Here is a 288,358-nt window from a genome sequence, read left to right on the forward strand (position 1 = left end):
GAGGAGAGACAGAAATGAAAGAAGATGACAAGGCAACAACTGAGTCTGAGCAGCAAGAAGAACAGAGTGTGCATGACACGCAATTGCAGAGTGTCAATCCTCCACATGACACAACAAAAATAACTATAACTATAACTATCAAGGATGTCTCTGATCTATCAGCTCTAAAAATCATTCCTCTTACTGCATAATACTTGAAGAAAATACTAGATCAATCTACATTGCAAGCCAAATTTTGTGGCAATCCAATTTTGGTTAGTGTAGAGGAACTACAACAAAAGTTAGTAACTGATGTTACAAGGGAAAAGGTGAATCCACAAGAACCACCTTCTATCATCCCTTCAGTTACTAATGTACAATATTTGGTCCAAATTCTTGAAGTTACATCTACCAAGGTTGATACAATTATCAAGGTTGGTATTATTGAGAAGAAAGCAGAAGAGAAAGACATCACTGCTGGATAGAAAGAAATAGGTTAGATAGACTTATTTGCACCTAGAGCACAAGGACAAGGTATTGTCAAGTCATAGTAGTAGACCAGGGAAAGCCTAAAGAGAGTGAGAAGACACCTAAGGTGAAGGAACAAGTGTCCATTCAAGCACTGGTAGCTTTGCCAGCATCTGGCACTTCTTATACACAAACTCTTTAGAGGCTAAGCATAGAAGCTATTCCATTGTAGATCTTAGTGCCAAGCCCAAGCTCATCAAAGGTTGAAAAGGTAATTCACTGTGGAGATATAAGCCTTGATGAAGAAAATTGTTATACCAAAATATGATTATGATACTATGACATTAGAGAAAATAAGCATACTAAAATAGGCCTTAGAAAGGAAAAAGCATCAAGAAATGCTTAGGAGAGAATATAGGAAAAAGCAAGCACTTCAAGATATTAAGGACATCTTTCTAGATGCATATAGTCTACCAACTCCTGAAGAGACCAAGCCACTAATAGAACAACTCACAGATATAGTGGAAAAGGTCAATAATGAAGACCTTGATACAAATGCCAAACTTTTAGAATGGTCAGAAAAGAAGTTCCAAAATAAAGTGAATGAGAAAATATCTAGTGAGATAGCACTACAACAAGTTGCATTGGCAACTAAGGTTGAGGATGTAAAGAAGGTACTTAAGAACATCTTCCTATTGTACACAAAACTATTGAATCCAACACTCTTCACCCAAGAGACAAGGAGTCACATTTTGAACTTGGAGAGCAAAATTTTTTCTTCAGGTACAAGATTGCCATTGAATCTAACTAGGAGTGAAAATCATTTTAGAACATTGCTTTAAACACAGAGTTAGTTAGCTATATTGACGGTAGATGAGGCTAACATAAGAGCCAAACTAGAAATCATTCAAGAAACTCTCACCCCACACATGGAAACATTGCACAAGGAGCTAGCCTATGCTAAAACTCTACTGAAGAAAGACCCCAATATTTCTACTTTAGATGGTCTAGTCCACCTTGTTGTCGAGCTTGCAATCCAACTCAAGTCACTAGATGTTACATGTGATAATTGGGATGCAACCCTTAAGATCATATTGGATGTCCATAAATCCTTTCTAGACAAACACACAATAAGTGTATAGCCCATTTGACATAAGTGTCAAAAAGGGGGAGAAATAGAAAGGGAAGCATAGTAGCAAGTAGAGAAATATTTTTTAGGAGAATAAGAACAAAGGAATGAGATATATCATTGGGGAGATATACATTTTTGGAGGAGAAACAAAGTAGAGAAAGAGAAAGAACAAAATGGAAAATATCAGCTAAGGGAGAGCATATCAGATGAAAGAGTATCAATAAACTAGGGGATTGAAGTCAAAGTGTATGAGCAGAGACACATTTAATCAAATGAAGCATAGAATTTTGGTTACAGAATAGACATATAAACTCAGTGGGAGTTATCAAAATTTGAGGTATACAAGTTATTGCAAATTTTGAAGTTATGTATATAAGTCGACTAGTGCATATGTATATTCAAGTGTTTTTTACACTCATTTCAAAAGGGGAGAATTTTGATCTTAGATTGGTTTTGGTAAGTACGTGTCAACACACTTAAGTAATTTAATTAGTTCATGCCAAACTAGTAATACATGCCAAGCACATGTAAATATTAGACCATGTCAAGTCATAGTGCATGCTGAGTCACTCATGTGCCAATTCACTTATGTGTCGAGCAGATAGACCATGTTGAGTGATTTAGGAGCCAAGTAAACAGTCGATATTGAGCAATGCAAGTGTTGAGTTACAGTATAAAAATTAGTGCATGCTGAGTATCGGAGACTTCATATGTCGAGTGACACAATTTTGACATTATTTTTTGTAATGGCACAAACAACTATGTAGATTGCTTTTGAGACGACTTAAAGGTAAACTATGATATTTTGGAGATAAGGATGAATCTATATTTGGATTCCCTATGCAATTACATCCAACCAATCAGAAAAAGGGAAGGATTAAGCATAAAAATGGATGAATCTCAATCGTAGATTCATACCTAACCCTAAGCCACCAAAGTCTTCTTAAGGAGGACGAAGCCCTAAACACTTTATGGATGAAATATCAATGAAGGAGAATAGAAGGAGCGAAGAGGATAGTTTGCATGTATAGATAGAGAATTTAAGGTGACTTAGAAGTTATGAAGAAAGAGTGAATTGTAGAATCAGTTAGAGCATAATAAAGGATAGATAAGAGTATACAACATTGAGACATCCGATCAAAAAGGATCAAGAAGAAATTGTATAGAGGTGATCTGTTATCAGGAAAGCAAGTGCCAATCGCAGGATCTATGCTGAGACATTTTAATAGGTGATTTCAATCAAATCTCTTAACAGAGTAGTATTAACAGGCTGTATGAAATCCTTTAACAGTGTGCTTACTTAGTTGTAAGTTGAAGTCCTCTAACAAGGCACACTTCTAACAAGGTGTTGAAATCCTCTAACAAGGTGAGACCTAGTAGTTGTTGTAAGCCTTTAATAGGGTAAATCTTTCACAAGGTAGATCATATTTCATGGTCAAAACATTGTAACCTTCATTGGATACACTTTATTGTTGTTGTAGTGAAGATTTTTAGGTGTCATCCCCACCCCAGTTTTACCTTCTCACTTGGAGAGATTCTGGGTAATCATATATGGTGTTATGTGTGTGAATGATTGCATGTTCATATGTTTTAGATGTATATGATTTACATGTTATTTCAATTTTCTCATTGAATGCATGTGATAGATATGTGGTGAAAGTTTTATGGGTCCAAGTTAAAACTACTGATTCACCCCCACCGCCCCACCCCCTAGAAGTTTACCTTTCCTATTTGTAGTTCCAATAGTTATGTGTCAAGTAGTCCACCCATGTGATCCAGACTCTATCTAGGCTTAATTGAAACAATTTTATGAAGTTGTCACACACACACATGATATAAAAATTGACAAAGAATTAAAATAATGGTTAGGGTTCTAATGTGAGTGCTTAGATTACCTTTTTAGAATTACTTTTTTACTACAATTAAGCTTAAATATTAGGGCGAACATATATATGGGTAAAAGTACAAACCTATGTCACCTTTTTATAAAGAAAAAGGATCTCAGAATGCAAACAATTCAACTTTAATAACATTAAAATAGTATTTTTGTTTAGAATTTGAAGATGATGTAAATTGATGAATTGTGTGAAATTGGATGAATTTAATGAATCTAATGTTTTTTATTTTTTTAGTAAGAATTGATTCATTTTTTAAAATTTTGAAGTCCTTTTTTTCACTTCGAATAATATAGGGTGTAGTTCTCGTCAAACAAGTATATGCAAATCATCTTTTTTTGCTCTAATTTGAAAATATATTGTAGATGACATGTATAGCTAGGGCACAAAGAACTATTTGGGTTTTATTTATATTTTCTTTTTTATAAGTACTCGAGGTCGACCTTATCGAAAACCAACATTTTTTTCTTCCTATCAAATCTACACGTTTTTTAAAAACAGTTACATATTGTTGAAGAGGACTCTCTCCTCTAGGGATAAATATAAATTTTCAAATTTTGTATTTATATATTGAATTGGTAAATATATATGTTTTTTTATTACTACCTCATTTAAATCAGCTAAATCTTGCTTAACTTTCTATTGTTCTTCAAATATTTTGTTAAAATGTTCTCTATTCCATTTTAGTAGTTTTCTTTTTTTATCCTTTAATTTAGACACAAATCTAAACATTTTAGAGCCTTCAAAATCTATTTCCTTCCACCATTTTTCGATTAGGTCCATAACCTCTTTGTTTTGGAGCCACATATTTTCAAATCTAAAGTGGTTCATAGAGGGTTTGATTTGTTCAAGTATGTCCAATCTGACCTGAAAGTGGTCTGAACTCAAGAATTTTAATATCTCAAATTCTAATGAGTAATAAAATAACCCTAAATCTCCTTTGAAAAGAAACCTATATAATTTTTTAGATATTTGGCCAAAACCTACTCTTCTATTGGTCCAAGTGTAATTCCCATTGGTATTCTTAATAACAATTAAGTTATTATCAGTAACCCATTGACTACAGTCTTTTTGAGATTGCAAGATATACGATGAGCCTCCAAATTTATCATTTAATTCAAGAATAGCATCGAAATCTCCACCTAGAATGTGAAAATCCTGATTATATAAATTTACATGATAGTTTAGTTCTATCCATAATTCTTCGTTTTGATTTTTCTAAGTGGGCTCATAGATGTTAGTCAGAATGAAATTAAGGTTAGAATTTATGATTCTAATCCTACCTGAGATCCAATTGATATTCTAGCCCAAGGGTTCATTAGTTATTATCTAGGTACCATAATATTGTTAATCTCCATGAGGCCCCACCCTATTCTACCCAATCTTCCTATCATAGTCCTATTCTATTTTTCATTTTGTTTTCTTTTGCTATTCTAAGTTTGATTTATGGATTATTACTATGTCTGAGTTGAATATTTTTAGAATTAAGTATAGTAATTCTTATTTACACTCAATAGTTCTAGTCATTGAAAATAATTCAAATATCAATCTCTCCCTCTTCAATAATAGGTTTCGCTTAATTATGCTTATGTGACTTTATTTTATTAGATAATCCTAAACTAATCTTAAGGAAATTTTGTTTTTCATTTATAATATTATTATTTACTTATAGGTTAACTAATGGATTGGAGATAACCTTCACAACTATTTGGTGCTTCTAGAGGCCTCCGCCAGGGTGACCCTCTCTCCCCATATCTATTCATCATCATGGCTGAAGGCTTGGGCAGATTCATTAAGCATCAGGTCTCCCAGAATTCTATTCAAGGCTGGCGGTGGGGTAATGGCTTACCTTCTCTTTCCCATCTTCAATTTGTTGATGATTCTGCTCTTCCCGGTCTTGCTAGGATCAAGGAAGCTGAAGCCTTTCGACATGTTTTGGACATTTATTTGGCAGCTTCAGGCCAGAAAGTTAATGAGCACAAATCTTTCATTTACTTTTTTAACACTCCTGATTCTATTCAACACAGGATTGTTGGTATCCTACGGTTTCATATAGGTTCACTACCTTTGACTTATCTTGGCATTCCTATTGCTGTTTCCAGGCAGCCACGTCTCTTCTGGCAAAATTTGATGACCAAGCTTCAGGATAAGGTAAATCATTGGACTCATAGATGGCTTTCTACTGCTGTCCGGGTTACTCTTCTTCAAGTTGTTATCCAAGCTCTTCCTACTTATAGAAGCATGGTTCATGTTGCACCTATTTACTTTCTCAAGGAGTTTGATGCTCTTTCTCGACAATTCCTTTGGAGTGGTAATTTGCGTAGTACTAAATGGAGCTTGGTTAATTGGGCAACTGTTTGTAGGCCTAAAAAGGAGGGTGGTCTTGGTCTTCGTTCTGCTCTATTGAGTAGACAAGCTTTGGCTACTAAACTTTATTGGCGATGGTGCTCTAGACAGCATCAACTTTGGGCTCGTATTATCACTCATAAATATTTTCATGGTGTTGATCCTTGCTCTGTTTCTGCACTTCCTCTTGAAGGTCGTGGCTCAATGGTTTGGCATACTTTGAAGACAGGTGCGATGTTGGTGAAGAGGGGTCTGTTCTGGATATGTAAAGGAGGTTCTCAAGCTTTGTTTTGGTCTGATGCTTGGGATGGATTCCCTTCCATTTTATCCATATACCCTCATCTTCAGCCTCTTTGTGACTCTTTTCTTGCCGCTGGATGGGATAAAGTGGCTCATTACAAGACTCCTTATCAATTGGGACCTGTTGTTGGTTATAGATGGAAGCATTCCTCTGATTGGCCTCCTGGAGGTACAGGCATGGATCGTCAGGAGCTTTCTCAAATTTTGGCCTCTAGAGAGTGTTCCTATTTGCTTGGTCCAGATGTATTGGCTTGGGGCGGTACCTTGTCTGGTAAATATCATGTCTCTGCTGGGTATCAGGAGATAACTAGACAATTATTTGGGGATGCTGAGGTCCCTTGGTGGAAGCAAGTCTGGAATAAAGTTTCTTGGTCCAAGTGCAATTTTTTCATGTGGCTAGTGGCTCACAACCGTTTTCTTACCTGGGATAATCTTTGTAAACGTGGATTTCAGGGCCCCTCTTATTGTGTTTTGTGTGGTAATGGAGAGGAGTCTGTCTCCCATCTATTCTTCCATTGCTCCTATTCTACTCAGATATGGCACCTTTGGTGGAGCGCTTGGGGTTGCTCTTGTCGGCATGCTTCCTCTTTGCCTGAGTTCTGGGCTCGCTTGGGTAGTGCTCCCTCCAAGTCTTCTTCTCTCCATGTTGCTTGGATTGCTGGCCCATCTTTCATGCTTTGGCATATCTGGTTGGAGAGGAATCGTCGCATATTCCAAGATGTTCGGCTTGGTGTTTTGCATCTTTGGTGGAAAATATCACATTCTCTCCAGGAAACTATTCTTTTGAAGTGTGAGCTTGATGGGGGTATGGATCCAGTTGATCTTGCTATCTGTAATCGCCTCAATTTTCATCTGCAGGATGGGGTTGCAGCTCATAGGTTTCCTTCTATGTCCAGGCAGCTTCACCATCAGAGGAAGGGTCGGGTTAACCGGGATGGGCACTGGACTCCTCCTCCCTGTGGAGTTCTGAAAATTAACACTGATGGTTCTTCTCGTGGGAATCCTGGTCCGGCTAGTATTGGCGGAGTGGCTCGTTGTAGTTCTAGGAATGTTAAATTTTTCTTCTCAATTCATAAGGGTGATTATACTAACAATCTCATGGAAGCTCAGGCTATTTTATATGCTGTGGAACAGTGTTGCTTGTGGGGATGGAGTAAGATTATTTGTGAGTCTGATTCCCAGGTGGTGGTGAACATGCTTTCTTCGCAAGAGCTTGAGGATGTTAGTTGGCAGCTGGCCACTGTTGTTAAGAAGATTATTTTCTTCTCTTCCTCTTTTCAATTCATTAGGTTCAAGTATATTCCGCGAGAATGGAATAGACCTGCTGATTGTTTAGCCAAATGGGCTTCTAGTCATGATCCGGGTTGGAATATTAGGGATAGGGGGCAACTGTCCTTTGAGATGGTGCAAGAATTTGATGATCTTGTTGCTCAAGATCGAGCTCCTTGTTGTATTCCTTTCTGTCTTAATAAATTTTTACCCCTCTTTTTGCTAACTAATGGATTGGAGATATATTCTAAATTTAACACCACGAGCCCATATTCTATTTTCACAAGGATTCATTTTATAATAGGAATGAGATCAACACTTTGATGTAGGGGTCTAACTTGAAGTGATGCATGAGCCAAATATCATCTCTATGCATAACCATAGAGACATCTTGAAGCACATTAAAGTATTACAACATTATGGACATATAAATTTAAAATTGATTGAATAAGTTTAGAGTGTGTGGGTGGAATAATAAGTTGCATACTATAGGTCATAAATTATGAAATGCATTAACTTAAACCCCATCGTGTGCTTGTTAGCATTATAATTTGTGTTGTTATTGATGTCAATTTCTAGAGCAGCATAAATGTCAACTTCCTAAGATGAGAAAAGGTTGTTAAAAAAATGATTGATGAAGAAGATTTGAAGAGGTTGCTAAGACATTGATTAATGAAGAATGTTTGAAGAACTTGTTGAGGCTATGACATTGATTGATGAAGTTTGAGGAATATTGTGACTTTTCCAAAAGGCAGAAGTATGCCACACAAGAACATGCAACAAATAGTATTTGAAGACCTAATATTGAAGAATGTTTTGAGATTATGTCTACCTGTGGCTTTGGACTTAATGATTGGCTATAGTGAATATTGTAGTACCATTTGTTGAGGCCACTAGTTGACTATTTGACAAAGATTTGAGGTGTTGTTTGGATGAAAGTAAAGGGTGATTTCTTGGATTATTATTAGATCTGAGTTAAATATTTTTAGACATCTCTTTATTAAGCTTTGTTTGTTAGATGTAGTGACCTTGATTGATCCTTGGGAAGGTATTGTCCCTCCCCAACATGAAAGATTCTTGTGAGTTTAACTTGATTTTCTTTGTCACCTAATATACTTCTTAGTTCTACAAGTGACTTCCTACCTCTCTTTTTCCAAATTTTAATGATTCTTGGTTTTGCTAATGTTTTTATTGTTGTCAATCCGAACTGGCACTCTAGAGCTTAGATTTTGTGTATCGGGTATGGTATCTACCCTTGTGTTCTCCTCTTTAACCAGGTCTTGCCTTAACTCTTCTTCCATTGATTTGTTAAAATGTGATATGTAATCTCTGTTTCTGCTTCCATTATTATCTCACCCTCCTTATTCCCTCTTGATTGTGACTTGATCTATGACTGCTGGTTGCTATCTGTTACTTGAAGATTTCTAATTTTTTTGTTGAAATTACTACTAAATCTCTCTTTATGGCCACTGTTTGATTCTGTTTTTAAATACAAATTTCCCTGTTCAACTGTGAATCCTTTGGAGTCTAACATAGATCTTGATCATTTTTTTTCATATATTTTATTATGCCTTTATCTACCCCTAGGTTCTTGATCTTGCCTACTTTCTCTACTTCTCTACTTGGGCCTTTCCTTGTGCTTTGACCAATTTCTTGCTTATGGCTATTGTGATCCTCCTGTCGAAGTTGTAATTGATCACACAGACCATTGTGAAATTGGGATAAATCCTTCATTTGTTTGTGGATTATATTTACATTTTGTCTCACTTCTTCAATAAATTTGTTTTGTTGTAGGCAGATTGTACACTGTCCTAATATTTCTATATCTTCTTCAATGCTATTAATTGGTTGGACTTCATTAATGCATCCGCTATCCTTAACTGAGTTTTATGTTGCTTCATACGCATAGCATTTTCTTTCATCTGCGGCCACCCCCCATTTTCGCTCTAATATTGTGGTGACCAGTAGGGACTTGTGTATTAGATCTTGGTCCTTCCCAATACTTTCCCCTTCTCCAATGTCTCTTTGTGGAGCATAAATCTGACTGGCTAATCGAGTCTATTTGAAAACTTGTTCTTTTCCTCCCCTATTGATAATTTCCTTCATATTTAATGCATGATGTGTACAATGGAAATATCCTTTGCAATCATGAGATTCTATGAACATAAGTGATTGGCTCTATGTCGTTAGTTAGTGTTCCTTGAAACTTCCTCATATAATGCTTGTTCTGAATGTGTCCCTGTAGAGTTCAGAGCAAAGTACATAGATGGATTTATTAGTAATAATTCTAATGGTTCAATCTTATTACTATTATCTCTAAGATTAATAAGAATTTTAACCTCTTTAGAGTTTATTTTATTGGCTTCTAGCCTTAAAATACCACCTAACGCATTGCCTATCCATTGAAGATTTGTCTATGAATCAACTCTACAGGAAAATTCCTAATCATTACCCATGTTGATATTAACTCTTGGTTTAAACAATCTAATTGGGTTTCCATTCCATGAATTTAATGTTGTGCCCTTTGTAAAAACACTTCTGTCCATTTAAAATTTCCTTTCTAATATTCCCCTCTTTGCATTGAATGTAGCATAAATTAATAACTATGGGTGAGATACATGTTTGTAGAAGGCAATTTGGAGCCAACTGAGAAATGTAGATGTGATTTACCAGGGCTGCTCTAGTTAGAAAAGATGCCAAAAGATTTACATGAGAACCAACATTCCTCTAAGTGTCTATTACTTATGATTGTCATATTCATTTCATTGCCTTGATCATTAAGGATACTTGCATGCATTTTCTTATTTCTGAAATTTTCATCAAGCTTTGTTATTTTGGCTTGATAATTTCCCCCCATTGAAGAATTTGACCAAAATCTTGGTTTTGGTACTATTTCACACCAGCTACTAGTCCTCTTCTTGATCGTTGTCTTGCTTGTTGTGCCATGATATATTTTTTTGTCTATATCTTGCCAATGCTTACAGTCCATTGACTATTCATTTGCTTTATTATGTTCTTTGACCTAAAGAGGGATCAAGCTAGGATTGACTTTCTGATGCCATTCACTTTTTTCTTCATTTCCTTTAAGGAGAAAAGAAAAGCATATCGCATTCCTATTTGAAGGCAAGCCACTAGAAATTATGAAAGAATACAAGTATTTTGGGATTGACTTCCATTATAAGCTTAGCTGGGAGACTTATATAGCGAAAAGGATTGAAGGGGGCTCAAAGCTTCATTTTTACTCTAGAATAGATGCAAGACAATGAAACTATGGGACTGAAAAACCAAGAAGACTCTCTTTGGTTTGTTGGTCACATTGGTGGTTCTTTATGGTTCTGAGGTGTGGTGGGCAACATGTCAAAATGGGGGTGGAGACAAATAGAGAGAATTCATAAATAATTAATCACAAGTAATCTCAAAATCAAGAGTTATGTGCCTTATGAAATTCTTTTGGTTGAGGTCAGGGCTTTTATGTTAAAGGCTTTAGCGGTAATCCGATTACTTAGTTACTTAAAGAAGATTGAAAACATGTAGTATCATTGTTGGCTAAAGACTATGAAGAGAGAGGATCTTAACCAAATGAAGAAAATATGTATGAAATAAAACATTAAATGGTTGGCTAAATGTAACATCAAGTTACAAGATTGCCTGAACACAAATGCGGACATAAGAAAGTTTGTCAAAGGGAAGTTTCACAATGCCATGTGGAACAATAATATGAGTAGAAACAAAGCCTATTATATTAAAGAATTCAATCCAACCAGGGAACTTGGCAAAAAATTATACCTTGGGACTACTATTAAAGGAAATGCAAGGTTATTAGTGGGCTTCACAGAGGATAGGATCTCATCACCTCAAGTGTGAGATGGGAAGATGGAAGAGGCCTAAAGAGGCTCAGGAGGAGAGAATTTGCATATTTTGTACGTCAGGAGTGGTTGAAACAGAATGATATTTTCTCTCAAAATGTCCATCATATGATAACATTTTATCTCTCTATGATGTCATCTTGAAGGCATAAAACATGCATAGCTTATTTGAAGGAGACAAGATAAAGACGACTACTATTTTTTTGTTAACCTCCATATCAAAAGATTAGAAATGGAAAGGAATTTGGAAATTATCTAGTGTGGTTTTTCTTCGGTCCCTTAAACTGCTCTAGTATTGTGGACATCATTAAAAAGCATTCATTCATTCATTCATTTCTACAACTCTAATAAGGTTTTGAATGGCTTAGATGTCATCAGAAGATATTTGCTTTTGTGAAAATGGTTTGAGCAATTGCCTTTGTTTTGTGAATCTATGTTTATGGATTCAATTGTGTTTTTTTTTTAATCATCAACATTTTGGATCACCCTATGTGATCCATCATCAGGATGAGAGAAAGCAAGAATAGTAAGATATACAAATTGATAATCACACTTGTCTACTTTTCATTGAGTATGTGAGTTGTGACATTAATAATATATAGGACATTGTAATGGCAAGCGGGAGCAAGGAGAGTGGTGTGAAGTTTTTGAGCAGGAATCTGAATTTGAAATCCTCTATACCTGGAGAGTGTTCTAGAGATTCCCTTGTCAAATCTAGGGATGCTAATGATGACAGGTTTTTGGAGGACTCGGGAGGGGGGCCCAAGTAGATTTTAAAATGGTCCTGTTTATTTGGGATACAACCTATTCGAAAGTCTGCTTTCCTGCGTTAGAGATATTTCTACAAGGGATAAAGGTAAGTTCTCAATCGAAATCCCTGATTAGATTATTGATAAAAATATTTCCTGTATGGACACGACTTTGGTTGGGCGTTTCATTGGAGCTAGACCCAATATTGAAGATGTGCAAGCTTTTGTTTGCAAAAAATGGTGTTTGAAGGGCCAAGTTGACATCTTAGCGATGGCTAAAGGATGTCTTTCCTTTTTTTTCTTGTGAGGAGGATAAGTGGGACATCCTCTACAGTAGTCCTTGGGTTATGGGAAGGCATACCTTATTGTTACAGAAATGGACCCCCAACCTTTACTCTCTAGATGATTATACTATTCAAGCCCCTATTTGGGTGAGACTACATGGCCTCCCTCTTGAGTTCTGGGTGGAAGATGTGTTCAAGGGCATTGCTAATACTTTTGGAGAACTCCTCTCTTTAGATCCTATGACTATTTCTAGGAGGCGACTGAACTTTGTCAGATTTTGTGTTGGGGTTTCAGCGACTGAACTTTGTCAGATTCTATGTTGGGGTTTCACGTGGTGTGGATCTTCTTGCATCTATCTCTTTGAAATCTAAACTTGGTATTTGGGACCAAAGGATTGAGTATGAATCTATCCCTTTTGCATGCTTCCACTCTAAGAAAGCTGGTCATTGGGCTAAGAAATGTCCTTCTCTAAAAGGAAAGGCTAAGAAGATCAAGAAAGTGTGGGTGAAGAAAGATCTCTCTAAGGGTACGAGGGTGGATTTAGATGAGTATATTTCCCCAAAAGACCAATCAAAGTGTTCTGATGGTGGTGTGGTGGGTAGTGTGACTGAGGGTGTGGAGGTTCCTATTGAACCTTGTGAGATTGGTGTTCCTCCTCAAGTTCCTTCAGTCAACTCACACTGTGATGTGGGGGCTCCCCATCTTGGCTTGGTTTCACCTCTAGAGAAGGAGACTAGTTTGATTATATCTACCCAGGTCCTTTCAAAGATCCCTAATAGTGATAGTTTGTAGAGGAATCAAGAAGATATGGTGATCATGACTAAGGAGGTTAGGGATTTTGTCAAAGAAGGGACCCAAAAGGAGACAAGTGTGCCTTCTGTACATAAAGCCCAGGAACCTATGATGAAGAATGGTAACTTTGTTAGTGGTGAAGTCGAGGACCTTTTAATTGTCTCTCATGTTGAGGAAGCAATGTGGGAAGAGGATAGTTCTGATGCCAATTGGACTGTGGTTGGTAAACAGTCTAAAGGAAGGAAGGACGATAGTAAAAAAGATGAGGACTCTGCTCTAGTGAAAAATAATAAGAAAGGATCCAAAGAAAATTCCAAAAATGGGGAGTCAAAACCTTTTAAGGGTAAACATGGAAGTTCTTCGTCTAAGAATGGTGGATCTACTTTCAAGAATAGTGATGTTGGGTCTTCTCCATCATCAGTTGGAAGACCATCCAATTTGCAGAAGAGAACAACTGAGGCTAATAGAAGCATTGTTGATGGTAGTCAGAGAACCATCCTTGAATAAAAAAAAATTCATAAATTATGAAGATAATTTCTTGGAACATCCAAGGGTTAAATAACCCTCATAAACATGACATTTTGAAAAATATGATTAGGGATAACAGGCTAGACATTTTTGTTATTCAAGAAACTAAGATGCTGAAGGATAAGGTGGAATGCCTTTCTATTTTTAAGGGAGGAAAGATTATTGGTAATGATTATGAAGGAGCATCAGGTGGTATGGTGTTTTTTTGGATTAATAAATGGATTCAGGGGGAACTCATTTCTCAAAGTAAAAATATGATGAATGTTCGATTTTTTAATTCAAAAGACAATTTTAGTTGAGTCCTTACTAATGTTTATGCCCCTGATTCCAAATGGGGAAGTAAGGCATTGTGGGAAGATATTTCTAATCAAAGGAAGTTTTTTTCTTAGGATAACTGGTTGGTGATGGGGGACTTCAATACCCTTTTAAAGGATTCTGAAAAATGGGGAGGTAGTCAGACCAATTTGGATAATAGATTAGATTTAATGAACTTTATTGATCTTCATCTTCTCCATGATCTTGATTTACATGGGATTGAGTATACATGGATGAATAGAAGAGTTGGAAAGGATCTTATTCAGGTCAGGTTGGATCGTGCTCTTATTAGTAATGATTGGTTTCTAAATTATAAATGTGCACTTAATGCTCAAGTTCGTGTGGGATCTGATCATTACCCTATTTTTCTTGTTGCTGATAAAATTAGTTTTCATAAGAATTTTCCCTTTAGATTTTAAAAAATGTGGACTCTTCATCCAAATTTGGAGAACCTCATTAAGGAGTGGTAGGATATTAAAGTGGAAGGTAGAACAATGTTTAGAGTGGCTACCAAATTGAAAAATGTTAAGAAGAATATTAAGATATGGAATAAACATACCTTTGGCAACATTTTTTAGAACAAAAAAAATATTTTGGAAGAACTCAAAGACATTCAGGATAGGATTCAAACTAATGGTTATGAGGTGGTCTCAAGGGAAGAGGAAAGCAATAAATTGGTTGAACTTCATGATCTTATTACTAAGGAGGAGATGTTTTGGAGACAACATTCTAGAAAGGTCTTTTTGAAGGAAGGAGATCGTAACACCAAGTTCTTTCATTTGACTACCTTAAAGCATAGGATGGCTAATAGAATTTCTAGACTTAATATGGATGAAGGTTTGACTGATAATGAAGAGATTATCAAAAGGGAGGTTGTGGAGTTCTTTAGTAGATTGCTACAAGGCGACCCTGATTTGAATTTGCATAAGCAGAATATGTTCTTGGAGTGCATTCCTTCTTGTATTTTTGAGGCCCAAAATTTGTCCCTTACTTCCATTCCTTCTTCGGATGAGATCTCTAAGGTTGTTTTCTCTTTCAAAGGTGACAAAGCCCCTGGTCCTGATGGGTTTCCTCTTCTGTTCTTTCATAAATACTAGAATATCATTGGTGTTGATTTTTGTAATGGTGTGAAGGAATTTTTTTGGCACTAGAAACATCCTAAGAGAGTTAAATGGGACCTTTATTTCCCTTATTCTGAAGAAGTTGGGAGCTGATAGAATGGATCAGTTTAGGCCTATTAGCTTGTGTGATTCTTTTTATAAGATCATCTCTAAAGTTCTTACTCTCAGAATTCTTTCCCTTCTTTCGAATATCATCTCAAGGTAGCAAAATGGGTTTGTTCCAAGAAGACAGATCTTGGATTCCATTATCTCAGTTCATGAAAATATACATTCCCTTGCAGTGTCAAAGAAGGAAGGGTTTCTTCTTAAGCTTGATCTCTCAAAAGCTTATGATAGAGTTGACTAGAATTTCCTCCTCAGGGATTTGGAAGCATTTGGCTTTAATAAGAGATTTTGGGATCTTATCTTCATGTTAGTTTCTTCAGCCTCTTTCTCAGTGCTTGTTAATGGATCCCCTACTTCCTTCTTTAAGGCTTCAAGGGGTCTTAGATAAGGGGATCCGATCTCCCCTATTCTTTTCGTTATCCTGGCTGAATGCTTAGGGAGATTTGTGAATAATATGGTGGTGAAAGGGGACTTTGTGGGCCTTAATCCTTCATCTTTTTCCCTTGTGTGTTCACATCAACAATTTTTTTATGATTCTATTGTTATGGGGGAGGCTTCGGTGAGGAATGCTAGGAACATTAAGAAGGCTTTGAGTGACTATGGAATGGCTATTGGTCAAATCATTAACTGGAGTAAAAGTGTGATTTACTTTATCAATGTTAGTGAAGCTAGACAAAATAAGATCAAAAAGATTATTGGTTGTGAGAGTGGTTCTCTGCCTGGAACCTATCTGGGTTTACCTTTGAGCTTAACCCCTCTTGACAGTTTTTGGAACTCGTTGATTGATAAAATCCACTTGAAACTTGATGTTTGGAAAGGCTCTCAGTCATGTTGGTAAGGTTATTGTTCTAAAATATATCCTTCAAAGTGTCCCACTTTATGCCTTTAGTGTTTTCAAAATTCTAAGAAAGTTTGCCCTTGCTATTGAGAAAATTCAGAAGACTTTCTTGTGGACTGGTACAGAGACTTAAAAAAGACTCCCTCTTATTGCTTGGGAGAATGTTTGTATACCCCGAGGGAAGGGAGGGCTTGGTTTGCGAAGGATTTCAACAATGAATGAACTCTTACTGGCTAAATTACTATGGAGATGGCACAAGGAATAGGGGGAATGGAGGAATATTTGGGTTGACAAATATAATAGGGACCACTTTGATTTTCAGCATTTCCTTTCTACTGATGTTGATCAAGGGGGTTCTCTAATCTGGAAGAATGCTCAGAAATTTAAACATATTTTAAGGAAAGGGATTAAATGGAAGGTGGGAAATGGTAGGAAAAATCTTTTTTGGGAAGACATTTGGATCTTGGATCACCCTCTTTGTGCTAATCCGAGGTGGAACAAGTATATGGAGCAGTGCAAGAATCAGTATGGAACTTTTTTGATCGATTATTGGAAGGATGATTTGTGGGTGAATCTTCATAGGGTGGACCATAACTTGATTGAGCTTGGTAAGTGTTTGAATGCGTTCTTTCTAAACCATGAAGAGGATGTTCTAATTTGGAAAACTGATCCCAGTTGTATGTACTCTATTACTTCAGTCTTTGCTAACTCTTTTGATGATCATGATGAACCTTGTTGGGCTATGGCTTGGGTGAAAGGTTTGACTCCCAAAGTTAATATCTTCTTTTGGATTCTTCTGCAAAATAAAATTCTAACTCTTGACAATCTTAAGAAGAGAGTTTTCCTCATTGTTAATCAATGTGTTCTTTGTAAGAATGATGGGGAATCGGTGGATCATATTATGCTACATTGTCCCTTTACCAAGAAGGTTTGGGATAAATTTTGGAGCTTAATGAATGTGGATTGGGTTTTCCATGCTACTATCCAGTTGTTCTTTTCTAGTTGGAATGCTCCTTCCAAGAATGCTTTGGTTATTAAATTGTGGAACTTTATCCTTCCTTATCTATGTTGGGGCATTTGGAAGGAGCATAATGATAGGATCTTTAGAGGGTTGAATTCCAGTTCTGCTTAGGTATTCTATAAAATTAAGGTCCTTATGATTGAAAACATTAAAATTTGTGGTTCTGGATAACAACCTTGTAATGAGTGGGAAGATGGGGTGCTTAATAGTTGGAATATAAGGAGTTTGGGTATGAATATTAAGGATCCTAACCCAAGGGATAATGCTAGATAGGATTGTCCTCTGGTGAATTGGTTTAAGATAAACTTTGACGGGGCGTCGAAAGGGAACTCGAGTAAAGTAGGTTGCGGAGTTGTTATTAAAAATTCTAATGGAGACTTTGTGGGAGGCATGGTTATACCATTAGGGAGACAAACTAATCACATTGCTGAAGCTTTTGTTGCTCTTCATGGTCTTATCTATGCCAAAAGTATGAATTTGAAGAACATATGGGTTGAAGGTGACTCCCTCAATATCATTAATTGTTTAAATAAAATTACTCAACCATCATGGACTATCAGTAATATTATTTCCAAGGCTATTAACATTATAAATTCTTTCCAAACTTGCATTATATCTCATAACTTTAGAGAAGCCAATTGTTTAATTGATTGGGCTTCGAATGTGGCATGTTTAAGTGATCATAAAATCATTTGGGAGTCTTATGAGACCTTACCTCTAGATGGCCACCATCATATTGAGTATGATAAATGGAGATCTCAGCAAAAACACTTTTATTATGATGGTGTCAATGAATTGCAATTATGAGTTTAGCTCCTTTGGAGTCAGGTGGGTTATGATTTTTAGAAATGTGGGCTTTTCGCACAGATTCTGGGCAGTTTTTACCATCCCTCTTTTTGGTAGTGGTGTTGTTTTTAGTTGTAGAGCATTTTGGGGTTTTCAGAGAATGAAAATCAGTGAATTATGTGCTAAGAAAATGGGGGCAAAGAGCAAAAGGGTGGAGCCACCTAGCTGCTCGAAGTGGAAGAACAAGTTGGAGGTGTGGGACATTCTACGACTTGGCAATTTCATAGGGTACATGGAAAGTCTTAGAGGTAATAATCTAACAATTACGCACAGGTTCATCAAATCTTGGAAGGATGGCTCTGTGATGGTTGGGAACCAGTGTATGGATATCACCAAAGAAGTTATTGTAGAGGCTACGGGGCTGGACATGGATGGGATTATTTTTTATCAGGAGAGGAAGGTTTCAGACAAGGCTATCAATGATTTTGTGGAGACTGATCAAGAGAGAAATCGTCTGGTCAAATAGGTAACTCATATTATAACCTGATCTCTATTTCTCAATCATGGCGCTTTGTGCTCTTTGTGATAATGGAATATCTTACTTTAGATGGGAGATTCACTAAGTTGTATGGGTATCATTTCATGTTGGCAAATCATTTCTGACATGATGTTAGGATCAATTTTCCTTTTTATCTTTTGCAGTCTCTTAGTATCTCCACTCAGGCCATTCAGAAAGACCCAAATGGAGAGCATGTTTACCATGAGGGTCTCATGGTCTTGATTATGAATGTGTTAAAGTCCAAAAAAAATTTGAAACCCAGGAGTTTGAAAGGGGTTGATCAAGACACGAAAGGGAGTATCCCAGATAAGGGTTATGATTTTGATACCCAAGCTGAAGCTGAAGGGAGTTTGGGAAGCATGAAAAAGGGCTCGGGTGGTAGTTCAAAAAAGAAGAAAACTATTGTTGAGGATGATGACTCTGACCAGGAAAGTGACTTCATGGAGGAAATTGTGAGAAACCATTACAATAAGAGGAGTGGAGGCAAAGGAAAGAGTAAAGATTGTCATGATGATCGAGTCTCTCCTCCTTTTGATGACAAGCCTCTGGCTCACCTATTGAAAAGGAAAAGAAAATCCTTAAGGCGGCAGGAGGACAAGTATAAAACAAGGAAGAATGGGGAATCAAACAATGAGGCTGATGGAGAACAGGGGCATATGTTAGATTTGGGTGATAAAGCCGAATGTGGGCTTGGGTCTTCCAAGGGCTTATTTGGCAACCCAGGTTCAATTCTGAAGGAGATTGGTAGCCTCAAGCAACAAATGCAACTACTGGGCAAGGAAATGGAGCAACTTAGCAAAACTTCCAGAGGGGAGCAAACATTGGGGCAACATATTGATAAACTTTCAGAAGTTATTGGGAATGCAAAAGAACTGAAAAATCTCATGCATAAGATACCACTGCTTGAAGCAAAACAAAGGGTGATGGATAAAGAGATAAGCAATATTCAGGGGAAGGTGTCGAAACTGGAAACAAAGCTAGGCAATTTGAATAAATTGTTCAAATAGCTGGTGGACAATGTGAGTAACCTCTTGAAGAGGAATGAGATTGACAAGGTCTAGGACTCCCCTCCAGGGGTAGAGATTCAGGGACCAAGCAAACACACCCGTGCTCACTCTAAGAAGAATGAGGAAGCCAGTAAGAAGGACAAGGTGAAGGTTGCTGCTGAAAATATGTAGACTCCGGTGGACCAGGCTGTTGACCTAATAAAGACCTCTTAGCTGGTCGGTTGTTGTTCTTTTTCTGTACTTTTGTTGTTTTTTCTAGCTCTATATTGTGTGACCTCATGATTTTTTTTTGTTGGAGGTCTATTTCATGTTGTTCTGTGCTTCTTTTCTCTAATGTTTATCTCTAGACTTTTGTTATTGTAAAGGTTTCAGGTCCTTTAAAACCTGTTTTTACTTAATCAAAACATTAATAATATACAAACAATTTTTAGCATGTTATGATTTATATTTTCATCTTAACATTATATTATTTACTTGTAAACATATTCTTTGTACTATTAATATTACAAATTCTATATCTAATGGTTGTTTATGATTAAATTCTATTTCAAGGAGGGGGATCACATTTTATCGTATTACTATGGAAAAAAGAAGATAAAGATATATGGTAAAGGTCAATGTGTATTAGTCAAGCCCAATGGGCAAAGATTCGAAACAAACAACCCCCCTACATTGGTCTGACCTAGTACACGAGATATTAAATGACACATATTAGACTAATGAACCCTCATCAGGGCATTGACATCACCTATCGTGGATTGAAGGAAAATAATTTTCATATTATGGATAGTACGAATTGATCATATTTTCCTCATTATAAACCATTTCACAAGACAACCCACATGTTATATATATTTTGTATGGTGATGTCAACATTTAACAATTTAATTGACACTTATAAATTATTACTAATAATATAATATAATGTATAAATAGTACTATCATTATTACAAATAGTATTATCTTGATTTCATTATTATTACAAACAATCATTGAATGAGAATTGTCTTCAATACTTTCCTTGTATGGTTTATTATTCGAAGGGCACAATGTTACCAAGGAGGGGCTTGTATAAATCCAATCTAGTGGATCTTATCCCAGTAGAGGGTAGGGGTCAATGTTCTGTAAATATTGTGAAATAGACTTAAATTTGTAAACTTTAAGGGAGTCCATAAATTGTGTCTAGGTAACTTGGACATACACGTCCTTCAGTCCTAAATCCAAATAATAACATCACTTGACAACTAAAAGTACTATTATTAATCTTACCATTTCATTTAAAGACATCAATCATAATGTACACGAAATGGGGATATTACATTGTCAAAGCATATTTGGTATTGTGAAAAATTGTTTGAACAACTGCCTTTGTTTTTATGTGAATTTATAATAACACTTGTCTTCTTTTCATTGAGTATGTGAGTCATAATATTAACAATATACAAATAATTTTCAATATATATAATTTACATTTTCATCTTAATATTATATCATATTGTTTATTTGTATATATATTCTTTATACTATCAATATCATAGATTATTTATCTAATGATTGTTTATCATTAAATGGGAAAGTGACCCCAATTGTTGGCTTCCAAAATTTAACCCCGAACAGCGTAATATCTCTCTCTCTCTCTCTCTCTCTCTCTCTCTCTCTCTCTCTCTCTCTCTCTCTCTCACTCACTCACACACACACACACACACACTTGAATAGTTATTATCATACACCTCTTAACACAATTCAATTCTTATGAGCATTCAATCATGATTTTTAAGGCTATTGAGGAGAAGCTCGTAAAAAAACATTCAAGTTCAATAATCATGTCCAGGTTATGTATTTATCCATTATGAAGGCTTGCATTAACACCTTTCAAGTGAAATCAACCTTTGTGAGGCTTTAAGGCAAAGAGTTTCACATCAAACGTATCATTTGTCATTTCAAGCATTCCTTTAAAGCTTCCAGTCTCTTCCCTAACAAGGGTAAACTCACTTTATTCCTATATTGTTTTGCTGAAGGTGGAAACACCAACATGAGGTTTGGCTAAGGAAAAGCCCCTATATAACCTATTCCCCTCTTCTATGTGTAAGCCTACAAAAAAGCATTCAAGTTCAATAATCATGGCTGGGTTATGTATTCATTCATTATGAAGGCATGCATTAAAACCTTTCAAGCGACATCAACCTTTGTGTGAGGCTTTAAGGCAAAGAGTTTCACATCAAATGTATCATTTGTCATTTCAAGCATTCCTTTAAAGCTTCCAGTCTCTTCCCTAACAAGGGTAAACTCACTTTATTTCTCTATTGTTGTACTAAAGGTGGAAATACCAACATGAGTTTTGGCTAAGGAAAAGCCCCTATATAACCTATTCCCCTCTTCTATGTGTGTAGGTTACATATATGGCAATTGATACTTGAGGAATTGCAAAAAGGATATTGAGATATTGTCTTAGACATTGAATATGCCAAAACCCTCGATATATGTTGATTAGTTCACCTAACCTATAATTTTAGGTTGTGGTTTGGAATGAAAGATCAATAGAGCACTCAAATTCAAAATTTGAAGCCACAATTCATAAAAGTGCCTTTAGGTCTAGGGTGCCTATCAATATAGACTAGCAATTTTAGCTCTACATTTTAGTAATAGATTTTTGACATCTTATTTACTCATTTCCAAATATGTACTCTTGTGTTTGTAGTTGTTTATGTTGAATCTTGTCAAGTTTGTATCATTTTGCCTAGAGAATGTAATTCCATAATCTTATCCAATCATATTTTTTAAAAAAGGAGACAGTTGTACACAATACCCAATCCTCCTTTGTGACTAGAGTTAGAACATGTTGTCTTTTTTCGTATATCATGTCTACATGTGATCTATTTTTTATACTATGTTGATGAGTGGGAGCTTCTTACATTGTAACTCCTTTTGTAAAGAGTTCCTTACATGTATATATAGCTTAACACCTCATATTATATGCAATAGAAGGGGTAGATGACAATTGCATATCACCACAATGAAAATATTAATTATAAAATTACCGAAGTGGAACACTAGGCAATGACAAAATATGAGAAAACAATATTTTAAGTTTATTAATTATAAGAATGATTAATTTTAACTTACAGATTACAAACTAGTATTCCACACTTTGGTGCTTGCAACAAGAAGCCAAATGATGCTTGATAATATTATAAATTATTTTCAAGTTAAGTAAAATAATATTTATAAGAAAACTTTTAAATAGACAAAAAAAATATTATTTATTTATATTCAAATTGTTATATATTAATAAAATGATAATTTAAAAAGAATCTATTGTGAAATATTAATAAGAAAAATAAAAGAAAATATGATTAGATAAAATAGAATTCAAACAATTTACATCCTTCTACAAATATCTTACTACCTAAATAAATTATTAAAACTTACAATCAATATTTAAATTAATTAATTAAACTAATTGAAACATTGAAATATAAATTACTTTTAAAAATGAAAGGAAAATTTAAAATTAAATCACAGATCGTATTTTAAAAAATGGAATTTAAGATTAATTTGCTAATTCTAATTTCAAATTTAATTGTTAATTTCAAAAAAATTGGAAAAATCATAGTGGGAAAAGAATTTTTTTGAGGGGCTAAAGGATTAATTATAATCGTTTCCTTCAAAATAGGAGCCCCACTTTTTTAAGCCTCTTATTAGTATTTGCCAAAAGACTACATACTATTGTAATGAGTTTATCTTAACTCATTAAAACATTTCATTTCCACCAGTTACTATTCAATATTTTTTAATTTCTAATTTTTACAAAAAATATTCTAAAGTTTAAATGCTTATTTTTTAAATTATTAATAGAAACATCTTTATAAAAACTATTAATATTAACAATCCATACTATTGTATACAAATATATTTTATATTTTTCTTAATCCTTTTATTAAAGAATGTATTCGTCTTTTCACTTTTAATTCTTTTAATTACTTCCATGTCTAAAACTATTTTAAGCATTTTAAATTATATTATAACAATGTCAAAATTAACCTTAAACTTATTAATTATTTTACTTTAAACCTTAACATTCAATTAAGTTAATAAACAATTATTACACTATATTATAAATAAAATAATATCTCTAAATATATAATTTCAAATTTTTAATCTTTGGTAAGTTTATATTATAAAATATAATATGTTTTAAAACTAATTTTATTAAATTATCTTATATTAAACTATAATTAACTATTAGACAAATACTAGCCACTACATGGCACTTGTCAGTTCATGCCTTCAGCAGGAAACTATTGAATCCCTTAATTCTATTTGCAATTAGATTAGCCAATCACATCAAAAGATTTCAAACATTAAATAAAATTTCAAATGTTCATACTTTTTTCTCAAATTTCATGATTTTATAAATCACCTTTTTCATGCATTCTATTGGCTTATACTTTTTTTTTGGCAATGATAAAATTCAATTTTCTTGAAAAAAAAAAAAAAAATATTTTCCTATAAAAAGATGTAAATCTATCATTCATTAATAACAATCAGTCATGCATTAATCAACTGGTGTGAATTAGAGATTAAATATTTAAGACAATCGCTCCATTGATTTTAAATTTTCAATTCTTGAATATCAGTGAATTCACAATTTAAGTGTGCAAGAAGCAAAATTTTCATCACCAAACAAATGATGATTTATCATTAAAAAAATTATCACTAAATACATTTTGTCAAAGTTTTTGTTTACTTTTTAGTATTATATTATTTTGGTTGTAAATATAATTCTTGTTATTGATAATAATAAATTAGATTAAATATATTAAAAATGTGTTTACATTTATTTTCTTTGTATTATTTCACATGCTTTCTTTCTAGATTTTTCAAACAAATAAAGTATTAATCACATATATACATATATATTATTATTTTGTATCTATCTATCTACATACATATATATCTAGATTTAAATAAAAATCATGTAATTTTTTTTAAAAAATTAAAGTATCATTATATATGTTTTACAAATTACTTATTTACATTATGACTCTTTTAAATTTTTTTACATTATTTCTCTATTACATATATTTCCTTTCCTCATATTTTCTATTTTCATTTTTTATACTATTGTCAAGAACGTATTGTGTCTCTTGTTTTGAGTAGGTCAAAATGGGGTGGGTGGAGATCGAAATATCCCCACCAGCATTTAGGGGAAAGCTTAGCAACTTGTAAAAAAATTATACATTTTATTCTTATCAAAATTTTCAAGAAATTAGAAATATTTTCCTTACTTAGGAGCTGAAGCTTCTTACTATGATCCATAAGATGCTCACCTTACAAGTTTCCTGAAAAATCTCCACAGGTGCAGCTCTATTAGCTCTATTTTCAAGTGAAGCTAGCATCCATAGGACCCTAGCCTAAGCATCCAAATTCAAAGGAAGAATAACTACTTTCCATTTATAATAATGTCTTTAAACAACGAGGAATGTACTCTTCGCTATACAAAAATTTGAATGTTCAACTACATGCTCTTGGGACTTAATAACCAAAGAAGTCAATAAGATCTAATTTGGTTGACAACTTCTATAGCCAATCATGCTTTTCTGGATGAACTTGTGGAGATTTATATACTCTTCAGCGTTTTATTAAATTGTCTGGAGAATCAAAGAAATGTGAATAGTCCAACAGAGACTTAAAGAGTCTTCAGACATAAGATTATGAGATTCAAAAAAGTTGTGCATAAGATGATCTGGGGCTGGGGCTGGGGTAGGAGCAATCGCATGTTCTAAAAGGCCATCACCAGTCCTTCCATAGAAAGATGGGATATGATTCTTCATATAATAGTCAAAAAGCACGGTATTATATTTATTGATTGGGTTATTGAAAAGAAAATTAACCTTTGCACCTATTTACTTTCTCAAGGAGTTTGATGCTCTTTCTTGACAATTCCTTTGGAGTGGTAATTTGCGTAGTACTAAATGGAGCTTGGTTAATTGGGCAACTGTTTGTAGGCCTAAAAAGGAGGGTGGTCTTGGTCTTCGATCTGCTCTATTGAGTAGTCAAGCTTTGGCTGCTAAACTTTATTAGCGATAGTGCTCTAAACAACATCAACTTTGGGCTCGTATTATCACTCATAAATATTTTCATGGTGCTGATCCTTGCTCTGTTTCTGCACTTCCTCTTGAAGGTCATGGCTCAATGGTTTCGCATACTTTGAAGACAGGTGCGATGTTGGTAAAGAGGGGTCTGTTTTGGATATGTAAAGGAGGTTCTCAGGCTTTGTTTTGGTCTGATGCTTGGGATGGATTGCCTTCCATTTTATCCATATACCCTCATCTTTAGCCTCTTTGTGACTCTTTTCTTGCCGCTGGATGGGATAAAGTGGCTCATTACAATACTCCTTATCAATTAGGACCTGTTGTTGGTTACAGATGGAAGCATTCTTCTGATTGGCCTCCCGGAGGTACAAACATGGATCGTCAGGAGCTTTCTCAAATTCTGGGCTCTAGAGAGTGTTCTTCTTTGCTTGGTCCAGATGTTTTGGCTTAGGGCGGTACCTTGTCTGGTAAATATCATGTCTCTGCTGGGTATCAGGAGATAACTAGACAATTATTTGGGGATGCTGAGGTCCCTTGGTGGAAGCAAGTTTGGAATAAAGTTTCTTGGTCCAAGTGCAATTTTTTCATGTGGCTAGTGGCTCACAACCGTTGTCTTACCTGGGATAATCTTTGTAAACGTGGATTTCAGGGCCCCTCTTATTGTATTTTGTGTGGTAATGGAGAGGAGTCTGTCTCCCATCTGTTCTTCCATTGCTCCTATTCTACTCAGATATGGCACCTTTGGTGGCGCGCTTGGGGTTGCTCTTGTCGGCATGCTTCCTCTTTTCCTGAGTTCTAGGCCCGCTTGGGTACTGCTCCCTCCAAGTCTTCTTTTCTCCATGCTGCTTGGATTGCTGGCCCATCTTTCATGCTTTGGCATATCTGGTTGGAGAGGAATCGTCGCATATTCCAAGATGTTCGACTTGGTGTTTTGCATCTTTGGTGGAAAATATCACATTCTCTTCAGGAAACTATTCTTGTGAAGTGTGAGCTTGATGGGGGTATGGATTAGGTTTATCTTGCTATCTGTAATCGCCTCAATTTTCATCTGCAGGATGGGGCTGTAGCTCATAGGTTTCCTTCTATGTCCAGGCAGCTTCACCATCAGAGGAAGGGTCGGGTTAACCGGGATGGGCACTGGACTCTTCCTCCCTGTGGAGTTCTGAAAATTAACACTGATGGCTCTTCCCGTGGGAATCCTGGTCCGGCTGGTATTGGCGGAGTGGCTCGTTGTAGTTCTGGGGATGTTAAATTTTTCTTCTCGGTTCATAAGGGTGATTATACTAACAATCTCATGGAAGCTCAGGCTATTTTATATGCTGTGGAACAGTGTTGCTTGCGGGGATGGAGTAAGAGTATCTGTGAGTCTGATTCCCAGGTGGTGGTGAACATGCTTTCTTCGCAAGAGCTTGAGGATGTTAGTTGGCAGCTGGCCACTATTGTTAAGCAAATTCTTTTCTTCTCTTCCTCTTTTCAGTTCATTAAGTTCACGTATATTCCTCGTGAATGGAATAGAACTGCTGATTGTTTAGCCAAATGGGCATCTAGTCATGATCCGGGTTGGAATATTAGGGATAGGAGGCAACTGTCCTTTGAGATGGTGCAAGAATTTGATGATCTTGTTGCTCAAGATCGAGCTCCCTGTTGAGCTCTCCTTGTTGTATTCCTTTCTGTCTTAATAAATTTTTACCCCTCTTTTTGCATTGAAACAAGATGCGTACATAAAGTAATACCTATTACACTGCAAAAAATATCTTCATAAAATACTCCACAATCAATTACATCTGCCACCAGCCAGTCCACTGTTGCTATTTGCATACTCGGTCTTTATTGAACATAACTAGTCAATGTGAATTGAAAATGTCATATCTAAAGTTCCTTGCTCACGTGTGAAGAAATTTTATTATACTGGAGATGAAATAAGACTCTAACAATATGCATGAATATCAGTGACATTAAAAGAATGAGAAAGGTTATCTCCATAAGATTACAGCATCCCTCCCATGCACAAGAAAATCCACTGCTTTTCTATACTTCAAATCAGTCTGCATTCTGGAAGACGTCCAGGTGAAAGAACAACCATGCTCTGCGTCATTGTATGGGCTATCTCCCATCTCTCCTAGAAAATAATGTGTTCTATGACAGAAAAACCATAGTAGAAGAGAACTATTTTTCTACTAAGTTTAGACCGCAGATGAATTCAATGGTAAGAAGCCATGCTTTTTAATGAGATTTGATTCCACAGTTTACAAATATCCCTTGGCAAGATTCAGTCAACCTGTTGCTAAATATTTCCAGCAAAGGTCCTCTCAACCTGATAGAAAGGGAAGCTGAGCTAATGTTGTAGATGGAAAATGGAAGTTATGGGATGCTACATATGCAGCAATTCCTGCAGCATAGCCAGCAAATGCAAATCCGCTAACCTGCACAAGATAATATCGGCATTCACTAGAAGATAAAATATATTTTTGTGTGTCAGCATATTTTCATTTTATGTTTTAATTTGTGACACAAAAAGACTTCAAGAGAAATATTTGATCACTAGGAAAATAAACAATGAAAAATGGAATGCAAAACTTGGTGTTTCTCTACATCAATGCATAAATGTACACGTGTAAAGAAATTACCTTTTTCAAGTACCAAAAGAAATCAGCTTTCTCCATTCCCATAAAAGCAACCCCAGCTGCAGATCCAATGATAAGCATTGAACCTCCGGTTCCAGCACAGTAAGCAATTAGTTGCCAAAGCTCTGAATCCATTGGAAAGTCTACTTTATCGTACATTCCCATTGTGGCTGCAACTAATGGTACATTATCTATCACTGCCGATGCAACACCTATGGAACTAGCAATCAGTTCAATACTTGGGATGTGGGTGTCAAGATAGTTAGCCAATTCTTTGAGAATTCCAGCTGACTGCAAGCTGTAAAATACAAACAAGGAAAGAGCTTCATCTGCATTCTGTTGTTTGAATTATCTAAACTTAAGCATACTTGTTAGTCAGGAACTCATACAGTAACGAAAAAGACACAAGTAAAAGATCACACAATTCCCCAGAATATACCTATGCTTGATGTTATATGATATTATGTTTTGGGATGCATCCTATGCTCAATAGAGAGTTTCCTGAATCTGTATCCTCCATGGGAAATGGATATATGAATTAGCCATCTCTTAGTTAGTGTACACCAATCTTATCTCCCGACAAGCATTTAGCCTATTCATTACAAATTTATTGCTTCAAAAAGCACATCCTAAGATGCTATATAAGATGCTAATTGGAAAATCCGCAAAAAAGCACAAAGAACATTACCTGTTCATACTCAGTTTCAAGTGACTCAACCTGTAAAGAGAGTTTGGAAAAACAAAAATGAGTGACTGAAGCCCCTCCTAACACTAAAGCAACTTATCCATGCTCCAACTAGTTGTTTTGAAGATCAAATGTTGGTCTCGGAAGCTATATTCTAATCTAATATAAACTGCTTGTTCAATTCTAATATTGATCTTGATGTGATTGACAACTCAGAAATGATTTTACTGAGCAAGAAATAGAATCTGCCTGGTGGTGCACAATAAAAAGCAATAATCTAATAGTTCTCCACCAATTAAGCATGGATTTCCTATCAAGGGTTCTTCCAGTCTCAAGTATCACAAGAAATCTAGGGTTTAATGCTGGTGACCTAAAGAATCAAGTTCAATTGTTTGATAGGAAGACTTAACTTATTTTGGAATAATTTGGGAGGAATATGTGTCTTCTAGGTCATTTATGTATGATTTCCCTTGGTTCGCAGAATAGATGTTGGTCTGGGAAGTTGCATCTTCATCGAATATAATTGCTTACTTCAGTCTGGTGTTGCTATGGGTGTGATTGATGGCTAAGACATGTTTTTGCTGAGAACGAAAAAAAAATGCAAGGTGTTGTACAAAAAAATCGACCATTTACTGGTTCTCTACCCTTTGAAGCATACAAAAATCTCATCAAGAATTCTCTGAATTCCAATGTCAATTATGACAAAAGTTGGGACTTGAAGAAACATATTCAAACCAAGGAAACCCAGGGACACGTCCCCAGCCCTTTTTGACATGTCCCCTTTTCGAGGCGTGCTAGGGACGGGTTGAGGATGTCCCCTAGCCCCTAAAATCTGAAAAATTGTAGGAGATGTCATGGAAACTTGGGACTGCAGTGATTCTTAAAGGAGGCATCTGTGATGTCCCCTAACCATCCCAGGGACAGCCAACCGTCCCCCTTTTCTGAGCACATTGTATTTTCTAATAAAAATACTAAATGCTCTAAAAATATATATTCTTTTTGTTGGCACCCACAACATCAATAGTGCATTAAGTGTTTAATAAATTTCATACACATTAAGCTACATATGTTGGTTCTAAAGAGTCATTGCAGGTCAACAACATTGCACTTTTCACCAATATGAAGAGTAAACGGCTCTGAGTCATAGGCAAAAGCACTCATAAATATGAACTTTGTAGTCAATTTCACAAACACCCAAAACTTGGTAGTGTTGGCACAATTATTAACCTCCACAATGTGTTGTTCATCTGCACAGGATATTTTCCTCTCCTACTAAAGTTTTCTAGACACTCTATACTTTGAAACTTTCTCAAGGTTATAGATATTCTGTATTTTCACTTCTAGGCCTATAACTCATCTTTCAATTGAAATCTGTGAAGTAAATACAATAGGCCAATATATTCAGGGGTCTATATGTTTCAGGAAGTTTCTTTAATGTTTACAATAATCTAAGGTTAAAATCTAGAACCAATTTATCCATTTTAATACGAATATCCATAAATCCCTTCAGTAGTCGCAACATGGTTTAACAGCCTCAAGTGTCGCCTATAAGTCTAGTAGTTGTATTGGGCATTAAAAGGTCAATGTTGTGGTGCAACAACAAACACCACTTCTAACAAGTGGCATTAGAGCTTGGTCACAAGTTCGAATCCATGCAGCTTGCGAGTAACGTTGGGAGGGGGATTGTCGGCAGTGTGCTAGCGTCCCTCGTAGGAATTCATGACATGTTTAACAACCACCCGTATCATCTATAAGTCTATTGTTTGTCTCGGGCATTGAAAGGTCGATCTTTTGGTGCAACAACCACTACTTCTAACAGGTAGTCTAAGTTGTCAATTCGGATTCTAGTTCGGATGTGGGTTTGACATTTGAGTTTGGAATTTGCTCAAATTTTTTGGGCACTGGGTTCGGGTTCATCCATACAAGAATATTTTTTTATAAATATTTTTTATATATATGTAAAAATATGCTGCAACAAATAAGTGCATACACCACTATGCTAATATAAAGAAATTTAGCAAAATACACCACCACATATATTAACGATTTTGATTGAATGGCATGACAAAATGTAAAAATACACCACCATATGAATGTTTCAGTTCAAAAACTTTAAAACAGCAATGTCAACATTATTAATTAGTAATCAGTAATCAGTCATAGACTCATATGTGATCAAATATCAATGTGTCATCAAAAATCATCAAATAATTCATCATTAGTAGGCAGTTGTTGATTAGAAGCGCAATTAGTGCCACTAGCATCAGCAGTCCCAGCCGTACCCTCAGGATCAGCTCCATCATCACTATGTATCTCAAGATCACCATCTTCAATCGCAAGTGCATCAAAGTGGATTTACATCCCATTGTTTTGCCTCCCCCTTTTTGTAGGTATTCTCTTTGTGAGTTGTGAGCCTCAAGTTTAAATGCACAAAGACCAAGTTATCTACTTTCTTGGAGTTTAGTCGGTTGTGTTTCATTGAGTGGATGGAGTATGTGCTCCAATTCCTCTCAGATGATGATGAACTAGCAACCTATCAAGATTTGCAAATTTACCAACAAGAAACTAGAAATTCTTATTTTAAGATTAAAGAACTTACTTGTGATAAAATTTTGATGGCAATGGGCTGCAAGTGCTGGTATCTTTGTCCATGGAAGTACCACCATTTATGAGCATCAACATTGTTCTCGTCTTCAAGAGCGTCAAGACCACAATCCTCAGTGCTTGCGAAAGTCATATATTCAAACCTCATTGCAGGTCATAGGTGCTCACGAAAGAGTCTTAAATGGGCTGCCTTGTACCCTTGAGCAACTTCACGATCTCTATATGGGGCAGCTCTAATGGTACTCCTCTTGAGGACTGATTGGCTATAGAACCTGGGGCTCAATGCAAAGGGGTAGTCATTTTGTTCCATCTCTCTACCATGATTACTTGTAGCTCCTTGAAGAACATTTCATCAAGATCTTGCTCTTTCTCATTTATGATATTTTTAATGTCCTCAATCATGGAGTCAATGTCATCATATACCTCACCCAAGCAAGGCCTATCCATGTCATTGCATCGGATCATGCTCAATATAGGCTCGATGATCTTCAGAAGGTACTTAGCATGATCCCACCAAGATCCATCTAGTATCAATCCCCTTATGGAAGCTGCCTTGGCAGTATCAGATTGCCCCCATACGCTCCAATTAGCACTGGTTACCATTCTAGTCAATGCATCTTTAACCTTGACAAGGCGTCTCAAAACAATAGTGTTGGAGGCAAAGCTAGTCTCAGTAACCTATTTTAAAATCAAAACAATAAAAGACTAGAAATTTGAAAACAAATAAAGTTTACTAAAGTGACTATATTTTTAAAACATGTTTAAATTTTAAACAATTCAACTTACCTTCAAGAGCTCCAATTTCGAGAATTGTTTGAATATGGCTTGCGTAATATGGTGGTTCGTGAAAAACATTTGGATCTCTTGTGCTTCTTCATACAATTTTTTTAGTCTACTTAGCCTTAGTGCCAATTTTTTACAGCATAAGGTTGAGTGAGTGCACAACATAAGGTGTCCAAAAAATGTGTTCATATCGCTCCTCAACCAATAAGCCAACAGCCCTACAATTCTTCACATTGTCGATTATCACTTGAACAACATTCAGAGGGCCAACTTACTCGATAGCTTGGATGAGAATATTTGCAATGAAAGGACCATCCTTTACCTCTCCTTCACAATCCACGACTTTTAGAAACATTGCACCTCTTGTAGACACTACAAGAACATTCCCCAAAGGACGGTTCCTTGCATCTTTCCATCCATCCGATACTATTGTCACACCTGTTTTGACCCATGAATCCTTGATGGGCAACATGTCATTCTCTACATGGGCCACCTCATCATCCAATAAAGTGGTCTGTATCTTCTCATAACCAGGGCCCTTAAACTCTTTTGGAGCCACATTAATTGCCCTCACCATGTATTGCCAATACGGCAAGCGAACAACAATAAATGATAATCCATTTGCATAGATGCATCTAGCTATGGCCAGGGCCCTTAAACTCTTTTGGAGCCTCATTAACTGCCCTCACCATGTATTGCCAATATGGCGAGCGAACAACAATAAATGATAATCCATTTGCATAGATGCATCTAGCTATGGCTTGATCGACAATGTCTCTAGCTTCATTTTGATATGATGATTCCAAGGGTCCCACTACTCTCTTACTTACAATCTGTTATTGAGGAGGACGCAAGAATGGATGGCCCTCTGCAGGTGGCTCGCTAGGAGTGGTAGTTGAACACATAGATAATGTTTTTCCTTTCTTTAGAGGCCTACCACTTTCCAACAGAGGTGAAGAATTTGTCCTCCTAGCAGCTTCCTCTGCTTGCTTCTGTTCTTGAATGTATTTGTTTACGATGTGATTTGGAAGTAAGGTTTTAAGTAGCACTCTGTTTCCTCTTGACTTCTCGGTGCAAAATTTGATGCTTTTTTGAGGAATAAAACACAAATGTGCTTTTACCAATAAGTCAACAGCCCTACAATTCTTCACATTGTTGATTATCACTTGAACAACATTCAGAGGGCCAACTTGCTCGATAGCTTGGATGAGAATATTTGCAATGAAAGGACCATCCTTTACCTCTCCTTCACAATCCACAGCTTTCAAAAACATTGCACCTCTTGTAGACACTACAAAAACATTCACCAAAGGATGATTCCTTGCATCTTTCCATCCATCCGATACTATTGTCACACCTATTTCGACCCATGAATCTTTGATGGGCAGCATATCATTCTCTAGATAGGCCACCTCATCATCCAATAAAGTGGTGTGTATCTTCTCATAACCAGGGCCCTTAAACTCTTTTGGAGGCTCATTAACTGCCCTCACCATGTATTTCCAATACAGCGAGCAAACAACAATAAATGATAATCCATTTGCATAGACGCATCTAGTTATGGCTTGATCAACAATGTCTCTAGCTTCATTTTGATTTGATGATTCCAAGGGTCCCACTACTCTCTCTCTTACAATCTGCTATGGAGGAGGATGCAAGAATGGATGGCCCTCTACAGGTGGCTCACAAGGAGTGGTCGCTAAAGACATAGATAATGTTTTTCCTTTCTTTAGAGGCCTACCACTTTCCAACGGATGTGAAGAATTTATCCTCCTAGCAGCTTCCTCTGCTTGCTTCTGTTCTTGAATGTATTTGTTTACGATGTGATTTGGAAGGAAGGTTTTAGGTAGCACTCTGTTTAGTCCTGGCTTCTCGATGCAAAATTTGATGCCTTTTTGAGGAATAAAACACAAATGTGCTTTTACTCTATTGTAAGAGCTACTAAATTCCTCCTTACAGTGGCTACAAATCCACACATAACCTCCTCCACCCGGCATTGGTCGAATCATTTCAACATGTTTCCAAACTGGGGAACATCGGTCAATTTTGAAGTGGGGGTTATTGGCAACAGATGCACTTGCAGCCAAGATAGAATCTACAAACAGAAAAACAAGTTAAAACATTGAGAAAAGATTCAAGAAAATAAATCTAGGTCGTAAACAAATCAATAAAATAATTTCATTTTGAAAAACATGCAACACAAACTTCTTTCAGACTTCCAGTCATGCACAGGTTCACAACATATCAAAATATTGAGATATCAAGCTTCAATTGTTTTATACTATTGTAATTTTATCGTTTAGAATGGATTATGAAATATTAAATATTAATATATATTACAATAAATTAAACAGATTTAAAACAATTAAAAAACTAACAAAATTATATTTAAAAGGCTTAAAAACAATTTTAAAAGTAACAAAAATACCTGTATTGGTTTGCTGTGAGGTTCAAATGTTGGTTGTGAGGTTTGTACGTTGGCAAAGACCCTAGGAAAATGCTCATGTTTGAAAGTTGCTGAGCCTTTCTCATGTTGGTAATGTTCAACCTCTCTCACGCTGGGATGCTCAACCACACTCACGCTGGAAACAAAAGCTGCAGCCTGCAAACAAAACTCTTCGAATGCAAAGTGTCTTCGAATGCCCAAAATGTGAAAGCCGAAAACGATGGTCATAATAACGTAAAAGCCCAAAATCAATTGAGATATCTGTTTTTTAATGCTGCATACACTTTATTAAAGACTTTTAGGTTGAAAGAAGCCCAAAAACACTTTTTTCAAATGTTGAAAAGTCAACACGTTTTTGGCATTTTCCCAAATTTGCTTGGAAGTCACCTACATTCTGCCTGGGCTAGTTTTTCCTCTAGCAAATTCGCACCAAATTCTTGCAAAGTTGACCAGGGTTTGAAATGCAGAATCCATAGGGAATTTGCCAATAAAAAAGCGAATGTGAAATAAATTCGAACCTACTATAAATTAGGAGGAATCAAATGTTGAATTTGCCTTGAGTAGTGAATACGGTAACTTAGCAGGTAGTGCATATAGAAGTGGTTGTAGGTCATAATAGTAATAGAATACTATCCAATCAAAAAGAAACAATTAATTACTTGCAAACTAGTGTTGGGATGATCAATCTCAAGTCTAAAAACTACTCTGCAAACCTCAAACATTATTACAGACCTGATATTCAACTGTTGCAGGTCAAAACAGCTACAAAATTCATCAAACACCTTCCCAAAACATCAGAGAACACCTCCCAACATCACCCAGCAGCAACATACACCACCAGCACCACCAAACAACAACAAAGGGACCAAGAAATATAGAGAATAGTACTCAGCAGATCACGCCAGGTCTATGAGGTACGACCTGTACTTGGTTGTACTTTTTATACTGGAAACCAATTATACTTCTTCAAACTCACATGCCTAGGCTGGAAATGAATCAACGGGAATGGCTAGTATATATTAATCAATATCATCAATATTGATAGACAAACAAGGGCATAATTGAACATTAACTTTATATGTTAAGGTTCTATAATGTATATACACATGCTTCATTCAAGTTTTCATATGAATATGATGTACATATGCATGTTCTATCCATATTTCATGCATATTTTGAACTTCCCTATATATTTTAAAAGTTTTCTGTATTTCAAGTAGATGTTCCCTTTGCTGTCCCCTAGCTGTCCCGAATCTTTGTAAAAAAATACAAAATCCCGGAAACACATCCCTGAATCCCCTATGATCCTTGTCCTAAAAACTCTATGGAATACAGGTTGAAACATTCAAGAGGAATATGCTCAACTTCTTGTGGTAATTCACAAGGATATCTGTTTTCTACCATTTGGAATGTCATCAAAGTCCAAACCCTAGAAATCTTGCTACAAATCAGCCAAATAACCCCTATATGACTGGCCAAAACAAAGCCATCCTAAAATGTGTAATGTCCACTTTCTACGAGTGATCATCCAAGGGAGTTCACTAGCCTATTTTTATTCCATAGGCTAAGGTGGGAGATATTTTCAACTTATCCCAATAAAGTAAACATCTTTAAAGGTTACTTTGTTACAATTAATTTAATTAAAGTGAAAAATAAAATAAATTGATAAAGTCACTTCATTAAATGAGGTGTTTCTTCTAGAAACTTCAAAGAGGTTAAATCATATTTTCTAGAGGGCTCTACTAGGCCTTTAAAAGGGACTGAATCAAGTTATTTTCTCATTCTTGACAGGTTATGTGCTTGAGAACTCTTTTGAGAGTTTGCATCTTTAGATTCAACGAGCCCTAGGATGAAAATATAATGTCCCCATCTTTGCAAGCATCAAAGTTTATTTGTTTTAACCCTAGTTATTGGATTCGTTCCTAGGAGGTCAGATTCGGGTCCGGATCCAATTTGGATTCGGATTCGTGTTGATCTGGGCAAGATCCTTGTTTTACACAGTGGATTCATCCAGATTTGCGGACCTACGAATCCAGACGAATCCAGTGTGTAAAACAAGGATCCTACCCAAATCATTGCGAACCCTCAAGGATCCAACGCAAATCCGCGTGAATCCACTGGTAGGCCAAGGTTTTGAGTGGATCCAACTTATTTAAAATGACTTTTTAAATATATTTTTCTGCCTTCTAACCCCATAACGGCCCTTATATTCAACATCCAAATACATTTCACCTCAAATTGACTCTTCTATGAGTGAATCATATTACAAACTTTAGGTCTAGTGATCTATATTTTGAATTTTCATTTTGTAATTTAGTAATTCAATGTGAATGTGTTGATTTTCTTTATAATCGTGAAAATAGATCAATGATCAAGTGTACTAGATTCATAGATCCATACTAGAACCATAGATTCATACTGCAAAATTATTTAGTTTTAGAGTTATACATATTTCTCTTATTTTTTAGTGTGTGTGTCCATCTATATATATATATATATATATATATATATATATATATATATATATATTTTCAGGAATCCTAATTGGGGAAAAATATCGTGAATCCACAAGTTCGCTTCACATACCAAAATCGGATTCTTATCCCAAATCAGCAACTAAGGTTTTAACCTATCATTGGCCCTCATAGGCTAAGACTGATGGTTAGAAAGTCCCTACTGTTAGGACAAGAGGCTTTTTCTCTTTCAAAGTACATAAGTGTTTAGGTTTGCTCTTCATTTGGTTCAATTTGGTGCATTTACTATTTAAAGTAATTCATTTATCAAGCATTTCGATACTTGGCACTGTTGGCAGGACACTTGGACTGGCAGTGACAACCCTTGGCACCATTGATCTGATTAGGTATTCAAATATTTACTAATTGTAGTAAGTCAATGGTTAATAGAGAGGAACACTTACTATTTTTAGTAAGACAGTTGTGCAATGGAAACAATAGTTGACCCACAAATTTAGATAAGATAGAGAGATGACAAATAATCAATGAGATATTAAAATTATAAGGGCATTAATGATATTATTTATAATAATTATATAGTAAAATTATGTATTTACTTTATAAAATGTTATGGATATGTCATTATATTTATTGAAAAACTACACCTTTATATAACCTGTGGTCAACACAAAAGAAATTATAAGTGCTAATTATATTGTCATTAAAGTGAATGGGGCCAAGGGGCATATTTAATGAGCATTAAATGATTAAATTGAGAAGGGACACTTCGTTAATAATATAAGGTCAACCACAAAAACAAATGTTAAAGTCACTAATGAGGTTTTCTCGTGAAGCTTTATGTTAATAATTGGTAGCTTTAGTTAGGATAAACTATAGTGCAAATATGTGTGTGTGTGTGTCTATGTGTGTGTGTGTGCGTGCGTGTGTGAGAGATATTATCTATATATATATATATATGAGATATTTATTTGTCATTATATTAATTAAATTCTAATGAATAGACATGTCCCGTAAAGAGAGATGTCTATCCATACTTCATTCTATATTAGAGAGATGGCTGCCATTTGAAAAGGACATACCAAATACAATGGCAGTGCTATTACATCTGTAGCAGATCCTCTTGAAATCAACATGGTATCAGAGAAAACTAGAAATGTAGCTTAAATGAATTTATACATAGCTACAAGAGTATTATAACGCATTAGGGTGAAAATTGGAATTTTTTGTTTTCAAAGATAAACTCTGTTGATGCTGTATTTTCCATTGGTCTGAATTGAAATTTCATATTTGTGTGTTCAAGTTGACACAAATGTTCGTCCAACTATGTCCAATGTTATTATGATGCTCACAAGCAGTTCCATGACATTGTGAAATCCATCAAAGCCTACTTTTGTAGGGAAAAATGAAAGTTGTGCTTCAACATTGCAGATATATCTAAAGAGCATAATAAGCAGCGATTTGAGAAAATTCAATATGATATCAGAACTGTATAATACAGAAGCCAGCGATGGAGGAGACTTGAGCTTTTGCTTGATGACGAGCCTGGAAAAGCCTTCAAGCACATTAGATTGGATATAGAAACTTTGTATGATTGAAGTTGTTATTGACATTGTACATCTAGGCGTGAGAAATATTGGGATAAATCTGATTGGATCGACACGATGATTGGATACCACAAGTTTACTTCAACTTAGTTTGTTTAATAATGTTCCTCATTCGTGGGAGTTCCCAGGTGATGTCTTGCGGAGGCTTTGCATGTGGATACAAATTACTGGAACTAATTCTCCAAGTCAGATAGGTGGATGTCACACATTGCAAACTTGACAAAATCATTGTCAAAGTGTAGTGAGAGGAAGACTGATGGAACCCAGTGAAGTGTTGCACCATTGCCCTAAAATTCCAAGCAGTTGTGGTCAAAATTGTGCTCCACCTTGAGCAGCAACATCTGGGATCTTTGGCAAGTGCTTGGTCTACGATGGAATTAGGTTTTCTAATCTCGCTATGTTTAAGGGAAGGTTTCCATCATGGTTCTATAACCTATAGAATGTTTGTGTTAGTTCTTTGGCATTTGATGAAAAATTGAGAGTGGAGTGCGAGAGCATCTAGAATGGAGAGTCATGAGTGGTTGAGACGATGAGGGTCTCATTTGGCAAATAACAATAACTCAAATGAGCCAATTTATCCACAATTTGAATTTTGTAGTCGACATCCTTAAACTTTAGTATTCTGCAGTGTATCTAGTTTAAGTATTCTTTGGTGTATAAGTCATAAAGGTTGTGTCCCACTAGCCAAAGTTGTGTGAGTAATTTGGGATACGCAGTGCCACGTCTACGATGGAAGTCCAAGGGATGCCACTTTGGGTCAAGTAACATAATCATCGCTAACATGAAGGGGAAGGACATGCATTTGAATTGATGGCATATTGGCTTACTAAAAGGTAAGGAAAGTCAAGTGCATTACTAGGGGGATGCAAAGCATGGTATTTCCCTTATAAAATGCCCCACATGGAGGTAGGAACACTTTTTAAATGAAGGAAATGATGTGGGAATATTGCAAATAACGAAGGACTTGCCAAGTTATATACGAGGCTCATTAAACTGTAAGTATGTCCTTCATACAAGAGGGACCCACCACAAGTATAAAGCAGTAATAAAGATGAATAAAAGATGAAGGATGAAAATTGATTCATGCGTTATGTTTCCTATATGGGCTCACCTTATGAAAGGAAATATTTGAAACACAAGGACGGAAGCATATGGAATTCAGATTCAGAGGGAGATTCAAAGGGAGTTTGGCATCTTCAAAGAGGTCAAAATGTTAATGAACTCGAGCTTCAGAGGGGGCAGATGGGTTCAGTCAACTTGTGACAATCTCGATCATGGTGATTGAGAGGGAGTTTCATTGTTGAAGGTGAAACACTTATGAGGTAAACTTTATTTAATTGATTATTATACTAATGATATCATTTAATGCCTTATGTGCCCTATGTAAATCATGAGGAACTGACAACTTCCAAATGATTATCACTTGTATTTGTTGATGTCAATGGTAGATGACAATCTTAAAATAACTTAATCTTCTATCATGATAGACATCGTGTGATGGCTAGAACAAATTAGGATAGATGATTTCTAGCATGGTGGATTAAGTTTCTTAAACAGACCATGACCTTCTAGATTGTGATAGACATCGTGTTGAAGGATTTGAGCAATACAAATCCATAGAGCCTGAAGAATATCTGCATGTAAAAACCTGTCAAAGAAGAAAAAGACAAGAAGAGGCAAGGGTTTTGCTCTGAAAATATGCAAATTGTATTCTCGGAAACGAAAAAGATAAGAAATAATTACAAAAGATCTATCCTTATAGAAGAAGATCGAAACCCGAAAAAGGGTAACCTAAAAAGTTTAAAGCCATATAATAATTGCTAATTAATTATTAAATGTGAAGGCAAAAGTGCATAAAGGTGAAATCTTAAGAAGGAAGTAAAGGTAATTCAATAAACGAAACTAAATTAACGCTTTACTCTAACACTCCCCCTTAAGATGAGCAACAATGCAGCTACAAACAATGCAAAAAGAGCAAGGAAACTACAATGCAATGCAAAAAGCAAACTTGGGTCCTGGCAACAAGGCCTGATGGAGTACCCAATCACAGCCAAATCTCTATGAAACGGAGAAATAAAGAAAACCCAATGGGAAAAACTCTACTCCAAAAAGAGATAGCAAGAAGAAGGACTCATAACCGAGACCCCCCAAGGACAACTTCCTTCAGCCCAAGCATAGAACGCAATTCAAGATACTGCGGGGATGCAAAAAGTTTAGTGAAGATGTCTGCAACCTACTGAGCAATAGGAATGTAGTCCAAGCTCAAAGCACCAGCCTGAATCAGATGCCGGATGAAGTGCATGTGAAGCTCGATGTGCTTAGTTCACTAATACTCAACTGGGTTGCGAGAAATGTGTATAGCATTCTAATTGTCACACCACAGAAAGGTGGGACTATCAAGAGAAAATCCAAAATCTATCATCAATTGTCGAAGCCACAAAACCTCCTGACTAGCCAATACAGCTGCCCTATTTTCTGCCTCTGTAGATGATAATGCATAAGCATGCTACTTCTTGCAAGACCATGTGATGGGACCAGAACCAAGACAGAAGACAAAACCAAAAGTAGACTTGCGATCATCAATATCACTAGCCCAATCCAAATCTACAAAACCGACAATGTGAGGATAGCCTGATGTATAGTGAATGCCATAACATGTTGTACCCCTAATTTACCTCAAGATACGTTTGGAAGCTTGCCAATGACTCTTATGTAGATCATGGAAAAATCGAGAGACAAGTACAACCACAAAGGAAATATCAGGACGTGTGTGTGTTACGTACAACAAACTACCCACAAGCTATCTGTATAGAGTGGAATCCATTGTAAGAGAAGAGCAAGTGGTAGATAAAACAACACCTGATTGAAAAGGTGTGGGAGCAAGTTTGCAATCAAGCATGCTGAAACTCTAAAGCATATCAAGAGCATACTTCTGTTGTAGTATGGCTATCCCATCCGAAGAGTGAACAACTTGTAGGCCCAAAAAATAGTGCAGAAGTCCAAGGTCTGTCATCTCAAACTACTCTCTCAATGCTTGTTGAACACTTTGTAGCATGGAAACTGAGCTACCTGTAATGATGAGCTCATCTACATAAAGCACGAGTATCAATAAGTCAACCCCATAACATTTAATGTAAATTGTAGGATCAAAATGACACCGAGTGAATTGTGAAGCAAGCAAGAAGGAATCCATCTTCTCATACCAAGCCCTAGGGGCCTGTTTGAGACCATATAAAGACCTTCGAAGCTAGCATACTAATGAAGAGTCCTACACAAAACCATGAGGCTGCTCCATGTAGATCTCCTCATGAAGGTCTCCATGCAAAAAAAAACTCTTCGCGTCCATCTAAAAAACTGTCCATCCCTGTGAAGTTGCAAGAGAGAGTACAAGGCGAATAGAATTCATCTTGGCAACAAGGGCAAAGGTCTCGAAGTAATCAATACCCTCAACCTATGAAAAAACCCTTTGCAACAAGACGTGTCTTGTACCTGTCAATAGAACCATCTGCAACATACTTGGTATGATACACCCACTGGCACCGAACCAACTTTCTTCCTTTCGAAAGAGTACAAAGATCCCATGTGTGGTTCTTCATCAAAGAAGAGTACTCCTCATCCATAGCCCTATCCCACTCTGAATGTCCTGTCACCCGTGAAAAACTCTGTGGATCATCTGAAATGGCATGACTCAAGAGGCACTACATGCAGTCTGAGCATGAGTGCGATGAGCATCGGTAGGATCACCTGCCAAAGGTCCAGTTGCATCAACAGTATCACGAGCCTACTTGGGCACTCGCAGAACATTTGGTGGAGGTGGTGAAGGGGGATCAATGTCTAGATCTTCCTCAAAGCATGCAGAATCCTGTAGAGTAGAGGAAGTACTGGGTAGTGAGGAAGAAGGTGGAGATGGAGGATCTATCTGAGGATAACACTCATCAAACTGAACATCTCACCGAAACAAGTCATCTCTAGAATCAGGATCAAACAATCTGTATGCCTTCACATCCTCACAGTACCCAACAAAAATGAGTGGTCAACTCTTCTTCTCCGTGGCTTTTCGTCGAGCATCTGGAATAAAAGCCCAAGCCTCACTACCAAAAATGCAGAAAGTAGAAACATCAGGCTTGACATGAGTCCAAGCCTCCTCAAGAGTCAAGCATCACAATGCCTTGTGCGGCATCCAATTTTGAATATAGCTGGCACAATTGATAGCTTCAGCCCAGAATGAAGAACTCATAGCTTGAATCTGAATCATAACAATTGGCCATCTCCCGTAATGTCCTGTTTTCTCTCTGCAACCCCATTCTGCTGAGGTGTGTAGGGAACTCAAAACTGATGTTGTAAACCATGCTCAGTGCAAATATCTCTGAAAGACTGATTCACATATTCCCCCCATTATCAGTGTGTATACACCTGACAGAAAAACTAGATTGCTTCTCCACAAATGTCTTCAAGATTTGAAAGGAATCAAAGACATCGGACTTGTACTTCAAATTGTACACCCATGTGCATCTGGAGAAGTCATCTATGAAGGTGAGCACATATCGAGCACTTGAAAAAAATGTAGGAAATGACATAAGATCATTGTGTATCAACTCCAATTATGCCCTAGCACATGTGGATCTACCTACTAGAAAAGGATCTCTATGATGTTTTCCAAGTGCACAACCTTGACACACACCATCAGTACAAGAGATCTGAGGTAACCCAATCACTAGCTCCTATGTACTCATCTGTTGCAGATATCTGTAGTTGACATGGCCAAAATGCTCATGCCAAAATTTTCTCACTGAGTCTACATGAGCAATGAGAGAAACACCTGTAGAATCGAAGCTCTCAAAGTCATCGAACTGGTATAAGTGATAAGTGAGACTAAAGATCAACACTCCCTGTAGAAATAACCAACTCAGGATTACGGAGGTCTCGAATAACCACATCATGTGGTGAGAACTCAACTGTCTTTCCAGAGCCTAATGACAAATCTAAAAGATAGACAGGGGGTTCGTAGAAATGGCTGGAACCAAGAGAACATCCTGTAGTGAACCACCTTCTAAAGAGATAGTTCCTAAACTTGTGACTGAAAGCTGAGAAAAATCACCAACTACTATCTGTGTAGTAACACTCTGAGCAAGTGAGGTAACCAAATCAGGTGAAGTGAAGAAAATTGTTGCTTAAGTTAATACCAAAATTGCTTCTCTTATCATTGTTGTGTCTTGCATTGTGATTAAGAACACTTGGTGTTATTGCATGGTTTCTTCTTCCAATAGTTAGAGTTAAATTCCATTGAAGTTGTTAAAATAGATTTTATCTCAAGAAAGTTGTTAAGCAAGAGTAAGAATAGATGGATAGTTGTATGGTGATATTAATGGATGTTTGATAGGGATTCATAAACTAGGCCACTAGCATCCTAGCAGCTTGTTAGGAAGCTTTGTGTGATAATCTAGTCCGATCACTCCCAAGTTCTACTTGGGTTTCATCTTTCCGCTTGTACTTCAAGTTAAGTTGGAAGATAGGTGTTAGTGTGAAAATCCTAAGAGTATCCCTTAGAATCATTGCACCAATGGAGGTAGTGCTGCTGGCAAGCTTTCATTTGGTTGGATCCCTATCCATTTGCTATTTTCTTCATTCATACGAGTAGTAGTAGAGCAGTAAGCAATTGGTGGTAGGAGTAGTTGAAAGTGAAAGTGATCAAGGAGAAAAGGAACAAGTCAAGCAAAGCGAAGTACCACCAAGTTATCTTCGAATGAATAACGTAAGCTTGCCTGCGTGATTAACTAGCAAATCACATTAATATAACTAAGTTAGTATCCACAAGTGTAAGTAACCTTGGAATTTTCTCATGTTATCCACGAGTATTTACTTTTCAAGAGAGAGTTGAGTGTTTGATATTCCATATCAAGTATTCAATTACTATATGTTCTATAGTTGTACAAAACTGACATCAACAATGTGAAGCTCCGGAATCAAGAATCCAAGAAGCTATAGTAGACAATGCTCGTGCAGAAAGAGCATGTCCTTTCCCTATAGGAGGAGGTGGAGGCTTTGGAGAAGAAATACTAGTATGTTGCATGGCCTCCTCTAAAGCCTCAAGACGTTTCCAACACTTGGAAACTAGATGTGCTTCCTTGCCACAAAAACTGCAAGGATCACCTATGTACTTAGTCTTGGAGGAGGACTCACCAAACTTGGAAGAATTACCCTTCTAAGAGAGCTTCTGAGCATCTGACTTGTGAGTAGGCTTAGAGGAACTCTCATTGCCTGCTGAATCTGTCTTATGTTTTGGTTTCTACTTTGGCTTCCCTGTAGATGACTGAGATACCAATGCTTTCATCTTAGAACCAGTCATAATATCCAACTATGTAAGCTTCGACTGCTCTCTAGTCAAGAAATCACAAAAGACGTCAAAAGTAAGCATAATAAATCTATTACCCAAAGCATCTTTGGTGGAATAGAAGGTAGAAGCAAAAATATAAAAATTCCCTCGAAGCTTAGAGAGAATTAGATAAATGGACTCAACATCAATCTTCATCTTTCCACAACTTTGCAATACGGATCTCTGTTGATCAAACTTCATCAAGAAGTCATCAATGATCGGAAAGGAATCTGGTAGAAGACAGGTAAGCTCTGCCTCTATCTGAAGTGACCTGAACTCATTCACAGTACCAAACAAGCATTGAAGCTTGGTCCACATAGCTAGAGGGGTATTGCACCCATCAAGCTGAAATTGTAGACTGTTGGATATCTGTAAAGTAATCAACCACATTGCCTCATCCATCTTGTTTTTGTGTTGCATGACCTCAAAAGGCCTCTGTAAAATTGGTTGCACTACGTCTAAACAAGACCACAACCCTTTTGACTGGAGAAGTCATGTCATCAAGGTCTTCCATGTGTGATAGTTATGAGGGGTCAGAAGTTCTAGACAAGAAGAGGTCTCGGCCATTGTTTTAGAAGGTATTGAATTGTTTTTTAATGTAGTTCTGGTTTACATAAGTATAAAATAGAAACAATATGACAAAACACCCCCCACAATGCAAAAAACCGAACCCTGGCTGCTAGAAGGAATGCGTAAATGAGAGAAGGGCAAAAACGTTTCAGAAATGAATCACAAATGCCTGGTACAAAATACTGATGAAATGACAGAGCATATGGAAAGTACTGGAGAAGAGCTCTCCGACACTTTTTTCAAATTGAAAAATGGAACTATAACGAAGAAGTTACGCCCCCCAGAAGATAGAAGATATTTATTTGTCATTATATTAATTACATTCTAATGAATAAGACATGTCCCGTGAAGAGACACGTCTATCCATACTTCATCCTATATTAGAGAGATGGCTGCCATTTGGAAAGGACATACCAAATACAATGGCAGTGCTATTACATTTGCAGCAGATCCTCTTGAAATCAACACTTTATGAATCAAACCATAATGAGGAATTATAGAAGCCCAAAGAAGGAAATTGATCTCATTATGCTTGTGAGTTTTGGCTTTGTGCTTTCACATTTTGGAAGCAAGACCTGGGGTTTTGCTGCAAATTGGTCTTGGTTCAATTTTTCCAAGGGTGTGAAAGATCATTTGAGGTTTGCTAATTGGCAGCTTTATCTCAGAAGTCATAGTGTGCTTGATTGGAGTTGTTTTACCAAAATTTTCAGAGGTCACTTAGAGCAGATCAGAAGTTATTGACGACAAGTATTATTAAATTTCTTCATTGCTGGTTGTGCGTTCTTCATTGGCACATGAGAATCATTAGTGTGTGGATAAGAAATGATAGTCTACAGAAAATTTTAAGGGTTTTGATGATTTAATTGCTGCCATACATTGGAGGGGATTTGATGATAATCTTCCTATTGTATGACTGCTGCAAACTTTACACTTCACTCTGGAAGCCATGCATAGCAAAGGGTTTCAAGGCATATCTTACCTATATGTTCATGAACTGTACCTCCTCTATTTTATGGCTGTTGTTGATTCAAACTTTAGGTAATATTTTATCAACTAGGTCATTGACATTTTGGGAAAGTACTGAATATCTAAGCTGATATAAAATCTGGAATTTTCAGCTCTATATTCCCTATGTAACGTCAAGTTTTTGAGTTGAAATTATTTTTGCAATATCTACTGTATTGTTGTAGCAGACATTGCAAATATATCAAAAAAAACATAAAAACCAAAACAAATATTAGTGAAATTTGGGAAAGCAAATATCTTATCAGGACTGGGATATTATAGTGGTATCAAAGTGGTTTCATGCCATCTTAATGGGATTGGAAATTAAAATTTCAAAGAATTCGCACATTTGATATCTGAATGACCAATACTCTTGATTTGTTCCTGTCATGGGAAAATCCAAGAAAACAAATATATAGGTAAACCAGATGAAGGTTTACCCCACAAGATATAATAGGTGATAGAAGGGAAGAAACACTTAGCGTGTTTGAGGAATAAAACACACTCAGTCAGGTTAAGCAAATGACAGATTTGAGATTTCTGAATTTTTTAATCTTACAAAATATTACACTCAATATTACACTCAATTCCCAATCAGACTTTACATCTGCACATCACTATTGCAATAGAACATTACACAAAGTGCACAAAATATTACACTCAATATTACACTCAAAGTGCACAAAGTGCACAAAATATTACACTCAATTCCCAATCAGACTTTACATCTGCACATCACTATTGCAATAGAACATTGATTTGTATGTGAGTGGTAGAATTAGCATAGGAGAAATATTGAACAGCTAGAAGAAGGTATCGTTTATGATTGCTATTATGTAAACTAGGATCTGAATATAATTATATCAGCCAGCTTGTAGCAGCAAAGAAATAATGTGAGATATGTATACGATTGGAAACATTAAGAGCTCAATGTTGTATTAAGGAAACAAGCGTTAGCCTGTAGAAACAATGGGGTGGCCCTACTATTTTAAAGGGAATAGTAGGGGTCCCAGTGGAGGATATACCAAGCATTTAACTGTGTTAAACTCAGTGCAGTGACTACGTTCGGTATGCCCCACAAGGGCAATATAACCCACCATCTGATAGTTATTTCATACAAAAACTTCCTTCGGGCCCTACTCTCTTAGTCGTTGCTCGCTCCATTAGAATAGTAGGGCAGGGAATAATCTGCCCCTGCAGAGTTTGCAGAAAGTAAGTACCCTTCGGTTGTTAGATTTTTTTAATAAAAAGAAACGGGAAGATATAGTATAATAGTAGGGCTATCGAATTGAAGTAGAAGCGGATGAGTCTACATTGGATAAGGAAGAGCCCGCCACATAGCCACATAGCCACATAAATAGAGGGGAGGGGAGGGGACCTGATCCTGATAAATAGTGGGTGGGGGGCTGGTAAAAAGAATTCATTCCCAAGGCCAAACCAAAGAACAAAGGTTCCAGGTAGTAAGCCAAGTGCTGGTCAAAGTTACAGCTAAAGACAAGTAACCAATACTGAATATTGATCTCATCCAAGCATTCCATCGAATGCCAATGCTATGTTTATGAAATTTGTAATGTTTTTTTTATGGGAGAATGGGAGAGGATTGGGCTCAGGAATTAAGTTGAAAATTCTTAAGGTTTTATTAAGGGATATTACAGTGGTATCAGAGCATGATCTTGCCATCCTGTAGGGTGAGTCTTAAAATCAGCATATAAGAACAAAGAATCATCAGTGAAGGTGAAGTTTGTGAAAAGACTGTGGATACTTTGTGATAGATATATGATTGAATTATACAAAACATTATAACAGAATGGTGGATAACCTTTTAACAAAATTGTGGAAGAAGAAGTGAACACTAGTCCTTTGGCAAATAATGAGGTCTATCAACACATTACTCATTCAGGATTGATCGTCATCTAAACAAATAACATCCATCTAAAGACGTAACAATGTACTCGGCAGTATATACAAAAAGAAGAACACCGATAACAAGGACTGGTCAACGGAAGGATTCAAGAGAGAGGAATTTATAATTCGGCAATATATTCAGATAAATTGGAAAGAACACAATAAGAAAATAAATGATAAATTCTTGCAGAGCATGAAATCTATTGAGATCAATGGAAGGAAGAAATAAACTACTCTAAGTAGCCACTAATGAGATGACAATTATATTCCTAATACGGAATTAAGGCAAAGAGCTAATCTCTCTGAATGACTTCACAAGGTATTCTATAAATGAATACTCTTAAGGAAGTGAGGCAAGGAATTGAGTATTCTTTGAAGGACAGTACATACTGTTAAGGAAAATCATATGCATATGTAAGGATGGATGCACCCAGAGTGGGTATCCATAAGGCCTAGGATGAGGAATAACTCCCTCCTAGGAAGGATGGATATATCAAGATTGATTATCCATAAGGTCTTAAAGAGAAGCATCGTGAGAAGATAATGCTTAGTGGAGAGTTGTTCTATTAATTAGAGCCCCCAGGACGCACTCCCCCAGGAGCTAAGCATCTGATCACAACTTCTCCTTAAGAAGGGTTTAAATTGGGAATTAGGATCTTATAAGTTAATGACTTACAAGATTGAATATATTCTTATCATGGTTTTTGAAATACTAACATGTGATGCAGGTCTAACATGTGTATGCTTCATGTTTGCATTGTGTCTTCATGCATCAATGTGTATACTTCGTGTCTGCATTGTGTCTTCATACACTAATTATATATTTTATTTTTTGTGCATGCTTTATGTTTTCATATATCCTAGTATATGTTTCTTAGCGAGTGACAAGAATTAGGGACATTCTCAAGGAGTGTCAAAAGTAAGGACCTTCAGAAAGAGTATCAAGCATCATGAACATTTATAGAAGTGTGAAGGTTAACAACATTATGTCACGATTGGATCAAGGGCATTCTTAGTGAGTGTTAAATCAAGAGGACATTCTAATGAATGTTTTAGAAAGGAATTAAGACTACGACTCTACAAACTTGAAGACTTACTTATCCAGAAAGGAAGTAACACCTAGCAGAAGGAGAATCACAAGCGCTACATCAAATTAAGATAAGTTTTCATCTTTTCAATTATTTTGAGTATTATTTAAATTTTATGGTGTTATTTTCCAATAAACTTTAATTTGTAAAATATTAACATTCTTATCTCAAATTTAATGTTGTCATTTCAGGATCATTGGATTAAAGATTTGGGAATAAACAAGATGTACTTCATTGCTTGAGGACAAGCAATTTTGGGAAGGGCAGACTGTAATGTCCCCTTTTCAAAAGCTAAAGTTAACAAGTAATATTAAATAATAATACAAAATAAATATTATATATATATCTTTTATCAACAAGATATCAAATTGATATAATATGATATTATATCAATTGATATAGTAGCAAAATGTAAATTATATAATTATATAAATAATAACATAATTATGATATAATTATATACTATAATATCATCTATACTAAATAATTAGATAATAAATAATGAATTTATTTATCAACATAAACATTATCAATGATTACAAATTTAAATGTAAAATATTCAAACAAATAGTAATAGATCATATGATTAAAATAGAAAAGTATACAAGAGAGATAATTTCATTAGTAAATACAATAATCATAACAACAATAAATCCAAATGGCATGACCCGTCATGTAGGAGTTTCGCCAATATGTATAAGGGAAGGAAGGGAAGATTGATCTAGGGAGGGCGATCCTCATCAACGTTGGACCTGAAACTCCGATTGCTTGAGCCAACACGGAGGTAATAGGAGAGGGAGAAAGCATCGAATGGAGATGTTATATATATTCCATGGAAGCATCTTATCATCCACTGGTTACGATCTATATCAACGTTGGTCTCCAGACAAATATTGCGCGTGAGCCACCAAACACTGCCACATAATACTCTGACGGAGCCAATATGTGAAAAGATAAACATCCAACCCAGAATTATACCATCTTTGAGAGATTGCAGATGGCTAGTTAAGATACAGACAACCACATCCATCGAGGAAGAATAAGGATTGCTGGAGACGGTAATCTGCAAATTATATTAAATTAGGACAGAAATTCTGGGAACAGAGAGAACGATATTTACAGATAGATAAAGGATAGAGAGTAGAAGCCCACGGAGAAGATATGCATTGGCAAAGGACCTGGGCAGCTTAAGGATACAGATACGAAGTGACAGATTCAAGTGGCAGAGTTTGTATTACCGTTAATGATTGCAATGAGCAAATATATATTCCTTCAAGTCTAATGTTTTCCACAAATCTCGTGAGACAGAGATATCCATTAAACATGGATGTGGAAATACTCCTTTACAGTGCTATTGAAGTTGTTGCACTGATTCTGTCATATTCCAGCAAACTGGCAAGTTGGACATGATGCATTTGATATATAGAAGATTCATGGTTTCCAGATTTGGCTTGGAGGAAGTGGCGGTTAGTAATCTATCCCCACAGCTGAAGCAATTAAAATTAAAAAAAGCATAAACAAACGCAAAGTGCACAAAATATTACACTCAATTCCCAATCAGACTTTATATCTGCACATCACTATTGCAATAGAACATTGATTTGTATGTGAGTGGTAGAATTAGCATAGGAGAAATATTGAACAGCTAGAAGAAGGTATCGTTTATGATTGCTATTATGTAAACTAGGATCTGAATATCATTATATCAGCTGGCTTGTAGCAGCAAGGAAATAATGTGAGATATGTATACGATTGGAAACATTAAGAGCTCAATGTTGTATTAAGGAAACAAGCGTTCATTCCCAAGGCCAAACCAAAGAACAAAGGTTCCAGGTAGTAAGCCAAGTGCTGGTCAAAGTTACAGCTAAAGACAAGTAACCAATGCTGAATATTGATCTCATCCAAGCACTCCATCGAATGCCGATGCTATGTTTATGAAATTTGTAATGTTTTTTTTTTTTACGGGAGACTGGGAGAGGATTGAGCTAAGGAATTAAGTTGAAAATTCTTAAGGTTTTATTAAGGGATATTACATACAACCTTTAAATTTTAAAAGACATCTTTCTTTATATAAGATCAAATTAATTAATATTAATTCACTATATGACAATATCTAATACTATTTCATATCTAAATTTATATCTCACTTATTATTTTAATATTTATTAATTTATAATATATGTAATATGATTTATATTATATCCTTTTATAATATAGTTAATTTATAAAAATATTATTTGCTTTTATCATTATTTAATATTTATAGATTAATATTAATTATTAATATTACCTTGATTTATGTCAAGATCAATATTAATGCCTAATATTTAGTAATTAACAATAGGAATAAGGTATTTAAATAGTGTGTATGTATTTAGAAACATATTTGTATTGTACACACTAATCAGGGCTCATGACAAGCATTTATCTTTCACTGCTTTAATGGACTTTCATCCAAAGCTAGGCTATAAGGCTGATTTGGTAAAGAAATGCTATGATAAGATAGCTTGGGATCTATTTGCATGAAGAGGTGGTTCATGTAATGTCAAGAAAATTGTACCTAGTGAAAAGAAGGTGAAATTTGAGGAAGTGGACATTATTAGCACCCAAGAGGTTGTTATCAGTCATGACAATAAGCCTGATTTTTTTGACAGCACTTGTTCCCTTGAGCATGAAGATATTTTGAAAGTCATGGCAAGTTCTGAAAGTGTTATGAGAGTGACCTTGATTATTGGCACTCATGATACGAGTGTCAGGAATGAGGATTGCATGGAAATTTTGTCCCATAATAGTTCTTCTTTACATGACAGAAGTGAAGAAACTTTGCATCAGCATGGGAAACAGTGACTACATATGTCAGAATGCTATTATTGATTTATCAAATGAAAATATTTGAGAAATGAGTACTAATGATGCATTGTATGTTGACAATTCATGTCATGACAAGTCTGGTTGTTCAAATCAGACTGTTCAAAACAAGTTAGGAAATTCATTTAGTAGTATTGAATCCTAGGACCTTGACTTGGATGGACATGCAGTTACATTGGGATCAGAAGTGTATGAATATATTGTTATATCAGCAACTTCTACTTAGCTTGTTGAGCCATCCTTTGAGGCACATAGCAGAAGTACCTTAGTTATTGATGCATGGTTGATTGCACACGATGTTGCTTATAATGAGATGACTGATGTAGATACAACCTCATATCACAGTGCAGATTTTGGTCAGAACACTTGCATGGGAGTAATAATTTTCAGAGTTCTCATCATTTAGTTGGGCAACATAAGGTTAATGGCAGCATGATTGCCACAGCCATAGAGAGCATTTTGATGTTGCTCATTATATGTTGGCTACATTTGGTTGGAGTACCATGGAAAATGAGCATGGTGATAGTCGCCCTTTCGTGGAAGAGTTCCATGCACTTTGAGAAGCCATTGAAATTCATGAAACATAACTATTTGCAATTATTGGCTGATATAGACTATCTTCTCAAGTGGGATTGCACTTGCTCTGATGCCTTGAAGGGAAAGGAGGCAGAGGTAGATGAGTTCACCTATGAGTTGGGGGTGACTATGGATTAATTGAAGAGTGCCCAATTGGCCCTTTAGGAGTCGCAGTCACGACTAGAGGAACTTAATGAAGAGTTGAAATTGGCAAAAACTTCACCAACTACATATACAATACAGTCTTCTACAATAGCAGTTGGTGATAATCATATATCCACGGTTGTAGTAAGAATGTGGTTACATCCATCACTGATACAAGCGTAGTTGTCTCAGATGGGCTGAATATTTGGTTGAGAGCAACAGAGAACCACTTGTTGCATTAGATTCTCTCAATGTTAGTACTATGACAAATGATGTTGGTCATATTGTTTATAACTCGTGTGGCAGTGGTGGATTTTCCAGAGTGTTTTGTGTTACTTCATCATCTTCATAGGGGACTTGTAGAGTGTCATCTAATTCAGTGTATGGTTCTCATGTAGATTTGTTTCCCTCTCTTGGAAGCAAATCTGTTACTTCATCCCATGGACCTGATTTTAAACACCAGCTTGTGTCACGGAGTCAGAGTGACAGCCAAGGGTTGCAGAAGAAAAAGATTGATTCTGCCTCATATTGTTTTTACTGCACAAATTTGCTTATTGATTACCTGCTTGAGAGTGCGGAGTTTCAGGAGGGACCATTAGGAGTCACTAAGGATACTCTCATTTGAGGTTCATGAGACATTTAGGATTTAGAGGGAGCAATTGTAAATACTCTGACTATAGTGCTTCGTCATGGAGATTTTGTGGTTGGGTTTGCAAGAGGGTTACCAAAGCTCCTGCCCAATCAACTGTTATGTGTCAAACACTGGAGCCATCTCTTGATTCCAGATTGTGAGTAATAGGCCATTGACAATTGTTGGAGCTTTCTACTGTAACTACACAGTGAGGAGTGCTCATCATTTTTCTTTTGATCCACACGTGGGTTTGATGATGTGTTGGTGTGGGTTGGCTCTGGGACTATACCATAATTTGTAGGATGGATGTTCATCATTTTTAGTAGATGGAATTAGTAAATACAAGTTGGTGCAGGGCTACTTGCAGATTTTACACATGCATGCCAGTTTAGCAGAGGATGGAGTTAGTGGTTGTGACACACTTACAGGAGTTTTATCTCCACAGTACAGATGGATGTGGGTCTCACTGCATTTGGACCCAAGTGGCAATAGGGTTACCACTGCAGTTTGGGTGGGTATTGTTGGTTGACTTCACCAATTCTGGTATGGTGAAGTTTGGATCAAGGTTGAGCAATAGAAGTCTAAGGATGTTTTTCTTGGTCGGCTTCTATTTAGGATTTGGAATCCAAGTATACTTTGTTGGACACTTTTCAGTGTGTTGTGGGATCTTTAATGTGCATTGGAGTTCTAGTCTATGTTCACTAGGGAGTATTGCAGTGTGTACATGGTGTGGCTTAGTTGAACTTTCACCCTCAATCCTGTACATGATTTGTTTTAGATGCACAATTTTAGAGCATAGAGTTTGGACAATTGGCTTGTTAATCATCTTTGTGTAGTTTTAGTTATGCTGGTGTAGCAACAGTCGTGTATCAGTGTGGCACAGTCGTGTATCAGTGTGGCACATTTTACAGTCCTCCTCTAGACTTCCAATATATTGGAGTTCCTTTGTAATCATGATTGCATAGGGACAAGCAATCTCAGGGAGGGCAGACTATAATGTCCAAATTTCCATGAGTATTAGAGTTTTTTGGTCTAGCCTACCATCTGTCAGCCGACTGGATGGTCCCGGCGGTGTTTCTATAGCCGACAGAATGATTGTCGTCGGTGTTTTGTATTTTGTAGCCGACGGGTAAATAGTTTGTAGCGAACATAATGGTTGTGGCCGACAGACTCCTTCGGGAAGGTTCAACGGATAGTATTTATATCCCGTCTGGGATCATTGTAAATCATCTTCTATCTTTAATAATTAATCTTATCAAGCATAATGTATGTTTGGCATATGTGAATATAATTCTACTGTTCGTGTTCGTGTTAATTGTCTCTATGCGTTGATTTCTTTACCAGTACGGTAAACATTTGGCGCCGTTGCCCGATGGACCTGGTACGGAGGCAGGCAGATGGAAATTAAATGCCGAATCTGTTGAATAAAAATAAAAACACGGTGAAGGATAAAGATGAGATTCGCGCAGCTCAAGCTAATTTAATTTTGGCACAGCAGGCAGAGCGCCGGAGGAGATTCCAAAAGATTGCCGACGGAAACCGAAGCGCACAGGAATTGCTGGAGGAGACTCGACAGCGGGTGGAGTTGGTGGAAGAAGCACAGGAGGCATTCTTGAAATTGTGTTCGCCAAGGGAAGAGAATTCAGACGGAGGAGCATCGACTTGCACAGCTCGGAGTGCCGAGGGAGCACAAGTGTGGAGTGACCTCTTCGTCCGGGATACACTTCCACGGGAGACAACTTCAGAAGATCCTTCTTCTTCACCAAGGTTCGCAGCTGTTGAGACCTCCGGTGTGGGAGTGCAGATCTCCGGTGTGGGAGTGCAGACCGCCGGTGCAGGAGTGCAGACCGCCAGTGTGGGAGTGCAGACCTCCGGTGTGGGAGTGCAGACTGCCGGTGTGGGAGTGCCGGTGTGGGAGTGTAGACCGCCAGTACGGGAGTGCAGACCGCCGGTGCGGGAGTGAATAGTGCCAGTGTTGCAGGAACAAACAACGCTCGTGCACAGAATCTAGGAGTGATGGCAGGACCCAAAGAAAAGCTGCCGAAGTTTGAGGGCGATGGTACAGCCGACCCCATCCAACATTGTAAGACATGTGAGATGATTTGGCGGACAAATGGAATCACAGATGCCAAGGAATAGGTCAAGCAATTTCCGACAACCCTACGGGGTGTGGCGATTGATTGGTTTTCGAATATGGATCCACAAAAGCTAAATAGCTGGGATAACATTAAAAAGGAGTTCCTAGCGGAATTTAAACTCTTGCGGGATGATAATGAAATCGTAGCAGAGATTTTCAATATCAAACAGGGGAAGCACGAAACTGTCCGCGTCTATGCCAGGAGATTAAAAGACTTAATAAACAAAATGGAAAGCAAGTCGGCAGACGGATTGCAGAAAAGATGGTTCGTGGACGGCCTACGCTCAAAATTGCGGAAGAAAATGAAAATTGTGCCACCGTCGTCATATGTGGACGCGTATAACAGAGCACTGGACCTTGAAAGTGAGCAGAAGACAAAGAAGAAGAAAACTAGCTCCTTTGATTCTGATGACGATGAGCCTGCCGGAGATGATAGCAGTGACGACGAAGGCAACAGCAAGAAGGTTCGTGCCCTACAGAAGGATATAGTTCGCATGATGAAGGAGTTTAAAAACATGCAGAAGGAGCCAAAAGGCATTGAACTGTGGTGCACGGAGTGTAAGACCGATGGTCATACTAAAGGATCGTGTTCGAAGAATCAATTTTGTGACATTTGTTAGATCATGGGCCATTCGACAAAAGACTACCCCTTTAACATGAAGACAAGAGGATCTCCGCAGGTGCTTCTCACACAGGAGGCTTCCCTGTCGGGCAATAGCAGAAATACGAATAGTGCAGGTGCCACATCCGGAGGATACAAGAATAATAGTAGAGGGCAAAATAACAACAATGCGAACAATAACAATAATAATCAGAGCCGAAGTCGAACCCAGTATGATGCAAATGGACGGCCAATCGTTCAATGCCGAGCATGTAATTTGTGGGGTCATTTTGCGCGGGATTGTACAACGGCAAACACATCGAAATTATTATGCAGATGGTGCGGACCCGACGATCACGAAGATTCCAAGTGTCCAAAGTCTGGAGTAAATTTGATCACTGTCGGCATGGATGTAGAGGAGGTTCTGGCAATTACACGGAGGCAAGCGGAGGAAAAAAGAAAATTGGGGGAAATGCAGGCGGAAATTGGAAAGGCATCATTAGCAAGGACATCTCAATTAAAGGACATCACCAACACCTTGGCAAGGAACTTCACAGAACAAAACATTGTACGACAGATCTTACAAACGGAGATACTAGTAAACATAAGTGACCTCCTTCTCACAATGCCCCAATTACAGATGGCCATTCTGAATCATACACCATTTTCGAAAGCAACAGAGGACACAGGGAGGGATAGTAGGGAAGTGATGACAACAGACCCAATGCTGCTAGCACTCACATCCGGACGGCATCCGGCGGTCATTGAGATGGGGATTTTGGAAAATGTTTTGACAAAGACAATTGTTGACGGAGGGTCCGGCGTGAATGTCTTACCGGAGGATACCTGGAAGAAGTTGGGGAAGCCGACGCTGTGGCCACCTACATTCCAGTTGCTCACGGCGGACTAGCACGGGATCAAACCGTTAGGAACCTTGAGGGCGCAACCGGTAACCATTGGTACGCAACCATTTTTATTGGATTTCGTAGTCATTCCATTGAAAAGAAAAGGATATGATGCTATTCTGGGATGGGATTGGTTGGTGCAAGCAAAAGTAAAACATGATTGGAAACGAAATACCCTATCAATGGAGGGCGGAGGCAAAAGATTCACAATTGACCTGCACACACAAATGGTCGGCAAAGAGGCACAATCGTCAGATTCAAAAAGTGACGACGAAAGTGATGATGAAGGAAAGAAGAGAATGAAACTAGACGAAAGAGGAGTATTGAGACTTGACGGAGGATCGAACGATGACGACTTGGACTCAGTGAATGGCCTTTACCACTGGCAGATAGAAGACTACGAATTCTTTTTGAGTTGTAATATGCTAAGGGTCGACAAAGGTGAGGAAAAAGAGGAAAATGAGTGTCCGGAGGAATACAGAGAAGCAGATGACGCAAAGGAGGTTACGGCTGAAGAAAGGAAGGACATACAATACAGACCCAGAAAAAAAAAAGTTCCCACCATTCGGTACACAGTGAACGGACCGCACAGGAGGAAAAGAACGCATCGCACCATAAAATTACTTGAAGGGTACCGACAGCAAAGAAATAAGCTGGATGCGCGACGACCACAGGCACAGTGGGCGACGGAGGTAACACAAAACAGACATAAGGCGTGGCATGACAAACTCAATAGGTTTCAGCCGGGGCAATTGGTACTCAAGTACGACGGTCGGGATGAAATCAAACAGGAAAGATTTAAGGCAAGATGGGTTGGACCATATCAGACCCGGGAGGTCTGCGACAATCGGGTGATAAAATTGGAGACATTGGACGAGCAAGAGGTGCCTCCGGTAGTCAATGGATTTAAATTGCAAATATATGGTGCCAGGAAGACTCCGTCGCTGTCACAGAATGGCTAGCTAACTCCGTCATCGTTGCAGAATGGCAACGCCTGGAGGCAAAATTGAGGTGCTTTCTTTCTATTTTATTTTTTGTTAAAAAAAAAATTTTTAAAAAAAAAAAAACCTGTCCGGAGGTCCGCGGGAGGTGTTCCGCGGGTACCTGTCTGGAGGTGCTCCGCAAGCACCTGTTCGAAGGTCAACGGGGGGTGTCCCGTGGGCACCTGTCCGAAGGTCCGCAAGAGGTGTTCCACGAGTACCTGTCCGGAGGTGCTCTGCGAGCACTTGTTCGGAGGTCCACGGGAGGTGTCCCGCGGGCACCTGTCCGGAGGTGCTCCGCAGGCACCTGTCTGGAGGTCGCCGAGAGGTGTCCCACGGGTACCTGTCCGGAGGTGCTCCACGGGCACCTGTCCGAAGGTCTGTGGGAGGTGTTCCACGGGCACTTGTCCGGAGGTCTGTGGGAGGTGTTCCGCAGGCACCTGTCCAGAGGTGCTCCACGAGCACTTGTCCGGAGGTCCGGAGGTCCCCGGGAGGTGTCCCGCAGGCACTTGTCCAGAGGTCCTCTTCCCGCTGGGTATTCACGCGCCTTGCGAAGACCTCTTTCCAGTCTGCGGATGGGTGAATGTTCACAGTTTCAGTTGTTGTAAGCTTCCATGGGAGAAAAAGAAAGATTAAGCCAGAGGTATTATCAGTGTTCCGCACAAAACATGGCCAAGGAAAACAAAAGCGATGGAAGGAGGAACTTGTAGAGAGTCAAAACAGCAACAGACAAATAGAAGCAGGAGGGGTTGCTTTAAAAAAAAAAAAAAAAGAAGAAAAAAAACGACGACAGAATCAAATTGTTCAGAATGAGTTACAGATGATGCCAAAGGGAAAGGGAAGCATCAGTGGCTGCCAGAAAGAGTGTAGAATCGGCAGAAAATGGCAGAAATGGTGTGTTCCGTGCAGTTTTGTGTGGGTTGCGGAGTGCTAATTTGGTCACTGCCCCTCGACCCCCTGGACCTCCAGTCGTTGCGGATATCAGTCGTGGGAGTCTGACCAGTTGAGAAGAGTTGAAGTTGCTGCAGGCATGGACTTTCTATGTACCAGAGGCACTGGGAGTAGGTGTTGGCCGGGAGGCTGTCTTGGTGGATGCGTAGAGAGCTCGGGAGGAGCTAATCATCCAGTTGGAGGCAGTGCAACGACACTTGGCTCAGGGTACCGAGGAATTGAAAACAGAGAAAGAAACACAGGTGGCTATCAAGGTCAGCTTCATTAAGGAGGCAGTGTTGTGTTAGCAGAGGCTACAGGCACGGGATGAATGTGGAAGTGATGTGACAGAAGCAGATTTTTCTTGTTGTAGTCACTCTGTTAATGTATTTTGTTTGTTAATTTGTCTCAAAAATTTTGTAATTGTCATCCGGAGACGACTTTTCTTGTTGGGGGGGATGGTGTCAGCCGACTAGATGGTCCCGGCGGTGTTTCTGTAGCCGACGGAATGATTGTCGTCGGTGTTTTGTATTTTGTAGCCGATGAGTAAATAGTTTGTAGCGGACATAATGGTTGTGGCCAACGGACTCCTTCGGGAAGGTTCGGCGGATAGTATTTATATCCCGTCTGGGATCATTGTAAATCATCTTCTATCTTTAATCATTAATCTTATCAAGCATAATGTATGTCTGGCATATGCGAATATAATTCTACTGTTCGTGTTCGTGTTCGTGTTCATTGTCTGTATGCGTTGATTTCTTTACCAGTACGGTAAACATCATCGGCCCTTGTAGGCTAAGATTGATGGTTAGAAGGTCCCAGTTGGAAAAATAGGAGGCGGCTTTTCCCTTCCAGATAAAAGTGTTTAGGATTGCTCTTTGTTGGGTTCAGTTTGGTAAACATAATATATATAGTAAGTCATTTATCCAACATTTCGACATTTGGTAGGACACCTGGACCGGCCTCGGTTGTAGTAACAACCCTTGGCACCATTGATTTGATTAGGTATTCAGGGATTTACTAATTATAATAAGTTAGTGGTTGATAGAGAGGGAACCTCACTATTTTTAGTAAGGTAATTGATCACACAGTCAAAATAGTGGGTGACCTACAAGTTCGAACAAGACACAAAGATGATGAGTAATCACGGAGATATTAAAACTATAATGGCTTCAATGATATTATTTACGAAGGTAATATTTTCAGGTTATTATTTGACTTTATAAAGTATTGCTGAGGGGCCATTATATTTAATGAAAAAGTACACCTTTATTATGACATAACCTAGGCTCGACACAAAAGCAATTATAAGTGTTAATTATAAAGTCAAAAGTAAATAGGGCCAAGGGACATTTAATGAGCATTCAGTAATTTCATAAAGGAGTGCCACATTAATGAAACAAGGTCAACTAAAGAAAATGTTAGTCATTGAAGAGGCTTTTAAGTTAGCTTTATTAATCGAACCATAATGAAGAATTATAAAAGCCCAAGGAAGGAAATCAATCTCATTAAGCTTATGAGTTTTGGCTTTGTACTTTGGCATTTTGGAGGTGAGGCCTAGGGTTTTGAGGCAAATTGGTCTTGGAGAGGACAACTTCTGTTTGGTTCAATTTTTCTGAGGGTGTGAAAGATCATCTAAGGTTTGCTAATATGATGGCTTTATCTCAGAAGTCACATTGGGCTTGATTGGAGTTTCTTTATTAACATTTTTAGAGGTTTTTTAGAGCATATCAGAAGTTATTGAAGACCAGCATTATTAAATTTCTTGATTTCTGGTTGTGCCTTCTTCATTAGCATGTGGGAATTATTAGTGTGTAGATTAGAAGTGAATCTACAGAAAATTTCTAGGGGTTTGATGATTTGATTGTTGCCATACAATGGACGAGGTTTGATGATATTTTTTATGTTGTATGACTGCTGCAAACTTTATACTTCATTCTGGCAAACATGTATGACAAAAAGTTTCCAAGGCATATCTTACCTGCAAATTCATGACTTGTAACTCCTAGATTTTTTAAGCATGTCAATTGAGATAATAGGGGATATTTTATCAACTAGGTTGTTGATATTTTGTGAAAATACTGAGTATCTAAGCTAATATAAAATCTTGGAACTTTCAACTCTATATTCCGTGTTCCCTATGTAACATCCAGTTTTTTAATTGAAATTATTATTGCAATATCGACTATTTTGCTGCATTATATTGCTGTATCAAACAGTAAAAATATATTAAAAAATCATAAACCCAAAATAAAGAGGACTAAAAATTAGAAAATTATCTTATCAGAAGTGGGATACCCTTGCATTCTTGCTTGATTGGACAAGAACATATTTCAGCCAATTTGGGTAGGTTCACTACAAAATTCACATTGTGCTTCATGTTTTAAGTTTGTAAAGTCTTATCATAAGATGAGTTCCAGATTGTGCTTCTTTGATTAAACTGTTGGAGATTATATTAGACATTGTAATTTATAAAGCATCTTAGGCTAGGTGATTTCGTGCATGAAGGTGGACTTGATGGAGTGGCATTTATAATGTTACCATCGCCCATTTGCAAATGGGGAACCCCTCTTTTTTCCTTGGCGGTATGAGTAGTGGTCTTAGGGAGCCTCGGTAGAAATTTTAAAGTCTCCAAGTCTATGAGATGAGTTTGAGCAACTTTAGCTCATTGGGTAATTAAGTCAGTCAGGGATTGTGAGTGAGAGTTGGGCTAGGCTAGTCAAGGATATGGAGTTGAAATTATGGCATTTGTGAAATAGTTAGAATCTTTAGAAAAACCTTGTTACAGTTTCAATTTCATCTTAGGAAGTCTAGAAAGGTTGTGGGAGATGATACTATTCAAGGCGTGCTGAATCCTGAAATTTGGCTAAATCTAGAATTATTTGGAAACTTCATAAAATAAAAAATCTTTATTATACCTCTTTCCTAGCCTGGGCAATTTATTTTGAGAGATATTTTGCATCCATGCTGAAATGATAGCTTCGGTCAGATAACTATGGATGATAAATATCAATAGAATGATATATAATTATGTGCATGTATATATATCAACATACATCGTGTATATTGATATAAATATTATATACATACATATTAAATGTTTAATCTTATATCATTACATTGATCATATTTGTAAAACTAATTATCATCCAGAATGATCTGATTATCATTTATATTATTCCAAGTATAATCTGAATTTTTCGATCTGCATTTTGATCGATATTGATTAAGCATTGTCATTTCTACTTATAAGTATTGATACATGATAAATAGAGAGAAAAAATGCATAGATTATGAATCAGATTCGAATCTGATTAAGACTCGTTATTTTGCCAATAACTGTCAGGCATAAAAGAATATATCGTTTGTTTGAATCAGTGCATATACTAAATAGCAAAATACCGATAATAAAGGGACATAATTATTGGTGGAGAAACATGTCTATCCAACAATATGTCTTGCGAAACATATAAATATTCCAATGCAGATTGAATCATGACAGTAGAGAAATTCATAAGTGCAAGTCACTGGAAGTTCGATATACTCCATGTAATTGAAGAGGCAATAAAATTAAAAGATGTCTATATTCTAATCTACGATAAATCTGATCTACATTAACATGGTATCAGAGCCTTGCTAAGGAAGATCTGATTAGATTTGAGATTGCAGATTATCTAGAATATAAATTTTCTCTTAAAGTGAAATCACATTCCATTCTCATGCGAGATCAAGGCGTGAGTAACGATTCTTGAATACTGCGTAAATCCTAGGATATCCGCATTGGGAGATTTTGCTTATTCAGACATGAGATGAAATATCAGAAAGAACCCAAGATTCTTAGCATGCGTTCTCTTGTGGCCTAAATTTCCTCATTCTGGGAAGTCGTCAGGTCCGAGAGATCTTTGATCGGTTTGGATGACCATGAATTGAATATTTGTGCCCATCAAATTCCATGAGGGAGAATATTGGAATAAGAGTTCTTCTTTCTCGATTTGCAGGCTCGAGGATATTCTAAGGGCAACAAAGGCAGATTGAATTGCTTCTTCACAGGATTTTTTGCGCAGCCTCCACTAATAAGTGATTCCTGAAAATATTGGCACTTATAATATTTTCCATGATGCAAATAAGACAAACACTATTGACTTGGGGCCCAAAGTTTATTTGGCAAGCGTTCAGGTCTTTAAATCTACGTTTCCGGGGCAGATTTGAGAACTAATTCAAATTCGAGATTCGGGTTCAAAATTCGTTCAATTTTTTTTAGGTTGGGTTTGGATCTGTTTGGGGTTTGTCCATATATATATATATATATATATGCAGCAGAAAATAAGTTGATACACCATTGTGCTAATATTAAAGCAACATAGCAAAATACATCACCATATCAATGTTTCAGTTCAAAACTAATAATGGCAACATTAATAATCAGCTGCTATTGATCAAATATCATCAAAAACTATCAAGCAAATCATCATCGTTTTGCTGTTTCAAATTAGAAGCACAAAAAAGTAATGCTATATGCCCATTTAAGACCAGGGTTGTGATCTTTTCCATATTGTAAGCTTCATGCATTAACTATCATACTAGATGGTTCAAAGGAAGCAGCTTTGGATCAGACTAGATAAAGCCAAGAAAGCAGGCTTTGGATCCAGGATTATCCACAGTAAAGATCTCTTTAGATTTTGTTAAATTCATAGATTTCTATACACGTTAGGCTATATGCATGAATTATGGTGTATTACATACATTTCATAATAGATGTGTGGCACTCTTATACATCCCAATTCCTCTTCTCAAGTAGCATTTAATTCAAATTAAATATAATTAGTAATTTGAGTCTACTCATGTGCTTGAGTAAAAAAAATTGAAAAAGTAAGCAAAAGGGTGTTTTTCAACCAAATTCTCCAAAATTATGTCCAGATCCCTTTGCTGGAAGCCACAGTTGCCCAAAGGTTGTCTAATTCTGCCAGGGTCCTCTCAGAAGATTTCTAATGAAAGTTGGTCTCTATGACAGACTTTTGACAGAATCCGACAAGGACCAGACTTTTGAGAGAATTGAACCACAAATTCCCAGTTTCAGGAGAGAATCTGGTAGCTCAACTTTAAATTATCGTGAGTCTAAAATCTGAAGATGTTAAATATCAACCAATATATTTTTGTGGAGCTATATATTTATTAGGCCAAAGGATTTTACTGGTTAATGTTTTCACATGTGTATCATTCAGAATTTCAGACCAATAATATTTTATTATCGGGATGTTTGGTGCCATATTTGCACATATGGAGGCTCTTTAATACTGGGCTTTAGCGGCTAGGCATCTATCATGTACGTAACCATTAATCACAAACATCCAAAACCATTAACCATGCTACAGTATATTCATCATTCATTGGGACCAAACGTGAAATACACCTTGGCTATCAATCTTTATGGCATCCTTAGTGAAGTAGCACTTTGCTTCATATTGCTATATTTTGGAGAGGTCTCAGTGATCTCAGTCGGGTAGATGAATTAAAAATGAATGGATGCCCAAGCCTTTAAAGATATGATCAGAGTCGTAGATACAGCCTGGAGCAACTTTAGGAGATGAAGTTTGCACTCTAGAACATCTCATTTTATATTGGCCAAGTTTTTAAAAGTAATAAGGATACGATAACGCTATTGAAGAATATTGTGAGTTATGTTCTGAAAGAAATAATATTATTCCCTGAGGCATCTACTTCAGCCACTTCTTCCAGCGCAGGACGACTCAGCAGGTTGATAGAGTAAGTGTTGGTATTAGCAAGTCATTATCCAGGTATTGCATGTATTTACTGGTGTCAACAGTTGCCCTTCTACCCATACATCTAGACACTACAAATGTGAAGTAGATGGATGATCACAATGAAGTCATGGTCTCCGTGATTTTTTGCTACATCATAGAACTATAACAGTGATTCTACTTTGAGAAATGGTACAGAAATCGCTCGACAAAAAAGCCAGAAATGAGTTTACAAAATGCTTATGGATATTGTGGGACAGCAATCATAAATCAAACACAAATTTGAACTTTCAATTAAGAGTAGAAGGGATTGTGAATTTGGAACATAATTGGAGGCTACTCAAACAGAACCTCTGAGAAATAACCTGAATCATTGGAGAAATACTCTTAGCTAGGTTAATATATGAATGCCAGTGAATTGGCATTCTTGAAGGTTGCTACTCAATAATTATTGCAGTCAAAGAGGTAATGACATCTAAATCAAAGTTGATGAAATTTCATACTGAGTACCCATGGGTTGTAAGCACAAAATGAAGTCCAAGGTGGAGACAATGAATCAGCTGGAAGAAACAAAGAGAAAACTAGGCCAAACTCTATTTCGTCTCTTGGCATAGGTGGGGCCTTGGCTGTTATAGCTCTGATGGTTGTCACATTAATTGATGAATCCCACCACTTGATTGAAAGTTGAGGCTGATCTAAGAGATCTATAGAAAGTTGAGGTTGCATTGGCAAAGTCAATAGAGTTAAATAAATGGGGATTGAAAATTTCCGACCTTGAGGTGGTTGCTCACTGGTTGTGATATTGGTTGTCATGTCATGTGAGGCTGAGATTGTTGGCCTGCTTGCTTTACACTTGGAGTTGTGACTATTATCATTGGTACCTGACCCTGCTGACCCACTTGCATCTGTGACTAATGACATGGTTGTGGCTTGAAGATTTGTCTATTCCTGTTGCTTGGTTGAACGTGTCCCTGTTGATGAGTCTGCATTTGTAATCTACTGGTTGATATCAGAAAGAGTCTGATAAAAAACCTTCAAAGGAAACCTTGGATAGGAAGGTCAAAAGGTTGATAAGAGCTGAGAGGGAGTCCGTCTCAACACCAATGACCTCTATAGATGTACAATAATGCATTATTGGCATCAACCCTTGTAGCACTTTTTCTCTAAGATGGAGAAATTTGTGATATTAGCCCTTGTAGAATGGGAAGAGTATGTAAAGTGAGAAGAGTATGCTTCTATGATAGAGGGAGCAACTAGAGGATCCGACTTCTAACAATATTGATTCAAAGGAAGTAGACCATGTGTAAGGCCCCTTCCCTAGTACCTTATTATAAATCTGAATAACATGAATATGGTTAGATCTAAGAGTAATAAAGGAGATAAGATGTTACGTTCTGTCTCTTGTGAATTATAGACTAATACCATACACCTTATGATAGAACGATGATAAGAAGGTCTTGGAATCTAAGTATGCCTTGATTTATAATGAACCTGGAATCTTATTGAGACTGATGTATATTGTAGTCATTGTTGTGCTAAGTATCATGTTCAAATTACATTAGGTTGATAAGCTAAGACCCTATGGAATAAAGAATTGAGGTGCCATAACTTAGAAAACTAGTTCGATGGGTTCCTAATATTTGATGGCCTATTAGGATAATTAAAGTAGATGGCTATGGAAAGATGAATCAACACGCACTCTTGTGAATAATATTAATAGTCAGAAGATGAAAATTGTTATCAAATTTGGATGAAGGTCTACATGGAAGAACTTGATATGATGTAATCTGATGGGTCGATTAGGTAGATATCGGGATATTAATAAGGAAAGATTTTATGAACCAATAAAATATAATCGATTTATTCTATGATTGGATCCTGAAACTATTTAACATGACTAGGCAAACATCCTGTCTACCTGGCATAGTTGATAATTATCTCATAATGATAACGAGATATTGACAGCAACCAAATGATATTTAACTGAATCAAAGGATATTAGTTGAGATGTTTTCATTTTGATGATTTTGACCTAAAATATGTATTCGGAACTAATTTCCATGTTGATTGATTTAATAGTATAGATTCAACATTCCATCACTATGATAGAAAATGGAATTATGACGTGATTCAAAATGCTTAAATTGGTCTTGTTGGGAAGTCAATAATATGCAGATTTTTGAGGTATAATGATCAAATGTTTTATAGGTAAATGATGGAGAATAGGAAGTTAATTATGAAATGTGTTATATGTGAATTATAGAATAACGAAATTTTCATGTATCTTTACTTTCATATGTATTTTATATGTGACTTTTCATTGGACCACTAATGCTCGAGTTTAGTGTGTAGGAAAAGAACCGTGGAAACATAAAGGGCAAACAAGGTATAAACACATGTTACTATGACACTACCAAGGTGAATCTTTAGAAGATTCGTAAACCTCATTGTGATGTGTTTATTTTGTAAACGTGAGATATATGTGTGTAGTATGTATTTCATAAGTAGATTCAAAACATGTCATGTGTGATGTATAGTGAATTTTGTGTGTCATTTGACACTTGTACTCGTTATGTGAAAATGACATGTTCTTTGAAGAGGGATCATGTGGCCACCTTATCTCAAGTTAAATTCCTTAGTTAAGAATTAGACTTATTGCCTTGACTTAGTAAGGGAAGCAAAGGTCATCACCATAGGAAATTCGAAATTGGACTTTACCTAGCATTATGAGGGCCAAAAGTAGCTCTAAGGTGAATTTGTGATAAAAATAAAACCTACCCATGATAATACTTTAAGTTAAGGGGCTAATAGTGACCTCTAGGGTGCCTAAAAGACCTAGGAGACCCCAAAAAGAATGCATTTCTTATTGAATCCGAAAATGGGAGTCTTATATAGAGGAATGGCCAAATTAGAAACCCACTTACCCACTCTCTAACTTTAGAGACATTTAGGGTTTAGAGGAAGAGGATAAGGAGCTCTACAACAACTTTCATTTTCCATTGCTTAGAGTGAGGTTGGTATCCATGATCCATGGTGTTTCTTCATTGCATTATAGATTTGATATGGTGTAGATGTGGTTTTGTGAAGAATCTTGCTGTATGTGAGTTGAATGTGAGAAGTTTTATGTGATTTCTTCCTTGAATCTTGCTTTGTTCATGTTGTTTGTTGTGTAAACGGGTGTGAAGCATCACTCATCCTTGGGAGGGAAGAGATTCTGGGGTGAAGGGGTTAGTTGGGCTCACCCATGTAGTTGAGAAACCCTCCCATGTGTGGAGATGATTTTGATGTGTTTCAATGGAGTATGGACTTCATGATTACTTGCATTCTTGGAGGTATAAGGAGGTGTATGAATTGGAAAGACATTGTTAAGCCTTAAAAAGACATGTTGCTTATGAGAAAATGTGAATATATGTGATTCATAGTTTTGACATTCTCCTCATGGAGAGAGCCCACCTTCACCCTATTTTTTGATTCTATTGTTGAATCTTTGTGCAAGCCTTGGGATGGGTTGTATTGTGATGTGTTGTGTTGAGTTGTGTTGTTATGGTTATGCATGATATGTGAGTTTGAGGTGTGCAACTGTTTGCGCCTTGTTTCCCCAAGCTCGGTGGGTGGCTTCTTAGAAGCCTAGGATGGGAGGTGAGCCTCCATGGTTCTTGTTGTTGTTGTGTAAGCTGAGAATGGATCTTGGTGTGTAGCAAAAGATATGGCATTTTGCAAGTATTTGGAAGGAATAATTTTTCATTCAAGTCATTTTGTATTGAGTTTTGATAACCATACCTCCATTGTTGTGCTGAGTAATGTGTTGCAAATGAGGAACTCATTTGAATGTATACTATTGTGAATATAGTCTTGTGAAAGGGGCAAATAAATTTGAGATATGATCATAAGTATTTGTTCATATGATTTTAAGTTATGCAGTAAAATCGAAGGATTGACTTATCATAGAAGATTTAATAGCATAGTTGTATTAAGTTGCAAGGATTGACTTAACATAATGGGCATAAATGAGATGTATATGGGATTCATTGCAGCTTCCATTATTTTGATACTTGAGAATGATCTGGTTAAATACATGGGTGATTTGATTCAAAAGTATTACCAGGGTTGGGGTCATAGTGGTAAGCCATTGATATGTGCAATTTCTTCAATTGTCAAATGTTAGTTTTTAAATTATTCTAATAGACTCCAATAGAGTTTCATTTGATGAATTCACTAGAATATTAGTATTAACATTGAACTCTATAACATAACCAAATTCTATGACACCATACTGTACTTAAGGAAAATAAACTAAGTAGAAGTTATTACACAAGCATACATGAGAAACAAAAGAAATTCTGAAAGTGTGCTTTCTATTCTCTGGATTTTGTATGAGTAGAGAAAATACCCCCCCTAATACAGTTCAATTAAATATTAAGAAAGAATATTCCTCAGAATATCTTAAATAGGAAATCAATTAAATAATACCTCTACCTAGCAAACAAAGCTTATACTAAGTACCTAACCCCCCCCAAAAAAAAAGAAGAAGAAGAAGTACAACTTGATAAAAATGGGATACTCATATAACTCCCGTGATCACAGCCTAGGCATTATGTCAAATTCATTGCACCACAAATCATGTGCATATAAATATCATAAAAATTATTAGCAAATCCCTAAGTTGAAGTCGATATTAAAAGTGTAAGGAAAGAATGAGACTTATCGCACAGCCTAGGCGTCTAATAAAGCCACCCACGTGACCCCTAAAGGACAAGGCAACCATAAATCAGATAAATAGATAAAATAAAATGATGACAAACTTCTGATCCACTGTCCATGCTTTGGGAAAATAAACTATTACAATCAACATCCCATCTTGGTCAGCCCAGATCTTTTCAAAAAGATTTCACTTTATGCCTTCTATAGCTGCCCAAGTGTAGGCGCACAATTCCCAAGCAAACCCCCACTCAAGTACCAAGGAAAGTGGGATAAAACACATGGGATGGGGAATAGAAGGGTTAGGAAAAATGTGGGTAGTTAGGAAATAAACTAAATAAAATATTAACAATTAAGAAGGAACTCCACGTTCCCCAAAATGCTGCCACCTACCTAGGAGATGGGGTCCATCAATGAAGTACCTAGTCCACATGTCACGTGGGAGAAACATTAAGAAGTGAAATTTGAATTGGGGTTTAGGAGGAGTGCATAGTAATAAGTTAATTTGATGTTTCTTGCTGTGACTTTGAGGTTAGATAGATGTGTTAGGCAAAATGGAATATGGTATTAGTTAGGTAGAGATTTTAGTGGAGTTAAGGATAATAGGATAGCATTATAACGTTTACCTTTAAAATCTAACAGTAGCTAGTTGGGGAGAGATGTGGTTTGTTTGTATTTTTTGGTTAGTTAATCGGAAAGTGGAACTTATTAATATGTAAGGTATTACGTTTATATAATAAAAGTAATGGTTAACCAATTTGATTTGAATATATATATTATTTTAGTTTCATAATGAAATATAATTGTACTTACTTTATATGGAATAGATGGAAAGGTTTAAAAATACGTGTCAATTAACAAACAGAAAGTACTAATTGCTCGACTATCAAAGAGGTTCGATCTTAAAGCAATTCCTAAGTAGGTGAATTAATTCATTACTATGTGATTTTATTAAATTATCTCATGAGTAAACTTAAATTCAACTACATGTAAAGAGAAATCAGGTGGGAACAATATATTTATATTTTATTTAATTACATAAATAACATAGTTAGGGAACAAATCAATAGTTGCTTTAAAAGCTCATCGAACCATTTTGGAAATAATCTATGATAATGAATATGACCTTTTGATTGAGCAACTACCCCTCCACCATCCTTAGAGGAAACATACTGGAATGTTATTAGTTTCACATGTGTTCTAATTTGGAAGTAAGTTTGAAACCTCCAACACACACTAATTCAGATCAATTCAATTAAAGAAATGAGATCGTAACTAAAAGGCATTCTGAACTTTAACCTAGTATAGATATGTTCAGTTCCCTATGTTTTATTTCAAATGTTACCTTCAAATAATAAAGAAAAAAAAATTAGTTGTGTTTTTGCCCTGAAATTTTGGGCATGACACCATGCCGAGATGGTTTCTCTAGTATTCAATTGAGGTGCATTATCACTGAAGAACAGATGACCAATATTCTCACCAAGCCTCTTCTTAGAGAGAAGGTTGTGTACTTTTGGGATAAGCTGGATCTGTTGGAGAATGAAGCCTTAGCTGTAAAGGAATTTCAGCATGAGTAATCTATTATTAGTATCCTTACATATTCTTCCCTTTGAGAGAGATGTTTGAGGTAAAAGACATTGTTTTCACGCTTTGGATTGAGCCATGGTGGATCCACCCTCTAATATGTTTCATGATGGATGTCATGAGTATGACTCCACGACTTCATTGGTTCAATGATTAATGATCCCCTTTATATATCATTGAGAGGTGATGATCTTTCAATGATGTATACTTGCTATTATGGTTAGTATTGTAAGGTGACAACTCTACGATAGTTTAAACTTACAATCATGATGGATATCATGTGACTTGATATTCGTGGATATGTCACAATAGTTCATCTCTTAAGTAATATTAATTGAGTGGTGAGTAACCATGCTGAGTTATATTGCTAAGATATTTCATGGTGGATATTATGCAACATAATTTATATGGATATACCATGAGCGGATATTCTTTTAGTAGGCATCATGTGATTTGACGCTAGTGTAAGATATCAGAAAGGATATTGTATGGTGAAAATAATGTGACTTGATATCCGTGGAAATGTCATGATAATTATCTCATTATGGTAAATATCATGAGACTTGATATCATTTGGTAGATCATAATGATCTTTAAGAGATAACCATGGTGGATGTTGTATCCATGGATATACCATGATATATCATCCATATGGTAGACATCATGAGACTTAGTGTCAATGAACATCCCATGATATGGATTTTCGAGTTATGAAGAATGTCATGTGACTTGATATTCTTAAGTATATCATATCTCTTGATATCACAAGTAAGGTGATATCTCTTCTCACGATAAATGGATTTATTGTGATATATACTTGGATAGATATTTATCTTCCCTAGCTAAGAGGGACTGTTGAAATGATAGCTTCAATCAGATAACTATCGATGATAATTATCAATAGAATGATATATAATTATACGCATGTATATATCAACATGCATTGTGTATATTGATATGTATAAACCTACATATTAAATGTTTAACCTTATATCATTATATTGATCATATTTGTAGAACTAGTTATCATCCATAATGATCCGATTATCATTTATATTATTCCACATATAATCTGAATTTCTTGATCTGCATTTTGATCAATATTTAATAAGCACTGTCATCGCTATTTATAAGTATCGATATATAATTGATAAAGAGAAAAACTGCATTGATTATGAATCAGATTCAAATCTGATTAAGACTTGTTATAGTGCCGATAACTATCAGGCATGAGAAAATAAATTGCTTATTTGAATAGGTGCATATACTAATTACCGATAATGAAGGGAAATAATTATTGGTGGGGAAACATGTCTATCCACCAATATGTCTTGCCAAACATATAAATATTCCAATGCAGATCGAATCGTGACAAGTACAGAAATTCATGAGTGCCAGTCATTTGAAGTTCAATCTGCTGCATCTAATTGATGAGGAAATAAAATTAAAATACATCTATATTCTAACCTACAATAAATCTGATCTACATTAACAATCCATTACTAAAGATTTAAATTTTTCCAAGTCAATTCGCCCCTCAATGAGACCATAATATTTTGCCCTGGCTGTTTTTCAGACTAAGTCAAAAATCAGACTTTTTTGAGGTCTGAAATCTGCATAATGCGGCATCATTATGAAGGATAATTGCTTGTAAGGATTCAGAAGCTGATTGTTGTTGGTTTGGCACTTGCATGTGCCCTTTCTGGAGTAGTTGGAGTGAGTTTGCTACCCTTATTATGGTTTGGTTTTATTATCAGAAAATCTGATTGTAGTTTGTTTATAAGGTTTTAGATTAAATTGTGTGTCATCTTTTTCATCATCAACATTTTGGATCATACTTCATGATTCAACAGACATTATGGACTGCGGAAACAACATGTCACTAGCTAATTCCACTTGCTTATATCTTTTGATATTTCTATTGGGCCAACACATGCTTATTGAATTGAAAGGACATTTCTTTACAATGCATTGATGTTTTTGCTGTCGGTAAATGTATAATGTAGCCGACGAGTAGAGTAGTATCCGAACGGGCACGCGACACTTGAGTCACCCCTTCGGAAAGGTATATGTACATGTCCAAGATGGACTTTGGAATCATGATGGATCATTGTAGTCATTATAATCGGATTGTAATCAGCAAGTGCGTACATGAATAAAGTACCTCGTTCTGCATTGAGTCGTGTTATACATGTGTTAAACTTCTTACCCTGTACGGTAAACATTTGGCGCCGTTGCCAGACATACCTGGAACTAAGGAATGATATGAAGATTAATGCCGAATTTGCCAAACAAGGATCGGAATAAGGTGAAAGATAAGAATGAACTAAGTACAGCAAAAGAAATTTTAATTTTAACACAGCAAGCAGAGCGCAGACAGAGACTTCAGTAGATTGCCGAGGGGCACCGAAGGGGTGAAGAGGCACAGACAGAGGGAGTGCACTCACCTAGTAGGTTGAGTGTCGAGGAATTGTTGGAAGAAACTCGACAACCCTTGAATTTGGTGGAGGAAACAAGGGAAGAATTCTTTGACCTATATACGCTGAGGGGAGAGTGTCCGAAAGGAAGGGAAGCAACTCGCACAGCTCGGAGTGCCAAGGGAGCACGAGCGTGGAGTGATCTCTTCGTTCTTGATACACCGGACGAACAGATACAAGCGGAGAATAGAACATCACTTGAAGACTTCTCACCAAACAATGCGGTTGTTGGAAACAAGATTGTTATACAGAACAGCGCGGGAGTCCAGAACAGCGTGGGAGCTCAGAATAGCACGGGTACACAAGTACCTCAGAATCAAAGGAAAGTAATGATGGCACGCCCTAAAAAAAAGTTACCCAAGTTTCACGGTGATGGTTCAGCAGACCCTATCAGACATTGTAAAACGTGTGAAACCATATGAACGGAAAATGGTGTGACGGATGAGGATGATTGGGTAAGACAATTTCCAACGACCCTACGGGATGTGGTGATAGATTGGTTTTCTGACACTAGTCCTCAAAAACTTAATACATGGGAGAATGTTAAAAAAGAATTTATAGCAAAATTTAGATTGCTCCGAGATGATAATGAAATAGTGGCAGAGATATACAGCACCAAACAAGGAAAGAATGAGACAGTCTGAACCTATGCCAGGCGACTGAAAGAATTGATCGGAAAGATGCAGAGTCAACCAGCGGATGGGCTGAAAAAATGGTGGTTCGTGGAGGGGCTATGGCCGACTCTTAAAAAGAAAATGAAGATTGTACCACCGGCATCGTACACCGATGCGTATACTCATGCCATGGATTTGGAAAGAGAACAGAAGACGAGTAAGAAGAAGAAGCATCAATCCTCTGATTCGGACGATTCATCCTCGGAAAGTAGTAGTAGTCATGAGGAATCGAACAAGAAAGTGAAAGCACTACAAAAAGACATGCTTCGGATGATGAAAGAATTCAAAATTTTGAAAAAGAATCTGGATACAGTAAAAGGAGAACTGTGGTGCACAGATTGCAGGGAGGACAGCCATACGAAGGGTTCATGCCCGAAGAAGCAGTTTTGTGACATCTGCCAGGTGGCGGGGCATTCCCTGAAAGAGTGCCCGTTTAACTTGAAAGCAAAAGGACACCAGCAAGTGTTACTAACGCAAGAAGCGTCGAACAATAGCAATAACACGGGCAATGATGCAACTTCAGGTGGATATCGGAATAATAATAGATGCGGAAGGGGTGAAAACAATAACAATAACAATGTAGGCCGAAGTAGAATACAATATGATGTGAGTGAATGGCCGATGATACAGTGTCGAGCATGTAATCTTTGGGGTCACTTCGCGACGGATTGTACTACGAAGGAGACGCCGCAGCTACTATGCAGATGGTGCGGTCTAGGGGACCATGAAGATTCAAAATGTCCAAAGCAAGGCGTAAATTTTGATGAGAACATGTTGGCGATCACGCGAGAGTAGGCGAGGAAAGCAAAATATCCGAATGTGAAAGAAGCAAAGGAGAGGTTACAAAAAGCCCGAACAGAGATAGAGAAGCAGATGAAAGCAGAGAAATCACAAGTAAAAGACACTGCTAAAACTCCGAAAAGAAACTTGGCGGAACAAAACATGGTGAAACAGATAATGCAAACGGAAGTGCCAATTAAATTAAATGATCTTCTCACCATGCAACAGTTGCGTATGACTATTATAAATATGACACCGTCCCCGAGAGTGACAGAGGAAGCAAAGGATAGTAAAGAAACAACCACGGCAGCAACAATAGACCCGATGTTATTAGCACTTACGACAGGTAGACACCCAGCAGTGGTGGAGATAGGCATTTTGGGTATGGTACTAACGGATACAATAGTAGATGGAGGATCGGGAGTGAACGTGCTATCGGAAGATATCTGGAAAAAACTTGGACGACCAACACTATGGCCACCCACCTTTCAGTTACTTACAGCAGATCAACATGGGATAAAACCCTTGGGCACTCTGATGGCACAACCAGTAACAACTGGGACACAACCATTTTTACTAGATTTCGTAGTCATTCCACTAAAAAGAAGAGGGTACGACACCATCCTGGGACGGGGGTGGCTGGTGCAAGCTAAGGTAAAGCATGACTGGAAAAGGAACACCCTGTCCATGGAGAAAGGAGGTAGAAGATTTATAATTGATTTACATACACAGATGGTAGGAGAAGAAGCAGCGTCGTCGGACTCAGAAGGCGAAGGCGAGAGTGAAGATGAAGGGAAAAAGAGGATGGAACCAGATGAAGAAAGGGTGCTAAGATTAGAAGGAGGGTCAACCGATGATGACCTAGATTCAGTAAACGGATTGCTACACTGGCAAATGGAAGATTATGAGGTCTTTCCAAGCTGCAACATTTTGAGTATGGAGGAAGGAAAAGAAGGCCATGAGTTTCTGAAAGAGTACAATGAACTAAAGGAGGGAGAAACGCAGATGGATGAGACACCTGCCCATACGTTCAGTATAGATAAGCCAATAAAGTATGAAGAGCCGACAGTGAAAACAATGAACTTGGGTGATGAGGAAAATCCGAAGCACATTCCGGTCGGAGACAATTGGAACCCAGTATTGAAGGCAGCAACATTCAAAATATTCATGGAGTACAAAGATGTTTTTGCTTAGATGTATAAGGACTTAAAAGGAGTACCACTAGAACTATGTGTCCATCGAATACCATTAATCGAAGGTGCGGTACCAGTACGGAAGTGACCGTACCGAATGAACAAAAACTATGCAGCACGGGTCATAGAAGAGATTGATAGGATGCCGGAGGCAGGTATCATTTTTAAAGTCCAGACAAGTGAGTGGGTATCACCGATCGTGATATCCTTGCGACACGAATAAGAATGTGTGGATTTTCGGTGCCTAAATGCCGTAACAATTAAGGACCCGTTCCCAATACCGTTTACAGATAGCATTTTGGAGGAAGTGGTGGGGCATGAAATTTACTCATTCATGGACGGATTCTCAGGGTATAATCAGATATCCATCGCTAAGGAGGATAAATTAAAAACGACATTCATCGTCGAGGATGGAGTATATGCATACAACAAGATGTCGTTTGGATTATGTAATGCTCCGGCAACCTTCCAAAGGATTATCCTGTATATATTTGATAAGATGTCTGTTGGAAATTTTAAGGCATTTTTAGACGACTAGTCAATTTTTAGCATAGAAGACAAACATGTACCGGCATTAGGAGAGTGTATGGAGAGGTGCAGGCGAGCAAGATTAGCATTGAACTCGAAAAAGTGCAGGTTCATGGTGCCATAGGGGAAGCTACTCGAGCATATAGTTTGTAAAGAGGGATTAAAGACAGATCCAGACAAGGTTCGCATAATCTTAGAGATGCCACCCTCGACGGATGTGTCGGAAGTGAAGTCATTTTTGGGGCACATCAATTATTACCAAAGGTTTATTAAAAACTATGCAAAATTAGCTTATCCGCTGGACAAACTCACCTGCAAGGGTGAACCTTACAGATGGGAGACTGAGCAAAATGAAGCCTTTGAGGGATTGAAGACAAGGTTGGCTACGGCTCCGATTTTGGCTTATCTGAATTGGGATAAAGAATTTCATGTCCATGTAGATGCCTCAAATTATGCCATTGGAGCAACACTGGTGCAGACTGGTGACCACAGGTTGGACCATCCGGTGTACTTTGCAAGCAAATTGTTGTCAAAGGCGGAGAGAAATTATAGTACCACGGAGCGAGAGGCATTGGGGATGGTATATGCAGTCAAAAGTTTAGACACTACTTGTTGGCCACTCCATTTGTGTTCTATGTAGATCATCAGGCATTACTATACTTCGTCAATAAGCCAATCATTCAAGGAAGAATAAGCCGATGGTTGTTATTATTACAAGAGTTCACATTTAAGATCGTGGTATGGCCAAGAAAGAGTCATGTGAGTGCAGATCACCTGTCGAGAATAAAATCGAGGGAGCCACCTGAAGGAGCTAATGATGATTTTTCAGATGCGCAACTTTTTCATGTCACGGTACTACCAGCCTGGTATACACGCATTGGAGAATATCTATCGACGAGGCAGTTTCCAAGTGACATGCCACCGAACGAAAGACGAAAATTGGTGCTGAGAAGCCGAACATTTCAATTAATTAATGGACTATTGTATAAAATGGGACCGGATTAGATTCTAAGACGGTGTGTCCTTGAGGGGGAAATTCCAAAAGTTCTGAAGGAAGCACACGAAGGCCCGGTGGGAGGACACATGGGGCCGAATACTACTGCACGAAAGATACTTTTGGCAGGGCTATGGTGGCCGGCTGTATACAACGATGCCAGGGAGTGGGTTGTTGCGTGTGATACATGCCAACGGGTCGGGAAACCATTGAAGAGAGATTTTATGCCTCTGAATCCCTCGCACACACAGGAACTTTTTGAGAGGTGGGGACTAGATTTTATTGGACCGCTGAAGGTGAGTAAAACAAGGTGTCGATACATTGTGGTAGCGACGCAATACTTAACTAAATGGGTGGAGGCACGCACGTTACCAGACAATTTTGCAGTTAGCACAGCAAAATTTTTCTATGAACAAATTATTACAAGGTACGGAATCCCACTCCAGTTGACAAGTGATCGTGGAGGACATTTGGTTAACCACGTTATCAAAGTGCTCACTACTGAATTCAAAATTTACCATTCATTGTCGAGCCCGTACTACCCAAGGGCTAACGGACAAGCAAAAGCAATGAACAAAATTCTGGTGGGAGTGATTTATAAATCCTGTGCAGTTGAGGGAGAAGACTGGGAAGAGAAGTTATCATCTGCTCTATGGGTGTACCGTACCTCATATAAAGTAACTACAGAAACACCCCGTTCTAGCTAATGTACGGACAGGAGGCAGTGGTGCCGATAGAGTTCATGGTACCAAGTTTAAGGATAGCGATCGAGAATAAACTAGGCGACATGGAGAGCTTACGGGAGAGACTGTACAATCTAAACAAACTCGATGAGCGGCGGTCGCAGGCGCAGTGGGCCATCGAAGTTACACAAGCAAGGAGGAAGGCGTGGCACGACAAGCACCTAAAATTGAACAACTTTCAACCCGGTCAATTAGTACTGAAGTATAATGGACAAAATGAAATAAGGCTTGGAAAATTTAAAGTTAAATGGGTTGGACCATACAAGATATGGGAAGTTGGATATAACGGAGCAATTAAATTGTGGACACTAGACGAAAAAGAAATACCAGATGCCGTAAATGGATCAAAGTTGAAAATATACAGGGAAGGAAGGATCCTCCGTGGGCATATAATTGAACAAAGAAAAGATGTTTGTAAATAACGTATATATGTATAATACTAAAGTTGAATATAGTTTTAAAATGTCAAGTGATAAACTATAGTTGTAAAAGTATGAAGTGATAAAATGAAGCATAAAGTAAATGTATTAAGAGGCGAATTTTAAATATTAAATCGGGAGCAAAAGTCTGCCGTACGGCCTTAGTAGAGACTATATAAAAGAGAAGCAAAATTAATAAAGTGAGTCATAAAATAAGAAAAGTCTGGAGGAAAAGGCCGTACAGCCTTGAAAAGAAAAATAGAAGCAGTTACATGACCGTACAGCTTAGTTAGATGACCGTATGGCCCTAGATGACCGTACGAACTCGAAGCTTTGGTGAGGAGCAAGCAAGATACGGAAGACCGTATCGTATGGAAGATAGAAGGACCATACCAAGACCATACTGTATGGCATTTAGAAGGAATGAGCCGTACGGTCTCCAGTGGAAAAAGATACAAAGAAAGACAGACCGTACGGTCCCTAAGCGAAACACAGGTCAATTATTGATGACCGTACAGCCTTTGGGCATAAGGAAAATAAAAAGAATGGTAAGGACATCAGAGAGGAATACCGTACGGGATAAAGCAATTGAAGGAGAGATTCTACAGGGCTCATTCATCAATGTTGACACAGCAAACACCATTCGTCTTAGCCAGTATGGGGGTTATGCTTATGTTTCGATATATTTCCTCTGAATCTTGCTCTGCCATGCTTTGAACCTTGTATTCGAGGCAGATTTCTTTCGTAGAGAAGCACCAAGCACAAGCTCATTACCATCGGTTAGAGAAAGAGAGAAAGTAATTGCACAAAGCTCTTATACTTATTCAAAATGCATCAGGAGTTGGACTTCTACAGACGGCTGGAAAAGGATGGAAATACAAAAGATGGACATCATAAGGGTTGATTGAAGAATTGTCAGGAATGTAAAAAGAACTGGAAAGATTAAGAGCCGTACTGTAGAAGCCGTACCATTAGAGGAGCTAGCCGTACTTCATCAAATCAAGAAAGCTGTACAAAACAGAAGTGAGGACAAGAAAGGAGTGTTAAAAATTTGTACGGAGGTAACTGCTAGAACGGTTTAAGATTCATTCACAGACGACAAAAGAGTGACAGTTATGCAGTCAACAAGAAAGAGGGCTTGGAAGAGAAAATCAGACGAAGACACTACCATGAACAAGAACGCGAAGACACTACCATCTGGAATTCGTGTAGCAGGAGGGACTTATGTAGGGACTAGTAGCGTAGGTGCAAGTAAGAAGAAAGCAAAGCAAACAAAGCAACCAGGAGAACTTCCTACAGTACAAAGTATCACATTCGAAGGGTTAAATGGTGCAGAGTGCCGGAAATGGTGGCAAGAGACTCCGAACAACCACCAGGTAAAGGCTAGTATCTGAAGAGCACAGGTGGAATGGGTAGTGCAAATGCCAGTATTTTGCATCAGAGACTACGACGGGTTTTTGCGCATTATGATTGAAACATATGACAGGTTCTCCAGAAGCAGTACATTCAAATATCTTGGTTGCAAATTAACAGTATCATTCAGACCGGCGGATTTTACACGAGTATTTGGCATACCTGGTCATGCTCAAGGTGGGAGAAAAATAGAAAGCAAGCCGAAAAAGTTAAGCCGTGAAGTGAAGATTAAGTTGATACAGCTTGTGCGGAGACCTATCGCAGGTAGAACAGGAGGCTCTTTCAAACATGTCCAAAGGAAAAGGACTAAAGAAATCTAATATCCAGGAGGGGCATTGACATTGTTTGATGGACATAGTTAAAAGCCGTCTCACAGGTTCGAGCCGCGCTTCAGATATCTCTTTTCCTCATGTAGCCATGATGAACGGAATCTTGCACGGTAGAGTTTATGATTGGGCAGCATTATTGGCCAAGCGGATGTCAGATTTTATGACATTACAGCACAAAAAGTTCTATATGCTACATTATGCTATTGGTCTGTTTTTGGATGCAACAATGCGGATGATCCCGAATGATGCATTGGAGGAAAAACCGGGACCACTCGCACCTGGCGAAACACCTATAATGTAGTGGAAGCACCTGGATACTCTCGGCACCCAAACCGTAGGACAGAAGCAACCAAGGCCAGATGGTGGTGACACAGATAGCGGCAGAGAGGAGACATCTTTAGAAGAGAATGGGTCTGAGGGGGAAGAGGAGGATGACGAAGAGGTAGAAGTGATCTCGGCTACGCCCTTGAGATTTCCATGGCCTGTGTTTTCGACTACGACACACTTGGTCCCTGTAGGTATACATGGTATCCTAGGATTTGGACAGTTCAGACAGCCAGTGGTGATGACGCCAGTTTCAGCTACGACGCAGCCCACCATAAAGACACGAGCTGAAGCAGAGTCACATTCAGCACCAACGGAGATAGTAACTCCAAAGGCACCGATGGAGACGGCTCATGAGACTCTACCAGATACAGGAGAGACTTTGGTACCTGACATGAAGATGGAGATAGACACAGAGACAAGGGTGTTGGAGGTACCCGCAGGCGAGGAGTTGGGGACATCAGGTGTCCAACTGGATGTAGTAGGATCTGATGCAGTGGCCACAGTAGACACGGCACTGTTGGCATCACCTGAACAGGACAGCAAGAGAGAAGACCAAACCTAAAGGGTGAGTGCTTTTCTGAGTACAAAGTTCCACCGAACTCTGGCACCTCGAGTGACATACTTGTCGACACCCTTGCTAGAAGCAGTTTTGGAGAACCCATTATAGGAGGTTGCACAGGCACAGACTGAGGGAGTACCGCATAGCGCTGTTGAGCGGATGGCAGATGCAGTGGAGAAGGCTATAGGTACAAAGCAGGAACACCCACTAACGTAGGAGACAGCGATGACAGAGGCAGTTTTTCTTGATGATGTCACAGCTCTAGCATCTCGGGCTCGCCAAGTTTTAGATTCGGCAAAGACGTAGGCGTTTGAGTCAGTAGAGGAGCTGGAGGGAGTCATATCCTCATGTGGATGGGATGTCCAACTGCCTTTACAGTTTGTTTTGAGGAGAGGGGATGGCCCAATGTAGAGACCACGGAGATGCGGCAGGATTGGTTCATGACGAAGGAATCTGAGATGGAGAGTCGGATTGAGAAACTAATGCAGGAGATAGTGAAGTTACACAGGGAGACGTACTACACTCCTCAGAGGAGTCAAGCGGATCAGGTAGCAGCTGAGAGAGCTCGAGAGGAGTCAGCTATTAGGTTAGCCTCGGAGAGGGCAGCCTGGGAATCTGAAAGAGCGGCCTGGCAATCCGAGAGGGCAGCCTTGTTAACGGAAAAAGAAAAGATGGCAGCAGAGAAGGAGAAGGAATTGGGAGAGGTCGGAGAGATGATGCAATCAGCCCTAGAGCTCTAGTTGGAAGCGGAAGCAGAGCTGAAGATCAGAAAAGAAAAAGTCTACAAGCTAAGGGCAGAGGTGAACGAGTTGCAGATGCAGACGGCCACTACGCCTGGGACGCATCCCTCTGTCTAGTACTTATGCATTGGTGTATTTTGTTAGTGAAATTTTGTTAATGAATTTTGTTGTATTGTCGTCCGGAGACGACTTTTCTTTTGGGGGGGATGATGTTGTTGGTAAATGTATAATGTAGTTGACAGGTAGAGTAGTGTCTGAACGGGCGCGTGACACTTGAGTCACCCCTTCGGAAAGGTATATGTACACGTCTGAGATGGACTTTGGAATCATGATGGATCATTGAAGTCATTATAATCGGATTGTAATCAGCAAGTGCGTACATGAATAAAGTACCTGTTCTACATTGAGTCGTGTTATACATGTGTTAAACTTCTTAACCTGTACGGTAAACAGTTTTCTATGTTGATGTATGGATGTTAAAGAGTGATGGCCCAGACCCCTCTGAATCTTACTATTTGAATTCCGTACTTGTTACTTCTATGCAATGTACTATATTAGTGGTGATTGTTCGAACCCCCACTCTATCTAGTTGTTATTGAGAATTTCAGAGCATTCAATATGTTAGATTATTATTATGCATGTTATTTGAAACTAACAATCGGCAGGTTACTGTTCTTTAAGTTAATTATTCCGTTGTCATAGTTTTGAAACAAAAATCAAAGGTATTTATTACATCTTAGGTCATACACAAATGGATAAAATATAAAGTATTAAATTGATGGGTGATGATGCCACATTACATAGAGTAAGGAATATCAAAGGTTTTTTAAGAGGTGAGTAGGTTTCTGACCATAGAGGAAAATGTTTAATGGCATATGTGTGTGTCATTGAAGATGACTTCAAATGGCTATACTGCAAATGATATATTTGGAGAGACTGTAATGTCCCCATTTTTAGCATGTTCCTGCAGTTGACCAAATCAGTTCACCATCGCGACCCTCCTCAGTTGACAGTGGGATTTGAGGGTCTCAGTTGTGTGGTTAGAGGCTTTCCAGCAGCCTATGGTGTGTTTTGGCTCCATTTGAGAGACTTACTATTTATAGTAAGTCAATCTGTTGGTTCCAATGAGCTCAGTTGAGTTAGAGGAGTTGGGTGATGCTCTCAATTTTTATTTCGGGCTTCCGGTTTGGGCTCCAAGAATCTTGGAGGGAGCGTCTATTTATAGTAAGTCACTCCATCAAGTACATTCATTGTCTTTCATCATCAGAATCACTTTGGTGTTGTTAGATTTCGATTTTGATGCTTCTTCAGTTGCTTTCGCAAGACAGGTGAATTATTATTATTCATCTAAATATGTTGAGGTTGTTATTTTTGTTCGTGTTGTTGGTTGGTCACCTCAGTATCATAGCTCGTTGGAACTAGGACAAAAAGTTTTAAATCGTGGGAACAAGAAACAGTGGCCTTACATGTCAAAATATTGAGTTATGGTGGAAAAGGTCATTTTTGGAGCCAAAAGCAATTAATAAATTATTTTAATGGGACTTTATTATATTTTAATGTTGTGTACAGGAAGCTTCTTAAGTGAAGTTCTTTTGGGAAACTGGTGCCATTTGGAAATTAGAAATATGAGGACATTTGATGAGAAAAGCATCTAATTATTTGATTATCTTATTTGTTCTTGTTGTCTTTGTAACATATCTGAGTCTGGAGTTTGTGCCCTTGATGAAGTATAAGGGTTTGGATTGCTTGGTAATTCACAGCTGAAGTATTGTGAATTATTCTCTGAGGATTAATCTTGCAAATTGTGCTTAAATATACAATTTGCCATTCATCCTGCTGTTTTTGTTGTGGCTAAGGAGAGATTGGTGTTTGACTGATTTGTGAAGGGATTCAAAAGAATTATTATATTAAATTGTGCACTGGTTAATTTGGAGTTGGTTGAGCCCATATTTATATTTGTTGCTAGGCATTATTTTCTTCTTGCACTTTGGGAGGAACGTTTTCCATATCTATAGTTGCATTTGTTGGTTGAAGAATTAATCTGTTGTTGTTAGTCTTCATTTCAAAGGGTTTCAAGGCATGTCTTACCTATAAGTTCATGGACTGTAACTTCTAATTTTTCTGGGTATTGTTAGTTTAGATAATAGGGGATATTTTATTAACTGGGTTGTTGATATTTTGTGAAAATATTCAGTATCTAATTTGATATTGAAATCTAGAATTGTTCAGCTGTATATTCCCTATGTAATATCCAAATATTTGAGTTGAAATTATTATTGCAATATCTGTTGCCAATATGGTCAGATAGATGTCTTGATTGTTGTCATTTATGGCAACATACATTCAGCATTTCATTTATGCATTTAGAGTTAGAAATTGTCCAAGTGTCACAGTTTACAGCAACATAGAGAACAGATGTTAAGTGTATGGACAACTCGTTGAGAGTTAGCTCATGCACAGTTTAGGAAAGTTTCATGACAGTAGCATGATGACATGTGCCAATGCACAGATGTATATGAACAATACGGTGTGAGTTATGATTAAACTAACAGCGCAGGCATTTAACAGTGCAAAACAAAGCATAGCAGAGAATTGGATTATATGGCTTTAGGAATTATTTTGATTACGAAATAATTAGTAAGTTATGATGAGCCGACTATGTGGATATTATGTCAAGCGTGTAAACACATGAAGGCCAAGTGAGCAGAGTTTTGTAATTATGCAAGTTATAAGTAAAGATCTTATCTTGCATAGATAAGTGTGCTATCTATGATAGACGAGCAAGTGTTATGTGATCCAAACTATTGTACAGAAAGCTTGAAAGATTTGCAAGCCTTATGTCATGAGAATTTTGATGTGTGATCAGAACAAGTGTGAAGTACAACAGATAGAAAGTATTGTGTGTATATCTATTCTTGTAAAGAACTGAATTGTATAATTGCATGTGAGGGCAATGGGATCTTCTTGCATACATTGTATTTGTTCTACCAACTCCTAATAGGGTTGAAGCAATTCCTAATAGGGTTGAAGCTTCTAACAAGGCCTAGTCTCCTAACAGGGACTCGAGACACTATATGTACTTCATAGACTCTTAATAGGGTCAATATCTTTAACAAGATCCTATTGTTTAGTGAATCATCTAGTGGGTATCATCCCCACCGGGGTTTTCCCTTGGTCAGGTTTTCCCTACTTAACAAATAATAGTGTTATGAGTTATCTACGTGCATGGTTATATTTATTGTTCAACTTTGTTGGTTTACTTTCATATGCAAGTTATAAAGTAATTAACAATTCAGTTATGGACAAAAGTTTGTAGAATACTGATTCACCCCCTATCTCAGTATTATCTATTTCTAACAATATCTTCTGTTTTGCACATATTGTATGAGAGCCAACAGGGTTTATTACAGTGGCATTAGAACTTGCTCGCAAAGTGTTTGACGAAATGTTAAACAACTGAATTATAAAAGAATTTGGTGTTTAATGAAGTTATAACCGGTTGGGGTTATTACAGTGGTATCATAGCAGTTTCATGTCATCCTGTGGGGTAGGAAAATAATTTTTTTATTTCAGATCTACTGTTGTTTGCGGAGTGATCAGCACTCTAGCATTTTCTAGCTATGGATAGATACCGAAGGCCTAGTGGTTTTGGGAGTTGGCAAAGTAGTGAGAAAGATAGCAAGAAATTAAATGCCTTGAGGGAGAGTATGGAGAAACTTAAGCTTCATCAACAGAGGTTGGCAGAGAGCTTGTTGAATCCAGAGACGGTTGAGAGAGCCACGAGGTACATGGTTTCCACCTTTAGAAGGTCAGTGAGAAGGAGGCTTGAGTTTTCCCCAACAGGTGTCCATGATGCAGATGTACCTATATTTAGTATGGCACCTACTAGTCCTATCCGCACTATTGATGATGGTCTCATTTCACAGGGACGTGGTTATGTCAGTGGCAACAAAGGATAGCGGCATTGAACTTTAGCAGGTTGAGGCTCTCAGAGTTGTTTATGCAGTTAGTGTAGAGACAGTTAATGTCGTTGTTACAATTGATACTTCACACTCTCGAGGAGGGGATTTTTATAGGAGATTTGTATGTGAGTTATCATGGTGTTGCTCCAGTGTAGGAGGCAGTTGCTTCCTCAAGTAGGACCGATGCATGTATGGAGTCACTTAGCTGTGATGTTGGTTTTTTGGGTTATACACCGGAGCCAATAGATATGGGTTCATGCTCTAGCATTATTGATTCACAGGTTGACGTTGAGTCATGTGTGCAAAGTCAAGTGTCAGCAATTGAGGCTTTATTCGGAGATGTGGATGCAGATAGTATGGACACATCTAATGATACATTTGATGATGCTATGAGCTACACTGGGTATGATATCCCTTGCCAAGTATCGACTAATGACTCCAAGAAGGTTTTGGATGGGTCCCAGGATCAATGTTTATAGGATCTATCTTTTGAAGTGGAAGTTGAGACATGCAAGGATATTGATATTGTGAGGACTTCCATTTCTTCAAATGAGGAGTTGATTGAGGTACATAGTAGTTGTATCTCGAATGCAGAGTTGTGCGAGGTTGATAGCACACATGCAATGAGTGTTCTTGTGGTGGGTAGTTCTGATTCGATTTCTTATTGCAGTGCAATTAGTGAGACAGAGAGCTTGCATTGGAGGCAGGGGTTACAAAGCCATCATGTGACCAGTAAGTTGAAGGTGAGTGAAAGTGACATCTCTTCAGCTTTCGAGCATTATGATGCGATCAGTCAGATGCTAGCTACATCTGGTTGGGGTGCTCCTATGTCTGATGAGCACGGTGATAGCAGAGGTTCATGTGCTTCAAGAGGTTGTTAGGATCTTGAAACATAACTATTTGCAGCCAGTTGTTGACAGGGATTACCTTCTGGAGTGGGGTAGCACCTGTTATGAGACATTGTTAGAGAAAGAGAAGGTGGTTGAGCTCACCCAAGAGCTTGAAGTGACTATGGACTCTCTTCAGTATACTCAGTTGGCTCTTCAAGAGTCACAGTCACAGTTGAATGAGGTTACCATGGAGCTAGAGCGAGTACAGTTGACACCAACCCCAGACCCTGTTCAATTACATCTTGTGGTTGGTGGTGAGTTTGCTTCCATGTTTGGGGATGAGGGACGTGATGATGTGATCAACATAGTTGTCCAGGATATGGGTGTAGTAGGTACGGATGAGGTAAGAGTATCAATGGAGTCGAACTCTCATGATGATTTTCTTCCTTCTGCTAGAAGCGAATCTATTTCTTCATCTCATATAGTTGATAGCATTGGAGAGTTGGCAATGCCACATTTTCAAAGGGATCAGTTGTGGGTTATAGGGGAACAGATTAATGCTTCCACATATAATTTCTATTGCACAGTCTTTCATGGAGTATCTTTTGGAGAGTTTGGATGTGCGGGAGGATTCATACAGAGTGTCTGAGGGTACTGTCATCCAAAGTTCTTGTGCTATTCAAAGGTTGGTGGGAAATATTGTAGAGACTCTGTCTACTATGCTTCCCCACTGAGATTTTAAGGTTGGGTTTATTGAGAGGGCTGCCCACAATCCTGCCCGACCAGTAGTTTGGAGTCAGAGATTGGAGTCGTCTCCTAATTTCTGGTTTAGTGCTGATGAGCCATTGACATAGATTGGAGCTTTCTAATACCATCATATAGTGGGTTGTCCTCATCATTTTTCATTTGACCCACAGGTAGAGGATTTGGTTTCACATCAGTGTGGGTTGGCTCTAGTTTTATACCATCCATTATGGGATGGGTTAGCACCATCTTTTGCAGATGAGACTGAAAGCTGCAAGTTAGACCACTTGCAGTATCTACATACCCTTGATAGTTTAGCAGAGGTTGGAATTGAATGTTTCAGGTATCTATGGTTGTTACCATCTCCACAGTGCAATTGGGTATGAGTGTCAATTTGATGGGGACTCAAGTGTGGACAGAGTTGGTATTTTAGTTGGGTTGAGTTCTGATGTGTTGTTGCCTTCGTCAGCGCCTAGAGTCAATTTTTAGATGATTATGATGTTGATGTCAGTTATTTGGGTACTGGTGCTACAGGAGTTTCTTGTACACAGTAGGGATAGTACACAGTTCGACCTATGGGATCCAGGTGGACTATGATGTTCATTTTGCTCCAGGATTGCTTGGGGACAAGAAATCTTAGTGAGGAAGGACTGTAATGTCCCCATTTTTAGTTGACCAGATCAATACACCATCACGACCCTCCTGAGCTGACAGTGGGATTTAAGGGTCTCAGTTGTGTGGTTATAGGCTTTCCAACAGCCTATGGTGTGTTTTGGCTCCATTTGAGGGACTTACTATTTATAGTAAGTCAATCTGTTGGTTCCAATGAGCTCAGTTAAGTTAGAGGAGTTAGGTGATACTCTTAGTTTTTATTTCGGGCTTCCGATTTGGGCTCCAAGAAACTTGGAGGGAGCATCTATTTATAGTAAGTCACCCCGTTAGGTTCATTCATTGTCTTTCATCATCAGGATCACTTTGGTGTTGTCAGATTTCGATTTTGATGCTTCTTTAGTTGTTTTCGCAATATGGGTGAATTCTTATTATTCATATAAATATGCTGAGGTTGTTATTTTTGTTGGTGTTGTTGGTTGGTCACCTTAGTATCATAGCTCGTTGGAACCGGGACAAAAAGTTTTAAATCATGGGAACAAGAAACAGTGGCCTTGCATGTCAAAATATTGGGTTATGGTGGAAAATGTCATTTTTTGAGCCAAAAGCAATTAATAAATTATATTAATGGCACTTTATTATATTTTAATGTTGTGTAAAGGAAGCTTCTTAAGTGTAGTTCTTTTGGGAAACTGGTGTCATTTGGAGATTATAAATATGAGGACATTTGATGAGAAAAGCATCCGATAATTTGATTATCTTATTTGCTCTTGTTGTTTTTGTGACATTTCTGAGTCTAGAGTTTGCACCTTTGTTTAAGTATAAGGGTTTTGATTGCCTAGTAATTCGCAGCTGAAGTATTGTGAATTATTCTCTGAGGATTAATCTTGCAAATTGTGCTGAGGTAAACAATTTGCCATTCCTCCTATTTTTGTTGTGGCTAAGGAGAGATTGGGGTTTGACTGATTTGTGAAGGGATTCACGAGAATTATTATATTAAATTGTGCGCTGGTTAATTTGGAGTTGGTTGAGTCCATATTTATATTTGCTGCTAAGCATTATTTTCTTCATGCACTTTGGGAGCAGCGTTTTCCATATCTATAGTTGCATTTGTTGGTTGAAGAATTAATTTGCTGTTGTTAGTCTTCATTTCAGAGGGTTTCAAGGCATGTCTTACCTGTAAGCTCATGGACTGTAACTTTAAATTTTTCTGGGTATTGTTAATTTAGATAATAGGGGATATTTTATTAACTAGGTGGTTGGTATTTTGTGAAAATACTTAGTATCTAAGTTGATATTGAAATCTGGAATTTTTTAGGTGTATATCCCTATGTAATATCCAAATATTTGAGTTCAAATTATTATTGCAATATCTTCTATTTTCTGCTATATTGTTGTATCAAAAATTGCAAAATCTCAAGAACAATAAAAGAAATCAATTCTTCAGCACAGATTGTTTGAGAGCCAACAGCGTTTATTACAGTGGTGTCAGAGCTTGCTTGCAAAGTGTTTGATGAAATGTTAAACAACTGAATTATAAAAGAATTTGGTGTTTGATGAAGTTCCAACCGGTTGGGGTTATTATAAATATGCACAATGCTAAAGATGGTTGATGTAAAACTACAAATTTTCAATCATATATAATACATATCTAGATATACACATTAGGAAACAGACAGATTTTATCATTTTGCATTGTTAAAACATATCCTTTTCTGCCTTAAACATGACATTTGGAATAACTTGATCTCAACCATTAAAACATGGCCTGACAGACCAAGAACCTTATTTTAATCTTCCTTTTAGGTTCACATAATACAAGTATCGCAGATGTTTTGGTAATTGTAACAAATAATTTGCATTTCCGTTTAAAGCATTAAGGTGTCTCCAAATGCATTGCATGCAAATTAACGTCGCACATCCAAATTGAATTTTCTCAGAATGCATATTTGTGTTAGCATACATCTGAGTTGCTTTATTCAGAAGCATTTCAACCAGTCAAAAGTGTAGCATCCTTAGAATGGGGTACAAAGGGGGTGACAGTCATGCATTAAAGATTCAGGCAATGCTGTATTCCATAATTCAATTACAACTACATTGCATGATTAAACCAGTGTACCTTTTAAGATTATAGTTCAGGAAGAAGAGAGTAATATACAGATAGAGATTACCGTATTTGACAACATAATGGCTTCTCTCTTCGCAGTTTAAAATGATTAACAAGTATGCAATTCACAAGGAGTCATGCTCACCTTCCTACAGAAAGCAAAATGCCAAGGAAGAAGAGGACCCCTTGGGTATCAATTCGTGAAAGTGCTTGAGGAACTTTTAACCTCTGACGATCAGAATCCCCATAATGAATTGCATCTGTCAGGATCCACAACACTCCAAGGCCAAAAAGCATACCCAAAAATGGAGGCAATCCTGTTAGTGCCTTAAAGACAGGCACAAATAGCAACGCCCCGATACCAACAGCAAAAACAAGTTGTCCTCTTGGTGCCATCTGCTCTGATGCATTTAAATCTGGCACCTCCTGTTTTCTGTTAACTTCACTGGAAAATGAAACAGAATATATGATATCATTTTTTACTCAATCCGTTGCTGATTATAAGTCCTAAATCATATACAATCAGGTCCAATGAAGCCAGGATATTGGTTATCTACCTGGTTAGTGACATAAGGGCCAAAGGGACCACCAAGGAAACAGCTGAAGGTAAAAAGAGGTCCTGGAAAAACAATAAATGTAACCATTATAAATTTTGAAACAGGATTACAAAATCAGTGTAAGAATCAGACCAAACATCTCTTGCTAATATGTCGCTAGCAGGGAAGAATGAAAATAAGAAATTATCAGAGACAACAACCGAGCAAGCTTCAATATTGTAACTAAACCAAACTCTTGCCTAGAGGAAAGTATCACAGCTAAACTTTCCCACAAGCCTGGACTTAGATACAAATTTTCCTAGGTCTCAAGAATAGGAATAAGAAAATCATTCAATGCCATGATAAACAATACCATTAGTGTGGTTAACTTTATGTATCCACTTTTATAATAATAGAAATAACACAATGTAGAAGATACATCACTCCACATGAGATGTTCGTTGACCAACCACCAATATGTCCTAATGTCCAATAGATGCAGAAATAGACTAAACCCCTAAGGTACAATACCACCATACAATACTTCCTATGGAGGAAGCCACTCCATACTATAACTCCAAAAGATCCCAAATAAGATATCATGCTCAACAAATATTCTTACAATAATATTCATCTTTTTATATAGTCATAGACCTCTCCTAATAAAATAATGGGGGATAAATTGGTAAACTCATTTAAGCATCCTAATTACCTAAAATAATTAATTACTCAACATAAAGGGATGTGTGCCACATGCTGACATATCCCTCTACTTAAATACAATACAATATCATATTCCTATGCATAGCATAATATGCTCTCAAATTAGTTGTAACATGTCCATGTATAAATCAAACTGTGTTCAACATTGGAATTCTTACCCTATTAAAGGAACATGAGTTTGTAGGCGCTGGATTGTCTTTTGTCTTCAAGAATTGCCCATCATAAATTGCAAACTCAGTGAATACTTTCATTTCCCAGGGCTCCGTGAGTGACCCCTGAATTAACTCATGGGTTGGAAAGTCCTAAAAGTTCAACATAGCCCCCAAAAATTGGCCGAGGACCAGACACAAAAAAATGTTGGCTAGAAAATGGCAAAACCTAGAAAAAAACATAGCATAGAGCCATGAAAAGGAAAAAAAACACAATTTCAACATGAGTTTTTGTGAAGTCCCCGTTTGGGATTACTCTATACTTTTCCCAAGAATCACAAATTCAATAAATAAAGGACATGATATAGTTAGAGATAAAACTTTACCCAATGAATGTAAAGTAAGATAGAACCTTGTAGAGACCCTACAATCATGTTAGACAAGTTAGCGAAGATATAATCCATAAGATCAACCGTTATTAGGGTTTAAGAACATATATACATAATCATTTTAATCATATAGCATATCTAATTTGTTAATTGGGTTCAATCATAATGGAACTTGATACCATGCCCTAACTGATCCTCTATCCTAGGCACAAGAATTGCACATTATAGTGGAAGTGGGGGTTCATTTGGAAATGTACTTTTGCCAAGCGCAATATAGAAGCTCGTACTCTAGAGTTAAACTTCACTTCTTGGGCCTTGGGGGTAAAGGTATTAATATGTGAGAGGGGCCTGATAAGAAAGGGTTGTCAGTTGGGCAAATAGCAACATTTTTAAAAGAACAAGAAAATGTTGATAAGATAGTTTCAAAAGGGAAACAAAGTTCTTCTAGTGGGAAAAAAATGCTACCACCACCCTAGTGGGAAAAAAATGCTACTCACCAAACCTCTACACATCCTTTCTTGCCTATACCTTCTACGGAGGATGACGAAGATATACAAGAAACCCAACTCCACACCCACAAGAGAGGCCCATTAGATAAGGCTTTTCAAAATGAGTTGAGAGATTTAGCTGATGAAAAAGTTGGGCATTGCCTCTTTGCAAATGGTGCTCCATTCAACTTAGTTAGATCACCTTGTTGGAGGGAGATGGTAGAGGGAATAAATAGTGCACCTTCTAGATACCACGGCCCTAGATATGAAAAGTTGCACACCGCCTTATTGCAGAATGAGAGAAAATATGTAGACTCGACTCAAACCCATAAGAGATTCTTGGGTACAAACAAGTGTGTCTATTATCTTAGATGGATGGAAAGATTACAAAAAAAATCCTTCGATAAATGTTATTGTTGGGTCCCCCAAAGGGGCAATATTTTTGAAGGCAGTTGATTGTGAGGGGCAAGTAAAAGATGCTGAATTTGTTGCTCGTATTCTAATTAATTCCATAGAGCCAGTGGGTAATGAATGTTGTCCAAGTTGTTGCAGACAATGCAAAAGTTTGCAGGGCTGTGGGTGCATTGGTAGAGGCTAGACATGATCACATCTTTTGGACACCATGCCCTTTCCATTCTCTCAATTTGGTGATACAAGTCATTGGCGCCCAAATAGATTGGGTGAAGAAAACATATGATGAGGGTGAGGAGATTCAAATGTTTGTGACAAGCCACCATATGTCACAAGCAATTTTCAGAACTTTCTCCAACTTGGAGTTATTGAAGGTAAAATTTAAAATTTAATTTGTTTAGTTTACATTATGAAATGTCAATTTATGTCATGTTTTACATAACTAAATGTGTTGGTAACTTACTATTAACATGTTTTTAGGTGGCTGAAACCCGCTTTTGAAGTAACCCCGACAGATATTGTTGCTTCTTTTTAACGCCAAAATTTTAGAACTTCAAGGGTTAGGAATTACGTCAAACAATTAGCACACAGCCTTTTGAAACCACTGAAATATCCTGAATTAAATTTGATATGAAACTAAGGAATTTGGTTGTAACCGAAGAGCAATTCAGTGATATTGGTATCCATTTCTGCTATACATGGAACAATATTAATCACTGCAAATGATGTGGTTCGCACATATTCTTTATTTACCCATATACTTAACATAATATGAAATAATTGTTTGGAACCTGGACTGCGTTGGGCCAAAGAGATGGTGGATCCCGATATCCTGTTCTTACCGTGGAGTAGAGCCCGCTATGGAGAAATGTGCAGATCCGCAAGAAGACTACCTTAATCATCCGCGGAAAATTAATTCCGACTGGATCGAACTTGCCGCTCAGTTTGTTTGTCTGTTATAAATCTGAACTGGCTTATTATTTTTGCATGGTAAAAAAAACCGAACTCGACCTTTCCCCCGGATAACGAATGATTGCTACCGTTCGTTGTCCCTCCTGAACTGTGGTCGCGACCCTGCGATTCGATGATAGACGTGTGCGGACTTGTCGCAGATAGAGTGCCCAATCAGTCGGCGAACAGCACTACAAAATTTGCTGTTGATTCTTTGAGTTTCGAGCTGCTCCTATTAATGGCGAATTCTCAGGACTGCCTTACACAGATTGTTCATTTCATGAGGGAAGAATTCTCTTCTTACTGCAGCAATCCGCCTCCTCCCAATTAAACCCTTAGATGTTGGCCCTAAGCCACAAATTCCGTCCAACTCGAAATAGCTGAATGCTACCTCCAAGTGCAATAATTCGGATAGTATCTCATATCCTCAAAATTGCTTATCCCTGAGAGTTATCATTCCCAAAGATATTCTGAGAAATTTGCAGACCAATGGCTACAAATTGCTCCAAATGGAATAGAAATCAAATCCACAAGTCGCTTGTCCAAAAGGGAGCCTTATGTCCTCTATTTATTTACTTCGCTGAGAAGTTTCTGGAAGTTTTCCGGAATCATCTTTTATGATGTACTTCAATTATTAAACTTTATAAAATTAAATAAATAACTTTATAAAGTTAGAGTACAACCTTAATTTAATATTAGAACGAGTAGGCCCCACTTACTAAATTATTATTCTTCGAAAGCAAAATTGTAATCATCGGAAGACAAAAATGACCCTCTTCCCATAATCACTTGCCTACGAGAGTCGATGATAGGCAAATCCCCTGTTAAAGTTATGTCGCTAAAAAGGGAACATGACAGCTTTGCATCACACATAATCGTCCTTGGACGACTTGTGAGGGTGAAGGAAGCATTGTCACAAATGGTCATTAGCAACCAATGGGGCATTTGGAAACAATCCAATACAACAAGGCCCCAAAAGGTCAAGGCTTGGATGATGATTGGTGGACTCTAGTGGAATACATATTAGAATTCACCGATCCTATCATGGCTATGCTTAGGTTTTCGGACACGGATCAGCCATGCTTGAGGGCAATATATGATGCGATGGACACCATGTTGGAGAAAGTCAAAGTGGTGAGTTATAATACAATTGGCAATCCTCTATCCAAGTTTATTATTATTAAGATATATCTAAAAAAAAAAAATTTAAATTACATAACTTACATGAACATCATTTGTTATTCATATGCTAGGTCATTTAAAGGAGAGAGAATGACCCTGCAAATACCTTATACAAAAAGGTGGAAGCAACTATCCTTCACCGTTCGAACAAGATGATTGCTCCTTTGCATCTCCTAGCTTATGATCTCTCCCCCAGGTATTATAGCCCACAGGTACCTGTTAATCCGGATAGAATGGCACGTTATAGAGATGTTGAGGATGCTAGTGGATATAAGAGGGCATTCAATAGGATCTTTAGTGATTTAGAGGTGGGAGCCAATGTTAGGAGAGCGTATGGGTTATTCATCTCAAGATAAAATACAAATTCTATTTGTAATGTTTACCCCTAGTTGACTTTTCTATTGTATTGCCGGATTCTTTTAGGCCGATTTTCTGATTGTGTTTTATGATTATCAATACCTAGTTACCAGATTTGATTATATGTCATTTCATACTCAATTGATTATATGATGAGTTACTTTGGTACTAGTTATTTCAATTATTTCAGGATTATTTTGATGATGATATATATATGTTCATTTAATAACTTTTAGTTATTTCATGATGTTAGTTAGAGGAATGATTTATATGCAGTTTCTATGGTTACTTATCCCATATTTGCATGTGTATGGTGTACATGTATGTTTTACTTTATGATTGACATTTCCGATGTGGTTGAGGGAGGGCGTCGTAGTCACCTGCTAGTCGATATCTACACGATATACCACTCCCCACCATTGCCTGTTTAGTTTAGAATATGTGTATGTACATGCGTGGATTTTATGCAGATTGAAGGTACCAAGTATCAACTTCCCTAAATTGCCAGGATGAGCATACCCTATCGCAATATCTCAATGGTAAGAGAAGGGAGATAACTCTCGAGTCCAAATCCTATCCTTAAACCAGTTGTCCTAGACAATAGGACAAGTATCTAAGTTAGTTTCACTCGACTGAATTCATCAAGTGACATGAATTCGTGACTTTGAGACTAGACTTTTTGTCTTTAGTTGAGCTATCGTATTTCGTTTTGTGGGTCTGTTGTGATTTTCTATTATAATTAAATCAAATTAAAAGATAATTTAATGATTTAATTTAATGAAAATTTTATAAAGAAATTCGATATTTAATTATATTTAATTAATTGAAAAATTAATTAAATAAAAGAATTAAATTTAAAAGATTTTATTAAAGTTCTAATTTAGGTGTATTTATATTTATTTTATTTAATAATTATTATTCATGAGTTTTATTTTTTTAATAAACTCTAAATAATATTATTTGTTGAATTAATAAATATATTATTAAAACGTCTCATAATTAACTAAAGAGAAAACATAAATTTAATAAATTTTATTTTAATTAAATGACAAAAAGGTTGTGCATGAAATTAAAATATAATAACAAATAAAGATCAACAAGTCTTCTTGTGTGATTGCACAATCGAACCCCTAAATTTAGGGGAGAACTCTTTATCAGGAAATTAGAGTTCATTTCTCAATAGATAGGTTTGGCGGAGCAATTTTCGGAAAGGGTTTTGGGAGATGGGAATTTTTGTACTCTTCGAGCATTTGTCAAGTTTAGCATCAGATCGAGGTAGGAACTCTGTTAAGATTATCACAGTAAATTATTTTGAATTTCCTCTGTCTTCTTCATGCCTGTATATGGATTTTATTATGAAAATTGTAATTTTAGAATTGAAACCCTCAATAGAAAATTTGAGATATAGGAAACTTATTCGTGATAAAGTTTGAAAATCGAGAAAAGATTATTATTTTAATAAATTCAATTGACTGCAAATTATTTCTCTATCAAATTTATATTAAAAAGGATTTTAAAAATTAAAATTAAAATATTTAGGAACCCCAAAGATTGAATATATAAATTATCAATTTATTAAAAGAAAATTTGTATTTGTTCATTACCAAACAAAAACAAAAACAAAACAAAAAAATTACTAAGCACTAGACCCGTGCAAGTACTTCTTGGGAATAGCGCTACAAAGAAATATCGTAGCCCATATATTCTCTGTTATGAAGGCTTCTGGGAATGGACGTCACCCTATGTTGGGCCGCCAACTCCAATTTTGAATTTTACAGGAGTGCCTTGTTTGAATTTCTTTTTAAAAATAAACAAGAGACGCAAAGCGTCATAGTTCCTGCCATATGTGTCATGATTATAGTATTGTAGAGTGTAGCAATAAAGTGTTGAGATGGAGGAATAAACTTTTTAATTTGAAGGAATGCAAAATGTATTAGAACAACATTCTTTATATCCTTTGATCTTTTAGAGGTTGAACTATCTTTAAACTGTATTAAAATTAATTGTAATTGTACATAGAACTTAAGAACTAAAGATAGTGGAGAAACATAGACAATTACATTTTGCATTAATGTTTGTAGTTGAATGCGAGTAGATAAGTTATAGCTCTTACCATGTGCAAAATTACTTCTCTGTGTCATTAGAATTTTAACATCAACACCTTTAAAAAAAAGTTAACATCAACGCCTTTACAAAAAAAGTTACACCAAGCTCTAAATTGGTTAAGAGGACTAGCTAATAAATGATATTGTATGATGTGCTCAACATAATACAAGGTTTACTTTTCATATTGTAATGAATTTGGTGTTAGGAATGCTTTTGTAGAATAACAAAACAAAAAAAAAAAATTGATTTTTTTTATTATAAAACAAGAAAAATTGGTCATACTTTCGGTCTACTTTGAAATTCATCACAATCAATTGTGGTTTCTTAAAATAAATAAATAAAATTTCTACAATATTAGTTTGAATGCAATTATAAAGTTGTCATAAATGTCTTGTCATGTGTTGTGAACAAATGGATCATTTAGATCTTGTGCAAGGTTAAACAATACCAACCAAAACCCTAACAAAAACATAAGCATGTTATAATTAAATTCTACATATAGAAAAGATATCCACAATTTAAATTGCTTATTCTTTGTGTCTTGGAGTCTGCAGTACAATAAATTTTATTTTATTTTTAGCATGTTTGCAATGTAAGAAATTAGAAACCAACTGTTTATCCTAAAAGAAAGAATTATATGATTAAAAAACTAGAGAAATTGAAAATTACCAAACAAAAATATATTTTTTAACAAATATTTAACATCAAATAATTTTTTTATTTTAAAATAAACTACAATTAATTGTCATCTTTATACACTATTTTTATTTATAAAAAATATATTTAATCAACAACTTGACACCCAAAAATGATATAAGATATTTTAAATTTTAAATACATAAGCAATAAACATAATTGTACATACAATAACTACCATTTTAAAATTCTTTGTAATATTATTAGCTTTTAGTTTTTAAAATTCTTTGTTACCTTATTTAGTTTTTATTACTTTTAATCATTTTAAAAGATAATTCTTTAAGGACAAAATGAATCAAAATTTTATGAGTTAGTACTTTCTATTATTAATAATTTGACTAATGGTAAAGTAAAGTGTGGTGTGACATATCTTTTATAATAATTATATTAATTGCACAGTTAATACAAAAAGTTAGAATTTTAAATTTTCATTGATTTTTTGTTTTAAAAATTAAATTTCTCCATTACTATTTAGTCAGACTTAATAAGATTTCAATTAAATACCATTCTTGTTTTTCAAAAAATAAAATAAAAATGTTCAAACTTTTTAAAGAATTTAAATTGTGAAATTCTTGAAATGATAAAGTAAATGTAGTGTCACATCATCTTTTATGATATTTTCAATCATATTAATTGCACAATTAATGCTAAAAGTTAGAGCTTTAAATTTTTCTTGATTTTTTGGTTTGAAAAATTAATTTTCTCCCTTACTATTATTAGTGAGAGCCAATAAGATTTCAGTTAAATGGCTTTTTTCCATTTCAAAAAATAATAAAAATGTTCAAACTTTATAAAAAACATAGAACCTAAAAAAATACTTGAATCTTATTGGTCAAACTAATATATTTTATAGTTTTTAATTGCATCTAATGGATGGAACTAATAAATCTTCATGCCCATCTTCTCATGGGTCTTAGTTGACCTTTTTAATTTCTTTGTTTATAGTTTAAAGTAAGGGGTTTGGGCACATGAGCCCACCCCATATAATTTAGGAATTTATGTAGATAGGCTTTGGTTTTATTTTATTTTTTTAGTAATTGATTTATTATTTATTGAATTTAAAATATAATTTACTTTAAAGTTAGTTTAAGATTTTTTTTAAAAGATAAAATATGGATATAATTGATGTCATTATTATTTTACAAAGTACATAATTTAATTTGAAACTATATATATATTTTTATTGGCTGGTTTATTTATAATTTAATAATATATTATATTATTAAAAAAGTGATTATTTATAGGTGCTTAGGTAAGAGATTTTATAAGAATGTTTATAATGTATTATATTTTGTTAGTAAATATTGTTAGTATGGGAGAGTAATGTATGAAAAGCGATTTTGTTCTTGAAATTTAAATCTATTTTATGGTTTTATTAAATTGTGAAAATTTCAGAGCCATCTTTATGTCAAGATCGGTTCTTGTATTGTGGGTGCATCTGAGAAGTGTGTCATGCTCTCTGTTGAGTCTCGATTATTTTGTTGGATGGCCACAAAACGTGACAACCATATTTATATTAAGTCTTAATTAACTTGGTCACCCTGTTTCTTTTGATGATAATTATTATTGCAATTAAATAGAAACATAGTTTATTAGGAAAACAAAAATTCTTGAAATCCTTATCATTTGGAAAAAAATTATAGAAAATGAAAACTTGAAATATTAGTAATTAACATACTTTAAAGACGAAAACTCTAATGTGTATGTTTACTAAACTCTTATGTTTTGATAATGAATTGAACTATGAAACAATGTTTAAACAACTTTATATGAATTGTTTAATCATCTAAGATTCTAGTGAACTCAGAAACCTTAGTGAATCTGGCAACTAGAGAAATGGAAACTGAAACCCGATTTGAGACAGAAAATATTATGAACTATAATATTTGGATATGAAACTGAAAGCTTGAAACCTATAAGTGAAAATTTAACGTTTATGTTTTTAAACCTAATGAATTATGAAAGGTTACATTGTGTGTACTGTATGCAATGTGTGATTTACTGATGTCAAGCTCGGGTTGACTTAGCTTTGACCAATCAGGATATTTACCAGAGGCTTGGGAGTTTTGTTCTGTGATGTTATGATGATGTTTCGATTATGATCTTTTATATCCGACCATGGTGACGTGTCATGTGTGTGCTATGATGAGTTTGATCAGATGTTTTGATGTGCTTTCCAGTTCTTGTGTAGAATTGAGGTGGATGATGTGTATTTCCTAATATAACCTTTGACTCTTCGATCAATTATCTTTGGATTGCTTCCCAGTTGCTTGTATAGGACTGAGGTGATTAAACAATTTGTTTTTTTGGTGATGTCATGTTATGACATGGATTTTGTTTATGTGTACTTGATTTTGGATCAGTCCTGCTAGAATGATCGAATTGGTGGAATCTATGATTTTGATTAGTGATGTTTTCAGTACGTTCCAGTTGTTTGTTTAAGAACTGATGTGTGATTTATGGTCATTTGTGATCTTTTTCTTTTGCTGAGCTTAGGGTAGGATTTTTGTATGTCATGTTGGGAAGTGACTTACATGGAGGTCGAGGCCCTAAAGAGGCTAACGGGTAGCCCATTGTAGGTTATTTTAATAAGTGATAACATTTCATTAAATGGGTTTAAAATGAATTAATAAGATATTGGTAGATATTGGTACCACAAAAAGTCACTAGGGGGGTATGGAGTATTAAAAGACTACCGTGGTATCCTTAGAGCTAACTTGTTAGTATGCCTTGTCTATACGAAAGGATATTGATGTCGCATAGAGTCACTAAGGGGTCCAGAGTATTAAAAGACTAGACCGGGTAACCTTAGAGTTGGCTCATGCAATGACACTAGCCCACTTACATAGTAGATTCCCTAAATGTCTGTGTTGCCTCTGGGATTAGTTGATACTTGTGTCTTGGTACCCTTTGAGATAGTTTGCTTTCAAGTGATTCCTTTAACCTAGATCTTGGTTTTGACTTTTGAGTTTGTTATTATGTATGGGACTTGAAACTATCTCCTCAATGCGATGGGAGTGGACCTTTTTGGGTTTCACAAGGTCGGGTGGTAGTGTATTTTCTTGTACCATTGAGATCCGAACGTCGAATGTCGTTGCTGGATGTGTGTATGCAGATGTTCTTTTTTATCCAATCTTGTATTTCTATGATGGATGGTTATATTCTAAGTGTACTGTATTTTATTTCATAGACCTTACGAAATAATGTAATCTATTTTATGATGTATATTCTTTCAGTCTTTCATACCCTGTGACTTGTACAATGGATGATTGTGCATTTTGTTTATTGCCACGTGGCATCCTATAATTGTATATTGTTTAAATGGATTCATACTTGTAGTTGTTCCATGATGTGGAATTGTTATGTGTTAGATTTATTATTAATTAAACTTAAATGTGATTCAACGTCATAGAACCCTTATGAATTGTAATTTGTTGTATGGTGTGTGTTTATGTGAATGTTAATGCTTCTGCTATATTTTAACTGCTGTTGTTAAGTTATTGTCTTTCAAAAAAAAAATGTTTGGCAAACTTAGTGAAACTTTAGGTTAGTTTCTTTTGGGTTCCCTAGTGGGGCTTTACACTATTGATGTGAATGATCAAGCACAATGGATGCTATTACATAGTGGTACCTCCATGGGCAAGATTATATGTACCTTCAGCCTCTTGCAGCAAAGATTCTATCACAAGTAAGTTTTCTAATTTAAACTTTTAAGTAATTTTTATTTGTTTTGGCCACTTAAAAAGTATTATTTTAACACTTAATTTTTCTTTTTTCCTCTCTAGGTTGCTAACTCTTCTATCGCTGAGCGGAATTGGAGTACATACTCCTTTATCCACTCAATGAAGCGTAACCAATTGGGCTCCAAAGAAGTAAAAGACTTAGTGTTTGTACACAACAACTTTCATCCTCTATCACTTAAGGACACAAAATATTAGAAGGGCACCGAGATGATTTGGGATGTAGCACCTGAGTCTGCTGACTCGGATATGACGATTCACGATCATGCTAGAGCCGCACTGCTTGATGTAGATGATGCACATGATGATGCAACACCCTCTATTGCTAGAGGAATCTATTATGGTTCCAATGATGAGGATGAAGAAATACTTGCAGACATTAAAGACCCCAAGATCCACATTTTTTAGATAATCCATTTGATGATTGAGAACACTTTCATGATTATTGAATCATGTTTCAAACATTATTAAACTATAAGTTATAACTATGTCTAAGTTTTGTGAATTCGACATGATGATTATCTTGATGAATCATAATGTTTATTTTTGGCATTTGGCATTGATGTTTGGTCAAACATCATAGATTTATAGTATGACATGATTTAGTTTTAGAATTATGTAGATTTCTCTTATGTTTTCAATTTTGGAATATTTAGTGCAAATATATATATATCCTCACAAATGATAATGGGAAAAATAATGACAAATACACAAATAGGATTTTGGAACCCAAATCCATTTTCGAACCCTAATTGATAACTAAGATAATTAGTCTATAGTAATTTCATTTCAGTATTACCCTCTTGTTAAGTGCATTGCACATTATTGAGAAAATCACAAAAAAGTCATAAAACCATCAAAATACAAAAAAAACAAAAAATTCCATTTTGATGGTCAAAGGAAGATTTACAAACAAAACTCAGAACTTCAACACATTTCCCTAATCAGCATCTTTCATAGTCAGATGGTGGATAATGTGAGAGCAATTGCATGTCACCTGTTGTAACATCCCCTTTTAGGCTAACTTGGTGGTGCAAGATCACCTAAGGATTGCCTAACTTGGTGGTGTAGGAGCACCTAAGGATTGCCTAACTTGGTGGTGTAGGAGCACCTAAGGATTGCCTAGGCAATCTAAGTTTCATCTTTATGTAAGTGTGAGCCTTAAGGCATTTTGGATGTAAAGGATAAGGTCATGTTGACCATAGTTGGAGTGCATTGCAGAGTTTTGTTCATAGGTTCTTACACCTTTTTACTAGGTGCAATTAGGGGCTTGGAAGTTGTAAAGACCTCTAATTGGCACAAGGCTTGGAAGTTATAAAGCCCTCAAATTGGCACAAGGCATGAGGATGATGTCATCATGAGGTCAATAGGGTCTAGGAAGAGCTAGGGTAAGGTTTTTACCATAGTTGGGGTTTGTGGTTATGTTTGAGGAGATAGAAAGGCCATTTGTACAAATTGGTGGAAAATTGCAAGAAATTGTAGAAGTTGCATTGTGCAACCTTGCAACTTTTAAAAGTTGCTTGAGCAACTTTTTGCAAAACAGTTGCAAATCAATGGGAAGGAATTCTAAGGAGTCCATAACCACCCAACCACCACATATAAGGCTGGAGAAGACCTATGAGCAGGGTTAGAAGTCCATTGTATGGATGGTGTGTTTTTGCAAATAGTATACTAAAGCATATTGTGAGCATTTTTTTGAGTTTTGTATGACAATAGGTAGTTAGGTGTGAAAGATTCGTACTGTTGCTTGATCATCTTTTGGTTTTCATGTTTTCTTAAGTCTAGGCATTGCTAGATAGAAGTTTTGATTAGTTTTATTGTCTTTTGGGAAATTACTTTGATTCCATATTGTCACTGGGTTTGTCTAGGTAGTTCTTGAAGATGGAGCTCTAACTCACTTTGCCACCATTCAATCTGTACGGCCTCTTGGGGATAGTGAGTAGACTCCATGTACTTCATATGTATAAAAGAAAGAGCCCTCAAATGCAGAGCAGCCATTTTTAAAGTCCTGCCCTAAGCATGCCTGTGGTGAGGTCAGCTAGGGAAGACCACATTGAAGTGTGCAAATGCAAAGGAGTAAAGTTAGAGTCCAAATTCTTTTTGGGGATTGAAGGTCTTACCATCATCCCATGAAGGAGAGAGGTTCATACCAATCCCATAAAAATCCCAAGAAAGCCTTGCTTGCTGGACCAACCAATTAAGACTGAAAAGCCCTATTTTCACCTAGTTTCGAATAGGCTAATGGATGGGAGAGCATGACCCCAAGACCCCAAAAATCTTTAAGGGGATGCCAAATGGACCAAGAAACCTAAAAAATATTGCAGGGTTACTTTGGAAGGCATAGGAGAAAAATCCTATTTTCTTGCTATAGGAGACCTAATTGTGGCTCTTAGCCTATTAGGCCTATTTGGGAAGAAAGTAAGAGATCGGGTGGGGAAAATTGGCTTGGTGGGATGTCAAACAGACCTAATTGGTTGAGTAGAAGTGTTTTCCAATACCTCCATACCTCTGCAAGGCCTGGTTCAAGATTTGGGGGTTGTGAGCCCTATTGTTTTCTTTAAGGGCTAGAGTGAAGGAAGTGCAAATGCATCAAATTTTGGCTTGATAGAGTGCCTTTCTTGATAGGTGGGTTGGCTAGTGAAACCAGGGGACCCTTAGGCACATGAAGGTCCTATAGGTGGCAAGTGGTGAGGAAGAGTCACCTTAGAAGTCTTGCAAGAAGATTATGAGCATGAGTCAGTGAGTGACTCATCCAACCAACCTATCAGAGTGGTATCAGAGCCACAAAAGATTTGGCTTATGGTTAGATGTTTTACATTGAAGAAGAATCAGTAAGAGAAACCACAATGATGACCAATGAAGAATTGGCAAAGAAGATGCATGAGCAAGAGGAAGAAAACAAATCTCTCAAGGAGAGATTAGCCCAACTAGAGGATAAGTAGGCTCAAGTGGAAGAAAAGACTGATGAAGTCAAGGAAAACGTTGATGGAAAACAGCCAGAAGTTGTTGTAGAGGATGAAGTTTCTATACCAAACCCTATTGTCACAGAGGAGCCTTTCTTAAAGGTATTGAAGGCTATGAGCGGGAAGGCACTTGAGAGCATTCCATTGTTTAGGGGAAAGATGGAGGCAGATCTAGTCATGGGTTGGATAGAAGGGATGGAAAACCATTTTGAGTGTGATGGCATCACAGAGGCTCAGAAGGTCAGGGTGGCAAAATCAAGATTGAGAGGCTCTGCTTTGACGTGGTGGAAATTCATTCAAGAAGAGAGGGGAAAAGAAGGCAAGAAACCTATCACATCATGGAAGGAGATGGTTCTCAAGGTGAGAGAAGCATATATGCCAGAAGACTATGAAATTCAGTTGCATCAAAAGAGGCAGACTCTGAAGCAAAACGATCTTGATGTAAGTTCCTACACTAAAGAGTTTCAAAATCTTTGAATGAGGTCACATGTGGCAAAGGATGAAAACCTCAAGGTAGCTAAATAACTTAGTGGCCTAAGATGGAACATCTAAGAAGAGATGATAAAAACAATGCATCAGTGCTCTCAGTTGGCTATAAAGATTGAAGAAAGGAATAAGAGAAAGCATGATCAGTCCTCCAAAGGCAGAGGCAGAGGAAGAGATCAGAGAGGGCATAGAGGTGGTTACCAAGGCAAAGGAATGGAACCAAGGGGGGTCCAAAGCTCCAAAGCATGGGAGTGAAAGTACTCCAAGAGGTGGCCATGGAGGAGGTAGAGGATCTCAAGGAGATTCTAATAGAGGAAGGGGTTCAAGTAGGAGTAATTCTTACTTTGCTAGCATGAAGTGCTATAGCTGTGGTCAGTTGGGTCATCCTTCTTATAGGTGTCCTCAAAAAGCATCCTCTTCTAATAGTAAGAAAAGGATTGGATATGCTCAACAAGACACATCAAGTGTCAAGTCACCTGAGATCAACAACATTTAGTCAAAAATGGAGGAAAACTAATGTTAGGAGGGTTTTGGTTAGACAACCTGTGAAGGAGCCAAAGCAAAGGAGAGCCTTATTCAGAATAAGGTGCAAGATACTTGGTAAAGTGTTCAATGTTATTGAGGATTCAGGGTCCACGGATAATATCATCTCTAAAGAGGCAGTGAAGAAGCTCAAACTTGAGAAGATACCCCACACCAATCCCTACAAGGTAACATGGTTGAACAAAGGGCAGAGAGTCCTGGTGAATGAACAAGCATGGGTAGAGTTCTCTATTGGTAGATACAAGGATAAGCTGATTTGTGACGTCTTGCCTATGGATGCTTGCCATCTTCTATTGGGCAGACCATGGTAGTATGAAAGAGGTGTCCTTTATGATGGGAAAGAGAATACCATTTCTTTTAAGAAGGATGGTAGGACTTTCAAGATATAATCACTGATGGAGGATGAAGAACCACAAGTAAAGACTCCTAGTGTATTGTTGAGTAGTGGCAAAGAGTTTGTCAACATTCTACAAGAAAGTGGTGAAGGGTATGCTATCATGGTACAACCTAAGGAGGAACAGAAGGTCATACCAACACCTATACCAAAGGAGGTGCAGAATTTGCTTGGTAAGTAAAAAGACATCATTAGTGATGGAACACCTGCAACACTACCTCCTAAAAGGGCTATTAGTCATCATATTGACTTTATCCCAGGAACCTCATTACCTAACAAGATAGCCTACAAGCTCACTCCAAAGCAGAACCAAGAAGTGGCTAGACAAGTGCAAGAGTTGCTAGACTAGGGATTAATAAAGAAAAGCATTAGTCCTTGTGCAGTACCAATAGTGTTAGCATCCAAGAAAGGTGGTAAGTGGAGACTCTGTACTGATTCTAGGGCTATCAATAGGATTACAATCAGATATAGGTTTCCCATTCCTAGGATTGAAGATTTAATGGATTGTATAGGAGGATCTAGGTACTTCACTAAGTTGGATTTGAAAAGTAGCTACCATCAAATTAGGATTCAGGAGGGAGATGAATGGAAAACAGCATTCAAGACCACTGAAGGGTTGTATGCAGAGTAACGTGAATCGGTGCGATTCAGGTGATTTGGCAATCCGATTAAGGCTAGGCGATTTTTGGTGAGTCAGTGCATCGGCTCGCCGATTTTTGGGGCAAAAATCACATGAATCGCCTAAATCACGATTCATGCAAAAATTGCCAAAAATCGGCATGTGAAATCGGCCGCAGTTGGCATGAATTGGCAACTTAAAAACATAAAAAATAAAACACTTTATTTATGTTTTATTGTGTCTTTCCTCTTTCTTATAACCCTAAAGGGCCTTCTAAACAGCAAGAAAGAAGAGCATCAAGGAGATCAAGAATTCGTTTGGGGAGGCCATAAGATTGCATTGGGAGCTTTAAGGAGCCAATAGCAACACTCCTCAACTCATTTGCAAAAGGTAAGTGTTGATTGTTTTTTGTATGTTAGTTTATTTTTCATTATTTTGTCAATTTTTTTAAGTTTTCATTTATAAATCTTGAATGTCTTTTAGTTTCAACATGTTTTTTTTTACTAAATTGCAAGGTGCAATCTTGCAAACCCTACAATTGGTTTTTATAACAAATTGCAAACATCTATTTGATTTTACATTGTACAATTTGCTCAAAAATAATGTAGGGTTTGTTATTTTTTGTTAGTTTAAGTCTGTGATGGATTTTTCTTATTGTAGCAGCCTTAGCTTTCATTTTCCATAATGTCTAAAAAGGATGAGGCTTGGATCTATATTGAAGAATTTCTTGGAAGAACAAAATATCAAACAAAATGTTTATTTTGTAAAAAAATAAACTCGGGTGGCATCTATAGATTCAAATATCATATTGCAGGCATACTTGGACATGATATTAGCCCGTGCACTAAACAAATCGCTGAGGCAAAAAGAAAATGTTATATGGTATTAGAGGCTTTGGAACAAGAGAAGTTAAATAAGAAAAGAAAACTTGAACAGTTAGGTTCTATTGGCTCCCATGCGCCCTCATCTGCATTTGCATCCACGTTCGTAAGTTGCATTGGAGAGGGGTCTTCTAGGCCTCCCTTTCATCCTAGTGCTAGTGCTAGTGCTACTACTAGTCCCAGTGCTTGTCCTAGTGCTAGTCGTTCTTATACTGAGTCTGGGCCTATTATATCTCAGCCTAGAGTGCGGAAGTCCAGATTGGATAGTTACTTTGTGCCACGCACTACTCCTGGCTCACAACCCTCGCTTGAGAGCATGGGTAGTTTGAACAAAGAGATTCATGATGCTGCCAGATAACAAATTTGCAAGTTTTGGTACTTTTGCAACATTCCATTTATTGCAGTGAGTTAATTATTTCTTTTTTATTTGCTCTTTTTTTAAAATATTTAAGATTTCTACTTGTGTAATTGTAGATTCATATTTGATATTACATAATAATTTGTTATCTAAAGACTAAATTTCTAATCATAATCTATCTGTGATAGGGCTCCTTATTGGCAAAGCATGATAGATGTCGTAACTATTTGTGGTTCGGGCTTTAAAGCCCCTACTGAGGCTGAGTTGAGTGGCTACCTCTTAGATGAAATGGTAGAAGACATAAAGTTTGAGCTAGCCGACCACCGAAAGGAATGGACCATAAAGGGTTGCACCATTATGACTGATGATTGGACAGATAGGAGGGGAAGAACACTCCTCAATTTTCTTGTTTCCTTTGGAAGTGATTGATCATTCAACTTTCCTATATGCTAATTTTAAATTTTGATTTGTTGATTGCTAATTTGTTGATTGTTAATTTGTTGATGGTCCATGAATCATAATCATGATAATTAAATGTTTCACTCTACTTCAATTTTGTAGGATCCACCATGTTCATCAAATCTATTGATGCTTCCTCTCGAGTCAAAAATGCCACATACTTGTGTGAGGTCATTGAGGAAGTCATAGTAGAGGCAGGGGAAGAACCTGTGATGCAAGTGGTGACCGATAATGCAGCAAGCTATGTTGCTGTAGGTAAACTTTTAAGTTTAACAGTTTAAATTTTTAACTTTTAACTTATCAAATTTTGAACTTTTCTAATTAATTTTAAAATTGCTACAGGCAAACTATTGATGGAGAGGCACCCCACTATATTTTGGACTCTTTGTGCCATTGCCTTGACCTCATGTTGGAGGACATTGGTAAGATTGAGTGGATAAAATCATGTGTCGAAAGGGCAAAAAGTATATGCAAGTTTATATACAACCATGCATTTGTCCTTGCCACAATGAGGAAATACACGAAAGATAGGAAGCTAGTTTGTCCAGGCATCACGAGGTTTGCCTCGAATTTCATCATACTGAAGTCCTCAATGACATCAAGGGAAGAGCTGAGGCGCATGATTGTTGAGGAGGAATTTGTTTCTTCTTCCTATGCTAAGACCACCGCAGGTATAGATGTGGGAATATCCTCTTTGATGAGGATAGTTTTTGGGCACCTACTCAAGAAATAATTTAGTTTTGAGTCTTGACTTAATTTATACTTTTACATTATATGCAGATCAGTGAGCCCCTTGTATCTCTCCTACAAACTGCTGATGGGGAGAAGCCATCTATAGGCTACATATACGAGGGCATGGATAGGGCCAAGGAGGCCATTAGAGCCCAGTATGCAGGAGTGCCGGAGAAGTATGGCCCCATTTGGGACATTATTGATAGGAGATGGCAGAATCAGCTCCATAGGCCCGTCCATGCAGCTATCTATTACCATAATCTAGCATATCGTTTCCTTCCTAAATAAAGGTGGATGAGGAGGTTCTTACCGGCCTATACACAGTCATGTAGAGGTTGAGTCTTGATGGTAGTGCCGCAACTACAACCATTGAGTTGGATAAATTCAATAATTAGGAGGGGCTACTTTTCTCTAGTAGGATGGCCATAGAGGCTCACACATCATTACATATATTCTTAACGTTAATTCATAATTGTTATGACCTATGCATTTTAATTTTTTAGTTTGTAATTTAAATTTTAGCCACAAAGTTGTGCTTGTAAATGAGAGTAATTGTTTTTCTTTTCCCTCATTTCAGATAGATGGTGGCAAATGTTTGGGCAATCAGCCCCAAATCTTCAGAAGATTGCCATCCATATTTTGAGTCAGCCTAGCAACGCTTCTAGATGTGAGCGCAATTGGTCCATGTTTGAGCATATTCACTCAAAGAGGCAAAATAGGTTGTCTGTGCAGAGGTTGAATGATCTTGTATTTGTTCATTACAACCTCTGCCTTAGGACCAGACAGATTTTGGCCATTAACTCCTCTCTGGTCATTCTAGAGAAGATTGATCCAGAGTCAGAGTGGCTCACTAAGGCCATAGATGCACCAGTCTTCACTAAGGAAGACCATGAGTGGGTTGTAGATATAGAGGTAGAGGCTGTGGCCATGGCAGAGGAGGAGGCTAGAACACGTTCAGGCATTGGCAGACACACACATGCATGCATAGAGCACGCCATAGATGCAGGCCCTAGTGATGTTTGTGCACCCATCGCACATGCAGGGGCTATGGCTCAGCGGTCCTCTAGGACCTACCTTAGATGCCTTTGTAGAAGGCATTTAGAGGTTGAGTCTGACCCTGAGGTTGCAACTAATCTTGAGGATGATGATGAGCCTGAGGCTTGAGCTAGAGCCTTGTTTTTTTCATTTTGTTTGCACTTTGACTTTACAGATAGACATGTGTTTCATGATTCTTCATCAAGAATCTTCATCTTACATACAATATGATTTGATGTCATTTTGATTTGGTTTTATGATTGTCATTATGGATCTTCGTCTTACACACATTTATGATTCTATAATCTATAATCTAGATTCTATATATCTATGTCATGACTCATTATGATCCTATGATTTTTATTTACTTAAGCTACAATTTACATTTTACGTATGTGATGGATTTATCAATTAGGTTATTGTTTATGTATGTTAACTTCTATTTAATGATGTTATAGTGTCTTTTAGTTATATTCAATAAACGGTGCATGAAACAAGTTTTAAATTGTTAAAATCTTTAAATTTCAAGGCTTTTTTCACTTCGCCAATTCATAGCGGCGATTCAGGTGATTCACGATTCAAGTAAGCCTTGCCAATTCCGATCCGATTTCAATTTTTGGTTCTTTGGTTGTATGAGTGGAGAGTTATGCCATTTGGGCTTACAAATGCACCTAGCACATTCATGAGGCTAATGAATGAAGTGCTTAAGGACAACATTGGCAGGGTTGTAGTTGCGTACCTAGATGACATACTCATCTTTAGCAAGACTAAAGAGGAACATATGAAACATTTGGAGATTGCGCTCAAAAGGTTGCAAGAGAAGTTGTCTATCAACTTGGAAAAGTGGCTTCCTCAAGCAAGATTGGTATACCTAGGATTTGTGGTATCACAAGGTTCATTGAAGATGGACCCAAGCAAGGTGGAGGCTATCTTGAATTGACCAACACCAACCACAAGAACAAAGGTAAGAAGTTTTCATGGGTTAGCTCAATTTTATAGAAATTTCATTAGAAACTTTAGTGGTATCTGTGCACCAGTGTTGGACATTATTAAAGGTGGATTGAAGACAAAGTTCAAGTAGACTTTTGAGGCAGGAAAAGCCTTTGAAAAGTTGAAACAAGAAGTAGCTACCCAACCTATCCTATTGTTGCCTAGTTTTAACAAGTTCACATTGGAGTGTGATGCAAGTGGGATTGCAGTAGGGGGAGCGTTGAGTCAAGAAGGCAGACCCATAGCTTTCTTCAGTGAGAAGCTTAATGAAGCCAAGAAGTACTCTTCTTATGACTTGGAGTTATATGTTTTGGTGTAGTCACTAAGGAAATGGAGACATTATCTCCTACCTAAGGAATTTTGTAGTGTTCACTGATAATCAGGCCCTTAGCTATATCCATGATAATTAGGCCCTTAGCTATATCAACACATAGGAGAAGTTGAGCAATAGGCACTTGAAATGGATGGAATACTTACAAGCTTTCACATTCACTATCAAGCACAAGAAGGCACAATTGAACAAGGTGGCAGATGCATTAAGTAGGAGAATGTTGGCAATACAAGAGGTACAAATGCAGAGCATTGCATAGAAAGTTTCAAGGATCTCTACAAGGATGATGAAGATTTCTCTGAAGCCTATAAGGTATGTGTTGATTTCCAAAATCACTTTCATAGCCAATTCTCTGAATATACTCTACAAATTGGCTTGTTGTTTAAGGGGAATCAGTTATGCGTTCCTCAAGGTTCAATGAGAGAGAATCTTATTCAAGAGAAGCACAATGGCAGTCTTAGTGGCCACTTTGGTGTTAATAAAACTTTGGAGTTGGTTCAGAGGTTCTACTATTGGCCCAAGTTGCTAAGAGATGTCAGAAGGTATGTGGAGCAATGTGTTGTGTCCATGAAAGCAAAAGGAGGATCCAGTAATGCAAGTTTGTACCAACCCTTACCTATTCCTAACAGGCCACGGGAGTGCATTAGCATGGACTTTGTGGTAGGTCTACCTAAGACTAAAATAGGGTTGGATAGTATCTATGTGGTGGTAGATAGGTTCAGCAAGATGAGTCATTTCATTCCTTGTAAGAGGACTCATGATGCTAGCTACATTGCCCATTTGTTGTTCAAAGAGATTGTGAGAGTCCACGGGTTGCCCCTAACCATAGTCTATGACAGAGATGTGAACTTCATGAGTCATTTTTAGAAGACTCTATGGAGCAGGCTAGGAACTAATCTATCATTTGGATCAGCTTACCATCCTCAAACTGATGGTCAAATTAAGATGGTCAACAGAGTGTTAGGGAATCTTCTAAGATGCCTAACCAAGGAGTATGGACAGACATGGGATTTGGTCATCCATCAAGCTGATTATGCCTACAATGATAGTGTGAATAGGACAATAGGGAAAAATCCTTTTGAAATAGTATATGGTATGCACCCAAGAGGAGTTTGTGAACTCAGAGATCTAGGAGGTATGGCGTATAGAAGTGGTCATGCAGAAGATTTCTCTCAGACCATGAAAGAGATACAAGAGCAGGTGAAAAGGACCATAACAAAGGCTACTCAAAAATTGAAGACTAAGGTGGACATGTCAAGAAAAGACATACAATTTGAAGTGGGAGAGTATGTTATGGTTCACTTAAATAAATCTAGACTACAAAAGGCAGTGCCAACCAAGTTGCAGATGAAGAGAGTGGGTCCATGCAAAGTGTTGGCAAGATATGGACATAATGCCTATAAGGTAGAGCTTCCCACAGATCTGAACATCTCACCAATGTTCAATGTGGCTGATCTGGACAAATACAAGGGGCCATTATCAAAGGTAGGTCAGAACAACAGGGAGATACTAGAAGATGTCAATACTCGAGTCTTACATCCCAAGCCAAAGCAACAAGCTGAGAAGATCTTGGAATCCAGAGTAAACAAATATACAAGGCACAAGATCTACATGGAGCAACTAATCCAGTGGAAAGGGCAATCAGAAGATGGGCATTGACATGTCTCTAAATTCTCCTCATGTTCCTTGAAAGCTGTGGAGAGGGGGAGAATGGTGCAAGAAGACCTAAGGATTGCCTAGGCAATCCAAGTTTCATCTTTATGTAAGTGTGAGCCTTAGGGCATTTTTAATGTGAAGGATAAGGTCATGTTGACCATAGTTGGAGTACATTGGAGAGTTTTGTTCATAGGTTCTTAGGCCTTTTTACTAGGTGCAATTAGGGGCTTGGAAGTTGTAAAGCCCTCTGATTAGCACAAGCCATGAGGATGACATCATCATGAGGTCAATAGGGTCTAGGAAGAGCTAGGGTGAGAAATTTACCATAGTTGGGGTTTGTGGTTAAGTTTGAGATAGAAAGGCCATTTGACCAAATTGGTGGAAAATTGCAAAAAGTTGTAGAAGTTGCATTGTGCAACTTTGCAACTTTTAAAAGTTGCTTGAGCAACTTCTTGCAAAACAATAGCAAATCGTTAGGAAGGAATTCTAAGGAGTCCATAATCACCCGACCACCCTATATAAGGCTGGAGAACACCTATGAGCAGGGTTGGAAGTCAATTGTACGGATGGTGTGTTTTTGCAAACAACATACTAAAGCATTTTCTGAGTTTTGTATGACAGTAGGTAGTTAGGTGTGAGAGATCCATACTGTTGCTTGATCATCTTTTGGTTTGCATGTTTTCTTAACTCTGGGCATTGCTAGATGGAAGGTTTGATTAGTTTTATTGTCTTTTGGGAAATTAATTTGATTCCATATTGTCACTAGGTTTGTCCAGGCAGTTCTTGTCCATATATGTATAGAAGCAAGGGCCCTCAAATGCAGAGCAGCCATTTTTAAGGTCTTGCCCTAGGCATGCCTATGGTGAGTTCGGCTAGGGAAGACCATATTGAAGTGTGCAATGCTTGCAGAGGAGTAAAGCTAGAGTCCAAACTCTTTTTGGGCATTGAAGAAGGTCTTACCATCACCCCATGAAGGAGAGAGGTTCATACCAATCCCAAGAGAGCCTTGCTTGCTGGACCAGCCAGTTAAGCCTAAAAAGCCTTATTTTCACCTAGTTTGGGTTTAGGGTAGCCCAGTAATCGATGGGAGAGCATGACCCCAAGACCCCAAAAATCTTTAAGGGGATGCCAAATTGACAAAGAAACCTAAAAAATATTGCAGGGTTACTTTGGAAGGCATAGGAGGAAAATCCTATTTTCTCACTATAGGAGACCTAATTGGGGCTCTTAGCCTATTAGGCCTATTTCCGAAGAAAGTAAGAGATCGGATGGGAAAATGAACTTGATGGGCTGTCAAACAGACCTAATTGTTTGAGTAGAAGTGTTTTCCAATACCTCCATAGCTCTGCAAGGCCTAGTTCAAGATTTGGGGGTTGTGAGCCCTATTGTTTTCTTTTAGGGCTAGAGTAAAAGAAGTGTAAATGCATCAAGTTCTGGCTTCATAGAGTATCTTTCTTGATAGTTGGGTTGGCTAGTGAAGCCAGGGGACCCTTAGGCACATTAAGGTCCTATAGGTGGCAAGTGGTGAGGATGAGTCACCCTAGAAGTCTTGCAAGAAGACTATGAGCATGAGTGAGTGAGTGATTCATCCAACCTCCCTATCACTGGGGAATTGGAGACAATTACCTTGGGTTCTCTATTCTTAGTAAGAATTACAATATATATTACCACTTCTCTAATTGTTAATGCATCAATAATGATAAAAATTTCAAGAATAATATATATATGATCACTTTTGTGAAATAGTTATTCTTATACTATCATTGCTATCTCGGAATGGACAATTAGATAAATGCTAAGTGAACTGATCTTGTTTATATTTGCACAAGTGCAATATAATGATCTCTGCAATATCTGATATGACTGAATGAATGTGCAAGATGATCTTATGTTCAATAGCTTTCTCTCTTTTAGCAATGGAAGATATGCTATAATCTTGACTAATTATCACTTATAGCAATTGAATTTCTATTTGTGATATAGACCTTCAATGCATGCAATGTTGAGATGTGACAATATCACTTGCAGTGAGATGATGATGTTTCAGATTTGTAGTTATAAGCTTGCAACCAATACTGTTGCGATTTCTAACCTAATCAGTTCAACCTTGAAACTATGGTGCCATATATGATCTTGCTTCAGACTTATGCAGCCAACTGACGCCTAATGGCAGATGCTCACTTGAGCAGACCCAAATGGAACAATAAAAGAGATAAATTTTCAAATGATTGAATGAATGATGACAACCTTGAAATATATCCATCTTCACTGAATAGTTGCATCTTTGAGAGACAGGTCTGTACATTATTTGCATCTCTTCATAACAACACCCAGTGCCAATGTTCTCAATCAATGATATTTATAATATCATCGGTTTCTTGTGTACTAATCATTTCTTCTCTAAGTGAATCGCTGTGTGTTTAGAGCTTTAGACTTAACGAAAGATGACATCACTTAACAAATTGTGCCACTTCATAATCAAAATGTATGCTAATCAGATCTATGTGACAATTTTATCCTCTCATGATTGCACCTTGCTTAATCGTATCCTTCAGCACCACTTATGAGTAATCTCCAAACCCACCATTGACAATAATCCGGTTAGCTCTTTTTTAATACCATCGTGTAAAATATTTAATAGAGTATCACTGAGACACAATACTGTGGATATTAACTGAGATGGAGACATCAAAATGACATTCCTAACATCTTAGTTTAGGCCTCAGTCGACTAATATGATGTTCAATTCTTGAAATGCTGATAACAGATACATACCAGATGCTTATCGATAACACTTGCCATTATCAATGTCTTCCTTGTGAGTTGATCAATATTATTGTTCTCTGATATGAGTGGTATGCTTCATACTATTGATAATTGTCAAGCAATATCAATTATATTAGTTGTAAAAAAATCAATAACAATATCGTTGCATTCTCTTTTTTATGATAATATCCTTCCAGTCAACTTCTAAATGAATGTAATGGTCCTTCAGATGTCAATGGTTAATGGTTTCCTCCGTTTGCTGATTGTAAGTGTCGATCTGCTGCCAAGTCTTCATTTACACAAATATTGACTATTGATACTTGTGTTCCTTGATTCCTTAATCCAATCCTCAGCATGTGAATCATGGTTAGGATTGGATTAAGAGATCAACTGTAAGCTTAGTTGAGAAGCCTCTCCTTTCCTCCATATTCAATAAGTGACATCTAATCATAGGAATCCAAAGAAGCTAACATAAAAGATTTTAGAAAAATAAAATTTAGTAATCAAGTGAAAATATGAATAAAATTTAAATTAAAAGCTTAGAATGCAAACACAACCTCTAATGAACAGAAGGCAGTTCACCGTTTGAGGTAGATGCAGACTGCTTACATCATAAAAGATATTCAATTTGAGATACCATCTACAGGTTAACACTCAATCCACAAGAGAAATCAACAAGCTCCAAATGTGTGAGATACCTAAGATTGTAAGTATTTTTTGGGAAATACCTGCATTGTTCTTAAAGTAGAAATCTGTCCATGTATCCACAACATAGTAGTAGTCACATCTCCAATGGGTGTCCATGCCCCACCTGCATTAGCTGCAATAACAACAACTGCTCCCACAAATCTGAAACCCAAAGATCACATTCATTAAAAGTTAAATTTATCATCATTTGCTTTGTCCTAATTTTCTTTACAAAAAATAAACAAAAATGAACCAAGTAGAACATTTATCATGGCATGCCCCCTTTTCAGAATACAAATTATGGTATTTTGAGTGGGCCCATTTATCTCATTCTTGAAAAAGGCAACCCAAATATTATCTTAAAAATGCTTTTAACACTTCATTTGAAAAATAATTTAAAAAGAGACACTTGGATGTATTCGAAGAGTTTTTTTTTCTCTAATTGTAGGGAAAATACAAAATAGACAAAATATAACTAGAGGGCTCATTATTTGTCATCATTTCGCCACCTTCATCATTTTCTAATTCAAATTTCAAAATCACATTGAACGATAAAAACCCTTGGTTGGCATTTTCCAAACGCTGAAAATTCTCCTTAACATCTTTTCGGATACGAGTACAATAAAACTCATCTTCATTCAGGCCATTCTATCCAAGAACTCTGATTATGCTTCAGCTGCAAAGCAAATAGATTTGCACACAAATAACTAATGTTATTAATATATTGAATTTTGTAATTTCCTTTTTTCGAATTAGAAGACAAAAGACTTTTTCCCAGTAGGCTGAAGGAGCACTAATATGGGTAAACTATAATAATAATCTATGTTACCAGATTTGCAACCTAGACCCTCAAACGGAGTCTACGTGCAAACCGGATTTGCATTCGTTAATCGGTTTGCCATGGATCCAGGCAAGGTCCGTGTTTGATCCTCAAGGACCATTGGGATCTGCACATCACAAACTTGGGAGTACCTCGTACGGACCCGGGAATCCCGCGTAGATCCACATGAACCCTCAAGGATCCACGGACCAAACTAAGAAAATGTGGGGCCAAAGTCACTTATAATTGTTTTATTTATTTTTTGCTTTTTTTGCTCCAAACCTTAAAACAACCATAATATGGACCCTCTAAACACATTTCATTTCACATTTTGTCCCTCCATATTTTGCCAAAGGCTCTTTTTTTTTTGTATTTACATGTGTGTGTGTACTGGATACAAATCATAATGGAAAAAAAGTTCACGAATCCACAAGCCAGATTCTCCTACCTGAACCAGCAATTTAAAAAATAATTTACTAAGCTACCAAGTTCTCCTCCCAAGAAGCCAATGCATGCTCCAAAACAATGCAGAAGCAGGAGAAACAAGGGGAGAGCTCCAGGGGCTCCCTAGGGCTCCCTGGATGCCCCAATATCCTATGGGTATGCATCCTAAGTGCTCGCAAATGCTCCAATAGACCCCAACACATTCAACACAGAACACTTTGTTAAATTTAAAAATGACCTAAATTGTTGATGTTGGACTTAAATATTCTCTTCATCAATTGTATTGTGAATGGAAGATCCAGTACACTAGCAATCATATTTTTGTCTGTTGGACATAGGTGTGGCGTGTGTGGAATATTAGAGCAGGTTTGGGGGTGGAAATAACTATATTTATTACACTTCAGACTAGAGAATAGCTCATGGAAGATTGGCTTCCATTTTCTGGCAAATCCATGTTTGCAAATTATTTCTATTTGAATAACATTCTTTGCATGTCATCTACAGAAGTCCAAGTTAGAAATAACTCCTATAATTGTTCAAGTTGATTAATGGTAGTTATAATCTTCATTGAAGGATCGGTGGACGCTTTGCTTAAGTTAAATTTAATAACTTGTTATTTTAATGTATATATCTTGCATATAATTATTACTAAAGCTCATCTAAATCAAAAATTTATGTTATTATCTGGTATTGAAGGTCTAACTACTATCTTCACATGATGTTGTTCATTCTCTTTTGTGATATTCTCTATTATATCGAACTGTGCACCTACTGCTGCAAGTCTATCAGCAAACTGATTTTTTGCTCTACGTATGGATGTTATATTAAAAGCTTCAAATTCTTCAATAATATCCCATACCCTGCTTTTATACAGCTTTAGGGTATCATTTTTGACAGAAATCAAACTTCTAACCTTGTTTACAATCAACTCGCTGTCCCCAAAAAAATATAAGCACATTGTTTTCCGCTTTCTCACCCATTCCAAGCCTTGAATCAGACCTTCATACTCAACAACATTGTTAGAACATTCAAACGAAAATCAAAAAGCAGCAAAATCCTTATCATCATGAGGTGATACTAGCATCACACCTCCACTAGCACCATTTTTACTTCGTGAATTGTCAAAATACATCTTCCATACTTGTTTTTGTTGTTCGTTAATCTAATTTGTGTTCTTGACCCGATTTGGGATTTCTGAATTTCGATCCAATATCATATAATTACCAAAACTAGCATCATGAATAGTACTGTTTTGACTGTTAAAAGCATTTTCAGCTGCCCATTCATCAAGTAAAATGTCTAGAATACCATCGAGATTAATGGCAGTAGGGACATAAGGTTCTATATGGTCACTAGCTAACTTTTCAGACTTGATTGTGATTTTAGTACCATATCTTGACCTAAAGAGCATATAAGACCAATCAGGTGAAAAATAACCACCAATCTTTGTTGTGAAGTCCCTCAATAGACATAATGCGAAGTATGGTGGAAGATCTATAACGTAAACATCCTAAGGTATTGAGAAATTTGGACATGCATGTAAAGTTAGACTAGCATCCTTAATGACACCTATCATACAAATGGATGACCCATCTAGCTATACTACCCCTCTCTTCAAAGGTTGATATTTCAGCCCTAGCTAGTCTGCTACCTTTTATAGCATGACCGAGCTTGTAGCTCCACTATAAATCATGCAATTGTGAACCAAAATATCACCTATTATCAATGAGACATAAAAGGGAGGAGGTCTGACAGTTGGAATCATTGGTTTGCTACTATTTTCATCAGTATTTGTAAATACAGTACTTGCTGTAATTTCACCAGCACTACCCCTCTTTGACAGTTCAGATTGCAAAATATCAGCTTGACCAGGAATCGCCAAAGAATCCCACATACTAATAGATACATTCATTTTTTTCATATTTTCGACAGTGTTAAAATGAATAGCTGTGTGTACCTTAGGCTATGATTTTACAACAGCAAGTTGTGCTTGTTGCTGTTGATCCTTACTAGTATTTGGAAGAGTTGCTAGTGGAACTTGTTGGTTTGTTGGCTTAGATGATCCGGCAACATGTATTATTGTCATTGCTGATATTTTGGTTGTCAAGAGCTCTCTTTTTATTTTTGGAATAAACAACAATATTAGGATCATCACCATTTAGACCACAAAACTTGTCCCCTTGCCAGTTTAAGAATAAAGCATCCACAGGAAGTATATTTTGTTGCTGTTCAATTTTAGCCTCAAGTGCATGTTGCATACTTGTAGCATTTTACACCATCAAAGCTTGATTAATTACACCATTGGAACACGTAGCTTGACTATGGTGTTGATTGCATAAAAACACCACTCGTATTTAGCGGCCATATTGTTTTGCATAGGTACTATATCCTTTACCCAATTTGCAACATTAAGGGGTGCTAGATTGTAAGGTCTGTATGGCCTCTGATTTATATTTTCTCTATTTCCAGCATTATACCCTTGAATATTTTGTCTATTCTGAGAATGACCTTGGTTTTGTTGCTGATATCTTTGACTCTCTTGCTGATAACCTTGATTCTGCTGTCGATATCCTTGATTTGCAGAAAAATTTTGTACTTGAAAGGGCTGCCTTGGCTGGAATTGCTGCTTTTTGAGGTTAACAATTCATTTCTGAAAGTTTGCATTAAGCTTTTAATCTTTCGTTGACTTTGCTTAATCTTTTGCAGCTCTTGAGAAGGTCCTGCAACTAATATCTCTTGGTTGGCAACAGCTGGCAATGGATTGAACGAGGGCATTTGTAAAGGCATATTAGGCTGTCTATTCGGAAAAATAGGCATAAGAGGCCTAGGAGTAATTTTACCTGCCTGAATAAGGTTGTTTTCTGCCCTCACAAATATAGTAAATGATTGAGGCAATGTAGTACCTCCCATAGATTGAATAATGACAGAAATATCGTTGTTCAAACTCTTTAAATAATACAAAAATGCATGATCAGCACTTGGTCTAACAGCAATAGGTATCCTATCCCATGCTTTTTGAAAACATGTGTTGAAATCATCTGCTCTTGTGAAGCCCTTTTTATAGTTGTTAGCTGCTCTACAAGTGACAAGTGATCAGATTTATCTTCAAAAAACTTAGTGAATGCATCACCCAATTCATCCCATGTGCTTATTGAAGCCACCGGTAAGCTTCCGAACCATTCCAACATTTCACATCTGAATGAAGTTGCCAATAATCTGACTACTATGTTTTCTTGTGTTACATGATGAACATTGCAAAGAGTTCAGATTTCCACAATCCATTAAAATTGTTAGTATTGCTTCTGGATTAGATTGTGTTGAAAAAAATTTATCATCAACGTTTCGAATCACACTACGTGATTCATCATCAGGATGAGAGAGCAAGAGTTGCAAAAAATAAAGAGAGTTGCAGATTGGGGCTAACACCAAAGATATAGGGGGCTGGAGATAGGGAAAGCACACAAACCAAGGAAGGACACCAAGAAGGCCTTAAAAACACAAGAAAATCAATAACACAAAGACAATAAGAGAGAATGTAAAAAACAGAAGAGCGACCGAAAATAAAAAGAAATGACAAAAGGAAATGAAGGAGAAAACCCAGTGAGTCACTAAAAAACACGAAGCTCACCCAGTGAGTCACTAAAAACACGAAGCTCATGCCAAGTTTATATATATATATACACAATATATATATATGCATATCAATATATACAAACAAGCATTTACATAAATATACAAAAATGCAAATATATGATATATATATATATATATATACAAACAAGCATTTATATAAATATACAAATATGCAAATATATGAACAAAAAAATATATACGAACCTATATATATATATAATTATATATATATATTTGTTTATATATGTATATATATCATAGTTCCAAAAATCGCCTTAAAATTGCTGAAATTGCCGATTTGGCGATAAGATTCACGACTTCCGATTTTTTTTGAATCGGAAATTGCTATTGACGATTTTTTCTTGCGAATCGCCTGAATTGCCAATATCGGCGATTCATGGCAAAAATAGCCAAAATCGCCATCGGGTATCACCAGAAATCGGCCTCGGCAACAAGCATGAAAAGTTGGATTTTTTTTAAAAACACATGTTTTATTTGCTTTCTAATTTGTCTTTCCTCTTTGTTATAACCCTAAAGAGCCTTCTATTTGCTTAGCATGAGTAGAAGAGAGGAAGAGTGAGAGAGAAGAAGAGAAAAGAAAATCCATAGGTTTCCAACCGGCAAGAAGGAAGAGCACCAAAGAGATCAGAAGTCCATCTGGGGAGGCCATAAATTGCATTGGGAGCATTAAGGAGTCAATATCAACACTCCTCAACTCATTTGCAAGAGGTAAGTGCTAGTTTTTTTTTTTGCATATTAGTGTATTATGCATTTTTTGTTAAATTTTTTTAGTGTTCATTTGCAAATCTTGAATGTTTTTTATTTTTACTAAATTGGAAACTAGGGTTTGTTGTTTTGTAGCTTTTGTTAGTTAGTTGCAAACTTTGATATTTTACATAATTTTTTTTATTGCAGCAGCCCTTTGCTTTCATTTTCCAATTTCCAAAATGGGTAAAAAAGATGAATGCTGGAAATATAATAAAGAGTTTCCTAGAAGAACCAAATATCAAACAAAATGTATGTTTTGTAAAGAAAAAATAAATTCTGGAGGTGTCTATAGATTGAAATACCACATTGCTGGCATACCTGGCCATGATGTCACAGTTTGCACTCATCAAACTGCTGAGGCAAAACACACTTGTTTAGTGGCATTAGAAAAAATTGAACAAGAAAAGTTGAATAGGAAAATGCAACTTGAAGGGTTAAGAGGTATTGGCTCCCGTGCTCTCGCATCCGCAGCCGCATCTACATCTGCATTTGCATCCGCTTCCGCATCCGTAGGTTGCGTTGGAGAGGGTTCTTCTAGGCCTCCTTTTCGTCCTAGTTCTAGTGCTCATGCAAATGTTAGTGCCAGTGGTAGTCGGTCTTATACTGAGATAGAGTCCAACACCAACCTATTGCGGCCTAGAGTGCGGAAAAATAGAATGGATGGTTACTTTGTGCCCCGCACTACTCCTGGCTCCTAACCCACGCTTGAGGGCATGGGTTTGAATAAGGAGATTCATGATGCTGCCAGAAAAGAGATTCGCAAATTTTGGTAATTTTGCAACATTCCATTTATTGCAGCCAGGTAATTGATTCTTTTTTCTTTGTTTTCTTTAAAGTTAAAGTTAAAAGTAAAAGTAAAACTTTAATTATATCTACTTGTTTTATGATTTGAGTTTTTGACATCTAAATTTCTAATCAATATCATTATCTATTTGTGACAGGGCTCCTTATTGGTAGAACATGATAGATGTAGTTGCTATTTGTGGTTCGGGGTTTAAAGCCCCAACTGAGGCTGAGTTGAGTGGATACCTCCTAGATGAAATGGTTGAGGATATGAGGCATGAGCTTGAGGACAACCAAAAGGAGTAGATCAAAAAAGGTTGCACCATCATGATTGATGGTTGGACAGATAGGAGGGGAAGAACACTCCTCAATTTTCTTGTATCCTGTGGAGGTGATTGATCATTTTACTTTCCTACATACATAATTTTGAATCGTGATTGACTATTTCAAATTTTGATTTGTTCATTGCTATTTATAATTCGTTGTTTTGTTACTTGTAGGATATACCATGTTCCTCAAATCCATTGATGCTTTTGCTCATGTAGAAAACGCCACATACTTATGTGAGGTTATTGAGGAAGTCATAGCAGAGGTGGGGGAACAACATGTGGTGCAAGTGGTAACGGATAATGCAGCAAGTTATGTTACTCTTTTCAAGTTTTGAAAATAAATTTATTTGAATTTTGAACTTTTTCTAATTCTAACTTAGAATTTTTTAATTTCCTAAGTTCTAACATGTTTGAAATTTGAATTTTTAATTAACTTAAAATTATTGTAGGTAAACTTTTGATAGAGAGGCACCCCACCATATTTTGGTCCCCTTGTGCGGCACACTACATTGACCTCATGTTGGAGGAAATTGGCAAAACTTGAGTGGGTCAAGTCATGTGTGGAAAGGGCAAAAAACATATGCAAATATGCAAGTTTATTTATAATCATTCATTTGTCCTTACCACAATGAGAAAGTACACAAGAGACAAAGAGTTAGCTTGTCCAGGGATCACGAGGTTTGCCTCAAATTTCATCACCTTGCAGTCCTTGTTGACATCAAGGGATGATTTGAGGAGCATGTTTGTACGGCAGGAGAGGATTTCATCTTCCTATGCTACGACCACTACAGGTATGGTAGATTGCATATTTGATGATGATGGTTTTTGGAAACCTGCTAGAGAAATCCTTAAGGTAAATTTATTGCAATTTAACATTTAATATTTTATAGTTTACTATGCTAATTGTTTAAAACTTTAATGATTTAGTTTTACCTTAAGTTATATTATTGAATTATTTTATATTTAAGTTTTGACTCAAATTTTTGTTTTACTTTATATGTAGACCACTAAGCCCCTTGTATCTCTCCTACGAACTGCTAATGGGGAGAAGCCCTCTATGGGCTACATATATGAGGGCATGGATAGGGCCAAGGAGGCCATTAGAGCCCAGTATGGAGGAGCGCAGGAGAAATATGCCCCTATTTGGGACATCATTGATAGGAGATGGCAGAATCAGCTCCACAGACCCATTCATGCAGTAGCTTACTTTTTGAATCCAGCAATTTGTTTCTGTCCTAACTTCAAGGCGGATGAGGAGGTTCTCACCGGATTATATACAATGATCCAAAAGTTGAGTACTGATGAGGATAGCAGTGCTACAATTATTGAGCTCAATAAGTTCAATAATAAAAAAGGACCACTTTTCTCTAGCAGGATGGCCATAGATGCTTGGGAAACAATACGGCCAAGTAAAAATTAAATAATATATTCAATGTTCATGAATCTAGATTCTAAACTTAAAGTTGATTATATAATTTTAGAGTTAACTTGTAATTTGTAAATGAGACTAATTGTTTTTATTTTCCCTTATTTTAGATAGACGGTGGCAAATGTTTGGGGCCACAACCCCAAAACTTCAAAAAATTGTCATCCGTATTTTGAGTCAGCCAAGCGGCGCTTCTGGATGTGAGCGCAGTTGGTCCATGTTCGAGCACATCCACTCGAAGAGGAGAAACAGGTTGACAGTGCAGAGGTTGAATGATCTTGTCTTTGTTTATTACAACCTCTGTCTTAGGATCAGACAAATTTTGGGCACTGACTCCTCTCTGATCATTCTGGAGGAGATTGATCCAGAATCAGAGTGGCTCAGAGAGGTTGTGGATCCAGTCTTCACTGAGGAAGACCGTGCATGGGTTGACCAGGTGGATATAGAGGCTGAGGCAGCTAGAGCACGTTCTTCAGGCATTGGTAGACGCACATGCGCACGCACAGACACAGGCCCTAGTGACGTTCGTGAGCCCATCTTACATGCGAGAGATATGGCTCGGCAGTCCTCTAGGACCTACATTAGATGCCTTGCTACTAGGCAGACTGGATACTCAGAGGCTGAGGTTGAGGCTGCAGCCGAACTTGAGGATGATGATGACTATGAGCCTAAAGCTTGAGCTGGAGCCTTGTTTTTATATTTTGTTTACAGATATTGATACTGAATCATTGATAGACATATGTTTCAAACTTTCATGGATCTTCATCTTAGATTCTTACATACATTTATGATTTGATGTCTTATGGATCATCTTACATACATTATATGATTTAAATCATTATGATCATTTGATTTCTATTTACTTCAGCTAGCCTACAATTTACATTTTAGATAACATAGTTACGTATGTGATGGATTTTATGTTCCAAACTTCCATGTTTATGTATGTTAAGTTTTAACTTCTATTTGATGATGTTATAGTGTGTTTAAGTTATATTCAATAAAGGGTGCATGAAATAAGTTTTAAATTGTTAAAATCTTTAAATTTAAAGAGTTTTTTTCAAATTTGCTGATTCACGATTCGATTCAACCTTGCCGATTCCGATCCGAGTCCGATTCACGTTACTTTGATATATATATATATATATATATATATATATATATATATATATATATATATATATATATATATATTTGCTGCATTTTTGTATATTTATGTAAATGCTTGTTTGTATATATATATATATATATATATATATGTATGTATATATATATATGTATGTATATATATATATATGTATGTATATATATATATGTATATATATATATATATATTGTGTATATATATAAAAACTTGGCATGAGCTTCGTGTTTTTTAGTGACTCACTGGGTTTTCTCCTTCATTTCCTTTTGTCATTTCTTTTTATTTTCCATCGCATATTCTATTTTTTACATTCTCTCTTATTGTCTTTATGTTATTGATTTTCTTGTGTTTTTAAGGCCTTCTTGGTGTCCTCCCTTGGTTTGTGTGCTTTCCGTATCTCCAACCCCCTATATCTTTGGTGTTAGCCCCAATCTACAACTCACTTTATTTTTTGCAGCTCTTGCTCTCTCATCCTGATGATGAATCACATAGTGTGATTCAAAACGTTGATGATAAAAAAATTTCAACACAATCTAATCCAAAAGCAATACTAACAATTGCAAAGAGTTGCTACATCTCTAACATGCTCAAAAGTTGTGGTTTGGCCCGCTCCAATGAAATATGGTACCCCACTTAGGGCTGCCAAAGGAATGTCATTATGTTGTTGAAGATTTAAAGGACTTCCTTGATTAAAGGGCACAAAAGCAAAAGCTCTTGGTAGTGCCATTAATGTTGGCTGATGACTGATCTGTTGTTGGTGTATTGAAACTACAGCTAGTTTTGGAAACAAATTTGTTGTAGAACTTGAGCTTGTTGTTGTACCAGTGAAAGTAATAGAAATTTCTTATTCAAAAGGCTCGATTCTACAAGTTGGACTTGTTGAATGCCTGATATTTCTTTTACCTACATGACTTTTCCTTTGATAAACTCAAGTATTCGGTGCTAATTGTTGATTCTTCTTTGTTGGTTTTGTCCTAGCAAGAGTTCTCCCACGCCTTTTAGGTGTCTCAAGTTGCAGATATTCAAATGTATTAGAGCTTCTAGTTTGTACTTTTTTCATTAACAGCACTAATCTGTACTTTTCTTTCCCGCAGAGTCGCCAGATATGTAGATTTTAAAATCATTGAGCAAATAATATCAAAACCCTGTTGTTCACATGTCAAAAACAGCAGCAACTTCCTTAAAAAATTAAGGTAAGTGTCCCACTGAGCGTGCCAAAAACTGTTATCTCCAAAATCTGCACCTTAACGCTTTAAGTCCTAAAATCCTCAACAATTTTAGAGAAACATTGGATCAACCAGAGGTTGTGGGTAACCTATGACCTGATTGAACCTCCAGATTCTAGGCCGGTTCCTATCTAATATATCTCATATCTCACCTATGCTAATGAAGACATGAAATTTGCATGGAAAAGGGTAAAAAGGTAAACTTAAAAATGAAAAAAACCTAAATGATGAAAACTAAGGTGATACACCAAAAATAATGATGCAAATTATTGTTATACTTGTAACACAATGAACGCTTTCAACTAATAATCATAGAAAACACACCTTGAAGGAACTGTTAATCCACATAAATAATTTAAGAGAACGCTAAAAGATGAATATACGAAAGGAAATAAATCACAGTCCAATATATCAACAATGACACACAACTCAAAACCTATGAATAACAGATATCAGACATGGAAGATAGAAAATAAGACATTACCCAAAAGGTTTCAAAATACAACACAACTAGATAACATCAATCGCCACAAAGCATACAGCTAGATCTTTTACTCCAAAAGTTGAATCCAATGAAAGTTGTATCATGATCAAAGGCCCAAATAACAATATCTCTGCATAGTAGCTTAGGAAAAATGAGAAAAAGATGCCAAGGACGAATATCACATGCACAACTCTCTCCTCTCAAAATTTGAACCCCTTCTCTATAAACAAGAGGGGTATATAACAATAATGAAACAACACCAGCTTCCCACAAAATCAGGAAGTGAGGGTCGAAATCTAGAGAAAATTGTTTACAAAAATAGCCTAATAGCTCCAAAAACACGCTACATACACTCCAAACTATGCCTTGACCCAATACGCATGTAAACAAGTCCAAGAAGACTCCGTAAATGTCAAAAATCGCTCCATAATTGACTCTAAAGTCATGAGTCTGATCTGAAAGTCTAAAAATAGCAACTGAAACATTACCCTCGAATTTAGGCATTTAAGAATGCAACTCCCCTCATAACCTTTAGTACTTCTAGTTAACTTTGTTTGACAATAATTTAATCTTTAATTACAATTATTATTATTTTGTTGTATTTAAAAATTGATTATTATTCAATTGATTTATAATGATCAACTAAATAATAATAATTACAAAATCTATGAATACAACAAAAAATAATAATAAAAATAACAAAACAATTAATGGACAAATATAGACTTAAATAATCAAGTCTTATATTCTCATTTTGATTATTTTGTATAATATCTCCCTTGTGGACCCAAAAATTTATCGATCCAAGTTTAATTTATACAAGGCAAAAGGAGGAAAGTCAAAACACATTGTTTTATTTCATTCCTAGGTCGATGCATGTGAATAGAAGGAGAAGAAGGGTTTGATAAAACCCTAGCCGTGCCATGCTGGTATCTACGAGTTTTTCTGCACTTTGCCTTGGCTTTTATCAAAAACGTAACTGCTCTGGATTTGACGTTAATGTTCTTTGCCCCTGCTATGAAACTTCTATATTGTTGTGACTGGTAGACGTTTTTGTATGCATCATGGCAGCATTCTGTCTTTCACAACTCCTAGTCTTATTTCATTTTTGTTGTGAGTGTTGGTTAGTATGTCGTAGCTCTGATGTAGCTATGCCGTTTGAGTTCTTTGGATGCCAATGACTTGCTATGGCTTACTGGGTCTAACTATTGCTGCATTTTATACCATGAGTGCTGGAGTTGCTCCATTTTGTGGCTCCAGTGTCGTTCTCTCTACACGGGTTTCTGCATTTGGAGTTCTGGTAACTCCTTTACCTGCAGCCATGACTGCTACACTCGTGAGTGCTAGAGTTCTCATTACTTGTTATCTTTCATGCCGCGAGTGCTATATTTCTTCTCTTTTGTGCTTGTAATGCCATGGCTGGTTACGGCTTTGCTGAGTCTGATGATTGTCGGTGCTAAGAAATTCATGGGTTATCTGCAGTAGCCATGAGCCTTCTATGGTGTTATAACTGATCCTCTATAAAGTTGTAAGTTTTTTGGTTTTTTTTACCTTGATTCTTGCCATCATGAAAGAAAATTTTTGAAGTTTTTCTTGATGTAAATCCATTTGGGTTTTCTGCTATAAAAAATCTTATTTTCCTAAGATCTATTTGTTGTATAAACCTCATACGTGACTCTGAATTCATTCCTTCAGTGAGGCAATGTTCTATCTCAATTATATGGCATCTCTCTTTTGTTTGTATAGATTTCCAGCATATAGGTTTCTTCTATTGGATTTCTGGTAAGCCAAATAGCTATATAACATAACAACCACTTGAATGAAAACTGAAAATAAAAACAGGATTATCATTCTCTCCAATTTCGTTCTCCTCAACACTATTTGCAAGTGGCTTTTGTATATAGTAATTGATCTTTGATTGGAAGGATTGTTCCCACAGCTACACCTTTGGTATTTTACGTGACTTCTTTAAATTCTTAGTTGGGTCTCCTTGTCTGCTGTTTAATTTCAGCCTCATTTCTACTTGGTATGTGGGCTGCATTTCTGAATCTAGGTATGACTGTTATATGGTTATAGTCTTGACGAACATATAAAATTTCCAAGAAAATGGAGTAACTATTGGCAAAACCCTTGATCTGTTTATTTCTGCCCTTCAGTATATTGATAATACATTGCTTTGTTCTAAATAGTGATTGTTATTTATAGCTCCATTCTTTAAACTTTATGCTGGAAAGATAAAGGTTCCATTCCATGTCTTATCTGTTTCATTGCCTCCATTGCTTCCAAATTTGTAGTTAAAATATGACAAGAAATGTTTACTTGCTTATGTAAATCATACCGTAGGTCTTGAAGATAATGTTTCATTTCTTCAGCCAGCTGTAGCTTTTCCCTTTCAGCACACTTATATTGATCTTTGTTACAACTTGATGTTTTCAGCCCTATTACTCCATCTGAAACAAAAGGTTTCAAACCTATTCAACTTGTCCCTTTAATGTCTGACTTTTTTCTGATATTAAGAACAGAAGATTTCAAATCAAAATGACTTGTCCCTTTAATGCTTTTACTTTTCTATTATGAATTGGCCATACACAAATAGTTCAATCTGTTATGATCACGTTGTACAAGAAACAAAAATGTTAGTAATAAAGCATTTATGTGATTGTTTTCTTTGTCTGCTGATGTATGTGTTTATTTCACTGAGATGAGTAGCATGTTAGGACTATGAATGTGAGGCAAAGTGAGGTACTGATATTGCTTAGATCCATTGGATCTAACCATCTTTTTGTATGAATGCAAAGATTGGATACATAGAAGGGACGCGGTTTGGGGCAGTGAACGGATGGAAGCGAATGGATGCAACTAGACCAATCATACAGGCAATGACTGGTGCCCATGACCGTTCCTCTCTTTATACTCCTTTCATGTTATTCATTTTAGTAAAATAGGAATATATATTAGTAGATAGAGACTACTCTCATAGTCAAAATGTGTGAGAGAAATTCACTTTCAGCATCTTTATTTCAAGCTTGTAAGTATCAATTGTACCATCATGGTGAATAATACAAAGACATTGACTATTATTTCAATATGAATGAAAAATGCTTCCTTTTTTTTTTGGTATCAGAGTATGACTTGAAAGTGATGAACATGTATGCTTTACTCCATTTGAACATGTGTGAAAATTAAGTAACAATCATATAGTTCAAATGATCAACAACAATTAGCTGCACTTATTTGAAAGTTATTTCTATTGGTTCATGTTCCTTAGCTGCTACTGCTAGTATGGCCTTTATTTTTCTATTATGGACTACAAGTCATCATATATGTCACCCCAACATGAAAAATCCATACAAACAAAACTGATAATACTCGTGATTGACTTAGTGAAACTCAAAAGATAATCCACAATAGCCAACCACTTATCATCTAGGAACCATGTTTTAACCTCTAGGGCCTGTCTAAAGCTGGCTGTCTCTATACACTGCAAAGATTGTTGATGGTCATGGTGCTTTAAGCTCTTTGCATCTTCAAAAGTCATCTCGAAATTATTTGCATGATGCAAATAGTCTCAATAACCTAATATTGTTTAAAAACAGGCAAACAAACTTAAAAAGTAATGAGATAAACAAAATTTTATAGATTGAGAAATAAGAGGACGTGAGTTCAGTTTTAAACATGAAAAGTTATCATCCATTATTGAGCCTCCTACTTCTTTTATCTAATGTGTTCCTTTAGAATATCTTACAGGGGCATATTTGGGTGGGGTTGAAACTTGGGGTGAGGCTTAAAATTCCCCCCACCTGCTTCCTAACATTTTGTTGCCAAATTTCATTGCATATATAATTTTTTAAATTCCTGCCAATAATATTTTCAGGTTTAAACAAAGATTTAGCATTTAATTTTACTAAAAAATAATCATGAGACTACCACCAACCTGAAATTTTAGAGCTTAAAGTTTTAAGCTTGACCATTGCTACAAAATCCTTGGGATCACAAAGCCTTAGGGGCAGCTTGATAAGTTATCTATCACAATTATCCTTACCATCTTCAAGCTTAAGAAGACAAAAACAGATTGCAGTACTATAAGTCAACAGAGAGAGTAGACAACAAAAACAAAAAGATTGCAAATGGAAGCTAAAAACATTGTCAATGAGAGGCCCCAATGGACCATGGAAACTCTTTTGTTTCAATATAGAAAGGTGGTTGCTTTCAGTTCAAACTTGATGTCTCTTCTTGGCCGAATTTGGTTTTGGGGGCTTTTGAATTTGTTTGCATAGTTGAGGTCTTTTCTTACATATTCACTCGTGAGGTTTTCTAAGTTTCTTTGGTAGTCTAAGATTTTTTGCAAGATTGTTTCTAACTCAGTTTTGTCGGTTAAAACTTAAAGGTAAGGAAGGGCCCCAATGGATTTCCTCAATTAATGTAGCAAGAAATATGGGTGTAATGTCTATCTCTCGGGATCTGTCGTTGCTGCAGGTTATCAAGAATTACAGCATAGACAACATGAAAAATAATATTTAGCTTCTGCACAAACTGATCCTGATCATCTATGCATAATATGACCTCTAAGGGATTTCAGCTGTCATAAAACACTCAACTAACCTAATCCTCCTTGATCCTTAATTTTATCACAGCAATATCCTCTCAGATGACACACTTCCATGGGACTGAAATTTGCTCAGAATAATGTTAAAAATGTAAGCAAAATGCTTCCTACTTACAGATTTTCAAGCCCTCGTAGAACAAGTCAAATGCAATTCCCTCATCAAGATTTTATTTAAAACTCCTTCTTTTTGGTGGCTCAGGGTGTCCCCACGACCTAACCTAGCAACCCCTTAGTGAGGCAAGTTGGGGCAAGACAAATCCTAGGGGTGATCGACACAGCCCATTAGCATCAGCCAATGGGAAAACCAAGGTGGTTAGTCAAACTCAGGATGCTGTAGAGCTAGACCAGATGCCTCTGTCCAATCGTTCCACCCCTTCAACCTCGCTCTTTTCTCAAACTTATTCAGGTAAATCAAAAATCTTAGGAGAGGATGTCAAGTTATTTAGACATCCCTTGTTGGACTAACCGCCAACATTCCTCTTCGAGATTCATAACATGGCTTAACCGCCTCCGATGTTCTATAAGTCTAGTGGTTGTATTGAGCATTGATAGGTCAATCTTTTGGTGCAATGACAACCCTAGCTTGTAACAATTGGTATCAAAGGTTAGTCATAGGTTCAAATCTCCTAGGGTTACGCTGAGGGGGGAATTGTTGGACTAACCGCCAACGTTCCCCTTCGAGATTTGTGACATGGCTTAACCGCCTCCTGTGTTCTATAGGTCTAGTGGTTGTATTGGGGGCATTGATAGGTCGATCTTTTGGTGCAACGGCAACCTTAGCTTGTAATATCCCTATCCTTGAAATTTGTAATAGAATATTCCTTCATGTCCTTGAAGACGTAGTTGGTGTTAGAAAGTAAAGTCCACCAAGATAACTGAGAGGGGGTGTGAATCAATATAACTTTTATCAACCTTATTAAACCTTAAGCATGTGAACAATATAATCAGCAACCATAAGAAGATACACATACACAATAACACCAAATATGTTAACTAGAGAAACCCTTGATCAAAAGGAAAACCACAGTGGGGATGGTACTCACAAAATGATGTACTAATATAAAAGTTTCTTGTAGAGGATGGACTCTGTTAGGAATCTATGAAATACATTCAGTATATACCAGTCCCTGTTAGGAGACTTTGAATCCCAATTAGGAGTTGTATAAGGCAAAGGGAAAACTGTCTAAATAGCTTCAGGGGCAAGACCACCGTGTCGTCGGTAGAAATTGTGTATTGGCTGACGGGCCCCTTCGGAAAAGAAATTGTGCATCGGCCGACGGGTCCCTTCGGAAAAAGTCTTGTTATGTACCCGACGGGTAAATAGTTTGTATGACGGACTCGTTCGAGAAAGTTCTTCGGAAAGTATTTATAACCCCTTCGGGAAGCATTGTAAGGAGGAGATCATATCTTACCATCGAAGCATAATGTACTGTTGGCATATGCGAATAATAAAAGTTCTGTTATTTGCTGTTTGTGTTCGTGTTTATTTTCTGTGTGCGTTTCTTAATTAACCTATGCGGTAAACATTTGGCGTCGTTGCCCGATGGACTTGGTACGCAGGCAGGCGGATATGAATTAAATGTCGAATCAGTTGAACAAAGATAAGAATAAGCTGAAGGAAAAAGATGACATACACATTGCGCAGGAAAATTTAATTCTGGCTCAGCAGACAGAGCGTCGAAGGAGATTCCAGAAGATTGCCAACGGAAACAAGAGTGCGGAAGGATTGTTGAAGGAGACTCGACAACGGCTTGATTTGGTGGAAGAAGCGAGGGAGGAGTTTCTGAACCTGCACACGCCACAGGAAGAGAATCCTGACGGAAGGAGATCGACTCGCACGGCTCGGAGTGCCGAGGGAGCACGAGCGTGGAGTGACCTCTTCGTCCGAGATATACTTTCGGAACGAACAGCTTCGGTTGACGAACCCTCTTCTTCACCAAACAGCGCGGAAGTCGAAAACAGCGCGGAAGTCGAAAACAGCGCGTGTTGAAAACAGGGCGAAAGCAGAAAACAGCATAGGTGTTGAAAACAGTGCAGAAGCAGAAAACAGCGCGGGTGTAGAAAACAACGAGGGTGTGCAGAACAGCGCGAGTGTTGGAAACAGCGCGGGTGTGCAGAACAGTGCGGGTGTTCAAAACAGTACGAGAGTGCAAAACAACTCAGGTACACAACAAAACCCCCGACATACAGTGATAATGGCAGGTCCGAAGGAAAAATTGCCTAAATTTGATGGTGATGAAGCAACTGATCCCATTCGACATTGTAAAACATGTGAAACGATCTGGAGGGCAAATGGCATAACAGATACAAACAAATGGATCCGACAATTTCCCGCTACCCTACGGGGTGTTGCGATTGATTGGTTTACTGATGCTGATCCACAAAAATTAAACAGTTGGGATAACATTAAGGAGTTCATCGCAGAATTTCAACTTTTGCGTGATGATAATGAAATTGTAGCAAAGATATTCAATACCAAGCAAAAGAAGAATGAAACAGTACGGGTCTTCGCCAGGAGGTTGAAGGACTTAATCAGTAAAATGGAGAATAAGCCGGCAGATGGGCTCCAGAAAAGATGGTTCATTGAAGGCCTTCACCTGAAGCTGCGGAAAAAGATGAAGATCGTGCCACCATCAACATACGATGAAGCGTACAATCGGGCAATGAACCTCGAAAGTGACCAGAAGACAAAGAAGAAGAAGAAGAACAGCTCATTCGATTTAGATGACGATGCATCTTCAGGAGAAGATAGCAGCGATGACGAGGGAAGCAACAGGAAGGTCCGTGCCCTCTAGAAGGATATGATGCGAATGATGAAGGAATTAAAAAACATGAACAAGGAGACTAAGGGCAATGACCTATGGTGCACGGAGTGTAAGAAAGAAAGCCATACAAAGGGATCCTGCCCGAAAGATCAATTTTGTGAAATTTGCCAGATCCTGGGACACTCGGTAAAGGAATGCCCTTTCAATTTAAAAACAAGAACACCGCAGCAAGTGTTCCTAACACAGGAGGCATCCCCGTCAGGAGGGAACGGGAACACCAATACGGAAGGTGCCACATCGGGAGGATACAGAAATAATCGGCGTGGTCAAAACAACAACAACAATAGTGGCAGCAACAATAATGGCGGAAGAAATCGGATCTAGTATGATGCAAATGGCCGACCGATAGTTCAATGCCGCGCATGCAATCTATGGGATCACTTCGCCCGAGAGTGTACAACGACGAACACACCAAAGTTGCTATGCCAATGGTGTGGACCTGGCGATCATGATGATACTAAGTGTCCGAAGTCCGGAGTAAACTTGATTGCCGTGGGGACGGACGAGGAAGAAATTCAGGCAATCACTCGGAAGCAGGCGAAGCTATACCCGAACCCAGCGGAAGAAAAGAAGAGACTGGAGGAAGCAAGGGCAGAGATCCAGAAAGCAACACAGGCGAAAACGTCACACCTGAAGGACCCGCCAAGTACCTCCGTCCGGAACTGTGCAGAACAAAACATTGTACGGCAAATATTGCAAGCTGAGATACCCGTCAGGATAAATGATTTGTTTCTCACTATGCCTCAACTCTGTATGGCACTCACGAATACAATCCCGATTGCTAAGCAACCAATAGAGCGAGAAAAGGAGAAATAGGGAAACACAAGTACAAAAGACCCGATGCTGTTAGCTCTTTCATCTGGACGCTATCCAGCGGTTGTCGAAATGGGCATTCTCGGAACTATGTTAACAGACACGATCGTGGATGGAGGGTCTGGTGTCAATGTGTTGCCAGAGGATACCTGGAGGAAATTGGGACAGCCGACATTATGGCCACCTACCTTCCAGCTGTTAACAGCCGATCAACAAAGAATCAAGCCATTGGGAATACTCACAACGCAACCAGTGACAATCGGAACACAACCATTCCTGTTGGACTTCGTTGTGATTCCTCTCAGGCGGAAGGGGTACAATGCTATTCTGGGTAGGGGATGGCTGATACAAGAAAAAGCAAAGCACGATTGCAAGAAAAATACTTTATCACTCGAAAGCAAAGGCTGGAAGTATGTCATCGATCTGCACACTCAGATGGTCAGGGAAGAAGCCCTATCGTCAAATTCTGAGAGAGAAGAGGATGAAAAGGGGCAAACTATGGAACTGGATCAGGAGGGAGTTTTACGACTGGAAGGAGATGACGATTTGGATTCAATAAATGGTCTTTACCATTGGCAGATAGAGGATTATGAATTGTTTCCAACCTGCAACGTACTGACAATAGAAGAACACAATACCGATGCATTTCCAAAGGAGTTCACTGAAATAAAGGAAGGGGATGCGTCACTCGATGTGACCCCGGCACATCAGTTCACTAAAGGAGAGCCCATCAAATACAATGAAGTCGCGTTGCAGACCATGAATTTGGGAGACGAAGCAGAACCACGGAACATACTGGTAGGAGACAATTGGGACCCAGTACTAAAGACAGCAGCATTCAAGATATTTTTAGAGTATAAGGATGTCTTTGCATGGACATACAAGGACCTGAAGGGCGTACCACCTGAATTGTGTGTGCACCGCATTCAATTGATCGAAGGAGCAATACCTGTACGGAAGAGGCCCTACAGAATGAACAAAATTATGCGGCCCAGGTTACAGAGGAAATCAATCGGATGCTAGAAGCCGAAATTATTTTCAAGGTGCAGACCAGTGAATGGGTATCCCCGATCGTGATCTCCCTGAAGAAGGACTCCATTCAGATCCGAATATGTGTTGATTTCCGATGCCTGAATGCAGTCACCATCAAGGATCCGTTCCCGATCCCATTCACGGATAGCATCCTGGAGGAGGTAGCGGGACACGAGATCTACTCATTTATGGATGGTTTTTCCGGCTACAATCAGATCTCAATCGCGGAGGAGGATAAACTGAAGACGACATTTGTCGTAGAAGATGGAGTCTATGCCTATAATCGGATGTCGTTCGGTCTGTGCAATGCGCCTGCGACATTTCAACGGATCATACTACACATTTTTGACAAGATGTCCGTCAGAAACTTCGAGGCATTTTTGGATGATTGGTTAGTGTTCAGTGCGAAGGACAAACATCTGGCAGCCTTAGGCGAGTGTATGGAAAGGTGTCGCCGTGCGCGTTTGGCCCTGAACCCGAAGAAGTGCAGATTTATGGTCCCACACGGAAGGTTGCTCGGACACATAGTCTGTAAGGAGGGACTGAAGACAGATCCGGACAAAGTGCGGGTCATATTGGAGATGCAGCCGTCCACCAATGTGACAGAGGTAAAATCTTTCCTTGGGCATATAGGGTATTACAGGCGTTTCATCAAAAATTGTACCAGGATAGCATATCTGTTGGATAGATTAACTTGCAAGACAGAATCGTTCCGATGGGACAAGGAACAGGATGAAGCATTTGAAGGACTCAAGGTACGACTGGCTACAACACCTATTTTGGCATACCCAGATTGGAAGGAGTTTCATGTGCATGTGGATGCATCGAACTATGCGATCGGAGCAACTCTCGCGCAAACAGGAAGCCACGGGTTGGATCATCCGATCTATTTCGCCAATCGCTTGCTGTCAAAAGCTGAACAAAATTATAGTACCACCAAACGGGAGGCATTGGGGATGGTCTATGCTGTGCACAAATTCTGACATTACTTGTTGGCCACTCCATTTGTGTTCTATGTTGATCATCAGGCCCTGTTGTATATGATCAACAAACCAGTCATTCAAGGAAGAATCAGCCGATGGTTACTCCTGTTGCAGGAGTTTACTTTCAAGATTATTGTACGGCCAGGAAAGAAACATGTAAGCGCGGATCATTTGTCACGTATCAGAACAAGAGAACCGGCAGACAATGTAAATAATGACTTTCCTGACGCACAACTGTTTTAGATTGCTGCATTACCAGAATGGTATACAAGCATCGGTGAATACTTGTCAATAGGACAGTTTCCAAATACCATGCCACCGAATGAAAAACGGAAGTTGGTGATACGGAGCGGAACATTTCAGCTGATTAATGGATTGTTGTATAAAATGGGACCCGATAAGATCCTAAGACGTTGTGTCCTGAAGGAAGAAATTCCATGGGTACTGAAGGAAGCGCACAAAGGACCGGCAGGAGGACACATGGGGCCGGACACAACTGCACGAAAAATACTTCTAGCAAGATTATGGTGGCCAACAGTATACAATGACGCCAGGGAATGGGTTGTTGCATGCGATACATGTCAGCGAGCTGGAAAACCCTTGAAAAGAGATTTCATGCCTCTGAATCCTTCTCATGCTCAGGAGCTTTTTGAATGATGGGGTTTGGATTTCATAGGACCCCTGAAGACGAGCAGAACCAGAAGATGTCGTTACATTGTGGTCGCCACAGAGTACTTGACTAAATGGGTGGAGGCGCGTGCACTACCAGACAACTCAACGGTAAGTACAGCACAGTTTATTTATGAGCAAATTATTACCAGGTACGGCATTCCATTACAATTAACAACCAATAGAGGACATTTTGTAAACCATGTGATCCAACTGCTCACCACGGAGTTCAAAATTTACCATTCACTATCAAGTCCGTACTACCCAAGAGCAAACGGACAGGCCGAAGCTACCAACAAAATCCTGGTATCAATTATATACAAATCCTGAGCAGTCGAAGGGGAGGATTGGGAGGAGAAATTACCTTCTGCTCTGTGAGCTTACCGCACAGCGTACAAAGTTACAACAGGACACACGCCGTTTCAACTGATGTTCGGACAGGGGGCCGTAGTACCAGCGGAATTTATGATACCAAGCTTGCGGATAGCACTAGAAAACAAGTTGGGCGACATGGAAAGCTTAAGGGAGCGGCTGTATAAACTGAACAGGTTAGAGGAGAAGCGATTATTAGCACAGTGGGAAACTGAAGTAACGCAGAATAAGCGGAAGGCATGGCACGATAAGCACCTGAAGCTAAACAAGTTTCAGCCCGGACAATGGGTATTGAAGTACGATGGCCGAAATGAGATCAAACCGGGCAAGTTCAAGGTTAAGTGGGTCGGGCCGTATCAGATTCGGGAAGTAGGGGACAATGGAGCAATCAAATTATGGACTTTGGATGGACACGAAGTGCCTCAGGCAGTGAATGGGTCGAAGTTGAAGATATATCACGGCCGGAAGACTTCTGCGTCACAGAATGGCCTTCGGGAGACCCCTTTGACATTGCAGACCGACAATGATGGCGGTCAAAGGGAAAACTGATTGCTATTTTTTGCTAAAAAAGGGAAAAAGTACTGTACGGTTTAGTGCTGTATGGTTTTCACAGTAAAGAAGGAGCACCGTACGGCTTCCACAAGCACCGTACGGATTTCTCAGAGGATGGAATATGCTGTACGGTTTTCAAAGAAAAGAGTGTCGTACGATTTTTAGGGAAAAGTATTGTACGGCTTCATAAGGGAAGGAGAGTACCGTACAGTATTTAGTATCTGAAAGAAGGAGCACCATACGGTTTTTAATATCTGGAAGATGGTAGTACGATTTTTGTGGCAGTGTACGATTTTTTTAAAAGAGACTTTTTCATGGTACGGATTTCACTACTTACCGTATGGATTTTTGCCTGGGCACTGTACAGCTTGTTAAATCATCAACCATACAAAAAACTTCCAGCATTTCAAGCGTACGGATTCCTTCTGAGGAGCGGGGTACGGATTTCATTGTACAGATTATTGAATGCAAGGTTCTCAAGGTTAAGGTACGGAGTTCACCAATAAGCAAGGCAGTATACCATCATCAATGGAGGGCATTGAAAATACCACCGTACAAATTTGGGGAAGAGAAACTGTGGTATGGAATTGTGGTCTTCTGGTGGTACGGTTTTTTATTTGATTTTCCTTCCAACTTTTCCAGCGTACGGATTTCTCATTCCAAAGGTTGCAATTCACCGTACGGATTTGGAAGAATTCTTCACTGTACGGATTTGGGAGACCGTTAGGAAAAGACAAAGAGATAATTAATGGAATCTGCAGGTAAACGGTAGTGGAAAAAACAATTAGCACAGTCTAAAGTTGTGGGAGGAAGGAGCATGGCAGGTACAGGTAACCTGAATGAAGGCTCGAGCAGCAGCAAGGAGAAGCGTAAGACTATAGCACCTGCAGCAGCTGAAGTCACACCACAGACTATACAATTTGAGGGATTGAATGGAAAGGATTGCCGGAAATGGTGGCAAGAAACCCCTGATGACCATCCAATTAAAGCAAGCATCAGAAGAGCGCAGGTTGAATAGGCCATTCAGATGCCTATTTTTTGCATTCGAGATTATGAAGGGTATCTGCGTACCATGATCGAGACATATGGCAGAGCTTCTCGGACGAGCACATTTCAGTATCTGGGACGGAACTTACTGGTATCATTCAAGGCAGTAGATTTCAAACATGTTTTTGGCATTCCAGGGCAGTAGGGTAGAAAGATTCAGCCGAAGAAAATTCCAAAGGATGGGAAGCTATTTTTAATCAGTTTAGTATGTGGAGATTTGACTGAAACAGAACAGGCGGCATTAGCTGAGACATCGAAGGGAAGGGGTTTAAAGATAACCGACATTCAGGAGTGGCCATGGCGGTGTCTGATGGACTTGGTCAAAAGCAGGCTCACGGGATCCTCTAGGGCATCGGATATCACATTTTCGCAGGTATCCATGATGAACGGCATAATGACTGGGAAAGTGTACGATTGGGCGTCTGTGTTGGCTGAACGGATGCATGAATTCATGACTCTCCAGCACAAGACCTTCTATATGCCCGATTACACCATTGGTCTATTCCTTGATGCCGTAGCACGGATGATTCCAACGGAGGAGTTAGAGGCAAAGCCTGGACCACTGGCTCCAGGAGAACCTCCTATCATGCAATGGAAGCACTTGGACACAATCTCTGGGCAGAAGGGTTCAACAGGTCAAAAGAGGCCCCGGATGGACATGGCAGGTGATACTGACAGCGACCGATAGGAGACATCTTTTGAGCAGGACAGTGTGGAGGAAGAAGAAGGGGAGGACGAGGATGATGAGGAGGTTCAGATTGTCACGGCTACCCCCTTGCTATTTTCGCATACTACAGTTCCTATGACTTCCGAGTTGATACTCCGAGGTCTACACATGGCTCACATTCTGAGGTTTGGACAGACTCGGCGACCAATATTGATGACTGGAGGATCCCACCAGGCAGTCATACTAGCCGCACCATGGCAACATGGGGTACGGCCTTCTCCTGTCCGGCCGGGAGCAGGATTTGCGGTCGGCTTTGCCCACCTGGCAGCACCCGTCAACTGAGAGACTTCTTCAGCCCCTGAAGCACTTCCGGTAGCAACACCCGTGGCGCCTGCCATAAGTCAACCAGCAGCAGCTATTACCGTAGCACAGTCAACGGAAGCTCAGGTACTTCCAATAGAGAACGTACCAGACAGAGGAGTGCAGGAGTGTACGGACCCAGCGCAGCCCGAACAACCAGAGGTCATGGATAGAGCCAGTGTTTTTATGAGGTAGCAATTCTGACTCGTTCCTCACAGGCGTGGCCCGTCCATTCAGTCCCCTAGCTATTCCGGAGTAGCAACTGTACCAGAGCCTCAGTCTCAGGAGGAGGGAATACCACATGCCGTGATTGTGCCGACAACAGAGGAGGCGGCACCGGATGTGGGCATGACTCCCGCTGATGAGGACAATAGTGATGCAGAATGGTCATTGGACGATTTCGCCAAGGAGGATTACGGGTCGGATGAGGACAGGTGCAGGGACTACCTCAAGACTATGAAGTTTGCATTGAAGAAGGGGCATGATGTGGCGATTCAGGCTCTCACTCGGCGAAGGGAGTGGCATTTGATCCGAGCATATATTCGTGGGATTTGTCCTAAGCGATTTCAAACTTGTTTTGTGGATAGAGGTTGGTCAGCAGTTGAGACACCAAAAATGTTGGCAGATTGGGCCACTGAGCCAGAATTGGGACCGAGTGATACTCCGATGATGAAGTTGGCACATGAGATCGTGGGACTGTACAAAGAGGTTTACTATGCGCGGCAGCGCGCGGAGGCGAATAGGGCAGCAGACAGTGTTGCAGCCCAGAGATCTCTCGCGGTTGAAAAAGAGGTAAGAGAAACGTTAGCCACTAATTTGGCCGACAAGCAGGCAGCTTGGGCAGTAGAGCGGGCAACACTATTAAAGGATATGGCAGCCGTGGTACAAGAGAGGGACGCGGCTATCCGGGATAAAGATGCGGCAGAACATGAGTTGCAGTTGGCCAAAAGGCAGGCTATGGATGCTACGCTTCTACTGAAGTAGGCCGTAGAGGTTAATTCACAGATTCAGACAGATTTGCGCATCCGGACTGATCAGGTGTATGAGTTACGTCGTCAACAGCACTCTTCTAGGACACCTCCTTCTTCTCTCTAGTATTTCTTTTTCTTGATTGTGGGTTGTCTCCTAATTTTGCTAGTCGTCAGGAGACGACTTTTCTTTTTGGGGGGGATGATGTCGTCGGTAGAAATTGTGTATCGGTCGACGGGTCCCTTCGGAAAAGAAATTGTGCATCAGCCGACGAGTCCCTTCGAAAAAAGTCTTGTTATGTAGCCGACAGGTAAATAGTTTGTACGACGGACTCGTTCGGGAAAGTTCTCGGAAAGTATTTATAACCCCTTCGGGAAGCATTGTAAGGAGGAGATCATATCTTACAATCGAAGCATAATGTACTGTTGGCATATGCGAATAATAAAAGTTCTGTTGTTTGCTGTTCGTGTTCGTGTTTATTTTCTATGTGCGTTTCTTAATTAACCTATGCGGTAAACACACCGAACTCACTGTCCAACTAGTCTTTATATTATTCCTTGCACAATAATAGAAATGAAATAACTCGAACTCCTTTTCTGTCCTCTTCACCGGACCAAACCTCTTCAGATCTTCGAACTCGCATCACACTGATCCCTTTGATCGCTTACACGCATTTACCAACTTCACATATCACTCGTACAATTCGCACTTGCACAACTTACTCACACTTGCATACATAAAATTCACATACATGATCACAAGGAAAATAACCTTCCACTATACTATATCCTCAAAATAATTCACTAAGTCGGCCTTGAGGTTTTTCCAATTAATTATAAAAGGACCTCATTAAGATATTACAATTCATTTGCACAATTACAAAACATTGTTGACTCACAGTAAATACAACTTCTCACATATTCCGCATGTGTGATATCCAACTTCGCACACTCGCTGATGCCATCATCAAGCTATCTACTGTTACTGTCTAACTCCACTCATCACGATTCTATCTCTATAAGAGATACAATCTAGACATTAGAAACCACTTCTCAGGTACTATGTCTGCACACTATCCTCTATAATTCTTGAATAACTCTCGCATGTCTTCGACTCTCTGCACGCGCACTTGTCCACTTCATCAGGACACAATGTAGAACCTGTCCTCAACTGCGTTGAGCCTCATCCACAATACACAGTCTGTATGACCTCATTCTCTGTCTGCTACTCTGGCAGTATTTACAGAAACAATACTATGTTAACATCAATGACAAGCATAGTCATGAATGCAACATGTCAATCATGCTAACGAACTCTCCAATGCTTAGGATAATCCCCCAAAGGAATATCATCAGCATTCATGCTAACAGTTGGTAGTTTCTTGATTCACTTGGGATCTTTTTGGAGCTGTAATAGGAAACACATCTGCAATGTCCAATTTGCATTCCACCCCCTAGAAATGCAAACCTTCAATCATGGCACAAACCTTAAATTCCTTGTGGAAGGAGATCTTTGAGACAGCAAGAGCTGATATCTTGTGCCATTTGTTAGAAGCATCAAGATTGAGGAGTGTGTAGTAGCAAATACCATGTGCAACTAGCTATTAGAATGGATTTCCATTGGAGGATTGACTAAATGGATGCTCACTGAGCCAAGAATGTAATTGTATGAGGCAAAGCAAAGCTTAAACTCCGTGCTTCCTTATGTGATTATGTAGTCATATGTCATGTTAATGTTAATAACTATATCTTTCCTTTTGAATTGTGCTACAAGAAGACCTTTCCACATCTGTAAATGTTTTCTTTGTTATTCGAGGATTTAAAGATCAACTTTATTCAATTCAATCAGTTTTGAAATGCAATCATACATCATACAAATGTTAATAACTATCCCTTCTTTTAGATTGTGTTACAAGTAGTCCTTTCTACAGCAATAAGTAGAGATTAAAAGCAAGCGGGGGAACCTCAGGACATGGCTTCTTTTGCAACCAAGGAAGAGTTGTTTCTCACTGAGTTGCATGCCATGGAGCATTCTACCAAGAAGCTCATGCGGCAGGCTAGGTCTCGGAATCTGAAAGTTGTCATAACAGCAGTGGAAGTATTGGCCGCATTTATGCAGACTGGCTACCATACAGATTGGGGACTATTAGAGCAGGGTGGATATTCACAGGAGAACATGGTCGCTACATGGACAAGAAGTTCTGTCATTTCCAATGGACAGGAACAGTCACCACCTCTCATGGAGGACCTTGCAACTATGGAAGTTGCCTTTCGGGGAACCTTCTTGGAACTTCAGCAAGAAAAAAACTTGGCTAAGGTGTGGGGACTGGAAAGGTAAAATCTTCAAAATTAGTGGAAAGCAGAAAAAGTTGCCATGGAGGAAGCCTGGAAGATAGAGAAAGCTGAATTAGAAAGCAAGATCATCACAGCAGAAGCAAAGAAGACGGATGCCTTAAGGGTACTACAAGGTGTTTCGACAAAACAACAGACAGCTGAACGTGACCTGCAACAGCTGCGGGTAGCTCCGAGTACAGGGATGTCCTCTCATCCCTCTTCTTAAAATCAAATTTTTTTTGGTTGTTTTTATGTTCAGCAGTCGTTTGGAAGACGACTTCTTCTTTTTTTTTTGGGGGGGGGGGAGGATAGATGTAGTCGAAATAAAGTAACTATTGTGCTTAGTACTTGTTAAAAGCTTAGTTGAGTTGGGTAGTTAGGAAGCGAGGAAATGTGTCGGTTGGTTCTCCTAACCAACCAACCCCTCTATAAGTACTTGGAATATTGTCAATGTACTCATGATGTTTTTGGGGTATTAATAAAGAAACCATTTCCTCGCCTACTGGTATTGTGGTATTAAAGGTACATTCTATGTTTTACTTTATGTGTATCTCAATTGCATTATCTTGTATTATTTGCATATCTCTGTGAACTTGAATCATATTTCCACTCTACACTCTGTTTTCAAGGTTTTCAATATTGTCATTTTTTCAAACAGTTTTGAATTGCAATTAAGGAACTAATTAGAAAAGAAGTACAAAATGCATACCTTCTATAATTAGGATCTCGTATTAGTTTTCTCAAAAGGGACACCATCACAATTGTAGAAGTCAAATTATCCAGTATGGAACTAAGAAAAAATGTGAAGATGCCAATCTGTCATACCACCAAACAATAATTCAAAATCGATAGGCTTATAGATGACTTGAATAACAAACAAGAGTAAGATTAACAACCAAACGTCCTCTCAAAGTCAATAGGAACAAAGTAGTTAGAATTTTAGCACTGTGCAGTAGATTTTGAGCAAAAGAAATAGAAAATAAAAAAGGATGCTAGTCTTTTGCTGATACAACAGAAACTAGAATAGCTTATATTGAAGCATACCACATCAAGATTAGGAATAATTACATGGTTATCACTGTATTGTAAATCTATAAATAGTGTCTATGGAATAAATGTAAAATAAGGGCCTAATCATCAAATATAAACACTATCTTGTTAGTGTAAAGAAAAATATAAAAATGTCCAAGTATAATTTTTCACTATTGTAAGCTAAGTCACAACATACAACAAATTTCATCCATGAAATTCAAATTTCAGCAAATTTTTACCCTTTTCGAACTTTGTCCAAATTTTATGATATTTGATAGTCATAGAATATTGTTATTTATAATAATATTATTTTATTTTAAAATATTTTGAGTTATTTAGTTTAATTATTTAGCAATGTCAAACTATTTGGGCAATTTTGAGGATATATTACTCATATTTAAAATAAATAAATTTATATAAGTTTAAATTTAATGTTGTTTTTTTCCTCAATTTTTACCCTTGCCGAATTCCATCCAAGTTTTATGATCGACGAACTCCAATTCCAATTCAAACCTTGTGACTTAGATTGTAAGCAAACTGAAGCGTGTTTTCTAAGCGAAAATTTGCATACAAAAATAAATTACAAATAAATAAAGGATAAGATAATTTAAGATAAATTTATTAATGTCCAACTAAAGTCCACAAAGGGTCAAAAGGATTGTCACATACAAAAAAGGGGCCAGCCCGCAATAAGGATACCAAATGGTGCCCAAGAAGAAACAACACAAACAATAGAAGAGAAAGAGCACAGGAGGAAAGCAAGAACCCTCCAAAAACCCAAAAACCACTAAGGGTTCCAAATAGCCATGAAGAATTGTCGAATCGAAGTATAACCAATAGGGATAGTTTGAACACTGGGTCGCCTCGGTGTGATCCTGGGAGAGGATGTCAACATCTAATGGTACACAAACCTAGGCCTCAGGGATCTAGAAGGGGCGGTGCCAAACAATCGCTTGGTCCTACATGCTAAACGAATCCTTGTGAAGAAGTAATAAGATGACAAAGCAGAGGCATCATGGGGTGATGGTGTAGGAGTGTGTGATCTCAATGCCTAAGGGCTTCCTGAAAACACAATGCATGGCACCTCTAGTCAACATATTTGAAAAACGTGGGGAGGGTTTGAGTCTCCTTGAAGTGGCAATAGAACCTCTCTCTAATCTCATAATAAAGAGGACACCAGAACATGAAGTGCTCCTTAGACTCAACTTCCTTAATACTGCAAAGCTAACAAATTGTCTGCTCTCTTTCCATAAGGTGATCGGTCTCGCAACAAGGCCTATGTGAACCCACCCTAAAGGAACCAAGGGGGATCCTGAGGGAATGAGCTCAATGGAGAGAGAGGTAGGAAGTACAAATAATTAGTCCATCCTTCCACTCCAAGAAGTGCTTCACATGGAAGGTCATCTTAGGGAAAAGGCCCCCATAGGAGTTAACCCAAATAGTGTGAATGAGTTGCCTGTAAATGTCCTCTCTAATGTACCTATTTAACTCCTGGTGGGACAGAAGAAGATGGGGAGATGCATCAAGTGAGTACTAGAAAGGGGAATGCAATCCGTGAAATCCATTTAGCTCAAAATCAAAAAACACAAATGTAAATAAGGAAAGGAAATCAAAAAGCATACCTTGTCATGTATATATAGTACCTACATAGTAGTTAGCACATCATTGCATATGCATTCTTAGGTATAATAACTCATTCATGGTGCATCCCTCACATACATTAGTGTTCATACATGCAACCATATACTCATGCATCTACATACCTATATGCACGCATATGCACATATATAGACATGTCCACATATATATACACACATATACATACACACGCATGCATGCTCATCCATATACATGTATACATGCATATACAAGCATGAGTATCTACATACATGCATCCATGCTTATCTACTTGATTGTATCATACATCAGCATACCATGATTGATATAGATGTGTCTAATGCCATCCATATGGCACCATTTGTATATGTATATATATACGTGCTACAATGATCAAATCCATGATCATTCTAACATATATGAATATATCCTAAGTCACAAGGTTCGAGTTCGAGTTTAATAGTTAAGAAGTTCGGAAGGAGTTTGGCAAGGGAAAAAATTTGACATTAATTTGTCTTTATTTAATTTCCAAAAAAATATATGTTATTTATTTTTATATGTTTCTAAGTTTCGTGTAAAGAAGTTTTCAATTCAAACCTACAAAACAAAACATCTCTCCAAATGTATATCCAATAAATTATCAAAATAGTTTGACATATAAAACTTAATAATACATATAAAAATAAATAACATATATATTTGTAATATTATATCTAAATCAAGTTCATTTTTTTATGTAATATTAAACTTTGAAAACAAAATAAATCCCCTAACTCATATGTTTTGAAACATAACAAAATAAAACGAACTAATTTTTAGTTCTTGCCAAAGGCAAGCTGCAAGATACTATTACAATCATTTAGTTCAATTTTAAAATTAAATTAAGAAATCATATCAAAGAATTAATGCAACTAATATAGTTTATAATTATTTTATATTTTACATGATTATATAAATCCTATTTTTCCTCATCTTGATTGGTCAATCCTAATTTTGGTAAGCTTAAAAAACAATTTTCTCCCACAAAAATAGAGAAATTTTTACATTTACTAAAAATCTTGTTTTAGACATGAAAAGTTGCACATTTATTGTGCATTGGTGACAATGTTCTTTGTCCTCGTCTTATTTTATTTTAATATAGAAGTCTTTTCAATTGTCTTGTGACATCCCCAAATATTAGATTTTATTACATATAATTTATGACTTGATAATTATATTATATTTTTTATTATTATCAAAATTAATATTAGAATTTTAATTAACTTAAATGCTTAATTTTGCAATCATTAATTTTTTTTAAAATATCTCTTATCTTTGCACCTTTTATCCCTTTTAAATTTATTTCAATTATTAATTTGTTTTACTTTAAATAAAATTTAACTTTAAATATTTGTATATTTATTTATAGTGAACAATATATAAGTATTTTAACAATTATTTTATTTATTCATGTAATACATTGGCTAATTCCGCCAAATTCAAGTGATATCTTAAAAGCACACTTGGTTTATTTTTTTATTTATTTCATCCCTCTCCTTAACAAGCAAGCATAGGTTTCGTACCGAATTGGAGATGAAACAATGTAGCAATTCCATGACTTATCTTCCCCTTTGGGTGATCTAATAGTGAGCATTTGAAGCTCACTCATTCTGCCTTTGATCAAGTTATCAAACTCTGATAAGTAATTGTATGACATTGCGCATTGTCCATACAATTTCTCTCCTTCATCTATGTTCTTCCTTAGCCCCTTAATGCAAACATTCAAAGTCTACAGGTCATTTCTAACATTTGTGCATATTGTGTCAAATAGTGATGCATCATGCTTAGTCTAAGCTTGCACGGAAGCAATATTAGACAAAGTGGTGAATTCTGCATCAAATGATCTTATCATTTCCTTTGCCTTCTTCTGAATGTCAGGCTCTACAACAATAGTTTGTACTGTCTTTTGCATTCTTTCCAAAAACTTCTACCAGAGTTCTCTCTAAAGTCTTAACAAACTTGTTCTTCTCCAATAACTTGCTTAAAGAAGTCATCAAACCCTTTTGATCGTCATCCTCATCAGATATTACAGGCAATGTATGAATTGCTTCTGCTAGGGTAGCTGTTGCAATAGGTGTAACTACTTGTAGTTTGGTAACTTTCTTCTCTTCTTCTTTCCTTTATTTCTCCTTCTTTTCTACTTTCATTCTTTCTTCCTTCTTTCTCTTGTTTTCTTTCTTTCTTTCCTCTTCCTATTTTCTCTTTTCATCTTCAATCCTCTTCATCTCTTTTTCTTGTTCTTCCCTTTTCTTTTCCTCTTCTTCAATCTTCTTCTTTTCAGCATTTCTCTTCTCCTCTTCCTCATCATCCTCTTCATTTGAGCTAGAGTAGGTAACAATATTGCCAACAATGTCGCTCCCCATACTCTGCAAAAGGATTTTCTTTATCATCTACTATTATGTGAGTCCTAGCCACTTGCATGGACTCAATCCCAATAAATATATCTTAAGGTAAGTTGATTTGTTGAATTTCCTCAACCTCTTCTTCAGCAACATTAGGTGAGCTTACTTCAATATACAAGGGGCTTGCTTCCTTTGACTGTGCACTCTCCTTAGTGGCTTGAGGCGCAGAAATCATATAGTTGTCTATGGCTTCTTCAGTTTCCTTCTTTACCTCTTCATAATTTCCTCCCATAAGAAGAATTGCTCCTCTTATTTCTCAACAAAGGCTCAATACCTTTCAAAATACTTTCTGCATCATCATCAGTGCTTACTTCACATGATTTCTTAATCAGATTTGTTCTCAATTTCATATCATCCTCTAGAACTCTTCTCATCATGTTTAGTAGACTATTATATAAATCTTCAGGGATCTTATTCTAAATACTATCGAATCTTTTATTCCTTTGAATCATATTCCTTACTATAGCATTCTCTAACTGCCTTCTATCCATGTTATTGTACAAACTATAATATTTATTGGATTGAACAAAACTGTCATTCTCAATGATCTGCATATTCAAATTTTCAACCTTAGGTTTCTAGGCTTTCTTACCAGTTGATGTTTTGCCTTCACCAACTACCTATTCCACGTCCTTCTCCTCAGTCTCTTCCCCAGACTCATCAGATTCACTAATCTGCAGTGTTTTCCTTCTCTTTCCCGGACCACTGGTGGTTTGCTTGGTCCTCTTTCTAGAGGATGGTGTAGGTTCTTGCCTCACCTTTACCAACCTTTCAAATTTCCTCTGCGTAGATGCTATGACTACCACATCTTCATTAGGTTTCTTCTTCTATCCAGATTGCTCTTTGACAGGTTGCACTTGTGCAACTACGGCATAGGGTGCAGTAGGTATCTGTGAGTAGGCCCCGCTACTACCACTCCCTTTGAAGGTGTTGCAATGGCAATAGGAGTAGCTGCCAATACCTTTGTTTGTTCGCTATTCTTCATCTCCAAGGTTCGCTATTCTTCATCTCCAAGGTTATACCCTTGATCTCATCGAACTCTTGCCTTGTCATTCCTGATTCCTTGAGGATAGTTTCTATCCTTTTCTCAACATTCTTCTTGATTTCTTTGTTGTGAAGCTCAGAGTAAGCTTCCTTTATCTTTTCTTCATATGTCCCTCATCTAGGACATTTAATATCTCTTTCTAATTGACGTATAATTTTTGCATAACCTTCAATGAGTTCTTCACTCATTTCATAACCCATAGGTTCTATGAATTTAACCCTTGGTTCCACTGCCTCCATACAAATTGTATCAGTTTCCACCATAAAACACATTTCATCCTTGTACTTTTCTACCATAGTAGGAGGGATTTTGTATCTCCGTTTCATTTCCAATTGGAAATTCTTCATCATTCTGTCTATGTCTTTGTCTCTAACCTCTTCAAGTCTGGCCCTATAACACGGGGTGATCATCTTCATGGTGCACTCATTACTATCCCAACTTGTCATTCCAGTGAATTGCTTGGTTGCATGGAAAAACAAGTATGTTCGTAAAGACTCAAATCTAAAAAGTGCATTTTTAGATTTCTTCAGCTTTGCAATGTTATCCAACAATTGCACTCTGACAATCTTGCACATGTTCACCTTTTTCTTTTCAACAGCCATCACATATGTTGCATGTAGAAATCCTGCTAGCATAGAATTTACCCTAGAACTGTGATTGAGCTTATATCCAATAATTTTGCTCAACACTCTAACTCCACTATCCTCAATTAGGTCAACTCTCATATTTCTACCATCAAATTTAGTTTTCAAATAGGTTTCAACAATTTTCCTAACGTTTCTGTCATTTACTGGGTTACAACCTTCATTGCTCAGTCCTATGACCTTATGAATCAGGTCATTATCAATTAGAACAGGTATACCTCCTACCCAAAACAGTTCTTCATATACTCTACTCAAGATAATCCTACTTCATTCATGATTATCGAATTCCGTATAAAATATATACTTGATCAAGTTCAACTCATTCAAGTACGCGAACTCAGGTTTCAGGGTTAGGTTTCCATTGCACATTGTACCTAAATCCTTATGAATGTCTTCATCTCCAATATTCTCAAATTTACAGTGAATGTAGCTTCTAGCATCTTCTACGTGAAGTACATTAGGTGGGATTTGTGAGCACTGAGAACGCTCCCAAAGGATCATCAATTAGAGAAACAAACAGGTGTTTCTTAAATTTATACCTTGGTCTCTCACTAACATCACATACAGACTAGCTTGCCATTATGCTAACTGGTTATTCTGAAAATTCTAACTGAAAGCTTCGTAAAATACCTTTGTTATCGCGTATTAGGGCTTCTTCAACTTTGCACTTTAGACGCTTCAATTTGCTCTTGATTCGCTGTCAAATCGCTCACAAGTGCTCTAAACTCTTAACACGAACAAATGGTACTGAAAATCTTCTTCGCAATCCTTAAATCATTTCAAATTTAACTCTGCATTAAATGTGTATCTACTCCATCTGCAAAAGTTGTTCCTAATTACCAGTAAAACTGCTTTCTTCCATACAACTTACTATGATTATAAAAATGCATGCGCACTTAACCATAGCTTCCTCACTATGTCCTCTACCTTCTGCTGACTACACAAGTTCTAATTTGCCCTCTAACTTCAGATATGATCAACTGATGCTCTGCCTCTACTAGAAATGCTTAATTCAAATAGGATGAGTCACAAACAATTGCTGACTTCAATCTTCCATCAGATGCATCAAAATACTACTCTTCTAAAACTATATGAGAACTTTCTGGATTACTAGCTTTCACAAAAAACTTCCCTAAATTCATCAACATGCTCTTTGAGTGCTTCCTTCTGATTGTTATCACTGTCATTACCATTTCTTTTGTCATTTTTGTTATTGTTTCTTTTGTAATTAGGATTCCTGTTGAAATTTCTTCTATCCATTCTGCAAAATCTTGTTGTGCATCCGAAGTTATGCATCACTAACATACAAGTGCATTCCTTCTCTGATTGATTTCATTCTGACTATCAGGTGCTTATGTCCAAGGTTGTTACATTTGTCACATACAATCTAGTTCCTTCCTCCATTAGCTCTTTCTCCATTGGATCTACTTTGTGATCTCCCTCTTTCATTACCTGCAGAGTTAGTATTTCTAAACATTCTACTATTTTCATTACTATTATCAAACTTAGGCTTCTTACAATCTACTACTTTATATCCATAACCATGACAATTATAACAATAGAAGTTAGTGATAGGTTTAAAAGACTTACCTTTGCAATCTCTCTTCATATGACCAGCTTCACTGCATTTAAAACATCTACCTCTAAATTCATGTCTAACTTCCTTAGGTGATTGTTCTGTTTGCTTTGGTTCATCATGTTTCTCAGAAAGATCAACTTGCTCTGTTTCCTTAGATTTGTCAGGTTTCTCAGACAAGTCACCTTCCTCAATTTCTTTAGATACTTCTTTAGATATGCTTGATTCAATTCTATTCTGACCAGTTTCTCTAGGCTTAGGGGTTTCAACAACTGGATCTGGTTCTTTCCTAACTTCAATTTTCTTGGCTGACTTTTCTCCAATAAGATATCCAAGGTCTGTCTTATCATAAGGTCTCTAGTAAAATAGTTGTTCATCAATTTTCTCACTACTGGAATAAAGCTTCTCTAACTATTGTTTAGCATGTGTGAATTCTCCTTTCACAATAGTATTGTACTTTTCTAACTTAACATGCTCTATCTTAATAGAATCTAATTCAAATGTTACTTGAGACAACTGAGATCTTAGGTCAGCATTCTCAGATTTCAGATCTGGTTTAGTCTTACTGTCATCCTTCTTTAGACTCAAACTTAAGTTCAACACTTTTCAACTCATGTTTCAAGATCTCATTATCTTTCTCTAAGACTCCTACTTCATCATTGTCACTAATCTGCTCTTTCGATTCCTTCCTAGATTTTAGAAGATCAATCTCATCTTTCAGTTTGCCAAAGTTATCTTTTGCATCTTCATACCTATCTTTCAGGTTATCTCTTTCTTTTGTAAGAAGATCAATTTGCTCAAGAGCTCCTTCAAGATTTATCTTCAACTATTCCATATCCACAGAGATCTTACTCGAGTTGTTAAGCCTCTTCTGAGTAACTAAGCTCTGATATGAATTGTTAGAAATAGATAATACTGAGAGGGGGGGGGGGAATCAGTATTCTACAAACTTTTGCCCACAACTGAATATTATTAATTACTTTACAACATGCATATGTGTTGATGCGAGTTTTGTGTCACTACATAACATATTAGTAATTGGATGCTTGATACAGAATATCAAATACACAATTCCTCTCTTGAAAAGTTATCTCTCATGGGACATGAGTATAACTCCAATGTTCCTTACACCGTTGGATACTCGCTCAGTTTTATCAATGTGATTTGCTGGTAATCACGTAGGCGGCCTTACGTTTTCTTGTTTGAGAAAAATTTGGATCTTGGTGAGAAAATGGAGATGGTGGTTCGGTGTGAATGCTAGATGATGTTGATGGCGCGATGATGGCAATGTAGGGTGAATGGCGATGGAAGGTGAGAATGCTGATGTTTTGGTTTACTTCTCTAACTAACCTCTTCTAAGCATGAAATTTGGCTACTCAACTACTCCTACTCCTAAGAATGGAAGGTTAGCAGATGGACGAGGATCGAATCTAATGAAGGCTAACCAGCGGCCCTACCTCCATAGATGCAACGCTTCAAAGGAAAGTAAACTAGATCACCACACAAAGCCTCCCAACCAGCCGCTAGGATGCTAGTGGCCTAGTGTTGACCCCTATCAAACATCTACCAAAGCTACCATGCAACTATCCATTTTATTTTACTCTTACTCTAACAACTTGAAATGAAATTGCTTCAACTTGAAAAGAAAATTTAACTATATGGAAGTAGAAAACATGCAATAACACCCAATGTTCTTAGTCAACATGCAATGAAAAAGAGAGCACTTTGGTATTATTTTCGCAACAATTTCTCCAACCCCCCCACTTTACAAATGAGAGCCAATGGCCTTATATAGAGGTCCAAAATACAATGGACGGTAGAGATCAAAACAAGATCGACGATCCAGATTGGATCCAAAACCCTAATTAGGATTGCCACCCCATCGGCCAATGAGAAGATGCCACCTCATCAATGGACCAATGAAAAAAGTGCAAAAGTGGCAACCAATGAGAAGGCACCAAAATGGTGGCCAATCAGAAACAAACACTTGTCCTATTCTAGAAGAAAGAGAAAGTTGCCACTTGGGCTTACATAAGATGATCTTCTAATATAATTCTTCCTTTTTCTTTTGTTCTTTTAGCTAAGGCAATGAACTTAGCTAGCCTTTCGTTAACTTCTTCCATAGGAGGACAAGGTGTGTGCTTCGCTCGGAGTTCTGCTGACTTTGCCACGTTGTTTGCTGCTTGTAGTATCCTTTCGTGATTCTTCTCATATTCCTTTGCAAACCCAATAAAAGCATTGAGTGAGGAAAGGGTGTTCAGATGTTTCCTTTTGACGGCAGCCTTTCCTAACTCATCCAATCTCGATCCAAATCCTGTCTCACTGACATCCTCCTCTCTAATACCCTCAAAATCAAGTGCCACCCCAACGTCGCTCATCATGGTCGAAATGGAAGTGTCGACGCTTGGGCCGTGTTGTGCAATCTCATCATGAATTTCTTCAAGTGTTCTGAATCTGGTAGTCAATGCGACATACCAAGATTCAACTATGCTCAATCCTCTCTCATCAACCAACCGGGCTCTTTCCAAATATGCCTCCGGTAGCCTAATGAACGCCTGCAGCCTAGGAATAACCAAATCCTTGATGGGAAGAAAATTCTTCCATTCCTCTTCAAATAATCTGAATTTGTTTCTAACAGTCACCAATGACTGGAATGTTGAGATGAAGGAGGGCAAGAAATTTCGCCCATCTTGGATTGTACCATAGATCCAACCCCTTACTTCGTGTAACTGAGCTGATACCTCCTCTGAATTGCTCCCGCTATCTTGAGGAAGGGCTTCCTGATGCAGCTGTTGGATTGGCTGGCAATCTCTCCAATATTTGTTTTCGGCCTCCAACTTTACTATCCTTTCGTTTGCCTTCCTCAATCTTTCTCTGATTGATGCTATGCCTTCCTGAACCTCCTCACATTCCATATCATCTGTATTTCTTCCCAAATTATGTTCTACTATTTCGTACTCCCGGGCTGCAATCTCATCCGCTACCTTATTGACTATTGGTATAGCAATCTGAACCCTTCGGTGACCATCACTGTCGCTTCTGATTACCCTTGCTACCGTATTTGCCATCTGTTTTTGGTTCTCGCTATCATCCTTTTCTATTAGTCCTTGGATATCATCAACTGCGTGAGCCATTAACACCTCGCCTCTCGGCATAAGCATTTGCCTTAACCATAGTGGTGCAGTGCATCTCCCCAAATCCGGATTCGGTTCGACCAACAAAGCATCACCAACGGCCTTAGACGCCTGACTTATCTCTTCAATATCAATCGGCCCATCTTCTTCTCTACTAGTTTCTGCCATATTTCCTTGCTGGTTCTCCGAGAGAGGGGAGTACTCCGTACTTTCACTGTAGCCACTTGATTCCGAATCAGAGCTCACCTCCACTGCGGCCCCTTTATCACTCGAATTGACCTCTTGGCTTCTAGCCTTAGTTATACTCTCCCTTGACAGCGCTGCCCGCTGTCTCTTGGCTGGAGGTTCCGAACGTTCTTGGCTTTTCTCTACCTCCAAAGCCCTCTTCTTGCTATTTCTAACTGTCTCCGATTGCAGGCCACTTCCTTCACCCTTCTGTCCGATTGATTCTACTAGACCTTCCTTCGGTTTCATCATCTCATAAGTAAGGAGAACCTTTTGTCTTTGTAGCTTTCTCAACTTGGCATTATACCACGACTCGGTATGCAAATCTACTGTCCTTGTGACTGCCTCCAAGGAAGGATCCTGATGATCGTCCCAATCCACTGGATTCAACTCTGTTCCAACTACTGTCTCATAGTCTTCTCTCAACACACTACGATCATCCTCCAATTGATCGGGAATATCAAGGCCTCTCCATCTGATATCTCTCATCATGTTCACCGACAATCTTGAGAAAGCTAGCTTTCTCACGTGAAAATCATCCTTTGCATTGGCCCAAAAGTCCTCTATAGTGGGAACATGCTTAAATTCGCTTCCATGAGATGCCTTGATAAGACCAACAGGGTCGAATCCTTGCCTTGCTCTGTACCATCCTAGATGATACCACTCCAATTCCTTTTCCGCAGCCTCAAAGGTGGCCCGATTTGGGCAACTATCATTGCCAATTATAATTGAGAAGGAAACGCCTGTTTTCCCCTCATTCCTCATTACTCTATCATAGTGCTCAAGCTGCCTAGCCAATTCCATCAAAACTACCTTGTCGGGCGGGTATCTTGGAAGCCTCTTGGGACAAACTGTACTTCCTGCCACTCTAATGTATGTGAATTGCGGGAATTGGATGAACCAACTCCCAAACTTCTTAATTCTTGCTTCTGCTTCTGATGAAAGTCTCTTAGCATGCGCCCCTTGTAATACCCTTACTGTCTTCATGGCGAATGCATCGCAAAACATCTTGTAATCCTTGTTATTGTGCAAATGAAGCTGCGGATAGCATTCATGCACCAAATATTGCCCCGGCCCATTACCAATCTCTCCTAAGGCCCTAAGTCCCGGACTCTCATACAATCTAGCAATTAAGTAAAACAGATAGGATCCCATGTAGAATTGCCTTTGGTTTTGAACTGTTCTAAGTTGCAACTCTAAATTTTCACTTATGATCCTAGCCCAATCAAATTTTCCTTTTCCCTTTTCAATTTCATCAATGAAGAAGTACATCCAGTTTTCGAATTGCATAGCTTGAGCTAGGCCCATGATCCAGCTGAGAAGAACAATGAGATCGCCATATTCCGGCTTGAAATCTGCCACTGTAAGCCTTGTTGATTTGTTAACTCCTTTCCTTCCTTCGTGTATCCAATTCCGCTTTAGATGTGAGAAGTAGGCCTCTTGGTTACCTTGAAATGATTTGGCCGCCTGATCCACCATTACAACTGTCATGCCCTTGCTCTGGGGAATATTAAATGTCTCTTCAATTGCTTGTTCGCCAATGTTGGCCAACACTCTCTTCCCTTCGCCAAAAATGATGGATTTACTGTCTAGATCAAATCTGGATGCACACTCCATAATCAATTCCGGACAAGGCAAAGTAGGAGGAAAAGCTGCTGCATGTACAATTCCGCTCTTGTATATCCTCTTTGCCAAGGGGGATTGTCCTTCCTTTAGTCTGTCCCTCATCCGTATCATGTCCACTGTAGCGATATTAGTATCGGTTATTTTCTTCATTTTCGAGAAGAAGGAAGTTTTGGGCGTCATATCCTCTTTGTCTTTCTTAGCGTTTGCCCGCTTGGGATTCTTACTTGCACTATCATCCTCCATGCTCGTCGCCCTATTACAGGATGGTAGAGTGGTGGACCAAAAGGCAAGAAGAACCAAGTAGTGCAATTCTTAGAAAAGAGCGAAAGAATGGATGTTAGCTTAAGCACTCCTTGCAACTCTAGATGATGACTTTCACCTTAACTAATAATCTTACAGCAACTTTTCGGAACCCGGGATATGACATCAAAGAATTACAAATCCCTTTGCAAATTAGAAAACAAAGCCTCTAAGCTTATCCAACACTTGCCTTCTATGCAAAAACCAAACTTTCATATGTATCTCTTCTCCCAACAAAATTGCCCAAATCTGATATAAAAATTGCAGCCCCTCTAGAAAATCAGAATTTTGTCTTCCACAAAATTCGGCTCCCACAAAATTCGGCTAAGCATGAAAAAAAATCTGCCCTTCCACAAAATTCGCCCAAGCAAAGAAGGAGCAAAATCTGTAAAATCTGCCACCTAGGGCACAAATCGCAGCCCACAAAGTGGAGCAAAAATCCCCAAAAACGCAAAAAATCTGGCCCTTAGACAAATCGCCCAACAATGGCAATGGAGAAATTGCCCAAAAATCGCCAAAAAACTGCCTTCCACCAATTTCGGCCAAGTTTGGAAATCTGCCCTTGCTTCAAATTCGCCCAAGCATGAGGAGCAAATGAATTGATGAAAATGAAATGGGAGGGGACTCCCTTTATAGCAGCTTTCACCTTCCTCCCAGGCTGGCCGACTTGGTCCTATAGAGAAAAAAAAACCAAAATTAAAGCTAAGTTAGTGGCCCACTTTAAATACTTTGCCAAAAATTTAATTTTCTAAAATGAAAACTGCACTTTTAATTTACTAATTAACCACAAATTGCAAAACGAAATTGAATGGTGCCTTGGGGATGCTAAAAATTTCTATTTAATGAGGGTTTGCTAATTAATACATCCTTGAAGTTGAATTTTGGCTAACCAAAAGCCATTTCTTAATATTAATTTACCAATTTCATTAAATACCAAAAGCTTTCAAGGCAAATTTAATCTATTAAAGCCAATTTTTGCAATTTTCCTCTAAATCGATTTTGCTAAATAATTAAAATTTTATGACAAAAAATAAAATTGCCTCTAGAGTAAAAATCGATTTTGCAATTTAACTTCATCTTACAAAATTAAATTCTATTTCACCAAAAAAAATAAGATTTTCCAAGAACCTAAGTCTAACGAAAAATTTCCTTATTTGAAAATCATTCAAATTTACAATTAAATCCAAATTTTCAAAAGAAATCGTCTAAGTACAAAATTCACAATCTTATCCTGCCAAGTTGAAATCAATTTTGAACTTATTCGGCCTAAGGATAGAACTGATAGCTCTGGAAAATCAAGTTGAAACCGGGTGAAAAATACATCTAACCTTCTCCACTGGCCCTAAAGGCGATTAAAAAGGGGGTCCCCAAGATTTTGGGGCGATGTGTGAAAACCTCACAACAATATGTAAGTAAACTAACAATGTTGAGCAGTAAACAAAACCATACACAGAGAACTCATAACACCATTATTTGTTAGCTAAGGAAACCTTGGCCAAAGGAAAACCCCGGTGGGGATGGTACCCACAGAATGATCCATAAAAAAATCTTGTTAAGGATATTGACCCTGTTAGGAGTGTATCAAATACATATAGTGTCTTAAGTCCTTGTTAGAGGACTAGGCCCTATTAAAAGCCTCAACCCTGTTAGGAGTTGGTAGAACAATCACAATGTATGCAAAAAGAGCCCACTGCCCTAACATTCAATATACAAATAAGTTTCTTCAACAAGAATAGATATACATACAATACTGTCTCACTGTTGTGTTTCACACTTCCTCTGATCATACACCAAATTTCACATTATACAAAGCTCGCATATCACATATATTTCCTTTACAATAATTTGCATCACTTTATCGCTTCTACTTTAGCTGTGCAAGATATGATCTTTACTTATACCTTGCAAATTATCAAAACTCTTGATCAATTGGCCTTGAAGCTTCCACACGCTTGGCTAATTATAAAAATAACTCAAGGTTAACATCTAGGATGTCATCCTATCATAGTTAAGCAATTATTTTGTTACCAACATAATTTCTTAAGCCGTACAATTCATTTTACTGCCGTGCCCTGTTTTGTTTTGTTAATTACCTGTACTGGTAATTCCTCTGTAACTATCACCGTACTGTTTGTACAGATCTGCGCATTGACATATATGATCATGACACTGTCAACTATCAGTCCTCAACTGCGCATGTGCTAACTCGGACTCTATCATCCGTACATATTGAATCTATCTAAATCTATCTCTGTGTTGCTGCAAACTGTCCAATACTGAAGACAATTTTTTGTCTCTGATTTCACAATGGAATACCAAAACATATATGTTGCCATAAATATAACACTCACTTATCTACCTAGCCATATTGCCAACACAACATGTTATATCTTGTCTTTGGTGTTTTGGTTATGTTTCAGAAATGACGTTGTTCTGTCAGGTTTTGCCTTGGCCCTTCGGATTGGGCATTACATACTATATTTTGTGAGTAATGAACAACCAATCTCAAAGAAAAGCTCCAATCACAAGATTTTTAAGTATTCTATAGTGTTGGTGTAATTTATTGTTATTAAATATGTTTTAATCAGTAAGAGGCCTTTGTAGTATTTTGTATTAACATTTCTAGGTTTTATGATCTTTGCCATTACCAAAATATATTTGATACTTATGGAAGTACAATAGCAGCTGTCCTATGTTTTCTATCTACTGCAGCGTTGCATGTTTAAAAAAATACAAAAATGAAATTTGCATGTTTTATGAAAATATCAAAAGGGTTTGTTACACTAAGTCAAAACAAACAAGAATGTAAAGAGACAACTGAAAATGGTGCATCGCAGAACATTTTTTAAGTCCAAGTAAATTGTTGCTATAATCAAAAAGACAATTTTTGAAATCCAGTCTTCTAGAAGCCATAGATTTTGCATACAGGCTCAAAACAAGGTGTCTGTTTTATGTGCTTGCATAATTTATCAAGAGGATTCCAACTATGCAAAATATAGAACGTTTGATGCCAACAAAGCCCTGTTTTGGAGCGACAACAAACAATGTACTCAATTGTTATGTAATCCAAAACAAAATTAAATCCTTTTATAGATCACATTACCTTTGAAAAGATTGTTAGCTTATTGCGGCCAATAATTTGTTGTCAATGAAAAGTGAACAAACATGAAATGAGTGATCCAAGAAGGCAGGAAGCATAGAAAACAGTCTATTTAAATATGTTGGTAATAATTGAAGATACAAGGCCATGGATTAAAAAATTCAAAAAGTTAAGGCTGCAATGGGGTAGCTAGAATGTAGCTAGAATGTACGTAAGAGATGTAAAATGTGGACTAGTCCAAGTATGAGCTCATGAAATAGTCATTTATCTTACGATCTTGTTGAGTATTAAACATGAAACTAATGTCCTCTATTAACATTGACAAGAAATGAACATTGAAAACAACTAAACAACATTTTCAGAAGAAAAGTAGAAATATATGATGTAGTGAAACAAGAACAAAAAACCCACCACCCAAAGAAGTGAACGAGGGTTTCGAGTGGTGATATTATCTGTCACCAACTTAAATCCTTGATGTGCATCAATTATCTCAACTATTGTCATTGCACCAAGCAAGAAGAATACTATCTCACTAACTTCTGCAGATGTTGTGGTCAACTCCTGGACAGCTATATCAGGTGATGGAGCCTGGCATACAAAATTAATGATTGATAACTCATTAGCAAATGGAAATATATTAAAAGATACAAAAAGAGAAGAAGACATGTGGCCTTTTTCTGAACTTTTCTGAAAAAAGTTAAGGTTCATCTATGTTCTTATATGAATCTAAGGCTGAAAGGAAGAGCTGCGGACTCTATTTAAAGTGGAGTAAAAAAAATATTGAGTTGCTAGTTCCACATCTCTTCTGAAATATCGATTAATAATGAACAATAAATAGCACAATAGGAAATCAAGCACAGAATAAATCATTATTTAAGTCCTAAAACATACTAAAAATAGAAGACTTACTCCAATACTCCTAATCACCCATAAACTAACAGCCATCAAAAGTCCAACACCACTCTTATTAAAGGCAATTGATTCCTCAAAGATAATTCCAGCATATCCCAACGCAAAAACGAATACCATTGCAAGATTCTGCATTAAACAAAAATTATATTTTCATTAAGCATAGACAGGTTCACATATAAATGGTTTTAACTGCATTGTTAATAACACTTCAATGAAATAATCATTGCCAAATCTTTAAGCTCATTCTGTAATGAAGTAGCTAACATGCATTTCAAAGGCACCTGATTATCAGTTACCCAAGAATGATTAATAGCTGCTGCTCCAACAGCGACAGAGCCAAAAATAGAAAGAGCCTTCAGTAAGTCAGTCTTTGGCTTGTAATTAGCTTCATAATCAACTGAATCCATTTCATCCACTGAACATAAAGGATCACATGTTCCATATCCTGACTCCAGGCCCTGCAATGGCAGTTCCGGTAATTTTAGCAGCTACAACATGCAACAAATTTAACTTAAGGAAATCTTTTCCAGACAGAGAACAAAAAATTGATACAGCAATTATCAAGCAAAGAATATTTCACGTTCTGCTTGCAAGTTTTCAAGACTTCTAGCAAGAACCTCCAAGCCACAGACAAACACAAGGAGATTAAATTATATTAATACGTTATTACCAGAAAAAGGGGCAAGCTATTGATAGGGAGGCAAAAACAGGTGCATGTAGATGGTATTATTTGTATTAGTTATATTTTGAATATCAGCAATGGATGTGATAATATGTAATATCCTTCTATTAGGATTGCCATAATTTTTTCCGTAGAATCACAAATCTTATTAAAATATGAATTGTAAGATGGTTAAAGATATAGCTTTACCAATTAAGAGGCCTTTTAAGTTTTGAACAAGGCAAGTCTCGATTTAGGTCCTACAATCACCAAATAGGGAACAAGTGCAAATATAAAAACTGGCTATATTGTTAATGAAATATAATGTGTTATTATAAATTGATAGTGCATATGAAAGAACACACTTATAGAATTTAACTTCCATACAGATTGGTGGAAAGATTTCAATAGGGTGCCCTTAACTCAAACTTAAGCCCAAGGGCAAAAACTCTATCCCCCTTAATCCTCTACTTCATGGGGTTGCCGTACCTAGTGAGGCCTCACCATTCCCTCTTATTCTCATTGCTCTCCATCTACCCTTCACATATATTGGCTTCATATGATGTAACCCATGCCCATCCCCCCACAAGCCTTATCTAGTACCTTTGTATTACGTAGCCCATGTCCATTCCACCCAAGGCCTTATCTAGTGCCTTTAAATGATGTAGCCCATGCCCATTCCACAGTAGACCTTATCTATTGCCTTTGTATGATGTAGCATGATATGTTCCACAACAAGACTTACCTATCTTGCGAGGTACTAATACCTGACACAGTGCAAGGTAGGAGAATCCCCAAAGGAGATGTCCAAACCCCCAGCAAATAACCACAAAGCGGAAACACAACAACAAGCAACATCAATGCAAGACAAATGCAAGATTTGATACCAATTCACAACTCTTTATTTATAGATATAACTGATTACATGCAATATGCCCGGCTATAAGGCATTCCAGGTTAGGGCCAAATACAAACAGCAATTACAATACTAGTTATGCGAGATCCCGCAAGATCCAGTTACAAACCCAATCCCAACTAGTCCAGATACTCAACTAGATAAGAACACCAAGAAGAATCCACACTTGTACCCTCAGGTCCACCAAGCAATCCTCTGTTTCTCAAGTCATAGCCCTAGCTCTTCAAAATTCGCATCTACACTTCATCTCCTTCTCAAAGCTAGAATGATCAACCTCTGCCCTGTCCTCCTCCTACCTAAAGACACTACAAGACCCCTTACTTATACCTAACTAAGCCATAAGTCAGCCCAACTCATTACAAACTATATTTTAACCCTTACGTTAAATATAGGTCGAGCCACAAGTCGGCTACAACACTAAATTAAATACCCATACATAAATTAAATGTCAAAAGTCAGCTCACAGACAACTCGGCACCAACAGAAACCAAGACCAAGCCAAGCACCAGTAAATTCCTAAGCAAAGCCGAGCTCCATAGACCATGCTGAGTTTCAAAGACCATGCCATGCTGAGTTTCCAGACCATGCCGAGCTCTCAGACTATGTCGAGCTCCCAATGTACGCCGAACACCAGTATCTACCAAGCTCCACAACACTTAACCAAAATCCCTCCAAACATGCAAGATTGCAAGCAAACCCAAGATGCTCCTGCATCAATACCACTTTTCATGACTATCCTTCACAAATAGTGTCTTTGTATGATGTAACCCATGCCCATTCCACTGCAGAGCTTACCTATTGTCTTTGTATGATGTAGCATGGTCCATTCCACAACATGACTTAGCTATCTTACGAGGTATTAATAGTAATACCACTTTTCTTGTTACCTTTGAGAATAATATATTATTCTCCCAATTGTTCTCCCCTTTCTTTTATCTTTAAATGAAACTTTATCTTCCTTAATATCTCCTTTGAGTGTAGGGAGTCACAACTCTTCATTTATTAATGAACTTATGAAAGAGTCATACCCTTTGGTTATGAAAAGATACATTTGTTTGACAATTAAAAAAAATTTGTGTTAACCAAGGGGGTGTCTCCACTACCCACCTAGCAGCTCATTTTGGGGCAAGTGGGGCAAAACTAGTGCACCATTCAAACCTAGGGCAGTCTCAAACATAAGACCATAGGGGTAATCCACGACCTCAAGATCGACTACTGCACCAGATGGGTTGAGCTATTTGCCTCTCTCTCACTTATTAAATCTATCTTTACTACTTTTCGAATTTACACATATCCCATTCAAGATCTACATATTCTCTTCTTATTTTCTTCTTTCCTTCTCAATTCTTATTATACATTTTCCCTAGATCTCAACACTCCTTTTTTGCTCCATTCCATTTGATCCTTCTCCTCTATATCCTCTCATGTGAGGGTGAGGTTACATCCCTTAATCATGTTTGTCTCTTGGCAAGAGTCAGTGACCCATCGTAATCGTCCCTCTTTCGAAAAGTCATAACCCTTCGTAATTACAACCCTTTCAAAGAGTCACAACCCTTCATAATCAAAACCCTTTTGAAGATTCACAAGTTTTCCACTTATGCCTTTTGACCTTTCGTTTAACTTAACTAATATTTAATTATTTTTAACATTATTCTTTTGTATTTTTTATTTAATTATTATTGTTTATTATTTAATCATATTTCAAGAAGGCAACATGATATAATATGGTTCTAGTTGCATCCATGGAGGAGATTATATAAACATTTGCACTTAAGGAAAGGAATAGCAAGTGGGACTTATTTCCTTATTCCAATTTCTTTATAAGCGCATTTATAAATAAATGAATCAGTTATGATATAATATTGCAACCTTGTCCAATTACTCAACAAATATGTGATATCCCAATTTCAGAACAAAAAAAATGTGTAAAAAAATAGGCAAGGAAAAAAGCATAACTTGTCAAGCAAGAGCCTACAACACAACAACTTGTGAGCCTCTCATGTGGGAGGTCTTGGGTTCGAGTCTAATCAAGCTTAACACATGATAATAATTAATTTCAACAAATAATAATAATCAATCTAGGCTTCAACCCATTACCTATCAAAAAAAAAAGCAAACCTTGCCTTTGTGAATAATTTGTATTTCATATAGTTTACGATTGATCTAATGATAGATGAAGTTGGCAATCACCAAGGCATCCATCCACCATGTAGACACCTTAGCTCTAATGTTATGTACAAGTGACCTCTCAATGATCACTTGTATATATCACCACAGTAGTGGGTTGTATGATGGACCGATGGCTTGATGATCAATTTTACAACCATCATGTTGTGCACTAAATTGATTTCTTATGCAATGCAATCAACATAAATGCATCCATTCATGATATGCCATCATATGCATATGCATAAATTAATTGTCATACATACATACACGATGGATGCATATTTGTATCATTTATGCATACATCCATCCTGATGTGATTGCATAGTAATCATTCATACCATTGCATCATATTCCATATTACATCATCCTAATAACAATATCATAGCACCAACCTTCATTCATATCATGATCATTGACACTGTATCTAGGATTAAACATAATATCAGTTCAGCCTGTTGGTGAACAGCAAGTAAACATATAACTTAACAAAGTAAAGTATTATTCATTCATCAAATGCTTTCGTCCAAAATAATAATATTCAATACCAACATGGTGCCAATTACATAAGTGTATGCCATATTTATAACATCCAACACGGTGCCAATGAAGCGGCACAGTCGTACCTGTACCCATAACCATCTACCTACCCAATTCATCAGCCAACATCATCTCCCCCCCCCCCCAAAAAAAAAAAAGTCATCTCCTAGCAACTCAAAACTGACAAAATTAGGAGACATACAAATATAGAAACAAACATAGACTAGGGAGGAGGTTGCATCCCTGAAGTGTTCAGCAGCTGGCGCAACTCGTAAACTTGATTGATGCGTATACATAAGTCCTTTTGTATCCAGGTGTTGATCTCCACAACCTCGTTCAGTAGAATTGTTGCCTCCATAGCCTGAGTCTGAGTCGCCTGCAATCCTTTTTCAGTCTTCCTTGTCTTGCAAGAGCACTGCTTGCTCTGTTGCCCATGTTGCCTATTGACTAGCCAATTCAGTAGCTAACTCCTCTCAAGCCTTTGCCTCGACTGCCTTGGACCTCGAAGTTGCAACCCTCTCTACTTCTCTATCTTCCTTTGCACGCCAATGAGCATAGTAGACGTCTTTATAAGCCCCTACTATCTCATGTGCAAGCTTCTCCATAACAGTGTTGCACGGTCCCAACTCGGATTTTGTAGTCCAATCTGCCAACATATCTGACGTTTCCACGGCTGGCCATCCTCTGCCATCAAAGCAAGCGCAGAAATGCTCCGGGCAGCCCCTCTAGATATAGGCTCGGATCAACTGCAACTCCCTTCTACGAGTCAAAGCATGTTGTACAATAATTCGACCTCTCTCCAACACATCCTCTGTGGCCCTAATGTATGCCACGGTTCTCTCCTCATCCAACCCATAATTCAGCCTATCCTCAGTATCGGCATTCTGCTCCGTATCCATCTCTGTCTCTGCCTCCCTCTCTACCCCTGTTGTGACAACCACGTCTACCTCCTGTGCAGCCCCTTCATCTTCGAACGCATCCTAGGACTATGCCACTCTCCACTCTTGTGGCTCCAAAATGGCAGATACTCCTGTCAATACTTTCTCCCTCCCATACTTCCACCATGTCAAGGCTGATCACCTTAGCCTAAATTTGGCTACCTTAACTCTTTGTGCTTCAACCACACCTTCACACTTAAAGTGATTCTCCATCCCTTCAATCCACTCCATTACTAGTTCAGTATCCATCTTCCCACTAAACAAGGGAATCCCTTCTAGGGCTTTTCCCCCTAATACCTTCATGGCCTTTAGGAATGGCTCTTCATCTATTGGAGGGTCTGGTTCAAGGATAATATCTTCTTCTTCAACCTTCTCTTTACCCTTACTGCTGCTTTCACCTTCTTGGTCTTTCTTCTTAGCTGCCTCAGCAACTTCTTCTAATTTGGTTTTCATTTCTTCTGGGACTTAATCAAGGATTCTATTTCTCTCCTTTTGCTCACCCATTTCTTTGGAAAACTCTGCATTGGTTATCATGATTGCTTCTCCAACTGATTCTTCAGTCTGAAACATCTAACCACAAACCCAAACCTTCTTGCTCTAATACCACGTTGATGAAAGTCTAGATAGTTTGCTTGCTTAGTCCTTATCTTCTCCAGGACTTGCTTAGGCTTTCCCTTGGCCTATTAGGGTTCACTTTAATACCCTAACCTCTTGAGGATCTCTATCCTATCCTCTAACTACTCACTACCTAGTTACACAAAGCATTTTTGCTTCTTCCTTCACCAAATGCCTCTACAAACTAACTAGCGAACTTCAATTTTTGATCCATCTTGTTCATTTCCACAAGTACATGGAGTGAGGGGATCATACATGAGATGTTAGACTTCTCCTAGGTTTTTGGACACAAATCCCACAAGTTTTCCTCAAGTACTTTGCATCTACACCACAACTGTCAAAAACAGGCCTAATTGAATTAGCCCTCCTACTTGGGTTTTTGGACCATAACTTTAAATTTCTCTCAACAAAGTGACAAACAAATTATGGATTCGAGTATCCTTTTGGAAAACCTAAAGGATTTTGTGAGGTTCAGGTCTCCAAGCCATTCGTACACCTAAAAGCAATTTTTATGCCTATAATTAAGGATTTCACATTGAGAATAACAGTGCTGACTAGGGTCTAATCATACCCTTAACAAAACTTGTTTTGAAACTTTCTCCTCTAGCATATAGTATCATCACTCACCCCTATCCATTCTGCAACTCATGGTTTGAAGTATCTATCACATTCAAACCTCCAAAAGCTTCTTGACAACACTGTGATTGCCTAACCAAGTGACTGTGACTCGCCTAGGGCATCACATTAAAAATGGTTAACCAGCATTCCAGGGCCCCAAAAGCTATATACAAAAGTTATATACATAATGTACACAAGTTCCACTTCCATTCCCCTTAAGGCTGTGATGAATCCAGGGTCAGAACTCACGAGGGAGACATTTTTGCAAAAACTACCAAGACTGGAACAGCACAGTCTGATTGCAAAAGATTTTCAAAAGATAATCAAATGAACTTCTACAACCTAGCAATCTTAAACAAAAAGAACTCTACAAACATGAACTACAATAATCCAAAGTAAAAACTCAAACTTCAATCTATTTTTGTGAATATGCAATCTAAAACAAGTAAAACTGTCAAAAGTGGGGCAAAATTTGTGGTTTTCAATAACAAAACTTCTTTCTTACAACCTCCAACCTCTGCAATGAGTGTATTTCGTTGTTTTATAAGTTTACCAAGAGGTTTCAGACAGTTATATTATCTATCAACCTCAAATCCGCAATGTGTTCAATTCTTGCCAAAATGTTGTCATGCAACTTTTCAAAGTTGCTGACAACTTTTGCATTTTTGCAATTTTAAGACATAACCCTTGGAATCTTCCCAATAGGTCTAACATGGTCCATTTATGATGTCTAGTTAGCCTTTAGAGCATCAACCCACAAGTTTTTGACCACTTTGCCCTATTTGACAACTTTGTCAAGATTTGACATCTTTTTGACAACTTTCTCATCTTTTGCTCCAAATGGTATATAGGATCTCCAATCCATGAAAGGGGATGTAAAAACATCATGGAGGACAAGATAAGTTAAAAAGCATACCTTCCACAGGCTTTTATGGTCTAAGACCCATAACCCCTAACACAAGCAACATTAAGCAAGCAAACCAAAACCTCGTAGAATGGATTGAACCTAATCAACTCCACCTAGGAACAAACTCACCAATGACCTTGAAAGGTCCAAACTCGCACTCCTGATTATGGTCTAAGACCCATAACCCCTAACACAAGCAACATTAAGCAAGCAAACCAAAACCTCGTAGAATGGATTGAACCTAATCAACTCCACCTAGGAACAAACTCACCAATGACCTTGAAAGGTCCAAACTCACACTCCTGACTTGGTTAGATTCATTACATGCCAAAATCAAAACTAGAAACCAAAACAAGGAGCTTTGACTAGGCGCTCCTACACCATTCTCCTACCTGAGGATTGGTGAATTTGATGGTTTCCCGAAGAGACTCCCTTGATATCCTAAAGATAAGGTAGTCCTCGTTGAATTGTGTAGGCAAATATTGGAAGTCAATACCTTGTGTTCTAATGTGAAGAAGATTGTCGAGATTCCTTTTCCAATTGTGCTAGGACCTTATTCTTGTGCCTCAAGGTCAGATGCCTGGAACTTAGTCAAAGCCTTTGAAAAAGGAATTAAATTAAGTGACTATGAAGTTATAAGGCCCCGATATGATCCAGTTAGCTTTGTCAAAGATTATCTAAAGCTTGGCTATGCTTACAGGCATGTCCTAGATATTGAAGATTATTGGGTCAAATGTCATAATGAGGACCAAACCAGAGAAAGGTACTAGTCTAGGTTAACACTAGATGAGATAAAGTTGTATAATGACACTGTTGATATTAGTGATCTTACAAACGATGGCTCTCACATGCATCCCTCAACCTATGAGCAAATCAAGGACACTCCTATAGTGTCGATTTCGCCTGATGGCCCTGTTATTGATACAATGGAGGTTCTCATGAGTGGAACCATTAAAAGGACAGACAAATGGGTTGAATGGACCAGCAAGAAGAACAAGAACTAGAGCCACAAGTTCTATTAGTGGAGTAGCTTTCGGAACAGCTCAGTCATCTGCTGCTACATCAACATTAGCTGGACCAACACAATCTGTTGGTGGAGGGGGAGACCAACCTCCTAAGAAGAATGTACAAATCACTCCAACCTGTGGAGGAGGATCTTTGCCAGATACCAAAAAAGTTGGAGATAAAGAGGCAGAGAAAAATAGAGATAAAGAAAAGGAGAAGGAGAAATCAGTAGCCAAGGGCTCCTCACCTGTGCCAGTCCTTGAAGGTGACAACAACCCTTTGGATGGTCAGGAACAGGAAGCATCTCAGCAAGGTGATACTCTAGCCCTCTCCATTACTAAAGCAACTCCCCTTCCATTTCCTAGTCAGGGCAAGGTGACACCCCCAGTGGCAAGGAAGCTCTTTGATCCAACAGCCCTGCAATCAGCACTCAATGTCGTTTCAACTCAGTCTTGGTTGGAAGAGACCATTGATAGAAAGAAGAGGAGATGTGAGGAAGGTGCTCCATCTGAAGACCTCATTGTACAGGCAACTCAATCTGAGCCAGTGTCAAAGAAGGCAAAGAAGCAGAAGACTCCAACAGCATTGGCAACAGATTTTTCTACTAGTTACAAGCTAGTGGAGATTGCAGAACCTTAGAAGAAGGGAAAATTTCATGAGTTAACTCCTAAAAAATTTCAAATTAGAACGGTTGACATAGGCATTCCAGTTCATAATTCTATGGCCAACATCTGCAAATAAACAAATGTAAAGATTGAAGACAGATTGGAGGAGTTAAGGTCAAAGAAACAGGTATTGAAAGCCTCAAATAAAGACTTAATGGATTACATCAGAGCTTCTCTTGGAAGCACATCTATAAGTACATTTGACCCAAGTGCAAAAGAGGACAAAAATTTATCGCTTAAGCTACAGCAAGAGAGGCAATTTGGTCAAGTTAGTTGTGCCTGGATAGATGAATTGAAGATCCAAGGTCCCCCTCTCATTCAAAACCTTGGAAATCTGTTACTAGACATAGATAGATTGAGAGAAGCAGTGTCAAAACACCAGACTTCAATGAAGAGAGAGTCAGAAGGCCTAACAGAGCAATTGGCCTTGTTACAAGAGGTGATTGACATGAAGACTAATGTTGTTGTGACCCATGGAATACTCAAGTCGGGTCAAGAACCATTGCTTCATTGGAAGCAATCGATGGAATTCAAAATTGACAATTCAATACGTCTGAGCATGAATTAAAGGGTGTCTATGATTTAGTGAAGAAGGTAATGGATAAGATATTCGAACATTTAAAGGTTTTGCACATTGAATCATATGTCACCAACAATGGCCAGCTGGTAGACATCGAGCGAACGAAGACTAAGTTTCTAGCATTCCTCGAAGAAGCTACTGATCTGGCAAACTTCCAAGTGGCAAAGATTGTGGAACTCACAGCAATGGATTGTGTTCTGAAGCGTGCAACAGAGAAGCTTCAATCAAGGATCTCCAGAGTCGAAGAATTGACAGAAATGCATGATTATTGGATGATTAGAGCTAATAACATTCTCATTCCAAATGTCTTGGAGTTGAAGAATGTAACTGATGCAATGAAGGCCTACAAAGCTAAATCCGTAACTCCAAAGAAAAACTGATGCTCTGGCAAAAGTATTACATTCTCCCTACAAAATGTGACAAGTGTCACACTCTCTCTCTCTCACCTTCTGATATTGTAGCCATATTTGGCATTCTCCTAGTAGGCATAAACTTTGTAATGGATCACTGACCAGTCAATCCTATTCTTAGAATACATCTGTTCAAAGATGCTCTATATGGTAATCAAGAAATATAGCAGGCCAGTTCTAAGGGCCTATAAATGATACTTTTTGGGAAGTAAATAAGATCGGAAAAATTTTGATGTGGGCAAACCCCTGTACCTGGGACTACTGTGAGAGACTCTACGTCCATGATTTGATTCTGTCATTCATATTAGTTTAGTTTTAGCTCTTGCATGATTTGGAAATGAAATGTGTTGTTAATGAAAGCCCTACGATTGAAAATAAACTAGGATTTGTTACTATCTTTTAATGGTTATATGATATATTACCATCATTTACAGTGATAAGTAGGAGATGATTTCTACAGCAAGTCATATTGTGATATTGCTATCAAGATTTAACTATGTGATTTTTGAGTCAAACTCATTGACCCATGTTTCATGAGTAGTGATTCAACATGAATCCATCTCTCATGAGAATATATAGAACACTTGGCACTCATTGGATCTAGATGATGCTCACAGGGGTGAAGCACCGGGACTTCCCAGGAGATCACCCATCCCAATACTACTCTAGCCTAAGCGCGTTTAACTGCGGAGTTTCCTCCATGGTTAAACCCAAAGCTTGCAACCCAATTTGCAAAACCTTCACCAAGTGTTGTGCCTTATGAACCATTCATTAGAAAGCCCTTTAAGCTCATCAATTGATAAGTAGGAGATAATTTCCACAACAAGTCAAATTGTGATATTGCTATCATGACTTAACTGTGTGATTTTTGAGTCAAACTCATTGACCCATGTTTCATGAGTAGTGATTCAACATGAATCCATCTCTCATGAGAATAAATGGAACACTTAGCACCCATTGGATCTAGGTGATGCTCACAAGGGTGAAGCCCCAGGAATTCCTAGGAGGTCACCCATCCCAGTACTGCTCCAGCCTGAGCGCACTTAACTACGGAGTTTCCTCCATGGTTAAACCCAAAGCTTGCAACCCCATTTGCAAAACCTTCACCAAGTGTTGTGCGTTATGAACCATTCATTAGAAAGCCCCTTAAGCTCATCAATTGATAAGTAGGAGATAATTTCCACAACAAGTCAAATTGTGATATTGGTATTAGGATTTAACTATGTAATTTTTGAGTCAAACTCATTGACCCATGTTTCATGAGTAGTGATTCAACATGAATCCATCTCTCATGGGAATAAATGGAACACTTAGCACTCATCTGGAGTAGTAGTGGGATGAATGACCTCCCGGGAAGTCTCGCTACTTCACCCCTATAAGCATCACCTAGATCCAATGAGTGCTATGTGTTCCATTTATTCTCATGTGAGATGGATTCATGTCGAATCACTACTCATGAAACATGGGTCAATGAGTTTTGACTCAAAAACCACACAATTAAATCCTGATAGCAATATCACACACCATTTATAGCGTTTCCTAATTTCCTCTATTCTGTGCAAGCTTGTTTCATGTGCACTTTCATTGCTGTGTGAGAGGCTTGGGATTTGGTTAATGTAAGCTGCTGAGTAGGAAGCAAACAGTTGCTGTGAAATCTCAATAACTTGGGCAATCTGGGTATTGTTAGTTAATCACATTTTCTCTTTGTATGCAGTATGCATCAATCGATAGTTTTGCATTGTTGCATCATGCATTTGGTAGATTAGTAGATTACATTTAGGTGAGGAGCTTAAAAGTAACTCATATATGTTCATAGTTGTGAAGGTCGTGAGTCATCATCTGAAATCCACCTAGAATGCTTGAAGTGTTGGACAATCTAGTCATACCTCTTCTGCTCTCTGGTTAAGAGCATACCCCTAAAATTGTTAATCTATTAAAAACGATATTCATTGCAAATCTTTGCACACAAAGGAGTTGTACCTTTCAATTAAGGGGTCTTTGATAGAACACCTACAATGACCCATTTTGTTGTTAACTACTTTGTCTTTCATCACATTGGGCATATTGAGAGTCAAGGTACAAACCAAATCAAGGAAGACAAATTGTTAACCAACAAGAAGAAAAGAAGAAAAGTGAGAGAAAGGAAGAAAAACAAGAGGCCATAGGTTTGCAAACAGCAGTGAAGAAGAGCTTAAAAGCTTCCACAAATCACATTGGGCAGCGGTATACTTGCATTGAGAGCATCAACGAGTCCATAGCAAATGTTCCAAGGCTTCTCAACTCATTTAAAAGAGGTAAGTGTAAAATTTTGTAGATTTTGTTGGTTTTTTGTATGTTTATAGTCTTTTCATTTATTGTTCATTTTTTAAAATTAACTTTCCAAATTTTGAATTTTTCTAAAAAAATATAAATTGCATACTTCAACAAGAGAACTAGAACAATAGAAAATCCTAGATTCTTTTTAGCGTTGAAGTTGATGAAATCCAACTCCGAAGACGCCCAAGATCACCTACATGCAAAAACCTATCAAAGGGAAGCCAAGGAAGGAAGAGCGTGGAGCAAGGGAATAAAACCCTAAACGGACATGAGAGACCAGAAGATATTGCAACACAAAAAAATATATATTTACAATATGCAATGAGATATGAAAATACAATGAGGGAGCTCGAATATAAAGAGCTCAAGGAATCTCCTAGAACAAGCTAGAAGACGCTAGGAGATAAGTGTGACAACTAAGCATACATCCACATGAGGTGGAAAGTCCTTGAACAAAGTGAGAGGATAAATATGACTTAGGAGAGAACAAACCCCCGTATTGTCAACAACTTATAACAAACTCCTAGACTACAACTAATTAATAAATGCATTTACCTAAGTAAGCTTAAGTAAATAGAATAAATAATTAGTAAATTAATTATTTACTCTAACATTGAGGAAAAATTCTAAACATTTATTTATAATATTTTCTAAAAACAATGTAGGGTTCGCTGATTGTTCTAAATTCTTGCTTTGAAAATTGAGAATTTCCAAGCAAAAAACACAACGCACAAATGGACAGGTTGTTTTTTTCTATTAGTTTATAGTTTTATAAAATACAATTCACAAATGATAATTTGTTCTTTGAGTGCTTTGTAAGTAGTTAGAGTACGTTTGTCTTGAACCATCTGGTTCAAGAAGGGTAGGTTTCCTTTCTATTGGTTTATTTTTAGTTGCCTTTAAAGCTAGCAGGATAATTTGCCTTAAAAAATTTTGGTGGCTTTGGTGGCTTTGGTCTTAGAGTAGAAGTTGTTAGTGTAGTTGCGTCAGTTTGCAGATCCACCTTGGATCCTTTGACCCAACTGTTTAGTCACTTAGATGTTTAGTTTTCTTTGGCTTAGGCATTCCATTCTTGGTTAGTTTAGTTTAGAGGGATCCCAATTTGTGAGAAAGGTGATGGCTTACAAGGCACACTTTGTTATTTCTCTTGGTAGATTTGTTTGGTTTTCCCTAGATATCAATCTATCAAGTTCCCTTGAATTGGAGATTGTTCCTAATAACCTTCTCTTTCAAAAATGAGTTGTCCTAAATTTGGAACGGAGTCATACAAAGTGTTTTTGAGTACCTAGGTCATTTGATTACAACATTTTACTCACAATTAATAGTTTTTGAGTCATTGGAGTCTTGTGGGAGGAGTTAGTGAAAAATCTTAATGCCCGCTTAAGTGCCACTACAATTCTTGAGCCCTTGCCACTTCAAAAGGTGTAAAATAGCAATACCAAAGAATAAAAAGGAAAGGAAATGAAATGTTTGGCATGGGTATGTGAATATCCCTATCAGTACTAAAGTGAACAGAACATTATATCCGTTGAAGATCATCACAATACTGAGGAAGCAAACAATAACATATGATCATCAAGACCATCTATCATGTAATGTCCCTACTCAAATCTGATCTCAAAGTGCTGATACGGAACTCAAGGAATATCATCAAACAATTCACTTGCAACCTCCCAGCTTGCTGGTTTATGTGATCAGACTGATATGTTATTTGAAAATTGACTAATGAACGCTTCCAATGCTTGTAAACAACTCTAGTATGCATAAACAATCACTTAGATGCATTTACAACTTCCCTTTTATGCACTTCAATGCTTTCTATATGCAAATTATTCTTCTTCAGCCACTTGACATTATGTCAAACAGTTGGCATTCAAGGAATCTATGACTGTTATAAATTTCAGTTTGCTCCAGCACTTGTGATTGCAAGTATTGCTTGAAGTTCACTTCTAAATGATTTTATCAAACACCTAGGATGTTTATGCAAGTCTTTTATATACTTTCTATGCATAATAATGAATTCTAACATCAAACTAACCACCTACAGCCAAGTGACTTTTCATCATACAACTGGCATACATCCTCATACAATATTCAAATGATCATTACAATAAAATATAACTCCCAAAGGAGGACACTTAATTTGAAATGCTATCTTTCCTACAATGATGACAATGAAAAGATGCCAAGACTCTTGGCTAACATCCACAAGAATAATACTTAAATCTGATACAAACTTTCATCTACAGCCATACCTTCTAATATGCATCTAAATGATAAGAAAAATGCATGGAATATCCAAAAGAACTTGATTGTAGATGGCTGTAATAATTTTCACCAACGCTGCCTTTCCGCTTTGCTATTTCAGATCTGCTTTTTCGCTTTGCTTTTTTGGATCTGCTTTTTCTGATTGCTTTTTTGGATTGTTTTTTTCGGACTGCTTTTTTGGATTGCTTTTTCAGACTGTTTTTTCGGATTTCTTTTTCAGACTGCTTTTTGTACTCAAATATTTTTTCTCAATGTAGCACAAATAGAAGACTGAAGTATCTTCCTCCTAGCTGCAATAATTTAAGTGATATTTCACACCCTCAAAATTGCTATCAATAGGAAGTTTTCGTTTCCTATGACAAAGAAGTAATCTGCAAAAACCCTAGGCTCCACAAAGTGAAACAACAACAACAACATCAAATCTACCTCCCTCTGAATGAAGCCCAAGATGCCTATTTATTCTTTTTCTCCACTTTCTCCAGAAACTTCTAGAACATTATTTTATTTATTAAGTGACTTTATAAAATATTTTATAATTCAAGTCACTTTATTAAATTAATTAAATATAAAGTTACCTTTTAATATTTGTTGATTTGATAACTTCATAAATAATTAACTTAATACCACTTATTTATTTAATTAAAATAATTAATTACTCATCCTCATAAAATATTCATTATTTTGGACAACTTAATTAATTTAATTAATTAAATCAAATTAACTCCAAAAAGGGGACATGACATGTCATCATTTCAACTTTCTATAGATCATATTAATATTTCCAAATTATCAATGGCGTGACATATCTACATCTAGGCAGGTAGATTATGGTTGGGAATAGCAAATAGCTTTAGAGCCATTTAATTATTCAAAGGAGACACAATTTAATGAAGCCTGATTATCAAACTAATGCCCAGTGTCAAATACCTCTAACAGAGGATTGTTATCACAGTTTTAATTTGTATTGTATGCTTTGCTCAATTAAATAAACATAACTAGAAATGGTGACAAGAAGATCTAAATATATCATTCCAATTGGTTACAATACTGCTAACGTAAGGAGTTATCCACCAAACATTGCCAACAACATACCTTAGAAGGATTAATTCATGAGTATAGGAGTTGAGGATTTGAGAGGCACGAAATCTTGAAAATATATCTTCAGTTTTGTCTTGTCTCCTTTTTGTACTTTAAGGTGACAAGTACACAAAATATGTAAATACCCCCATCATATTAGGGAGCTTCCCCTCTCACACTCAAAGAAAGATTTTGATCTGATTGCAATCTCTCCAACTATTGGCAAAAAGGATCAATTTTAAAGTGAATTTTCGCAATGACAAATATGTTTACCGACAAACTAAAAAAATTAAAAATGCATTAAAACTTTAAAAATGCTAAGTAATAAAGTCTATTATACAAATGTTGAAATAAAAAATACTTTCTTGTGAAGGAATCTTAATTGCAAAAGGTTGGAGGAACAAATATCTTGCCCATTGAAGTACCACCATGTACAAGCATCTATAATGTATTGGTCTTAAAGAGCACAAAGACTATGATCTCATCCTCAAATGAAGAATCCAAACTATTTCGTAACATGTTATACACTTCTTGATCTAAGAAAAGTATTTTGAATGCCCACTTGTACCATTAGCAACTTTACGATCTCTATATGGAGTTCTCCATGGCAAAGTAGGCATCTGAGAGCTATAGTATTTGGGAGATAATACAAATGCAAGGAGATGAAATGGTATGTTCATCTTGTTGCAATGATAGTAAATGATTTTATGCACACTTCAGAGAAATGCTTCTTTGAGGTCATTCTCTTTTTGTTCTATTATGACCTTTATTTTTTCTTTCATGAAGTCCATGCAATCATAGTTTTCCCCCGAACATGGATGATCTCTATCAGCAACCTTATAGTGTTCATAGTAGGCTTAGTGAAAGTCAAGACATATACCACATGAATCCACCAATCATTATCAAAGATCAATGTCTTGATCACCGTTTGGGCCCTCTCTAAATTTAAATGCTTCCAAACACTCCAGTAGTTGCTAATAATAAGGGTGCCAAATGCCTCTTGCACCATCATAAGTCATCTCAAGACGGCTGTGTAGGATGCAAATCAGGTCTCAACAACCTAGGATCGTGTAAAAAATATGTTATTAGCATATTAAAAATACGATATTAATATTAAACATGACAAATAAATTAAATAACTAAATTTTATCTACATTCAACATTTCCAACCTTACGAATGCCTTGTGACATATATTGGTGGTTTGTCACAAACATTTGGATCTCCTTACCCTCTTGGTATATCTCTTTCATTAAGTGTCAATTGCCTGCACTACCAAGTTAAGGGAGTGTATAGTGCATAGTATCCAAAAAAAATGTGATCATATCTTTCTTCAATCAAAGGACCTACAATCCTGCAATTTTTTGCATTATCTATATGATGCAGGAGCATCCATGGTTGGCTAGCAATCCAGCATGTTGGGATGTTCTAACTTTGGAGTTGGAGGACTCGGTCAGTGAAGAGGTGGTACTTGGTCATTACTGGGTAGTTGGTATTTGTTGCGTTAACAAAGTGATTCAGTTAATGAAGACACTCGACGATGTTTATGGTACTCAACGTACACTGGGGCTCGGTTATGCTTGGTTGTAGTGTTGACCGAGTAGCTCAATCAATGAAAGGGCTCAATTGCTTCTGGAGGACTTGGCACATACTAGTGCTTGGTCAATCAAGGAGCTCTATTATTTCTGGTGGAATACTGACACTCGGCATGGTTTTCTTTGATGCTCGGTTTGGTCTTGGTTTTGTGTTAACTGAGTTGTTTGTGGTCAGACGAGCTATGCATTTAATTTGGGTTGTGGGTAGTTAATGAGTGTTGTAGCCAACTTGTGGCTTATGTATATATTTAATGTAAGGGTTTATTTTAATTTGTAATGGGCTAGGCCGACTTGTGGTTTAGTTGGTTATAGGTAAAGGGTTTTTGTGGAGTCTTAAGTCATTGTTCATCTAGCTTGGAGAAGAGGATGTGGCAGATGAGTGAGAGAAGGGTTGGTAGCTGAGACTTGGGAAACAAGGAGATTGTTTGGTGGGCTTGCGAGTACAAGTTGAGATCTTCCTTGGAGGTTTCTACCAATGTGAATCTAGACTAGCTAGTGTTGGGATTGGATCTTGAGGGATCTTGCGGAACTGTTTTTTTAATTGCTATTGTATTTGCCCCTAACCCGAAAGACCTTACAGTGGGGCACATTGCATGTAAACAATTATTTTATGAATAAAGAGTTGCATTTGGTATCAAATTGTGTATCTTGTGTTGTGTTTCCACTGTGTGGTTATTGCAGGGATCCAGATTACCTCCAGTAGGGGTACCCTCGGATTCTCACTAGGTTAGATGGGATCAGAGCTCAGTTGTTCCTCAGTGTGTAGACCAAGCACCAAACCAAAGGTAGTTTGCACCAAGACTTGGGTGAAGGCTCGAAGAGAAGGTTGATCTTGTGGAGCTGACTGAACTTCGAGATTTGTGGATTTATTGTTTTGGGCTTGCAAGAATCTTGGAAGATTCCTACAAGAAGATTGGAGCCTAGGGTAATTGATGATCTCTGTGATGCTGTGGAAGCAAGGCTCTCAGAGAAGATGACATTGATGAAGAGTGACATGATTGTTGAAATTGTAAGTGTTATAGGTGGTGTGCCTCAGCATGTGGGTACTAAAGATGGTTATGAGGAAATTGTTGAAGACTTTGAAGTTGCTAGATCGAGTGGTGAGGACAAAACTAATCGTGTGGAGAGACCTATAGGAAATAGGGTTGGTTAGTATGCTAGATCTGGATCTAAGTTGAAGTTGAAGCATAAGATGGAGGTTTCTAATTTCTCAGGAGCTTTGAATCCTGAAGACTGATTGATTGGATTGGTGAATTGGAAGACTACTTTGAGTTAGAGGATATTGGAGATCCGCTCAGAGTAAGGTTGGCACAAACTAAGTTGAAAGGACATGCTGCTCTTTGGTGGAAAGAACTGCAAAGAGACAGAGAGGAGGAAGGTGAAATGAAGATCACTAGATGGAGGTTAATGGTAACTAAGTTGAAGGCTAGGTTCATTCTTGTTGATTATGAACTTGAATTGTTCAAGAGGTTGCAAAATTTGAAGCAGAAGGAACTGTCTGTGAAAGATTATACAATTGTCAAAGGAAAAGGTAGCTCAGTACATTAATGGTTTGAGATTGAATATCCAAGATGAGGTTGGTATGTTGAAGATTGATTCGGTTGAGGATGCTTATCAGTATGCCCTAAAGGTAGAACATAAGTTGAAGAGGAAAAATCAAGGTAATTCTAGAGGGAAGGAGAAGTAGGATAGCTCAACAAAAACTAAACCGAGTGTTGAAGATGAACCAAAACCTGTTGATCAGAAAAGAAGGATAGGTAGAGGTGAGTTTAAGGGTACTTGCTACAGATGTGGTGAAGTAGGACACAAATCTTATGAATGTCCTAAGGTTGGTGACAGAAGAGTTGCTATTGTAAATGAGGCTGAAAACCCTACCAGTGAACCTGAGCAAGGAGAGAATTTACTAATTTGGCGAGTACCAATTGGTCAAAGGACACTGGAATCTTCTCAGAGGAGTAATTTGTTCAAGACTCGTTGTAAGTTTGGTGGTAAAGTCTGCAATGTGATTGTGGATGGTGGTAGTACTAATAACCTTGTTGTTGAGGAGATGTTAGTAGACCTTCAATTCCTTCATTTGATCAACTAAAAACTGATTGTACATCAAAAGAGTCAAGATTAATTTCCAGAGGTATTGTGTCAAATCAAGAGGGAGAAAAGCAAGCTCTTTTTTCAGCTCCAAATCATCGAGGAAAAAAGAGGAAATTTGAAGGAAAGAAACATGACTATAAGAAAAAGAATAATAACTTCAACAGAACTGATCTCTCCAAAGTTAAATGCTATAAGTGTGAGAAATTTGGACATATCTTCAGTAAATGTCCTGAAAGGGAAAGAATCTTAGCCTCCTTAGCCGAAAGTAAGAAAGATGAAAATCTAGTATTCTACTCTGCTTTATCAAGTGAGATAAACTCTAATGAAAGTGTGTAGATAATAGATAGTGGTGCTTCCCAACATATAACAAGATTTAAGGACAAACTTGAAACACTTGAAAATTACAGATCTGAAGGAGTTACTATTGGAGACAACTCCACTCATCCAGTCAAAGGTATTGGGACCTGCTCTATTCAATTAAGGACTGGAGTTACATTAAGGTTTAAAGATGTTTTATTTGTACCTGGAATAAAAAGAAATCTAATTTCAATCTTTGGATTAACAGATGAAGGATTTCAAGTTACATTCAACGAAGACAAAGTTTTGTATTGGCCTAAAAACTCAAGTCTAAAAAATGCTATCACCATAGGGACTAGACATGGGACCTTATATAAACTATGCAACATTCAAAACCAAGCTCTTAATCATGAAATAACAAACTCTAATGAAATTTGGCATAGAATACTTGGGCATATTGGTTTCAGTTCACTACCAAAGATAGAAAAAATCACCTCTGGAATTCCAAACCTAAATTGTAAACATATAAGTACATGTAAAGGTTGGCTCTAGGAAAGAACATTAAAAAACCTTTCCCTCTTGGTGAACACAAGTCTAAATCAATACTGGAACTAATTCACTCTAATCTATGTAGGCCCATGCCAACTCTCTCTCTAGGAGGTTACTCCTATTACATAACCTTCATTGATGATTACTCTAGGAAGACTTGGATCTTCTTTCTAAAAGAATCAAATGAGGTGTTATCAAAATTCAAAGAATTCAAAGAATTGGTAGAAAATCAAGTGTCAAAGAAAATCAAAACTCTAAGATTTGACAATGGGGGAGAATATACCTCTGAGAATTTAAAAGCCTTTTGTACATCTATTGGGATTAAGAGGGAGTATATAGTACCTTATAATCCTCAACAAAATGGGGTAGCAAAAAGAAAAAATAGAACTATTGTTGAAGGAGAAAAAGCTATGCTTCATGATCAAAACCTACACTTTTCATTTTGGGCAAAAGCCACTAATACTGTTGTATATATACAGAATAGATGTCCACACTCCATTCTAGAAAATATAACACCTAAAGAAGCCTTTACAAGAAATAAATCTGACTTAAGTCATCTCAGGATCTTTGGTTGTCCTGTGTATATACATATACCTAAAGAAAGAAGAACTAAGTTAGAACCATCGGAAAAGAAAGGAATAATTGTTGGGTATAGTGAAAACTCAAAAAGATACAGAGTCTATGTTCCTGGACAAAGATCAGTAGAAATAAGCAGAGATTAACACTATTCCTGGATACATTACTTCTACTGATGCTATACATTAAGACTCCCTCTTAGCAAGGGAGAAGTAATACACCAATGAATAGAATATCTGATCACATTATCTAATCTTAACACTCTGAAACAGTGACTAGTAAAAAAAAATCACCAAGCTATGAATACTATCATAACGTACATTATGATCTCTAATTGTCTGAAACAATATCTAGAGTAATCATAATAAATATGTTATCTATGATCTCTAATTGTACGAAACAATATCTAGAGATGTCCATAGTGATAACATAAACTTTGTTACCCATGATCTCTAATTGTCCGAAACAATATCTAGAGATGTCCATGGTAACACAAATGACATTGTTATCTATGATCTCGAATTGCCCGAAGCAATATCTAGAGATATCCATGATAACAGGCCTATCATTTGCAAGATCGTCACCTTACAAACAATTACCTTCTGAATAAATATGTCCATGAAAGATCATCACCTTTCATTACATATATGATGCGACTAAACAACAATGGAAGCATAAATTCACATGAATTGAAAAAAAAAAAAATTAATTCAATATTCAATATTTACAAATTAATCATACCAAGTTTTTCTCTGAAGTATTTCAACTTCACTTTAGCAAGAGGCTTGGTAAAGATATCAGTTGCTTGCTCATTAGTACAGATGTACTCTAGTTGAATGATTCCTCGATTCGCCATATCTTGACTGTAGTGGTAAGAAATTCCAATATGTTTGGAGCAATTGTGGAAAACCGGATTGTTTGAAAGCTTGAAGCAACTTTGATTATCATAATGAATCACAGTGGGCTTCAAAGGTCTTTTGATATTTATCCAAGAAAGTAATGAAGTAGACCTAAGTCTTTCATTTCAAACTCTGCTATGAGTTCTTGTTTGCATTTCTTTATAAGATGTTCATCACCTCGTATCAACAAATCATCAACATATAACACAAGAATGATCATATCATCACCATCTATTTTGAAGTATAAGTTAAGATCAGCTTCATTTTTAGAATATCCTAACTTCATTAGATAGTTGTCTATCCTTTCATACCACGCTCTAGGAGCCTATTTGAGACCATAAAGGGTTTTCTTTAATTTACAAATATGAATTTTGTTGTCATGAGTGCTGAATCCTTTTGGTTGTTCGATATAAACTTAATCAATTTTTCCATAAAGGAACGTTGTTTTGACATCCATTTGATGAACCTTCCATCCCTTAAATGCTGCAATAGCCAAGATGGTTCTGACTGAAGTATATCTTACAACTGGAGCAAATGTTTCTTCATAATCAATGTCTTCTTTCTGTGAGAAACTAGTGCTACAAATCCGGCTTTGTACTTTTCAATGCTACCATCAAATGCATGCTTAATTTTAAACAGCCATTTGGAAGAAACAACTAATTTGTTTTTAGATCTTGGTACAACATCCCATACATCATTTTTTAGTATAGAGTTATATTCTTCAATCATTGCTTCTTTACAAGACTGATTTAAAAGTGCTTCTTTAACATTAGAAGGTTCAATTTTTATAAGTTCAATTAATAATGCAACATAACATGATTGATTTCTTGTTGTTTTGCTTTCTCGAATCACTTCAATAGGTTCAACCTGATTTTCTTCTATCATTTTCCTAGCCCAAAGTGGCCTCTTTTTATTGTTAACATTTTCAGAATCTTCATGATTAGACAATGGAAGAAGATGGTTCGATATCATTCTCCCTATCAACTTCTGCTTGTTGATTTTCATCTACTTTGGGAATAGATTCAGTAATGGATTCATCACTATTTCTAGAAATATTAAAGGCAATATCTTCTTCAAATTTCACATCTTTGCTAATCCCAATTGTTCTTTGACCTAGAATGAAGACCCTGTATCCTTTTGTTGTTTCACTATATCTAATAAATATCCCCTTCTTTCCAGAAAGTTCTAGTTTTGTTCTTTTCTCTTTAGGAATGTGGATATAAACTGGACATGCAAATATTCTTCGATGGCTTAGATCAGGTCTAATGCCCGTGAACATTTCTTCTAGAGTGGTGTTTTCTAATACTGAGTGTGGACATCTGTTTTCAATGTAGATTGCAATGTTAGATGTTTCAGCCCAGAAGGAAGTATGAAGGTTTTGATCGTGCATCATTGCTCTAGCAGATTAAATAATTGATCTATTTTTACGTTCAGCAACTCCATTTTGTTGAGGATTATAAGGTACAAAAAACTCCCTCTTAATCCCAATATCAATGCAGAAATTCTTAAAAATATCATAGATGTATTCACCTCGATTGTCTGACTTTAGAATTTTTATTTTCTACCCTGACTGATTTTCAACTAAGGCTTTGAACTCTTTGAATTTTGATAAAACTTCAACTGATTCTTGCTGTTTCAGAAAATAGATCCAAGTTCTTCTAAAGAAATCATCAATAAAAATTACATAGAAGTACCACCCGTTAAGAGAAGGTACAGAGATAGGACCGCAAAGATCAGTGTGAATCAGTTCAAGAATGGACTTAGATTTGTGAACACTTTTAAGAAATGATTGTTTAGCATTTTTGCCTAAAGCACATCCTTTGCAAATACTTAAGTGATCAGTTTTGAGATTAGGTAAACCTTCTACTTTTCTTTCTATGGACGACAATGCACGATAGTGAAGGTGACCTAGCCTCCTATGTTGAATTTTGGTGGAATTTGAAGTTTTATGACTAAGAGCTAGGTTTTGATTATTACAAAGTTTATAAAGACTTTCATTTCTAAATCCGATGGGAATGGCTTTCTTAATTTTAGAGTTCTTGGGTCAAGATAGAACTTTGTCCTCTTGGAATGTGATTCTAAATCCTTGATCAACAAGACCAAAAATAGAGACTAGGTTTCTCTTTATTCCTGATACATATAAAACATTTTTGAGTTGTAGGGTAATTCCTAAATTTAGGTAAATTGAACAGGAACCAATTCCTTTGATAGGATGAGTAGAGTTATCTCCAATGGTAACTTCTTCTGAGTATTATTCAGAGAAAGTGTCAAATTTGTCTTTGAAACCGATGATGTGCCTGGATGCTCCACTGTATATGATCCAAGCATTGTGGTTTGAGTTTAATTCACTTGAAAGGGCCAAGTAAAAAGCATAGTTTTCTCTTTCTTCTTTCTCTACAATCTCTTTGATTTCTACTAAGGTTGTTTGAATTTTCTTCTTTTCAGAGCATAAGTTATGAGAGTGACCAATTTTATCACATTTAAAACATCTAACTTTGGAACAATCATGTTGCTTATATGATTTGTTAGATTCCCTTTTGTTGTGTTTGAATTTTATTTTCTTGTTTGATTTCACATTAAGTGCTTGAATTTCTCCCTCTTGATTTGTACTTAGTCCTCTTGAGACTAATCTAGATTCTTTTTGTGTGCATTCATTCTTTAATAAATCAAATTTAGGGAGTTTGAGTCGAGAGCTTATACCTCGAATAAACGTTTCCCATGATAGAGGAAGATTTCTTAGTGCTATCATGCTAAGTTCTTTGTCATCAACTCGATTTTCTATTGTTGCAAGTTGATCTTTTAGTTCAGAAATCCTTAGAAAGTATGAAGTTATTGAATCTCCATTTTTCATCTTTATGTATAGTAGATCTTGCTTTAGGGTTAATAATCTACTAGTATTGTTGATTTCAAATGTATCTCAAATAGTTGAGAACATCTCAAATGCAATCTTGAGACTAGATATGGATGGAAGAATATGATCTTTTACAGAATCTATTATGATTTTCATCACTTTATTATTATGTCTTTTCCATGTTACTTTCTCTGGTTCATTTTCAGGCATGGATATGTTTGTCTCAATATATTCCTCTAATTCCATTTTCTTTAATATTATCATAACTCTATTTTTTTATGATGAGAAATTAGATGCACCCTCAAGCCTATCTTCTAGTCTCACATGATTCACCATTTTAATAATATAATTTAGCTTTTTTTTAAAATCTGAGATTTTAGATTTTAATTTAGAGCAATAGCTTTTTTTATCCGAATGGCTAGTTTTGTGGACCTCTGATAGATAAAACAATTACAATAAATATGAGAACAATAGATACTCTGACTTGTATCACAGTAGTGCAGGGTTGTTCTTCAAATAATGGTGATCTTTGAATTGCTTAAGTTCAGTATCTTCTTCTCTGTATATTGCTGATAATATAGATTGTATGTTGAATATTATAATGCTCCTACAGATTAGATTTCTGAGAAAGAGTACTGGAAAGTATTTGTAATGTTTGGTAAGCAGATTGCTAGGTCTGAGATGCCGTGTATTGATATCTTTCCTCAGCAATCTGCCTTCCTATATGTACAAAGGCGAAGGGTCATGACCCCCGTAGAGTCATGACTCTACATGACCTCTACAGTGGCATGACTAACAATCGTTAATTAAAGTAAATGCCATTGGTAACACATAATCAGTGCTCCCAATAAATAGCACAGCAATAACATGCCAATACAAATAAAGACTGCTGATAGAATATAGTCTATCTGCCAATAATGGTATCATACGTATGTTAATTCAAACACACTCTCATATATATATATATATATAAAAGAAACAATAATAACCATTTATCTGAGAGCCTAAAATGCAGATTTGTATATGTATCAGATGAGCATCATTACTTCTACTGATGCTATACATTAACACTAAAGGTTTTGTGATAAAAAATGAAAATCTTTATGTAAATTAAAGAAAGCGTTATATGGCCTGAAACAAGCTCCTCGAGCTTGGTATGAAAGAATTGACAGCTATCTCATCAAATTAGGATACTCTAAAAATGAAGTTGATCCTAAAATCTATTCTAAAATTTCTAATAGAGATATGATCATATTGGTTCTTTATGTTGATGATCTCTTGATAACAGGTGAAGATCATCTTATTGCTAAATGCAAACAAGATCTTGCTACTGAATTTGACATGAAAGACTTAGGTTTGCTACATTATTTTTTGGGCCTAGAAGTATGTCAAAAGGAAAATTACATATTCTTAAATCAAGGAAAATATACTCAAGATATTCTAAATAGATTTGGAATGATGGACAACGAGCCACTTGCAATTCCAATGGAAACTAATCTACACAAGCTAAAAGAGGAAGCAGCACATTCAGAATCTATTGATCATACCCTCTACAAACAAATTATTAGATCTCTCGTGTTTTTGGTAAACACTACCTGATATCTGTTATTCCACATATGTACTAAATCACTTTATGTGTGAACCTAAGAAAATACACCTGATGGCTGCTAAACATGTTTTGAGATATCTACGTGCCACTATTGGTCTTGGACTAAAGTACAGAAGTGTTGAAATCAAACTTGAAGGCTATACAGATTCTGATCGGGCTAGTTGTTCCATAAATCGTAAGAATACCACCAGATGTTGCTTCAATCTCGGATCAGCAATGATATCATGGTTTAATAGAAAACAACCTACAATTGCTTTGAGTTCCACTAGAGCAAAATATATGGCAGCCTCAATGGGCGCACGTGAAGTAGTTTGGTTAATGAAACTATTATTTGGATTATTTGGAAATAAGTTAGATTCCACTGTGATCCATTGTGACAATCAGAGTTGCATCAAACTTTTAGCAAATCCAGTGTTCCACAATCAGTCAAAGCACATTGAGACTCCTTACCACTACATCAGAGACATGGTTGATAGGAATGTGATCAAGCTGATCTATGTTAACACAAATGATCAAAATGCTAACATTTTCACTAAACCTCTTGCAAGAGTGAAAATGGAGTATTTTAGATCTAAACTTGGTATGACAAATATGTAATTACATTTTTTGTAAATTTATTCATGAATATTATATTAAATTATATTGTTTGCAAACTTGATTAAATGTAAGGTGACGATCTTTCATATTTGTTTAAAGGTCTCTATTGTAAGGTGACGATCTTATCAATAGATGACCAACCTTTTAATACCAAAAGTATTGAACGTTATTGATGTCACTGTTATTAGGCCGGATTCTGCCGGACACGTTGATATCCATCATGATTATAGATCGGATCTTGCCAGACATCGTAAAAATTATTGGTGTCATTGTTATTAGGCCGGATTATGCCAGACACATTGATATCCATCATGATTATAGGCCAGATCTTGCCAGACATCATGAAAATTATTGGTGTCTTTATTATTAGGCCGGATTTTGCCGGACACATTGATATCCATCATGGTTATTAGGTCGGATTCTGCCGGACACATTGATATCCATCATGGTTATTAGGCCGGGTTTTGTCGGACACCATGAAAATCTATTATAGTTCTTTAGACCGGATTTTGCCAAATACCATATTCTATCGGATATAATTGAGTCATGCTTAATTGTATGTAGAAGTTTCAGTCCCTCATTGCTAAAGAGGGAGTGTTAAGAATGTTAGCATTTAAAGTGTTGAAACATATGCTCAGTAGTTATTAATTGATATTTATATATGTGTGTATATATATATATATAATGTAACTACTGTCTGTTTAATATTGTCGTATCCCCATTGTAAATACATTATCATATATATATATATCGGTTACTTCAGAGAACTGTCTACTACTAATTAACCTTATATTTAAGATAATGATAGGCAATAATAACAGTCATCACCGAATAGGTTACATCTTTGTCACACCGCTTGGATTATCGAGTGACATCCTGTGTTTATTATCATGTTTACATTATAATCGGGTCTCCCATATCATGGCTTATATTGTTTTGTCTTTTGGCTAACTAATCCTTATGAACCAACGCCAGTCTATATGCATATTGAGGCATGACTGCATAGGGTCATGCCCCTACTTGGTTGTGCTTCAAATATGTATATATATAAAATCCTATCTCATCTCTGAAAATCATATCAATAACATGGCATGCTGATCTCAAATAAGAAAAGGATATTATCACAATAAGAATATAGAAAGTCTGACATTGTATAAGGAAATACAGACTGAAACACTTTGATAAGTCTACACCAACTAAGATCTACTATAAGCTTACATATAGGACCAAATACAGATCCACAAGTGATCTAAGAAGGGGTTCCCGAGTGCAGAGAACGCCATGATACCAAACAAAACCTTGTCGAAGCCAAACCTACACGTTAGTCGAGCTTCCAGGAAATCAGCACACCTCAAACAAAGAGAAGGATAACTCCCGCAAATAATGGAATTAGTTTCTAAGAGCTTAGGTTCAGGATCCACAATAGGTCCACATTAAAGAGCTAACTACGCAGAAAGAGAAAACTCAAACAACAACAACCATTCTTCAAACAATAGATAGGAAAAATAAAAGGAAATCTTTTTAGTTAATGCAAGATTGCCAAAGTACCCAAGATGCTCCTACATCAAACACCTGGGGTAAATAAAGAGTTTATGTCTACATCATGAAGCCTTGATGCTCTGAGAAGTATCATAAAGATCCAAAATAACTTTTGATATCCAAGAACTGCCTACAATAGGTTTATTTTGCCACTGAACCAAGTACTCTTTGTAATCCTTTTCTCTAGTGCTTTTACTTATTCTGGTATCCAAAATCTTATCAATTCCTTATCTTCTTCTTTAGGTAATCAGATTTATCAACTGTCTCTTCATCAAATTCATGATACTCAAAGATGTTTGAAATATTGAACATGTGCGAAATATTCGTATCTTAAGGAAATTCAGCTTCAAAAGCATTATCACTGTCATGTTTTTTCAAGATTTTACAAGGCACAAACTTCTTCATTTTTAGCTTGTTGTATGTACCAACTAGAAATTTGTTCTTCTTCAAATGTACCATTACCTCATCTCCAACCTCAAAAGTCTTATGTCTCTTCTTCTTATCTGCTCTGTCTTTATATCCTTGATTACTATCATGTAGATTACTCTTGACTTCTTCATGCAAATCCTTCATAAAGTCCACAAATTCTTCAGCTTCAGCACTATTCTTTTCTTCAGCATCCAACTTCCTTAATTCAATAGTTCCTGTAGGACTTGTGCTATTTACAATCTCAAAAGGAGTCTTCTTAACACTTATGTTCGCTGAATTATATATGAAAACTCAGCTTGGGCCAAAATCAAATCCTAATTAGAAGGTTTATTCCCAATCAAACATCTCAAAAAATTAACCAAACTTATGTTCACGACTTCAGTTTGTCCATCAATCTGTGGATGAAATGTAGAACTAAACTTAAGCTCAGTATTTAACTTCTTCCAAAGTGTCCTCCAAAAATAACCTGTAAACTTAGTATCTCTATCTAAAACAATAGTCTTAGGCAATCCATGTAATCTCACAATCTCTTTGAAAAATATGTTTGCTATTTGTATTGCATTTGATGTGTTTTTGCAAGGAATGAAATGTGTCATTTTAGAAAATCTGTCTACTACCACAAAGATAGAATCATTACCTCTCTGAGTGCTATGAAATCTTAGAACAAAATCCATACTAATATCTTCCCAAGGTCTGCAAGGAATAGGCAAGGTTGTATACAATCCAACATTCTGACTACTTCCTTTACCAACTTCACATATTCTGCAACTTTTCACCATCTTTCGAACATCCTTATATATCTACGACCAAAAGTATCTTTCTAAAATCAACTTTACTATCTTATCAATCCCAAAATGTCCTGCAAGTCCTCCACTATGTTTCTCTTTAATGATATTCTCCCTCATAGATCCTCTAAGTATACATAATTCCTTTAAATGACATGTCTTCCTGAATGAAATAATCAATCCACTTATCTTGTTCATCTGTTACAAGGTTCTGCAAAATCAGTGTTAGTTTCATACTTCTTCAAATCCTCAAATCCAAGCACTTCAACTCTCATCTCAATCAACAAACTTCTTCTTCTCAATGTATCTACTACCTTATTTGATTGTCCACTCTTATGTTTCAATACAAAAGAAAAGTTCAATATATACTCAACCCACTTCATATGTCTCTAATTCAACTTACTCTGACTTCCCAAATACTGTAAGGCTTTATGATCAGTGTACACCACAAATTCTCTAGGCATCAAATAGTGTCTCCATTTCTTCAAGGCTCGAATAATTGCATATAATTCTTGATCATAGACTAAATATTTCCTCTTAACATCATTCAATTTCCCACTGTAAAAAGCTATAGGCTTACCTTTTTAACTCAAAACATTGCCAATGGCATTCCCACTAGCATCACAGTCAACTTGAAAAACTTTGTTAAAATCAAGTAAAGCAAGCACAGGTAATTCTACGACCTCTTCCTTCAATGTTTCAAAGCTTCTATTTGCTCCATGTGTCCATTTGAAATCCATTTTATCACCTTTCATTGTCTGCCATAGCATTACAGACTTCTTCTGAGGTTTTCACATCATCACCCCAAAATTTTGGGGACCCCCTTTTTCTCGGTTGCCTTAGCAAGTTTTTTGAAGTTGTCCAAAAGTTTTCGATTTGAAAATTTTACACTTTGGACACCTTCGAGCTAGGAGAGATGTGATTTGTCTTTTTCACCCGGTGCGAAACTTGATTTTCCAGAAAATGTAATTTTATCCTTTGGACAAACAAATTTCAAAAACAACATTTTTTTTCAATGGTTAGACCAATATTCAGCAAGATAAATTTGCAAATATTTGGACTTAGACGGATTTTGGAAATTTGATATAATTGTATATACTTGAGCATTTTCAAAATGAAATTTTTCAAATTTAATTGTTTTGGAAAATTTTGAATTTTTTGGTGAAAAAGGAAATTTTGATAGGAAATTGAAATTGGAAAATCGATTTTAAATGCCAGAGAAAGGATTTATTTTGGTTAAAAAATTAAAATTGCATTGCAAAATTGAAAGTGGATTAAATTGCAAAATTTCATTAAATTGGTTGAAATATTGCTTAGGAGATTTTTAAATGTTGAAAGGAATTTGGTAAATTAAAATTGAAAATCGATTTTAGCTTGCTAAATTCAATTTCAACAATATTTTAATTGCCAAAACGTTGCTAAATGAAAATTTTGGCATCTCCTAGGTTTTCCTTGTTTTATTTTTGCAATTTTGATCACAAATAGCAATTAAATGGGCTAATTTCACTTTAAGCTAAGTAATTTTAGCATGGCATTTAAATCTCGGCCAGTAATGAAGGCACTAATTTATTTTGCTTTCCTCCAAGGCAAGTTGGCCAGCTTGGAGAGACATGAAAATTTTGGTACAAGAGGGGCTCCCCCCTCTCTCATCTCCTCATTCCATCTTTCTCCTCATGTGTTGAGCGACTTTTCTCTAGAAGGGCAGTTTGCAGATTTAAGCGATTATTTTTGGGCAGATTTTTCCTTGCTTGGTGGCATTTTTCTTCTTCCATCTTGGGCGAATTTCTCCCTTAGGCAATTTTTTGAGGGCAGATCTGAATTTTTCTTGCTTGGACGATTTTGTTGAGGTCTAATTTTCTTTCCAAAGGCTGCGATTTCAACTTCCAGATTTGGGCGATTTTGTTGGTGAGGAGGCCATGTGATCCAAGGGTTTGATTTTGGCAAATGTGGGCAATTTCAAGGAGGTCGAAATTTTGATTTTTGCTAGGGCATCATTATTTGCAAGTAGGCTTGAAATTTTCAAAATCTGATCCGAATTTGAAGAGAGCCCGGTTATTGGTAAAATAAGGTAAAATTCTATTCATTTTAGAGGTGAAGTTTGGTTTAAAGGCAGATTCTATTCCTTGTTCTTGCTTGGTTCATTTCTCTATTCTTCTTGCATTCATCATCCACCACTTCATCATTCCATTGATAGGTCAAAGTTTGGAGAGATAAGTGTAGAATTCATGATAGGACACTTGGCGAGGCAGAAATAAGCTAGACCACCCTAGGTTGAAGTTGGGAAATATAAGTGTAGTCCATCCTAAGGTAACAAAGAGGCAGAAATAAGTGGTAGTCTCACCCCTAGGTTAAAGGTTGGAGATTGATAAGTGTAGTGATAGGACTTGGCGAGGCAGAAATAAACTAGATTCCATTGATAGATAGAAGGTTGGAGATTGATAAGTGTAGTTCATATCGTTTAGAACAAAGCGGCAAAAATAAGTATTTAGGATGGTGGATGTTAGTGCAAGGAAGAACCCAAAGGGAACGAATATCAAAATAGACAAAGAAGACATGATGCCTAAGACCACGATTTTCTCGAAAGTGAGGCGAATAAGTGATACCAATATCAATATAGTGAACATGATACAGTTAAAGGACAGATTGAAGGAAGGACAATCCCCCATGGCAAAGATGATCTACAAGAGCGAAATTGTACACGCGGCAGCTTTTCCTCCTACCTTGCCTTGTTTGGAATTGGTAATGGAGTATGCATGCCGATTTGATATTGTTACCAAGTCCATCATTTTTGATGAAGGGAAGAGAGTGTTGGCCAACATCGGCAAACAAAGTGGTCAAAGAAGCATTTAATATTCCCCAATATAAAAGCATGACAGTGGTAATGATGGATCAAGCGCCTAAGTTATTTCAGGATAATCAAGAGGCTTACTTCATTCATCTAAAGCAAAATTGGTTACATGAAGGCAAGGGAGTTACCGGGCCATCAAAGCTCACCAAGTCGGATTTCAAATCAGACTATGGCGATCTCATTATGCTTCTCAATGGGATCATGGGCTTAGCTCAAGGTATGCAATCCAAAAACTGGATGTACTTCTTTATTGATGAAATTGAAAATGGAAAGAGAAGATTTGATTGGGCTAGGGATTATAAGCAAAAATTTAGAATTGCAACTTAGGACTATGCAAAATCAAAAGCAATTCTTTATGGGGTCCTATCTTTTCTATCTAATTGCAAGATTATATGAAAATCCTGGACTTAAGGCCTTAGGAGTAACTGGCAATGGACTGGGGCAATGTTTGGTGCAAAAGTGTTATGCACAGCTTCATTTGCACAACACCAAGGATTATAAAATGTTTTATGATGCCTTTGTCGTGAAGACGGTAAGGATATTACAAGGGACACTTGCTAAGAGGCTCTCATCAGAAGCGGAAGCAAAAGTTAAGAAGTATGGGAGTTGGTTCATTCAATTTCCACAATCCACATACATTAGAGTAGTAGGAAGTACAGTTTGTCCTAAGAGACTTCCAAGGTACCCACCCGACAACGTAGTTTTGATGGAGTAGGCAAGGCAACGTAAGCATTATGACAAAATGATGAAACTTAAAGGTGAGACAGGGATTACCTTCTCATTTGGAATTGGCAATGATAGTTGCCCCAATCCTGTCGCCTTTGCAACTGCAGAGAAAGAATTAGAATGGTATCATCTAGGATGGTATAAAGCAAGGCAAGGATTCGATCCTAATGGTTTTATCAAGGCATCTCACGGAAATACGTTTAAACATGTTCCTATTATAGAAGATTTTTGGGCCAGTGCCCAAGATGACTTTCATGTGAGAAAGCTAGCTTTCTCAAGATTGTCAGTGAACATGATGAGGGCAATCAGATGGAGAAGTCTTGATATTCCCGATCAACTAGAAGATGATGAAAATGTGCTAAGAGAAGATTATGATACAGTGGATGGAACGGAGTTGAGTCCAGTGGACTGCGATGATCATCAGGATCCTTCCTTGGAGACAGTTACAAGGACAGTTGATATGCACACCGAGTCGTGGTACAATGAGAAGTTGAGGCAATTACAAAGTCAAAAGATATGCCTTACTTATGAGAAGACAAAACCAAAGGAAAGTCCAGCAGAGTCAATTGGACAGAAAGGTGGAGGCAGTAGCCAGTAGCAAAGAACAATTAAGAGCAAGAAGAGAGGTTTGGAAGTTGAGAAAAGTAAAGAACATTAGGAACCTCCAGCAAAGAAACAGAATGCAGCACCACCAAGGGAGAGCATAATTGAGGCTAGAAGCCAGAAAGATAATACAAGTGGACAAGGGGCTACAGTAGGGGTGAGCTCTGATTCAGAATCAAGTGGTTACAGTGACAGCACCGAGTACTCTCCTCTGTCGGAGAACCAACATGGAGAGGATGTGACAGTCACTAGTGAAGAAGAGGATAGGCCAATTGATATTGAGGAAATAAGTCAGGCGCCCGAGGCTGTTGGCGATGCTTTGCTAATCAAACCAAATCCAAATTTGGGGAGATGCGCTACACCACTATGGTTAAGGCAAATGTTTATGCCAAGAGGCAAGGTAGTGACTGCCCAAACAGTTGAAGATATCCAAGGATTAATGGAAAAGGGTGATAGCGAGAACCAAAAACAAATTGCAAAAACGGTGGCAAAGGTAATCAGGAGCGACAATGATGGTCACTGAAAAGTTCAGATTGCTATACCAATAGTTAGCAAGGCATTGGATGAGATTGTAGCTCAGGAATATATGATAGTAGAGCATACCTTGGGAAGAATCAAGAATGACATGGAATGTGAGGAGATCTAGGAAGGCATGGTTTCAATTACGGAAAGGTTGAGGAAGGCAAACGAAAGGATTGTAAAGTTGGAGGCCGAAAGTAGGTATTGGAAAGATTACCAGCCTATCCAACAGTTGCATCAGGCAACCCTTCCACAAGACAGCGGGAGCATCACAGAAGAGATATCGGCCCAATTACATGAAGTCAAGGATTGGATACACGATATAATCCAAGATGGGTGAAATTTCTTGCCTTTTTTTATCTCGACGTTCAGGTCATTGGTGGCTATCAGAGACAAATTCAGAACATTTGAAGGTGAGTGGAAGGATTTCCTTCCAATCAAGGACTTAGCCATTCCCAGGCTATAGGCATTCATTGAGCTACAAGAGAAATATTTGGAACGAGCCAAGTTGATAGATGGAGGATTGAGTATGGTGGAGTCTTGGTTTGTTGCCTTGACTATCAGATTGGGAATACTTGAAGAGGTACAGGACAAGATTGCACTGCACAGCCTAGGCGTTGACACTTCCATCTCAACCATGATGAGTGATGTTGGAGCTGTGCTTGATGTTGAAGATATCAAAGAGGAAAACGTTAATGAGACAAAATTTGGATCAAGATTGGATGAGTTGGGGAAGGTTGCCATCAAGAAGAAACATTTGGGCACCCTTGCCTCCCTCAATGCCTTTATCGGATATGCTGAAGAATATGAGAAGGATCATGAGAAAACACTGCAAGCAGTGAGCAACATGATGAATTCAGCTAAGCTCAAGATGAAACATAAACTTTGCCCTCCCATGAAGGAAGTCAACGACAAGTTAGCCAAGTTCATTACTTTGGCTAAAAAGATGAAAGAAAGGGGTAGAACTATAATAAAAGATTTTCATGTAAGCCCAAGTGGCAAATTCTCCTCCTTGGGTAGGATAGGTGTCTGATTCTGATTGGCTACCATTTTGGTGCCTTCTCATTGGTTGCCACTTTTCCTTTTTTTTCATTGGTCCATTGATGAGGTGGCATCTTCTCATTGGCCAATGGGGTGGCAACCCTAATTAGGGTTTCTAGGATCTAATTTGGATCGTTGGTTTTGCCTCTTAATCTCTACCGTTGGTTGTAATTTTGGCCTCTATATAAGGCCATTTGCTCTCATTTGTAAAGGGTTAAAGAAAATTGTTGCTAAGATAATACCAAAATCGCTTCTCTTTATCATTGTTGTGACTTGCATGGTGATTAAGAACATTTGGTGTTATTGCATAGTTTCTACTTCCAAATAGTTAAAGTTAGATTTCCTTTGAAGTTGTTAAAGTAGATTCCATTTTGAGAAAGTTGCTAAGTAAGAGTAAGAGTAGATAGATAGTTGCATGGTGATATTAGTGGATATTTGATAGGGATCTATAAACTAGGCCACTAGCATCCTAGCTACTTGTTAGGAAGCCTTGTGTGGTAATCTAGTCATTTTCCCTTGAATCATTGCATCTATGGAGGCAGAGCCGCTGGTTAGCTTTCATCAGATTCGATCCCCATCCATTTGCTAATCTTTCCATTCATAGGAGTAGGTGTAGAGCAGTGAGTAGTTTAGTATTTGGAGCTTTGAGGAAGGAGGTTAGGAGAAGCATCATTGGTAGACACACCCCCACCATCACCACCATCAACATTATCCAGCACTCATATATTTTACAAACCCATCATCATCACCATCATCCAAAAACCCAAGTCATCCTTAAGTGAACAACATAAGGCCACCTGCGTGATTAACCAGCAAATCACATCAATATAACTGAGTTAGTATCCACAGACGTAAGGAACATTAGAGTTTTTCTCATGTCTTCATGAGTATTAACTTTTCAAGAGAGGGATCGAGTGTTCGACATTCCATGTCAAGTATTCAGTCACTATATGTTATGTAGTGGTACATAACTAACATCAACATTATCTGGCGCTAGGAGGACTGAATTGGAATTCATTCTTGGAACAACTGTTGACATTAGGAGCATTATTGCCTCCATCGTCACACCATCAACATTATCTGGTGCTAGAAGGAGGGCTTAATTGAAGTTCATTGGGAGGTTGAATTGAGGTTTTGAATTGTAAAAGGACCTGAAAGTGTTTTGTTTGAGGATTTGTCGGTATTTAACTATGATGAAGGATGGTGCTTGCTAGATCAAATCAACCTAGAGCAACTTGGGGAACACTCCAAGACCATATTATAGCCAGCTTGTGCTCAACTATTTGAGAGGAAAGTGAGAGTACTAGAGAGTATCTAGAAACCGTCAACATATCGAATCAAGAGGAAAGGAAAACACGAGCTATTGAAAGGAGAATTCAGAAAAGGTTGGAACACCAAAGAGAACTAGAAAGGAAGCTTGAAAGAGAAAGGAAAGCACGAAGACAAGCTCAGCCTGCTCTTGAGGAAAACTCAAATTTTAAAAAAAAAATCAATAAGGTCTGAACTATAGTCAAGCTGGATAGAAGAATTGGGTCTTTCTTCCCCAAAAGGTTTGAGAAATTGCAATCTAATAGGAGGCAAAGGATACTAAGATCCAACCCACACTAGGAAGAGGATTTAGTCGTGTTAGCATTTCATAAGAAATCAAGGAATCATTGGGTAGCTAATACTCCACGTTTGGCTAGCTCCTCAAGTAGTCAACCAGTTCAAGCTCAAGTCAATCAAGCAGCGATGGCTCAACCACCATGGATTCAAAACAATGCCTCACCCATTTCGTGCCAACAATATCATGATCTATCGAAGAATCCAGCGGGATTCTGCTCCAAGTTCTTTGTTAGTGACCCTAATCATACAGCAAAGGAGCATATCAAAGTATTTGAAGATGCATTGTGCAACAGAAGGATTCAACAAGAGGATGTAGCATGCAGGCTTTTCCCTTATTCATTGGGGGAAGACCCTTACTACTAGTTCGTCAATCTGCCAGTGTCATCTATAACAGGATGGGTTTAGCTTAGAGAAGCTTTTATTGCAAAATTTGGCATGCCCACTACACCATTAGAGTTGCATAAGATGTTTGTGGACATTAGGAGGCACGATAAAGAGTCAATAAGTTCCTTCAACAATCGTTTCCACAAGGCCTACATGAGACTGCAAGCCCCTTACATAATGCAGGAGGCAGATGCTTTAGAAGCATATTACAGTGCCTTAGATAGTCAGACGACTATGTTTACAAGGATAGTGAACCCTGCTCCCACAACATTGAATGAGGTTTACACTAAAGCAATTGAAATAGGGAAGCAATTGGGCCAACAAGGAATGGAACACCCAAGTGCTAGGTATCCGATCAATCCAATTCCACAACTTACATACCAGGCACCTACGAATCAGTTGGTGGTACATTCGAGACCTCTGTTGTCTCAAGCACCACCACCAATGCCAGTTTATCTGCAAAGTGCAAGTTCATCCACAAGAACACAAGAAGAAAAGGAGGAAATGAAGGAATTGATCGAGTAAGTCAAGAAGCTATCTATAGAAGTTACTTATTTGAGAAATCAAAACAATCAAGTCCAAAGTTCCCATAGAAACAATCAAGGAAATAATTATCAAAATCATGGTGGAAGTTATCAAGGAGGGTATCAGAGAAATCATCAAGAACGCAGATACCAAAAGAACTATCAGGACAAAGACTACCAAAGAAATGACCAAGGTGATGGCTATCAAAGGAACTATCAAAATAATAACCATGAAGGTAACAGTCAGCCACAAGATCAAGGATATAACAATCAGTCTAACCAAAAGAGGACGTGGAACACAGGCCCAAACAATGGAAATGCGGTGTCGCCACTTGATACTCAAGCCTCACCGGATAGTAGGCCGATGGACAGAATATTTCTGAGTCTGTCACATCTAAATATTGCAAATTCCATGAGACTGATCAACATTCGGAGTTAGGATGTGCTGAGTTCAAGAGGGCATCTAACCTATTTCAGAACATAATAGATAAGTCAAACAACCAAGAAGATATTAAGGTTACAAGGTATGAAATTGTCCCATCCTCGGGATATGATCAATGCTTGACTTTTGAGGAGATTTCAGTTCCACCAAAATTTGAAGCATATGAAGAACACCAAGGGAGATTTCCTCCTGAGTCAACGAACGGGCTGGTTAGCGAGGTAATAGATCGAAATGAATATAGCAATTGGTCAGATTTTTCTTTCGCACCTTTGAGCAACGCTGTTCTAGTTCAGGGGACAGGTGGGAACCAAACATTTCAACAACTGGCTAGCAATGCTAGGTTTTATCAAAGGAACATAAGAGGAATGATGGACCCTTCACGTCCTCCATACCTCCAAACAATTTCAATATGCCTCCACACCCCAATGCAAGTAACGTACCAAATTCTTCAAGGGATGCACCTAAGTACAGACATGGTAACCATAACAATGGAAGTGGAACACAGTTCTCAAAAAAGTATGCAACAAAACAGTCAACATGTTCGAGGATCACAAAGTGTCCAGTCAACACAACAAGCAAATAGAGGAAGAATAGGAAACAATGTCGTGAATAATGATGAGTTGAAAAGATTAGGACAAAGTGTAACAGAGGAGATGAAGAAGATCAAAATCAATTTCCCTTTGTTTGAATTGTTGAAGGTAACGAAAATTAGAGATACATTCCTTAACAAATTGAAGGATAACAAATCACAAGGGTCTCACACTTAAAGTGCAATAACGCATGCTCAAGGGAGGCCTCCTCCTAACTTAGTGCATGTGATCCAAGACATTCCAGAAGGGAACATGACGAATTCATCTCAAGAGATTTCATACGGAGAGATAGAGAGCTCTGAACAAGAGATTGCATATGGCAACATTAATAGTTTCAACACACAACCGAGGCCTCAACCAATTTATGTAGCCCAAGGATCAATGCCAGTGGGACCACAGACTCAAAGGAGTCAAGACCCAACAAACAATAAGGAGACCGTGAAGGTAGGAGTAGTCCAACCAACAAATTTTGAAGTGAAGCCGAAGCAAGTACATAAGACACCAGTGGTATATTATCAAGGGAAAGATGAGCCAGCCCCATTCCTGCTATCTGTGATGATATTTGGGAAACTTCTCCATAATTGCTTGATAGATTCAAGAGCCTCAAGTAACGTCATGCCTTTGAATATTTGTAGAAGTTTGGGAATCACACCTTTAGGATCAAACAAAAGGGTTGCCCAATTGGATAAGACAGAAGTGTCGGTGGCAGGTGAGCTACACAACATACACATGCAGTTGGCATTCGATCCGAGGATGGAACACATGGTAGATATTTCAGTGGTAGATGTGGCCGATACCTATAGATTGATCCTAGGTAGAGATTGAGCCAGGAGGTTGAATGAATACATGGCAACTAACTTTTCTCCCATGTGGCTCCCATGGAGAGGACTAGCCAATCAAATTAGAATTGATAGCACCCCAAGGTTGAAATTGACAGTTACTGAGTATAGGGAATCAAATGAAATAATGTTTGTGGAAACAAGTATGAACACCTATAGACCTAAGAAGACAGAAGTGTTGACAATGAATATCATAAGTGAAGGAAGGGATTCCACTGAGATCCTGATCAAGTCGGATCCAGACACTTCATCCGACGATGGTGAAGGCACGTTCAAGAATTTTAAGAACTTTGTGATCAGAATTCAATTTTATGCCTTGGTGAAGGCGATGAAGAAGTTCAGGCGTTACATCTTGAGAAGCAAAGTACATGCAATTGTGCCTGACATAGCAGTGAAGACTTTTAATGCAAAACGAACTTGGAGAAATAAGAGGAAAGTGGGTCGCCACCATCCAAGAATATGACATAGAAATTCAACCAATGAAATTGGTCAAAGGACAATAGTTGGCGTAGATCATGGCATCAGAGGGACCTAGACTTGTGCAACAAGTTTACGAATTGGAGGATATGAACCCTGACGAATGGCATCAAGACATAATCAATTATTTGTTAAATCACCGGTGCCCTTCACATTTGAATCCAGTATAGAAGCAAGCATTAAGAATCAAGAGCAAAAGATACATGTTGCAAGGAGTAGTGTTATACAAGCAGAATCATAAGGGGATATATTTGAGATGTGTTGGAAAAGAAGAAGCTAGAAACATTTTGGAACATTTTCATGATAAATGGGGAACAGGACATGGATCAGATTTGGCTACAGCACATTGGATACTAAGGGCCGGATACTATTGGCCAACCTTGTTCAAAGACACTCACGAGCACATAAAGACTTGTCATGTTTGCCAAACATCGGCAAAGAGAGAAAGGAATCCAGCAATGCCTTTGCAGCTGATTATTGAGGTGAGACCTTTCGCGATGTGGGGACTTGACTTCATTGGTCCTCTCAATCCACCTTCCTCAGCCAACACAAGTATATTCTAACCGCAATTGACTATTGTACTCGGTGGTCAAAAGCTCAAGCTTTCAAGGATTGCACTATTGAGGTTGTCATCAAATTTTTAGAGGAAAGAATCACTACCACGTTTGGGTGTCCTTCTGCTTTCGTATGTGATAATGGTTCTGCTTTCATTTCTTTGAAATTTCATACGTGGGCATTCGACCATAGGATCATTTTAAAATTTTCATCAGGTTACCATCCCCAGGGGAATGGCCTAGCAGAATCCACAAACAAGAACCTTTTGATTATGATCGGAAAACTTTTAGACAGGAACCCAAAAGATTGGCACACACAGCTGAGATAGGCTTTGTGGGCCGATAGAACAAGAGTTAAAGAGTCCATAGGAATCACTCCTTATCATTTGGTTTATGGACAAGACCTAGTATTCCCGATTCAATTAAAAATTCCAACTTTAAGGTTCATACAGGAATACTATGATGAGAACGAAGACAATGTCCAAGTTAGGTTGGCTCAACTAATTAGTTAGATGAACAAAGAGACGAAGCCCTAGAAAAATTTGCAAAACATCGAGGGGTAGTAAAACGTTGGTTTGACAGAAAAGCGCAAAACAAGGCCTTCAAGATCTCTGACTTGTTCTTATATTGGGACCAAGCCCATGAAAAGAAAGGACAACACGATAAATTTGACAAACTTTGGAAGGGTCCTTTCCAAATTTCAGAAATTATCGAGGATAATGCATTTAGACTTGAGACACTCACCGGTGAGGATGTCACATTGCCTGTCAATGGGCAATTCCTCAAGCATTATTTCCAAGCCTATTTTGTACATAGTTAGTTTAGGTTTTCTTTCGGTTAGTAGTCAGTTTGCTTCCCGTTCTTTAGAGTAGGGTTTGTTTTGGACCATTTAGCCCAAAGGGTAGAGTAGTTTCCCTTTCACTTGGTTAGAGTAGTTTTCTTTTAGTTGTTTAGTTTAGGTGTTGTGAGGGAGCTCGATTTGATTTGATTTTAGTCATTTGACTTGGGATTTTTTTAGCTTCCCTTAGTTGGAGAGCAGTTTTGGTTTTGGGCCTTTGCAAGTACAAAGGGGGTCCATGTTATCACTCATGGGCGAAGTGTATAGATTTTACATTTTTGGTGACAAAACAAAGTTTGTCTTGTTCATTTCTCGAACACAAGGTTCAGAGATTAAAGGGTATGCTTAGTCGTTAGTCTATGGTACGACTTGCACTAAATTTGGGTCAAACCTGACAGAGGTTCCTAAGGTATCTTTGACATGGTTACAACATTCTACTCACACTTAATTGCTCTAAGTTCTTGGTGTTTTGAAGTGAAGTTGGACTTAGTAAAAATCTTACACCTGCTTCAACACTTCTGTGGTCTTCCGAACCCTCTGCAAGCTTCATTGCCTACAAGCCAAACAAAAGATTGAGAAAAAAGAGAAATATCATGAGAAAAGAAACAAAAGAATTTATGGAAAAGAAAAGGCAATATCAAAGTGAAAATAAAGATGAAATTTGGTTCAAGGGTGTGCAATCATCTCTACCGGTGCTATAAAAAATAATCACTAAAGTTATAACCATGATTGTGGTGCCACAGCGATAGCTCCATCGGGGCTATAGACGCCTGACTGGCAGCGGGGCTCTATCTAGGTTGCTTTTGAAGTAAGGATATTTATAATAGCTAAGTTCAATAAATCTGAGAGATTACCAAGTTCTTGTGGAGCGGGGAATAAATCATTTGCACACACGTGAGTAACTTATGGTCAAGGTGCTTAGGATCAACTAGAGAGTTCTTTCCCTTGTTGAGTGCTTGTCCTTAAGTAGATTTGCGGATAGGCCAGCCTAAGATTTTTGTTCTAAGTTGTTTTATTCTTGAAACGTTCAGGAACATTTCACCAGTGGAGTCGCTAGATTTTGTGAGGTTTTCACATCATCACCCCAAAATTTTGGGGACCCCCTTTTTCTCAGTTGCCTTAGCAAGTTTTTTTGAGTTATCCAAAAGTTTTTGATTTGAAAATTTTAAACTTTGGACACCTTCAGGCTAGGAGGGATGTGATTTGTCTTTTTCACCCGATGCAAAACTTGATTTTTCGGAAAATGTAATTTTATCCTTAGGACAAACAAATTTCAAAAACAAAAATTTTTTCCAATGGTTAGAACAATATTCGACAGGATAAATTTGCAAATTTTTGGACTTAGATGGATTTTGGAAATTTGATATAATTACTTGAGCGTTTTCAAAATGAAATTTTTTAGATTTAATTGTTTTGGAAAATCTTGAATTTTTCGGTGAAAAAGGAAATTTTGATAGCGAAATTGATTTTGAATGCCAAAGAAAGGATATATTTTGGTTTAAAAATTAAGATTGCATTGCAAAATTGAAAGTAGATTAAATTGCAAAATCTCATTAAATTGGCTGAAATATTGCTTAGGAGATTTTTAAATGTTGAAAGGAATTTGGTAAATTAAAATTGAAAATCGATTTTAGCCTGCTAAATTCGATTTTAAAGATATTTTAATTGCCAAAACGTTATTAAATGAAAAGGAAAAGGAAACCTATATTTCACTATTATTTTGTTTATAGCTCTAGAATCAGTGCACATTCTCCATTCCCCATTCTTCTTAGGTGCCAATACAATAGGTACTGCACAAGGACTCAAACTTTCTCTGATTGAACCCTTTTCAAGCAATACTTGCACTCGTTTGTTCAATACTTCATTTTTTGCAGATGTTAGTCTATGTGTTGTCTTGTTAGGTAAACTAGCTCCAAGCAATTATTTATACTTCTTACAGGGGATAATCCATCAAGAACATTATTAGAAATAATATCTCGAAATTCAGCCAACAAAGATCTAAAACTCAGGTGCATGCTCAAGTCCATCTTGTTTCTCATTCTTTCTAGGAATCAAAGCAAAACAAACATTTTGTTTCTTCATGTCTTTTGCAAACTAATTTCCCTCCACCAAACAAACTCTCATAGAAGTACAATGATTCTCCTCAGGTTTCTCAATCAACAACAACAATACTTGTTTCTTCCCATCAGCCCAAATAGTATACTAATTCAATCTACCATCATGTAAAGCTTTCCCATCATACTGCCAAGGTCTTCCCAAAAGAATATGACAACAATCCATAGGCAAAATATCACACAAAACTTCATCAAAGTAGTTCCCAATTTTAAATTTCACAAGGCATTGTTCACTTACTAGTAATTTATGTTCATACTTGATCCAAGTAGTGTGATAAGGGTTAGGGTGCTCCAATCTTTACAATTTTAACTCAAATACCAACTCTTCATATGCCAAATTTTCGAAGCTTCCATTGTCAATGATTACTTGAAACATTTATCTTCAATCTTACATCTGGTTGTTTTAAAAAGGCTTTTCCTCAAAACAAGTTCATTATCCAACTACTCAAACCACAAAGTTCTCATCATCAGGTTCTCTCCTTTCTCATGTTCATTAGGTGCTTCAATAGCTCTACCCAAATAAAAGCATTTCTACTACCACTTCCCACTTTCTTGCCAGAAAAGTTACATTCAAAAGCTCTATGTCCTTTACCACATTTAAAACAAGTACCTTTAAACCAAGATCTATCCTCTCTTTTTACATTACTGTTATTTCTAGAGTAAACAGTATAATTACCTCAAGTGTAGTTACCTCTGCTTGCATTGTCTTCTTTCCATTCAGATTTGCCTTTGTCATTAGATGTGCTTTCGAATCTGCTACTTTCTCCATAATATCTTCCTCTACTACGCTTGAACCTTCCACCTCTTGCACTTTATTTGTGCTCTTGTTACTTTGCCAATTTTTCTTTCGCCTTCAAGGCATACAAATAAGCTTCTTCCACACTTTCCATCTTTATAAAACTGATTTCATCTTGTATAGAAGTCCTTAAACCATTTAGATATCTAGCAACTTTCTCAACTTCATCGTCAACATGTCCAGATCTAATATCCAGCTTATAGAATTCCTCAGTATAATCCTTCACAACCATATCTTTTTGTCTCAAATTTTGCATTTTTCTGAACAAATTAACATGGTAATCAGCAGGAAGGAATTTCTTTTTCAACTTACCAGCCATCTTCACCCAAGTCTTGATCTTTTCCTTTCCTCTTCTTTGTCTATCAGTTTGCAACTGTTCCCACCAAAGGGATGCATGTCCTTTCAACTTTGTAGCTGTTATCCTCACCTTTTTGTCATCTGGAATACTTTCATAATTAAAATACTTCTCAATCTCAAAAATCCAATCGAATAAAGCATATGTATCAAGTCTTCCGTTGTAAGTAGAAAGTTCAAAAGTAGGTATTGAACCACTCTATTCAAAGCTCTCAGAAGTCTCTCTTCATCTTGTTCCACCTCAGGTTCAGGATTAGGTGGTATTGCTTCTTCTTCATCACTAACATCTTCAAGATGTACTCTTCTCTAGGTTGTTTCAACAATTTCAAGTCTAGCTGCAATTTGTCTCAACATGTCCATAATAGCATTATTTGAATTTCCTCTATCTCGAACCATTTCGACAATAGTTCCTGCAAGAATCATAACCTTCTCCAAGTTATAGTTCAGAAACCAAGTCTGTCACCTTACAACCAATCTTCAACAAGGTTCTACACAATCCCAAACTTTGCAAGAAAGAAACCTTCGCTCTGATACCACCTGATGCAAGGCAAGAGGGGATAGAGTTCACCTCCCAAGCTACCCTTGCTAGAGTTACACACAAAAGCCAACCAATACAGGAGAAACCACAAAAAATTATAGAGATTTCAATGCAAAAATGATGAGACAATCTTCATTCAACATGCCATGCATAAGGCCTAGCTAGTTGTAGCCATCTACAATCAAATTACAATCTGCAAGCTTAAGAGCTTAGGCTTACAGAGCCAAATCTTAGTGTTTTCCTTCTATCTAACTTCATTCTACTTTTCCTAATCCTAGATCTCTAATTATATAGCCAGTAAGACCACAAGTCAGCCTATCAGGCAAGTTATTACAAATTATAGGTCCTACCCCAAAGGAGAATTCAGCAACCTTACAAACAAGCAAATAAACTTTTGCGGGGCCACATATAGATCTACACGTGATCCAAGAAGAGGTTCTCGAGTGCACAGAATGCCATGATGCCAAACAAAACCTCGCCGAAGCCAAAACTGCACGTTACTCGAGCTACCAAGAAATCAGCACGCCTCAAACGAAGAGAAGGATAACTCCTACAAATGATGGAATTAGTTTCTATAAGCTTAGGTATAGGATCCACAATAGGTCCACATTAAAGAGCTAATTTTGCAGAAAGAGAAAACTCGAGTAACAACAGCCATTCTTCAAAAATAAGATAGGAACAATAAAAGGAAATATTTTTGGTAGATGCAAGATTGCCAAAGTACCCAAGATGCTCCTGCATCAAAAACATTACCCCTCTAGCGAACACTGCAGTAGAATTTATTAAAGGATGATTTCAGCAATCTTTCTATCCATCAAGAATAATATGACTCTAGTTTTCATCCAAGAATCCCTAATTGGTTTAAGTGATGCGTCTACAAAAAATATTGCTTGCCAATAAGGTGTTGCAAACCTTTTCATAGCTAAGACTTGTTTAACTAGAAGGTGAACTATTGATTGCCACCACCATTTCCCACCAACATGGTGACTTCACCAAACTGAAAGGATGACCATTGGCATTTATGCAAGGTAAATCTTAATCCAATGCAATGTCTCTTTCTCCATTCATCTTATCTCTTAACCATGTTGATTCAGTATAATCCCCAACAGCATCATCTTGATTTTCATTTTCTTGAGCCCCTTGGGACACCACAATCATGTCTTCATTGAAATCTTTATTGGGGAGACCCATATCAACATCTTCAAGAGCTTCTTCAATTGGAATCACATTTTGTTTCTCATGAAGAACATCTTCCATACCTTCAAGAGGAGAATTCTTTCTATTTCATGTTGCTCGATGGGAGATTTTCTTGGACTTTGACCTTTAGTGACACCGAATTGTACGCTAACTTCATTAGGTGCTTCATTCTTTGTTGTGGATGTCACATTCCTTTACATCAATGTACTAGTTGTGAATAGGAGGCTCAACTTTTGGCTTTCTTGTGATGGCACTTGGTTTGGAACCTTCTTCTTCTTTGGTCCCCTTGCTTATGTAGCCTTGTCGTTGTTTGTCTTTCTTGCTACATCCATGCCTACTCCTCTTCCCTTCATTATTGACTTCGTGTGGTTCTCCAAATGACTCTTCTTTAGGCTCCTCCACATCTTTCATCAAGTCATAATTCAAAAGAATTTTCTTTTTTTCCAACTTAGCCAATTGCTGATCCACTCATTTTTTGTGAATGTTGTTGCTGGTCTCATCAATATCTCCAAATCAATTTCCTCGTGTTCAAGCTAATTGATGGAAGTAGGGACTTTATCTTTTATCACTACATAATGCTCTATAATATGGTTTGCATCATCTTCAAGTTGGTCTAAAACATGAAGCTGCTTGCAAGCTTTAATCATTTCCACTGACAATTGAGAGCAGAATTTGATATTGGGCACTAATTGACTTGGATACCCATGAGTACGCATAGATACTCCCAAGGTGCACCCGAAGTTCTCTGTGGGTACAGAAGCACATACCCAAACGAAACCTGAGGTGTTTAGGGCACACCCCGAGCACGCCACCAAGCAAACCCAAACACAGACAAACCATTTGAGGGTGCAAGAACCCCTAATGGTATACCCTACAACTTTGGATTTTGCCAAATTATGGTTGTGCCTCATGCAAGGCCCTAAGCTAAAATGTTCCCTTGCAATTATTGCACCCAATATAAACAAATCACATATTTTTCTAGGATCCTATCTAAGTGCCAACAATGCTGACCCAATATCAATGTCAAGCTTGCACCAACACCGATGACTCCAATTCTTCAATACAATAATCTAACATTGTTGCATTTTCAACAATTCATTCACTCGATTAACACCAAAGCTCAATTGTCCCACTTGTCTCAACTTCAAACAAAGGTCATCCTCTGCCCATTCTTCCCTCTAACCATTGACGTCAATCTCTGCCATGGATTTGCATCTGAAGATATGTAACCAGTGCCAAGACCACCCGTTAAAAATCTTATAATATATGGAACTTAACCATTTCAAGTTTGCAACCATCCTCAGTTCTGAACATGACATTCATGTAGTTCATATCAGTGAGCTTGCCTTCGATTTAGTCCAATTCTTCCAACTCTTGCGCAGTTTTTAGCTGAATTCACATCTCTACATAGAGATCTTTCTACAAAAAAGTTATTTACATTGATGAATTGCAGTTGCAAAATAATTGAGCATAACTCTGTCGTTGGACACTCTTTGTTTTGTCATGTTGCTCGTATAAACCATGGAGAAAGTTGATAACTATATTGCATAACTGTTTAATAATATTAATTCTTCCTATTTAATCTTAAGGTTACACTATGACTGCCCCTACCAAAAAAAAGTAAAATTAATCATTGCTAAGGGTATCCCAGGCATGTAGAGGAACCAATTGCTTCCAATTTTATGTTTTATATGTATGTCAAATTTGGAACGTTATGATCAACAATATTTATTTCAGAAATTTGAAATGATTATCATATTGACTATAACCTGCATTATTAATTATTCTCAGTAATAAGTAAAGTATCATGTTCAATGATTACAAAACTCTGAACTTAATCTGAAATCGCAAACCTTAGTAATCTTACTTCCACTTTAAACTAGAGAACTTTCCAAACAATGAAATCTATGAAAGGCGATATGGTAAACAAACACAAAAACTTATACCACATGACTCACAAGTAAAATAAGAAAATGAATTTGTTGCATCCTATATTTTCTCCTACTATAACCTCTGCTACCATATTCTTTTATTTCAATATGGAAAATTCTGTCCAGGTTTTAACCCTTTGAGTGATGATGAAGCCGGTAGAGAGACACCAATGTTGGAAGATTTATCAAGCTACACAGCCACTCTCAGAAGAACATTGCAATTGGATATGTGAACAAACAACTATTAAATCAAAAATTGCATAATTTTATAATTTTCCAGCCCTTTGTTTTTCCAACTTAAACATATATAAAGATTCAAAACCTTCATCCAACAAATGAACATTTATCAAAATGTCAAGCAAAGAAAACAAATACTATGTGCAGCTATGCCTCAGTTTCAAAATGGAAGACTGCCCAAGTCTTTTAATTCTAAGCAAATAAAGAAAACTGCATTCAGTCAACTAATGGTTAGTAAGCAAAATAGACGGCTAAATCCAAGTTATGAGTGACAAATGAAATTAAAAGATACCTCGGAAGAATCTTCATCGTCTACTGAAGTAGCTTTGATAGCTGTTCTGTACGTTTTACCTCCCAATCTGAGAGAAATTCGGTGGACTATGTTGACAGGACATACAGAGCAATTAAACTCAGGCTTCTGACTACGAAACAAATTTTTGTATGCTACTAAACTTGGGGGTTTAACCATAAAATAAGTTTTGCACTTCGAGTTCATTCCGTTAGCCAGGCACAGGCCTGCCATCACTTTTCCTTGTAGGTCAAAAAATCAGGACTATTAAACCCTAGCAAAACCTGGTTATGTGACAACAACGATCGTATAGCCAGATCCTCCAAATGAACTTCAATATTTTATAATGGGTTATCTACATTCATGCTAAAATATAAGCAACAGCGATTATGTTTAATTTGCTCGCAATGTACGTCATTAATCGTGATGGTGGTTTTATCCTGGTTGAAGTTATATCAGGAATATCGAGGCCCAAAGTTGTTGTCTTTTAGTCCTTGTAATTCGACGGCCTTACAAAATCGACGACAATTGTTGCCAACGTTTTAAAAACGTTTATGCAAAAATTAGTTTAGGGTCTGTTTGGTTCGTGGAATTATAGGAACCAAGAAAATCTTGATTTAGTCAAATCAAGGTTTTGCAAATTTCCATTCTTATTTTTGGGATATTACTTGAAGATGAGTGTGAAGACACATTTTTATGTGCAAGCTTGGAGTTGAAGGCAGACTCTAAATAGTAGTCAAATCTATTGTTTTTACACTCCTCAAAAAATATAATCAGGTTTTGATTTTCAATTCCTATCTGCTAGTAGGAAGTCGGAAAACTTGATTTGGAGACAAAATTAGAAGTCTGGTATTCAAATTCATTTTGCCAATTTTGAAACAAATGTAAAAAATTTCAAATTCGGATTTTGAAAAAGCCAATTCCTATCATCTCCCATGAACCAAACTAAAGTTGAGAAAGAAACACTCACAAGTAAGAATGGGAAGCGAGAATATGTACCAATAGCAGGGATGAATTTTTTTCAAATTTGTGGAGTTAGTAGAAATTTATTTTTTATTGTTATTGATTATTAGATGTGATATAAAAATTATATAAAATATGAAAAGAAAAAAGCTCTTTATTTTTTCTCTTAATTTTAAATTTTTTAAAATTCTTAATTATAATTTGATATAATATGAAATTTTGATGTAAAAATTAGTTCACTTAATATATTTCTTTTGTTTTCTATACCTCATATTTAAATTACTCTAGACACATCAATTTTTAGACAATTCTTGGCTCTAGTTCAATTCATTATTCAATTTACTAGACCAGTAAATGTAGGACCAAGAGGCCAACCCTTAACCAAAAGAGTTAAAAGGGATAAAGGGACAATTAAATTGGTAGAGAGACTTCGTCTTAAAGTCATTTTCTACATAGTCCTATAGTGAAACCCCTACTAGAAGGACTGCTCATTTAGCCAAGTCTAGTGAAGAAATTGGTGATATTCATAGTGTTATTCAAAAAGAAAACCATTATCAAGAAAATTCACTGAGGTTAAAAGAGTGTTGAAAAAGGAAGAACTTTTGAGCCTAAAATCCCTATGGTTCAAAAAGAGGAAAGCTACAAAAACAAAGCAAGATATAGCCACTAAAAAGGCAAAAGTAGCGTAAAGCCAATAATGAAGGTCATAAAATAGTTAAGAGAACCCTTCATCCATTTCATGGGATGAAGTACCTTCGGTTTTGGTCAAAATTGGAATACAAGTTACCTTGGTTTCCTTCCTTCCCATAGGATTCCTAGAATTTCCTCTAAGCCTACGACTTGTCTAATAGCCTTTATAGGGATCATCTTAACTATTTTGATGACCGTTGTACTAGCTTGATGGAGGAGCATCTTGGGCTCATTGGCAATCATGCATCATCTAAAAAGATTTGCTTTTTTTTTGTTAAGTTTGTTGATCATGTGAACAATCTTGATGTTCTTTCTTGTTTCATCTGCAAGTATGGATTCTTAAAGTGAACCTGTTGTGGATCTTATGTCTTTGATCACAATTCTTAATGTTTCATTGTTGGTGTGTTCTCGTTCATTCTTGTTTGTAACATGTTCCTCGTTGGCACCTTGTGTAGCCTATGCAAATTTGCTTGTGCAAAGTTCTTGCATGCATGTGATCTTATGCGGCTTTACATTTGAATTCTTGGATCTTGTGTGGATCTATCTCTAAGCTTACATCTCATCATTTTCTTAATTGTATGGTCATTAATTTTCTCTTATGGGATAGGACCTATATGTTGTGATACATTTCCTTATCTTGGAAATTGTAATCTTCCAACTTGACTTGTGTGTCCTAGTGGCTATATTATATAATAATGTAGGTATCTAAAGGTGGAAACCTTAGAAGATAAAATCTGGAGGTTGGGCTCTTGAGCAATTGAGCTCACATATTAGATTTTTGCTAGAAGGTGACAATTTTTGCTAGAAGGTGACAATCAGGTAGGCCTTATGTCAAGCATATTGTAATCAATTTACATTGGATATGTATTGTATCAATTGACTTTTGTCATTTCTTTCACTCTATGGTGTTATGCTTTCGTGTGTTTACTCTTGTTGCTTGGTTTCAGATATCTCCTCTAAGGATTCTCCTACCTAGCCCATGTCAAGTGGTATTAGAGAGAGTTTTTGTTCCTTGTGAAAGTTGGGGTTGTATAGAACCCTATTTGAATTTGGATGTAGTGTGGAAGACATGTTATCTGACCTATAACTTGCATAGGGTTATGATCTTGTTAAAATTATTGTCAAGATGATTTGAGGAAGAGGAAATGTAGATCCCTCCATTATGGATATGTTGAGATGAAATGCAACTAGACTTGAAGTTATTGACACAACCCAAAGAAGATGAAGACCTATTGATGATGTTAGTAAAGATGAAGTTGAGGAAGTTGTAGAAAAAGTCCCTAATTTTGAACAAGGTGATGAAAGATTCTTAAGAGGTTTGAAAAGAGTGAATGCTAAGCTACATTTCAATCCTCTTGAGCACCATGTGGTAAGTTTAATGTTGATGAATTGTTAGATTGGATCTCTGAAATGGAAAAATACTTTGAGTGTGAAAGTACATCAATTGATATAAGAAGGTGAAGATAACAACTACAAATTTGAAAGGGTGTGCATCTCTTTGGTGGGAACATTTGTAACTGATAGACAAAGAAGAGGAAAAGAAAAGATTGGAACTTGTGATAATATGGTATTAAAAGGTAAATTTCTTCCTCTGGTGATTACCAAGTTAGTTTGTTGAAGAAAATGCAAAATTTGAAGCAAAAGGACATGACTATGAAGGAGAATACTAAAGAATTTTACAAGTTAGATATCAGATCTAGGCATGTTGACAATGAAGTGGAAAAAATTGTATGGTACCTAAATTGTTTGAGGATTTATATACAAAATAAGATTAGTTTGGTAAATATGGATAGTATGGAAGAAGCATCTCAGTTCACACTAAAAGAAGAAGAAAATTTTGAAAAAGAAACATGAACAAAGGTGGAGAGGAAGAGGTAATAGAGCAATAGAGGTAGATCTTATGGTGAAAATAAAATATCTCAATTAGAGAATATTAATCAGGTCAAAGGAAAATCATAATGGAAGGATAAAAGTTCATATAACAGTAGAGGTAACTTTTCTAGAGGTAATTATATTGTTTACTCTAGAAAACAATAATAGTAAGAGGCAAAATAAAACTTGATTTAAAGGTACTTGTTTTAAATGTGGGGAAGAAGGTCATGAAGCTTTTGAGTGTCCTAATTCTAGCAAGAAAATAGGTACAAGTAGTAGAAATGCTTTAGTATAGGAAGACATATCAAATACACCTAATGGACCTAAGGAAGGGGAAAAAATTGGTTAAGAGAACTTTGTGGAATGAAGAAATGGTTCAAGATCCTATTTTGAGGAAAAGTCCTTTCAATACTAGATATAAGGTCACGCGTTTAAATGTTGTAAAGTGATTATTGGTAGTCAAAGTTTAGATAATTTGGCATTAGAAGAATCAGTTATGAAGTTGCAGTTGTGGAGATTGAAAGCACAACCTAAGCCTTATCACATTGCTTGGATCAAGGATGAGAATAAGTTACTAGGAAGTGAATAATGCCTTGCAAAACTCAATACTAGAACATATTATGATAAAGTCTTGTTTGGTATTATGCTTATGAATTGTTTCCACATCTTGTTGGATAGACCTTGGCAATATAATAGACAAGCTTTGCATGATGGTAGATTGAATCGTTACACTATTTGGGCTAATGGGAGAAGACAAGTTTTTTTTTTTTTCTTTGATTGAGGAACCTAGAGATGATTAATGTACTACTATTAAAGTATGTTTGGTTAGAGGGAATCAATTCAATGGGGATTTTAAGAAGGAGAATGTGTGTTTTGCCTCAATTCCTAGAAAGAAAGAAAAGAAATATGAGAATGAACAAGCACCTAAAATTGAAGCATTGTTGTTAGAATTTCAAAGTGTTATCTTAGACGATGTACCTGGCAGATTACCACTAAAGTATAAGTCATTACATGGATCTTATACCTAGAGCTAGTTTTCCTAATAAAGCACCACATAGATTGATAGTTTTAGAATGAAGAATTGAATAGACAAGTCCAAGAATTATTGCAGAAAGGTTTGATTAAAGAAAGTTTGAGTCATTGTGTATTACCTACAGTATTGACACCAAAGAAGAATGGAGAATAGCATATGGGCATTGACTCTAGAAGTATAAATAGGATTACAATAAAGTACATATTTCCACTCCTTAGGATGGATGACATTATGGATTGTCTAAGTGTGGCAAAATATTTCACCAAGATTGATTTGAAGAGTGATTATCATCATATCAGAATCAAAGAAGGAGGTGAATGGAAGATTTCTTTTAAGACAAATGAAAGTTTTTGTGAGTCATTGTTTATGCCTTTTGGTTTGACTAATGCACCTAGCACATTCATGAGGTTGATGAATAAAGTTTTGAAGAAATTCTTGGGTAAGTTTATGATTTTACCTTGATGATATTCTGATATTCAATAAGACTAAAGAATATCATTTGATGCATATAAGACAAGTGCTACAAAGGATAAAAGAAGAGAAGTTGTTGATTAACCTAAAGAAATGTTCTTTTATAAAATAAGAGATAGTGGATGTAGGTTTTATTATTTAAGTTGATGGTTCAAAGATGGATCCTTAAAAGGTCAAAGTCATTTTGGTTGGCTTGCACATAAGAATGTTGGTAAAGTTAGATATTTCCATGATTTGGCTATTTACTATAAAAAGTTCATCAAAAAATTTAGTTTGGTTTTTAATAGAATGATAGAGATTATGAGAAGTGACAAAAAAGAATTTAAGTGGACACATAGAGCAAATAAAATATTTGAAACTTTTAAACAAAAGGTCACATAATTTCTTTAGCTTTACCTAATTTTACTAAACTTTTTCAAGTTGATAGTGAGGCCATTGGGAATGTAATTGGAATTGTTTTGAGTTATTAAGTTAAACTTATTGCTTTTTATAGTTAGAAGTTCAATGATGCTAAGAAGAAATATTTTGTTTATGACCAAGAGTTCTATCCTATTGTTCAACCTTTAAAGAAATGGAGACAGTTTTTGATGTCTAAGGAATTTGCGTTGTATATTGGTCATAAAGAATTACATACTTGGGTAGTTATAATAGTTGAACAAGAGACATGTGAGGTGGGTTGAGTACATGTTGAATATCACATTTTTGTCAAAATATAGGAGTGGTCAATCAAATAGTGTTGCACGTGCTGTTGGAATTACAAATGGGAAACATGTACTTTTCAGAGGGTGAGGGTGTGGGGGGGGGGAGGGGGGGTTGGGGTGAATTAGAAGTTCAAACTTCAGTTACTAAAATGTTTACCATTCACTAGATGCATGTAATGAATTGAAAATGACATGTAAAGCACATACATCTAAATCATGTAAGCATATAATCAAACACACACACTTAACACCATATATGATTACCCATAAACCCTCCAAATGAGAAGGTAAAACTGGTGTGGGGATGACACCCACAAATCTTCACTACTGCAGCAATAAAGTGTATCCAGTTAAGGTTACAATGGTTTGACCATGAAACATGATCTGCCTTGTGAAAGGCCTACCCTATTAAAGGCTTACAAAGACTGTTAAGTCCCACCTTGTTAGAGGATTTCAACACCCTGTTAGAAGTGTGCTTGGTTAAAGGACTTTAGAACATCCACTTGGAATGTCACCCTGTTAAAGGATTTACTACAGCCTGTTAGGATTACTCCACCTAGGAGATTTAACTAAAATCACCTATTAGGATGTTTTAGCATAGATCTTGTGATTGGCTCTGGTTGCATGATTAAAGATCAAATTTGTACAATGTCCTTTTTGATCCTCTTTGATCTGATATAACAATTGTTGTATCCTTCTATTCTTTGTTCTCCTCCAACTGATTTTGCAATCCACTCTCACTGCTAAGTCATCTTGAATGCTTTATGAACAAATTCAATCATTCACCCCTTGTTACCTCCTGTAACATTATTTCTTTCACTCTCTCAATTCATTTTAATTTTTGGGGCTTCGTCTTCCTTATAAAGACTTTGGTGGCTTAGGGTTAGCTATGAATCTACGACTAAGATTCATTCTTTTTGCCACTTAACTCTTCCTATTTTTTGATTGGCTGCATGCAAATACATAGGGATTCTACAAATAGATTCGTCCTTATCTTTAAAGAATCAAAATCTAACCTTAGGTCGGCTTGAAAATAGTTTACATAGTTTTTTGTGCAATCATAAATAAATATGTCTAATCTGTGTTACTTGACACTTGAAGTTACTAATGCTCAGCACATACTGTAATTATGTTTCTAACTCAACATCTAAATTGCTCAGCATCTATTGTTCACTTGGCACTTGAATCAGTCATCATGGTCTATCTGCTTAGCACTTGAGTGACTCAGCACATGAGTGACTCAACACTCATTGCAACTCGACACGGTCTTGTATTTACATATTATACTCGGCATTCATTACTAGTTTGGCATAAACTAAGTAAATGTCTTAAGTGTGTTGACACTCAATTGTCAAAACCAATCTAAGATCAACATGTGCATTGAATAGAAGAAGGAGTTTGTTAACATAGATGAAGGTTGAAGTACCTGGTTTTGATGATTTGAAGACTTTGTATGAAATCGATCTTTACTTTGTAGAACCTTGGAAAGCTTGTAAGACACATGTGGAAAATAATCAAAATAAGTGGGTTGACTATTTCATTCAAGAGGACATGTTGTTCAAGGGAATTTAGTTGTGTATACCTAAAGGATCAATGATGGATAACATTATAAATGAAAAACATAGTGGTGGACTTGTAGGATAATTTGGAATTGATAAGATAGTAAGGTTGATTTCTAAAAAATACTTTTGGCCACATATGTATAAGGATGTTCACAAATTTGTGAGAAATTGCAAAATTTTCCAAGTTGCAAAAGGAACAAGTTATATTGTAGGATTATGCAAATCATTGCCTATTCCTATTAAACCTTGGGAAGATATCAACATGGATTTTTCTCTTGAACTACCTAAAACTCATAGGGGTAATGGTTCTATCTTTTTTGTTGTTGATATATTTTCCAAGATCACTCATTCATACCATATAGAAAGACATTAGATGCAGTGGATATATAAGATTTGGTCTTCAAATAGATTGTGAGATTGCATGGATTTCCTAAGACTATTGTTTCTGATAGGGATACACAATTAACTGGTTATTTTTGGAAAACACTTTGGAAGAGGTTAAATACTAAATTAAAAATTGGCTCTACACTTCATTCATAAATTGATGGACAAAATGAAGATGTGAATAAAAGCTTAATTGGAGATAAACCTAGAAATTGGGATTAGATTTTGGCACAAGAAAAGTTGGCATATAATAATTATGTGAATAAAAGTACTATGAATACACCTTTTGAGATTTTTATAAGCATTCATCCTAGAGAAGTCATTGAATAAAGGAATCTTGATCATGAAGAAGGACGGAGTGGTGAAGTAGAAGGATACATTAATTTCATGAGGAGTTTGCATGATGAAGTAAAATATAATTTGGAACATAATAGTCATAAATATAAGGATAATGTAGATAAAGTGAAAAGACGTAAGGACTTTCCAGTTGGTGATGAAGTAATGGTTTATTTGAAGAAAAATAGATTACCTACTAGAGCTTATAGCAAGCCAAAAATGAGCAAGTTTGGGTCTTACACAATATTGAAGAATTTCTACAATGGTAATGCTTTTGAGGTTGAGTTTCTTGATGATATTTATATTTCACCTATATTCAACATTTTTTATATTTATGAGTACCATGAGTTTGATGAAGAAGAAATTGATAAAACCTAATTATCCTAGGAAGAAAGTGGATGGAATTGAGAAGGTATTAGACAATAGAGTTAGTAAAATCAATAGAGGAGAGGATTGCATGGAATATTGAGTTTAATGGAAAAATAAACAAGTTGAAGACAATAAATTGATTTCTCAATCTAAGTTGAATCAATATGATTCTGCTCAAAGTGTGTAGTTTTCCTTATGTGGACATCAATTTTATATTTAGCCTAGGTGTTTGATGCAGGAGCATCTTAGTTTCATTAGAAATCTTGCATCATCAAAAAATATTTATTTTATTTTTTATTTCCAAGTCTATTGATTGTGTGAAGAGTCTTAATGTTCTTTCTTGTTTTATCTATGAGTGTGAATTCTTAAAGTGGACCTATCATGAATCTTATGCCTTTAATCATGGTTCTTAATGTTTCTTCACTGACATATTCTTGTATATCCTTTCTTGTGACATGTTCTTCATTGACACCTCATGTAGTGTGTGGGAATTTTCTTATGCAAAGTTCTTGCATGCATGCAATCTTTCATGGCTTTACATGTGGATTCTTGGATCTTGTGTGAACCTATCTCTAAGCTCAAATCTCATCACTTGATTAATTATGTGGACATTGATTTTATTTTATGGGATAGGACCTATTTGTTATAATACGTTTCCTAATTTTGGAAATTGGAATCTTTCATGTAACTTTTGTATCCTAATGGCTATATTATATAATGTAATAGGTATCTAGAGGAAGAAATCTTAGAAGACAAGATCTAGAAGTTAGGATCTTGATAAATTGATCTCGCGTATTAAATTTAAGAAGGTTAGAATTGGGTAGGCCTTATACTTGGCATATTGTAATCAATTTGCATTGGATTTTCATTTTATCAATTGAATTATGTCATTTCTTTCACTTAGTGGTGTTGTGCTTCCATGTGTTTACTCTTGAAGATTGGTTTGGTATATCTCCTTTGGGGATTCTCCTACCTAGCCGACATCATGGCTTTACAACTATTTTTTCCTTTTTAGTAGCTAAAGGTTGTTAGGTTTATGCAACCTTCCTCTTTTGAACCTCAGGGGTTTTAGGCTCAAAATCTCTAACATTACCTCCATTTTAATCTCTTCTTATTTGCTTTTCAATATTCCTCTTTCCTTAAATAATGTTCAAGTAATATTGGGTTTTCTTGTTGGGATAACACTAATAATATCACTAGTGTCTTGACTGGACTTGATTAAATGAGTAGCCCTTTTAGTAGGGGGTTTCCTAGAGGACTGCATTCAAAATAGCTTTAAGATGAAGACCCATCGATCCATTTAATTTTTTTCCATCCTCTTTAACTCCTTGGATTAAGATATGGCCACTAGGTCCTACGAAGGTCATAAAAATATTTAATAAATCCACTGTAAAGGCTATTAGAAGAATTCATATGCTTAGAGGAAAGCATGGGAATCTTATGGAAATGATAGAAATCAAGGCAATCTATGTTTTAATTTCCACCAAAATTGAAGGTAATTAATGCAATGAAGAGGATGCATAAAATAGAAGAACATGTGATAAGCCAACACTGTCCAATATTAAGAACTCCTTGAGCATTAAAATGAAATAGATAGTAATAAAGCTAAGGAGGTGAGTTTGTTAGAGGAGACTGAAGAAATTTTAGTTGATCAAAAGAGACTAGTAAATGTAGGACATAGAGGCCAACCCTTAACCAAAAGAGTTAAAGGGGATGGAAGGAAAATTAAATTGATAGAGGAAGATTCATCTTAAATCCATTTTCTATAGATTCCTCTAGCAAAACCTCTACTAGAGTAGCTACTCATTTAGCCAGGTCTAGTGAAGAAACTAGTGATATTTTTGGTGCTATCCTAAAAGAAGAAAACAATAACAAGAGCATTTACTAGAGTTAGAAAAGTGTTGAAAAGTAAATATAAAATGGTAAAAAGCAAAGTTAAGGATAGATATTTTGAGCCTAAAATCCTTGAGGTTCAAAAGAAGAAGGCTACAAAAATAAAGCAACATGTAGCAACAAAAAATGCAAAAATAATTGTAAAGCTAGTAACAAAGGTCATAAAAATAGTGAAGAGAACTCTTGAAAATGCTACTAGAAGAAGCCATGGGATTAGAAAAAACCTAAAAAGTCCATGGGAAGGAAAAAAACCAAGGTAAATTTTATTCCAATTTCCTCCAAATTGAAGGTACTTTATTCAGTGAAGGGGATGAACAAAATAAAAGCATATGACAATCCAAAACTCGAGCATTAAATTATGAAATAGACAATAGAAAAGATAAGGAGGTATTTAGACAGAGGAGACTAAAGAAATTTTAATTCATTCTAGTAGTTTTCAAGTTGAAATTAATGTGTAATTTTTATGTTGAAGTTGAGCAGTAGAAATAGATTCTGAAGAAGCTCATACCCCTTATTCAACCAAACACACAACACAATAGAGAATTAACTAGAAATTTTCAAGAAGAAATTTTTCTTTCTATTATTTTAAATGAAATGAAATGACATTACAACATTCTATAAAATAACTTACTATAGCCGCCTTCTTATTATATTTATTTTCCAGATAGAACCACAATCTATACTTTTGGAATTGATTCACAAAAGTCTCCTTCATTGATGTATATATAATGTGAATAATTGCCTTAGAATATTTTAGAAATTAAAACTTTCCTCTTTTGGCACCCAACAACCTATCAATTCAATTTATCTTCTAAGTGATTTTTCTCTCTTTATTTTTTTTCTTGAAACTTGAGTCTTGATGGCACATCTTTTGGAAGCCATAACTTTTGACTTGATTTTATTATTTTCTTATACAATATATCATTGAAAAACTTGTGAAGAGATCTAAAATGCCATGTGTTGGAATTCTTTAGAATAACTAAGAGGGGTGGGGGGTGTGAAGTTAAATTAACATGTAGAAATGTAAAGCATAAAACACAACACATCCATCAGTATACATGACACAATGATTTAACATGGAAACCCAATTTGAAAAAAACTACCAGTAACATGCTACTCCTTTCTCACTCTTTTGAAGTGATGCCTTGTTAAAGGCCAACCCTGTTAAAGGTTACAACACACATTGTTAAATGTGACCCGATTAAGGGATTTCAATTACCCTATTAAAAGTGAGCCTTGTTAGAGGACTTTAGGTCATTCACTTGGAATGCCACCCTGTTAAAGGTTACAACACACATTGTTAAATGTGACCTGGTTAAGGGATTTCAATCACCCTATTAAAAGTGAGCCTTGTTAGAGGACTTTAGGTCATTCACTTGGAATGCCACCCTGTAAAAGGATTTTTTAATGACTGTTAAGTCAACCTTTCTCCAAAGGATTTACCCTAATCTGATACAATTGTTAGAAAGTAACAACAGAGTTTGATTTGATACAACTTACAATCTTACTTGCAGATTACAAATCTCTATTCAGTCCTCATCTCTATTTTTCTTCCTATCTTTGCAGTTCTGACAGCTTGTTCACCCTTCAAGCATTCATCCTTCTCTAGCTTTCTTTCTTAGCTCACCATTGCAAACTTCTTCACTTTAGGTCACTTGATGAATTAAACCCTTCTTCCTTCACCTTGTCAGATTTTTGCATCCAAAAAACTCTTTGACTTCTTACCAACCTTGCTTCATGACCAGACACCCTACATATAGGGAATTAGAACTTCTTTTTCCTGCTCATTATCCATCTCAAAAATTAGAGTTTTCGATGGATTAGGTAGAATACAATGTATCTACCCCATATATTGTCTTCTCTAGAAAATTCTCCTAGAATCCATTTGAATTTGCCTCTAAAATGGTTTACATAAGATTTTGTGCCTCTAGCTCATCAATCTTATCTTCCTCCTAATTCACAAGTTCCAAGAAAACAAACTTGTTGGCTTCTATTTGGTGAATCTTTGATCTTATTCATAATACAACAGCTTGACATTATCAATTTATTGATGCTTGACACATACTGTGTTACTCGACATGTACTGTAAAATCACTCAGCATCAACTAGATTTTACTGGTGCTCGACACATACTGAAAATCACTCGACATCTACTAACTTGCTCGACACCTATTATTTTGCTCGACATCCACTAGAAAAAACACTTTCACTCGGCTCCAACTGAATTTTTGCTCAGCTTGCACTAACTTTACTCGACACTTTCTATCAACTTGGTCAAGCTTGGCAGATGAACTTTTGTTCAACCTTTTTCATCTAAACTTTCTAAGTGTAGCCAAACATTTTGCAACCTCTAGTAGATCGTCACATCATTATGTTATCATAGTCGTAACCGATTCTTACACTTCAATACATAATCATAACTCAACCTTTCCTCTAGGTACTTTTGTTACATCTTGTTGATTCAATCCTCTTCATCAATCAACTAAGTGATAGTGCATGAAACATATAAGAAATTATCTTACTAACATATAGTAGATTTGAGATAAGTGACAAAACAATGATTGAAAATACTTCTTACAACAATTTTCTAACTCAAATGATCTTTTCAATCATATATCAACACCATGTACATCTAAATTTTCACAAATCTAATAGGGAAAGTGAGATACTAGTTGGGGGGGGTGAACTAGGATCTATAAAAAATTTCACACTTCAAGCATGAAACATATTTGATAACTTCACATAAACCCTCATTTGTACATTAACCTTACATAAATTTAATCATTCACAACAACATAACATCAGATATGCCTTATAACTACATGTGTGAAAACCTATGAATTTATAACATGTTAACACATCATGTTTGGTAACATAGAAACCCTCCAAGGTATAGGTAAAATGGCGATGGGAATGACACCCACAAAATCTTCACTACTATAGCAATAAAGTGTGTCTGTTAAGGTTACAATGTTTGATCACTTCTAATGAAATACCTTGTGAGGGATCTTCCCCGTTAAAGGCTAAAAGAATTGTTAGGTTCTATGTTGATTAAAAGATTTTTACATCACAACTAAGTCAGTACTCTATTAGGATATTTACAAAATTATCTTAAATATACTCTATTAAGAGATTTAAACCCTAAAACTCATGTTAGAATGTTGAGTACATGATCCTCCAGTATGCACCTATAATGTTGATATCATATCTCTTCTATGTAATGTATTCTTACCTTACTATGATTGATATTCTATATCTCTGCATAAGATTATTTACTACACTACTTGGTCTCTTTTGTCTTTAACACTTTGATTCACCTCCAAAACTTTGCATGCAACCAAAATCTTTATCCAAACATACTCACACATTCGAACTAGGTCATAGAACCTCCTTAAATGGTTGTTTGGGTGAACCTTCTAGATCCCAATCAATAATCTAGATTTATTTATTTTTCCTCTTAGTCCTTGCAATTTTATTATTGGCGGATTTCCTCACATAGAGATTAATGATCTTCCTTTTGATGAATAATCAACTCCTTGATCACCTCCTCAATTTGTAAAACACACTTCTAGCTCGATAAAAATGGTTTGCATAAGACTTTTTGTCATTCCAAACAAATATGTGAAACTATGTTACTCGACACTTACACCATATTGATGATTGACATAAACTATTTCATCTTGTTGTCCCTCGGCCTTAACTATGCTCAACATATACTAAATTTCTCAGCCTCTATATCACTTGACATCAACTATTATCCCTGATAAACTCGACAATCACTAGAGTACTTGATGACGTCTAGCTTGCTCAATAATAACTATTGCTTGACACATTACTTAAAATATACATAAGTCTTCAATACTTAGCTTGACCTATTTAGGATGGCTTGGTCACAATGATGACCAAACAACCCTACCTTGTGAATGACTAAGTGTTTGAAACTAATAAAAAACATGACTTAGGGATCAACAATCTCCCCCTTTGACATTAGTGGCAATAATACTTTGTCATGATCAAAAAAATTTCATTACAAAAATGAAACACAAGTACCCCCCCTTAAAATATAATCCATACCTTAACTCAGTAAACATTATACATGTTCTAACTCTACACTCGATATACATGTTTAAAACTTCAAAATTGAAAAATTCCCCTTGATCATTTGTATTCATCATTAGTGTCATCTTGATCATTACCATTATCTCCCTTTTTTTGTCACTCATGGCTGCTAGTGTGGAGGAGTCAAACCAAACTTATCCAAAAATGGTTTGTGAGTTTGCAAAATATACTATCCCAATTTTTCCTTATAGATTCAATGACATGAATCTCTATCTCCAATTTTTCTACTAGATCCATCAAACTATTTGCAATAGACAAATTTGGATCTACTTGGATGAACTCTTTGCATTGTTTAAATGCATTTACATAACCTCAAGATGAGGTGTCATCATGGCTTGAATAAATGTTAGTTTTTCTCTTATTATGCTATACTTTGTACTCAATTGTTTAAGCCTTGCCTATTAAAAGTTAAGCTTGGATAAGTGGACAACACTGGAATTGGCATATGTAGTGAGTGCATTGGCACTATACTGTAAATCTACTTCTAACTTATCCATAATCTCCTTGACGTCTTTTGTGTTTTTAGAACTATCATACAACTTCGTAAACATGATATGTACATTATTAGAAATTTGTTCCGAATTAGTCACAAGTTTAGGCATCTCTACCTATCTGACAACAATCTCTGCTACTACCTTCTCCATGACACTTTTCTCAAACTTTCATTGTAACCATTGCATTAACCTTTCATTGGCATCAATATTTGGCTCATTTATTCTCTCTAAAATCTTAACTGATTTTTCAATAATAGGAGCATTCTCATCTAAATGATCAATAACAAAAGAATCAAGAAATATATCCTTAATGTCATATATCACTTATTTTTGTGCTTGCTTCTATTGATGCTCTCTTGTCAGCTCATCATGCTTTTCTTTTCTAGAAAATAATTCACTTAGAATCTTTATTTTCTCCTCTATCAAATTAGACTTGTCTTAATTCGGTATGACTACATCCTCATCAAGCATAACATGATTACTAATTCGGACTAGACTCTCTTCTTCTTAATTTTCTTACCAGGAGTGTTGGAACTCAACATTGATACTTGCAAACTTTGTTTTTAAAGCTCTAGACTTGGTCTTTGAGTCTCAACTCTAGTTTCTTCAGCCTTCTTAGGCTCTTCACTTCATTTCTTCTCTTCAGTTTGAGTTCAACTGTATAACTCTATTGTCTTACCTCTTTGGCTCCCTCAATCTGGGGTCCTGAGGCTTGTGGCCTTTCCTCACTAGTAGTAGATTTCTCTACTTGATCATTCTAACCTTTCTCTCTATATTCTTCGTCTTTATTTGTTGTAACATTTCCCTCTTTTTTGTCACTTTAGTGGTGATCGACCCACTTTGTTGATGTACACACTTGCATATACTTCACTTTAGTTGCCATCTTTACTTGACTTAGCAACATGGGTAGTTTCAAGTTCAACCAACTGTGTTGTCACCTTTTTCTCAATCTTTGGGTAGTCTTTTATTTGCACTAACACATGATTTGAGTCTAATAGTTGTGTAGGGATTGTCAACTAAATAAACTTGGTATGAACTTGGTTCTCAGTTTGTTGTGTTGGCTCGACCATTACCTTAATAAAACTAGTGTCTGATTCATCATTAATTGTTATAGTCTATTTCCTTCCTTCACTCATATGTACTACGTCATTGGAAGTGTCACCTAAGTTTACATGTTCATCAACATCTTTTGTGGTGTCAAGTTCTACATGACCAACCTCCTTCTCTTCCTCATCCTTATCATGTTCATCATTAGGCCTTAAGCCATATTTTTTTTTGCATAACCTTGTTGGCTTCCACAATATCCTCTATTTTATTTTTCAATACCAAATAGGCTTCCCTTTTGTTGGAATATTCAAAAATGTGAAGAGTACTTCTAAGAGGGGTGGGGTGGGGGGGGGGGAATCAGAAGTACCACACTTTTAAACTTTTCTAATCCTTTAAAATAGATAACTGAAAATAAGATGCATGTATGTAAACATATTAAGTAAATATAAAGCTAACCCATGCAATAACACACATAAAACCAAATTTGGTAACCCATAAACCCTCCAGGAATAAGAAGGTAAAACTTGCCTGCCCTGTCAAAGGCTTTACACTATTTCAATAGTGACTTGGTTAGATGATTTACAAAAACTTTACATGAAGTGTCACCCTGTTAAAGGATTTAGTCACCTCTTCGAAGGATCTACAAAATAGTTGTTAAGCTAACCTATCAACATAGGGTTTTCACTATCTAATACAATGGCTAGAGAGTATTAGAAACCTTTGACCTGATTGCTTACAATCTTCAATTTCTGATTTTAGGCACTTGATTTGCTCACTCTGATGTGGTCCTTGCTTGATCTGATATCTGTTCGTATCCCTTATACTGTTCTGATCAACTGGATGTATAATTTTTGCTCTGTTCCTCTAAGTCTTTTCGCTCTTCACACTGAATTTCGCTATAGTTTACCCATACATTTTTCTCTTCCTCTCACACAATGGGGTTTTATCCTCCTTTTAAAGATTGTGAAGACTTAGGGTTAGGTATGGATCTATGATCCATATTGAATCTTAAGTTCCCACTCATTCCTTGCATTTTTCTCATTGGTTGCATGCCTTCTCCATTTTTCTAATTGGTTGTATGCTGATAGCATAGGAAATATACAAGATTCATTCTTATCCTTGTTTTCCTTCAAAATCTTTCTATGTCGGCTCCAAAAATGGTTTACATCTGAGTTTTTGAGAGCACAAACACATATGTTGATTCTGTATTACTTGACACATACTAGACTACTGGTGCTCGACACATATACTATCCTAGTTTTCTTGGCACCTACTACATTCTATCTTGCTTGGCACATGTATAGTTTTGGCTCACTTGACATATGAAGCATTTTGACTTGCTCAGCATCAACTGTGATTCAACACCTATATATCACTCGGCTTCAATGTAGAAAGTGGTTAAGTGTGTTGACACTCAAATGTCAAAACCATTCTAAGACCAACAATCTCCCCCTTTGACATGAGTGTCAAAAACACTTACCTAAACATTACTAATCTATCCTTATGAGTACCTTATCCACAAAATTTAAAACTTTGTTCAAAATTTGTTCAAAATACCTTATAACTCCCCTTGAGCTGATTGTGCCTTGACATTCTTGCAACCAAAATTCTTGTACTAATGTATTTGATACTCTTTTTCCTTTGCCCTGTATTTTTAATCTGTACCTATGTGTTGTTTTATTCATTTCTCTTATTTATATTTTCCCCAAAATATTATATCTCCCCCATACTATTTACACATTATGACTTATCTCCCCCTTTAGTCATATCTTCCTTATTAGTATCTCTCCCCCTATCTCCTTTATTATTTCTCCCCCTTTTTGACACTTATGTCAAAGGATTCTGAGGAGTAATACCATATTTAGCCAAAAATGTGGTATTTACCTCCATTATCATTTTTAGGGATGCATCCCAATTTTCCAAAGCAATATCTAATGACTTGTGTTGGATTGTAGTCTCTGCAGCAAGGTGTACAAGTCAATCAAGTGTAGAAAGATTAGGATCTTTCTTTAAGACAGTTTCAGGATAGACTTGCTCTTTGTGGAGGACCTCCAAATGTGGGGTTATGGAGGATTGAATCTACATTAATTTGGCCTTTATATTGGCCTCTTCACTTGTAAGTGCAACTAATTCTCTTTGAGTATGAAGCGATTAGGAAAAATGCTTCTCACTTTGAGCTGGATCTATTGGTAATTGCATGTTAGAAATTTTTAGATTTCTCTCCAAGCTCATTATTCTCTGGCCTATTTCTTGTGTGAAGTTGGAAAAATCACATAGCTTGTTGTATAGTGAGAAAATGTTCTCAAGTACAATTTTGACCTTTTCAATTTTCTTGGCCAATTCTACTTGTTCAAGTGCTATACCACTGGATATTTTCTCATTTACTTCCCTTGAAACTTCCTTGCAGACCATTCCATAAGTTTAACACTTGTATCCTAGTCTTCACTAGTCACCTGCTCAACTATATTTGATAATTGTTCCTTTATGAGCTTTGACTCATCTAGTGATTGCAAGCTGAAGGCATCCATAAAGATGTCCTTAATCTTGTGTAGTGCTTGCTTATATTTATACTCTCTTCTGAGTATTTCTTATTTTTGCCTCCTATTTAATGCATTTTGCATTTCTGTAATCTACTCCATTATGATAGTCTTTGAGTCATAAGAAGGAATGATTATCTCTTCATCTAACTTAGGGTCTCCATAGTGAAGTACCCTGGACACCTTGGTTGAGCTCGAGCTTGGTGTGGAGATTTGCAAAGGTATGGCTTTAGTGCTCAACTTCTGAGGAGTCTTTGTGGGAGTGCCTATTTTTGGTAATTCTACCAATGTTTAAATAGTGGCCTGCTCTTCTTCATTTGATGTTTCCTCCTTCTCATAAGACTTCCCTTTTTCTGCACTCAACTTCTGAATGGTGTCATCTTTTTCTATTGCAATTGTTGGAGGTGGTGGAAGCATCAAAATTTTAGTCCTAGTAGTTGTGTAGGTGAAAGGTGGTTCCTTTGGTTTCACCTTTTCTCTTTGTGGTGCTACTACTACCTTCTATAATTCATCTATACTCACCAATACAGGGTTTGTGCATAACTATGCCTATAGAGTGGATTGGTGAAGGATGTTGGAGAGATCCTCTACAGTTAGGGGATTGATGTTCTGAGGTGAATTGTCAGGAACATCCTTGATAGTTATTGTTTCTATAGGTGTAATGGTTACATGAGGAGGGCTAGGAGGTGGCATTTGTGTGTCTTGCACACTCTATTCCTCTTCTTGTTGTTGTTTAGCTATTGCCATCTCTACTCCTTCATGTGTTTCTTCCTCCTTACCTTTTTCTTTATCCTCCTCAACTTTCTTATCTTCCTCCTCTTTCTTCTTTTCTTCATCAGCTCTCGTTGTTGCTTCCTTCTCTTCCTCTTGCTTCTCTTCTTCTCCTTTCTTTGCTTCTTTTTCTTTTTCTTTGGTACTAGCCTCTACCTTATTTGCTTCCTCTTCCTTGTCATCAATTATTTTGTAAATTTTTTTCCACAATTGTGTGGATTTATTCACTACATCCTCAATCTTATTTTGTAGGATGTTGAAGACTCTGTATTTGGGTACAAGTTTGCCACCATGTTTCCTATTAGCCATTTTTATTTGACCTCTTGTTAGGTTAGGCATCACTTGTGCTAAGGTAGATTCTTTGATCTCCTTTTCCATTTTCAAACAATAATGTCATTTATTCTCAATTATCTCATATAGCTCTTTAGGCATGGTATTGTCTAACTCTAGAGGTTTATTCTTAAATTCAGCCATCATGGCATATACTGATTCCTCTATTTTATCTTGCTCTTCTCTACTTAGCTTGTTGAAATCAAGATTTTTCAAATCATTCAAATCTGCATTCTTAACATTCTCACAAATCTTATCTATGGTAGATTTGGGAGGATGGCTTACCACTCCGAATTGGCTAATATCCTTTAATTCTATTCTCTCCTCATCATCAGTGTCTGGCTGTGCCACATACCTTCTTCTTTTCTTTGGCATTTCATTAGTTTGTTCAATGGCCTTTTTCTTCTCTTTTATTTGCTCCTTGGCCTTTTGTGTAGATGCCCTTGTGCTAGCTCTTGTTGTTGGTGCTGGCTTGGCTTGTGTAGGCTTGGTCACCTTCTTGGGTTTGGGCTAAGCTGGAGATTGAGTTTTAGCCTTTCTCTTCTTTAACTCAACTTCTTCCTCTTATGTACCTTCCTTCTTGTCTTCTCCTGAGCCTTGGGTCAACTCCATTGGGCCTTACCATTGTTGTTGTTGTTCTTCTTCACTCTCTCCTTCTTCTTCAACACCTGCTTCTCCTTCAATATTTGCTCCAAATTTCTTCTTTATCTTCTTAACTAATTTATCTTTCCTCTTAATAATAGAGGTTGTCTTCAATTCAGTTTCAACTTTGGATTTGACAACATCATATGTGCCAAAGTGAGGAGCCTTTTTATCTATCTCTTTTGCAAGCAATGTTGTGATTGCTACTGAGGCTTCATCTATATCAAGTTCATAACCCAATGGCCTTAGCCATCTTACTCTTGGAATTTTTGCCTGGATATAGATATAGTCAATGTCAACCAAAAATCGTGTTTTTCCACTAGGGAAATTGGTATTCTCACCCTATGTTTCATGGATTTCTTGAAATCCTCAAAGTAGCTTGTCATTTGGGCCTCAAAATTGTCACCCATTTGATCAATGAACTCATTGATTTGTGTAATTGCAGTTTTGTTAGGGTTCTAATTCACTTTTTTGATAGAAGGAAATTCTTCCATGACATAAAAGAATATGCACATAAGAACTACACCAAACTTGCATTGAGCACCTTTTGATCTTCTTACTGCTCCTAAGTTCTCATTTATCTATTGCAACATTAGTTCTGACAGATCATATGCGTGATCTTTCTTTACAAGCTTATAGGCTACATCCACAATGATACATGGTACATTGTTTAATCTGTTGGATTGGTAGAACTTGTGAGAAATGATTCTCACAGCAAAGTATAGAAGGGGATCTGTGATCATGTCAATTGACATGCCTCTTTTATTCCATTTAGCCCCTGTGTTCTTTTCAATTACCTCTTTTGAGTTGCTACATAGGGTCTTAGGTCGATCTAGGGTTGGGGAATCTATAACTCTATGTACTATCCTTTTGGTAATCTTAATTGGTCTTATTTCCAACCACAAACATCCATTGTGAATTCTACTCAAAACAATCCTTATCCATTCTGTTTTGAAATCTGTAGAGTAAACTAGGGCATTGATCAAACCCTTTTTCTCGACTATCTGAAATTCATCCTTCAGAATTTTGTTTTCACACAGTTTCTCATAGGCTTGAAATATTTCAAGATCACCTACTACTCCTATTTTGTAGTTATAACACTTTCTCACATCTTGCACCATGATAACTTTTGGTGGGGTAATAGACAATGCGCCAGTTGGGTCATTTCTATAGGCAACTTCAAGGATTAGCCTAAACTCGAGTTGTTTTACCTCATTACTAACTAACTGGACCTCATGACTTTCCTTTCCTTTGGGGTTTCTTGAACTAGAACCGATTATACCAAACTAGGGTTTTAATGTATTAAAGACTTTAACTCTGCGTAGCTTGGCACTTGATAAATACCTTAGATCGTCAAAATGTATGTTGAATTGCTATTGAGATTGATGCAAATGGCTTCAAGGTTGCTGTATGATTGCTCCTACACTCCTTTTGTCTTTTCTCTATGTTTGAATGACGTGAAAATGAGCAAGATTTGACCTTATACCTTTCCAAATCTAGCATTAAATGCTTAGTACGAACAACTATACACTTGGCACTTGAAAGTTTCAACATAACTCAGCTTCCACTAGATTTTGTTCATTCGGCTTCAACTATCAACTCGGTCACGATTAGAAACTCGACATCCATTGGAACTTTACTCAGCATCTAAGAACAGTTCGACAGTATTTGCAAAAAAAAAAACTTCAAATTTTGTCTTGGCATCTTTTACCCATGCTGATTTCTTCTTTGCAATACTTCTTTGTCTTGGGACTAATGTATGATATAACTTTTTATATCAGTCCCATACACCTATTCTTGCTTAGTTGGATGAGATGCGATCACTTGACCTTTTAGGTGAAGTGAACTCTCCATTTGATGTGCTGCACTCATCTTTCTTTTTCCAAGTTTTGTTCATTTGCCCTATAATTTGTTCAACATCAATCTTCTCTTCTCTTTTTCTAACTTTTGTCTTGGGTGATTTTTCCTTTGTTGGGCAATTCCTACTAATATGACCAGTTTTCAAGCAACTGAAACATGTAGTTTGACTTTACCATCTACTGTAGTTTCTCTGAAATGTGTCCTTATGCAATTTTCAGGAATGTGTCCATACTTTTGACAATAATGATAGCTATACTTGGTATTGTAATCCTAGTTGTAGTGGTGTGCATAATTATTTTTCCTTGTAAGGTTATTAGGTGTCCATATAGGATTTGATCTGCATTCAAATGCTCTATGTCCATACTTCTTGCAGTTGTAGAAGTCACCTTCAAATTTGGATGTCCTCATGGTCTTGGTTCTACATTCATGTGCTTGATGTCCTTGCTTTTTGCACTTGTGACAAAAGCTTGCATTTTTAGGCTTATCATGCTTATGATTGTTCTTTCTCCTACATACATTAGAGGTATGTCCCTTTTTACCATAGAAATGACAAGTAGGTTTAGTGTTCTTACCTTTGTTAATTCTATCTTCTATAGTCTTGGATGATTCTCCTTGCTCAGTGCTAGTGTAACCAAGTCCTGAAGTATCATTACTAGCCCTTGGTGATTTCAGTAGTTGCTCAAAATACTTGATAGCCTCATTGGGTTTGTTGAAGATTTTTTCTATCTCCTTCTCTCTTTTCAATTCATTTTGTAGTTGTTCATTTTGTATCTTCAATGTAGTGATCTCAATGTCTTTCATATTCAGCTCATGATGAGCATTCACCATCTGGCTTAAGGTGTCAAGTTGTATATTTGAGATTCTCTCAAACTCAATTGTCTTCTCCTCTAGTCTATTGGTAAGGTTTCTATTTTCATCTTCTATCATGGGCTTGTCTTCAATGGCTTTCTTCTTTTGTTCAATTACTTCACAGAGCATTATATCTTGTGATTCTTGTTCAAGCTTGAGCATTCTAATTTCTTCAACTTGTGCTCTATTTTTCTCCATTAGTTCAGCTATTGTTGCATCAAATTCCTTGGAATCTCCATTGGCAAACACTTTTGTGGTATCAATCTCCTTGTAATGTATGTCATTTTCAACTATGGCTATATCCTTCATTCTTTTTAAGGATTTTCTCAATTCCTATCTGGCTTCCTCCAATTTGTGTAGAGTGAGATGCACATCAATCACCTAATTGTGTATGATCTTCTCAAGTTTGAAGACTTCCATCTTTAGATCTTTTCTCTAAGCTATTAGACTTCTCCTCGTGAGAACTTTTAAACTTTTCTAATCCTTTAAAATAGATAACTAAAAATAAGATGCATGTATGTAAACATATTAAGTAAATATAAAGCTAACCCATGCAATAACACACATAACACCAGATTTGGTAACCTAGAAACCTTCTAGGAATAAGAAGGTAAAACTGTGGTGGGGATGATACCCACAAAAATCACTGCAGCAATAATTGTTTGACCACTTTTGATGGTTTGCCCTGTGAAAGGCCTGCCCTATTAAAGGCTTTATACTATGTAAATAGTGACCTAGTTAGAGGATTTACAAACACGTTACATGAAGTGTCATCCTATTAAAGGATTTAGTCACCTCTTCGAAGGATCTACAAAATAGTTGTTAAGCTAACCTATCAACATAGGGTTTTCACTATCTAATACAATGGCTAGAGAGTATTAGAAACCTTTGACCTGATTGCTTACAAAATTCAATTTTTGATTTCAGGCACTTGATCTACTCACTCTGATGTGATCCTTGCTTGATCTGATATCTGTTTGTATCCCTTGTACTGTTATGATCAACTGGATGTATAATTGTTGCTTTGTTCCTCTAAGTCTTTTCACTCTTCACACTGAATTTCACTATAGTTTACCCATACACTTTTCTCTTCCTGTCACACAATGGGGTTTCTGTCCTCCTTTTAAAGATTGTGAAGACTTAGGGTTAGGTATGGAGTTATGATCCATATTGAATCTTAAGTTCTCGCTCATTCCTTGCATTTTTCTCATTAGTTGCATGCCTTCTCCATTTTTTTGATTGGTTGCATGCTGATAGCATAGAATATATACAAGATTCATTCTTATCCTTATTTTCCTTCAAAATATTTCTATGTCAGCTCCAAAAATGGTTTACATCTGAGTTTGTGAGAGCACAAACTCATATGTTGATTCTATGTTAGTCAACACATACTGGACTATTGGTGCTTGGCACATATACTATCCTGGTTTGCTTGGCACCTACTACATTCTATCTTGCTCGACACATGTATAGTTTTGGCTCACTTAGCATATGAAGCATTTTGATTTTCTCGACATCAACTATGACTCGACACCTATAAATCACTCGGATTCAATGTAGAAAGTGGTTAAGTGTGTTGACACTCAAATGTCAAAACCATTCTAAGACCAACACCCTCTTTGGTACAAATTTGTTAGTGTACTCTCTCAATGCTAAAATAATCCATCCTTTTGTAAATTTAGGCATTATTTGAGCCAATGTGGTTTCCCTTATTTTGCTTTCAATGGTTAGAACATGCTTCCACTTATTATCTAACTTATTATACAACTCCTCTAGAATTAACTTCTTAGCTTTATAGGTGTATACTTAAAATGTATCTTCAAATCATTGAATAGACTTGTTATGAACATGGCTCTCAATTTTTTGTGTTAGCTCAGTTGTTACCTTAACAAGATTGGTGTCTGGTGCATCATTAATTGTTACAATATTTTTCTTTCCTTCACTCATTTGTACTAGGTCATGAAAAGTATCACCTAGGTTTCCATGTTCATCAACATCTTCTTGGTGTCAAGTTCTACTTAACCATCCCCCTTCTCTTCCTTGTCCTTATCATCTTCATAAGGCATTAATACATATATCTTTTTCCACATAACCTTGTTGGCTTCCACAATATCCTCTATTTTTTGTTCAATACCAAATAGTCTCCCCTCTTTGGTACAAATTTGTTAGTGTACTCTCTCAATGCTAAACTAATCCATCCTTTTGTGAATTTAGGCATTATTTGAGCCAATGTGGTTTCCCTTATCAGCCTTTTAGTGGTTAGTGCATGCTTCCACTTATTATTTAACTTATTATACAACTCCTCTAGAATTAACTTTCCTAACTCTATAGATGTATACTTAAAATTTATCATTATATCATTTACTACCTCTTCCACTTTCTCCTTATCTTCTCACTCAATTTATCACACTTAATGAAATGAAAATCTAATAAACCTATATTATTTCCAAATATTGTCACATATCTCATGAACGTTTTGAAGTTTTTTATACACTACAACCTTAAATTGACTCTACTCATCTAACTCGGTCCGTTCTACTTCTTTTTCTAGTTTCTTTACTATTTTTCTAGGCTTAGCCTCTTCATATTTTATCCTTCTCTTTGTCGCACTCAACACTGGTGAAGACTTGGTGATTTTAACAACTTCTTTCCTCAATGGCTTGGTAGGTATAGGACTAGCTACCTTGGATCTCTATCTTGTGACCCTTGTGGTGTCGTTGTAGGCTTGGTAGCCACCTTCTTCAAACTTTTCTTCACATTTGGTTCAATCACAAAAATCTCTTTACCTTTGGGTTCCTTGGGCTCAACAACAACTATTTCCTTACCTTTACCTTCTTGTTCTTCATTATCATCAGCTTCATCTTCATCTTCACTACTAGGGTCTTCACCTTTTCCTTTAGTTATCTACAGTGGTGCTTCACCAAATGTACCCTCTAAACTCTCTATCATCTTCTTTCTTTTCCTATCCATATTAGGAAATTTAGTTTACAACATCATCTTGATCTTAGTTTTCTTATAGGCAACAAAAGGTTCAATATTCTTGTCTATCCCCTCAGCCAACAATGTAATTATGGTTGTTGAAAGTTCATCAATGTTTACCTCATAGTGAAGAGGTCTTAACCATGCAATTCTTCGAATAATGACTTGAGCATATGCATAATCAGTATCAACTAAGAAGCATATATCATCATAATACTGATCAACTACCAAATTAGGGATCCTAAACATGTTCTTCATCTTTTTCTTTAAGGTCTCAAAATAATGATCCATAATTGTCTCAAAAGTATCACCTATTTGACCAATAAACTCATTAATCTTCTCAATAACTAGATTTTTCTTATCCTACACCACATATTCTATTGCAGGGAATGAAATTTGTACATGAAATAATATACAAATAGTGAGATAATTGAAATTACATGAGTGGTTCTTTATTTTCCTTATTTCTACTAGCTTCTCTGCCAATTGGGTAAGTTATAGCTCAGCCAGATCGTAACTATGATCTTTCTTAACAATTTTGTATCCCATGTCTACAACAACACATGGAACATTGTTAAGTCAGGTTGACTGATAAAACTTGTGTACAATGACTCAAACAACAAATTTGATCTTTGGATCTTCAATAGTGTTGATCAACATGCCTCTAACGTTCCATTTTGCCTTAGTATTGCTCTCAATCACATCCTTTCCTTGACAAAAAATGATCTTTACCCTATCTAGAACAGGGTATCCAGTGACATGATGAATGATGGACTTTGTGTTCTTCACTAGTGCATTCTCCAACCATATTTTCATGTCATGAATGTGGCTCAACATGATCTTGATCCACTTCCCTTTAAAAATGTTTGGAAAATCTAGGGAAAGAGTTAACCCTTTCTCGACTACTACCTTATGCTCATCTTTCAACCTGCCATTATCACACAATTTTTCATATGCAGTCCTCAACTCAAGGTCAATAATATCTCTGATTTTACACATGTAGCATGATCTAATATCATGAACCATGATAACCCTTTGTGGAATCAATGAAAATGCTCCAGAAGAGTCTCCAGTCAATGTGATAATAGATATCTAGGTATGCCTTGAACTTTGGTGGAGGACATGCCTCATTTTGAACAATTTGAGCATTGCTATCCTTTAATGCCTCCTTCTCACTTGCAAATGTGGCTGATTCCATCTTTACAAAATAGGGTTTGAAATGCAAACAACTTCACAACTTAGTCAAAATACAACTATGTGCAACTTGTGAAACAAATAGCACACACTTAAAACTTTAGCAACTTTGCATAAATTTTGCTCTGTAATTGCCTTCAATTTGCTTTGTAAATTCTCAAAAGCCTAGTGGGGGAAATTAGCTTCAAATGGTTGAATTGGGTCTCCATAAATGCTTTATACATTTCTTAGGTGCATATTAGGTGCATAACAACTCTCTTAGCCAACTCAGTGAAACTTGATGCATAAACTTTGTTCACTCTGCTCGATTAGTATCATAACTGGGTTCATACTGACATTCAATACTGACAATCAATCCTTACCAAGTTTTCTACTCGACACCACAAATCACTTTTCTTTTCAAACCTTATGTTTGTCCTTTTACATCTATTATTTTGTTGATTTGGACTTACATGCTTATAGTATTAGGAATCAATGTATGATTTATCAATTTGAAACATAGTTCCATACATACCTTATCATTTAGTTTGAGGCAAGGGGCCTCCATCAGTTTTCTTCTTCCAATTTTGATTCATCAATGTTTCCACATCCTTAGTGTTGACCCTTTCATTTCCATTTTTTCCTCAACATTGGGTGTTGATGCTTGGTTCATGCAATCCTTTCTTAGGTGCATTAGAATATATAGTCCACCAATATAACTTGGGGGGCGGGGGGGTGTGAATCAGTTATCCAACTATTATCACATTTATCAACCTTATTAAATCTTAACCATATGAGAAATATAATTAGCAACCACAACAAGATACTCATGCACAATAACACCAGATATGTTAATTAGGGAAACCCTTGATCAAAGGGAAAACCCTAGTGAGGATGGTAACCACAAGATGATGTACTAATATAAATATTCCTTATTAGATGATGGAACCTATTAGGAGTCTATGAAAACATTGAACACATATCAATCCTTGTTAGGAGACTTTGAATCCCTGTTAGGAGATTCTAACCTTGTTAGGAGTTGTAGAAGGTAGATGGAGCCACCGTCAGAAAATATTCAGTGGCAAGACTAATGAACTCATTGTCCAAATGATCTCTGTATTATTCCTTATGTTGGCGCTCAAAATTGCATGGTCAATTTTGAGCACCATTGAAAAATTGAGGCCTATAAATGCTTTGTGAAGCTTATGTACCCTGCTGTTGAGTTAATGCATAAATGGTGTTTAATGTTTCTAACACCCTTCATTTAGCCCGTTCACATATTTTGTAATGATAAATTGATATTTGGAGCTCTTTGGCGAAGTCTTGTTTTGAGCCAATGTCTAATTTGCACTTTACCCCAAATGTCAAACAGTGACAGGAAGCCCTATTTGCACCTGAATATCTCACACCCAGAATTGTGTCATGACTCGCCACTTTGGGAGTGTCTAGTGTCCATACTTGAGAACCTATGTTTTAGATTTTGAGTTGTTTCAAATCCATTTGACTAGGTTTTGAATCCCTCAAAGTTGGTCAGTTACTATTTTCATGTAGTTGCACTTTGCACACAATTCTAGGAAGCCCTGTTTGGCATGTTATAACTTTGACCCAGTTAATCGAAATGTGAAAATTCCTTTTGCGTTACATTGTAGATGTCAGAAACTTGTTATGTTTCAAGTTTCAGCCTATGAAGAATCCATTTGATTAGTTTTCAAATTTGATTCCAAATGCAATTTCTATCTTTTTACTGGTGTCAGCACTTGCAGATTTGTCAGTACCCCTGTTCATGGCGTTATAACTTGAAATCTGTGATTGGAAAGATTGAATGGATTGTACCATTGTATTTTCCACTGAAAATACTTTAAGTGTGCTAGCTTTTAAGTCATGACGAATCCGTATGCACACTTTTCCAGGTCAATTCCATTTGCCAAAATCACTTTTCTGCCATTGCTTCAATCTGCAAAATCCAAGTAGCCTACTTTGACCGCTCGCCAAATTTGCCTAGTCATTTTTCATGATCCCAAATTGTAAATCCATAATGTTCTCATGACAGAGAACTAGTGTCCAAGTTTTCATTTCCCCATGTGCTCATTTGCATAGTTTTTCGAGCCAAATCCAAACCCAGTTTGTTGTTTTCTGACATGTTTTCTTGTAGGTAAATTTGAGAAGGCAAATTTGACAGTCAATATCTTTTGACCTCAAATTCTTCATAAGACGAGATCTGACAGGGTAAAAGTATGCGGAGCAGAGATTCAGTGTGCTAGTTTTCAGAGCCCGGTCAGAGGTTTGGGTCAGTTTTTAAGGCCAGTTAATAGACCTTCTGGCACCAATTTGATAGTTTGCAGATCAGTGATAAAGTGAATCTTTTTTGATGATTCAGTGATTGAATTTGACTCTAATTAGTTTGAGGTGATGAATGGATCAGTTTTCTAGTTCAGGTGTTCGAAAATGAATTTTTTTTTAGCTGGACCCACTTGGGGCTCGACTAATTTCACCAATTTGTTATGGCATCCAAATTAATGAAATGTTGAAATGTGTGATTGTTGCCTAAAAGTGACATATGAAGATGTTGCAACTTCATCACATCATAAGATTTTGGGTCGTATAGTAATGCTCAAATTAACACTAACAACAAGTATTTGGAAAATTAAAGGAGGACCTTGTATCTATTGTTCTTTGATCTCTTTTGCAAAATTGACTTTAAGTTAGATTGGTTGCACCCTTTAGGTCAAGGAATACCTTCAGTAGATTGCTTGGGTAATGAGGCTTCAAGTAGTCCTTTATCAGTCCTCGTTGGAAGCAAGACAGAATAATATTTTTCAAGGAGATGAAAGATTAGACATTTTATTGGAGAAGGCTTTCGATGAGTCATGCTATCGAGTGAATTTTAGACGACCAAGTTTTGATGGAGACAGACAGCAACAATCCATTACCTTTCATAATACACTGAATCCAACAATTGTTGTCCATGGCATTGCTACTGATTCATTTGGCTCTGTACATGGAGGTGTCAGGCTACAGAGGTTTGCCATAGAAATTGACAAGAATGGTGGGCATGAGAATTTAGCAAATTGGCCCCATTGGTGATAACGGGTTTCCTATATGTAGAGATTCATACGGATGTCCAACCATGTTTAGTGGAAATCCATGTGATAGAATGCTTGTTGCCAAGATGGAGACAAAATACCTTGAATCTAATGGCAAGTTCTTTTCTCAATGTAGTGTGCTACTGGACCAAGGTTTACCTATTTCACCCAACTGGTTGCATTTTCAAAAATTAGAGGACCATGTAAGGATGGGGAGTCAAGCCACGCTAAAAGCAGTGCCAATATCAAAAGGGAGATCTCCATGCCCAACAATCCACACAAGGTGGAGGACGTCATCAGCAAAGTAGCTAACCAGCATATGTATGAGCCGTGGCACAAGATGACCTGGAGTTTGAAGCGTAAAGGAAGACATTCCATACTGGCAACATCATTTGTTCCAAAGAATCCACAATTTTTTTTGACAAGAAAATGAAATGGTAGTATGGAAATGTGGTTTTTCTCTACGAAAAATGTAGCTGCTACCCATGTTTGGAGCAGGGATCTCCGTATACTTGGCAAGGTGTAGCAATAGGAGGAGCCTCCAAGTGAGAAATAAGCCACAGTTTTGAAGACAAAGTAGCCAACGAATATTAAAAGGAAGTAACCCATTTTAAGGAGTACTCACGCCCAATATCCAGAGGCGCTGATTAAAAAAGATAGTTTCACACGCATTAAAAGGAAGACGTTGTGCTAAGAAAGGGCAAGGAAGCCCATAATTTTAAAAGGAAAGTCGCCCACTAGTTTCTAGTGCAGTAGGGGAGATTCGTGGAGCAGTCCATCCATATAAAACAGTTGAGAAAAGTCCATAGTCAACAAACAAAGAGGCCGTGGCAGATACAAAAACACTAGCATTAAAAAAAAACTGCATGAGCAAGTCTCCAAAGTGTTGAGCAAGACCAATACAAATGAATAGACCCTGCGCTGACAAAAGGCAGTCCATGTAAGAAAATTCAATCAAGAGAAAAGAAATGCAAAATCCATGGCAATCCCCATGCATTAATTTAAAAGATTCGTGCCATGTTAAAGGCAGGGAGCAGGGCGTTGACCTTGCAAAGGAGGCATCAACAAATGAAGAAGGCGTTTGTTTTAAAAGATGAAAGCTACCATGTTAAGAACACAACAACCAAAGCAAAAAACCCACGACCACGGCATGCAAAGGCATCCACATTCACAAGAAAACACAGTCAAAGGATGCAAAAGTAGTGATAAACTTTAATCCCACATTGGGGATACTGTAAAGATTTTAGCAATCTAAATAGAAAAGCGCTCGTTTATTAAGATGTCTTAAAGACATGGAGTCTTTTGTAGACGTGAAAGGCTACTTTGGTGGACTCGTGCCCATGGGCAAATGACAGGGTGTGACATATCCAAAATTTTGGATGGATACGCAGGCGTGATGATGTGGCAAAATCAAAGGAAGGACCACAAGATTGCGCCACATGGCACATCCTGTGGTGCCTGCTTCCTTGCAATATCAAGTTGCACGTTAATTAAATAATGTGGGAAAGTGGATTTTTGCCATGTGGCGATGCGAGCTCTAGGTGTAGTGATGTGGCGGGGACATGCAAGTTCAGGCAGGCGCACAAGATCGTGCCACGTGGCAAGATCAGAGGACACCCACAAAACTGCAAAAATAAGACATAGGTTAGTTAAAAAATGCGGGAATGCAGAATTTTGACACGTGGAACAGTTCCCAATTAATGCTGACGTGGTAGTTTGGTGTCTAAATGAGCAATGGTCAGCCAATCAGAGGCCGCCATGTGGCGAAAAGGCCCGGTCAGACTTAGTTGACCCCGGATTTAAAGGGCAAGGGAAAAAATGCAAAGAAAATAAAAAATAATTTTTAATTATTTTTTACAAAATGGTTGCATGTTCAAGTATTTTAATTTCAATATGATGATATTCCAAAGTCCAAACATTAGAATATTATAATTTTTTGCAAAATTGAAGTGCAGACCAGACACTTGTATTTGCGGGGCGATTTTCAAATTGATATTCAGAGGGTTTTCGGTAAGAAAAATAGGCAATATCATATATCGCCGAAATTGGAAAAATCCAAATTTTTTGATTCTGCAGTCAGTTTCTGCACAGGAATCTGTCTATTCAAGCAGTGTGAGGTTTTCTATCAGGTTCCTTTTTTGCAACTATATGTAGGCCAGGAAGTTTAGATTTGATTTTTTGACATGATATTGATTTGAATATGGTTAAAAAATAGTTGAAATGCAGTATGGGTCAAAATTTGAACACATTCACTTCGTAAAAATTGAAATTTCACTGGCATTTCATGAGGTAAATCAGATATTTTGGCAAACAAGTTCTCATGATTGTGCAGAGGATATTTTCAAATCAGTTAGGCTCGGTCAAACTTAGTTGACCCCGGATTTAAAGGGCAAGGGAAAAAATGCAAAGAAAATAAAAAATAATTTTTAATTATTTTTTACAAAATGGTTGCATGTTCAAGTATTTTAATTTCAAGATGATGATATTCCAAAGTCCAAACATTAGAATATTATAATTTTTTGCAAAATTGAAGTGCAGACCAGACACTTGTATCTGCGGGGCGATTTTCAAATTGATATTCAGAGGATTTTCGGTAAGAAAAATAGGCAATATCATATATCGCCGAAATTGGAAAAATCCAAATTTTTTGATTCTGCAGTCAGTTTCTGCACAGGAATCTGTCTATTCAAGCAGTGTGAGGTTTTCTATCAGGTTCCTTTTTTGCAACTATATGTAGGCCAGGAAGTTTAGATTTGATTTTTTGACATGATATTGATTTGAATATGGTTAAAAAATAGTTGAAATGCAGTATGGGTCAAAATTTGAACACATTCACTTCGTAAAAATTGAAACTTCACTGGCATTTCATGAGGTAAATCAGATATTTTGGCAAACAAGTTCTCATGATTGTGCAGAGGATATTTTCAAATCAGTTAGAGTGTGATGATGAAAACCAAATTAGATCAGATGGGTAAAGAAATGAAAGAGGCTTTCAGTTGCAAAAGATTGAATTTCAAGTGGACAGATGGCAACTGCAGATTCAATTCGGGGATTCATCTTCTTGCTATATCTTTCTGTCTTTCATTCTTGTAAGGGTTCTAGTGTTTTGTTACTGTGAAACCATTGTTGGTAGGAAATTTATAGTCATTCTGTGAGACCACTTCTTTGGATCCAGAACTATGATCCCATCTCCATTCTTCAACAAATTCTTCTTGAACGAACAACAATAGGAAAGATAAATACAGATAGTGCAGATCTATTAGGTGTTTTTCATGCTTTCATTTCATGCATATGGTTGTATTGTTTCAAGGAAACTAATACAAGGAACAACAAATTTATAAGTATCAGATATCCATATGTATTTTTTTAATTCATGGATTTGCCCAATGGTTAAGGCACTGATCAGCTACAGGATCATTAAGTCTTACTGCTGCATATCTGAGAGTTTTTTTGAATTCAACATCTTTAATCAAATGTTCTTTACATTTTATGTTGAAGGACTTAATTATTTTTCCCTCACTCAGCTTGTGAATATTCTAGATTTGTATTTAGCTACTGTAGATCTGTGTCATTTCATGAGTTACTAGGAGAAATAAGGGCTTGCATTTTCTTAATAGATTCACAGATATGTTTTTGCACTGGTATGGTATCATTGGAATCTAAGGTATACCCGCCTAGGTTTTGTAGAGCTTGAAATAAAAGAAGGGTCATGCCTTATAGTTGGCCTATTGTCAGAAATGGCATGTTGAAAATGGGAGTTAGCTGCCCCTAGATGTGTCACTTTCTCAGTGGGATAATTGAAAACCCTCTAGTGTTTTCAAACACCAACAAAATGGTGACTCTGCTGGGGATTGTGCATACAGAAAGAATCAATATCTCTAGCATGAAATATATCAGATATAGCAAATATATAGCAAGAGGTGTTTCTTATTTCCTTGCTAAAGTTTCATGTCCCCCAATATTCTTATTCATTGACAACAAAAGTTTGACTGAATTGATTAATTTGTAATATCAAAGTCACTTGAAGTTTTAATAAGTTGCTGTAAAAATTCAGAGTTAATGTCAGGTTCTTTTAGTTTGTCAAGAATGTGAAATTCCCTTGTTGTTGAATACAGTTTGCAAATACCAGTTGTAAGTTCTGGACCATCTTGTTTTGTTTTGCAAGTTGGTTAATCTTTTCTCGCTAAGTGAGTGATGACTCAAAGTAAAATCTTTGCACCAGTGCTTCATAAGTGTGAAGGTATTATGAAGGGAACAATAGTGGGAAGGTAGATTTGAAGAATTCATTTCAAGTTCTTGACACTGGGTAAAAGAATCAAACAAGATGCAGTGCAAGTGTTAATAAATTTGGTTAAGATTTGAATCTGCTGTTATTTGCAGCATTGAAGTAGTTACAGGCATCCATATTAAAAGGTATTTTCCATTCTCATGTGATTTTATTTACATGAAAGTAAAGATTCACAAAAGTTTCTCCATCAAATGGATTCAACATTAAATAGGAGAATGGTGTAACACATCTCAATATACTTTGTGAGAGATAAATTCAGTGAAAGTATTTTCATATTTCAAAGCATATTTGAAGTTGATTTGGTAGAAGATATCTCCAGACCTACTGCAATTAATAAATTTTGAAAGTTTCTAATGGTGAATGAGTCTTGAGTTTGAAGAATGTCGAGTTTCATCTCATCTAGTATGCGGCATGTTAGTGAAAGTTTTAGATCTGTTTCTACCAAGCGGTATATGCCATTAAATTTTAATGGTATTCATGGTTTCCTGAATACTATGCCTTGTAACCTCAGAAAGTATTTTCCTAAGTTTGGTGGGAACCACATTTTTACTAGCATGTTCAATTTCATCCTGGGATGAATTACTATCAGCCTTCATGATGCAGTTCGAGGAAAGAGTAAGCATCACTAATTATTTTGATAATTTTTTGAATATCCAAGTTAGGAATGGTGAGTTAGTTCTTGAATTTAATATCAGATTTGCAAAGGTTTTAAATGAAATTCCTGAAAGTTACAAGCCAAATGATCAAATGTGTTTAGTGGTTTATCTCGGTACATTTGATAAGAAGATGAGCTATCTGTTGAGAGATAAAGAACCTAAGACTTTGCATCAAGCATTCATGACAATGATAGAGATTGAGAATAACATAAAATATGGCTTAACTAGGAATCATTTCTCTAGGAATGTTTGCCGATAAGATGAGGTGCAAAGAACAAATCAATGTCATATAGAATGTTTAATTTCATATCAGCAAATAAGTACCCCTACTGTTGTAAATAGTTTTGTTGAAGATTCAGAAATAAAAACATGTGAACATGAAATCTCTTTGTTGCAAAGAAGAAATAATTCCATTCATGCTGAATTGAATGCACATGCTTATGGTATTACAACAATGAATGATAGAGTTGATTCACTTGATGAGTTATGCATGCAAACTATAAATCCAGTCATTCATTTTCCCATTGATGATTTGCATTGTTTTGAAAACATAATGAATCAGGAAGAGGAAAGGTATTTATCTCAGTATGAGGATGAAGAACCTGAAAGTGATGTATCAAGTGATAAAGATGAAATTGTTGATTCAACATATTGTGAAGAAGCATCATGTGAAGACAATGGCAAGACTTGTTGCTCAAGTCAAGAAGAGGATTGTGATAGTACATATGCGTCTTCATGTGAATTAGATGCTGATTGGGAAGAAGAAAGCAATGACGGAAGTGAGTGCTCTTATGTCAGTAAAGGTATGAGTTCTATTTCTAAATCTAAAAGTGAATTTCCAGTTCAGAGTTATACTAGTTAGCTAGATGTTGACAATTGTGAAGAGTTGTCTACACAATATGAGAATAAAGAAATTGTTTATAAGGACAGATTACCTAATTGTGTAGATGAATGTCTTGAGAATGAGTGCAGTCATAACCAGCAATATGCAAATGATTCTGAGATTAATGCATCAACACTTATTGATAAGATAAGTAATGATTTTCTTGCAAGACATTTGAATCACCTACATGAAGACAATGAAAATAACTTTGATTTATATTCTACATGCTTTGTTGATGGGGTGGATGTTGAGTCTTCATATGATTCTGGTTTTTCTTCACATGTTGAATTTCTCCATGAAGATGAAATGGGTAATGGTTGTAAAGTATACACTAACGCTTTATATGATGAAAATCTTGATAATGATCAGCCCATGTTTTGTCAAAATGTTCAAAGAAGATCACTACATGGAGTTATAAACCCGTTTTTTGAAGAGCACGTGTGAAAGTTTCAAATTTAGTTGAAAATGAGTTTAATGATGATAATTTATCCTACTGTTATAAGAAATCAAATTTTTCTTCTTCCGAGTATGATAGTGAAATTGATGATTATGTTGCATTTGATGAGGTAAATGACACGGTGTTTGATGAAGTTGTTTCTAAAAATTAGTATGCACCTTGCATTGAGATTTATGATGAACTCTCTGATGTGAAGACTAATCTGTTTGCTGATTGTGAAGAACCATTTGAAGATTATGGATTAGTTTCAGATTCTTATGTGGATGACATATGTGAGTATCAGTCAGATTGTTCATTTGATTCCTATCCGGTTATGGAAAATGATACACAATTTGAAGGCATGAGTGGTCTTTTTCCCCATGTTGAATATGATGCATTCATATTCAATATTGATAGCATGCACAAGTCATTTGTTAGAGAAGGTTTTCAGTTTTAGTCTGATATTTTTGAGCATGCTGATCAGAACTTTCATAATGAGCAAGTGGTTGAAGATGAACATAGTTTTTATTTGCATTGTGAAAGTCAAGATTTAGATTCAGTTTTACTAAATGAGTTGATTCAGAATGATAATATGATTGGTGAAACTGATAGGAGAATAAATTTCAGTTTACCTCATGAAAGTTCAGATGAGAATTATGTTTATGATAGAGGTAAACAATTTTGTTGAAGTTCGGTGGCCCAGGGCCATTGTGTGTACATAATCTTGGTAGTTGTAGTTGTTTCCTTGCTTTCAATAAAGCTGTTTGAGAGATTTTTTGTTGTCAAGTGTATGGTCTGCTTCTCCTAGAGATCTGAATCCTTGCCATGCCCACAAGGGACATGCATCCCAGACAGAGCCACTGTTGGTACTCAAAATTGCAAGGTCAATTTTGAGCACCATTGAAAAATTGAGCCCTATAAATGCTTTGTGAAGCTTATGTACCCCGCTATTGAGTTAATGTATAAATGGTGTTTAATGGCTCTAACATCCTTCATTTAGCCCATTCACATATTTTGTAATGATAAGTTGATGTTCGGAGCTCTTTGGCAAAGTCCTGTTTTGAGCCAATGTCTAATTTGCACTTTACCCCAAATGTCAAACAGTGACAGAAAGCCCTGTTTGCACCTGAATATCTCACACCTAGAATTGTGTCATGACTCACCACTTTGGGAGTGTCTAGTGTCCACACCTAAGAACCTATGTTTCAAATTTTGAGTTGTTTCAAATCCATTTGACTAGGTTTTGAATCCCTCAAAGTTGGTCAGTTACTATTTTCATGCAGTTGCACTTTGCACACAATTCTGGGAAGCCTTGTTTGGCATGTTATAACTTTGACCTGGTTGATCAAAATGTGAAAATTCCTTTTGTGTTGCATTTTAGATGTCAGAAACTTGTTATGTTTCAAGTTTCAGCTTATGATGAATCCGTTTGATCAGTTTTCAAACGCGATTCCAAATGCAATTTCTATCTTTTTACTGGTGTCAGCACTTGCAGATTTGGTAGTACCCTTTTTCGTGACATTATAACTTGAAATCCATGATTGGAAAGATCAAATGGATTATACCATTGTGTTGTCCACTAAAAATACTTTAAGTGTTCTAGTTTTAAAGTCATGACGAATCTGTATGCACACTTTTCTAGGTCAATTTTGTTTGCCAAAATCACTTTTCTGCCATTGCTTCAATCTGCAAAATCCAAGTAGCCTTCAAAAATCTAAATATCCTCTTACTACTGCATAGTGATACTCCTCAGGATCAACTTGAAATCTAGCTATAATCCCAACTACATTTGCTATATTTGGTCTAGTGTGAGTTAGATATTGCAAGCCTCCAATCATGGCTCTATACTTCTTCTGCTCAACAATAGGTGTCTCATCTTTGCTAGATAATGTATGACTAGTTATCATTGGTTTACCAACATGTTTACAACTTTCCAAGCCAAATATAGTCAACAAGTCTCTTAGATACTTCGCTTGTGAAATGAAAATGCCATTACTGTTTTGCACAATTTGTAAACCTAGAAAGTGTTGGAAATATAAGAGGAGCAATTGAGAGGGGAGGACTGAATCAGTTACCACTAAAATAAATCCTAGATCCCTTAGATGTTAGTACAAAATTAACTCTAAAAACTAAACTTTGCTGATGCTCGACAAACACATAGAAAAATGATTTAACTCGGTAAACACTGAAAATGCTTGGTAAAAACTTAACATGAAAATCTTAAGATGTTATCTATGATTACTTATTACTTTAACTTAGTTGCAAACATATAAGAGATATAGCATGAACACGTTTGACACAAAGATTTAATGTGGAAACCCAATTTGGGAAAAACCACCAATTGCAACTAGTTACTAATTTTCACTCTTCAGAAGTGAATCCTATTAGGAGCCAACCCTGTTAAAGGTTACAAAACACACTGTTAGGTGTGACCTTGTTAGAGGATTTAATCACCCTGTTAGGAGTGGCCTTGTTAGAGGTCTTTAGACACTTCAATATAAATGCCACCTTGTTATCGGATTTACAAATAGCTATTAAGCCAACTCTGTTAAGAGATTTGATCACTGCTATAAAGGTTAGAGAGTAAAAATGAGATGACCTGATTTCTAATGCAATTGAATTGCTAATTATAGATCTCAATTTTGGCTTGTATACTTGATTGTTCTTGATCAGATATATCTTTTCAGCTTCACAAGGATAATCTGTTGTATCCTTCTAATTCTCTTCCTCTTAGCATCATTAGATCTTCAATTATCTTCCATGCCTTCACACACATCTAATCCTCAACTTGACCTTATATTTATATCCTTCCTATTGTCAAGTTGGCTAGAATATAACTTAGAATAATTAATATCCATCTTCTCAGTTGGCTACAACCAACACACAAAATAATTGAACTCAATATGCCAAAAAAAGAAAATCCTTCATTAGCTGACCCTGCTTGGTAGACACTAACACATAAATGATTTTCTTGTGTTAACCAAGTAAACTCGATTAACACTGCATATTCACAAAGTTCCTTTGGTAACTGAGTGAGCTTGGTTAACACTAGTTCCATCCAACATTTCCTTTATTAACTGCATAAGCTCAGCTAACACTCAACTTCCACAAACTTTCCTTCGGCACTTGAGTGAGCTCGGTAGATACTACCTTCTGAACTAGGCAAACTTTGGAATGCTCAACAAACACAAAACTATCTTCAATATTAGAGTGAGCTTGACAGACACTGACTGGTGATGATATAACATTTTGTATAACATCAAAGACAATACACAATTAATCAATTGTTCTAATAGAAAGAACTTCATCTCTCCTATCATGCTCATTTCAAACTCATTCTTCATTTCTTCAGCAAACTTATCACTTGCTTCATCATTTCCTCCAAATATTATGTCATCAACAAATTACTATTGTTAACAAACCATTCTCAATTTATTTCAAGTACAAGTTACTATATGTTGTACCTTTATCAAATCCAAGCTTTGCCAAATACTTGTGCAACCTTGCATACCAAGTTCTTGGTGCTTTTTGTAGACCATATAGAGCTTTCTTCAATTTGCATACCATTATCTTTTTCTTATGTGAGAGGGAAACCTTCAGGCTTCTCAATGTATACCTCTTCTTCAAGTTCTCCATTTGGGAAGGTTGATTTAACATCCATTTGATAAACTTTGAACTTCTTATTTTCTACATAAGCCAAGAACATTCTCATTGCTTCTTCATAACCAATTCCTTCTTGTCATGAATAACCTTTGCATTGAAGTCTAGCCTTATTTCTTACAACTTCACCTTGTTCATTCACCTTTTTTTTAATACCCATTTTGTTCCAATAATAGTCTTATCTTTAGGTCTTGGAACTAATTCCCATCTGTCATTCCTCATAATTTGATCCAATTCTTCCTTCATTTCTTGAATCCAATGATCATCTTTACATTCTTTATCTATACTCTTAGGTTCAACTTGAGAAATCAAACATAATTCCTCATTAAGTTTGTTTCTTGTTATCACTCCTTTATCTTTGCTTCCAATTATCTGCTCTAGAGGGTGATTCTTTGTTAGATTCCTATTAGAGGTAGGAGTTGCTAACTTAACTCTTACTTCTTCTCTTGGTTCAGATATTTGTTCTCCTCTTTTCTCAACACTTTACACATCATTCTACAAATCATTTTTGGTCTCAAAGAAAATTTCTACATTCTTATGGTTAGCCTTTGGATCAACAATAGTCATCAAAGCTATCTCTTCTAATACTTTATCTTTCTTAACCAATTCAAATTCATTATCTTTATCATCACAGTCATTAAATAATCTTTCCATACTTGCTTTAAATTCTTCATCTTTATCAGAAAGTGAATTCTTTCTAGATTTTCTCACTCTCTTAGGACAATGGGATGAAAAGTGATCAGATTCTTTACATTTACAAAAAAAAAAAAATTTATACCTTCTAGCTCTCTTTTCATAAGAACATCAATACCTTCCTTGATCTTCTTGTTTTCTTTAGATTTGGATCTGTCCTTACTTGTGCTTCTATTCTTTTGAATGCAACAGAAGGATTTTGGATAAGGAAACTCAATGCCTTGCTCTTTACACAATTTTGATAACTCACCAAGAAGCTCCATCTTCTGGGTGTCAAAATTTCCTCCATTAGACTTAGGACTTTCTTTTCTGAAGTGACTCGTTAGTGTTCTCCCAAAGTTGTTAAGCTTTCTCTTCAAGGACCTGATGCTTTGATACCAATTGTTAGAATATATAGTCCACCAATATAACTGAGAGGGGTGGGGGTGAATCAATTATCCAACTATTATCACAATTATCAACCTTATTAAATCTTAACCATATGACAAATATAATCAGAACCCACAACGAGATACTCAGGCACAATAACACTAGATATGTTAACTAGGAAAATCATTGAACAGAGGGAAAACCCTAGTGGGGATGGTACCCGCAAGATGATGTACTAATATAAATATTCTTTGTTAAAGGATGTACCCTATTAAGAGCCTATGAACACATTCAATACATATCAATCCTTGTTAGGAGACTTTGAATCCCTATTAGGAGATTCCAACCTTGTTAAGAGTTATACCAACCTTGTTAGGAGTTGTAGAAGGCAGATGGATCCACTATCCAAGCAACTTCAGGGGAAAGACCAATGAACCCACTATCCAAATGATCTCTATATTATTCCTTGTAGAATAATAGAATTTAATTGTACTTCTCCTCCTCTTTCTTTGTTTTATCAACTAGATCTCTGCTCCTTTTGATCTTGATACCAGATCATGAACTTCACATCCAATAATCCCTTGGATCGCTCACTCACATTTACCAAATACTTTTCTCTTGTTTGCACTTCCTTGAACACTTCATATTTTCATACACTTTATAAACAAGGAAAACACTTTCATTTATACGAAGTCCTCAAAATGATTCCTTGAGTTGACCTTGAGTCTTTCCTAATTAATTCTAATAGGACCATAATAAGATAATTAATTATTTCACAAGCACATAGCACTGTCGGCTCACAATCTACACAAATTCTCACACGTGCGACTTCAAGACTTGCGCACTCGCTGACATGATCATTAGAGTGCCCTATATCATTGTATAACTTTGTGTATCTTAATTATATCTCTATTAAGAGATAAAATCCAACATCAAAAACTTCTTATCAGGTACTTTGTTTAGGTATTGCTCTCTATAAATCACATATATCTTTCGTATCTCTTTGACTTATCTTATGCATACTTAACTTTATCATCAAAACATAGTGTGGAACATGTCCTTAGCTTTGCATTATCTGAACATCAAACCGTTGTCCATATGACCATGAGCTCTATTTGCTACTCTTCCAATCTTCACAAAATTAGTGTTATGTTAACATTAATGACAAGTATAGTCATGAATGCAATATGTCAATATTGCCACATGCTCTCCAATGCTTAGGATACTCCCCCAAAGGAATACAATCAACATTCATGCTAACAAGGTGACCAACCTTCTGACAATTAAAACATATTGGTCCAAAGTTTCTCCAATTTCTCGATCTTCCTCTGAGATGTATCTTAGCACAATTTGTTTCAATATGTTCATATTTTCCACAATATTGACAATTTAACCAAGTATTGTAATCCCAATTTATAGTATTACCTAGCTTAGGTGCTTTGCCTTGACCTTTAGTTGTCCAATTATTATTTACTTTAGATCTGCAATCTTGTGCCTTATGACCATACTTCTAACATGTATAATAGTAACCTTCAAATCTAGAAGTAGTCAGTGTCTTACCGACCTTTGATCTACACTCATGTTCTTGATGACCTTATTTGTTGCAATTAAAGCAATTTCCATTGAATTTGGATTTAGGGTTTGAATTACCAATTTTGCTCCTACAAAAATTTGTTGTATGGCCTACTTTTCCACAGTGATAGTGTGTAGGCTTCTTGTTCTTTGGTTTTCCATTCACATTCCTTTGCTCTCCTTGCTTTGATGATTCTCCTTGCTCGAAACCTAATAGAAACTTGACATATACTAGTCCAGAGGTATCATGAGGTATCCTTGGTGCATTCATCTATTCATTAAGGAATCTCATAGCCTCTTCAGGCTTGTTCAACCTTTCAAAAAATTCCTTTTCATCTTTCAACTCATTCACCAATCTATCATTCTCAGATTTTAGATTTGTAATCTCTAGCTCTTTCTTGCAATCTCATGATTTGCACTTAATAACTGATTGATCATGTCAAACTGATCATGACTCAACTTATGTACTTTATTGATCTTTTCATCAAGTCTTGTAGTCATCTATCTTTTATCTTCATCTATCATTACTTTGTCTTCTTTAGCCTTTGTTTTATCTTCCTCAACCTTTTTCTTTGGTTTAGTCACTTCACATAGTCTTTTTGCTTATATCTCATGTTCTCTATTCAATTATCTGACTTCTTCATTCAAAATGTTGTTCCTATCTGATATATATGCTATTGTTGAATCAAATTTATTTGAACGGGCTTCATCAAATGATTGTTTGATAATTTCTTCTTTGTATTGGGTGTCATTTTGTTGAATTTATATCTCTGTCCTTCTCTTCAATGATTGCCTCAATGTCTCCTTTGTAGCCTTGACTTGTTCATATGCAAGTTGAACATCAATCCTTTAGTTCTTAATAATCTTTCCCAATTTCTAGGCTTCCATCTTTAGGATCTTGAACCCTCAAGTGGTTAGACTTTTGCCAAGGGTATATTGAAGGTAAAATTGTGGTGGGTGTGATACCCACAAAATCTTCACTACTGCATCATTAAAGTGTGCCTGTTAAGTCTAGAATGTTTGATCAATTCTGATGATCTACCTTGTGAGGAGTTTTCCCTATTAAAGGCTTAAAGAACTACTAGGTTCTACCTTGATTAAATATTTTTAACATCACAACTAAGTGAGTACTCTATTAGGAGATTTACAAAATCCCATTAAAGATACTGTTAAGAGATTTAAACCTTGAAACAAATGTTAGAATTTTTAGTACCTAATCATTTGGTACACACTTATAATTTCGATATCAGATCTCCTATAGGCAATGTATTCTCACCTTACTATGATTGATCTTGTATATCTTTGCACAAGCTATTCACTGCACTTCTTGGTCTCTTCTATATTTAACACTCTAATTCACCTCCAAAACTTTGCATGCAACAAAACTCTTTATCCACACATACTCACACAAATGAACTAGGTCATAAACCCTTCTTAAATAGTTGTTTGGGAAAACTTTCTAGATCCCAATCAACGATTTAGATTCATTTCTTTTGTCACTTAGTCCTTGTAATTTTACGATTGGTGAATTGCCTCACATAGTGATTGATGGTCTTCCTTTTGACGTGTAATCAACTCCTTGATTACCTCCTCGATCTATAAAAAATGCTTCTATCTTGATAAAAAATATTTACATAAGATTATGTGCCATTCCAAACAAATATGTGAAATTGTGTTATTTGACACTTACACCATATTAACACTTGACATGAATTGTTTCATCATGTTATCTCTCGGTCTTAATTGTGCTGGGCATATAATGAACTACTTGACCTCTATATCACTCGATGTCAACTACTATCCTTGATAAACTCGATAATCACTAGAGTACTCATAGACCTCTGGGTTGCTCAATAGTAACCACTGCTCAACACATAACTTGAAATATATACAATTCTTCAATACATAGCTCATCCTATATAGGATGGGTCAGTCACAGTGATGACCAAACAACCCCCACTTGTGAATGACTTAATATTTGACACTAATTGACACCATGACTCAGGTATCAACACCAAATTTTTATTTTTATTTTGAATTTTAAAGCTTTTAAGGACTGTTAAGGTCATTAATTTTGAGTTTTAATCTCCACTAGAGAATATTTTAAAGACAAACCATTAATATCTTTCAAATTGTTTAGTATATTGAGGTGATCCTTTCACCAATCTCTTAATGTTTATATTACAACCCTTGGGACCAATTTTTGTGTCCATAGAACCAAAAATGGAAAGAGTACTAAAACACAACCCAAAATAGGGGAAAGTATGTGACTATTTTATGCTAGTTTTAGCTTCCAAATATCTCATATAGTTTACTTATCATAGTGGGCTCCTAGAAAGCTAAAGAATAACTATAAAAATAAAATAAAAATATAACATATCTTTCTGGGTGATGAAAAATTGCTCCTACACCAAACACTCAAGGTAATTTTAGAAATGACCTTCTCAAATTTCAAGGGTTCAAAGGAAAACCAAAGTGGTTAACCTCTTCTTTTGATAACCATAGGGAATATTGAAAACAAGTTGTCCTTTCTATTTAACCAAGTACTCTTCATACTGTATGTTACTTATGTACCATCTTAAAATGGACACACTTTCCTTTTAAGACCTTTTAGCTCCCTCCTCTTCATGATTCCCTCTTTGGACCATGGATATACTCATGCTTTGCTCTCTTTTCCTCTTCTCTCTTCCATCTTTCTACCTTCTCTCTTTGGCATCTACCCTAGCTTTTTGTGATACCAAGGACCTATCCTCTTGGACCATGTCAACTCAGGTTAACCTAGTCTACTCAGGTTGACATAGTCCTAGACTAGGTTGAACCAAGTCAACCTAGTCCCCGATAGTTTCGAATCTTAGGGCCTAAAAGTCCTTGAGGGGTTTAATTACTTTTTTATTGTCATCCACTTGACCTTTATGATTTTCTCGCCCAAAAAATCATATATAAGGAGACTTGGAGGCTTCATTTTCATATCTCATCTCAAGCAATCCGTATCTCATGAACATCAAGCATCTCATTTTCAAGCTCTTGCTCTGTAGTGAAGATTTTGGTCTTTTGCATTCAAGGAGGTCAAGCATTCAAGCAAGGATAATTCTATCTAGCATTGGAGAATCCTTTGTGAGCATTTCCTCTTCAATATCTAGCATATTATTGGCCATCAAGGGAGGAGATCTTTATTAAAGCATTTATTCTTTGCATTGATGCATATCCATATCCATGACACTGTGATAGAGTTATGATAGATCCATTGCAAATTGTGGAGATATCCTACAAGCCTAATTCAAGATCTACATTACATAAAAAATGGGCAAGGTGAATCCTAACATTTATCTTATTCTTTATAGTCATGTACATTTACATTTCTCATTTATGGTTATTTCCTTAAGCTAGGGCTTAACCAAGGAAAACCCTCATCAAATCCCAACCCCCAAACCTTTCATTTCTTTGTTGATTTGTAGGTTGGGAGCAAAAAGGATTACAGATCTTGAACCTATAGTTCACAAGATTTTTGGAGTCATCAATTTTGGAGTCACAAAATACATTAACCTAGTTGTAGGATGTCTTTCCAAGTCAACCTAGTCCTCCAGTCTTGGATTTTGGGGAGATTTCTAGGTTTTGTTCCTTTCATCAATTTATTCCAAGATCTGTGGTAAAAAGCTTAGAAAAGATTCAAATCAAAAAGTTCTTGAGATAAAATACATATTCCTCTACGCATTTCAAGGCGAGTCTTTTATATCTTTACCCTATATTTGTATATTAATTGGGCTAATTGTATTTAGATAGCATCTAAATTTATATTTCCTTAACAATTAGTTAAATTTCATATTCATGTTATCCTGTCAAAGGGATGAAGAGTAAATTTCCTTGTATTGTATTCCCCATATAATCCATATTTATTATTAGCACCCTTCCTCTTTTGGGTCCTAGTGTTAGAAAGGACAGGGTTGCTGTTGCACCAAAGGATTGATATGTCTATGCTTGATACAACTAATAGTCTTATAGGACTATAGGAGGCAATTAAGACATATTGAAAATCTTTCAAGGGACACTGACCCACTTCTAACAATCCTCCTCCTAGTGTCACTCATCATAGCCTACAAGATTTGAATGTGTGACCAATCTCTAATACCAATTGTTAGAAAGGATAGGGTTGTTGCACCAAAAGATTGACCTATCAATGCCATATATAACCAATAGTCTTATAGTACCACATGAGGTAGTTAAGGCATGTTGTGAATCATGTAAGGGACACTGGCCCACTACCAACACCTAGCTAATCTAATTTGGGTTAAATCATATTTGAAAATTCCCCTCTTTCCCTTTCACATTGTAATGGAATGACTTAGTGTCCCTGTAAAGCATAAGTCTAGAGTCCTATTAAAGTGTTTCTATTTTACCAATAAACATTTTGGTAAACCCAATGTGAAGCCCTCTTTCTTAGAATTTTATATTCTTCTTTTGGCATTCTCTCTTCTTTGGTCTCGTCTTCAGCAAACTAAACATTTTGGTGAAAAGACTTCTTACCCTCTTTCTTGGAGTTTGATATTCTTATTTTGGCAATCTCTCTTCTTTGGCCTCGACTTCACCAAACTAAATATTTTGGCAAACCTAGACAGTCCCCTCTTTTTAATTTTGGAGTTAGATCCAAATTAATCTCTCTAATTTTTTTCAGGTGTTTATCTTCCTTTTGGTGAATGTGACTTGTACCCCTTCCTTCTCTTTTTTCTTAAAGTTGGATTTAGCTATCTTGTGTGTGGTTATATCTCTCTCTTATGTTCTTTATTACATTTTCATGGTTAGATCTTATTATGGTTTTCTTTTATGATCTCCCTTTTTATGTGCTTAATTACACAAAACCCTACCTATAACATTCATGTTAGCTAAAGCCATAGACTCATGGGTTTGTTTGATGATACTCACATTTTTTCTCATCATCTTAATCCTATCATAGAGCATAACTCTTCTCACTCATCTCAAATGAGGATGATTCTTTAAGAGTTCCTCCTTTGTAAGTTGGTAAGCTTTCTAAAGAATTTGATAAATTGGAAATTCAGCTTGCTCAAGAAAATCAAAATCTTGATAGTGTTTTTATTTTTGAAGCCCTTAAGAATCTTGTTAATAATGATGATAATAAAATTTCTATCTTATGTGGTATATCTCACCTTATTGATACTCATGCCAAGCCTTTGATGGAATGTGCACAAGAGTTAGGATACTCTCCTCCTTCTTTCGCCACCATTGAACCTTCTATCCCAATTTCTCCAAGTCGTTCTAGCATACCATATGCTCCACCTCTTATGACTACTTCTACATAAGTTTCCACTCCTTTAGTGTTAGTCTTCCTAGTCTTTCACTTCACATGAGTGTTCCCCCTACTTCCATTCCTTCTTCATTACCTTCATTTAATGCTGTTCATTTTACTCATCTGAACCCTTTACCCATTTCTTCTCATCCTCCACCTTCATCCTTACACATTCCTTCCACTTCTTATACCTTTCCTAATCCATATAGTATACTTATGGCTACTACCTCTACTTTTGATCTTACTATTAGTACATTGGTTCAAACCATCTCTTCTTTACAACAATAACTTTCTCATTTAACCCAATCAAAGTACAATATTCCTACACGTGATGTGGAAATTCCCATTTCCTTAGATATCCTTCATAATATTATTCCACAATGTGTTGATGTACATCATATTGAGACTTATAATGGTAAGGGAGATCCCATGATTCATGTTAAAAATTTCTAAACTATATGTAGTGGCTTTTCTCATGACCATAGGCTTAAGGTTTACAAATTTTCCATGCACCTTTTGGGACAGAACCTTGCAATAGTATTTCTCTCTACCTGCTTATTCTATTAATTCTTTTCAAAATCTTGCTAATGATTTCATTCAATAGTTTTCGAATAATATTGGTCCACAAGTTTCTTTAACTAATTTAATGCATTGTAAGTAGAATGTTAAAGAGAAAGTTACTGATTTTGTTTGTAGATTTAAAAATTTGTATGCTCAGATTTTTTATCCTATGTCTGATCATGATATTCAATTCATTTTTATTTCTAATTTACAAAAAGACATCAGGGATAAGATTCTCTTTGCTAAGTATACCTCCTTTTCACACCTATGTGCAATGCTTCACCACTAGTAGTTATAAGTGAGTCAACTAGAGAGCTTTACTCTGATGGATCCTATTTTTAGTGATAAGAGTGATGCTGTAGGACATTCAAAAAATTTCTCTAAATCTAACAACTTTGTCAAAACCAAATCTCCACATATAGATGGTGATCAAGTGGCTACTACATCTCCAGGTACAACTACTTTTTCCTCTATATTTCATCCTAAATGTGTTGGCAATTTGGATAAGTAGGATAATTTGTTAAGGAGTTAGAGTTGTCATATATGGCAACATTTACCTTGTATGAAGAAGATTCTATAGTTAGACTTGAAAATTGTTCAAGTACAAGATATTTTATCTAGCAAAACTGAGACAATTTTGATATGTATGGATGAAATTAGAATTATTGGAACATGTGCAGTTAGGTATGGATAGTATAGAGTGGCAAGATGATGTATGTAAGTGTGTGAGTTAGTACAATTAGTATAGAAGAAGAAATGACAATTTACCAGTTGCGACAACATATAGACAGGAACAAAGCATAACAAAAAATGGGTAATTATGAGTTAAGGAATTATTTTGTTTATGAAATAATTACTTGACTAATTAGGGATGAGATCCTATATATTGATTTTTTATTTAGCCAAGTGTGTGAAAGCTTGAAGTCCGACTGGACAATGTTTTGTGAATTACAAAGGTATAAAGGCAAACTACAATATGTGAAGTAAAGTGCACTTCTTATGAAGACTATGTAAACTTTATGTGATGTGAATTCTAATGTATGATCAAAGGTTGATGAATAATAGTGACATGTCAGATATTGAAGATGTCAGTAGTAAGTAAGAGGTTTTTGTATCTATCTTCTTGTATCGAGGAATTACATTGTGAGTTACATGTTTGGGTAGTGGGCTAAGCTTATACATCATTTTGTATATGTATATGTACCAACTCCTAACAGGGTTGAAGCAACACCTAATAGGGTTGTGGCTTCTAACAAGGCCTAATTCCTTTAACAAGGAACAAGACATTATATGCATGTAATAGTCTCCTAATAGGGTCAATATCTTTAACCATATACTTTTGATTAGTGGATCATTTTGTGGGTACCATCCTCACCAAGGTTTCCCTAGTAAGCAAAATATGGTGTTATGAGTTCTCTTGTTGTATGGTTATGTTTACTATTCAATATAATTAGTTTTCTTTCATAAGCAAGTTATAAGGCAATTAATAATATCGAGTTTTGGGCTAAAGTTTGTGGAATATTGATTCATCCCCCTCTCAGTATTCCCTATTTCTAACACTTGATATAAGAGATTAGTTACTTAGAAGAGGCTTAATAGCTTGAGTAAGATCCCTATGGATATGGAAAAAGTAAAAAAGAACTTTGAAGAAGCTCTTATGTAGATTGATATTCTCACTCAAGAAAGAGACAACCTGAAAGAGACATATGAAGATGCAAAGGACTACATTGGGAAATTGAAAGATAAGATCAATCATCTCAAATCTATAAAGGGACCTAAATATTAAACAAAAGATACTGATGAAGTATCAAGATTGAAGAAAGAAAATGAGATTCCTAAACATGAGTTCAAGATCATTGAACTGAAGCTAAGTTTGAAGGAAGATGATAGCAAAGTTGAGTTAGATCTAAAATCTAAGAATGCAGATGTAAGATCCCATCTTACAAAAGTGACATCTGAACTTGAATCCATCAAGTTGGAACATTAAAAACTTGAGAAGTATAATACTATTATGAAAGGAGAGCTAACCTAAAATAAGCAACAATTAGAGAAGTTATATTCTAGCAGTGAGAAAATTGATAAGCAATTATATTCTTAGAGACCTCCCTATGATAAGGTTGGTCTTGGATATTTTATTAGAGAAAAGTCAGCAAAGAAATCTGAAACAAGAAAAAAACTAGATCTAGTTGTTGAACATCTTGAACAAAAGAAGGATGAATAGAATAAGATTGAATCAAGTCAATCTAAAGATGCACCAAAATAAGTTGAGCAAGCAAGTCAACCTGACAAAATTAATGAACCAAAGGAAATTGAAAAAGTTGAATCACCTAAGGAAGTAAGTTATGAATTCAAAGGTAGATGCTTTGCATGTAATGAAATTGGTTATATAAAAAGAGTCTATACATGTAAGTCATTTAAACCTATTTTTAATTTTTATTGTTATAATTGTAATGGTTTTGGCCATAAAGTAGTTGATTGTAAGAAACCTAAATTTGATAGTAATAGTAGCAATAGTAGAATGTTCAGATGTACTAACCTTGCATGTGAAAGAAGGAGATTAAATGAAGGAACTAATGGAACAAGAAGAAAAATTGTGCATTACAAATATAACAACTTTGGACATATTGCCAAAAATTGCAGAGCACCAATAAACTAGTTGGAACCTAATCAAAGAAACAATGCACCAATATGTCAACTATGCAACAACTTTGGTCATATAACAAGATTTTGTAGAATGGATATGAGAAACATTGACAGGAATCTAAATTTCAGAAGGAATAACAACATAAATGTTGGAAGGAATGATAGCAACAATAACAGTAAGAAAGATGAGTTGAGAGAACATGTGGAAGTATTCTAAGAGGTATTTGTCAAAGAAAAATATCTATCAAACTCTCACATAGTATTGGAAGAACAATATTTTGATGCACCTAATGAAGATTGAAGTCGGATATTGTATGTTATTCATCGTATTTGAATTAAGCACTTTTCTATTGAAGATTGAGTACCAGGGAGATGATATTATGGTTGAAGATCAAGTTAAGAGTTGCAAAGTTAATATGAGGTAGAAGAAGACACATGAAAGCTATGGTTAAGAGCACATGTCATTTGAAGATCACACATGTGTGCATAAATGAAAACACGTTTACTGATAATTAGAAATAACATTTTATGAATTATGTACTTGCACAATTAATGCAAAGATTGATTTGGTAAGATATAAGCCATGCGAACAAGACTGTATGTAACATTTGATCATGTAAAGAGTTAAGAAGAAATTAAGAGCAAAGTGACATCAAATATAAGGAGAATTGAAGTGTTTTCAAGTGCAAACTAAAAGAAGCCCTAGCTACATGTTGAATCTGTTGGAATGTCTTAATAGAAGAATGCTTTTGAGAGGGGGGGTGAATCAGAAGTATTGGCCTTTTAACCACTTTTAAACCCTTAATAACATATAATTTAAATTAACATGCATGCATATAAACATTAAAAAATCATGAGAAATAAAAATGCATCACCACATAACACTTGAGATTTCGGTGACCAAGAAACCCTCTAGGAATAAGAAGGTAAAACTAGGGTGGGGATGATACCCACAAAATTAGTACAACAATTGATTTCAACCACTTCCGATGGTTTTCCCTATTAAAGGCTACAACACACTATTAAATGTGACCATGTTAAAGGATTTCTACACCCTGTTAGGAGTGTGCCTTATTAGAGAACTTTAAGAACATTCAACTCAGAATGCCACCTTGTTAAAGGATTTACATAAGGCTGTTAAACCTACCTAACTCAATAAGATTTCCAAATTCCTAATACAATTGTGAGAGAGTATTAGAATAATAAACCTAAACTAATGCAATATCTAATGCTGATCTCAAGCTCTTGATCTGCTCTTCTATCCCTTGATCTCTGCTAGATCTGATCTGCTGATTGTGTTCCTTGTTCTGTTCTGATCAACTAGATGTGTAAATGCTATCATTTCCTCTTAATCTTTGACACCAATGTTCTGCAATAACAAGCTCTACTTTTCCTTCTTCTTTTTGTACTTCTCACTTCTCCATTCAATGGTGTCAAGACTCCCTTATAAGGATTAGTGGTTCATTATGCATCCTTGGATAAAATGTTCATGCTCAAACCCTTGAAATTCACTTATTGGCTGCATGCAGTTTCCAATTTTCTGATTGGTTGCATGAGGGTTGCATAGGTGGTTGTGATGATTTGATCTTATCCTTTTATCCTATCAATGAGTCATGCATAACTGTTTTACATCTTGGCTTGCAATTGCACAAACTTTTATGCTGATCCTGCATTGCTCGGCACATGAAGTAATACTGATGCTTGACAACATCTATTCTGGATTGCTCGGCATCTACTGTAGTTTCTACATTACTTGGCTCCTATTAGTTTTTTGCATTGCTCGACTTCTACTGATTCTTGAATTACTCAGCTCATATAGGATTACTATGTCACTCAACACTTATTGAATTTTTGCTTTGCTCAACATATACTATAATGTGTTGTGCTCGGCAGCAACTGTAGTTTGCTCAGCACTATCTATGACTCGGCACATAAAGAAATTCTAGCTTGTCTTCCATTGTGTACTTGGTATGTATAATGAAAAAGAATAAGTGTGTTGACACTCATTTGTCAATCTTATTTATTTGATCAACAATCTCCCCCTTTGACATGAGTGTCAAAAACACTTAGCTGATTATTCATGATCCAATCATTATATGTACATTCTTTAATTACAAAATTTCAAAAAGATATTGTAATCAACAATATACCTTATGACTCCCCATGAGTTGATTATGCCTTATCATGTCATAAATTTTGATATCTTGTGCCATTGTACCTAATGTTCTCTGTTTTTGACCTGTTCTTGCCTTGTTATCTCCTATTATCTCCTTATCTTTCTTGCTATATGCATTTCTCCTCCTATAATATATCTCCCCCTTAGAATATTATCTCCCTCATTATTATCTCCCCCTTTTTGACACTGATGTCAAAGGCTCCTAAATGGGAATGACATGCTTGGCCAAAACTATTTTATTTACCTCAAGGAGAACTTTGAGAGTTGCATCCCAGTTATTCAATGCAATATCCAATGATTTGTGTTGGATTGCAAGCTCTGTTGCTAGATCAACAAGTCCTTCACGTGTAGAAATATTTGAATCCTTCTTCAAGATTGTTTCTACATACATTTGCTCCTTGTGTAATACTTCCAAGTGAGGAGTGATAGAGGCTTGCATTTGCATAATCTTTTCTTTAATAGTAGCCTCTTCTGCTGATAATGTAGCTAATTCCCTCTAAATGTGAAGCGTTTGAGAAAAATGCTTCTCACTTTGTGCAGGATTTGAGGGTAGTTGCATACTGGAGAGTTTAAGGTTGCTCTCAAGGCTCAATTATTTTTGATTTATTTCTTGTGTGAAACTAGAAAAATCTCACACTTTGCTATAAAGGGAAAAGATGTTCCCTAGTACAATCTTTATCTTATCTAGTTTCTTGGCTAGATCAACCTATCCCAAAATAATGTTATTGGCTATCTTTTGGTTGAATTTGCCTAGAAACTTCTTCTCTGACCATTCCATGAGTTTTACATTTGTATCATGGTCTTCATTATTCACTTGGTCAACTATATCAAATAGCTGCTTAAAGATTGGTTTGGTTGAATCTGGAGGTTGTAGACTGAAGGCATCCATGAATATATCTTTGATCTCATTCATTGCCTGCTTGTATTTGAAGTCTTTCCTCATTGCCTCTTGCCTCCTTCTTTTGTCCAATGCACTTTGTATTTCATTCATCTTTTCTTCAGTTACAGTGCTTGAATCATAATAGGGTATTTTAATTTCTTCATCAAGCTTAGGAATACCATAATGAATGGTCCTGGCTACCCTAGTAGAACTTGAGCTTGTTGTACTAACTTGTAAGGTTAACTTGTCAGTACTTGGCCACTGAAAAAATTTGGTAGGCGTTCATGTTCTTGGTAATTCAACCAAAGTTTGTATTGCAGACTCCTCCTTATCATGTGTTTCTTCCTTATCTTCTTCTTGCATCATTGCTAATGGGGGTGTACTTGTTGTCTATACTGGTGTACCTATGGCTTCCCCTATTGTTGCACTCAGCTCCTGATGAGCTTGTATGGCTATTCTTGGTAGTGATGGATATAGTAGAAATGGGAATCCAGTAGCTTGAGTGATCTGAGGTGGTTCTTGTGGTGACACCTTGGCTTCTTTGAGTTTATCTATTGCCTTTTGAAGCTCATCTACACTGACCAATATGGGACTTGTACACAATTGTACTTGAAGAGTTGTTTGGTCAAGGATCTTAGTGAGATCCTCTGTAGTTAGTGGATTGATGTTTTGACTTGAGGTGTCAACAACATCTTTAATCTTTATGATTTCTGCAGGTGTGATAGTAGAGTGAGGAGGACTAGGAGGTGGTAGTTGTGTGTCTTGCACACTTTGCTGCTCATCAGTACCTTTTCTTTCCTCCTCTTCAACCTTTTTCTCTACTTCTATCTTCTCTTCTCTCCTCTTCCTTCTTTCCTCTGGTTTAGCAGTAGCTTCTTCTTTGTATTCCTCTTCAAGGAAATCTTTAGTTTTCTTATATAAATTCTTCCACGATCTTGTGGTTTTCTATACTTCTTCAATTTTGTTTTGGAGAATGGAGAATGCCCTATACTTAGGTGTGAACTTAGTGTTATGCCTTTTGACTGCTTTAGTTATCTGTTCCCTTGTCAAATTGCCATTTGTCTTCTACAATTTTAGACAATTCCTTTGGCAATTTTCCATCAAGTTCAAGAGGTGTATACTTGAACTGTGCCATTAATGCATAGACTGATTCTTCTATGCTATTTCATTCCTCTTTGGTGAACTTATTGAAATCAATCTTTTTCATATCACTTAAGTCTCCGTTCCTAATCTTTTCACATAGTGTATCAATTGAAGACTTAGGAGGATGACTTACTTTTTCAGACTGATCTTCTTCATCAGTATCAGGTTGAGCCACATATCTTTTCCTTTTCCTTGGCTCTTCCTCTACCTTCTTGATTGTTTTCTTCTTCTTTGTAGCTTCCTCTTTGCCTTTTTGTGTGGAGGCCCTTGTTGTAGCTCTGGTTGTTGGCTTCTTAGGTGTTGGCATAGAAACTTTCTTTGGTGTAGGCTGAGAAGCAGAAGGTGTCATTTTCTTCCTTTTGATAGCTTTGCCTTCGATGGGTGCTTCCTTGACTCCTTCTTCCTCAACACTCTCATCTTTGTCTTCACCTTGGTCTTGTGACAATTTGAGTGGCCCTTATTCTGGCTCCTCTTGACTAATCTCCTTTGCTTCTCTAGTTGCACTTGTTTCTTCAACACCAAATTTCTTCTTTATCTTCTTCACTAGCTTGTCCTTCTTCTTTACTGCTATGGATGTCTTGAGTTCTATAACAACTCTTGATTTGACAGTGTCATATGTTCCAAATGCCTTGGTAGATTTGTCCATTTCCTTCACAAGTAATGTTGTGATGGCTGTAGAAGCTTGATCAACATCAAGTTCATATCCCAATGGTCTAAGCCATCTTGCTCTTGGAGGGACTGCTTGGATATAAGTATAGTCAATATCAACAAGAAAGCATATATCATTTACATGCTTTTCCACCAGTGAAACTGGTATCCTCATTCTTTTCTTCATTACATTCTTGAAATCATCAAAATAGATAAACATTTGATCATCAAAGCTATCTCCCATTTGTGCAATAAAATCATTTATTTGATCAATAATTTTTTTGTTCTGACTCCAGTTGACTTTTCCAAATGAAGGGAATTCCTTCATCACATAGAAGAACATACAAACTAGCACTGACCCAAATTTACATTGTGCTCCCTTGGACTTTCTAATAGCTCCAAGATTTTCATTAATCTGGTGCAACATGAGCTCTGCAAGATCATAGGTGTGGTCTTTCTTTACAAGCTTATATGGCACATCCACTGCTATGTAGGGTACACTATTCAACCTATTGGATTGATAAAACTTATGTGATATGATCTTTATAGAAAAGTCTAAAAGGGGATCAATTATGGTGTCTATGGTCATGCCTCTATTGTTCCACTTTGCTCCTGTGTTTTTCTCAATTGTTTCCTTTTTGTCACTTCTAAGTGTCTTGGGCCGATCTAGGGTTGGAAATCTTGTAACCCTATGAACCATTTTCTATGTTATTTTAACTGGTCCTTGCTTTAACCAGAATGATCCTTCATGAATTCTACTAAGTATTATGCGTATCCACTCAATTTTGAATATGATTGGAAAAACTAGGGCTTTGGTTAAACCCTTCTTCTCTATGATTGAAAATTCATCCTTCAATATTCCATTATCACAGAGTTTTTCAAAGGCATTAAAGATTTTCAAGTCTCTTATGGCTCCTATTTTGCAGTTATAACACTTTCGCACATCCTGAACCATAAGAACTTTTTCAGGGATGGTGGATAGGGCACAAATGACATCATTTTTATATGCAACTTCTGAGATGGGCCTAAACTCAGGTTGTTTAACTTCATTACTGACAAGTTAATCTCATGGCTCTTCTTCCCTTGGGTCATCTTTGAACTAGACGCCATTATTTATTAAACTAGGGTTTGACGTTTAAAGCAAACTTTAGAAACTATAAAACTCGACACCTGAAGGAAATACCTGGTTAAATGCTTAAATCACTTGGTTAGATGCTAAGTCATTGCAAATCACTAGTTGAATACTCAAAAATCACTCAGTAATGCTTCTAGTAATCGCTCTTCATTTGAATGGCTCAAAAATGAATCAATTTTTACTTTTAAGCAACTCAAAAACTTTGCATTTAATGCATTCTTGTACCTTCACCTGTCACTTGACTTCCAAAGGTTTTTCAACTCGGCATCCACTCAACAACTATTTTCATTCGACATCTACTAACTTTGTTAATAACTCGGCTACCACTGCAGTTTTACTTGGCTTCCACTAAACTTCTTGACTCGATATCCAAAGCAGTTTCACTCGGTATCCAAAGATAGCTCGTCATCATCATTCAAGTTTTGTCTTAGCATCTTGTCTCATGCACATTTATACTTTGTAGTGCTTCATCATGGTTTAGGGCTGATGTATGATACTTCCTTAGATGTATCAACCCCATAGGCTCATCTTGTGATTAGTTGGATGAGAAATGATCACTTGACCTCGTGGGTGAAGTGATCCTTTCATTGGATGTACTTGATCCATCCTTTTTCTGCCATGTCTTCTTCATGTCTATTCTAGTGTGTTCCTCATTAACTTTTTCTTTGCCCTTATTTGCTTTAGTCTTGGGTGCCTTGGCCTTTGTTGGACAATTCCTGCTGACATGTCTAGTTTTCAAGCAACTGAAGCAAGTAGTTTGGTTCAACCATCTTTTATAGTTCCCCTTGAAATGTGTTCTTATGCAGTTCTGGGGTATATGTCCATATTCTTGACAATAGTGACAACTTTTCCTTGTATTGTAGTCCCAATTGTAATGGTGTACATAGTTGTCCCTTCTTACATGCTAATTTGGTGTCCACATAGGCTTTGATCTACACTCAAAGGCTCTATGTCCATACTTCTTGCAATTGTGGAAATGTCTATCAAATCTTTGTGTCCTTGCATGTTGCACTTGTGATAGTAACCCTTGCTTTTGGGTGTGTTTGGCTTATTGATCCTTCTACTCCTGCAAACATTAGCAGTATGCCCCTTTTTATTACAATAATGACAAGTGGGTTTAGAATCCTTACCTTTGTCACTTCTTTGCTCAACATTCTTTGATGATTCCCCAACTTCAGTGCTAGAGTATCCAAGTCCTGATGTATCATGGGCTGACCTTGGGGATTTCAACAACTGTTCAAAATACTTGATAGCTTCACTTGACTTGTTGAGGTTCTCTACTATTTCTTTTTCTCTGTTCAATTCATTTTGCAGTTGTTCATTCTGCTTCTTTAAAGTAGAGATCTCAATATCTTTCATATTGAGTTTATGATGAAGGTTCATCATTTGGGCAAGTTTATCCATTTGCATGTTTGAGATCCTTGTTAATTTAGTACATTTTTCTTCAAGTCTGTTTGCAAGATTTCTTTTGTCATCTTCCATCATGATTCTATCCTCAACTGCTCTTTTCTTTTGTTCAGTGATTTCACATAGCATCATGGCTTGTGATTCATGCTCCATCTTAAGAATTCTTATCTCTTCTGTTTGAACTTTGTTTTTCTCCATCTGTTCTGCTATTGCTAGATAAAATTCTTTGAAATCTCCTTTGGAAAATACTTGTGTGGTGTCAATATCCTTGTAGTGAATATCATTTTCAGCTATAGCTATTTCATTCCTTCTTTTAAAGGATTTTCTTAATTCCTCTCTAGCTTCCTCTACCTTGTGTATAGCAAGATGCACATCTATCACCTGGTTCTCAATGATCTTTCCAAGTTTGAAAACTTCCATCTTCAGATCTTTTCCTCCAAGCTGTTAGGCTTCTTCTTGAGAGAGCTTGGCTCTGATACTAATTGTTGGAATTTCTTAATAGAAGAATTCTTCTAAGAGGGGGGGGGTGGTGGTAAATCAGAAGTACTGGCCTTTTAACCACTTTTAAACCCTTAATAACATATAACTGAAATTAACATGCACACATATAAACATTAAACAATCATGAGAAACAAACATGCATCACCACATAACACTTGAGATTTTGGTGACCTAGAAACCCTCCAGGAATAAGAAGGTAAAACTGGGGTGGGGATGATACCCACAAAATTACTGTATCAATTGATTTCAATCACTTCTGATGGTTTTCCCTATTAAAGGCCTGCCCTGTTAAAGGATTTCTACACCCTGTTAGGAGTGTACCTTGTTAGAGGACTTTAAGAACATTCAACTTAGAATGCCACCCTATTAAAGGATTTACATAAGGTTGTTAAACCTACCTAACTCAATAGGATTTCCAAATTCCTAATACAATTGTGAGAGAATATTAGAATAATACACCTGAACTAATGCAATCTCTAATGCTGATCTCAAGCTCTTGATCTGCTCTTCCATCCCTTGATCTCTACTAGATTTGATCTACTGATTGTGTTCCTTGTTCTGTTCTGATCAACTAGATGTGTACATGCTATCCTTTCCACTTAATATTTGACACCAATGTTCTGCAATAATAGGCTTTGCTTTTCCTTCTTCTTTTCATACTTCTCACTTCTCCATTCAATGGCATCAAGACTCCCTTATAAGGATTAGTGGTTTGTTATGCATCCTTGGATAAAATGTTCATGCTCAAACCCTTGAAATTCACCTATTGGCTACATGCAGTTTCCGATTTTCTGATTGGTTGCATGAGGGTCACATAGGTGGTTGTGATGATTTGATCTTATCCTTTTATCCTGTCAATGAGTCATGCATAACCGTTTTACATCTTGGCTTGTGATTGCACAAAATTTTATGCTGATCCTGCATTGCTTGGCACATGATTTAATACTGATGCTCGATCTATTCTAGATTGCTCGACATCTACTATAGTTTCTCCATTACTCAGCTCCTGTTAGTTTTCTGTATTGCTTAGCTTCTATTGATTCCTAAATTACTCGGCTTGTATAGGATTACTGTGTCACTCGACACCTATTGAATTTCTACTTTTCTTGGCATATACTATAATGTGTTGTGCTCGGTAGCAATAGTAGTTTGCTTAGCACTATCTGTGACTCAACACATAGAGAAATTCTAGCTCGGCTTCCATTGTGTACTCAACATGTATAATGAAAAAGATTAAGTGTGTTGACACTCATTTGTCAATCTTATTTATTTGATCAACATAATCAAGGTATTTATCTTTATGAAAGAATTTGGGAAGTTAAATGGGTTACACATTTAAGCGTGAAAATGGACAAGTCTTTGATACATAATGTACAAGATGAAGAAAGACCTAAGCCTAAGATAAATCTTGTCAAACCTCCACTAAAAAACACTAGTTCAAAATTTCAAAAAATTTCAGAAAATGTCATTTATTTGGAAGACATAAGTAGTTACCTTAGCAACAAGTTTGAGTTAGTTGGTGAAGAACATGTTTCCAAGGAATTTGGTTTGATAAATAATCAAGATATGAGCTTTAAGCAAGTATTTGAACATTTGAAGGATACTGATTCGGTAAAGTTTATTTTTTATTATGAGTTTGATAATGAAGAATGGAAAAATTCATATTGAGCTGAATTCATGATGGAAAGTTATTGTTAGGAGATAATGCTATAGAAATCTCAACAAACTTGACTCATGAGATTACTAGTCTATGTAATTGTTAGAATAACTGAGAGGGGGGAGTGAATCAGTTATCTAATTTGTAGATGTACCAATTGAACAAAAATATGCTCAAATCAACTTCAGATCTCATCATTCCATAACTCAGTCTCAATTGTAAACTATTAGAAACATCAAATAGTTGTCCACTATTCTAAATATAATAGACTTTTAGAATGTAAACATTAATTAGTAAAACATCACAATAAAATTCACACACGTTTGACACTAGGATATTACGTGGAAACCCAATTTGGGAAAAACCACCAGCAACATGTTGTTAGAATATATAGTCCACCAATACAACTAGGAGGGGGGGGGGGGGTGTGTATTAGTTAACCAAACTATTATCATAATTATCAACCTTATTAAACCTTAACCATACAATCAATATAATCAACAATCATAACAAGATACCCATACACAATAACACCAAATATGTTAAGTAGGGAAACCCTTGATCAGAGACAAAACCTCAATGGAGATGGTACTCACAAAATAATGCACTAATATAAATATTCCTTGTTAGAGGATGGAGCCTATTAGAAGTCTATGAAATACATTCAATACATATCAATCCCTATTAGGAGAATTTGAATCCCTGTTAGGAGATTCCAATCCTATTAGGAGTTGCGCCAACCCTGTTGGGAGTTGTAGAAGGCAAATGGACTCCTTGTCCAAACATCTTTAGGGGCAAGACCAATGAACCCACTATCCAAATGATCTATGTAGTATTCCTTATAGATAATCAAATTGAATTGTACTTTTCCTTCCTCTTCCTCTATCCTATCAACTAGACTTTTGCACCTTGTGATCTTGATACCAGATCACCAACTTTCAATCCAATAATCTCTTGGATTGCTTACTCACATTCACCAAAGACTCTTCTCTTGTTCACACACTTCACACACTTCATACACATTTATTTTTTAAACAAGGAAAACATCTTTCATTTATACCATGTCCTCAAAATAATTCCTTGAGTCATCCTTGAGGCTTTCCCAATTAATTATAATAGGACCACATTAAGATAATTAATTATTTCACAATCATATAACACTATCATCTCACAATATTTGCAACTTCTCACACATGCAACTCTAGACTTTGTGCACTTGATGACATCATCATCAGACTATCCTCTATTATTGTCTAACTTTACATAACCTGATTATATCTCTATTAGGAGATACAATCCAAACAATAGAAACTTCCTTTTAGGTACTCTGTCTCTGTATTGCTCTTTGTAAATCTTTCATATCTTTTGCATGATTTTGATTTACTTCATACACACTTAACCTCATCATCAAGAAACAATGAAGAATATGTCCCTAACCATGAATCACCTAAACATCAAACCTCTGTCCATATGACCACAATCTCTATCTGCTACTCTGATAGTCTTCATAGAAACCATACTATGTTTTCATCAATGACAAATAGAGTCATGAATACAACATGTCAACTATGCTACATGCTCTCCAATGCTTAGGACACTCCCCCAAAGGAATACAAATATCATTCATGATAACACATGTCACTAATTTTTACTCTTCTAAAGTTAGCCCTGTTAGGAACCAACCCTTTTAAAGGTTATAAAACACATTGTTAAATGTGACCTTGTTAAAAAATTTAATCACCCTATTAGGAGTAACCTTGTTAGAGGGCTTTAGAACATTCTATTAGAATATCACCTTGTTAAAGGATTTACATATGACTATTAGGTCAACCTTGATTGAAGAATTTCAAATATTGTTTACAATGGTTAAAAAGTAACATGGTTTTAATCTATTAAGTACAACTCACTTTGCATGTACAAATCTCTATTCAGTTCTTGAGCGAATTTATTGATAGGCCTCCATTGTCATCTCCATCTTAGATTTTCTTGGCAACCCTTCAAGAAATCACACTTCTCTTCTTAACTTGTCTTAGTCATCTGCTTAGATTTTCCAGTCAATAACATCAACATTTGCTCCAACTCTCTAAAACATCTCCTCTGGAACTTATTGAAAGTTCTCCCATGTACCTCCTTAAATAGGTAATTCTAATCTTTTTCCAATTAAGCAACACCATAAATCTTAGGGTTTATGATTAGATCCATCAAATACAATGTATCTAATTGCCATTTATTTTTCTCTTCTTTTATAGAAAATTCTCTTGGAACCCATCCTTAGATAATTTTCCTAGTGCTCTCCTAGAATTAAATGATCTAACTCATTGATCCTTATCTTCAAAACACTTTCCATATTCCAAGAAATCAACTTAATTAGCTAGAAATTACGATTTCTCATAAATAGTTAAAATGTTGTTCCTTGGCCAACACTATGTTTTGACACTTGGTCATACCTGGATTACTCGATTGCTACTAAATTTATTTCTTGGCACATACCGATTCTTCTCGTCACTTATTATGGCTCAGTTGATCCTAGCATCACTTGGCATGCACTTCAAAATTCTTTAGTCTTCTACTTTGTTGCTCAATCAAGCCAATGCATTTGATTTATCATTGTTCACATATTCAAGAACTGAGCATTACTATCTTCTCCATTTGTAGCATGATTTAATCAACCAATTTATCTTGTCAATGCCCAACTAATCAAATGTCCATTTGTAGTTTCCTCTTCATAACTCAACCTATCCTCTAGATTCTTTTGTTATGAAAAAATTCTCAAATCCTCTTCATCAATCAAATAGATGTGACATTTAAATAAGATAGAAAATTGTCTCACCAATATATTTGACATCAATAAAAACATAAGAATTTTTTCAATTGTAGTTTCCAAAAATGAAGACAACATACCAATTAATAAGAAAAATGTTAAGAAAATAGTTTTAGACAACACCAAGTCTATATACAATGGTAGAGGAATAGTGATCAATATTATCAAGTAGGATGATGTGATGTTCATGAGTTGAATCATTTCCACCATGATATGTTCTAGCTCTAGAGAAGATGATATGGCAATTGGTTTCATTTAAGCAACCTATAAGATTTGTGTAGAGAGAGAGAGAGAGAGAGAGAGAGAGAGAGAGAGAGAGAGAGAGAGAGAGAGAGAGAGAGAGAGAGAGAGAGAGAGAGAGAGAGAGAGAGAGAGAGAGAGAGAGAGAGAGAGAGAGAGAGAGTGAATCTAAGTGAGATCCTTAGAGCGTAGTTAATAGAGAGCTTAGAGAGGATTAAGAGAGTCAAGAATAGCCAATTCAAATTTTAGTCAATGATCACACATATGTTTTTCCACCTAATGAAAAGGTTTCCCTTCATGTCAATAGCAGAGTTACTAAGTAGTGACAAGTGCACCATGGAGAAGATAACTAAGATGTACTCAAGGAATCCTATTGACAAAATTAGAAATAGCTCATATCTTATAATAAAGATATTTCAAAATGTGATGAGGGAGAGATTTAGAATCCCACCGTCCATGATAGAGAAGTTCAAAGAAAACATTTACTTTATGATAGACACTAATTTTACCTATATTGAAGTAGTAGAGCCTAGAATGCTATATGTTGAACCTTTGGGCTATGAGGTCACAAAAATGAGACAAAATGATATGTCAAGGCTATCCTTGAGTCAGATAAGGATGAGGAGTTTGACAAAATTAGAACCAATAAAGAGCTGATGCAATCAACTAGCCTAACGAATATTGAAAAGATAAATCAGAAGAAAGATGAAACAGTAATGAGGAAATCTATGCAATAGGTAGGAATAAGTGCAATAAGGCATATAATGATAGGTATGAAAGATATTTTTCAACAGGGATTAATGTATTTTCTACCATTAGCAATTATAGGACCATTTGAAGGAGTGATAGTGGCTACACCTGCTACAACAATGCCTATAGCATCATATGCAATAGTTGTATAGAAAAAAACACCCATTACCACAAAAATTCCATTATCTAAACCCGTAGAGGAAGAAGAAGTGAAGAGAAAATCAGTTGGATTGATTGAAGTAAAACAAGAATCACCAGATTCTCCTAGGAAGAAAAGGATGAAGGCTATGGTAGCTGGGCCTGGAAAAAGGTACAAGGAGATATTGCAAGTACCTAAAAGGAAGATGAGAGGAAATACTAAGTCCAAGAAGAAAGCAAAAAACAACTTGAAGTTGTGAGCTTAGGAAGGAAGGCATAGAAGCATAAAATTGAGAAACCAAACTACACAATTATTGATGAAGGTAATTTTGTTCATTTAAATAAATATTATCATCTATATACAAGAATAGATAGAATATAGTTAGAAAATGTAGTAATCACACATATGATATTATCTAATTAAAATTTTGAGGATTTGAAAGACGAGATCCCAAAATATCTCTATGAAAGATTGATCAATAGAAGAAAGCGGGTAGCTGATGAAGATAAGGGCATTAGACAAAACCAGATAAGAAAATTATGCCAAGTAGATAGTGATGACCATATGGATAGCCTGATGAAGAGTCTTGGGAATTATCTTAGGAACAAGATAAGAGAAATATTGATAATGGAAGGAAATTATCAGGAAGTAAATGAAGAGACAAAAGAGCTATAGTTCAAATGATGTCTGATATAAATAAGGCAACAACATCACCTCAATTCACTATTGGAAAGGACACAATGAAAATTGATAGAACTAAAGTGAGAGTTGTTGCATCAGAAGATCCCTTTAAGGATTTCATAATGAATGTTGGCAATTTGATTAGCTATACCAGCTTAGAGGAAGAAGATGAGGAAAAGAAAAGGCTTGAAAAGGAAGAAAATAAAAAGAAAGAGGGATAAAAGAAAAGAAAAGAAGAGGACGAGAAGAAAAAGGAGGAAGAAGAGAAGAAGGTCAGTGTACCTAGCCCATCTAGGACACCCCATACTTTTGTGGTCCTGGAAATATTTGATGATGATGATCAGACTGAGCTGATCTCATCTTTAAAAAAAAACATTGATAAAAAAAAAAGGTGAAAAGTTTGCAAAGATCTCTAGTGAATGTTATAGAGAAGTTGTAGAGCACCTTAATTATAAAGATGATAGAAGCTAATCCAAAACATAGAGAAAAATTTGTAATCCAAGAATTTTATGCTGAATTCACAAGTTTGTCTGATGTGGCAGTTGTACAAGCTTAGACAAAGCATAGCACTCAGATGTTTAGCATTGTATGTCAAAACATCATAAATGACTTGAGAACTCTTGATACATGCATCGAGGAGATAAGAAGATGTGAGCAAGAAGGAAAGACATTATATGCCAAATGTGTAATGTCTTTCAAGTTCACTAAGGGTAGGGAAGATGAGCTAAAGAGGAAGCATGATGAGTTATAGGTACTAGTAAATCAACTTCAACAAACATATAAAAAGATTGAAGACATTGAGGCACAAATAGGGAAGACTTATGATGAGATAAGTCTTATAGAAATGAATAGAGAAAGGACAATGAAGAGGTTATCACTTTTGAGAGAACATTTTTCTTTAAAAATAAGTACACTTGAGCATCAAGTGGAAGTATGTCTGAAAGTGAAGACATCTTTTGGCAAGTTTGTCTACTCAAACTTGAATGCAGTTGAAATAACATCCTATGGGTTATGTACTCTACTCAGCATATTATAGGGAGTCAAAGATTCATGGGAGAAGAAATTTAAGAGTTTGAAGACAAGCTTTGATGACTGTACCACACACCTATCAACCTAGTACAAAGGTATACGATTCAAAAATTTGACTTGTATATAGATTTTGACACCTTTGTCATTAATGTCAAAGGGAGAATAATATAGGAAAATTTTATAAAGTATAATGTAAGGGGGAGTATCAAAATAATTGTATGATGTATGTAGAAAGGGGGAGCAGTAATTATGTGAAGTATTATAGTCAAACATAAATTAAATTTTAATAGCAGATATAAAGAAAAGTTGGTTATAAAATATGATGATTCACAAATTTTGAAGTTTTGTGAATTTTGTAAATGCCAAGTTTTTGTAAAGTTTTTATCAATATTTTGGGACTTAGCCAATTTTCCCATATGTTTCCATCAATGCCAAAGGGGGAGATTGTTGAAAATTTAGCTAAGTAGGATAAGTTTTAAAGGAGGTAGAGTTTTCATTTATGGCAACATATACCTTGTATGAAGAAGGCATTATGTGCAGAAGAAGATTGTATAGTTAAACTTGAAAATTGTCTAAGTACAAGATAGTTTATCTAATAGATAGAGATCATTTTGATATGTATGGATGAAAAAAGATTTATTGGCATGTGCATAGTTATGCATAGACAATACAAAGTGTCATGATGACATGTCTAAGTGTGCGAGTCAGTATACTTGGTACAAAAGAAGATATGACAATTTTACTAGTTGCAACAATATACAGATAGGAACATGGCATAACAAAAAATGGGTAATTATGAGTTAAGGAATTATTTTGTTTATGAAATAATCACTTGACTAGTTAGGGATGACATTATATATGTTAACCCTAAGAGAGAAAGAATTAATTTTGTATTTAGCCAAGTGTATGAAAGCTTGAAGGCTGACTGGGTAATGTTTTATGAATTACAGAGGTACAAAGACATATTACAATATGCGAAGTAAATTTCAATTCTTATGAAGACTGTGAAAAATTTATGTGATGTGAATTCTGATGTATGATCAGAGGATTACGAGTTATGTGATGAGAAATAATGACATGTCAGATATTAAAGATTTTAAAAATAAGCAAGAGGTTTTTTTATCTATTTTTTTGTATTAAGGAATTACATTGTAAGTTACATGTTTGGGTAGTCGAATCTTCTTGTACATCATTTTGTATATGTATATGTACCAACCCCTAATAGGGTTGAAGCAAATCCTAATAGGATTAAGGCTTCTAACAAGGCCTAAGTCCTCTAATAAGGATTGAGACACAATATTCATGTAATCGACTCCTAATAGGGTCAACATCTTTAACCATCTATTTTTGATTAGTGAATCATTTTGTGTGTACCATCCCCACCGGGGTTTTTCCTTGGCTAAGGTTTCCCTAGTTAAAAAATATGGTGTTATGAGTTCTCTTATTAGATGATTATGTTTACTATTTAGTATAATTAGTTTGATTTCATATCAAAGTTATAAGGAAATTAATAGTATTGAGTTTTGGGATAGAGTTTGTAGAATATTGATTCACCCTCACCCCTCAGTATTCCCTATTTCTAACAAATCATCAATATAATAATTTATATGAGCCTTGTCTGAGTTGATGACTAAGTTGATTCATGTCCATGTCCTTAATATTCCTCCTATTCATCCTATTGATCCTAGTAAAGCTTTTCCCAAGTCTATTGATTCTAATGATTTCTATCAATATCACTGCCAACTTGGTCATGGTACTCAAAAGTGTAAAGATTTGAAGAACACTATTTGTTGCTAGACTTTTAGTCCATACCTTTTAAGCCCCTAGCTTGGTGGATATTCAATGTAAAAAGTGTCTAGGTAGTCTCAGGTGACTCTCTTCTCATCAAGCACTATAAGACTTCCTCTTTTGCATATTTTTGAGATTTCTATGCTTTATTGCCTCCTTACACCTCTACACAAGATTCATGCAATTCATGTGCATCATAGTCTTAGGTGATCTAGGTTTGGGTGGGTTTCTATTTGAGTATCTTCCTGATGAGAAGAAAGTCATTAATTTGGTTTTGCAGCATCTCACTTTCTACAAGCAAGTGTTCCTCCTAGATTTTGGCCTTTCTAGTGCTTTTCCATCGTTGGAAAACTTCATCTAAATGAATTCTAAATATCAAGCAATGAATGCTTTTGTAGGTGTATTTTTAGTTTGAATCATGGTGGAATGATCAGTGAAGCATGAAACTAAAGCTATGGAACTCTTAAAGTGAAGATGTGAAGTGAAATTCTCATTCCATGCATCAAGGTAGAGTTCCTTCTATTCGAGTGCTCTCCCCATTGGAAATGAAAGCATTCATATATCTTTCTAGTGCATAAGAAGAAAAAGATTAACGTTGATCTAATGTTTCAAAAGATGAAAATCTATGGTCAACGGTTCATTTGAAAGCCCAAAGGGAAAAGTAAGTAAGTGATGGAAACTTTTCTAAGTGTTGAATGTTTCAGAAAGACTTAGTTGCCATGTTACATTTTTTACCAAAAGAGGTATCTATGAAGCTTGCCTTTAAAAGATTATAAAAGTCAAAAGATTTTGAAGTCATATGTGAGAATATTTTGCAGTGATTCCATCTTAATGCCTTTGATGGTGTAGTTTTCCAAGTTGAGCCCAATACAAAGGAAAAGCTCTATTCAAGTATGTAAGGTAGAGAATTTATATCATAGCTTCTCTGAGTTAGTTGAGAAAGTAGAGATAAAGCCTTGTGCAGAAAATAAAGTAATGAAATATTTCTAGCACTAAAGGAGAAGTCCGCACATTGCACCCCTAGATAAAGATAAATTTATTGTAAGCTTACACTTACAAAGAAGTAAGATAATGCCCCCCTCTCGATGCTTAATGATTTAATAAGTGCATGCTCATGCTCCAGATTTCATAAGGAAGGAGTTATATCTTAGAAATCTTAAACATGAATCATAAAGAAAATAATATTGCTACTCCAGGAGACTAAAGTAAGTTTTATGTGTTTAGATTCTAAAGCCATCATATGGGTAAGCATTGTTGGTCTCTCTAACTGTTGTTGTCTATTAGTGTCAAACATTTAGTCATTTACTAGGTAGAGTCAAATGGTCATCACTGTGACCAAGCTACTCTATATAGGCCGAGTCATGTAAAGACTTAAATAAACTTGTATATACCAAGCTCTATTGGAGCCAAGTAAGTCTATGGTCACCGAGTATTCTCAATGTAAGTCAAGTCTAATGTTAATCAAGAAGTTCAAGCATATTGAAACTAAGTTAAATAAAAGGTACCGAGCATAGTAGAGACTGAGCACCAACAACATTTACAATGAGTGTTGAGTGTTAGAAATAGTAAGTGCTAAGAAATGCAAAAATTACATTCAAGTTAGGAATGATACAAAATTTGAGGTAAATCATTTTAGGCTGAAATGGGTAAGATATTTGATATTTTTAGAGTTTGTTACAAAGAGTTTTACACATTTTATGATGTGGATCACAGATCCCTATGTTATGTGATGAATGAATTAGATGGAGAGGTGAAACAAGGAAGCATCTAGAAAAATCTTTAAATAGGGAAGAACTTAACATAGTTTTGTATGGCATGGTGATGTATATGGTGATATGAAGGAGCAAATAGGCTATTCATGTGATTCAAGTGTGAATGTGTGAATTGTTACCAATTTTAGCATCATGTTAAAATTGATAGACCTATAGAGAGATTTGTGACTATGAAATAACATCATAAAGGTACACAAAAAGGTAGAAGTATAAAGAGCAATTGATTTCATTCATGAAATGATAGATCATTATATTGACGTGCACAAGTGTTTACAAAAGATATATACAAATGTATTTCTACAACTTGAATCCTTTCAATTTATTTTCAACAAGAAATACATTAAAGTGAATAATGCACATACTTTTAATGCAAATAAAATCTTTCATGGTATTTACAATGAAAATAGAATATGATCCCACATAACCCATGGAAATGTATAAATGCTATGCTAAAAGCATGTATATAGAAGTCAATAGGAGAGATAAGGTTGAGATCTCGTATTGCCTTGTGGAAAATAATGGGTTGTTGAGCTTGTATTTGGATCAGGCATGTTGTAGAAGTTGTCTTTATAGTTTCAACATATTTGCAAGATGGTAAAAATAGTGTCAGTTCAAGAAGAATTGAGCACTAAAAGATCATAACCATATCCTCTTTATTAACTACCATATATGTACCTTCAGATGCATTATATAGGAGGATAAAAACTAGATTGAAAATCAAGTAATTAACAACATATACCATGAAGAATGTCACATGGTCATTATTCAGAAAGCAACGGAGAGAAAATGTATTGAAAGATACATAAATCAAAGCAACTTATTTTTAACTAACGAGGTTGTTTCATGTGCAAGTACATATTCAAATGTAATAATTATGGTGATGTATCATGATTTGCAGCATGACATATGTATTAATAGAAAATATCATAATATTGTAGCCAAAGGGGTCATTGTCACTATACAATACTACTTTATAAAAGATTCAACAAGGCACCTTCAGTATACAGTTCAAGTGGCATGATGTAATTTTGAAAGTATATGGACACACATTAATCAGAGAAAGATTTAATATCATAGAGAAGATTAATTAAAGCCATGACACAGAGTCTTATAGCAGCATGATCATCCATTATGCAAAACAATACAGAAAACAACAATCACATTGCGTTATGATTAATGGCCAAACGAGAATGCATCTTAGAAACCACTTTCTGGGTTATGAGCAGAGTAGGCCTATTCAAGTCTCATGCGGAAAGAATCTTTAGGAGATCAAGGAAATAAAAGGCATGAAAGTTTTTTTTAATAACAACAAGGTTTTGTAGTAATGACAAAAATATTGTTAAAGGGATAGTGCTCAATATCTTTTGTATAGTTACAACAATACTAAACAATGGACATATATTGATCTGTCATGAAATAAATAAATGTTTCGCATTTTAATTACCATGAAATTTTCACTCCGTGGAAGGAATGATAAAGTTTCAAGTGCTTTAACTAGTCATAGTGATAATAAGCATACATGGAGTTACATAAGAAAATATACACAAAGAGATGATGAGTGAAAAGAATATCGACAACCTTACCAGTGTTATGATTGCAAAGCCATGCAAAGAGACACTAGAAAAAGCACATTGGTACTATCAAATATTTATAGATGGGACCCCAAGCCTTCACAGAGTTATCTATTTTTAATCAAACCCAGAAAGTAATGACCCTATTCAATCACCAAAACCATCCATGAAACACAGAGATTTTTTTTAGAAATGAGATTATATAAATAGTAATGATAGTAGAGAGTCTTAGAATGATCAATCATGATGTTACTTGTTTCTAAACTAAGTAGAGATCTTCTTCAAACCCTTGTTTTTGAGTTTTTTTTTCCACAGAGAGAGGAATTCTTACTAGTATGCTTCAAGAATAGAACTCACAAATATTAAAAGATCAAAGCAGCCATGTTTCCAACCATACAAACAACCCAACAAGAAGATAAACTCATAAAATGGAGTAACCAAGAAACAACCATCAAAAGTGTAAAGAAATGTGTACAAAATGTCCAGCTACAACCATACAAATGGTTGCAAGCACTGACAAAATGAAGCTCACATGAAGAAGAGTATGAAGATATGGCAACAGATAAATGGCCGAAACCAGAGCCATGAAACAAAAGTTCTCCATAGCCCTTCGACACTCACGAAAAAGTCCAAGGGTTTGAAACCTTAAATTTTCTTAGCTACAGGTTTCTCAAATGAGCAAATATCTTTTGGTTTTTCCTTTTTATCATTCCTTTAATATGTATTACAAAATTTTGGGTCTGATTGTTCTATAATTAAAACAAGATAATAATCTACTATTGATATAAATTATATGACTTTACTATTAAGAGTTATATAAATAGGTTAATATTTTGTTGTAAATTTAAAATATGAAATTATTATTATATTAATTGATGCTTAACAAATCAATTAATTAAAAGACAAATTTAATTCAAAAGAAATAATTTGTTTATTATCATTTGCATCAGAAATTTATAATTAATATTAATAAGTTGATGAAAAATAAATCAACCTGTTAGTGTTAAGTTAAATGCAATAAATAATGGTAAAGGAAAAGTTAAAATTGACTAAGTGTTGTCGAGAGGGAGTTGCATTCTTAAATGCCTAAATTTGAGGGTAATGTTTCAGTTACTATTTTTAGACTCACAGATTAGACTCATGACTTTGGAGTCAATTATAGAGTAGGTTTTTGGCATTTTTAGAGTCTTCTTGGACTTGTCTACAATCGTATTTGGTAAAAGCACAGTTTGGAGTGCATGTGGCATGTTTTTGGAGTGGTTATGGTCAGTTTCAGTTGTAGTTTACTTTGGAAGGCCTTTTTAGGCATGCTTTATATGTTTTTGAGCATATTGACATATGATATTTTTGGCTTATTTTTCACATCCAACCTAGGATTTTGTGCATCCTTTTGAGGAGATAGAGGTAGATTTTCAGTTGGCTACTAGTTGGACATATCTTTGAGGGAAAATTTGATAGGTTGCTTGACAAACTGGAGTAGTTTTGATGCATTTTTGCCATGCTTATTAATGATATCCGAGTTAGAGCTTTGAGCTCTATTTATTGTACATTCACCTCATTATGAGTCTCTTCTTTCTCATTCATATTTTTTTCCCATTGAAATTTTTTGAGTTGATTGTAGGAGCACTTTGTAGCAGAGATTTTTTCAGCATTGATTATACAGATTCATTGATTCCTTCTCTTTGATTCTTTTTTGCAATATTGTGGGTTCTTTGCTTTTATGTTGTGTTCATCCTTCATTCAAGCTATATTCCTTATTGAATGTTAGAATATCAATACTTTTAATTGCAGGTCTTTGTTTGTGTCCTTATTCTTTTTCATAAAATTGGTCAAGTTTAGGTTTTCCTTTCAAAACAAAAGATTTTGTGTCCTTGCATAGAAATACTTTTGTAATTGCACGCTTGTTTGGGTATTGTGAATCATTATTATCTTGAGTAATTGGTGTTAATTAAATTGAAGTTACATGCAAATCATTGGTCTTTCACCTCATTCAGGTCTAGTATTCATTATTTTCATTCACTTATCATCCCTTTTCCCGTACACAATTAAGTTTTAGGTGATCACTATATAGGAACCAACCTAACTCTTGGAGATTCATCTCTCATTTTAGGAAAACCCACCACCTAAGAGAGTTTCCATATTTCAATAGGATAACTAGATTTTGCATCTTGCTATAGGAACAATCTTGATTGACAACATGAATATTGTAGAAGAGGCAAAGAGTTCTGTTATTCTAGAATAGAGCAAGTGACCTAGTCAAGCAATGAAGGATAGAAGAGCCATATCAGATCAAGAGATTAGATTAGATTGGAAAGAGGAGATCCAACATCATCTTATTAGAGAAAACTGAGGATCAAGTACTAAATTAGTTTTAACAGATTGAGTTAACGTAAATCTCTTAATAGAGTGATCTTAACAGATCTTTGCAAATCTCCTAACAAAGTACTTACTTTTTTGTAAGTGTAAAATCCACTAACAGGGTGAGATTTAACAGTCTCAAAAGATTTTAATAGGGAAGAGCCCTCATAGGGTAGATCATTGGATATGGTCAAATGTTGTAACCTTAATAGGTTAAGTTTATTATTGCAGTAGTGAAGATTTGTGGGTGTCATCCCCATCCTAGTTTTACCTTCACCTTGAAGTGTATTTGGGTAACCAAAATCATTGTATCATATGGTTACTTTTCATGCATGTGAATGATAGATTAGATCTATATTCTATTACAATTTCATTTTAAAAATTATGCATGCATAATAAATTAGATATGAGATGGTAAATGTGGTGAATGCAATATAGTATTGTTGAAGAGGTTAAAGTGTTACAAATCCTGATTCACTCCCCTCTTAGTATCTTAGTTTCCAATTTAGACTTCCAATAATTAGTATTAGAGCTGAGTTCTCTTGGAGGAGTTTAACAACTTGGAGTTCATATCTTGGAGATGGAGGCTTTTAAATTGGACAAAGTTATTGACAAGCAGGTGATTGACATCCATCTCATACTACAACAACTTGACACAACTAGAAAAGAATTGAAGAAATCCCTAAAAAGGAGAAGGGAATTGGCTATTCAGGATAAACAACTTCATTATAAGGAGGTTGAAATTGAAGGAATTTTTGAAACAATAAATTCAAATGACACAACATTTGGAGAACTACTAGATAAGAACAAAATGCTGAAGGAAGAAGTCAGAGGACTAAAGAGGGAACATGATATTCAATTAGTAGGGCTATGTGAAGTGATTGAGCAAAAAAATAAAGATGGAGAAGAAAAGGTTATTGCTGAGGAAGAAAAAAGGCTAATGGCAACTAGACTTGAAGAAAGGATATCTGATGTACAAAATCTCACAAACATTCAACTTGACATGATGAATCAACTAATGCTTGCAAATCAGGAGTTGAACATAGAGGATGTGGAAATAACAAATTTGATATTATAGAAGGACTTACTAAATAATGAACTAAAAACTGAGAAATAACTTGTGGAGAGATTCAACAAACCAAATGAAGCAATAAAATACTTTGAAGAGCTTATGAGCTCATCTGGAAACACTAACAGTTTATGACATTCATCTATCGAGCAAGGAGAATTATCCCAGAGTGAAGAACTAAGAAATGAAAAATATAAAGGGAAACCGACATGCCATCATTGTGGAAAACTTGGTCATACTTTAAAAAATTGTCAAAAAAAAATGGTATGTAAAGTCCTAAACCTAAGTTTGCTGGTTATTATTTCTACTACAAGAAGCAAGGACATCAAATACATGAGTGTAACTCAAGAATGAAAAATGCATATAGATTTGAAGGATATTTTTAAAACTATCAAAAGTATGGACATAGAAAATATGAATTTAGATCATAGACAAAGCCCTAGTGGACTAATCAAAGGCATATCTATGCACCTAACAATGTGTGTTCTAAATGTCACAAGTTTGGACATTGAAGAAAATGCTATAGAACTCAAGTACCAATAGTAAATCAAAACAACACCAAAGGCAAAAAAAAGTGGACATTGATAAAAAAAGGAAAGAGATTAATCAAACATGGAAGAAAAATGGAGAAGGTGGAAGTAGTGGAACAAATGGAGTTGAGATCACCCAATCCAATGGAGAAGGTGATCACATCACCTCAAACTAAGTAAGAAAGGTATGTATGGACTTGTATACCTAATGATACATCATACATTGGTTCCTAACATAAAATGTGCTAAAGTTCATATTTGCATAAGGAAAGATGCATAAGAATACATCTATGAAAGGACTAATGCAAAATAATTGTGTAAAAAGCCAGTACTGAACATCAGTAAAATTATCTATATTGACTGAGCATTACAATATGGACCAAGAAATTTAGAAGCTAAACTGATGTATAGGCCGAGTTAGATGGAAGATACTGAGTTGTATAGTAAAGACGTAGTTCAAATGAACAATGTTGACTGAGACA

General features: G+C 36.5%; 1 protein-coding gene and 1 pseudogene across 2 annotated transcripts; one reads left to right on the forward strand and one right to left on the reverse strand.

The window, feature by feature from the left end:
• Positions 1–27,392: 27,392 nt before the first annotated feature.
• LOC149553916 (sodium/proton antiporter 2-like) lies at positions 27,393–212,901 on the reverse strand. 2 transcript variants are annotated; one of them, XM_089789258.1, is made up of 10 exons: positions 212,367–212,901; positions 163,705–163,881; positions 163,421–163,549; positions 162,923–163,099; positions 146,481–146,587; positions 117,528–117,648; positions 91,416–91,477; positions 91,004–91,303; positions 28,084–28,378; positions 27,393–27,879 (listed from the first exon to the last, which is right to left on the reverse strand). In XM_089789258.1, the coding sequence occupies exons 1-10, from the start codon at positions 212,595–212,597 to the stop codon at positions 27,766–27,768; spliced, it is 1,713 nt and encodes a 570-aa protein (XP_089645384.1). In that variant the 5' UTR covers positions 212,598–212,901; the 3' UTR covers positions 27,393–27,765. The 2 variants fall into 2 exon arrangements, with proteins under 2 accessions (XP_089645384.1, XP_089645385.1); XM_089789259.1 differs by having other exon boundaries at positions 163,720–163,881; positions 212,367–212,828.
• Positions 212,902–241,672: 28,771 nt separating this feature from the next.
• LOC149553917 (protein SUPPRESSOR OF PPI1 LOCUS 2, chloroplastic-like) lies at positions 241,673–242,829 on the forward strand (annotated as a pseudogene).
• Positions 242,830–288,358: the final 45,529 nt, after the last annotated feature.

Source organism: Cupressus sempervirens, chromosome 6, assembly GCF_028749045.1.
Source record: "Cupressus sempervirens isolate cs-2001-9-10 chromosome 6, ASM2874904v1, whole genome shotgun sequence".
NCBI lineage: Eukaryota > Viridiplantae > Streptophyta > Pinopsida > Cupressales > Cupressaceae > Cupressus > Cupressus sempervirens.

Excerpts from the sequence above, each read along its gene's own strand:
- LOC149553916 (XM_089789258.1), bottom strand. The coding sequence starts at position 212,597 with ATGGCAGGCCTGTGCCTGGCTAACGGAATGAACTCGAAGTGCAAAACT. Across the intron at positions 163,550-163,704 it reads CTTGGGTAACTGATAATCAG|AATCTTGCAATGGTATTCGT; the intron begins GTGCCTTTGAAA and ends TGTTTAATGCAG. Across the intron at positions 27,880-28,083 it reads TCTTTTGGTACTTGAAAAAG|GTTAGCGGATTTGCATTTGC; the intron begins GTAATTTCTTTA and ends TATCTTGTGCAG.